This window comes from Thermobia domestica, chromosome 4 (assembly GCF_964235325.1).
Source record: "Thermobia domestica chromosome 4, izTheDome1.hap1.1, whole genome shotgun sequence".
Classification (NCBI taxonomy): Eukaryota; Metazoa; Arthropoda; class Insecta; order Zygentoma; family Lepismatidae; genus Thermobia; species Thermobia domestica.
The window spans coordinates 10,730,828-11,019,185 of record NC_137457.1 but is presented as its reverse complement, the minus strand read 5'-3'; the positions used below and the strand labels follow the sequence as shown (position 1 = coordinate 11,019,185).

At 35.8% G+C, this 288,358-nt stretch overlaps 1 protein-coding gene across 3 annotated transcripts; it reads left to right on the top strand.

Moving 5' to 3' along the window:
• The first annotated feature begins 69,646 nt into the window (after positions 1 to 69,646).
• On the top strand, positions 69,647 to 264,409 carry LOC145683712 (uncharacterized). Of its 3 annotated transcripts, none has more exons than XR_014131164.1 (22): positions 69,647 to 69,811; positions 69,969 to 70,053; positions 163,178 to 163,372; positions 170,928 to 171,122; positions 173,841 to 174,035; positions 176,754 to 176,948; positions 179,667 to 179,861; positions 182,580 to 182,774; positions 185,493 to 185,687; positions 188,406 to 188,600; positions 191,319 to 191,513; positions 194,232 to 194,426; positions 197,145 to 197,339; positions 200,058 to 200,252; positions 202,971 to 203,165; positions 214,987 to 215,181; positions 217,897 to 218,091; positions 220,810 to 221,004; positions 229,443 to 229,486; positions 240,809 to 241,156; positions 257,706 to 257,785; positions 264,274 to 264,408. XR_014131164.1 is itself a non-coding variant. In XM_081755164.1 (22 exons), exons 1-21 carry the CDS (start codon positions 69,656 to 69,658, stop codon positions 257,733 to 257,735), a joined length of 3,783 nt encoding a protein of 1,260 aa, XP_081611290.1. In that variant the 5' UTR covers positions 69,647 to 69,655; the 3' UTR covers positions 257,736 to 257,739; positions 264,274 to 264,409. The 3 variants fall into 3 exon arrangements, 2 of the variants coding, with proteins under 2 accessions (XP_081611290.1, XP_081611291.1); XM_081755164.1 differs by having other exon boundaries at positions 257,706 to 257,739; positions 264,274 to 264,409; XM_081755165.1 differs by lacking the exons at positions 69,647 to 69,811; positions 69,969 to 70,053 and adding an exon at positions 100,682 to 100,749 and having other exon boundaries at positions 257,706 to 257,739; positions 264,274 to 264,409.
• Positions 264,410 to 288,358: the final 23,949 nt, after the last annotated feature.

The window sequence follows — 288,358 nt, the reverse complement described above, 5'->3', positions numbered from 1 at the left end:
GGATCAGAGAGAAGAAGGATTTATGAATCACTTTCTGACAATGACTATTATGCAAACTCGGTTTTCGTCACAAGTGTAGAACAATTATTCAAATTAACAGTTACCCTATAGAAGTGTCAGCTGTTGACAACATTCAGAACTGCTTCACATATAAGGTTGTTCAGAACCAATAATATGTGGTTAGAGGAAAGCAAACTAGGCTCCACATTTTTTCGCTTGATTCTTGTAGTATGTGACGAGTCAAACACGATGGTACCAAAATTTCGGAAATTGTACCGCGGAAACATGAGTAATTTGGGTAATTTTGTAGTTCGGTACTTAAAATCAGGTGGAAGGAACACCCTGAGCCCCATCTGTTTCTGCTTTGATTCTTTTAGTATGTAACGAGTCAAACACGATTGTACCAAATTTTTTAAAATTCCACCAGGAGAATATGGGTAAGTTGGGTAGCTCCATTCCCTTGATTTTACAACTTTTACTGCAAAATTACCCAAATTACCCATGCTCCTCCGGAACAATTTCCAAAATTTTGCAATAATTGCGTTTTCCTTGTCATGTAATACAAGAATCAAGGGAAAAAAGATAATCCCAATCTGCACACTCTACTTGATTTTATCTACAGAACTACAAAACTACCCGAATTTCCCATGTTCCCCGATGCAATTTCGATAAGTTTCGTACCATCGTGTTTTACTCGTCATACTACAAGAAATAAGCAAAAAAAGATGGGTCCCAATTTGCTTCCCTCTAACCGAAAATCTATGCTTCTGTAAGTGGTATCGAATATGTATTTTGAAAGTATATTATTGGTTGCGAAATATTTTATAATAGCTCTATCCAAATGTCAACTACATCAAGTTGTTAAATGTAACTAAAAAGCCGAACATTTAAGTTATAACACATTCCTAGAAAAACATAGTTGTTGTGGGTATATTTAGGGTGTCCATAACCTTTTGGGTCATTTTTATACGGGTGATAGGGGGATTCAACATAAGTATTTTGAGATAGGAAACCGAAGGTCGAAAACGGCTAGTTCAAGCGCCACGCTATCTTGAAGTTGCTGGAATCTGAGAGAACTAGTCATCAGGGATTATTTCTCTTCAACTTGTGTGCTGAAATTGTACATGATCAGCGAATAGGATCTTATCTCTTGCCGCCTCGCTTGACTGGACAGCAGTATCTAATCTTTCTTCGTGCTGTATTGGCCGAATTATTGTAGACTGTTACTCAATATGTTCGCGCGAGGATGTGGATGCAACATGACGGCGCACCGGTGGATATTCGCTATTATTTGGATACAACATTCCATAATCGTTGGATTGGAAGAGGAGGTCTCATCCGGTGGCCAGCGTGTATCCCGGATCTGCACCCTTTCGACTTTTTCCTTTAGGAACAAATCAATTCCTTTGTGTAGACTATGAATTGCCAGTAGTGTCCGAGGAGAACTTGCAAGAGTCTTAGCTGTGTAGTTGATTGTGCAAAAAAAAACGCCGAGGATATTTGAGGGATTGAGGCAAAATTTCCTTAGGCGTTGTGCTACATGCTTCAAGATTGGTGGTCGTCAATTTGAACAATTACTGTGATTTTCTTGGTACGTACAATGCAGTAGTAGTTTGTAATAACCTTACATGCACAATAAAGCAGGTTACATGGACTTGATAAACACATGTGTTATTGAAACGTTGTACTTGTTCCCGCAGATTGCTGCAACTTTAAGATGGCGTGGCGCTTGAACTAGCCGTTTTCGACCTTCGGTTCCCTATCTCAAAATATTTATATTGGACCCCCTATATCACCTATATAAATTTGACCCAAAAGGTTATGGACACCGTGTATATGCATTTTACTTCCTGAGGAAGAAATTCATTATTATTGAAATGCTATTTCATAAAACCTGTTATTAGTTTCAACACAGAATCGAAGTTTTATATGGGTCTATTCCAGAGATGGAGTGGGTCAGTGGGTCAGTGGGTCAAGTGGGTCAAGTTTTCTGAGTGGGTCAGTGGGTCGTGGGTCAACAGCACGTGACCCACTGTGACCCACCACCCACTATGACCCACTGTGACCCACCACCCACCGTGACCAACTGCGACCCACCGACTCAGTATGATCTACCGACCCTCTCTGCTCAGTGCATTGTAGACAGTATCTTCTGAGGACTAGTAAATTTGTCTTCGTTTTACTTTCAAGACCTTCATTTCCCTTTCTTTTCCACTTGTTTCTGTCTACTTACCTGAGGTGAGTACATCTAACCAAGTGAAAAAAGAACTTCAGGTACTTTTGGATATTGATATTTTTAATAGTAATAATAGCAATAGGACTTACACTACTACTTGGCTTTCGAGACCTGTGAGTTTTTAGAGCTAACTACTGGAAAAAAATACATTTTTGAATCACTGTAATATATAAATTATTATATAAAAAATTGAATGTAACTATGTGTGCCTGATCATCACGGTCAAATTGCAAAGTCAAATGAAATTAGTTTTGGTATATAGTTAGGCCTTAATCCAAATTGGGATGTTATACTGCTTTTATTATAATGCATAATATCCTAAGGAGATAGTGAGGATCCGAATTTTTGCGGGAAAAAAATGAGTATCTGGCAAGCCGTTAAACTTTCGGAGCTAAAATTCAGTGCGTTAACTCTTTATTGAAAATAAACAGAATGTGTCCTAGCATTTTTTAAATTCTTCTTTATGTAGGGGGGGGGCACTTTCTATATATGGAAAATTGGTAGTGAGTTGGTTTGTAAAAATGATCGAAAACGATCGATATTATTTAAGAAAAAAATCAGAAACAAAAAATACAGTGTTTGGCTTCATATATCCATTGCTTTCTGCTATAATAATTGCTGAAGCTTATGTTTATTATATGCAGCGCTTACAGCACAGGGCAATCAACCCATAAAGTTGTTAGAAAAGTAGGCATAAAATTTGTACTGTAAGCTTATTACACGGAAATTTGAAGTTTGGATTGTACGCATAATTGTATGGAAAATTTTACACTTTTTCTCCCTTTACGTTGGTCTACTTACTTTGATTTGGAACTTCGATATTTCATCCTTCTTTTCCACTGAAAAGTATTGATAATTGAACAAGGAAATAATTATACTATGATAATTTAATTGAAATTCATCGTAATTTGGCACATAGCAAACAGCAGTGTGGTAATTGAAGTTGAAGAAGGAGGGAAATTCCCATTCACCTCTGAACACTTTCCAGGAACCTCGTTCCCTTTCGCTTTCTAGACGGAGGAGGGAACTTGGTAATGGTATCAAACCTTCATGTGTAATTACAAAAATTAAATTTATAAACAAATAAGAAATCATCAGTTTATCAGGCTTTAATTGATAATTTATTCACAAGTTTCCCTGTCAAAGGCGTGGTAGATGAAGTTTCTGTTCTACATGGGTCGACATTGCCAACTGACATGGCCGATATGGAAAAGATGTTGTATGGTGGTAGAGAGATGATACTTCTTGCTGAGTATTTCAAATCTGACCAAGAAAAATCGTTTTCAGACTTAAGTAGATTGTCGATGAAAAGTTGCAAAAATCGGGTAGAAATATTATCAATTTCCACGACAGAGTGCGAATAGGGATTTCCCCTTATGAATTTACAGATGACTGATATTAGAAATAGACTAAGTGCTCAAACATTGTCTAACTTATTGCTCATCAATGTTAATAGCCCACCACTAGACAAGCTCAAAGTAGACGAACTAGTTATTTCTTGGCTGAAGGATGGACATCATTCCACTGCGGATGATTTACCGCCAAAAAGTTACCAACAGGAAATAAATCCGATTTCAGATTTGTTTTAAGGTGGAAAATTACGAGTTACGGAAAATGTATACTTGTATTACTAATGGCTTATTTGTGTTATTCAACTTTGTACCTAATTTTTAGTAAGTTTCTTTGCTTTAGGTAAACTACTTTGAATAAATATTCATAATAATTGCAATTATGCATATTTGTAACTTAAATTTAACGTGGTGTTTTAGTGATTACACAAATTACAATTATGAGCATACTTTATGGAGATGCTCTCACATAGGGTACCCGAGCACCTTTATACCCTATGAACAACTGATTTTTCAAGTCTTTTGTGAGAAAAATACTGTGAACTGAGAAACCATAACCTTTTCCATATTGTACAGGGGTATTTTCCTGCGAATAGGAGTTTCTTGTGGAATGCGTTCAGAAATTAACACTTGCAAGAATACTCTCTTAGTACAAGTATATTTTAGGCACACACTAATTGCCCCCCACCTCGAACTGTTTCAATTTCCTCACTGACAAACACTTTACCATTTTATATCGTAAAGATCAGATCCACCGTTATTGTAACAGAGTGGTGCTTGAGCGATTGACTAGAAATTCAAACTCCGATTACTGACAATTTCACAGTCGTGTTTTATTACAAGTGTAACTCTTTAGTCAGTTTAGAAGAGGCCGTGGATCGTGTTCAGAGTTGATGACGATGGATTTTGGTGAGTCAGAGTAGGTCAAAGTGGATGAGAATGGTTCATGGTGGGTGGTGGGTCACGGTGGGTCGTGGGTCACGGTGGATGATGGGTCAGTGGATCGTGGGTCAAGTTTTCATTGACCCACGCCAACTCTGGTCTATTCTTAACTATGAATTTAGAATGAAATGAAAAGGTAATAATCGTCAAACATTTTCTTCGAATTGAAAAAACTAAAAGAGCTAGAGTGAGTTTTAAATATTGATGATTGTTGCGTAGTTACAATTGCCGCAATTTCTTGATTTTATATTTTAAAATGTGTAAGATAAAATATATTTAAATCTGAGCTTAGAAGAATGCAATGTATTTCCAATGTGTATTCTCATTTGAGTGGAAAATTACGAAAACGATAGCAAGTGTTATGTCAATCATGGAAACAATAATAAAATAATAGAACAGCCAAAAAGGACAACAATAGTAAACTAAAGCCATAATTGTTTTAGTGTTAGGTAAACAATATAACTTTTCATTGTTAATCATATATCCATGGAAACAAAAGTCATAATTAATTATCTGTGTACTTTTCATTGTTAATCATATATCCATGGAAACAAAAGTCATAATTAATATCTGTGTCTCACTTGTTGCATTCATCATTCTTTCCTCGCTGTCGAATGTAGCAGTACTTTTTAGTAGCAAGGATGGTTGGCCCAACATTGGGTGTTGAGTGGAATTTGGTATCAAAACGGAGAGTGATCGTCGGTGCGAGCCTATAGCGGAAAACCTTACAACGTTGGACCAATGTTGGCTAAATGTGTGGTTGGCCAACTAGCTATTCTCCCGACACTAGAATTAACTGTTTTCCCAACCAACAAATGTGTTACTTTAAAGTTGGCTAAATGTCGGGGAACCGCTCTACGAAAAGCACTTTTCCCACAACTCGACCACTTTATTGTTGGGTAACGGTCGCTAACTCCACCATACTTGATGCTGATATAGTGCTTCACTGACCATGCACAGTTCTTCACTCCGCATGCCGGTAGCCTTATTCCTGGTGGGATCGTGTTATGACCAGACGCAAAAGTTGAAGAGCGTTTCGACGAAAATGTAATTATTGAATATGGGAGTAGTTAGAATTTGCTAAAAGCCGGCCTACCACGTAGTTATTTTGCATGACATTATTATAACGATCCGCACATTATGATATAATTTACCACATCTTTAATCTGAAGTGCAGGTATGATTGTTGTACAATGGATTCATTCGCCCAAGGGATGAAGCAAGAGATTGAAATGTGTCAAGCTGTGGGCCACCATGAAGAGTAGAGAATTATGTGTATGTCAAGCTGTTGCCACCATGAAATACCTGGAAATACCTGGAGAAATACCTGGACTTCGTCGCGCTTGTTGCGCTTGATTTGTTTAAATCCTCAACACCTAACCTTTAAGCCCTGGTGTATCCATGTAGGGTTTAAAGGTAAGTGTAATCCTAGATAAAACAAGAATCGTGGTAGATGGTTAAGAAATCGTTGCACCACGATCAATTCATGCGGGCACTTCGAATTGAAATAGGTCAGGAACATTAAGTTTCGATCTGTATAATTTCGTCATGTTACTGCTTCTCTTAATTTTACATTAATGAAATGTAAAAGTTGATGAATCTGAGTGGCATATATTTTTTAAATCACGCTCGGCTCTAACAATAGGAATTAAATACACGGTTCTGATTGGTTGGAGTTATACGTTCTGATTGGCGGGTGTACAGATGCGCAAAAAGGTAAAAAGGAATATTTTAAACAAAAAGCCCCTTTTCTCGCGAGTTTCATGCCTCAGATACTTGATGGAGATATATAAATGGTACCGTTTGAAAGGATGTTCTATTCTGAAAAGAATGAGGTACGAACCATGATCCTAATGTAAATAGAATGTCTCAGAAAATTTTTATCTGAGATCCTGAATAAAACAATTTTTAGACTATGTGTATTATTTTATGGCGGACTTACTTTTGCACCTAGAAGATTGAAACTTTGCACAAACATTTAGTCCACCGAATAGTATTTGTTTCCAGGTCTCTAACACAGGAGGGTTTCAGAAGGGCAAAAAAGTAAAAAAAGAAGGGATATTTTAACTAAAAATCCTTCCTTCACGATTTTTTCGCCTCAGATACATGATGGAAACATATGAATGGTACCGTTTGAAGGGACGTCCTATTCTAAAGAGAATGAAATACAAAATATAATCAAAGGATAAATAAGATGTCAGAAACTTTTTAACCTCAGATCTTAAAGAAAATGAGTTAGGGATACTTTTATTACTTTATGCGAACTTACTTTTGCATCTAGAAGATTGAAATTTTGTACAAACATTCACTCCACGAAGTAGTATTTATCACATTTTTCAGATCTCTGCGTTAACACAGAAGGGTTCAGAAGGGCAAAACGGTAAGAAAAGGGATACTTAAGCCAAAAAAAATAGTTTTTTCGCGATTTTGTCACCTGAGATACATGATAGAGACAAGTGAATGGTACCATTTGAAATTCTGCTCTATTATGAAAAAAAAACGAGGTATGAATCATGATCCTACAATAAATAAAGATGATACTGTAGTTGCTTGACTGAAACTTTATAATGTACTTTAAATAAAGAAAGATGGAATTTAATTGGACAGATAATGGACATTTTAGTTGAGTGTAAAGCTATAGTTAATAAATGAGTATTTTACATCATTTTTCTATTTTATTAGCCCGGAGTCATTGTACTGACGTCAGAAAACGCGATAGATAATAGTTGATATGTACTTAATCGTTCCCAAATAAACCTTGAGTTCAACTTATCTTCTAAATAAATCCATCGGTTATTATAGTTAATGGTCGGTTATACAAAACTATGATTTTGTTATGAACAATTCTGAGACAGTCAAGATGAAACAAAAAGTGCAGTTACATATGTGACTTAAGACTTAATAGGTTTAGCACTGACACTACTTCAAGTAATAGAAAATACATGTTTTTCTCCTGGTTCTTCATTGACATATACGAATTACACGCAGTATAACACCGATTTAATAAATTGAATGTGTATTCTAATTTTATTCTTTAAATTGGAATTTTGACTATGTACAGTTCGCGGCATACAAATTGTTACAAAAATTCTAAGTCCAAATTAATAACAGCTTCTTGCCCCGTTTTCTTATGCATCCAGAAATACATGTCTCAATCTATTAGTTGCTTTTAGTACGATCCAACTCTAACTCCTCCCCTCCTCCACCTCTCCTTGTCAAAAGCAGTGTGTGTGACGTAGTACACTCTTTAAATTCAGACAAAAAATAATAAGAATAAAGTTTACAATGTTATAGCTCTAAAACAGTCTTTTTCATTCGTTAGTTCTGAAACATCTTTTAAGAGCTTAAATTAAAAAAAAAGTCACACAATCTTCCCATAGCTTCATTAATACCTTTAGTTTCATTCTTTCCCTTCTTTAAAGACTGCAAGCTAGTAAGATGCTCCCTAAGAAATCTATGAAAATTGCCAATAACGGCACTAAGTTTTATGCTTCCTGAAGTCTATAGACCTAATGCATGCACAGAACTCGAGAATATCTACCGACAGAAATGAGTGTTGTTCAATGATTCATTTCTTTTCAGTAATTGCAAGCAAATGTTCCAAGAGCGTCATTTGGGCAGGACAGAAGGGTGTAATTTCCCCTCTCTTGAGCTTCATAAATACATATTGTTTGATCAAATGTATACTAATACACTAACAAAAAAGTGAAAAAAATTTGTAGGCGGAGACCCCAACCCCCGAATAAAATCTAAAATGACACTGCTTTTACCAACAAACCTATAGAGTTACGATAGCATATTGCTAGAGAGTTTTACAGTTTTTCAATTTAAGAAATTTACTGACCGGACATCTTTAAGCTTATGTGACCTCTTCCAGCATAACCCCGTTGTTGCATAATAACACCAAGGCGAAACAAACTTATTTCTGTCAATATGTAATATAAATACATAAAGCAAAATATCTAAACCAAAAAAAACTGGTTTAAACCAAAAAAGCCTAGTTTAAACTCCCCACCAAAAAACGGGTTTTTGGCATTTTCAAAAACAACCATGGCTCTTGCCAACCCTGCTTACTTTTGTATGTAGGAGGTTAAAAAAATCTTATTATATACATTGGTTAATTCTTTGGAATTCATAATGTAAATATGTTGAGAAGTAAAACTGTTTGAAATATCTTTTCGAAATTCATGGTTTATTTTCGAGGTTTTATATTATTATCGGCATCAACCACTAATTAAATGACTTTTTGTGTTGTAGAGAAGCGAAACAAAATCTGGTTTATCAATTTAAAGCAGAATTTTCAAAAAAGCCCAAAATTTCCCAAGCAAAAAAGCGAAGCAGAAAAAACTGAGTTTTTTCCAAAAAAGCCGGGTTTTTTTCGAGCCCTTGCATCTCTAACGTGGAATAATGTTTAATGTTATTTTGGTTCATCGCCTTCTGAAATTCTGAATTATAAAATTCTCGACCCCTGTCAGTTTGTAAAAATTTAGGGCTTTTGTTTGCTTTTCTCACTACTGTTATAAATGCTTGTGTAATTTCTTTCCCAGTTTTATTTTTCACAGGAATAGCCCAAGCATATTTAGAGAATGTATCTATGACAGTTAATAAATATATGTAATTTCGATTAATTTTTGCTAGACCTTTCAATTTACCACTATTCAACTAAATCAGCTTGCCATAAATCATGAATACCTTTCGTTATAACGGGTATTCGAGGATAGCTTCGTCTTGCACTTTTATGTAATTCTGCAACTATTTGTTCTCGAACTGATTGTGGCATACTTTTCAATACTAATATATCCAAAAAAAATATCATATTTACAATATACAAATCTTACATGTTAAATCTTTATTATGATACCCCCAAGGAACAGTATGTATATTACAATTTAAAATTTTTCTCTTGTCATCATACGGATCTAGCGATAAATTTGTTACCTGATTTGTTGTTAAATTGTGATGTTTGCTTTTAATTTCAAATTGTGTTTTATGAATCGTTTCGTTTTGAAATAGACATGATTTATAATCGTCAAACGTAATTTGTTCTTTAACTACATTTTTCTTGATCCCTTTACATTTTTTCAATTCCTTATTTTCATCAGTTTTTATTGCATAATTTTTTGCTCGTAAACCAACATATTCAATGATAGGAACTCCACTTAACTCATCTTTCATTTTACCCAAAACGTGTTTATTTTTTGTGTTATGTAAAACATGATTTTCTGCATAATTAGAAGTATCAAAATATTCGTTCATGTCTTTTATATCTTTATAAATATCATCGGTTTTAATGTAGTAAATGAAAGAGTCAGTATCCATATAAGTAATGCTAATCTTATCTCCATATCGAGGTTTCATTATATTATAATGGAATTCATACATTGCTAATTTTGATAATTCTAAAACTGTAGCTCCTACATAGATCGGTTTATTTAAAGTTACAGATTTTTTAACATATGGAATAATGCAAGATTATCTCCTAATTTTACCCAATTTTGAAACTGATCTTGCGCTACTAATTTTTTACACTTTTTTCATTGTTAATTAATTTTATATCAATTCGTTTTCGTACATTCTCCATTGTCTTTCCGTATACAGAATTATTTAATAATTTATAGAAATCTTTTTCAAATTCAATTGTAGCATGTGCACGGCGTTGAGTATTTTCTTGTATATAAGATGCAAGCCATTTAGATTGACGAAACCATAATATTTTATGTACTTTTACCAATATTAAACCTTGTTTTAGATAAAAATGTAATACTCTATAATGCAAGATATAATTCGATTTCGATTTAAGTGTCAATAATAATTTTGAGTATTTACCATTTGGTGGAACTTCATTAGTGGGAGCACACGGAAAATCAGAATGGTATTCGTGTAAATAATTTGGATACTCTAAGTCCTCTTCTAGAAAAAAAAAACATTCACTATCCGTGGGCCAATTGATAATTTTATTTTTGTCTTGCCAATTGTCAATTTTATCCTCCCACCGAAAACCACCATATGGTAAATAGTCAATCATTGATAGTCCGTAGAGATTGTTCATGTCAATATACAGTAAATAAGATTTTTCTTTTTCCGCATCAAAATCATGTATGTAAGGATTACTAGCTTTGGCATACCTTAACACAGCTTGTGTAATACCTCCGCGAATCGATTTTTCTACAAACATATACATATTGATATCTGATAAAAGTTGAAGTTCAATTTTTGTTTTATATAACATGGCTTGCCATGCCAACCCAGGTGCAATAAAACAATTAATCGGATCAATGCAAAAAGCATTTAAACATGTCTTTCGAAAATTCTCCAACACATCTGCTGTGAGAAGTACATCACATTTTAAATATAGATCATGGTAGTCCCCTAAATTTTCACATTTAAACACACGCCAAATCAGTTTTGCATATTGATAATCAGTCTCGGAAATTTGTGTTTTATTCAATTTGCTATTAAATGCCTCTCTTTCAGGAAATTCAATTTCATTAAATTTATCTAAATTTATGTAATCATAATAATAAATTCCCTTACGAAGAATTAAAGGGAATTTATCATCGGAAAAATATTGCTTTGTATAGACAAATTGCTCAGGTTGTAATTTTGATACTAAATTTTCGAGACTGTACGGCAGGAATTTAAATAAGTCTACAAAACGTAACTCGATAGGTCTACCATTAAAATTAAAGTGTTTAGAGAATGTGATGTATTTCTCAGTGCTTTCAGCAATTACAGAAATATTGCCAGGGGTGCAACCTAATTCTTTCACAAATAAATGTGCATCATACCCAGACAAATTATGGAAAAATACAGGGATAAAATTACTTTGACGTTTAATTTGTAAATTGCAACTGTTGCACACCGTGGCAATATATTGACCAGTTAAATGGTTATGATGTTTAACTTTTCTATTGTTACTCGTATATTTACTATCGCAAACAGAGCATTCAGTGGATAGATTAAACTCCTGTAACTGAGAACTATTTAATGGTATTAATGGTTTTTGTTGATCTAATATGTTTATGATTTTTCTTAATTCATTCTCCATAGCAGACAAACTTCATCGATACATTTTCTCCCCGATAAATAACTAAATCTGATTTCATATAGTTGTTACTCCAACATACAATATAACCAAAACTGCATGGTATATGTTGCTGAATTTGTATTGTATGAGATCCACTTCGTTTATTTATAGGCTTTAATAAACTTTCAAAATCTGCAACTATTATCACATCATTCTGTAATAACAATTTCAAATTTCGAAATTTTAAAACTTCTCTTTGTTTCGGCATGTTAATTTTGGTTGGAGTGTGTTCTTTACATAATTTGTCATGTTCATCTAATTTTGATTTGTTATAAAAAGGTACTTAACATCGTCTACAAATAAATGTTTGATGAGTACCTAACTGATGTCTAACTAAACCATTTAAATTTGTAATTAAACAATAATGAGAGTTTAAATATAATAAATATATATGTTTAAATACACCTGTATTTTCGCTTATACGTAACGGACAAATTGTTTCATTATCATAATTAATGCCATATATATTAATAGAAATTTGTTCCTTAGTAAATACAGAATTATACATATGTTCAACTTTGCTTATGTGTTCTACTTCAACAGGGAATTTTATATTTGTTTTTCAAATAATGGTAATAAAGTATTAATATATTGTATGTAATTATTCACACGATGTGGATGTTCTTTTGCGGGATGCAACGCAGCTAGAATACTATACATAAAACATCTATTATCGTTATTTTGAATATTTAGAACACATTCCTTTTTGGATAAAATCCATTGAGGCAATTTTACATAAGTTTTCTCTTTATGACTTTTCAATAACGCATTGAAATTTTTTATAAGACAATAATGACTGTTGCAATTTTCTTCACAATACAGTAAATCTATACGTTTAAATACAGATGTGTTTTCGCTTATACGTAACGGAAAAATTGTTTCATTATCATAATCAATGCCATATATATTAATAAAAATTTGTTCCTTAGTAAATACGGAATTATACATATGTTCAAATTTGCTTATGTGTTCTACTTCAACTGGGAATTTTATATTCGTTTTTTTCAAATAACGGTAATAAAGTATTACTATATTGTATGTAATTATTCACGCGATGTGGATGTTCTTTTGCGGGATGCAACGCAGCTAGAATACTATACATAAAACATCTATTATCGTTATTTTGAATATTTATAACACCTTTTTTGGATAAAATCCATTGAGGTAATTTTATATAAGATGAAGCTGACAGAGGATCATATTTACTGATTTTAATTTCTAAGTGATGGTTTGGTTCAGATCATAAAGACCACCCTGATTTCTTAATTGCTCTATTTTCTTGTTCAACTAAAATTTTATTAAATAGTTTTTCAATTATAGAATTCACATCTGTACTCGGTAAAATAATTTCGTTACCACTATTTACAAAGAATCTACATGTTTCTAAATCTACTGGTTTTACAAAAGTTGTAGCCAAAGAAAAATTTACTTTAAAAGATGTATTAGTTTGTTCTTGTTTTAATATATCTAAACAGTCTTTTCTTTTATTATTTAAAAAACATCCACTATCCTCATTTAAAACAGTATCACAAATTAAAATGATTTTTTCAAATTATTATTAAATAGAGTATCAGTTGGTGAATTGATAGTATTTGGTTTAACCTTTTTGTTGCCATTTTTTTAAAAGATAACTCAGTGTTACTATAATAATTCTGAAGTGAGTTTTTATAATATGATATTATTATTATAAAATGTCTTACCTAAAAAAGAAAACAAAACCACACTAATATATAAACACACACAAAAAAATCTGAACTTTACACTTGAAACACCCAGAAGGAAGTGATTACAAAAAAACATCTCGGTCAGTCTTTTATACCTGTGTGATCGCATTACGTCATATTGCACAATAGGGATTAGTCACGGTCGGGGATTCCCCTCTTTTTTTAATCCTATCGTTGAATGACAAGTTATACCGCGAGCGATCAACATATTACGCAATAGAGATGATATCATCAAATCACGTTCAGGGATTCTTTTTTTTCAATCCTATCGTTGAATGACAAGTTATTGTCCGTTGAAGAGAAAACTAGTTCAATGTTTTTTAAAATCCGGATGAATGACGTAATGAGAATTATCCACATATGGCGGAAGTTATTATGTAACTGATAACAAAACACGGAAGTTCGTATTCCTTTGCAATCTTTAAATAATTTCTGTTATGTTCAAATATAGGTTAGAACAAGTTCACTCCTTAAATGATTATATTTACTATAGAGGGTTAGAACGAGTTTACCCCTTAAAAATGGACTATGCTCAAATAGGGGTTGAAAAATAGGCCAACTGCTATGTTACATTAGAACGAGTACACCCTTAAAAGGGAACGTACTCTCTGCTATGTTCAATTAAGGGTGGAATCCAAAACGAATACACCCCTATTCTCTGCTATTCAAATAGGGGTGGAATACACTCCCGTAGTCTTATGTATTCTTTGCTATCTTCAATTAAGGGTTGGAAAATAAGTCATACTCTTTTACTAGTTCTGCTATGTTAAAATAAGGGTTGAAAGGGAACGAGTCCACCCCTTAAAAAGTGGTTATAAAAGAGAATGAATACACCCTTGTTATGTTATGTACTCTTATATGTTATCTAATCTTCACTATGTTTCGTAGTCTCTGTCTGATGTGCTATGTTGAAATAAGGGTTGGAAAATATGCTCATAAAAGGGAATAAATTCACCCCTAAAATGGAGGTTGATGTGTTTATTATCTGCTCTACTATGTGTTCGTAACTGCTATGTTATATAGTCTTATGCTAAGGGGTTGAAAACGAATACACCTCTGCAGGGGTTGGAGAACGAGTCCACCCCTAAAATGGAGGTTGTTGTGTGTTACGTAGTCTTATGCTCTGCTATGTTAAAATAAGGGTTGGAAAATAAGCCATGCTCTTTTATTAGCTGTGCTATGTATATCTGTTCTGCTGTGTGTTCATAGTTTCCATGTATTCTCTGCTATGATAAAATGTTCAAATAGGGGTTGAAAACGAATACGCCCTTGCTATGTTACGTATTCTTATGTATTATCTGTTCTGCTGTGTGTTCGTAATTTCTGCTATGTTAAAATAGGGGTTGGAAAATATGCTCATTAAAGGGAATGAATACACCCCTTCTATGTTAAATAGTTGTGTGTTCGTACCCCTTTGCTATGTTCATTGTCTGCTTTGTTGAAAAAATGCTCATAAAAGAGAACCAGTATACCCTTGTTATGCTTTGTGTTAATAGGGGTTGGAAAATATGCTCATAAAAGGGAACGAGTTCACCCCCTAAAAAGTGGTCATAAAAGAGAACGAGTACACCCCCTAAAAAGTGCTCATAAAAGGGAATAAATTCACCCCTAAAATGGAGGTCGTAAAAGACCGTGGTTTCACGGTGTAAGGTGCTCAATTTCTCAGGGGCTCGTGAGTTGGCCTAGGTTGTTCTCATATGGCCCAGATCGATCCATTTTCTACTACTGTTGTAACTCACGATATCCTACACGGTGGCACGTATAACTTTGGGATTCGTCTAGTTATAACATATTAAATGTAAGCACAATTGTCTCGTTCAGATCTCAGCGGAGCAACTTCGTGATCCTCCCTTCTCAGTACTGTGTATAACTTATAAGCTTTGTTCTCACTGGTTCTTATCAAAGTCTTTCCAATAGTGCACACGTTTCTGATTTGTCAATGGCATACATATAACATAATTTTCCTTTTACAAATTCTACACCAATGAAGACTGTGTGTGACGATTTCTTTGCTCTAACAGTGCGACTTTTTTCAAAATACAACGCAAAGGGTTATAGTTTGAACGAATTTGAGATAAGTCCACAAGATACTTGAAATATTAAATTTTGAGATTTTATCGTCAGACATGTTTACAATTTTTTTTTTCGAAATCCTTGTTATTCAGTACGAGGGATGTGGTTCTTGCACCGTATTTATTTTGTGTTTCCAAAACACGCGTGACAGTGATGTTATTCTGTTCCCGATAAGGTTTGATTTTTAGTTTAACGTCCCTTTCAGCAGCAATGTTCTATGAGACGTGAACCTTTAATTCGAATCACACGAGCACACACCAGAAATCGAACCCTGGTCTCCAACACCAGAGTTACGTACGCTATCCTCTTAAGTAGGTGGAAACTCTGTATTCGAAAAGGGTGTATGAAAATTTGGTATAAGTTTTACATTATACACTATCATTTTTTTAGATTTACGAAACAGACGCATGAGATTTTGTTTTTCTTTTCTTAAAAATACAGATGTGTAACGTCAATGTTTGACACTCATCGTAAAATTGGCTAATTTTTCATTTCAAACCTCATTGTGGGGGGAAAAAATCCTACTATAATTATTCACTGTGACAGATATCACACCTTAGCAGTTAGAAAACAATCTCATTCGTGAATTATTTCTATCACTACAGAATCTTAGGTCAGTTACAAGTAAATGTCCTCATTGATGTAATGAATAACATCTTTGATAAATAAGGTCGCGCGTTTATTTCTAGTATGACAACAATAAAACATTTTTAGTTTATCGTCCGTTTCAGCAGTGGGACTATTTGAGATTTGAAATCTGAGCTCCCACCAGGAAAACGAATTCGGGTCCCCACGCTAATTAAAAGTATTCACCGTTGATGTAATTAATAACATCTTTGATAAATAAGGTCCAGGGTTTTATTTCCAGTATAACAACAATAAAGTGTGTGTTTCAGCATCAGGGCTATTTAAGACGTGGAACCCGACCTCACACTGAGAATCGAACCCGGGTCCGCACACTAATTACTTAACTTAATAAACGTTGAGATTTTAAATTAATAGTTATGATTTCATGTTAATCACGAGGTCAGTATATTCATACGGGAATTTTCTTTCTTTTCTCCTTGTAGAAAAACGTAATCAACGCTGCGAAATATCTTTCCCGTTACATCTTATCGTAATTATTCCCATCCATTTTTACTTTTTTACTATGGCCGAATCGGCTTTTAATGTTTTAAATGAAGTCACTCGACGCTACAGGCGACTTTATATTGAGGGGAGGATGGTTAAAGTCCAGTTGAAAGCACCATCCGTGAGAACCGATGTCATTGACTAGGTGCATAATAGTTTTCAAGCTGTGTTGAATCAGTTATTAGAGAATGTCAACGATGATGCTATGGGAGTCTTGTCAATAAGATCTCCACGTAATACCCAAAAGAAACGTTCTGACTGATTTTTTGCCAGGCTCATAACCTAACACTGGAGACGTTGTGAGTCTCGTTTCAAAGAGCTCTGCAGCAAACTCTTAACCGTTCATTTTCATCTCGTGGTTATGGGCACCTGCGACAAGGAATATATCAAGATAAAGAAATGCTACGAAGCAAGCGGGAAATTGTAAAGAGTCGAAGATTCAAGATGCTTTCTGTACGTCCTTGTAATTACTATTGGTCTGAAGAAATACAAGAATGTAGATGTGAAACGATATAAACAGTATCAAAATCAAAGAAATTGTGTCGTAGGCAAAGAAATTGATGCTCTATGATGAGATAGGAGCTAAGGACCATAGTACCAGTGCGAATGAAATTCAGCAGTTTCAAGTTAATCTTAAACAATACAAAGTTACCATTTACAACAGCTTTTCTGGCCAAGATATCATTGACCCAATGATGGAAATCACACGACTATAAAATTGATTTGTTTCGCTGGACGTTTTGACATTATTCAATCTTTGAGTGCATGCTTCGTCACCAATTTCTACTGTAAAGCGTGCCACGAAAAGTACAGTAAACGTAACGAACATGCAAAAAAAATGTTCTGTGACATGTCCTAAATGCTTACAAAGACCTTTATTCGGCAAGAGTCAAACTTTAATGTTATGTAATGAATGTAATCATCAATTTTACGACAAAATATGATTCAACAATAATCGGAACACACCATATCATCAAGGAAAACTCTGTAAAATGATGAAGCGGTATACCAAATGTTTCAGAGTATATTCTTTTATACATACAGTCACGACTGTTATGAAACGTTTTCTAATGTATGTATGAAGATTATTGCAGCGTTACATCAACAATGATCAGCAATGTTTGAAGTCCAATATAACTTCGATCATGCATGCAAAGGAAGCAATGGTAATATTTTATGACATTGGAGCAATGCACGATAAGAAAATTGATGATAACGATGTGCATGTCCCGAATTTATTGGTTGCACAAAAAGTTTGTTATGCATGCCTGAACAACGACAATATCATCCAGTCTTGAAATACTTGCGAACAACGGCAACATATTTATCAAGGAAAGAATCCTATTCATGATTTTCTTCTGTACTTGCCGGAACGTCGTTCAAGCATTAACAGAACTGTATTTCTAGCTCACAATGCAAAAGGCCATGATGGACATTTTATACTATAGGCCGTGGTGGAACAATGTCAAGGAAGCCTTCCGAATTTTTAAAGATTTTAAGTTTGACACTAAACAATCTCACATTTTTGACTTCTTGTATTTTCTACCCACGGCGAAAGCATTCAATTTACCTCCACCAAGGGTTATTTCCCGCATTCAAAATCAAACGTATATTGGACCACTTCTTGAAATGAAGTTGTATGATACAAATGAAATATCCGTCGAAGATATGAGCAAGTTTATGGTGTGGTACAATACACCTCTTAACAATACTTTTCATTTCCAGAAGGAAATTCTCAACTATTGCGTTGAAGATGTCATGTACTTCGTCACGCATCTGTTTCCTATGACGACATACGAAGCAGAAAAAAGGTAAATTCCTTCTTGAAGACTAACATTTGCAAGCCTTGTAATTTAGTTTTTCGCCAATATTTCCTCAAACCGAAAACGATTCGAATTCTACCGGCAAATGGTTACCGGTAGAGGCAGGCACGTAGCCAAGGGGTGGGTCCGGGGGGTCCGGACCCCCCCCCCTTCGAGACCAGAAATGAAAAAAATTAAGAAGGTTGAAACAAAATGAATTGAGAAAAAGAAGGATCAGCGTTAAAAATAAAAATAAAAACTACAGGAAGCTTTTGGTTACTCTTTCTTATGAAGAGATTTGTGTTACAATACATGATGGCGAGGTGAGCGAGATATCCTGGAAAAGTCAGGGAATTTGAAATTTCTAGAAAAGTTACGGATTTCTCAGAATGTCTGCTACTAGTGAGGGAGATTTCAAGCTTCCGGAAGCATAGTGCTTTTGTGTAATTGCGTGGACATATTTTTATTATAATTTTTCGTCATCGCATCCTTGTAGTATCAAACATGTTATTTCAAAAAGAATTTCTGCTGCTCCTTTAACCTGTCACTTGGAACAGATAGTAGTTGATGGAAAAATAAAAACAAAAATGTATGTGGAAAGAAAGTTCTGTTAACATTTGATTCAACAGAGAAAAGGATGCAGATATTGTAAAATATTTTACAAGATATTATTGAGTATGTACTTTTCATAATAATGAATATGTACTTATAATAGTTAAGGCCATAATGAAAGGAAAATTGTTATATTTGAATGAACAGAGGAAGGGCGTAAATATTGTAAAATCTTTTTCAATATTTTTTTTATTATTTTACTCGAGATTTCTTCATAGTTTGTTATTAAAGTACTTACCAACATATCCTCATTTTACGGTCCTAACAAACCAATATGTTTATAGTAAAGTAGTTTAGATTGATCGAGCTCCTGGGCCTTCAGAATTTCATGTCACGCCCCCCCCCCTCCCTTTCCGAAATCCTGGCTAAACGAACTAATATATGTTCTAATAGAATAGTTAGAATGATCGAGCCCCTAGTGTGATGACAACAATATTTCATGTCACGGACCCCCCCCCCCTCACCAAATCCTGGCTACGTGCCTGGGTAGAGGAATGCCCAATCTATTGCTGAAAATTAATTGTTGGCGTACGTTGAGAAAATGGAAGGCAAACATATCTTACATGCGGCTCGATAAAAGAGTGTTTATTCCAGTATTCCAAGTTGATGGGTACTATTGATATCCCAAAACTTCAGAAGTGCACGTCTATGAACATGATTTTTTTTTCACTATTGCCCGATATGTAACACTGCAGGACGCAATCAGCCCATCACTGCCAATCCTGAAGATACGATGGAATTCCGATATGAACGCACACAATCAAAAATTGCAAGACTGCGTGAATTAGGATACATTTTTCATGAAATATGAGAGTGCGAATTTGAGCAAATCTTGAACAATGATCCAGCAATGGCGACGTACCTCAAGAAACACTATATATATATACTATTCCTGTATGAATCGTACTCCCTTACATCACATCCCACAAATAGTTTTTTAGAGGCAGGACGAATTGTGTAAAACTATCATCAAGCCAACAAAAATAAAGAGGAAAAATAAGATATCTAGATATTGTTAGTTTATATCCGTACATTAAGAATTGTGGTAAATATCCTGTAACTGCTGTTCGACGAAGTTGGTACAAGCTCAGCTTAAATGTAATAGGGGAATGTGACGCTACGTTCTAACTTTAGTTAGACTAGTATTATATTGATCAGCCAGAAAAATCTTCATAAGAAAATAACTTCACTCGATATTGAAGTCAATCAAATTGTTCCAATCAACGATACAATGTTGTATGCTTTCTACGAATACAATGAGCATGTCCCTGTTGAAAATCAAAATTCCAATCTTGTTCTTGTAGCGTTTACATGTAAGGCGTGTCCAGAGTTCTACACACAAAGAAGAAAAATCGACAGCATCAAGTATACAAAGCGTCGTTTTAAAAATATAGACCCTTATGACAAAGCTGCATATGGAGACGCTAGAAAACAAAAACTAGAACACAAAGAAGAAGATGAAAAACAGTAAATAGCCGGTGAGACCATGGGTGGTATGAATAAAATGGAGCCTAGACTCTGCTCACTTGAGATGGGCATGCTCTATTAGTGAGCAAACTCTAAAAATTTCGTATGAATAAAAACTATCGATAGTTTTGAGAGCTTACTCTTGCAGAAGCCGAGCATGCTCATAGAGGTTGCATCACTCCGCGCTGGGACCACGAAGCAAGCAGTCTGTCAGGCGTCGTGGTAAGAACAGCGGTAAAAATGAGTGATATGGGGAAAGATGAGTTTGAGAAAAAGGATGAATCTTTACCAGCGTTTGTGGACATTATAAAACAGTACCCCATCATATTTAGTAAATCCATGTTGCCGGATGCAAGAGCAGAGAAAGCGTTTGCCTTTTCCACCATCAGGAAAAAAATATGAAGAATCATTCGGTATTCCTATAACTGAAACGCAGTTGAACAAGAAATTTAATAACATGAAAACCAGGCTTAAAAGAAAAATAAGAAAAGTTGACCTGAGGAGGACAGGAAATAAGCCTATAAAATTGAATGAGTGGGAGAAAAAAACTACTGGAACTAATGGACGGTGATACCAACCCCGTTATTAATAAGACTGAAGGTAAGCATAATTTAGTATAATGTCATATATGCTATTTTTGTTTAAAATATATGTATAATCATTCACAATAGAGTCCCGGTAGTTCTTATCTGGGGTCCATGAACCCATAGAGGCCACGGAGGCATTTGAAGCGCCTTCGTGCGAATAAGTGAAATGAATTATGAATTAAATTATAAATGAAGAATAAAAATGGTTTAACACAAACTAGCACAAAAAGTTAAGTATACAAAAATGAGACGTGGGCCAATTTCAGTAAAATGTCTACTATTAGGACCCCCCGGGGAAGCTCCTTGCCGTTGGATGGGGAGGCCCATTGTAATACATTTTTTACTACATATATGAAATGAACTTGAAATAATAGGTGTCCGAATTTTCTCTAGGGGGCCCAAATATTAGTGCTTGCCCCCTCAGGAAAAATTCTATGTTACGGCAATGGATAGGAAAATTAAACTTACGCTAATTTTACCGTTTTTCTGTAATATCTTGAAAATAGATATAATTGGTCGAAAAGTGTCAAGCGGGCCCCCTAGACAATATTATTTAGCATGTGTTAGCGTTCATGAGTCAGCTGATTTTGTTTTGCAACCATTTATAAGCCCAGCATATTTTTGCAGGGCTACTAATGGCTGCAAAACGAAAGCAGCTGAGTGACTTATGATAACGGTATCACATACCATTGTCTAGGGGACCCACTTGACACTTTTCGACTAATTTTATTGATTTTGAAAATAGTACAGTAAAACGGTAAAATTAGCGGTAGTTTAATTTTGCTCACAAGGGCTCTTGATTGTGCCGATCAAAGACAACAATAAATAGACTTGAATGAGGTTTTAATAAGCATCTTTTCATTTTTTGTTTAAAGGAGCCGTAAGCTGTGGTGTGAGTCTTATCCGGAACTAAGCTTCTACGTCTGCCGAGTCATTCGATTCTGGTAAAACAATTCCACCACCTCCTACACCGCCAGCATCTCGCCGTCAAAAGTCATCGGCATCAACAGTACTTGAACAATATGAAACAGAGGAAACAAAGAAATTGTTGGTAACTGAGCTACAAAGGCTCGTATTATTGCAGCAATTGGACACTCTAAAGGAGCAGAGGGAGTATTATCGAGAAAAAAGAGAAATGTTAGCTCAAGCCGGAAATCCTAGTGCTAGCACAGGTACAAAACAACAATCAGAGCAGGACACGCTTACTCCACGTTATTTCCATTTGTAACTAATTTTTACATATTTGTTCGTCATAACAGGTTATGCAACGGCACTTATTTCTGCTATATTATTTTTAAAAGAATAGCATGTATTGTCATTTATTTTAAGAACTGTCGACAGACATAAATGAAACAAAAAACAAAAAAGAGAGAGAGACATTTATTTCAAGAAATTTGTGTTGAACTTTTTTATAAAACCTCATAGATGCTATAAGATTTATAAGGATTACTAGGTCTGTAGTATAACATGAATATTTTATATCAAGTATTTGACAAACTACTACTGTAAATAAACTGTGTTTTTCATGAAAGTTCTTACATTTTAATGACCAACTATCATCCTGGCAATTTCATTTCTCCTTTGTTGCCCACGTTGTCTCACGCGCGGGATGCCCTCGTTATCCTCTTCCATGTCGTCATAGTCTTCAAACGCTCTCTCAACAATGTAAAACTCGCCGTCTTTCAAATATTAGCCACATTATGAAGGACAAAACAGGCTAGAATCACCGAAGGCACTTTGTTGGTCGCCAATCGTATTTTATTTTCCAGTATAGGGAATCGCTGCTTGACTTGGCCAAAGCATCTTTCTATTACAACTCGTTCTCCTTTGAAGCAGTTGTTGAATTCTCTTTCTCCTTCTGTAGCTGGATTTTGGAAAGGAGTCTTAAGCCAAGGAGCAATGGCGTATCCAGAATCGCCCAGAAGCAAGGCTCCTGACCTGTTTTCACACGAACAGCTGAATTCATCCATATTCGGCCAGGAAGCATCAACGCTCGTGAATTCCTCGTTACAATTACAAGTGGCTTGAACATTCAAGGTGCAACGTCCTTTACGATTTATATACTCCTCCGCGTGTACATGAGGTCGTTTAATTTTCACATGTGTGCAATCGATGACCCCGATGGCAAAGGGAAAATTATATTTTTGGCGCCACTTATTCATTTCTGCCTGCTGTTCAGCAACAGTTGTTGGGAACTTTATCCACAGGGGAGCCTTTTCGATTATTTTGTCTAGAACATTTGCAAATGTCACGGACACTGTACTCTGATTCACACCTATATCCTCCCCTTCCCCGCTTTAAAACCCTGGATCACTTAAATATCTAAAAAAAATTCGCATTCTCTGTTCGTTAGTAAGTGCCCCGCCTCTAGTTTCATTTGTTGCACCTAGGAAATAATCACTTAACCACTCCCCGTTTTCTTGATCAAAGCGATACAGAGTTTTATAGTCTACTTCCCACGTGTTTCTGCGATCCTTGTATATTTTACGTCGTTGTAAATTCATGAATACAGCCATTTTCACAACACACCTTCACTGCACGGCTTGAGTCAGCTAATGAGGTGACTCCAGATTTTTGGCGACAGTACTCCGAAGTGCGAGCACGAACTCGTTTTTTATTCATATGAAATGTGAGCATGCTCGATAGTTTTCAGACCATGCTCCAGCACTGAGTAACCTCTCCGTGAGCATGCTCTCTTTGCTCCTCTTTATTCATACCAAAAGGAGTAAACTCCACAAATACTGGAGCATGCTCACCTTGCTCCACTTTATTCATAAGACCCCATATCGCTTGTAAAATAGTTATTTTCATTCCTTTTCTCACCTTAACATAAAGAAGCAACAGCAGCGGAAGAAAAAATGTATACAGCAATCTCACACGTTCAAACTTAGGGGTCGGATATAAGGATGCCACAAGAACTGATTAAACTGAGAACAAAGACTGGTACACATCTGTCGTCTATGCGTATGCTATCATCATTTCATTTCTCTTTTAGTGTGATAAGATCAATGACTCCTTGTTTTTCACATCTTTCAAGAAAACAAACTGGTGATCAAAATGTAAAGCAACAACATTTGCTTACAGGATACTCCTGCAAGGCCGATAAATAACACGTTCAGCTATCTGGCACTTACCACTTTTACAAATATACAAAAGTATCATATATGTAAAGAGAAATGAAAGTAGTTTTCTTCATGTTGACGATGTACATTCATACAACACACGACAAAAGAATAACATATTCACAGCATACCAAAACTATGCGTGCACCAAAAGAAGTGTTCTTCCTATGTCCGCTAAGTTGTTTAATAAGCTCCCAAGTTATTTGAAGAATATCAAAAACATACGAAATTTCAAAAATGAACTATTTAATTTTTTGTGTAACAAAATGTATTATCATATTAATGAATACTTGGGTGATAGTTTGTAAAATAATGTAAATCAATTATATTGAAATGTCGTATTATTATTTGACAAGTCCTATGTACTGGTCTCTGACCAATAATGTACGACATGGATGAATAAACAATGAATGAATGAATATGAAAAAAAAATATCTTGATGCCATAAGAATTGTTCAGAGAGTAATAACAAGAATTCGATCACATCTGTCTTCTAGACGTAAGATTTCCATTATTTTATTTCTCTATTTTGTGTGATAAAATCAATGACTGCTTGTTTTTCTTCTATCAGGAAAACAATCGTGATCAACATTTAAAGTAATATGTTGTTTTTTTTACAGTCTGCAAGACTCGAAGATTACACGTCCAGCGAACTCATTCTTCACGATTCCGTACTTATCTTCTTAATAACCCTACTTATTGTATAAGAAAGCAAATGCCTTTCGTTAAAAAACAACTAGTCGAAAAAATTAATATTTTCTAATATTTCTTGAAACCATTCCCCCAATGCTGATTGTTTCTTTCGTTTCAAATAATTTTAGTTTGAAAACTTTCGTTCGAAAAATTTGGTTTGAATTTTTTTAGTTCAAAAATTTTCTTTTAAGAATTCGTGTGAATTTTTTTAGTTTTCCAAAATTTGATTTGAAAGGTTTTAGTTCAAAAAATTGATTTGAAAATTTTCAATTGAATTTTTACAAATTTTGATTTGAAAATTTTTAGTTTCAAAATTCTTGCACTAAGCGGAACCGTTTCGAAAGAATGGAAACAGTTTAGATAAAAATTCTGCGAACACTGTACATCCATCAACTAAGCACCTACTGGATCCAACTGAGCAACAAAACGCTGAGCCCGTAAAGGATCGCTCAAATCGATAATAATACTTCATACTCATTGATGTCGCGTTACATGAGTTGTTACAATAAACCAATTAGATTTAAGCTAATAGTAAATGTGAAGCCATTTTTCATTTTAATCCACGAGGAAAAACGCTCTTGTTATTTAAGGGGGTCATGGACTTCCCTCTTTCACATGTTTCAGAGAATCAATATATCCTTCACACACTATTTGACAATTAACCACCGTGCTTCGAGACTCACAAATCAAAACTGAACCTTGACTCATAAAAGTTACCTATTCCTCCGAAAATTTTCGCTTTTTTGGTAATTTTATATACACCCAAGGGAATGAATTTAGTCCTAGATCACGTCAAACATTGAGCTTGAACTTTAACCTCGAAAATTAGGTACCCCTGCCAAAAATTTAAAAGACAATCCCGAAATTTGAGGATAACACAATACTGTAGTCATTCCCCGGATCTCATATAACTGTGACCTCATCAAACAGAATAAAAACCGTCGTCTCTTTTTCACCCACTACCTTCGAATATCGATATGTCACCTAAGGCGTACCTGGAAGATACAAAAATAGTCCTTATCAGCATCGACAAACTTCTGCCAACGCAACGTTCTGAAAGGCCATTGATTCCATCGCTGTACAACTTGGTGGGCCGTGAAGAGAAAAAGGTACCAAGAGCATTTGCACCTTTACTAAGTCGCGAAGAGTCCACTAAAAACACAGGAGAACCTTCTTCTGGTTCAGTGGCGGTTTCGGCTGTTCTGGAACTGGTTCATGGCTGTTCTGGGACCGATGCCAACCAATGATGACGGACGGAGCTTCGTACAAAACCCACTTGTCAACACATATCAACACCCTGTCCAGAAATAGCTCCTTCCTCAGACGAGACAGCAAAGAAACACAGGTGTCTGCTCGCGTTGCCTTCTGACTCGGAGTCAAATCATGTTTGACCCAACGTGTAGTGCTCCCCAAGTTGATGGAGGTGCTGCCGAATGGTTTCTCACTCACACTGAATTGTGGTCCCAGTTCCTCACATGTCTGGCCAGTGTTCGCCTCAATTGCTGCCTGAAGATCTTCATTTTTGTACACGTGTTGATCTTCCTGCACATAATTGTGCGTCTTGGAGTGTTTAGTCACCATCCTTAAACTTGTTAAACCACCGCTGCACTGTCCGCGTAGTCATGACACCCTCACCAAAGGCCTGGCAAATCTTCCGCCCCGCTGGTTTAAGAGTTTGACTCCAGTTTGAACTCGTACAACATACACGCCCTTATGACGCTCCGTGAAGTTCACTCTGTTCAAAGTGTAACTGAACTGCCGCAATCAGGTATTTTGTTGGATATACCCACTCCAACAACTGATCTTTGCCTTATCTCTATTCGCAATCAACTCACGGTGTGAGGGCTAATTGAACACAGATCTCCACACAAAAAAAAGCGCCAGAACTTTCTTAATTAGCTTTGTACATACACTCCTCCAAGACTCTGTACTCTATGATATAACAGTATACCGTGTAACGTGGGTTCCTGGCACCACGCCATGGCGCGTCCTCAGGTTGCGGATAGAGGAGAAGGCCTCTAGATATAGAGGTTAGCTGCGAATATACTGAATAAGCAGTCGAGGACAGACGACTAGGAGTGGTCCTCCAGCTTGGGGGTTTGGGTAGGGCTAACAACCTCATCCTGTAAAAAAAGCACTTGTTCAGAAATATTCACAAAACCCTCGGACAAGGGCTGATAACTTGGCACGACCTCAGCAAAAGAAAATGGACATGATATTTGGAACTTGGAATATTAGAAGTCTTTATAGGGCAGGCACGTTAAAATCCGTAACGAGTGAGTTAGAGAAATACAGGATGGACGTAGTAGCAGTTCAGGAATTTAGGTGGGAAGGAAATGGATCTGTGAATTCCAGAAATTTTACGTTCTTTTACGGGGAAGGAAATAAAAATCACCAGTTAGGAACAGGGTTTTTCGTTCATAAACGTATATTACCAGCAATTAAACGGGTTGAATTTGTTACTGACAGACTTTCTTTTATTACTCTTAAGGGACGCTGGTGTGATATTATTGTTTTAAATGTTCATGCTCCAACTGAAGATAAGGATGACGATATAAAAGATAGTTTTTACGAAGAAGTGGAACGGATATTTGACCAACTCCCGTGATACCATATGAAGATTCTATTAGGGGATTTCAATGCGAAGGTAGGACGAGAGGATATTTTCAAACCGATTATAGGGAACGAAAGTCTGCATAAGAAAAGTAATGACAACGGTGTTAGACTCGTTAACTTTGCAACATCCAAAAACCTAATCGTGAAGAGTACAAAATTCCCACATCGCGACATTCATAAATACACTTGGACATCACCAGACGGAAAAACACATAATCAAATTGATCACGTTTTAGTAAATACAAGAAGACAATCTAGCATAATTGATGTCCGGTCGTTTAGAGGGGCTGATTGTGACACTGACCACTACCTGGTAGCAGCGATAATACGAGAGAGGTTATCATTAAATAAAGGTAATATTCATTATCCGAAAACGGAGAGATTCAATTTAAAGAAATTAGAAGAGAACCAGGTAAGAGAGAAATACCAGATTGAAGTTTCGAATAGATTCTCGGCTTTAGAAGGTTCGGAGTGCACTAGTGTTGAGGATAGCTGGATTGAAATTAGAGATAGCATTAAAAGTTCAGCAAAAGAAAAATTGGGACACGCGGCAATACGTAGGAACAAACTATGGTTCGACCAGGAATACATAAAACTAGCAGAGAAGAGAAAACAGACAAAATTACGCTGGCTACAAAATCCGAATGAAATAACTACACAACATTTCGCAGATATCAGGAGGGAAACTTCCAAAACTTTTAGAACAAAGAAACGTAATTTTCTGAAAGCTAGAATTAAGGAACTTGAAGAGAATAGTAAAAATAAAAACATCCGGGACATGTATAAGGGAATCAACGAATTTAAGAAAGGCTATCAACCTCGTGCTTATATATTAAAGAAATCTGACGGTACAGTTCTCACTGACACGGATAGCATCTTAAATAAATGGAAAGATTTCTTTAACGATTTGCTTAACACGCAACCAAAAACTAATGTGCGTGGAGAAAACGAGATACACACCGCAGAACCGTATATTCCAGACCCCAAACCAAATAGAAGTTGAAACCGCTAAAAAGAAATTAAAGAAACACAAATCTCCGGGTGTAGATGAAATTCTGGCTGAGTTAATTTTAGCTGGAGGCGAAAAATTGTGGAACAAAATACACAAACTCATTCTCCTTATCTGGAACAAGGAAGAATTGCCACAAGGCTGGAAAGAATCAATCATTGTTCCAATTCACAAGATAGGCGACAAAACTGACGTTAATAATTATCGAGGCATTTCTCTTCTGTCAACATCCTATAAAATCCTTTCAAATATTCCATTAGCAAGATTGACCCCATACGCAGATGAAATTATTGGAGATTATCAGTGTGTATTTAGACGAAATCGATCAACTATCGACCAAATATTTACCATTCGCCAAATACTCGAAAAAAAGTAGGAATACAATACCCCGGTACATCAACTATTTATTGATTTTAGAAAGGCGTATGACTCGGTTAGGAGAGAAACATTATACAACGTTCTTACAGAACTTGGAATACCGAGAAAGCTAATTAGATTAATTAATATATGTTTAAATGTATCCCAAAGTAAAGTCCGGGTAGGAAAATTTTTGTCCACGAGCTTTCACGTCGAAGATAGCCTAAAGCAATGAGATGCGTTGTCGCCATTATTATTTAACTTCGTTCTGGAATACACTATAAGGAAAATCAAAGATAGCAACCAGGGCCTACAGTTGAACGGTATTCACCAGGTTATGGCATATGCTGATGATGTAAATTTAATAGGGGATGATAGGAGAACAATAGAAAGAAATGCAGAGATCTTATTAAACGCTTGCAAGGACATGGGTTTAGAAGTAAATGCAGAGAAAACTAAATACATGGAAGTGCGTCGGGACCGGAATACAGCAAATTATGGATGCGTTAAAATATTAAATAATACTTTTGATAAAGTGGATAGTTTCAAATATCTAGGATCAATATTAACAGACAAAAATCATATTCATGGAGAAATTAAATGTCCACTAAAAGCAGGGATTTCGTGTTACTATTCGGTTCAAAATCTCTTGTCGTTGCAAATTCTGTCGACGAATTTGAAGCTTAAAATATACAAAACGATAATCATACCTGTTGTTCTGTATGGTTGCGAAACATGGTGACTTACTCTGAGGGAAGAACATAGACTGAAAAATATTTGAGAACAAGATCCTGAGACGAATATTCGGACCCAAGAGGAACGGGAATGGGGAATGGCGGAAACTTCATAACGAGGAACCAGGTAATTTATATAGTTTACCCAACATTGTTAGGGTCGTCAAGTCTAGGACGCTTAGGTAGACTGGTCATGTAGCTAGAATGGAAGAAAGTAGAAACGCTTTCAAAGTCTTGACTGTAAGACCAATCGGAAAACGACCATTAGGAAGACCTAGGCGCAGATGGGAGGACAATATTAAGATGGATCTCGCAGAGATTGGAATACAAAATAGAAACTGGATGCAGTTAGGTAAGGATAGAAGTCAGTGGAGAGCTTTTGTGAACGCGGCATTGAACCTCCGGGTTCCATAAGCCGTAGAGCTAATTCGATGGTTAGTCATATAACAGTATAAGGTATGAAAGTGCTCATTAAAGAGGATTTAAAAATCCAAAGGTAAAAGGGAACGAGAAAATTTTAAGGTGGATCTATACATAACCCCTACTTAAAATATTCTATACACACCTCTCGAAGGGATAAGGAGGAACATTCATGTACTTCTGTACTCCATCATATAACAATATGGGCCTAAGATAAAACTTTCATCAAAGAGAATAACCATCTGCAAATTTTATACCCGCAAAAGAAAACAAAATTGAGCCTCATTGCCTATTAATTCAATAATCCCGATCATAAAAGTGGGTGAGGGATTAATTTTGAGTTACCCGTGAGAGGGGTCCTGATACCACATGGCCTCATAAGATCATATCACGCAACCCACAGGGTGGGGTCTAAGAGCACGTGACCCAGGGGTGTAGCCAAGGGTGGGGGCATCGGGGCCAGGCCCCCCCAAATGGTTTCCTGCCCACCCCAAATGACCAGCTTTTAAAACATCATAGTAAAATTATCTCGCTTCATTCATTTAAAAGTAACAAAGTTTATTGACAATTAATAATTTATGGTAAAATAGTATGGAGAAATATGGTTTCACTATACCGATCGAAAAATAGTATATTATCTCTTCCTTATACCGATCGAAAAATAGGATATTTTTTGTGACAGCAGATTACACAATTTACTGCATTTATGTTTGACTGTTTGAAGACAAACGTTTTAACAAGGTACTACAAATACGCCCATAAAATAAAGGTACTAACTGATTTCTAAGTACAGTATATTTTTATATACTTTATATATTTTTAAATACTTTAACAAGTGTTTTAAAAGACATAGAGCATGGAAAATTTGGTGAGAAACAATGCTTTTATTAAATATGAATTTAATTCGCTCTCTCTTTTATTTCTACTCACGAGGAAGTACCATAAACCGTGAGAGCTGAATTTTGATGAAAATTTGTAACAAGATTCAGTTCGAGTTGCTAAGTAACGTAGTAATAATCACACGATGCGCAAATGCTTCGTTGAGCTGCTACACCGACGCCATCTTGAAATCCAGTAGGCAATGTCCAAGAATACCCTTTTGACACAAAAATGAAAAAGATTTTGATAGACCTGACTTCAGTATTGTAAACCAAGGGAGTACTTTCGGTGCATGATCGCCATTTTGAAAGGCGCCATATTGAATCGCGGTCAAATATGGTAAATGGCAAGGGGGTCATGTGGGGTATCAAATAGCACTGGAATTTACTCCTAAATCCATTTCCGCAGCCAAAATTTGCATATATGTTTTCACTTCAGACTTAATAGCTCTCTTACCCACAGGAACATATAAAAACTGTGTGAGTTAGATTTGTGTTATGAAACACGGTCGTGCGAGCACTTACAGGGTTTTAACTAATGCAGTAGTTAAAGCAGTACCATAGTCACTATACCAATCAGATGGAGAGACTAGTAAGAGAAATCGTTAATTAAATTGAAATTCCTGTAGTGAAAAATGGAATAGCAGTATGCTACAAGTTATACCTATTTCAAAGTGCGATGGAATAGACTAATCGTCCATGAAATACATGCCTAATAGTACTGACGAGCAGAGAATACCAAAGGGATTGTTCGGATATATATTAAACAAATGATATAAACTGGTGAATATTAGTTGAACGACCAAAATGATTCGGATTCCACTATAATCAGTAGGTCCACGTCTTCTTTAGCGTAGCAGGAATAAGTGTGGGACGTTGGACTGAATCAAACCAAAAATCTATTTTAGGCAATTTTACGTGGTCCGTTATAGTGTGTTAAGTTTTCTTCTCCGAACTTGAAACCTCAGGCAAAGACCATCATTGTTGCAGAATATTGCGTTCTTTTCCAATACTCATACTTTACAACCTATAATTTACCGTGCATATTACAAAGTTAAAATACTTTAATGTATTTACTGCCACTTTGTCTAAATACGATCGATGTATTGCTGACGCATTGAACAATTAAGGGGATTTAAATTATCAGTTCACAGCCCATTCTTACGAGGGAACCTATCCAAGTGCAACTCTGACTTCGAGTCAAGACTATGGTCGTTGGATACCTTGTCCCAAAAGAACATAACACGAAAAGTGATACATCCTCGATCGCAACCGTTGCAGAGATATAAGCGTGAAAAGTTAGAAATTGAGCTCCATACTATACATTACAAAATCAGCTTCCGGGTCAGATTTTTCGGAAACGGTCAGGTAAGGAAACGCAGCGAATACATATCAAATTAGTGTTGAGAGCCCATCACCTTTTGAATGAAAAAAATGTTGCCCCCGGGGCACTCGCAGGGTCCCAGGTGGGGTCCAACTCAAAATTGGCAAATGGAACCGGGGGTCAAGTAGCATATTGTATGAAAGCTATTGTTAAATAAAAGAAGATAGAACAAATCTCAACTTAACGGATTTAGAAGAGTGGCCATATATTGTCTGATGTAGGTTGTATTGACATTTTGACCAGTTGCCCGTTTGCACAGGGTCATCATAGAGAGTTGAGATTTGTTCTATCTTCTTTTATTTAACAATAGCTTTCATACAATATGCTACTTGACCCCCGGTTCCATTTGCCAATTTTGAGTAGGGCCCTGCCTGGGACCCTGCGAGTGCCCCGGGGGCAACATTTTTTTTCATTCAAAAGGTGGTGGGCTCCCAACACTAATTTGATATGTATTCGCTGCGTTTCCTTACCTGACCGTCTCCGAAAAATCTGACCCGGAAGCTGACTTTGTAATGTATAGTATGGAGCTCAATTTCTAAATTTTCACGCGTATATCTCTGCAACGGTTGCGATCGAGAACGTATTTCAAGGGTACACATTTTATCATCTCTTTCAATCTTCAATAAGAGAGCAAAAAGTCTTCCCTTGCTCATCCAACCGAGAAATGTCTTTGGAAGTAATCAGATAAGAAATTTTGCAGGTGTCCACTCAGCCGTGGACTCAACACCTCTCGTTATCTTTCGATCAGCTTTTTCTTCAAGGAAGTGATTCATTGTCACGCATTAAAAATAACAGGAAATCACTAACTAGTTCATTTTTAAAATACTGATTCGATTTCAGAGGTACAGAGGTATATGAAGACACAATTATTTATAAATCTCCAAAATTGAATTATAAATTAGATATTTAAAACAAAAAATCTGTGCATTGAGATTTATATAAAATTCGTTTATATGAGTTTTAAACTCGTAAGCAACAAAAGCTCAAGTTGCTATTTCGATTCAAATTGTCTAATATATATGATAAATACATATTCCTTTTTTGATATGCGAGACGGGACATAAGTAGATCTGAACCACTACTCAAGTTTGTATTTCCCCGGTTAACACGGTTCTACAATTATATCCGGAGGAATTGGTGCGAACATAAATAATCATACAAAATCAAATTCCTCGTAACGGGGAACAAACGCATCAATAATTATGTGCCCATTAACTCTACAATCAATTAGTAAATCAAAAATCATGTTATATGAGTATATGGTAGATTTTTCTTACTACTTTTTCTCGCTTCCAAGAGATGGCTTAGGGGAGCATTTACATCCGTTTGAATATACGTATATACTTTGAATTTTCATTGTCTAAATGTAAGTTTAGAGACCAGATTCAAATAAATGCAATACCTATAAAAAACAGAGTTAAAGAATAAGAATATAAATAGATTGTTCAAATGGAAACATAGAACAGATTACTAGAATACTTTACGATTTATGAAATTTAGAAAAGGAGAGCTGGATGACAAAAATTACAATTTTTGAATGTGGTTCAAGTACCAGAAGTAGGCTAAAAGCAAGCGGATGTATCCTAACCTTCTTCTCACGAATCGAACACTAAAATTTAGTATGTTTAAAGCTTTGAATTAAAAAAGTAAAAGGAAAGAAACTTTTGGATGTAATAGTACGCAAGAGATCAAAAATAACCACATGTTGTACTAATATATCTAATTATTTATTGGAGGCAGTTAGTGAGGCCAGTGAGACCATAGGGGTTAAAACCTAGGATCATGTGTCTCTAATGGTGTCTTCTCGTTTGACCAATTTTCTTGTCGCCAGCTATGATTTTTATTTCATTTTAGACGGCGAAATGGTGTATGTCCATTTCACTGACGCTCACTCAGCAAAGCATATTTAGTCTGATGGAATTTCTAACAGAGATTTATTAAGAAGATGCATTTCTCAGAGCGAACAACAGCACCCACAGCCATCTGTAACAATATATGTAGTGATGTGAGGTGGAAAATTTTCAGCTATATTTTTCCGGAAAATTTTCCGTTCTAAAAAAAATATCAGTAATCAAGTAACAATTCCTCAGTATTCATAAAATTGGTTGAATTCATGTACAGAAATGTAAAAAAAAAAAAAAAAAAAAAAATGAAAGATAGTTTAAAGAATCTGAAAATTTGCATGGCTCACACAATTTTCAGTAGTATGTAGGAACAAGTTAAACAATTTTTCATGAATCGAAATATTTTCTGTCTTATATGGAAAAATTGAAGAACTTTTTATGAGTCGGAAAATTTTCATCATTTTGAAACAAAAAGTAAAACAACTTTTTGTGAATCGGAAAGTTTTATTGCTCTGTAGAAACAAGTGAAAGGAATTTTCATAGATCGGAAAATTTTCATCACGATGTAGAAACAAGTGGAAAAAACTTTTCATAAGCCAGAGAATTTTGGATATTATATATAGTGATGTTAGTTGGAAACTTTTCCACTATATTTAACTGCACATTCAGCTACAAAACTGAATTTCTGTAGAGGAAAGTTAGTCAGCAACAAATTATAATTTTCCAATTAGCTTTCGCGAACCGGAAAATTTTCTAATATTTCAAGTTGGGAAGTAAACTTTTACACAGTATTTCTCTCTCTCTCTCTCTCTCTTCATCTGCGAGCTCCTTTGTTGCAAAGCGGTTAGCATACGCGCCTTTGGCATGGAAGACCTGGCTTCGATTCCCAGCGGGAGCTCATGTAGTTCGTATTTCACGTTAATCAGTTGGTTCCTTTGGTCCCGTCTTATCTAGTCTCGCTGGTGAAAGGGACGTTAAACTCAAAACCAACTCTGGGGGCGCGGTGGCTCAGTGGTAGAGCGTTCACCTCCGGTGCTTGGGGTCCCTGGTTCGATCCCAGCTAGCGCCGTGTGGATTTTGTGGTGGACAAACACCGTGCTCGTGGGTTTTCTCGGGGTTCTTCTGTTTCCTCCCACTTTCTTCATTCCACCATTTCACTCATCTCTCATCATCACTGTCTCCTTTAGCCTAACCGGCATAACCGTGGGACGTAAAACTTAAAGATTTCATTTCATTTTTTCAAAACCAACTCAATTCAACTCCTCTCTCTCTCTCTCTCTCTCTCTCTGTGTGTGTGTGTGTGTGTGTGTGTGTATGCAAAGAGCAGAGAACATGAGTTCGTAGAGTACATCCCATTCTATTAATTAAAATTTCAATTTATTAAAAGTCATGAATATTTTCCGATTCATAAAAACATCCTCCACTTATTCCTACATCGTTGTTTAGCCGTAGAATTTATTGGTAATAAATATTGTCTTAAAAAGTTTCATGAAATGAAAATTTAAGGATTCTTCATTTCAAGAATGTTTCAAAAACTTCAATGCGTTCTTCCCTCAGAATCCACCTTTGATCTTACAATATTAGATTTCGTCAGTTTAATACACATAAGACGATTTTCTCATAGCTTTACTACTTTTATAGATTTACACTCTGCAACATTTAGAAATAAATAGATATAATAGAGAGAGAGAGAGAGAGAGAGAGAGAGAGAAACATTATGTAAATTTTTACTTCCCAACTTGAAATATTAGAAAATTTTCTGGTTCCCGAAATCTAATTAGAAAATTATAATTTGTTGCTGTCTAAGTTTCCTCTACAGGAATTGTATATCTCAATGTGCAGTTAAATATAGTGGAAAATTTTCCACCTAACATCACTATATATAATATCCAAAACTGTTCGGATTATGAAAAGTGTTTTCACTTGTTTCTACATCGTGATGAAAATTTTCCGATTCATGAAAATTCCTTAAATTTGCTTCTACAGAGCAATAAAACTTTCCGATTCACAAAAAGTTGTTTTACTTTTTGCTTCAAAATAATTAAAATTTTCCGACTCTTAAAAATTTCAATTTTTTCATACAAGACACAAAATATTTCGATTTATGAAACATTGTTTCACTTGTTCCTACATAGTACTGAAAAGTGTGAGAGCCATGAAAATTTTCAAATTCTTTAAACGATCTTTCCATTTTTGACATTTCTATACATAAATTCAATCAATTTTATGAATACTGAGGAATTGTTACTTGATCACTGATATTTGTTAAGAACGGAAAATTTTCCGGAAAAATATAGAAGAAAATTTTCCACCTCACATCACGGCTAAACAACGATGTAGGAATAAGTGGAGTATGTTTTTATGAATCGGAAAATTTTCCGTTTCAAAATACTGGGCAAATGCTAGGTTAGTACCTTGATCTAAGGCTCTGGAGGCCTTCCTTTCATTCCTTTTCTAATGTTGTTTTCATCTGTTGATTACTACAGTGTAAAGTGGCCTCTGAGGATGTATCTAGTAGCTTATAGTAAACTAGCAGCGTTCACCCCGCTTCGCTGCGGTCACCCCGGAACGCAATAAACTTTGTTACTTAGATAATTTTTACTTTTTCGCTTTCAAGTGATATGATAAAAACCATAGAAGATTGCAGTAAATGTTAACATTATATCGCCTGTCATTTATGTTAACCCGCCCCGCTTTGCTGCGGTCACCCCGGAACGCAATAAACTTTGTTACTTAGATAATTTTTACTTTTTCGCTTTCAAATTGCAGTAAATGTTAACATTATAGCGCCTGTCATTTATGTTAACCCGCCGAGTGACACGGTCATGCGGGTTGCATATAAATACGTTTATTTTTATACCTATGATGAACTAACAAAGGATTTGTACGTTATGGACACTTGAATGGTCAATTATCTCAAGACACTGGTAATTAAAAATTAAAGTGATATGATAAAAACCATCTAGGGTCCAAATCCTAATAACCCCCCAAAAATAAAAGAAATTGGTTCAGCCGTATTAGCGTGATGAGGGAACAAAGGATTTGTACGTTCTCTTTTATAATATAGATAAACAATAACGACATAATATATCTTTACGAAACGTGTGGGTTAATTTAACTACGGCCTTACAGTCCCAACAGATAACTCAAGTTTTAATATCAATTTACTGACTTTTAAATACTATTTTTATATTGTTTTAGCTTCCAATTGTCTCATGTGTGTTCCCACCGAGAATTGAACCTGAGATCACATGAACAAATGCAAATATGTTAAATATTTTTGAACACTTTAATAGACAAAACACAAAACGCTTCAATGATACGATGCATGAATATGTTTTGGTTAAGTCCTGCCATGTATGATAAAAGAAACCTGAGGGTGAAAAAAATAACAGAAATCTCTTATATTTACTCCTTCAACAAACTCCCAACCTCAGAAGGGCAAGCCATAAAGTACGTGATAAAGTCACACAACGAACACTTTTATTAATACTAATAATACTACATAACCATATCGCTTTCCTGAAATTCTCGTGTGTATGTTTAAAAATCTACTGTTGTTCCACGCCAACCAGTCTTATTTGTTGTTGTACCTTCGAAGTGAAAGATATTCATTATTACATTTGTTGGACTCTAGTGAGTCAGAAATTACAATTAATAAAGAGTTTGTTTTGTCTAGTATTCCTGCGATTAGAAGGGCCTTATCTAAAAGATATTTCATTCGTATATGAGAAAATAGTAAAGTTTATTTTCTAAGAATAAAATAAACATTTTCAATGTGAAGCTAACATTAAGTTTTGAAGAGGAGCTAAACAGAAGAATTTGTTACCATTTACATCAGTTTTCAGACAGTTCACTATACTCTGAAATGGGAAGAAATCAAACTTGGAAACATTTTACTACACTTCGTCAGAAAGTGCAACATGTAAAGAACATTGCAAGGTTAAAATAAAATAAAGAACAAAGGTAGCACAGACGTTTTATGGAAGCACAGCAACCTACTATATTAGTGAATCCGAAAAAAAGTTTTAACGAATTTTAGATATTCAATTTTATCATCACAATTTCAGATGTAGGTTTGGATACGAATCAAGATCTGAGATTCGAATTTCGGATCCAGATCCGAGATCCGGATCTGAGATTTGGATCCGAGGTCCGGTTCTAGGTCCGGATCTGACAAGATTCGGATCCGGATCTCATTGGGTCCGGGATATCCGGATCCGAAAATTTTTGGCCATCCCTACCCAATATTGCTAAAATTTATACTATTCAGAGAGATAAGAGATACATAGTATCAAAAATATGTTTCTCTAAGTATAATACTTGACTCTTTGACTATTTGATGGGCTTCGAAATGGCGATAATAAATTCTTTAAAAAAAGTTTCGGACCGAGTGTAAATGTGAAAGGCTGTTTCTACCTTTTGTCGCAGTCTGTGTGGAGGAAGATTCAAGCATTAGATTCACGAGCTGTATACAAGGAAGATAAATCAGTGCGTACACGTAGTGGAATGATTTGTGCTTAGCATTTCTAGCAGTGAACCAAGTTGAAAGTGGCCTGAGATATATATGTAATGTAGAACGTATTGCAGAGCATACTGAAGAATGAGGAACAGCATACAGACTTGATAGATTATTTTGACTTATGTGAGGAAGTCTTTTGTCGAACTCAGTAACTAATTGAGGAACCGAACGGTAATGGCATCATATCTGCCAGCATAGAATGAATGTTGTCTATCACGTACGAATAAATTCTGCGAAGCGTAAAACAAAGACTTTTCGCACTTGATTGGACATAAGCATGTGAATTGCAATACGAAGTATCAAAGAGGACCCAAGTTTTCGGAGCTACAATACAAGAGCAGACGGAAGTTGGCATTAAAAAAAAAAAAGCAATACTTCGATTTGAAAAAGGAACTCAAAATTTATGCACTAGTCTAATTGGGAATAAACTAAGGAAAACTGATTTCTAGAAAGTGCAATACATATTATATATTTAGATTAAAACGCACCTGAGATGTGATTAACGTGCATTAAATTGTGAAAGTAAATATTTTTGTCTTATTACAGGGCCCACAACAGCTTGTCATATAAATAAGTATAACTAATGTAAAACTTTGAGGATAGAGAAATAAATACGTTCCTTTCTTGGGACATTGAATCCATATGAGAACAGTGGCTGCATTTTAGATTCTGTCAGAGAGGCAAGATTATGCTCCGACAAGAGCTTGACATTTTTTGTTATATATTATAGTGCGTCCAATAAGAGAACGTCTCTGACAGCTCGCAGTGACATTGCCACTACTCGCGTGTCAAGGTTTTTTTTCGGTGAAACTGCAGTGGCAATTTAATTAATGGTATAAGACAGAGTGATCGTGGTTGGTAACACTGGTATCAAGGTAGGGGCTGCAATGTCCCACCGCATGTGGTAAGAAACGTCAGAGACCATCTCTTCTTAGCCGTGCTATAGTATAGGCTACATTTTAAAAAATGTATTTCTCAAACTTAAGTAGGAACAATTGCTTCTCTGCCCTCCCAAATGACGGCTCTGTATTAGAAAGTCATTACTCGCTATATTTTACAGTTTCTGATCTACGGTAATCAAATTTTAAAAGAAGTAAGAAAAATTAAACTCTTCCGGTTTTGTAGAGTGCTACGAGCGCAAATGATATGATTCCTTGAAACGCTGAACCGATTTCCAAAAACCGTTCGCCCTATCTATTACCGTTTTTATGGTACGGCTATCAACGTTAAAATTAGAAATTGTTGATTTTAACACTCCCGGTTTCAATAGAAGGTTAACGGAGTAGATAGCATGTATTGTTGGGACGTTTAATCGATTCCATTAAAACATTTCTCGGTATCTCTCGCCGTTTTTGCTTAATGGAAATCAATAATGAAACCAGAGGTACTAGTAAATTTCAAAAATGTTCGGTTTTAGAAGAATGTTAAGAGTAGAGATGATATATTTTATTGAGAAGTTGATTCAATTCTAAAAATACAGTTTTTAGCTATGTATTATCGTTTTTTGTTCTATGTCAATCAACGTAAAGCCCTAACTTGAACGTCCATGTATTTCTACACTTTTATAAACTATTCCCAATGATCAGCAATAAGAAATTCAAAACAAGAATATTTATTTGAAACATATACTAGACAACTTTAACTGGAATAGCAGTGAAGTTTGGAGATTCATATATAATGGTACCTTTATATATACCTCACTACCTGTGAAATAGAACCAGTATTTTAAAAATGAACTAGTTAGTGATTTCCTGTTATTTTTAATGCGTGACAAGGAATCACTTCCTTGGAGAATGCTTATAGTGATCTTAGAAGAAAAACGCTGATCGAAAGATAACAAGAAGTGTTGGGTCCACGGCTGAGTGGACATCTGCAAAATTTCTTATCTGATTGCTTCCAACGACATTCCTCGGTTGGATGAGCACAAGGAAGACTTTTGCTTTCTTATTGAAGATTGAAAGAGATGATAAAATGTGTACCCTTGAAATGCGATATATCCCACTTGGATAGGTTCCCTCGTTAGAAGAAAATACACCTGGAAATTTAGAATTCACTTTTCTTGTGTCTGTTCTGCTATTAGTGACAAAAGAATGCATACACACCTGCTAAGAATAGATGGCAATAAAGATTATTACAAGATTCAATACAAAGTTGCAATCCATAAAACAAGCCTCTTTCTTGCTTTTTCTTTCAATATTAAATATCTGCACCTTTCCACCTTCAACGATAAAACACTTGCTTATAATAAGGGCAAGACTAGTTTTCATATCAAAACAGTGATAAATAACTAGTTGTAGCAGGTGTTCACTTGTTCGATGTACAAGTTATATGGCAGAATTTTCATAATGAAAATGCATTCTGTTGTGTATCGTCAATTTTGTGCGCCAGTCCTAAATGACATGCTTGCATATGCATGGCAGAAATGTGGGTACGTTACAGGAGCAATAGTTGGTTCATTTACAAATGTTCTGGAGCAGTGCCGGATGTACGTATAAGCTAAACAAGCTATAGCTTAGGGCCCCCACACTCATGGTGGCCCAAAACATCCAATGAAAAAATTGTACATTTTCAAAATATAAGAAAAACAATAAATAAAGTAACATCTACATATAGCAACAGTGCTTCGTTTGTGTAGGCCCCTATGATGTAAGTAATGGGGCCCCTTCTGCTAGTCTGCTTCGTAAAATATCACTGGTTTCTTCGTTTCTATATACAGTGGGTCAAAAAAGTTTCCGTACAGATGTTTTCCGTTTATGTATTGTAATATATCTTACAAAGTACAGAAAGGAAAGGACAATTTCTATGAGTTTTCTATAAGGAACTCCATAATAAGCATATGCATAAGAAAATAAAAAATTTGGAATCTATAATTTAGAAGAAAATCAAATATACACGAAATACTGACCATATTACAAATCAAAAAAGTTTCCGTACACATAAAGAAATGTACATAAATAAGAGCACCACTTTGCACTTCGACCGCACTTAGTGATCAGTTTGGCCTCCTTTGGCCTTAAGTACTTCTCGCATTCGTTTCTGCATTGCAGTGGCCAATTTTGATGTAGTTACAGGGGAGATGTTCCTCCATTCTTCACGTAATGCATTTTTCAACTAGTCCTTGTTTCTAATATAGTGTTTCCTAATGCACATCTCTAATTCATCCCTCAGATGCTCAATAGAATTACAGTCAGGGTATTATGGAGGAGTATGAAGTTGTTTGGGTACATTATACAACAACCACTCTTTCACTTTTCATGCAGTATGCTTAGGGTCGTTATCTTGCTGGAATATAAAAGAGACTCCCATATTCAGTTTCTTTGCACTGTTGCGGAAAATCTGTTTCACAATGTTTAGGTAAACATGTTGGTCCATTGTACCTCCGATAAAATCCAAATTACCTACTCCAACTGCACTCATACACCCCAGAAGAGCACACCACCACCTCCATGCTTGACAGCAGGGGCGGATCCAGGGGGAAGCGATCGGGGCGATCGCCCCCCCCCCCAGAAGAGGAAACTTTCTTATTTTATATATATAAATAAAACCCATCCCAAAGTTTGGAGCCTTTAAAAGTAGCAATATGACAACCCACCGCCCCCCCCCAGAAGTTGGTCCTGGATCCGCCCCTGCTTGACAGTAGGACACAGATGCTTCAATTCCATGTACGTATTTGTGTTCCTCCACACAGTAACTCTTACGTCGGATCCATGAATGTTGAATTTGCTCTCATCACTAAATAAAACAAAGTTTCAGAATTTAATTGGCTTGCCGACATGAGCTTTTGGGAACTCTACACATTCTTGGCATTTGCTTTACTAACATATTGTTTCTTTCTGGCTATGCGGCGGTTGTAGCCCGCTTTTCTGGTGATAGTGCGAACTCTTTCAGGATCCATTTGTACACCATAGTTAGTTTCAAGCATACTAGCTAGTTTTAGAGCTCTTGGTTTGGTTCATTTCAGATAGTTTTTAAAATAACACGGTTATGAATATCCTTTAGCTTTGTTGGACGGCCACTGCGCGGTCGAACTTTGCAACTATTTGTTGCAATATAACTATTTAGAATGTATTATACTATATGATATGATTTCTTTACTGTCTCCGCTATGTTTCTAAGATACTTACATTCTCGTCTTAATTTTACTATTAGTTCACGTATTGGAATTAGCATTTCCATTTTGACGAGTCGTTTTTTTTTTTCCGCTGTAGGTCTTCCTTGCCCAAATTTAACTGCAGTAATACCTTATCACTAGTAGAGCATGCTACTGTCATCTGTAACCACTGAAAATGCTGTTTGGTGTGCGTTTTGCTTCCTTCTTTTGTATATTTGTGCCGTGTGCGCAAACTTTTTTGACCTCAATTTTCAGCAACTTAACTTAAATCGTTAGTTATACTATCAGTGTATTCAATACCATCACTATAATGTGTACATATTACAAGTAGATACGAACAAATTCAGCTAATGTAATTGCGTTTTATTATTTATTTATTTTAAGATGTTATAACATATTAAAATTATTAATTTCTGGTGTACGGAAACTTATTTGACCCACTGTATATGGTCCTACGTTCATCTGGACACATGAAGGGCCCCATTACCTTCAGTAGCTTAGGGCCTCAGCAACCCTAAATCCAGCTCTGGAGACTAGTAGAAAATAGTGTATGTGGTTATGAAAATTGTGACGAAAGTGCATTTGTTAAGTGTTTGTACTGCTATACGATACTGTGCGCAAATCACTTCGTTTTGGACCTCCATCAGAACTGAAGAGAAAAAGGTTAGTAGGTTAATATTTGCTTATGTGCATCAGTTTATATTATTTTTCTAATAATTTTTCTGTTAATTTTCTAGTAACTTCAAGACATATTCTTGTAAAGTCATATGTTCCGTTGCACCTAACTTGTATTACAGCATTTAAATGCTATGCATAATCGCAACACACATAGACTCATATATATAGCACACTTTGAAATAGGTATAATTTGTTAGAGAGCTTCGATTCCATTTTTCACTACAGGAATTTCAATTTAATTAACGATTTTTCTTATTAGTCTCAAGATCTGATTGGTATAGTGACTATTGTACTGCACTAACTACTGCATTAGTTAAAAATCCTCCAAGTGCTCGCACGACTTCCTTTCATAATACAAATTTTACTTGCTCAGTTTTTATATGTTCCTGTGAGCGAGAGAGCTCTTAACTCTGAAGTGAAAACAGATATGTAAACTTTGGTTACGGAAATGGATTCAGGACTAAATTCCAGTGCTATTTGATACCCCACATGACCCCCTTGCTATTTATCATATTTGAACGCGATTCAATATGGCGCCTTTCAAAATGGCGATAATGCACTGGAAGTACTTCCACATATAGATGCTCTACCTTGGTTTACAATACTGAAGTGAGATCTATCACAAGCTTTTTTATTTTTGTGCCAAAAGGTTATTCTTGGACATTGCCTACTGGATTTCAAGATGGCGTCGGTGTAGCAGCTCAACGAAGCATTTGCGCATCGAGTGACTATTACAACGTTACTTAGCAACTCGAACTGAATCTTGTTACAAATTTTCATCAAAATTCAACTCTCACGGTTTATGGACCTTCCTCGTCAGTGTAATAAAATGTTTGTCAGGAAACCGTAAAGAAATTAAGTGGAATTTCAAAGAAAATCAGTCTTGTGTAGATAGATTCTGTATATGGATCTTAAATTTAAATATAATGGTAACCAAGGAAAGTTTTGTTGCTTTTTCACCCACCACCTTCGAACATCGATATGTCACCTAACCTGGAAAATCAAAAATAGTTCCCATCAGCATCGACGACCTTTTGAAAACGTTCTGGAAGGCCATGGAATCTATTGCGGTAGAACTTGGTTGGCCGTGAAACGAAGAAAGTATCAGGTGCATTTTGGACTTTTACTAGGGATCTGAACTGGCTTCCTCTAAGGTGATTGTCCAAAGAATGGAACAGGTGATAATCGGACGGTGCAATACCCGGGGAATATAATGGTTGCAATATTGTTTCCCATCCAATGGCTCTGAAAAATGGTGTCCTGAGTCATCCTAGCCACATGCGACTTAGCGTTGTCCCGTAAACGACGACCCATTTGCAATTCAGAAGAGATAGCTCCAGAGTTTTGAGTTTTTGTTGAGCACAGCTCAACTGCTGACACTACACAGTTGCATTGATACTCTGACCAGCTAGTAGCAGTTCCCGTTGCACGATGCACCAAACACACAAAAGGACCTTCTTCTGGTACAGTGCTGGTTTCGACTGTTTTGAAATCGGTTCATGGGATGCTAACCAATGATGACGGCACCGTGGAGCTTCGTATAGGACACACTTTTTATCACATGTCAACGCACTGTCCAGAAATGGCTCCGAAACAGTAAATAAACACAGTTGACTGCCGCGTAGCCTTGTTTCCCGGAGTCAAAATATGAGAGACCCATCGACCCAACTTGTAGTGCTTCACAAGTTGATGGATGTGCTGCTGAATAGTTTCTCCACACACTGAATTGTAGTCCCAGTTCTTTGTACATGTGTTGGTCTTCTGGCACGTGGTGTTTTCGGGTGTTTCGTCATCGTCCTTAAACTTGTTAAACCATCGCTGCAATGTCCGCGTCGTCACGACACTCTCACCAAAGGCCTGGCATATCTTCTGTCTCGCTACAGCGGCGTTTGACCTACATTTGAACTCGTTCAGCATATATGCTCTTATGACGCTCTGTTGATGTCCCATGTTCCCTCTGTCTTTACGCAAGTTCACGGTGTGTCTGAATTGCTACAACCAGTGTAGAAGGCCGATGCCCTTCTCCATCATCTGCATATCGAAATGCAGATGAGGGGCACATTTGCTTATTGATATGTAAATATGATAATTTTGTGGTATAATTATTTGCTTACCATTAGCATATTCTGTGCATATTATTTTAATATTATTAGTAATGAAGTGTAAAACACCCAGCATAGTACGTAAATATTAATACAATATTGTATTATTTTGTAAATTATTTCATTGTGTTTATTTCTTTTATAGGCATTATATAGTGTATAAATGGGTTGCATAAAATTACTGCGTCGTTGCATAATGTATAGTTTACAGGGGATGATGGAGGAAATTGATATAAAAGCAGAGATGAAGGATTAATTTAAATGGGAAATGAGAAGATTCTATAGGAATCATACTTGAGATTTCAGAACGCTTGGAAGAGAGCTAGCGCTGAGAGAAGTTTTTTTTTTCCTTTCCCGTCTTGCTGTCGCCTATACTACTAGATGTGAGGTCTCTCTTAACCCAACATGGAAAGAAATTACCAGAATAGGAACTAAATAAGTATCTTTATACACAGGAAGTAGCCTATGAGACTTCCTTGGTGAATCTACACTGAGTTTGATACAGTGTGTTGAAACAGAGCGTTTGTATTGTTTCAAAAGCCATAAACTTTTTCACTTCTACATGCGAAATTTTAGCTTTCTATAGGTGTGATTTCCAATGCACCGAGTTCAAGCGTCATTTCCTCCCCCCCTTCTCACCAGAGACCAGTAACCTGGCCAGCGAGCCTTTTAGTTAGTTCCCGAAATGCAACACCAATTTGAAAATGTATACTCTGATTTGACTTATTTTCTGTGTTTAATATTAATATTTACGTACTAAGCTAAACACGTTCTTGGAAATACCGCACAAAATTCTGATTTATTTTAACAGCGTGTTTCCCTTATCGAACAAGACACTTGGATCTTGTATTTGTGAAAAATAAATAATTAACAAAGATGTTTCCTTCAATCTCTCTCCGAGCAAACATGGCTGCATTAGTAGCAGACAGTTTTGAACGACAGCCACAGAAATTGGGTGTACTGCTGCTTCTGAGAGAGATGACAGTTAATAAATTGTATAAATATGTATTCTTTGTATGTTTTCCTATATTTTGATGTATAAAATCATATGTTTCTCAATTTTATTTGTATGTAACAAGTGAAGAAAAACAAAAGGGTGCGAAAAACTTTCATAGTTTCTGCTGTGAGCAAAAAGTTCAGTGTTGGCCGTTGCTCAGAGTAGGGGCAGCACGTGTCAGCCAAGAAAGGGTGAATTTGGCTACGGCTAGTAGCTGAACAAGTGCATTGTGCAGGTCGGACCACACGCAAATCGCCTCAGGGCAGAGAACCTTTTGTCAGAGGTTGCTTGAGGAAGCGAGTTTCTTCGTTTCCTTGTTTTTACCAGAAACATATACTCGTTTTCCTGAGAGAACGAGGTAGTTCAAGTCAGATTCGTGAAGCAACAACATATAGTTTTTCGGTTCGAAGGAAGTCACCTGACTTCTCTTACAGAGTGTTCGATACCCGGGACGAGGTGTGAGCAATTTGTTTTCCGGCTCCCCTGGATTTGTCCTGTGAACAACTGAATACGCGAGTGTGTAGAACTCAGTTTTTTTTATGAAGCTATAGTCATATTACAAAGATGTGTAAGACCTACACATATCTGCAGTTTGTCATCAGTGGTGCTTATTACATATAGTGACAATGGAAGATTAAATTTGAGATCATCAGTTTCTAATTGTTCATTCTCTGAGTGCTATGGACGCTCAATAGAGACAACATAATTTGAATCTCGTCGCACCTCCCAATTTTAATATGGTAAAACCCAGTTTTTCAAACATGGAAGAAATACATACTTTACGATATCTCAGTTAGAGATATAAAACCTAGGCCGGTAACGCCTTTAAGCCGTGCCTGTCCTTGGACTTTTAGCACAAGGCTTCCAGCAATTATTTTGCTTGGTTATAGGAGCTACTAAAGTTCCTTCATTGAACGTGTGAAATCCAGCTAACCGTATCTCCTACAGAACATTTTACATTTCAGTGGAATGGGAATCCAGGAGGACACTGTGTCATACAACATAGAACTTGTGAACAGCGAGTGAATATCGGAACAGTGAACCAGTATATTAAATTGTGATTATTTTTATCTTCAATCTGTGTATTTATATCACAGATATTGAAATATGTTTCAGTGGAATACCTCTCTCCTCTAAAAACTGTTAGAGACAAGAAACTCAAAATTATGAGGAGATAAAAGAATGTTGTAAATATCTCTATATATATATTTTTTTTTCTTTCTTTTTGAAAGGTCAGACAGACCTTTTTAACTTCAGGTTCATCCTACCTTCTCCTTTTTGTTATTTTTATAATGATGAAATAGTGTTTAAAAATTATCAAGCATATCCATATGTCTAAAAAGTGTGTGTGTGTAGTGCACTACTAAAAGGTGATAAGTATTAGTGTATCAAAGTGTGGATATCAACACATTCATCCTATTTTATGTTCCTGATTCCGTTGTGGAAAATAAAACTGCCAGCTCTTACCAGAACAAATGTCTATTCAATTTGCTGTATGATTGTGTGTGTTTGACCACCTCTCTGTATGGGGGCTCAGAGAGAAAATTCTGCCCAAGGAACCAAATAACAGCCATGAGATAGAGAGCTCAACTACAGGCTGCTACCTGTAGAATTAAAAAGTTAAAATTTTTTTCTTTCTTTTAACCTTATTTGAAATATATAACTAACTCACTATTTTAGCATCTTTGAGCATGGCTGTTATGTAGATTGCCCTGAGATCTGCTGTTCCACAAAACATAAATAATATTGCTCTACCGAATTCATAAGGGAGTGGCGGCCCTTACAGGAGAGAATCTTATCTCCAAGAGGGAATAAATCTTTACTAAAATTTGTATTTGCATTCTATGCAAATATTTCAGTTAATTAAAATATTCCCAGCCACTCTCCTTCATTTATTTATTTGTATGTATTATTTGTGTTGGTGTCCTTAGGTAAACAGTAGTTTCGGCTCTGGATACCTAGCACCCCACAATAACTTGGCGCCATCAGCGTAAAGGGCATGAAGTATATTTTATATACTAGCTGGTCAACATACAGTTTGTGTTAAAATTTCGGTATATGTTTTGTTTCTCTTCCCGGAAAATTTCCAAGAACGAAGGTGTCTTGTGTTTGAAATTTAATTGTGTCTTGAATATTTTGACAACCATTACTGTGTTTAGAGAATTCAGTTTTTTTAGAACTTTGGGGGGAAGAAACTTTGTAATTCCGTTTGTATTTGTAAATGGTGGTAACGCGAGCACAGGCTCGAAGAGTAAGAAATATGGACACAGAGTTTGTATTTGAAGAGTTCGCTCAGAGAGCTGGGGAGCTCTCCGAAGAGAATAGCAATGTTGAAGCGCAGAGCGCTAGCGAGCGTCCGATCAGCGTTGTGGGAGACGCGGACGCGGTAGATACAGTTCCGCCAGTCCCCAGTAGGGATCCGGAAGTACCATTGCGGGAGGAAAGGGAGGTAACCACAGAAAATACAGAACAAAGGGTTAGCCCAGCCGAAAATGTAGGTAGCTCTTTTGAAAATATTAGTACCATGCAGTTAGCTTCCATTTTGGGTGAACTTGTTAAGAAACTTGACGAAAGTACGAGGAGACAAGAAGAAAAAGCAAGTCAATTAGAAGCAAAATTTGAAGAGAATAGTAGAAGTATACGGGAAGATGTTAACGCAAAACTAGAAGAAAGTACGAGAAGACAAGAGGAGAATGTGAAAATTTTAGAAAGTAAATTAGTAGAAAATGCACAAAGTTTAGAAAGGAAGTTAGAAGAAAACTCAAAGGGTGTAGAAAAAGCTATAGAGTCAGTCAATGCTCGTCTTGAAGTTCGGTTAGATTCCATTACTTCGAGACTCGAGCAGAGTGAACGGGAATTGACGGAGCGACTGGAAATCACTACTGTAGAGCTGAGGGGGGAGATTGAAGGCGCTCGGGAAGATCTCAATTCTCGTGTCACGGAAACCACTAAGAGATTAGAAGAGAATTACTCAGAGCTTTCTGAGAGTGTTAGACAGGTCTCGTCTCGTGTAGAACAGACCACACTTACTCTGAATAATCAGGTCAGGCGAGTGGAAGTGAGTTTCGCTTCCCAACTAGCCAGGATCCGGGGGGAACTAGAGCAGGAAACGCCACTCGATGAGATCAGGTCGGAATGTAACGGTAGCATCCAACAGATGCAAGAGACTGTTCATGACGTGTGTGCACAACTCGAGAAGAAAATGGAGGAGTGGAAGAGCTCCATTCAGAAGGAGACGAGTGAGGTGATAGAGGGGAGACTCGCTAACATCTCTGTCTCCGGCACACAAGAAAGACCGCCATCTCCGAACGACATCTCGAGTCGCGATCTGCCTGGTTCTCAACCTGGGAACCTCGCTACTTCCCGCGAGACAGAACCTGTCCCGTCGACGTCTCGCTCATGTAATCATGAGACGAGACAGAATCTTGCAACAGCTTTTGGTCTCATACACAGGGATGTTACCTTACCTGTGTATGCAGGAAATGAATCTGAGACCGAAACCTATAACTTTCTCCAAGATCTCGACCGGTACTTTGAGGTCACTGGAGTACCGGACGAGATGAGGCTCAGTTTCATACCGCGAGCAATTCGGAATACTTGTTACCAGTGGTTTCAAGTTAACAGGAACAAAATCCACACTTACGAAGATTTTGTGCAAAACTTCAAACAGTGTTACCTTAGCGAAGAGCGGCTGGCAAACCTAAGGGCTACTATTCTCACCTCCCACTTCGACAATCGTGTACACAAATCCCCCGCAGAGTATCTGCTGGATTTGTTACACAAGAATAGCATATTAGAGCCTAGAATGTCTGATGCTACATTACTGAAGGTACTTCCGCGTCATTTCCCGAACTGGCTATTTAGGGCGATAGTCTCTTCTCGCCCAAAGACAATAGCAGAACTTTTAAATCTAGTACAGGAACTGCAGTCGTCGATGACGAATCGCGACCAGTTTTTCCAAGGTAACCAGAGGAAAGGGGTCAACATGCTCCAAGTGAGCGTGGAAAATGAGGACAATAACCCCTCTGGCCACAGTGGTAAGCACGCTGCTCGTAAAAAGAATAGAACGAGAGAAAACCAGCGTCCTTATCAGAGAACGAGACATCAAAACACGAATCAAAACAACCACCAGCGATCCCCGCCTCGCCATCCGAGCAGCGGAAGTGGGTCGTCTGGCTGGTCACGTGGGGGGAACTCCCACTCCTCTCACAACAACAACGTTCGTGGAGCCCGCGGTAGGAGGGGAGGGATGCGCCAAACGGATAGACCGCAGGGAAATTCCTTCCGGCACGAGGACGAGGAAATCCAGCTGTTGGAACGTTATGACCGGGCGCCTCCTCCTACCAGCCAGAACCAAAACATTACCAGGAGTAACCAATCCTCTTCTTCTGCTCCCAGAGAATGAGGATTGTCCGCATGTGCTTGGGACAACGGTAAGATGGCTATGGAGAATACGAGTACATCTGAGTTGACAAATGTAAATTCCAAGTATGTGCGAAATTTAGAAGAAAATGTAGAAAATATACACATATATGAAAATTCATGTGAAACCGCAGTTAAAGAAATTTTTGAAAATGTAGAAGAAAAAGAAGAAGAAAATTGTAAAATTTGTTTAGAAATTAAGGCAAAGAAGCATTTCAGTGAAGGCATGTTCAAAAATAAGTTAACCTTGTTAAGTAGGACTGGAGAACACATCGATTTAGATAGGGCTGTATATGAAGAGGCCAATGGCATCTTTAAGAATTTATTTGATTCAAGTAATGAAGAACTACCAAGTAATAACGTCATCTCACTGCCAGAGATAAATGTACTTTTGTTTGGAAGGGAAGTTAATTCTTTATTAGATACAGGGGCTACTTGCTCCGCCATTTCTAAAGAAATTTGGGACTCCGTCTCAAATAGCCACCCCACACCCGCATTCTTGAGTGCTAAGAATATACGGGTCACGTCTGCTTTCGGGAGTAAATCAGCAACGATCATAGGCCAGACGCTGTTAGTCATTCAGATACATGGGAAGGAATTTCATACATTAGGCATCATTATTTCAGGTCTGAACAGATCTTTGATTTTAGGTTCCAACTTCTTTACAGAATCTCGTGCCGTGTTAGACTATGACACCGGCCTTCTACATCTCAAACATCCTCATGATGTAGTAGTGAAATTTAGATCAGTAGATTGCGAGACTGAGGATCTAGTAGTTCGTTGTTTAGAATTGAATGGAGAGTGCGAGAAACCATATAGTTTCATAGAGGAGTTAGATACTTTTGAATGTAATTTTTCCCCGTCAGACGAAAGACGGAAGGCCATACGGGTTAGCGCACAGAATGAGCATAAGACCTGCAGAGAAAAGGCTGCTCGTGCCCCGAACTTGGATGATGGTAGATTCCCAAGTGCCTAAGAAATGGCAGTTCATGTATTCCCACCAGAAGAGTGGTTGAAAGTGAACACACGTGCCTCCCATTCAGATATAGAAGATTTTGTCTCGAACTACTCAGATCTCTCAGCCTCACAAAGAGAGAGTTTGAAAGCTGTTCTTTTAAAGCACCAGGCGCTTTTTGATATCAAGCCAGGTTGCATAGCTAACTACGAGCACGAGGTTGGAGTAACGGACGAACGTCCCATAAAAACTAAATTGTATCCTTACCCAAAGAAATTCAGGAATTTAGTATCGAATGAAATTTCGCGTTGGGAAGCCTGGGGTGTGATAAAGAAGATGCCTACAGCTTATATAAACCCTCTGGTAGTGACGCCGAAGAGTGACGGACGTATTCGAGTTTGTATTGATGGAAGAGCTCTGGCCAAAATTTCAGGGGATCTCTCCGACAGACCTATGCCACCCCTATCTGTTCTCCAAGATATTTGCGACAACTCTTGGTTCAGTTGCGTAGATGCAACCGAGATGTTTTTACAGATTAAAGTGAAAGAAAGTGACCAAAAATATCTTGGGTTCCTACATGAAGGAATTTCGTATGTTTTTAAAAAACTTCCGTTTGGGACAAAACAGAGCCTTGCTTCTTGCGTAAGAGCATTAGATATGCTGATTGGATCAGAAGCTAGAGAGTACTGCGGCGCTTATGTTGATGATTTAATTCTAGCCGACAGGAGCTTCGAAGATCACTTAGTACACCTCGACAGAGTGTTGGGTTTACTCACTGCGGGCGGCCTAACTCTCAGGCTGAAAAAGTGCAATTTTGCGAGAAAATCATTGAACATACTTGGTTTCCATCTTTCGCAATCCGGTATCGGCAAAGATCCGGCGAAAGTGAAGGCGGTGTTAGATTTTAGGACACCACGGAACGTAAAGGAACTGCGTTCCTTCATTGGCTACTGCCAGTACTATCGTTGCTTTAGTAGGAAGTACTCGGAAGTTCTCCATCCGTTGTTCCAACTTCTGAAGAAGAATGTTAGGTTCAAATGGGAACCAGTACATCAGGCAGCGATGGACAGGATCAAGCAGATCTTCCAGGAGGAAGTAGTTCTGAAAACCGTCCTGCCTGACAAGCCATTGATTCTTGAGTGTGATGCGTGTGATATTGCGTGTTCTTCTCTGTTGTACCAGCGTGATGACAATGATGACATTCGTGACATTGCTTTTACATCACGTGTGTTCAATGCCGCACAACGAAATTATTCGATAACAGAGAAGGAATTTTATGGACTCATAGATGGCGTTGTTAAGTTTAAACAGTACTTAGTTGGTACTAAATTCATAGTACGCAGTGACCACCTTGCTCTTAAGTTTATTCTCTGTTGTAGACTTACAAACCAGCGCATCACCCGGTGGGCGATGTTGCTCTCAAATTTCTATTTCGAATTCCAGTTTGTCAAGTCAAATGAGAATCTGAGTGATTATCACTCTAGGTACCCTCCTCACACAGAAGAAGACCTCAGTGTTGCACGGAAGCCTATCCTCCAGGAGTCGCTGATGTCCATCCTGACGGAAATCCCATGTGAGTTGAGGAAGATGATAGCCATACTACCGGAGATGCAGTCTTCAGATCCTGTCTACGGCAAGATCAAGAAAGATGTCGAAGAGAAGACGGACTCACCAAAGGTGAATGGTGCTTGTCACCGTTTTGAAGTTTTGAACGGGCGCTTATGCAAGCGTGACCGGGAGGGAGTCCGAATTTGCATCCCAGAAGTGTTAGTAGTTCCACTGCTCGATTATTACCATTCAGATCGAGGGCACATGTCGGCTAGCAAACTACTTCCGCTTCTATCAGAATTTTTCGTATGGCCAAAGATGAGGGCAAGTGTGAGGCGTTTTTGTGCTTCCTGCGAACTATGCCAGAAAAGCAACCCCCCCCAATGTTATCATCCGGGACCACTGAATCCCGTGGTAGTTGAGAAGCCAGGCTACTTGGTCTGCGCTGACTGGTTAGGGCTTCTAACCAAGGGAATTGGGGGAGTCCATTACATATTAGTATTTTATGATGCATTTTCCAAGCTAATTGGCTTGTACGCATGTAGAAAGGCAAACACTACCACTGCAATAAGGAAACTGAAGGAGTATCTGAAAGTTAACCCTAGTGTGGAACTAGTCTTAACAGACAGAGGGTCACCTTTCCAGTCTAACCGCTGGAAAACAGAGTTAGCAGATCTTGGTATCAGGCACATCACGTCGACGCCATATTATCCGCAAGGTGAAATGGCAGAGGTAGCTGTCAAGGCAACAGTACGTTTGCTACGTAAATTGTGCCATGATAACCAGAGATTGTGGCCCAAATACTTGGAGAAAATAGAGAAGTGCTTAAATTCGGCAAAACACCTGACCACTGGCGTGTCAGCCTTTGAGTGTCACTTTGGGCAGTCTATGTCTAGAGACATAGCCAGGCTGTTTGAAATCCCAGAAGTGGATCAGCGCCATGACGTGCAGTACTATGTAGAAATTGCAAGAAAGAACCATAAAAGGAATGCTGCTGCACGAAAACATAACTTCGACAAGTCACACCGCACTGTAGAGTACAAAGTGGGTGACCTTGTTCTAACTAGAGTGTTCCCCAAGTCGGATGCTCTAGCAGATGTGTCGAAGAAGCTCTTGCTCTTGTACTCGGGACCATGGCAGATTGTCGCCGCCACTGGTCGTAACATGTACACGCTAGGGGATCCAGCGACTAAAGAAGTCAAGATGACAAGAAATGCTTTTCTATTGAAACCATACGTTTCTAGAGAAGAGAAGGATCACAGTGGTACTGGTAAATAGAGAAGACACAGATCACACATCTAAGCATCACGTAACCAGATTTGACAACATGTGTATATAGTGTTAGTGTTAGTGTATTTTTCAGTGAACTAGTGTATTAGTGTAAGTGTATGTATTGGGAACTTATGTCATTTATGTTTACGTAACTTAGGGAACACTGAATTCTCTTTATTTAGCTTTTGTGTGTTGATTTTCATTTATTATGTTTACTGTGTGTTTAACTTTGATTTTTTTTTAACCTTGGATGTCTTGTGAGATAATATTTCAGGAACGAAAATGTGCCCTCCGTATGATCTACGTCCTGTACTAGAAAGTACAGCACCTAGAATCATAGGGGGGAAATTACTGTAGAAGGCCGATGCCCTTCTCCATCATCTGCATATCGAAATGCAGATGAGGGGCACATTTGCTTATTGATATGTAAATATGATAATTTTGTGGTATAATTATTTGCTTACCATTAGCATATTCTGTGCATATTATTTTAATATTATTAGTAATGAAGTGTAAAACACCCAGCATAGTACGTAAATATTAATACAATATTGTATTATTTTGTAAATTATTTCATTGTGTTTATTTCTTTTATAGGCATTATATAGTGTATAAATGGGTTGCATAAAATTACTGCGTCGTTGCATAATGTATAGTTTACAGGGGATGATGGAGGAAATTGATATAAAAGCAGAGATGAAGGATTAATTTAAATGGGAAATGAGAAGATTCTATAGGAATCATACTTGAGATTTCAGAACGCTTGGAAGAGAGCTAGCGCTGAGAGAAGTTTTTTTCCTTTCCCGTCTTGCTGTCGCCTATACTACTAGATGTGAGGTCTCTCTCAACCCAACATGGAAAGAAATTACCAGAATAGGAACTAAATAAGTATCTTTATACACAGGAAGTAGCCTATGAGACTTCCTTGGTGAATCTACACTGAGTTTGATACAGTGTGTTGAAACAGAGCGTTTGTATTGTTTCAAAAGCCATAAACTTTTTCACTTCTACATGCGAAATTTTAGCTTTCTATAGGTGTGATTTCCAATGCACCGAGTTCAAGCGTCATTTCCTCCCCCCCTTCTCACCAGAGACCAGTAACCTGGCCAGCGAGCCTTTTAGTTAGTTCCCGAAATGCAACACCAATTTGAAAATGTATACTCTGATTTGACTTATTTTCTGTGTTTAATATTAATATTTACGTACTAAGCTAAACACGTTCTTGGAAATACCGCACAAAATTCTGATTTATTTTAACAGCGTGTTTCCCTTATCGAACAAGACACTTGGATCTTGTATTTGTGAAAAATAAATAATTAACAAAGATGTTTCCTTCAATCTCTCTCCGAGCAAACATGGCTGCATTAGTAGCAGACAGTTTTGAACGACAGCCACAGAAATTGGGTGTACTGCTGCTTCTGAGAGAGATGACAGTTAATAAATTGTATAAATATGTATTCTTTGTATGTTTTCCTATATTTTGATGTATAAAATCATATGTTTCTCAATTTTATTTGTATGTAACAAGTGAAGAAAAACAAAAGGGTGCGAAAAACTTTCATAGTTTCTGCTGTGAGCAAAAAGTTCAGTGTTGGCCGTTGCTCAGAGTAGGGGCAGCACGTGTCAGCCAAGAAAGGGTGAATTTGGCTACGGCTAGTAGCTGAACAAGTGCATTGTGCAGGTCGGACCACACGCAAATCGCCTCAGGGCAGAGAACCTTTTGTCAGAGGTTGCTTGAGGAAGCGAGTTTCTTCGTTTCCTTGTTTTTACCAGAAACATATACTCGTTTTCCTGAGAGAACGAGGTAGTTCAAGTCAGATTCGTGAAGCAACAACATATAGTTTTTCGGTTCGAAGGAAGTCACCTGACTTCTCTTACAGAGTGTTCGATACCCGGGACGAGGTGTGAGCAATTTGTTTTCCGGCTCCCCTGGATTTGTCCTGTGAACAACTGAATACGCGAGTGTGTAGTACTCAGTTTTTTTTATGAAGCTATAATCATATTACAAAGATGTGTAAGACCTACACATATCTGCAGTTTGTCATCAGTGGTGCTTATTACATTTAGTGACAATGGAAGATTAAATTTGAGATCATCAGTTTCTAATTGTTCATTCTCTGAGTGCTATGGACGCTCAATAGAGACAACATAATTTGAATCTCGTCGCACCTCCCAATTTTAATATGGTAAAACCCAGTTTTTCAAACATGGAAGAAATACATACTTTACGATATCTCAGTTAGAGATATAAAACCTAGGCCGGTAACGCCTTTAAGCCGTGCCTGTCCTTGGACTTTTAGCACAAGGCTTCCAGCAATTATTTTGCTTGGTTATAGGAGCTACTAAAGTTCCTTCATTGAACGTGTGAAATCCAGCTAACCGTATCTCCTACAGAACATTTTACATTTCAGTGGAATGGGAATCCAGGAGGACACTGTGTCATACAACATAGAACTTGTGAACAGCGAGTGAATATCGGAACAGTGAACCAGTATATTAAATTGTGATTATTTTTATCTTCAATCTGTGTATTTATATCACAGATATTGAAATATGTTTCAGTGGAATACCTCTCTCCTCTAAAAACTGTTAGAGACAAGAAACTCAAAATTATGAGGAGATAAAAGAATGTTGTAAATATCTCTATATATATATATTTTTTTTCTTTCTTTTTGAAAGGTCAGACAGACCTTTTTAACTTCAGGTTCATCCTACCTTCTCCTTTTTGTTATTTTTATAATGATGAAATAGTGTTTAAAAATTATCAAGCATATCCATATGTCTAAAAAGTGTGTGTGTGTAGTGCACTACTAAAAGGTGATAAGTATTAGTGTATCAAAGTGTGGATATCAACACATTCATCCTATTTTATGTTCCTGATTCCGTTGTGGAAAATAAAACTGCCAGCTCTTACCAGAACAAATGTCTATTCAATTTGCTGTATGGTGAGTACCGGTGCTAATGAGATGTTTGTTTCAGGAGTGCGATTCAAGGAGGCATTTTCCCCTTGATTGTGTGTGTTTGACCACCTCTCTGTATGGGGGCTCAGAGAGAAAATTCTGCCCAAGGAACCAAATAACAGCCATGAGATAGTGAGCTCAACTACAGGCTGCTACCTGTAGAATTAAAAAGTTAAAATTTTTTTTTCTTTCTTTTAACCTTATTTGAAATATATAACTAACTCACTATTTTAGCATCTTTGAGCATGGCTGTTATGTAGATTGCCCTGAGATCTGCTGTTCCACAAAACATAAATAATATTGCTCTACCGAATTCATAAGGGAGTGGCGGCCCTTACAGGAGAGAATCTTATCTCCAAGAGGGAATAAATCTTTACTAAAATTTGTATTTGCATTCTATGCAAATATTTCAGTTAATTAAAATATTCCCAGCCACTCTCCTTCATTTATTTATTTGTATGTATTATTTGTGTTGGTGTCCTTAGGTAAACAGTAGTTTCGGCTCTGGATACCTAGCACCCCACACCAGGTAGTATGTTGGATATACCCACACCAACAACTGACGTTCGCCTTATCTCCACTCGCATTCAACTCACGGTGTGAGGTCCAATTGTACACAGACCTCCACAAAAAGGGACAGAACTTTCTTGGTTACCTTTATAGTTATGCACAAAAGTATAGCGTTTGATCCCGGGCAGTAGTTCTTGATTACGGGGCCGCGGTGGCTCAGTGATAGAGCGTTCACCTCTGGTGCTTGGGGTCTCGGGTTCGATCCCAGCCCCCGCCAAATGAGCTTTGTGGTGGACAAACGCCGTGTGCGTGGGTTTTCTCGGGGTTTTCCCGTTTCCTCCCACTTTTTTCATTTCATTCATCACTCATCATCACCGTCTCCTTTAGCCTAACCGGCATAACCGTGGGACGTAAAACTCAAAGATTTCATTTCATTTCATTTAGTTCTTGATTAAGCATAATAAAAACTATCTTGAATTTATGGATAATAATAATAATAATAATAATAATAATAAGCTAAAATAGTGTTTTTAGTTTTCCAGAAGGAAACCAAAATTTTCCTTTCTTTCAAGCCTCAAAAACACTAGCAGCAACACATTTTTTTTGGCTTTGCACATTGCAGCTGCCCTCCCCCTACACAAACCTGCTGGCTACACCCCTGACGTGACCTCTATCAGCCAATCAGAATCATCAAAATTTTGCTGACCCAAGAGATATATGTAGTTCGGGAAATATTACTCTTACCTATTTCTCCAGAATCAGTTTTATGCATTTCTGGATTAACTCACAGAAGATTAATGACTGTATGGGCAATTTCCAATAAGGCGGAGCAACGGCACCACCATATTCACGACCTTGTTACGAGTGCATGAGGTTTTCAATGAGGAGAGAAAACGATCAGCAGAAGCAGAGAAACCTCCTGGTCACCCAATCGCCTGAACTCTCTCCCGTGTTATTTTTCTGTGGAGCTAATTTAAGAGCCAGGAGTACTTAAATAATCCTCACACACTGGAAGAGCTATAACAGAACATTCAGAAGCTATGTATTGCTGTTATCCCTCAATTGAAGCTGCTACGCGTATCTCACAGTTTGATAAATCAAGCATAGCGCTGCAAGAACGTCAACTTCGGTCATCTCCAGCATTGGTGGCCATTGTCAGCTGTGGTGGGCAGTTTTTCTGTTCATTAACAAGAATAAATTCTGCGTAAATCTCATATTTTCCGCGCCTATTTTTTGCCAATCCTGTATATTGTGAAAGGCAAAAAACGATGAATCAGAAAAAAGCGTGAGTGTTCTGATTTCAGTTGTATTTGTTTAGAACATAGATATCTATTTATATCGTGGGCCGTTTTTCCTCCTGCGTTTTCCTTTTGGGGCGTTTACACTTGCTCGATTTAGTCGTATGGCTAAATCGACTCGCTGCATTTGCGACTAAATCGAAGCAACTAGGCCGAATCAGATCGATGGATGTGTTCAATTGTTTCAACCGAAATTGAATGCTACTTGTCGACTCGCTCTCCTCTGGTCGATTCGAAATCGACTCGCAATTTTAAAGATGTCCAAGCAACAAGAAAAAAGAAAAGAAAATGGTGTTGGATAAGGGAATTTATATTAAGAAAACAGTATTTAGAAGCATAGTATACGTGTACTTTGATGAAAGAATTTTCAGTAGAGAATCTTTGTATATGTTTAAGCACTTCTCATGGTTCCACAGTAATAACTCTAAACTTGTAAACATAAATATACTTTCCTATATTATAGAGAAATACTCCACTGGTGAAATTAACATATTACACAGTCGTCTTTCATATGGAGTCTCTCATCATAACCGCAGTATACCACTTGTTAACATAAAATACCGCTTACCTTCATTTTGCAAAAATGTTCCACCAGTGGAAATCAATATCATATTAATCTACTTTCATCTATAGCCAACTCTTTTTTACCATAAAATTGCCATTTTTATTACGGTCTATTATAAACTTGCACTATACAATGTATTAAAAATCATTAAATAATGAAAAAATATGATTTTTAATTAACATTATCTCGTAAAATTGACAAGTTCTTTAGTAGGATAGTCATTAGTAAGTGGAAACCGTGATATCCCAGTTTAGGTACATAATTAAAATCATAATGTAACCATTATCTATATTATCTAAGTATCCATTAATCTAAGTATCTAAGTATCTAAGTATAATGAGGAAGGCTATGTTACATAGCCGAAACCATAACACAAACATATAATTTTAAAATATATATACTGTTTTGGTCAGTTGGAATCTTATTAGTAATGTATCCATGTCTTTCAATGGCAGTGTTACTCTTGCAGAAGGGCGGACTTGCATTTCTGCATGCAGATTTACTTTAAAAAGACTTAGCTGCAGTGTTGGGTAAGTTACTTGTAAAAATGTAACGCGTTACAAGTTACTTTACTTTCTCTTAAAATGTAACGCGTTAGTAACGCGTTACTTGCGCCAAAAAAGTAACTGTTACTTTACTTCGAAAGTAACGCGTTACTAACGCGTTACTTTTACGTCCGAAACTTTAAAAATGTGAAAAAAATTATGACTTCAATTTTCCGTACTACTATTACTACCGCTATTATTATTATTATTATTATTATTATTATTATTATTATTATTATTATTATTATTATTATTATTATTATTATTATTATTATTATTATTGCACACATACACGACTTGAAGAAAATATTGGGGGGGCCCAAACAATGAATAAATATATAATCATATTGAGCCGTTTTCTATCAACTGCTGGATAAAGGCCCCCTTCCCTCCAGATCTTGGTCTGCTGCATCTGCTCCTCTTCTAAATTCATGACCTAAGTCAAATTTGTGTAAACGGATTAAAACAAATTCAAGTTCAAATTCTGGGAACTTCACTGCACCACATTGATCTTCACTTCTCATATCAGTGTTACCATAGTGTTTGCTGAAGCTTCAGTGCTCTATTAACTATTTTAGGATTTTTGGTAACTTTTGTTACCATGGCGTACTATGGTCTTTGACCTCTTATTTAGGTTCTATAACAGGTACTTAAGTCGTTTTTTTTTTTAATTAGTCAAGTCAAGGATGGACCAAAGAACACCCCAGATGCGTTTTGGAACCAGATGGTCAACTTGGCTGCGCCAAGTGGGTACGGAAGGGCGTGACTTTTTACTTTTTCTTAAGGCAAATTTCAAAATTTTTTCACGCCTTTAGTTTTTACGATATCAGATTGGAATTGTGTGTACCTTTGGATATTTCTCAACTTTTTCTGAGATCTCTACGTGAAGCCGAGTCCGGGCACGAGGAGGGCTGCAAATGTTCCGAGGGGCTGATTTTTTCAGAAAAAGATTCAGTTTTCCCGATTTTTCCGGTTCAGGAATACGATACGTACATGTGTTATACGTACATGTTGGAAAGGGCTTGTTATACGAAAGAAAATAACGTTTAAGCCATGACTCTAGCCTAAATAGTAATGACGCAGTAAATTTTTATAACATGTATATACGTATGTGTGTGTACAAAGAGAGAGCCTAAATTCAGACTTTCAACAATTTTTCTGCCCTTTGTATTTAAGATACAAAATTGGAATTTTGCACACGTATTATGTACATAACAATGTATTTTTTTTTTTTTTTTAAGAAAAAATTGATCCCTACGTCAACCCAGACCTAGGCCAGAGGGGCAAAATGTTTTGGTTGGATTTGCAAAAACACTTCCGAGTTTTCCCCTAATTATCTGGTTTAGGTGTACGATATGGACATGTGAGTGATACTGTTGGAAAGGGCTTATTATACTGAAGAAAATGGCGTTTGAACCATGACTCTAGGCTAAATAGGAATGACGTAGTACATTTTTTAAAAAAAATATTTTATACCTAGGTATATATAGAGGAAGTTCGGGTATTATGGAATACCATTTTTGTTTCGCTTGTAACTCAGTTAATAATTGCACATTGAAACAAAAAGGAAAACAAGTATACGCCTTACATATTTGGCTTTATTTATATATATCTTGATAAAGAAGTTTCGTTACAGGAGTGGGTGAAATTTATAATTTGTAAAGAAACCACTTTGGAGGGTAATATGAAATAGACGGATAATATGGAATACAAATGCTATATAGAAAAGAAAAAAAGTTTTCTGTTGAACTTACAATGAACATAGTGACAATATATGAAAACTCTGAATGCCAAACCATAACTGATTGTGATTACTTGCAAAAGTCATAAATATAATACTTTGCTTCAGGATCGGCACAGTCATTGTGTGCTAACATTAAACATGATGAACACTGGACCCAAGCTGTATAATGGCGCTTATCAAACTATCACTCTGTATATCCAACGTCATACTAAATAAAGAATTGTTGTTCTATTACATTTCAATAGGAAAATACAGGTTGTAAAACACTTACCTGTAAAAGTATTTCTGAATAAGAAATCAGATTTTCACGTCTACCAACACAACGAATGTCACAATCACATGGAGACTGACTGTAGAGGATCATAGGGACGTGAGGTAGCAGTTTCGTTCCTCTCCGCTTGGAAGCAACACATCACAGGCGAGCTAATGAGGTATTCCATATTATACGACTATTCCATAATACCCGAACTTCCTCTATTTATATACATATATGAAAAGATGGGTCACCTTCAGACTTTCAAACATTTCTCCCGACCTCAGTTTTCAAGATACAAGAACGAAATTTTTTCGCACGTATTATGTATATAACAGGATTTTTTTTTTTAAGATTCAGATCCCTACGTGAGCCCAGGCCCGGGTCAGAGGGGCACAAAAACTTCGAGTTTTTTCGAAAAATCTCATGTTTCTTTTTTCAATTTTCTTATTTCTGGTGTATAATATGAACAAGAGAGTGGTACCGTTGGAAAGTATGATCTATCCTGAGAAAAACGAGGTATGAACCACAATCCTACAATAAATAGTAAGGAAGCTGTAGCTGTTTGAGTGAAAGTCTAAAATTTACCTCAAAAAGTGGAAATCTTAAAAAGGTTAAACGCCGATTTGAAAACGGTGCTTTTTATCGAATAAGAAGGCTGTTCCTAATATTGAATTAAAGGCACTTAGTAATTTACGACAGAAATTCTTGCTCCTCTTTGGTAATTCATCCTCAACTGGATTATATTGGGGGGCGAGGACCCCACCTTTAAATATTGGGGGGCCAAAAGTGCCCTGCCCCCCCAAAGTCGGCGCCTATGATTGCACATTCTGAATCGGTTTATGTAAATACAAGGAAAAATTTTTACTTGATATATGAACATTTTCATATAATGTAACATTGATAAAATGCCATACTGCGTTACTCGTAGAGATGGACACGAGCGAGTTCGAGCGAGTTTTCTTTGAAACTCGATTCGACTAGTAACAGACATCTTTGAGCTCGACCGGAAAAATTTCGGCCAACTCGACTCGAATTGGGGTCGAGTTTCGAGTCGAGTCGAGCCAAATCCGGTGTGTAGTTTCGAGTACATTCTTCAAGTATATTACATAGACAGTATAATTATTATCAATGACACTACTACAACTTTTAATAATAATAATAATAATAATAATAATAATAATAATAATAATAATAATAATAATAATAATAATAATAATAATAATAATAATAATAATAATAATAACACTGTATATAAAAATGAAAGATAGGCGGTTTGTATTTCTATACTAAAAAAACTAGTTGATTGCCAACCTCGGTAGTCGTGAAGTTTAGGAGTCAAGGACATTGTTCACAAGCTCCTGAATTTGGGTTAAGAGTCTAGGTTGAGTATTCGGGCTCGAGCCAAACACTGTTGAAAGTTATAAGGCACTGGCCAAATATCTTCAAAACTGCTCGGCCCGGGTTTAGAATTGTCAACGACTCGAGCAGCTAGGCCCACAGCTCATTTACTATCGACCCGAACCCAGCAGATGGCTCATCCCTACTAAGCTAGTTCGAGCCGATGCTTCACCCCAAGTGAACCGGCTCGAGCCATCTTCTCAGTTGAGCTGAGCCGAGCTGAGCTTGTTATAAAAAAATCTCTTGTGGTCTCGCTATCAAGACGAGACGAGTGCGAACAGTGTCCCCTCTCGTGAGCAACACTAAAATTATTCCATATTATTGTTTAGCTTACATTTCTCATGGCTTTCGTTTCCCAGTGTAATCAGGCCATGATTTCAAGACGACTTAAAACGAACGAGCCATTTAGCAAACTTGACTGGACTCGAAACTCGACGCGAAAAACTGAATCGGCTCGGAACTCGACTCGAGAATATTATCTTTGACTTGACTCGAAACTCAACTTGAATTCGAGTCGAGTCGAGTTTTAGGTTGACTCGTGCTCATCCATATGCGTTAAAAAAAATGGTTGCTTATTATTATTCTGCTAAACTAATTATATAATAATAACAAAGTTGTTATGTAAAATTAAAAATACAGAATATAGAGAAACATTACACTACAACTAATAAAATGAGAAAACACGAACTGGAAGTGAATCAAAACTTGCCAGTAACTCTAAAATCGATACATGCTTTTTAAAGCTAGTTTCAAAATCTATAATCAAAAGGACTCTAGGATAAAGAAACTGTCCTGAAAGAACTCCAATATTACATACCATCAGCAAACTATTTTCTAGTAATAAAGTAGGCCTGCTCATCAGAACACAGTTTATTCATATTAACCCCTTACTATAAATCGTTAATTATGGCACCCTAGTTGTTGATAAATATTTTCCACCGGGGCAGTTCAGACTGTTTACTTTAAAATTTTGTCCACCATCATCCTCAGCTCTTAAGAAAAAAGTATTCTTTCAAATGTTCGAACGGTAAAATATTTTCGTTCTCCATCTTTATTAAAAAAAACAATCAAAGTAAAATAGACTACTGGTATCATTGCACTCCTAGTTCACTCACTGAATGTATTGATTTGGAGCTGTCAAAATCTACGACAAAATCATCCAGGTGCTTGCAATCAGTACACGTGATTTCCCTAAGGCTGTCCTCATCTTCAAAAAACAGCTAGTGGCACTACGAACTTACCTGTTTCTCTGTGTGTCTGTGACTGTCGGTCACTGACATACGTAGTTCATGCTCGATTGTTTCATTCTGAGAAATTCACTTACAGGAAAGAAACATTTGTTTCCGAAAAAAATATACATATATTGCAGTTACTCATCCGAAATGTAACGCGAAAAAAGTAACGCATACTAGGTACGTTACTTAAAAATTTGTAACGCGTTACCTTTACAGTTACTTTGGAAAAAATGTAACGCGTTACTAGGAAACGTTACTTAAAAAGTAACGCGTTACTTGCGTTACGTTACTTCCCAAGACTGCTTAGCTGTTATCGGTGCAAGTACAGAGAAGTGCCATAAAAGTTAACAGTAAATAGCTACAAAAAGCACTAACCAACTTGTGTTAGGTAGCTACTAAAAGCGAGAATTTAGATTAAAGATTTAGGATTTAGATTTCTGGGCTTTCGGCATCAAAGGACATGTTAGCCCGTCACGTTTTTGAGGGATGACGTCCCTCGGCGAGCACACTGAAAGGGTAGAAAGAAAGAATTGAGGAAGTCAGGAAGAGGCCTAGGATCTATGTTAGATACCACCCCGGCGTTTGCCTAGTGTGAATAAGGAAACCTCATTCAGGATGGTTCACATTAAAAAGCCTTTTATAGTTTTTCGATCGAGTGCCCCCACCGGGTATCGTACCCGGGACAGCTCACACTGAAGGTAAAGCAAGAATGGCATTTAAAGCGCACAGACTAGGAGCAGCAAAATCTTTGCTTAGCACAAAATAATAGATTATTTTTAACAGGTCAAATCATAATTCTACTAACGGGTGTAGGTTTTGTTTTGGTGGATTCTATTTTGGAAGATTTACAGACAAAATTCAATACTTAGCATGAAAAAACATGTTTATAAGGATCAAATTTCTGCAGGCATCAAAATTAAATACAAAGTAATACACTTATATTTTAGGTTTACAAGTGTAAGGTTACTAGTGTAAAATAATTACAAGTGCTTTACGATGGATAAAATAAGTGAGTGCGTATGAAAGATCGATCTATTAGATTCCATCCACCTGTGGCATATTTCTGCACAGTGTACAGGATCTCTATTTTAAGTTTACAAGTGCAGCCTTACTAGTATGAAACAATAACAAGAGCTATTGAAACTCGTATCATTGCCAAAATCAACTTTTTTCCACTACCTTCGATTGCTCGCACACCTACCATCGCTGGCACTCCTGGTCTCTTCGGACTTCCCCCTCCCGCGCTACTACGCGGACCCACTAGCTTCGTCCTGTCCGACTCCGTTAAATAGTATTTTTCTTTCAATGGCCACCTAGCAAAGCTTGGTTTGCGTTTCTTAACTGTAGGTTTTATTCTACGCACCCGGAAGCCGTATTTATACGCAAATCGTAAAAGAATTGTAAATTTTCAGCAATTTCTTCTTGTGGCCCTTTGGATTTTATCTATGCCAAGTCAGGTGGATGGAATCCATGGTACCCAGTGGAAACTTTTTAGGTTATAGTAAGAAGGATATTAGTGAAAGATTTATAATTTTTCAACAATTGTTTCTAGTGGTGCGGCAAAAGTAGACCTGTACGTTCTAATGGACCTTATATAATCTAGCGTAAAAAGCGATCGGCTTCATGAAGCAAGCTATCTTTTGTTAAGGTATATCTTCCACACCTGCACCTGACCTTTTCGATGCATTTTAATATTTTTAATTTTATTACGTAGATCAGCAGTTGTGATTTTTAAATTCATTTAATGAATAAATCTAGTGTTATTCCTCTAGTAGCAATATTTCTGTAAAGAGTATTTTTTGTATTCCATAAACATTCAGTTTTCGCATATAATTATAAATGTAATTTAATGTGAAATAAGCATAACCGCATGCCGGACACTTTTCCTTTCCCCTGAAAATGTTTTGGAATCAGGTGTTTACATTAGGCAATCTTGTCGTATTCGCTAGGCAATCTGATCGAATCGAACAAAGAACGTCTTTAAATTCAGTTGCCAGTCGATTAGTCGCCTTCGATCAACAAGCGATTAAATTGAAGTATCGTTTACACGGTCGATTAAGTTGAAAGTGACGTCAATTCAACTGAATTGAACGCAAATCGATGTGTAAACGTCCCATTTGTCCATAAATAGTGTATAAATTTTAGGGACAGATTTATAATAGGGGTACATACATATAGGGCCGGATCCAGGATTTCTTGATGAGGGGTGCACCAATAACTATTACTACATTTGATATATATATATATATATATATATATATATATATATATATATATAATGTTATATTATATTAGTTTTTAAATGCCTTTATACATCTGTGGTGTGAATGAGGAATATGGCTTTGTTCAGGGGATCCTCTTCCTTCAACCTTCAGAAAATCGACCTAAACTATTGCTTTTGCAAAACTAAGCTTTCATTTAAGCCTCAAACGGGCACATGACTACAGAACGTTTCAGAAAATGTTGCTTTTTCACTGCTAGGTTCTCATTTTGGATAGTGTATATTTACAGTAAAGGGGGTTCATGTACTCCGGTACACCCTTAATAAATCCGGCCTTGCATACATTCATTCATTCCATATTTACTTTTTTTTTCGTTAAATTTGCTCTTTGTACGTTAAGCATTCATTTCTTATGGGTGGAGTTTCGTTCTTTGGTGCACATGTACTAGGAGGACTTATTCGTTATAGGTATTGGCACGTACGCCGTAAAAGCTGTAGTGGAGAACACCCTACCCAACTAGTGTTAGGTGGCTACTGAACACGAGAATGTTATCTAAAACATCAAGGGCAGGACCGTAGCTGGAGGACTCGTTCGACATTAGGACGGTGGGTCTGTGTGGATAAGACGCCTTATCTCTAACTACGTATCTCACAGGCAAGATCACAACATATTTCTATTATTTATACACTAATTTTATCAATATTTTATACAGTTATTGCAAATAGCGCCCGACCCTCTGCCTTAAGCGCCTGCTCGTCAGTGTTACGATCTCCGAGTCTACTCATTCCGATTTTCACACTTTGTTGTGAGTCAGGCAGGGAACAAATCTGCTCGTAAAGGTGAACTAGAGGCATTAGAATAACTGTTTTTGGTTGCTTGGTTACTTTGGATTTTAGCTTCCCTTTAAGCAAGGGCTCCGATCCTGGGGAGCTCATGCGGGCCCCCCGCATTGTATTTATGAATATACCATATTTGGCATAATTTGAATTCAATTTGTCTTAAAATCCTCATATATACCAGGGGCGGATCCAGTGGGGGGCGATCGGGGCGATCGCCCCCCCCCCCCCAGAAGAGGAAACTTTCATATTTTTTATATATAAATAAAACCCATCCCAAAGTTTGGAGCCTTTAAAAGTAGCAGTATGACAACCCACCGCTCCCCCCAGAAGTCGGTCCTGGATCCGCCCCTGATATATACCTCCTGCATCTGGATGGGCCCCCCAAATTTACAGAGAAATCGGTGTCCTTGCCTTTAAGTACCGAAGTTGTATGAGGCGGGATAATACAAATTTAGGGTGGAATCCGGAAAACCTTGATGTGTTCGAATTTCAGGGCTCTCTCATGGGTATCGAACCCAGTGATCATTCCAGGAAAAGCTAGCGCGCTAGCCACTATACAAATGGGGAGAGGGCTATAACTATTTTGTTAAAGTTACTGTCTCCTAACATATTTTGATTACATGTTTGTACACTTGGTATACTTGGAGGTTAGGCGCCAATGAAATAATTATTTATCAAATGTTTGCAAGGAACAACAGCCCCTGTGCTTTCTACATCCTACTCTTTGGTATTAATCTTCTCTGTGCTCACTTTGACTGTCACACCTTCCAGTGGTTAGGGAACATTTCGGCACGTAAAAGTTGGTTGATTTGAGCTTAGCGCCCCGTTCAACAGAGACGCTATATGAGATATATAGACCTACAGCTTAACGTGGGATTTGAACCATATGAGCTCCACCGGGAATCGAACCTGAAACACCCGCGGTAAAGATGCGTAAGCTAACCATATAGCCACAAGGATGTTCCCGATCGTAAAACTTTGTATAATTGTAGACTATGTATAAAAGGAATATGATTTTTAGTCATTACTACCTAGTGAGCCCCGTATTTTCAATCATCATATTAAAGACTCATCATCGTTCCCGCTCCCGCTCAATTCGGATCAACAAGAGGGAAATTATGAAAGAATTATATTTTTTCAACGATTACCTCGAGTGGTGTACCAAAAGTAAACCTGCACATTCCAAGTTTATTTGTATCGATCATTCTTAACCTCAGCGGTCAGTAATAAACATTGTTTACAATACATTTTATCATGATATGATGAACGGTCTTGATTAGGAATGTGTTTTGGCACTTGGATGGATTTGGAAACGTCCATTTTATGTACATTCTTTATATAATATCTTAACACGCTTAGTATCTATTCTGTGATTAAGTAGGATTTTATAATCCTTTATTGTTTAAACTATGACTTCCGCCACAAACTGTAAAATGGCTTCGGACGACGGATCCGGTGGTAAAAAGTTGCTGGAGCTGACGGTGAAGCAGCTCCAATTAGAGCTTCAAATTCGTAACTTCTCAAATACTGGGAGTAAAGCTCAGTTGCAGGAAAGACTTAGACAGGTAAGTGAAAAGGTTTAGTAGCCTATCAAACTATAACTTCAAAATATCTCTCTAAGCCTAAAGAGCATTCTAATCATGGTTCGTTTAATTGAAATATTTCAAAGTTAACCTTAAGAAAATACTTGTTTATAATTACATTATACTAATTTTGTTTCAGGCTTTAATAGATGAGGGGCATAACCCAACTACGTTTGTATTCGGAGCAATGGCCCAACCAACAAATGCAAACTCAAGACCTGATAGTAAGTAATCAAAATTATACAATACTAATTATAACATGCCGAGCCGTATTTTTGAACGTTTTTTGTTAATTACTTATTATTAAATTCAATTATGCTATTCATAAGTGTCCATCCGTCAATTGTAATGTAAGAGATTAAGGTGAGGTGTTTTTAAAACCGATTCTGCTTACAATGACAGGTTCAGCTTCTTCCATTATCTCTCTATTCAAAGTAGAAGTGCTTGGAATTAGTCATTATTGATTTCAACGTTTACCAACATAAAACGAAAGTAGTTACATATAGTAAAAAGTGATTTTCTGCAAACGATTTTAGTGTGTCAATGTAACTTACCATGACTATCGCGAACACCACCAAAATTCAAAGTGGTTCAAATTTATTATACTTCCAGGGTTTAATTCTAGGATTGAGTATAGCCCGCTCCCCCCAGTGATTTTTAACGAATCATAGTGATTCTAACGATTCATATTAGTTCATAATGAATCGGAATCGCATGTTATAAAGATTTAAGATGTAAATCTTGTGGTAAGGGATCTTAAATATATACGTAGTAGTAGTAGCGGTATTAGTAATAGTAGTAGTAGTAGTAGCGGTAGTAGTAGTAGTAGTAGTAGTAGTGGTATTGGGTTAAGTTTAGAGTTACCCCTCCGGTTTTTATAAAAATCAGGAAAATTTACAGGAGGAATGAGGTAAGAAATGATAATTTGAAGTTCTTATTTGATGTTTAGGAATACAAATTCGGCAGGAGAGTTACGTTTAATACGAGAAAAGATATGTGGAAGTTAGTACTATTTGCCGGATGCGGAAGCATTCGCGGGAGGTTTCAGCAGCATGGTAGTTGTAAAATATGGTGAATGTGGCGAACAGGTGTAACGGATGCTCAAAAATAATGAAAAAAAAAACTTTTAAATTTTTGTGAAGCCTACGGAGTACTAAAGTTAAATGAAATGTAACAATTTATAATACTTTAAGCACTGTTTTTTGTATATTTCAAAGTCCAAGGGCACCTTCAGACTGGAGGGGCAACTCTAAACTTAAGCCGTGGTATTTAGTAGCAATAGTAGTAGTAGTACTAGTAGTAGGAACGGGTTAGAAGCTCCGCAGGGGTTGGTTGGGTTCTGTTCTCTACATAAGTAGTAGTAGAAGTAGTAGTAGTAGTAGTAGTACCGGCAGTAGTAGCAGTAGTAGTAGTGGTAGTAGTAGTAGTAGTAGTAATAGTAGTAGTAGTAATAGTAGTAGTAGCAGCGGCAGTAATAGTAGTAATGACTCTTCCAGTTCCGGTGACAAACAACTGGGGGAGCGGGCTATACACAAGCCTAATTCTAATTGTGGGAAGCCAAATGTAGACAAAACAGAAAGTTTACAGGAGAAACGAGTTATTGGTAGTCAAGCGTAATTAATGTATGAGTAATGTGTGAAGTAAATGGAATAGAAATACAGTATGTGCAAGTCTCGGATCGGGGATATAGGACCTCGGCCGAGCCTCACTTGAGGGCCCCATCTTCTTTTTCATCTGGACATGCATATCGAGATTTGTGCATGAGTGAACACTGGATTTGAAAATTAATAATATTAGAAACTTTATATAGAATTAAAAATTATACATACTTTTTACTGAAAAATAGGATGAAATTTAAATCTCAAATCAGGGTAAAGTAGGAAACAAATGAAATGAAATCTTTGAGTTTTACGTCCCACACTTATGCCGGTTAGGCTAAAGGAGACGGTGATGATGAGTAATGAATGAAATGAAGAAAATGGGAGGAAACGGAAGAACCCCGAGAAAACCCATGCACACGGTGTTTGTTCACCACAAAGTTCACTCGGCGGGGTCTGGGATCGAACCCGGGACCCCTAGCACCAGAACGCTCTACCACTGAGCCACCGCGGCCCCGAGGGTAATGTAGGACATCATAAAGAAAAAACATAGTAAAATTTCCCGTGCATACCCTAGAAACTTAAAATTTCCATGGAATTAAGCTTATGTTACAAAGTTTATGTCCCATTTTTCTACCAATTTTATAGTTCGATTACCTTGTGCTCTGAACGCTCCATAAGCTTCTGCAATTATTATAATAGAAAACAATGGATATAAAATGCGAAGCACTGCACTTTTTGTTTATCAATTAATAATAGTTGTTTCTCAATTTTGACTATTTCTCAACTAATATCGATCGTTTTTGGTTATTTTTACGTATCAACTCACTACCTCGTTAAAAGAGAATTTTAAAAAGTGCTAGAACATGTTTTGTTTATTTTTAATAAAGAGTTAATATTACAATATTTTGTGTAGGTAGAGACAATGGTAGTCCGGGAATCTAGCCCTTCACCTATTTTATTTTATATACTCTCTTCTGTCATTCTCCCCTATTCTCACACTTACTTGTTGCTTCATATATAAGCAGGGTTGCCAACCGCCCCAATTATGTCGGGACTGCACCGATTTCTGACTTATTTGTTCCTCGTCCCGACCGGACACTCGTCATGATGTATATTGTCCCGATTTATCAATTGCAAAGCTAATTAATGTTTTCCTGGAACATTTTTACAAAGGAATGGCTTATTCTTTTACACGCACAGTCTTATGTACACTCATGTCCAAAATTATTGTCGCATGTCTATAAATATGTTGTTATAGAAATGTAATTTGATAACGAATTCGCCCGGTATTTCTTATAATGTTAGTATGTGTTTAATCGGCAAAGACATGTATGTGCCAAATTTCATGTCAAAAGAGCAGTAAATTAGAACAATAAAACGAAAATAAAACTTTCTAGTCATTTAGCAACATTTTGTTTTACTTATTTTAATTTTCGTATTTATAATTCTTTTCCTATGAAATTTACTACAAATATACAATTCCCGATTACACATAGTATCAGTATTAAAACTACCCTGCAAAATCATTATCAAATTATATTCTTACAAGAAGACTGTTATAGATATGCGGCAATCATTTTGGACATGAGTATACATACAGAATCAATTTAAGAAATTTGAGTTTTAATTTGGCTCATGAGAAAATAGCAGCTCGTCTTTAATTTATAGTTATTTCGTAATTGTTTTCAGTTGGTAATCCAGCCGATTATGATGATAGTATATTCCATGCAGCGCCAAAAATATTGTTTCGCAACCTCTAAAAAAAAAAAAAAAAAAAAAAAAAAAAAACATGATTAAAAAAAACTATATAATTTTCTCTCTAAACTCTGTTTATAAACTGCAGTTGTTTTGATTTGAATTTTTTGCGTATATTTATTGCTGATACAAAGTGATGAGCAGTGGGTGGGGGAAAAAATAAGGTGCTGCATTCATTCAGGTTTGTATTATTCAGCTTATATTGTTTTCAACTACTCGCAGTACGCGTTGTCGTCTCCGTGGAAGGGGGGAGCACTGCAACACCGATTGCTCCGTTCCGATTTTTTTCATGAAAGTTGGCAACATTGTATATGTTTCTTACGAGTGTCTGATTCAAAATTAAAATGAGAAGTGGTTGATTGCTACAATTTCCTGTTTGAATACTACACCATAGACAACTTCAAGCTTGAATTTTAATCCTCTACAGAAGGCCAATTCACCTAAGATGGACGACAATCCCTTTCTTCGCCAATGGCTGTGCTCAATGTGGTGGCCACGAGCCTGGACTATTGCCCTGCAACGCAATTTCCGCTGAAGCAGTGCGCGTCGAAGGTGTGTGAGGGGAATTGTAGACCACACCGCTTGACAAGCTTTCCAGAGCCCCGCTATGGTGAGGGGACGCTTTCGCGCAAGGCCTTGTTTCAGAAGGTAAAAGGCACAGAAATCCATCGACGACGCATCTGATGACTTCATGGACGAGAAGGGTATAACGGACACACCAGTCTCCGTGACCATACGCTGATAATACGCGACAGAACTGCGCAGTGTAACTGCATGCTTTCTCAATGTGGATCCACACCTTCCGGGTGTTCCTGCCATACAACTGTGGGGATATGCGTTGTGGGGATATGGTCCCATGATGTTCGTTTGAGAATAGGCTACATTCACCTTGGCCTTCGAATCCATACGATGCATTGGCAACTTCCCACGGACACAGAAACCTGCCACCACCATGAAACCTTTCGAAAACTTCTCGCGACATTCACGGACGAACTCGCCGCTGCCCTTCCATCATGTATTGAATATAAAATGTCCATGAGCTTTTTGGTGTCATCAAGCTAGATCCAGCCTTCATCCATAGGGACAACCCATTGCCATTTGTCACCTGAGATATACTGTTCATACAACTTTCTTGCCTTAGTGAATCTCTCTTGAATGTGCATTGGTGATAATTTATGCCCCATCGCCTTATGACGTTTTCTTAGTCCCAAATTGTCCTTGATGATACGACCCAATGTGCTCGGTGATATCCTGCATGAAGTGACAATGCTGCTTTAAGTGGGTGGGATCTCCTTCACGACTGATGCCCTGATGTTTCTCACAACGCGTGATGTCTTGGCTGGACATGCCCGTTTCGTTTTCACTCTTACGACTTGATATTTAGGGCCTGTGCTTTAACAGCGCTGTCTTACCCTTGCTACTGTACACCTGCTGATGTTGTTGTCCCTTGTCGCACACATTTTCACAATCACTGACGCACTGAATTGTGCATCGAAAAGTGCACCGATGTACCCTTCCCATATAATAGCTGTTCACCAGAATAACTTCCACACAGCGTTGTACATGACTCACTACTGGATACGCGGGATACTGACTTCTGGTTTCTTCTCTTACACTGTACTCGTTATAAGCTCTGTAAAATTGGCCACTTTAGGTGAATTCACCTTCTGTATATCCTGGCGAAAATTGATATTGACCTGGGAGCGCGGTGGCTCAGTGGTAGGGCGTTCACCTCCGGTGCTTGGTGTCCCTGGTTCGATCCCAGCTCACACCATGTGGACTTTGTGGTGGATAAACACCGTGCTCGTGGGTTTTCTCGGAGTTCTCCCGTTTCCTCCCACTCTTCATTCAACCATTTCATTCATTACTCATCATCACCGTCTCCTTTAGCCTAACCGGCATAACCGTGGGACGTAAAACTCAAAAATTTCATTTCATTTTTTGATATTGACATATCAAGTATTTTTTGAGATTTTTTGTCTGACGGGCTGACGGACACACGGACGGAAAGGGCAAATTCAGTAAAGATGTTTTGGTTAGGTTAGTTAGGATAAGACTAAAAAATAACCAGATAAAAAAAAGTATCTAGTGCGCATGCTTGTATAGACGAAAATATTATATGTCAAGCCAAATATTGAGTTCAATATGACAATCTTAATTAAGTACAATTGAATAGAGCTGAGGTATAATGGTAGAGTGCTCACCTTTTGTGTGAGGGACCAGTAGTTTGAGCCCCAGGCCATGTGAGTTTCTGGTGGATAACATCGTATTCATAGAGTCTGTCAGAGTTCTCCCCTTTATTTTCACATTAGCATTCCATCCAGGCTCGTACCGATTCTCAAAATGTAGGGAGGGCTCGGTAGAAGTTAGGGGGAACCGATAGAACCTATTATAGTTCATTTCCAACACTACCATGAAAATTTTAGCGGCCCCCCGTGGATACGGATCTGATTTCTTCATTTCTATTCATCATTATTCACTCCGTCTCCTTTAGCCTACAGGGTATAGAACGTGGGACGTAAAGCGGAAATACAATATTTTATTATTCACTTACAATGGGGACGTTCATTTCCAAAACGGCTCTTGTCCATTTACAGAAAATCCCAGAAACTTTTTTTTTTTTTTTTTAATGAAGGATCTGCGTGTTTTGTAGAATTGGGAATACTTCAGTGTGTTTATGTGAAAAACCTGCACACTTTCAAATATTTCCAGTTCTACAAAACGCATCGATGCTACAGTTTTTCTCTGTTTTCTCGTACTTTTTGTAAATGGACAAGAGGCGTTTTGTAAATGGATGTGACTCCAATTAAAAAAAATAAATACTGTACAATTTATTTTTTTAGATTTTTAAATTATTTTTTACACTTTTATAGGAATTCATGGTTATCTTAATTTTTGTGAATAACGAATTCAATTTAAAGTAATTATAAATACTTGAATAACGCTGACGTTTCTTGAAACCAATTAACCATATTATGGAGGTATTTTTCTTTTTCCTCAATCGAATTACGTAAATAAATATGAGTTGTTCTTACGTTTTTTTAAAATTAGGATTTATGATACATTAGCTGTTTCGAAACAACAACACTGATCTTCGCAGAAAATTTCTTATGTTTTTTTGCTTGGAATTATTGAAAGTTTTGAATGTGCATTGTTGATTAGTCTGCCTAGAACATTATTATCTGTTGTTCATTAATCTAAACTCTCAAACGGTATGTGTACAGTACATAGACCTTTATACAGGGTATATCGGAAAAGAAGTGACAGTACTTCGGTAAATGGCAGTACACGTGATTCTAAGCAAAAAAAAAAAAAAAAAACTTAACATGGATTTGGTTTTGTTCGAGAACTAGAATATGACAGGCATATAGGCAGAAACGTATTTCGGGAGTGGTCCAAATTCAATACTAGAAATTTATATTAACATTCATACAAATCACTTCTAAATTTATTTTAAAATTTTAGAAAGCAGTAGTGATTTCGGAGAGATCCTGACACCAGGATTCACCCCTTGGCTACGTCCCTGGATATGAACAAATAAAAATGAAGTAGAAAAACGTAAATAAAACCAGTAACATATAAAACAGGCAAATGTAAGGATACTTTCTGTATGTAAATACAATAAAGGTAACCGAGAAAATTCTGTCGCTTTTTGTGGAGCTCTGGAGATAAGATGAAGGTCAGTTGTTGGTGTGGGTATATCCAACATACTACCTGGTTGTGGAAGTTCAGTTACACCATGAACTTGCGTAAGGAGAGAGTGAATATGTTGCCTCCACAGAACTTCATAAGGACGTGTATCCTGTACGAGTTCAAACTAGGGTCAAACGCCGCTGCAGTGGAGGGAAACATATGGCAGGCCTTTGGTAAATGTGTCGTGACTACGCGGACAGAAAAGCAGTGCAGACAAACCACGTGCCGGAAAACCAACACATGTTCAAACTGCATATTTTCTGGCAGCAATTGAGTCAAACAGGGGCCAAGCAAGTGAGGAACTGGAATACAATTTAGTATGAGTGGAGCAACTATTCGGCAGCACCTCCATCAACTTGGGAAGCACTACAAGTTGGGTCGATGATACCACATGATTTGACTCCGGGCCAGAAGGCAACGCGAGCAGACACCTGTGTTTCTTTGCTGTCTTGTCTGAGGAAGGAGCCATTTCTGGACAGGGTGTTGACATGTGATGAGAAGTGGGTCCTGTACGATGCTCCGCGGCGCTGTCATCATTGGATAGCATCCCATGAACCGGTTCCAAAACAGTCAAAACCAGCATTGCAAAAGAAGAAAGTCCTTTGTGTTTGGTGGACTGCTTGCGATATCGTGCATCGGGAACTGCTTCCAGTTGGTCAGAGCATCAATGCAACTGTTTACTGTCAGCAGTTGAGCCGTGTTCAAGAAAACTCAAAATTCTGAAGTCAGCACTTCTGAATTGCAAAGGTGTCCTCCTATTACAGGATAACGCTAACCGTAAGTCCACGTAGCTAGGATAACCCGGGACGCCATTCAATGGGAAACACTACTGCATCCGTCATACTCCCCGGACATTGCATCGTCCGATTATCACCTGTTCCACTTCTTGGACAATCACCTTAGAGGACGCCAGTTCAAATCCCTAGTAGAAATGCAAAATGCACTTGACACCTTCTTCGCTTCACGGCCCACCAAGTTGCACCGCAATGGAATCCATGGCCTTCCAGAACGTTGGCAGAAGGTCATCGATGCTGATGGGGACTATTTTTGATCTTCTAAATACGTCTTAGGTGACATACCGATGTTTGAAGGTAGTGGGTGAAAAAGCGACAGAACTTTCTTGATTACCTTTATAGAAGGTACATGTTGATACTAATTGCTATTGCATTAATTCGTGATGTATCAGTGTTTAGTACATGAAAGTTAAGTACTTAATGATGCAAAATACAATTAGTATCACAAATATTTGATGTAATGATGCAAAATACAATTTTGGTATGTGCTGATCAGTGCTAACACGAATGATTGAAAGGAGGTAAAAACACTACATAGCAGGTCAGAGCAGATTCTCAAAAATACCGACACCAACATTAATGCACTTCTGAGCGCGTCGGGGAAAACATTTTGTTGCACTACGAAGGTCACGATGATGTTCGCGGATTAACTCATCAGCATTCATAATACGAAACTATGGCTCATTCCTTGTATTCACCGTTTCTTGGTAAACCACTTCCATAAACAGAAATCAGAGTGATGTCAGGAGAAGAAGGTGGTGAAGTAATCAGACTACCACGAATTATCAATCGATTACGGTGAGTGGCATTCAAACAAACAGCAATCAACCAGCTATTACGAGTCGGTGCTCTGTCATGCTTCAAGATGCTTCTCCGCCTTTTGTGCAAAGGAATATCATGTAAATGGTTCGTCAAATCACTTTGTAACAGATGAAGATATCGCTGTGCATTCCTGCGTTCATGAAAGATAATGGAGTTAACAATAATGTCGCCAACCATGCCACACCACACGTTTATGGAAAATCCGTCTTAATGCCCTGTGACAAGGATTATGTTAGGGTTTTCTCTAGTCCAAGGGTATGTAATACGGCTATTATTCACACCGGTACGAGTGAAGATCGACTCATCAGTAAATAAAATGCATAGGGCCTAGCACTTGAACTGCATTAGGCAGTAACTAATAACAAAATTGAAGGGGGATGCGTAATCAGTACGATTAAGTGCTGCACCACAGTTGGTGGTGAAATAGATACACATTACACGTATGTAATGCCCGCTACACATGGGCACTTGAAATACTCAGACGTGTTGAGATTCGTCTGGTCCTTGTACCAAGACAATCATTTCCTCCTGTTCTTCTACAGCTTGTCTGGCTACGCCACATTTGGAAGTTACTTTAGCACTAGGAACTGTTCCACGCTTTCCCAAACATATTAGTAAATATCATTATAAAAGCCCGTACACAAACACAATGGCTACATACTCCGTATTCGACTATGTAGGTGCTATCGGTAAGTGTGTGAGAGATCCTTCAGAAACAAGCCAGGTGACTGCAGCTCACAAATGTGCACGTATTCCAAGTACACACTCTCACAACACTATAGGTTGATACTTCGATGAGTTGAGGAGTGTTGCCAACAATAGGCTACATGGCCTTCAGAAATAAGCTTTTTTTACACCAAAAATGGCTCTCAATTCTTGTGGTAAAAAGTGGCTCTCAATTCTTATTCTAATTTTTCAACAACAGGTTCTGTTTAAGTACTTAGCTGTCTCTCTCTCTCTCTCTCTCTCTCTCTCTCTCTCTATATATATATATATATATATATATATATATATATATATATATATATATATATGAATCCACTATTACCTGCAGATGACGGACTTCTGGCTACTCCCACGAAGCAGCAGCGCCACCGACGTCCGAGAACCCCTATAAATTTGATGGCCGACAGCGTATGTGTACCAGTTCTCTGGTGCCCCTCTTACTGTTTGCATCGGAACATTAGGAATAGGCTAACCCCAGGCCTCTAGTCTGCAACGGGACTTTTGGCTTTTCCTTTCTCCTGACCTTGCCTGCTACGGGGCTCTGTCTGGGAATCCTAACCTCAGCCGCTTAGCCTGCTACAGGGCTCTGTAGAGGTCCTGTCTGCGACCTTACGGTCAAAGACTACCTGTAACTAACCTTGCAAACGTGGAGAGATTATTTGCATAGTATTTTGTAAAAATACTTTTTATAGTGGAAATTTTATAATAAAAGCTGATAGTGGGAGTCGCTTCCGGACGCTCTTTTTATTAACACTCTACCTACAACATATATGGGACAGAGTTTTAATATATATATATACAGAGAGAGAGAGAGAGAGAAAGAGTAGATGAATAGGTAGATAGATATCTCTCTCCCATGAAACAAACTATACAAAGTAGACAAAAGCAAATTTTTTACTGGATACCACAAGTGATAAGTAAAGATCTACACAGCATCCGAATCAGGCCCATAGTCAAGGGGGGGCTAGGGCGGGCTCAGCTCCCCCTAAATTTTTTGCAGCCCCCTAACTAAAGTCATAGTTCGAATTAACGGAGTTGCCGAGGAAATTCCCCTTCGGTAAAAATGTATGTCCGGCTCGTATCACAGAAGTAACATAACATCCATTTCTGGGGTAAACTTTCGCCTTCTACATTTACAGCAACTATACATAAGCATCCTCCTCTCGTTCGAAAGTTTAATTCGAACACTGACTGAAATGTTGGAAGAAATTGTATTTCCAAATGTACTTTAGAGTGCTAAATTAAAATTTACTTTTATTATCCTCATTTAAAGTATTGGCCTATTTATGCGCTACGCTTTTTTGGATTGCTAATATTTCTTTGAGCGTGAGACTTTTTTTTTTTTTAACCCTTTTAAGTTTTTTCGGTCGTTTTCGACCGATATTGTAGTGTCTTAAAGATTCGATTAAAAGAGAACTAAGAATGCTATTTAGTTCCGGTTTTTTGTAATTTTCCAAGCGAGGAGGCATTCAAGGAAGCCTTGGAAGAGTCTATACGCTTCCGAGCGTCAGAATTTAGGGGAGTATGACGTCATCATTTTACAAATTCCCTTTTTTAACTGAGGTCTAACTTCAACATTTTTTGGTGAGCTTCTCTTTAATCCTAGAATCCTAACATTTTCCCCAAACAATCAGTGGACCAATTAGTTTTTATGAGAATTTTTTCGGATCTCTTCGTCAACACAGAAGGGGGGTTCAGAGGGACAAAAGGGTAAAAAAGGGATATTTTTGACCAAAAATCCCACTTTCGCGATTCTTGCTCCGCTCGGCTACATGATAGGGACATTTGAGTGATACTTTCTGAAAGCCTACTCGATTCTCAAGAGAACGATGTATGAATCATCATCCTACGATAATTAGGGACGTGTCAGGAAATTTTTGAAGTTTGTATAGTATCCTTGGGAAATTTCGGAAATATTCGCAGAAGAGGAAAATATTTTTCCCGCCCTTAGTATTGAAGATAGGAGACTGGTATTTGGCACAAGCAATTAGTACCATAAGTAATATTTTTTAAAGTGATTTCCAGATTTCTATGTTAACCTTGCGCCGCGCCAGAGGGCCTCAAAACGAGGAAAAAGAGATTTTTCTGCAACGATCCCTATTTTCCTCACTTGTAACCTCCTTAGGAACGTCCTAGGGACATGTGGGTGATCCCATCTGTAAGCCTACTCTATTCTAAAGAGAACGATGTATGTATCATCATCCTACGATAATTAGGGACGTGTCAGAAAATTTTTGAAGTTTGTATAGTATCCATGGGAAATTTCGGAAATATTCGCAGAAGAGGGAAATATTTTTTCCACCCCGTCCTTACAAGGGAACCTTCCGAAAATGATAGTTGCAGTGAAAGATGTGACCTATGCCAATTGAAAGAGCTGTAACAAAGATGTTCATTCTCAAAAAATTAGCTGCCCATAGCAATAGGTTCAAGAAATACAAAGGGTGGAAGTCCGGGAAACAGCAAGGTTGGACAAGGAGGAAAAAGTGCAAATTCCGAAAAAAAAAGGCTCGGCAAAAGACAATGCTGACAAGGGATGAATAGAAAGAGACTTGCTACAATAGGGAACAAATGAAGGCCACCAGTGGGGTTAACAGTGTTGCCAACTGCAATGAAAAGTACATGTTTTGCAAAGAGCACTATATGATGTGAGTGCAATATTCAGTGTCAACCTGTAATGTAGAACATAAGATATGACGTGTATAATCACTGGTACAATCTAACAAAAAAAAATAGAAAAAAAAGAAGAACGACAAATACAGAAAAGGCGGAGTTGGCCATAATGCGTCAAATTTGATCACGAGCTCATTCCACCATTTCATTCATCACTCATCATCACCGTCTCCTGTAGCCTAACCGGCATAACCGTGGGACGTAAAACTCAAAGATTTGATTTCATTTCTTGATCACGAGCTGTGCATATTAGAATGAACAAAACAAGAAAGCACCAACTATGCAGGAAGCCGACGTACCTAAATTCGAAAAGAAGAACGAGTTCCAAAGTTGGCAACACTGGCCATGAACATCCAGACAATTCTAATATTCTTAGGCCTCTCGCTTCACAAAGAAAATTCCGGCAACAGGCATCACTCGGAATTCATCAATGTTAGAGTGATTGAGGCAATGTCAAGTCGGGGAACATGAAATGGTTGGGTTGAGCAAACAACCGATAATAGAAGTAGTGAACATTATGTCATGGTTGGGTCGTATGTGGGAATATACAGGGTGTCCCACCAAACTTTGTGACGTGAAAGATTTGCGAAACGAACAAAAATGTGACGGATCCAGTTGTGCAGGAATGTACCAATGTCAGGGGGTGATAAAAGTCTGTGAGAAGCAAGTGCCCCCAGGACCCCCATCATAGGGCCCCAGGAACCAACTTCAAACTTTCAAATGGCAACAGAGACCGAGTGGTACCTCGTTCAATAGATCATGGAATGTGCAGCAACACCTATAGAAAACATTTGCTGTATGAAGCATGGTTTTCAAAATGGCCGCCACGAATATAAGTTGTGTCTTAACATGGCATCGAACATTGTGATCTCAAATTGCTGCGAAGCGAAAAGGGATGTTCCGAATCCAATTGCACAGGAAAGTACTCGTGTCGAGGGCCATAAAAACTTTGTAAGAAACAAGTCCACCAGGGCCCCCATCATAAGGCTCGAAGGGTCAACCGCAACATTTCAAATGGGAACAGGGGGCGGATGATATTTGTCTGGATAGATGCGACACCGCCTATAAGAAACATTTGCTATATGAAGCACAGGTTTCAAAATGGCCGCCAAAAATTCACGTTGTTTTTGTCACCGAGCAGATATTTTTGGCGGCCATTTTGAAATCCCATATAGTAAATATTTCTGATATGCGTTGTTGCATATTCCAAGATTTATAGAAAGAAATATAACTCCACCGATGGTGCTATTTGAAATTTTGAAGTTGGCCCCCGGGACCCTATGATGGCTGACTTGGGGGCACTTGCGTCTCACAGAAGTTTGTCACTCGCTGACATGGGTACATTCCTGCACAACTGGATATGTCACATTTTTTTCGCTTTGAAACTATTTCAGTCGCAGAGTTAGGTGGGACACTGGATATATCATATAGGCGGTGATAGTGCTGCAGACAGCAGCACACAGCAGATCAAGCCTTTGATTATGTTTGCTTTCTACAGGTGTGGATATGTCATAAAAAGACCACCAAAGGTTCCGACACCTCTAGAGTACTGTTTCGAGACATTCACAGGCGATCATTGTACCATGTGTGACGGATTGATAGTATTCCGCTGTGTTCACTGGAAATGTATCTTCTGTCTCATTGTCTCATCGAACAATTGCACATAGAATGTTGACAAGCATGTACAAATGATGCGAAGGCTTATGCCTGTTGCCGGAATTTTCTTTTTGTGAAGCGAGTGGCCTAACTATATTAGAATTGTCTGGATTTTCATGGTCAGTATTGCCAACGTTGGAACTCGTTTTTCTTTTCGAATCTAGGTACGTCGGTTTCCTGCATAGTTGGTGCTTTCTTGTTTTGTTCATTCTAATATGCACAGCTCGTGATTAAATGTGGCGTATTATGGCCAACTCCGTCTTTTCTGTATTTGTCGTTCTTCTGTTTTTCTATTTTCTTTTGTTAGATTGTACCACTGATTATACACGTCATATCTTATGTTCTACATTACAGGTTGACACTGAATATTGCACTCACATCATATAGTGCTCTTTGCAAAACATGTACTTTTCACTGCAGTTGGCAACACTGTTAACCCCACTGGTGGCCTTCATTTGTTCCCTACTGTGGCAAATCTATTTCTATTCATCACCTGTCAGTATTGTATTTTGCCGTGCCATTTTTTTTTTTTTTTCGGAATTTGCACTTTTTCCTCCTTGTCCAACCTTGCTGTTTCCCGGACTTCCACCCTTTGTATTTCTTGAACCTATTGCTATGGGCAGCTAATTTTTTGAGAATGAACATCTTTGTTACAGCTCTTTCAATTGGCATAGGTCACATCTTTCACTGCAACTATCATTTTCGGAAGGTTCCCTTGTTAGTATTGAAGATAGGAAATTGGTGCTTGGAACAAGTAATTAGTACACTACGTAGTATTTTTGAAAGTGATATCCAGATCTCTATGTTTACCCAGGCCCGCACCAGAGGGCCCCAAAACTGGAAAAAAGGGATTTTTCAGCAAAAATCCCAATTTACTCAATTTTTCCCTCCTTAGGGATGTCCTAGGGACATGAGGGTAATACAATCTGGAAGCCTGCTCTATTCTGAAGAGAATGGTGTATGAATCGTGATCCTACGATAATTAGGGACGCATCAAGAAATTTTTGAAATTTATATAGGGTATTCTGGGACACTCGGGGAATATTCGCAGAAGAGAAAATATTTTTCCCGTCCTTAGTGTTGAAGATAGGAGATTGGTATTTGGCACAAGCAATTAGTACACTACGTAGTATTTTTGAAAGTGATTTTTGGATCTCTATGTTTACCCAGGGCCGCGCCAGAGGGTTCCAAACCGGGAAAAAAGGGATTTTTTCAGCAAAAATCCCTATTTTCCTCAATTTTTCCCTCCTTAGGGATATCCGAGGGACATTCGGGTGATACCATCTGAAAGGATACAACATTCTGAACAAAACGACGTACGAACCATAATTTTACGATCATTAGGGGTGTGTCAGAATTTTTTTAAAATTTGTAGGGTGCATGTTAGGGAAATTTTGGGCGTTTTTTTGATGCTCTCTCAACATGGGTAAAAAATTTTCCCGTCCTTACTATTCAAGACAGGAAATTCGAATTTGTCACAAGTAATAAGTACACTACATAGTATTTTTTTAAATTTTTGGAGGTTTGTGCGCAGACCTGGTAGAGCCTCAGGGGGCCCCAAACTTTGAAGAAGTTTTTTTTTTTGGTAAAAAAAATTCCGATTTTCCCTCAAATAATTCCCTTCTGGCATATTATAGGTACATGTAAGTGGTACCGTTTGAAAGGCTGTTCCATTGTAAGAAAAACGAGGTATAAACCATGATCCTAGGATAAATAGGGATGATACTGTCGCTGCTTATCTGAGACTCAAGAAAAACGCCGAAAAAGGCAAGAATTTAAAAGGGTTAATGCTTCATGTGGAAAATAATTTATGGTTATTCTATCGGCAAACATGCATTTGTGTTCAGAAACAACATAGTTTTACCTTAATCTTACCTTTAAGAGTTTACTTCTTCCTGTCTTTCTTGGAATTTGCAACTGAAAACATCCTTTTGCTGTGAGTCATTGGCTTTCGGTCAATATGCGAGAGATTTGAAAGACAGCATCCCTCAACAGGGGGTCGCAACTTCTTCGCTCTAATCATCACAAAGGTGTATGGGTTTGTTTTGTGTATATTGGACATGGAGAGAGAGGGGGGGGGGTTGACTACATTTTATGTCACGTGATAACGGAGTAAGAAAAGTTTCCTTTTCTGAATTGTGTTTACTCTTGTTGTGTTATGAGTTGAACATGGTTGTCATTGAAAGTTGATCGATGCTGGTTTCTGAAGATGCACCGAAGTTGACTTGAAGAATGAGAATTGTAGTGTATCAGCAACTTGACTATTTGTTAAATAACTTGGAATAGATAAGTAATACTTTTAATGTATCTTTAAACTAAAAATAAGTTCGATTCACTTAATCTTTCTCGGGGATGAAATATTAGATACTTATATTAATATAATTTAATAATTGTTGCCAATCTTTGATGCCAGAATCAAATGTTCATGCAGATCATCAGACGTAAGCCTAATTATTCAAAATTACTATTTTGTAAAAGAGTACCTTGCAATCTTCTGGTATGTAAACAAAAAATGCAGCAGACTAAACGGAGGTAGTAGTTGCACCTATACGAAAATCATAATTTTCACTTAAAAATTGGACCTTATTGGATGATAATATGTATAATGCTTTATAAATTTGAAATTTGACCTTTGACTTAAAACAGGGTGCGTTGGAGAATTTAGCGTCCTTCTTCAGCAGGGAGGCTATATAGACACGGGACCTATAGCTTAAAGTAACATCCAAACCACTATCGGTTTGAATCCGAGGACTCCCAGTACGGTTTGAACCCGAAACCATACGCGCCGAAGGCGAGCGCTGTACCCATGGGGCTCGAGTACCCACAAAAGTAAAAATTTGTTAATGTAGTTTCATTTTGAAGAAGAGATATCTTCAATAGAAATAAGTAAATAGCTGTTTAAATCATTAGTTCTTAACTTAAACTTTTTTAGTACCTACGAAAGCAACTGATCTCGAATTCTTATGTGTACAATGTAAAGAAGAATTTCATGTATACTTTGATATGAATTGTACTATACAAAGAAAATTTAATGAATTGTTACTTCTCTTATCAATTTCGTTTCGAGAAAGAAGGTAACTGCGCTAGAACAGGGAACTTTTTTGGAGTTATTTCTTATTTGAATGCTCGAGTACCAAAACATAACAGATTATTTTTACTTAAACATGACTTTAGTAGCAATCGTCCTAAATGATTGTTGAGAGTATGTTCCAAAGAGTCTAGAGCAGTGGTTTTTAAACTAGAGTCCGCGGACCCCGGGGGTCCGCGTGACCTGGCTACGGGGTCCGCGACGTCTAAAAATTGAAATGTGTTGTGATAAAATGGAACTCACAGCTGTTATGCAAAATGTATTTTTTCAGTTACTAAAAAGAAAGCAATTAGAAATTATACCTACGTTTGTAAATTTGAATATTTTCTTTACTAAATTTCTGCCCTGAAGCCGGCCAACCGTTATATAGGACTACTTCAGGTGAGAGGAATTCCTTCTTTGTTAGGGCATTTTTTCAAAAGGAGTTGTACATTAACTGCACCGTGCCGATCTCGTTTTGTTGAGTTACAACAATGACATCACCAAAAATCTCGATCTAGACACAATTGTTTTAAGATTGGCAGCATCCAGAACAAGGAGACTTATACTGTGATTGTGTTGTTAGTGATTGTTCAAATGTTCAACTTGTTTCTTCTATAGTGCGCCAACATGAGGAGTGTATATATGCGTGTTGTGTTTGTGTTTCTTAATCTTATAAAATGTATAAATTTGTAATAGCAAAAACCCATAAACATATCATTATTTCTTTCGAACACCACTATAAAAAACTGGTCAAAAAATGTTTAGAAGTACAAGTGTAAAATAAAGCGCGTAATATTTGAAGAAATATAAAGTTTCGTATCTAAGGACATGTAAATAATAATACAGGTAAAATGTTAATTTCATTTTTCCAATATGCATATATTTGTTTAGGCCACATGTATTTCAAAATATTGATTTAAGATTTTGAGACCCTTCTCTGTAGAATCTCTTTGAAGATAGTATTAAATCTCATTACTCTCTAGATGTTTTCGAGTTTCACAAATATTTTTTCAGTCCATCAAAAATTTAAAAACGTATTTCCTGTACTAATTCTTTGGAAATTTGGTTCGTTCGGCCAACTATTTTTTTTAAATATTTTTTTATTTCCTTGAAGATGAGAAAACGGAAGAAATATTTTCTTGCCATAACAAATAAATAAAAAGGAAACACATAGTATTCTAGCTTTCAGGTACAATTGTACTAACGCTATAAGGGAAAATTTTAATAGTAATTCTTTCACGCTGTAGTTTTAGTTTTAAGAGCATAAGAAATTATTCATCACACACAGAGACAGACATTATATATATATATATATATATATATATATATATATATATATATATATATATATACAGGGTGTTTAAGATAAAACGTCCACTGCTTATAAATCCGAAACGGCTGAGAATAAAAAGATGAAACAAAAACTGAGATAGGAAAATGTCATAGGGCGCATCACATAGTGTTGTTGTGGTGACCCCCAGGGCCCTCCTTCAAGGGGGCCCAGGGGCCAACTTCAAATTTTCAAATAGGAACACGTATTGAATCATACCTCATTCAATAGTACTTGAAAAACGAAACAACTTTTGTAGGAAACAATTTTCGATTTGGGCCACCGTTTTTAAATGGCCGCAAAAAGTGGGTCCTATATCAGAATAAACGTCCAGTGCTTATAAATCCCAAACGGCTGAGAATAAAAAGATGAAACAAAAACTGAGATAGGAAAATGTCATAGGGAACATCACATGGTGTTGTTGTGGACACCCCCAGGGCCCTCTCTCAAGGGTGCCCAGGGGCCAACTTCAAATTTTCAAATGGGAACACGTATTGAATCATACCTCATTCAGTAGTACTTGAAAAACGAGACAACTTTTGTAGGAAACAATTTTCGATTTGGGCTACCGTTTTCAAAATGGCCGCAAAAAGTGGGTCTGTATCAGATAAAATGTCCAGTGATTATAAATTATATTTTATTGTGATCCATTATTCTTCTTGCATTCGTTATCTTGACTTTCTGATTTTCTCTTAGAACTCAAACTACTTGCTTGCAAACAATGATCCATATTTTGTCAGTGCTTAAAATGTATAAACAAAGTACTGTGTTACTATACTAGTTCACGATCACAAAGAAATTACGACAAAAGCGTGTTATGCTTATTCTTTCATAAATCACTCTTAGAACGAAATTTTCGGTCAGCAATCACATACGAAATATTTCTTTCCCCCATTGTTTATTAAAAAGTTTTTAAAGAGCTCGTTTGTGGTGGCTAAGCGGTTAGTTTACGCCCCTTTGGCGTGGGAGACCCATGTCAGATTTCAGGCGTAAGCTCTTGTGGTTCAGAGTCCACGTTAATAAGTAGGTCTGCGTTTTATATAGCCTGGTTGCTAAACGGGACGTTAAACTCAAAGTCAACAACATTGTTTTAAAAGAAGTAAGCAAATTGTATAGCACAGAAAGCAAAAATACTCATTTTTTTCACTAGTCATGTGCTTCAAATACACCAGAAATTAATTGTCACATTTGAGAAAAAAACTTCTTTAGATGTTCGCCGATTGCTCCAAAAAGGAGAAATTACCCACTTACTGCTTTTATTGCATGCTTTCGTCTTCTTATTTCTTTTTTGTTTTGTGTGTGTGTATGATCGCAAGGTAGAAAATATGGACTTTTTTCACATGTCTCATACTTGAACACCTGCTAAGAATATAAAGCAAGGCTCGATTAAATAAACAGTGGCGTAGCAGCTGCCCCCGCAACCCCCGCAGTGCGGGGAGGCCCCGACGTATAAGGGGCCCCGAAATCTTGCGATGAATAAAGATTTAAAGAAGTAGAACCTCAACCTTACTTCTGTCGGCTTTACAACTAGGGTCCCCTTCTCTATACTTTGCGGGGGGGCCCGCAAAAGTGTACTACGCCACTGTAAATAAATATAAACGAAACAAAAGTAGAAAATACTATACGCTTTGAAGCACAAGGTACACTCTAAGATTAAGAACAGGGTATACGGCGTGTACCCTCGACTACTGCCCTGTCTATATCTTGCAAGAGTGTTCAGTTCTTGGAAATACATGTCAAAACATACTCATTTGCTCTCACATACTACACTATAATGTACATCTCAAAGATTTCATTTCATTTTCACTATAATGTACTTAATAAATTTATGTTAAATACTATAGTACTTACTATAGCTTACTGTGGTTAATAAGCTTATGTGAGTAAATAATTGTTGTTTTATATTATGTATTATGTGCACCCATGCGTGTGTGTCGTGTATTCCCGACTGTGCTTGTGTGAGGGTCTTTGCCCCGCTCTTTTGCCTCCCCTTTTTAGAAAAATCCTGTTGGTTGTCCCTGGGTGAAGTATTGATTTAGCACAACACTTAAAAGCACACAGCTTAAGCAAGCAAACAAAACAAAATAATAATAATAATAATAATAATAATAATAATAATAATAATAATAATAATCGTTGAAATTAGCTATTTGAAATGTAAAATATATCAATTCACGATTTGCTGTTACATCATGTTACGAAAGCGAGAATGATACAAGTAAGATACATTGTGGAGTAAGAATATCATTAAATAACGTCATTTCAGGTTTTGTCCGGGGGGGAGGGGGCAAGATTTCCACCAACATAAGATTTATTAGCGTTGTGTATTATTTTACAATTTATTAAAAAGCTTATGCTCCTCAAACTCAGGTGAGCAGTCGTCCCCTGCTCTCCCCAAACATAGGTAAGCACTACTACAAGCAGAAGCAACTCAGATTTTATTTTTATTTGTAATTTGTAAAGAAGATTGGGTTGACAAAAATATTTAATTACTGCTAAAGACAAATGGCTAGAACTTGGCAATTATATGAGTATATGGGAGAATTAACCAAAAATATAGTTAATAGCTAATCTACATTTCTACTGGCAAAGTATCATGGTAAAATACTCACCTTAGCAACATTACTGTTTTTTTTTTGTTTTTTTTTTTGTTTTTTTTTAATTGATTCTGCATCTCTCCTTTTGAAAATGAGAATTAAATATACAGGATGGTTACAACTAAAGTGTCGCTATTGGCTGTAATGGTCTAGCGCTGACTGTAATCAATGTATTACATTGAAATTTGGAAAATATGCTAATGAGATCGTACAGAAGCGAGTTACGCTGGAAAAATATTAGTTCCAATTTTCGCCAACAGGGAAAAATAAGGCATTTTACAGGTAATATGCACGTGGAGATGGTCCTGAATGTATGAATAAGACGATTATCTGGGTCGAAGAGGTCAAACATGTGAGATAATTGCAGGGGCGGATCCAGGACTGACTTCTGTGGGGAACGGTGACTTGTCATACTGCTACTTAGAACTACTTTTAAGATCTTTAAACTCTAGTATGGGTTTTATTTATATATATAAAATAAAAAGTTCCCTCTTCTGCGGGACGCGATCGCCCCCCTGGATCCTCCACTGGATAAATGTAGTGCAAGCAATGTGGACAGCTGATTGTAACAAATGGTGCAAAGGAAAGAACTTTAGGAACAATGTGACGGTAAGCAAAGGTGAAACTTTATTTCCATTTAATGGTAACAAATGGTGCAATGGGAATACCTTCATTAACATTTTCGGTTACAGTGACCAATTTACCTAATGCTACATGCTCCATATAGCCACGAGATAAATCGAAGACATGTTGCATCCGCAAAATGCCATGAGCAACAGTTGTTTGCAGCTGTTGTTGTTGCGACATTGTTGTGACATGTCACCTTATGCTGTCCTTGAGATCCTCCAGCGACTGGACATTTCCCTGGTGGATCCAAGCTTTCAGATAACCGCACAGCCAGAAGTCACACGGATTTAGGTCAGGGGATATTGCTGGCCACAAATTTGGAACACCTCTGGAGATATGCAATGAGCAGTGAAGGTCTCTTCTCATTCCTTTCAGACGTCGATATTCCCTCAATGCTGCACTGTAATTGCTCCTGTTCTGATTGACCAATTTTACTAACAGTGTACGGTCTGTCTTATCAATAGCCATGCTGCACCTTACACAATGGTTTGTATGAAGTGTGAGCTCGCGCGTGTTACGAGCTGCAAAGCGCCACATTCTCCTCTGGTGGCGGAAACTGGAACTAATATTTTTTTTTCCAGCGTAACTCGCTTCCACGTGGTCTCATTAGCATATTTACCAAATTTCAGTGTGCCAGTACGTTGATTACAGCCCGCGCTGGACTGCGTGAATAGTGGCACTTTAGTTTTAACCACCTTGAAGATTTATATAAACTAGTTATACCCACTGACCAAGCCTTCAGCTCGTCTGAAAATTGCATACTAGCGACATCTCTTGATTTATGTGAGAAAGTGCAGCTAGCGACAGCTATTAGCCTGATTGATAACTACTGGAAATTAGCGTGATGAGGAGTTTTTCGTTTATAGTAATACTAATAGAACTAAATGTACAATAAGACTAAAAATATCTAAATATTTAGTAACTCTTAACTGTTTTGAAGTTTGCATATAAGCGATACTCACAGACTGATGTTTTTTTGCTTTATAATAAGGAAATATCTGTCTTATATTGGAAATGCTCCTTGAATTTTCGAACATCGTGTCAAAGGCGTTAGGTTTTTTTTTCCCTGTTTAACGTTTCACGTTTATGCTCCGAGGCTAAGTGAAGTGGTGATGACGAATGAACGAAATGATGACAATGAAGAAAGTAGAAGAAAATGGAAGAATCCTAAGAAAAGCGTCGCACATGATATTTATTCACCAAAAAGAAAAACACTTTGCGAGAGCTGAGATCGAACCAGAGGCCCCACGTTAAAGAGTTGGCAAACAGGTTACTGATCAATTATACAGTTTTCTGAAATGTTGAAGTATATAAACCCGACGGCAGCACAATATTTTAACAATTTTCATTGCAACTAACGTCGAAACGAAAATTAATTCCACTGTAAAACCTATCTATTTACTAATAAAATAAATATGAAAGTGACTATGTTTGTAACTTAATAACTCTTGAACCACACGAACGATCTCAATCAAATTTTCAACATAGATGAGATTCGAGCCTCGGATGTTTCCTACCGTTTCGCTTTGACGGTGCAACTTAGGGGGCGGGAACTTAGGGAGCTTTAAATTATCCAAAGTACCAATATTAGTATCGAATCCATAGCCTTCGGTATCGGTGGTATGAACAGTGACACTTCCGATGCCGTTTAAATCCAAAATCAGCCCACAAAAGTAATATTTAATTTGTATTTATATAGATTACTTATTATTTCCTATTTTTATTATATTTCCCTGTTTCTATTAGCGATGGGCATGAGTCGAGCTAAAACTCGAAATTTGACTTAAATTCCACTCAAGTTTCGAATCGAATCAAAGCTAATTTTCTCGAGTAGAGTTCCGAGCTGAGTCACTGTATTTGAAGTCTAGATTTGACTCGAGTCGAGTTTGATAAATAGCTCGCTCGTTCAGCTCGTTTTAACTCGTTTTAATATCATGGTCTGATTGGACTGGAAAGTGAAAGCCATGAGAAATAAAACAGTAATCTGGAATACTTTTAGTGTTGCTCACGAGAAGGGAGACTACTCGCATCTCGTCTCGTCTTGATAACGAGACGACAATAGATTTTTATAACAAGTCAGCTCTAAATGTTGTGAGCACGAATATAAGTATATACTATACTTCTTACCATCAAAGTTTGAGACTTATACGGTCGGATTTTTGAACCCAAGCGCAAAAAGCCGAAATCGGGTAGTGATGTCAACCGGCAAGGCTCTAACCGGCGCAGTTGGGGTAAGCCATCATCTCGGTTCGATTCGGCTTGGGTGAGCCATTGGCTTGAGTCGGTTCGGTTGGGATGAGCTATCGGATCGGTTGGGTGAGCTGTTGGCTCAACTCACTTCTCGATTCGACTCGCTAGTGAATGAGCTCTGAGCCGAGCTGCTCGAGCTGTTGACAACCTTAAACCAGGACCAAGCAGTTTTGAACATGTTTGGTCGGCGAACTATAACTTTTAACAATTCGAGCCCGAATACTTACTCCTCCGGAATTCAAACCCAGAACCTCGTAAACTATGTCCTTACCTTCTGAAGACTTCTCGACGACCGAGATCGGCAGTCAACTAGATTTTAGTATTGAGATACAAACCACCTATCTTTCATGTTATACATGATGTTGTAATAAAAATAATAATAATAATAATAATAATAATAATAATAATAATAATAATAATAATAATAATAATAATAATAATATTATTATTATTATTATTATTATTATTATCATTATTATAAAGTAGTTGTAGTAGTATCATTGATAATTATATTGTCTATGTAGGATATTTGAAGAGAGTACATGAAACTATATACAGGATTTGGCTCGATTCGACTCGAAACTCGATCTGAATTCGGATCTAGTTGGAGGAAATTTTTCGAGCCGAATTCAAGGATGTCTGTTTCGAGTCGAGTCGAGTTTTAAAGAAAACTCGCTCAAACTTACTTGTGCCCATTCCTAAATTCGTATTTTAACCCAGCGAAGCGAGTAATTGACGTTAGTTATTGAAATTAACGTGAAAAGTGTCTAAATAAGAGGATTACCATCGATAGAATTAGTGGCGTATTTAGGATCTTGTTTCGGAGGGGGCGTGAGAACCAGTAACAAGCATTTTTGTTGTATGTATAATGCTAAACAATAATAATGAAATTATTTCGGGGGAAAAGCTTGAGCACGATACCTACCCACCCTAAATACGCCACTGGATAGAATTAATGAAGCTGAACAAGAAGATATGTGACACTATAAAAGGACTTGCGTAGTGTTCGAGGGAAAGAAAAGTATTTCTTTTTGTAAACTCTAAAATTGATGTACATGAACCACTCCACCTATTTAAAAAAACATCCTAAATTATACAAACATCAACCTCATTATTATGACACTAGCAAAACGAGACAGTACATATGGAATAATAATAATAATAATAATAATAATAATAATAATAATAATAATAATAATAATAATAATAATAATAATAATAATAATTATTATTATTATTATTATTATTATTATTATTATTATTATTATTATTATTATTATTATTATTATTATTATTATTATTATTATTTGTACTTAACACCCGAAGGCAACTACAAAGTTCAAATTATCTTTATAATGGTGCACAATGTGCTACATGTGAAGTTATTCCAACAATTAACCATTACCCATAATTTGTTCACTTAGATGCAGTCAAATATGTACAAAATTTAATAATCACAATCTTTACACTTTATTAAGTAACATTTGGACGCAATTTTGTTTAAATATTGAGAAATTCAATTGTTAATATATCCAGGCCCTTACAATGCATTTTATTACCCGTATCATATATCCTATACAACGAAGAATTTTTTGTTTTTAGCTAAATTCGTTTTATCAGGCATATAAAACATTCGTCTGAATCTCAGATTTTGAGGACGGTAATAGATTGATAATTTACTTAAGAAAGACTATCCTTTTCGTTATCAATAAGCTTTCTGAAGTACAACATACATTGAATGAACCTTCTATCTTCCAATAACAAAAGCTGGAATCTCCTGAGAATATGGGTGCCCGGAGGTGGAGGCAGGGTGGAGCCCAGGCCTCTCTGGCTCACGAAAATATATGCGTAATATAGCAAACTTGTAGTTTTATATCTATATATTCCGCAAAAAATATCAATTGCAATACACTGAAATAATTTTACAATTTTATTTAATGTCGACATCAATTTTATTTAATGTCGACTTTTTAATAACTATCTTCTCTCAGTCACCTAATCAGCAAGAACAGATTGTCATAGCAACCCCAAAACAGTAAATGTGTTGTTACGGTAACAGCGGTTAGTTAAAAATCATACAACATCAACATATTGTTCTATATATATTCCTCTTCTTCGTAATCACAGCCTATGCACTTTTAAATAGCACCTTTTGCCCAAAATAGTTAAAAGAAGAATGGAAGTAACTTACAAATATACAATATCGTTCTACTCCTTAGAAAATTTTCTTCGGGCGCCCCTGCCTGAGAAATATGTTCTAAGATACATAACGAGTTGGTATATTATCAATTTTATAACTAATATATGTTATGTATTTTATGTTATGTATTTTAATATAATGTAATATATGTTATGTATTATATGTTATGTATTTTAACATTTTCTTTTGTACCTTTTCTATTTGTTGCTTTGGTTTTAGGTAAAATGGTTCCCAAATTATAGAAGCATATTTTGTTGTAACAAAAGAGTTATATAATATTAGTATTGTCTTTATATTTTTAAAATGACAACATGACTCTCATTTCAAGAAAGAGGTGGATATGAGAAGGGTGGCTTCATTTCTTGTGCATTCACCTTCTGCTGTGCATCATGTGCATCTGTTTTTTATTTTTTTATTTATTTTTATTTTCGCGCTTACAATTATGAATATTGCTTTCACTGCTGCCGGATTCTCAGGTGGTTCGTGTGGGGCTGCGGTGGCTCAGTAGTAGAGCGTTCACCTCTGATGCTTGGGGTCCCGGGTTCGATCCCTGCCCCCGCCAAGTGAACTTTGTGGTGGACAATCACCGTGTGTGTGGGTTTTCTCGGGGTTCTCCCGTTTCCTCCCACTTTCTTCATTCCACCATTTCATTCATTATTCATCATCACCGTCTCCTTTAGCCTAACCGGCATAACCGTGGTACGTAAAACTCAAATATTTCATTTCATTTTTTCAATTTATGGGTAAATCATCTTCCGATTTCTATGGAATTCCGTCGAAAGAAAGTCAAAACACAAGAACAAACGTAGGATGTTTCTGTTCTTAAAGACATGCCAGAAATGACAAGTGTCATGGATCTAATGGTTCACTGCCTTGTAAGTAAGTACACGGCTATGCAATGCGTTCGCAACGCGTTTTTATGGCTTATGCGTACGTTTGGAATACGCTAACCATGTATTTAAATGTGGGTGGATAATCACAATGCGCTGCAATTTCAAAAGCAATAAAAGCGCGCAGAATACGTAGGCTCGAGCGTATTTGGTGCGTTTCGGAACAATAGACCGCCTGATGTTTCGGAATCAGTAAAAGATGTCTAAAGGAAGACAAAAAGGAAAGGCGTGTTGCCAGGCAAGGTGATTTTAGCAAGAAACAGCTACTTGGAAAATGCTTAGTGCAGAATTTTGGAACTCCGCTATTATAAAGTATGTGCGTGTATAACAAAAGAAAATTCACGAAAATACAAAGAAATTCCGAAAAATTAGCTAATCACAGAAAAATCTATGTAACACAATAGGGTTATTTCTCATGAATGAGAATAAAGGTGTGGCAGTAAGACCTGGAAACCCTGACTGACTCGCAGTGTGATTTTATAACTCTGGCGAAAGTAAAATTACTGAGTAGGTACCTAGGTTGCATTCGCTGCGGGAGTAACGCATCGGAAACGCATACTGGACTAGTCATTGTCTAAAGCTAATAAATATTTAAAATTGAAATTACTTAAAGCCCGAGTGTATTAAGGATATGTCCTGTTTTGTTATTACAAGAAATGACACGTTATTGGAGGGAGCGATCAATAGAAAACATATATTCAATTCAAAGTCGAGAGACCATTGGACCAGTTCACGTCACAGCAGGACTTCACCGATTACTGAAAGTTAGTCGTGGAGTAATGACATATTACCTTGTTGCCACTAAAGAGGCCAAATCAGTGTTAGCTGACCAACATATAGCTGGAAGAGTAAGAAGCCAGGCGAACTGCTTCCAACTCAATCCCTGATTCTTATTTATTATTATTTTCCATGTACTTAAGCTTACGAATTTCAAGGCTGGACATAATCGACTGAAAGTTACGTTCGTATATTCTTAGTTCTCTGTTGTTTCAATTGGCAATGCTTTGGACAGTTGAATCCCTGCGTTTGAGAAACATGTTTTTAATAAATTGTATACAGGGGCATCATTTAGGGGCGGTAGGGAGGGGCATTTGCCCCCCCCCCCTGAGTTTGAGATTTATATAGATTTTATCAATAGAATAGTAGTAAGTTAGTAAAATACGCAAAATTTTACATATATCAAGGGGTCTTGCCCCGCACCCAAGCCAAATCTGAAATGACGCTACTGATTGTATACTATTAAGAAAAGAACGTAAAACTTTTACGTCTGTGGGCAGTCCCCACCACCACCACGGGAAAACCTGAAATGACCGCAACGGTTAAATTCAGAACTTTGGCTATAACATCGTAGATATAAATTTCATGAAGTTTCAATTACGGTAGAACTCCTCTTGTTTGTCTTTGGTTGATCCGACCGTGCTATAGCCGAACTTGCCCCTACTCGTTTGGTGATTCATGAGGCCCATTGTTGTTTACTTGCTGTTACCGCATATGCGCTTTAGTGCTCTGTCATCTCTTTTATCGCTTCTTACATTGTGCGTGTTTTCTGTACTGTATTGTGGTGTGGAGTTTTTAGTGCTTACTGTTCGTTTTAACTGTAAAGAACAATACAGTCATTTTTGAGTACAGAGAGTGTTTATTTTACTGTAAATCCGTATTTTTCTGCATTTTCTGATAAACCGACTTTTTTTGCGTTCCGATAATACCCCCAGGCCCAAAGATGACGGATTAGAGTGGTTCTACTGTATTTTTGAATTAAATGTATTCTTTACAATTTGTTTAAATATCTGTTCCATCTGCTTGTATTAAGTAGTTCGTGTACTTCAACAAAGATCCACATAAAGGGAAACCCTTAGGGTATGGGAAAAAATATTCTTTTAAGGCTTATTCATTCAGTTGTATTTTTCTTTCAAGTTTGAAATTTCCGATAGTTTACGGAGAGAGAGAGAGTCACAAAAAGTTTGTCTTGGGGTCCATGAAATCTAGGGTGGCACCACTCCTAGGTTCGATTTCGTCTTGATGTTGGTCCAGTGTTGTGAATCACTTTGAGAGATAAATTAAGAAATATCAATATTCCAATTTAACAACCCAGAAATAAGGGCGAATTGGAGTCGATGTACTGACCACAAAACAATTAACCCTTTAAAGATTTATGGTAACTTTTGTTACCATGCAGTAGTGTAGTCTTTGACCGCTTTGTTAGGTTCTATAACAGGTATTTAAGCCGTTTTTTTTTCTACTGGTCAATTCAAGCATGTACCAAAGAACAACCCAGATGCGTTTTGGAACATTATGATCAACTTTCCGGAGGGGCGTGACTACTTTATTTCTTCTTAAGGCAAACTTCAACATTTTTTCACGCCCTTAGCTTTCAAGATATCAGATTGAAATTTTGCATACGGATTGTGCGCACCTTTGAGTATTTTCCGACTTTTTTGAGATCCCTACGACGTGAACCTGGGCCCGATGGGCCAGATATTCCAAGGGGTGATTTTCTTTCAGAAATATTTCCGGTTTTCCCGAATTTCCCGATTCAGGTGTACTATACGGACATGTAAATGGTGTGATTGAAAAGGGTTCGTTATACTGAAGAAAATGGAGTTTATATATAGGCCTATATGTTTCTGTGCCCGGGCCAGAGGGTACAAAAATTTTGATTTTTTTTTTTTTTTTTTGAAAAAACTCTCAGTTTTCTCTAATGTTGCCGTTTCTGGTATATAATACGCACAAGCGAGTGGTTGGAAAGGATGCTCCATTGTGAAAACAACGAAGTATGAACCATGATTCTTTGATAAATAGTTTAAAAAAAAAAAAAACAGTAGCTGTTTGACCGAAAGTCTGAAATTTACCTCAAAAACTGGAAATCTTAAAAGGGCTAAAAGCTATCTGGCCAACCATTGGCATTCGTATGCAGTAACGAAATGGGAACATAATTTTACATTCAAGTTAAGATTTAAGAAATGAGTGTATTTCTCTACTTGTATACGACCCTGCATTAGAGTAGTCCAGTGATGGTCTACCCGAAATACCACAGGGTATCTCAAAAGTCCCCTGATATAGGGTAAGTCTGTTATTATCAGAGTTACATCAAAATGTAAGAGGAGAAACCGTCCCCAAATATGATGTTTTCAATCTAAAGTGAAGGATTCTGAAAAAAAAAAAAAAAAAAAAAATCGGACGGGTCGTTTGGGCTGTACACTCTTTATGTTCCCCAATGTTACATGGAAATGCGACGTTTGCCATTTACCTAGACCCACAACATAAGTGAATCAAATTACTGTCTTTTACGTTAACGTGTCAACGGCAAGCTTCCATTTCAAACAGTAACTTCATTTTTTTATGTAGTGTTTAGTTAAATGACAACGTTGCATTTTCATTTAACATTGGGCACATAAAGAGTGTACAACCCAAATGGTTCGTCGGATTTAAAACCATCCTTAACTTAACGTTTAACTTTAGGAACGTTAAACTTGAAATTGTTTTAAGCAGGGCTAACGCATGACGTCACGCCGTCTCACGTGACTATCTCTGCCCATTGTAATTTGATTAGAAAGTGGGGGGACGCCACAGATATTTTCTGGAAGTGGGAAGACGGTGTCCCCCTCGTTCCCCCTAACTATTACCCCTGGTTTTAAGCAGGGGCGGATCCAGGACGGACTTCTGGGGGGCGGTAGGTCGTAATACTGCTACTTAGAGCTACTTTTAAGATCTCTCTGATGGGTTTTATTTTATATATAAAATAAGAAAGTTTTCTCTTCCGGAGGGCGATCGCCCCCCTGGATCCGCCCCTGGTTTTAAGTCATAATTGTGTGTGAATCTGGCTATTTCTGTATTTTTAGTTAAGTGACAAGGTTTCATTTCTACCACGTTATTTATGTTGAGTAAGTCTGCTTATATAAACATCTTGATTAGTCATAAATATATTACTGTTGTTAATATTAAATGCAATTCTTTTCTTTATAAAACCACCTATCAAAAATGGGAAAATAACAATAACACAATATATGCCTCAGATTTAGTTTTATATTCGCTAGAAGAAAGTCAGGCGTGTATTTTTTTCAAGTCAGAATTAAACAACAATTACTAAAATCTACCAATGGGCGTGAGCTAAATGTTGACCGACAGCGCTATCTACCAGCGGATTAAATCGTTTTCCGCATAGAAAAGGTATATTTTAGCCAGCGTCGCGTCAGCAACTACAGTAAGAAAGTGGGTGTTCTGATTTGTACGCGTTATCAGGTATGAAACCATTAAATATTTGGCTAATTGATCATAATTATGATTAATAATAAGTTAACCGATTTAGTATTTAGCAGAAGGTTTTTAATTAAGTAGTTTCCTATCATAATAATAATTATATTACACTAATAAATGAAAACATGCCATTATATCGTTTCCAAGATGGCTGTTGTTTCAGATTTCGAGCTGAAATTTATGGCAGCAATGCAAAAATAAGTCCTATTAACATTATACAGCTATCATAGCATTAAATATTATAACAAGTAATGTGGTCTATCAGTGTTAATCAAATATTTAAAATATTAATCTAAACTAAATAGATTCTGGTGTTACAAAAGATAGTCAAACTGTCACGAGATTTTATATCCGGGTCTTGCAATTGGCGGAAAGACATTGTTGGACTAAACTCCTTCACATCCAGTCTATACTACATTGATTTGTGTGAAATATTGGATGTGTTCGTGTTGTTTTTAAAATACTAAACTGTAACATTATTTTATGACCTTTAAGTTCGTTGTTGGTACTTAGCTATATGAAATTGTTCTGTTTAATACCTGTCCTTATTTTCTTGATAAATGCAATTACGGCAAGGTGCGAAATCATTACAGTCAAAGTAGGGTGAGGCGATGGACACGGAAAAAAAAAAAAGCTTTTTGCACTGGATAGTTTCGTCACAGTACATGTATTGAACATCCATTATTAGCAAGATAAGGGATAACCATGGGCACCCGAAGGGGAGGGCAGGATGGGGCCAGAGCCTCCCTCTGGCTCAAGAAAAGGGTTAAATTCTAAAGTTGGGCGTCCATTTCCAGCGAAATTTTTAAAATTTACAGGAAATATATGGATAATTTGATCGTTTGTGTCCTTGATAATATATAAGAGTCTCGAAAAATCTGTTTATTTGTTATATATAAGCGGTTATAAACATGGGACTATATGGCGAGCGGAGGGAACTACTTGGCGCAAGGTAACCGAACAGTTGCATTGTGGGAAAGAAACGAGCATTTATGTTACCAATATGGCGAATGTACAAGGGCAATGAACTAGCAGTTTTAACATTTGTGAAGGAATGCATTGATAACGAGCAAAATTTTTTAAAAGTTTGTGAAGAGCACGGATTAATGAACCTAATAACAAATTGCAGAAAGTGTGGAAAGGAGATAACAGTGAAAAAACTTGACGAAAGCGGACGCCCAACTTCGGAATATATGCCCAAGAAAATGTAAAAATTTCTTAAGATTTCGTTAATACAAATAAAAAATAAACGTACTATAACAACTAGGGATTCGAGTTTTTTGGGGGGGAAGGTAAGTGGAGGAGCATAGATTTTGTGGGGTAGCTACTTTTTTTTGTACAGTATACCAAAGAAATTTGGATCGGGTATGGACTTTGGGTTTAGGGTAGAAGTAGGATGAATTTTGAAAAATATTATTCGGACTTACTTAAAATGTATTAGGGTAGAGGCACAGGTTATGCCCACTTTAAGGACTTTTTCATTTTCGTCGTATATATTTTTGTAAAATATATTTCCACTATTTATGATTTGAAAGCATATACTTCTAACTTGAACTCTTGTGAATTTTCGTATTAAATCGTTATCTACTGTCTTTAAAAGTTGATGAAAAAGCGTTTTAAAAAATAATACATAGTTCACCACTTTTGGCCATTCTTTTTGCTTATAGCCACCTTTTTTTTAATTTATGGTTACTCAAAATAAATATAAAAAATCAAATTCCAAATTAAAATATATTAAGTAAAAAGACACCAAAGATCATGTAGGCCTACTTATACATGAAATTAGCCTAGGTATACGGCCCTTGCTTACTTATGTCTGAATGCTAAGGATACATATAGGCTACATTACAAAATTATTTATCTTTAGCATTTACGATAAGGAATTATATTTCTGGGCTTTAGGGATCTATTGTGTTAGCCCGTTACGTATGAGGGATGACGTCCCTCAGCGAGCACACTTTCCAGGTAAATGGAAGGAAGAAAGGATTGGGAAAGAAAGCAAGCGGCCTGGGACCTAGAAGTTAGGTACTACCCCGGCATTTGCCTGGCGTGAATGAGAAAAACTCAGGAAAACCTCATTCAGGATGGCTTGCCTGAAAAGGCGTTTTACACTTTTTCGACCGAGTGTCCCCAGTGTTAATCGAAGCAGGACCGATTTAGCATGATTTAGATATATACCATTTTATTTGTAGTTTGCACGTTTATCTATAACAAGAAGTTGCCTAATAGAATAATAAATAGGTCAAAACTAGTCGATCATAGAACAAGACCAATGTTGCAGTGTTTTTCAACTTTTTTTTACAGATCCAGGAAATGCATTTACTACCATTCGATCCCGTTCTTTAAGGCTAGGTTCTGGCAATTTATAAATAACGTTCAAAATATTTACTTGTGATATTCTCAATGATTACTTCCTTTGAGTCTACACGAGCTCCTTTGAGTCCAACTGTGCTTCCCTTGAGTTCACTCGAGCTCCTTTATGACTAAGCGATTAGCGTACACTCCTTTAGTGTGGGAGACCCAGGTTCGATTCCCGCCTTAATCGAACTTAATGAACTCTTTCCGTGTAAGAGAGAACAAGTATGCCGCTATAATGAACAAAATATCAAATTTTGAGTATGATATTCTAATGAGCTCCCTCGTGCGATTAGCGTACGCGCCTTTGGCGTGGGAGACCTGGATTCGATTCTAGGCGGGAGCTCATGTGGTTCGGATCCCATGTTAATCAATACGTCCCTCACTGCTGAAAAAGACGTTAAACTCACAATCAACTCAACTCCACGTTAACTAGTACGTCCACGTCTCATATAGCCTCGCTGCTGAAAGGGACATCAAACTTAAAATCAACTTAATCAACTCTGAATCTACATATAAGAAACATTGATTGAATTGGAATTTGAGTTCAACGCCTTTCAGCAGTGTGACGTGGACCTACTGATTAACTTGGAATCCAAACCACATGAGCTCCCGTCGGGAATCCAACCCGAATCTCCCACGCCGATGGTGCGTACGCCAACCGCTTAGCCGCGAAGGAGCTCATTAGAGACATTGAATATCATACTCAAAATTTGATATTTTGTTCAATATAACATCAACATACTTGTTCTCTCACACACGGAGAAATTTCATTAAGTTCACATATTGGCTAACGCAACATTTTACACCAAGTGTAGCAGGCTAGATCTGTTGTGTTTCGTTCCATTATATGATTAGGTAGGGTTAAGAAATTTTTGTTATGTCATAATATGTTTTATTTTGTACTTTAAAATAACTTAACATGTAGGTGTATTAATGGATTTGTCAATTTAGGCCTACAGGAAATATGTGTTGTGATGTCAATAAAATATTATTTTTGTTACTTTTATTGATAAACAATCAAATTACTATCACAATTGCAAAAGGGGCCATACACAATAACAAGTATGAAACCACTTATGGTCACCTACTGGTCATAACTGGTTACTCACAGAATATTTTGACCCGCTAATGTCCATTCCATTTGTTTCTGGTGTTTTGAGGTTCTGGCAGTTACGACAGCATTATAAAGGAAATATAGCTTTTTTTTTCCTTACCAGGAAACTAAGTTTCTATATTCTAGGCCACGAGATGAATTTTCTACTATTTTTTGGAAAAACTTGTAGAAATTTCACAAAAAAAAAAAAAAAAAAAAAAAAAAAGAATTCTATGCCTCACAACACACAAAATGTAACAACATATCCGTATTCATTAAAGTCGCAATGCCTACTGACTGAATAAAGTTTACTGCTTTTAGTAAGCTTTGTCTCGATTGGTTGAAAACAGCATGAAGCTTAAAAAAGGACTAATAACATGAAAGTGTCCATAAACGGTACCTCCACCCTACTACGAAAAAGTAGATGGACACCTCAATGGTCTTTGGGGATACCATGGAGTCAAGGACGGATTAAGGGGGGCTTAGGGGAGCTATAGGTCCGGACCTCCAGCTGGACAAGGGCCTCCACTCTGATCAAAATCTCAACTGGGTATCTAAAAACAGTCATGAAAATACAATCATCATCATAAAATAAAATATGACCAAAGATATGAAACATATTCCCTTAACTTTCCTATTGTACTTTCACAGAAAAGTATTAGGTGAAGTTAGCATAGGCCATATATTTTTCTAGCCTCGGGCACATGGGTTAATCCAGCCCTGCATGGGGTACCTCATTTCTGCATGGATTTAAATATTCTAAAATGTCAAGAATAGATACCCCAGTGGGGTTTGGAGGTACCTTAACTGCATTTTTAAATATTCTTAAATATGTCTCTAAAGTGTTGAGTTTGAGTTTAACGTCCCTTTCAGTAGCGAGGCTATATGAGAAGGGACTTACTGATTAACATGGAATTCCAACCACATGAGCTCCCACCTGGAATCGAGCCCGGGTCTCCCAGGCCAAAGGCGCGTACGCTAACCGCTTAGCCACAGAGGATCTCTAAAATGTTGTAAAGAGCGTTACTGATATATCTTTACCGAAGACATAAACTCGATAACGCCTTTATATTTACCTAAATATGGGGAAATAAGAAAGGAGACGATAGAGGTGTAGGGCTTGCGTATTAGATTGTGCAATTTTGAAAAATTAATTACTGCCACTTAACAACCACCTCAAAAGTTGTTTCAATGCAAAATGCGTACACATCCATATGGGGTTTAGGCTATCATAGGGTTCACTAAACTCCATTTTTAAAAATTTCAAAAATGTCTTAACCAAGTTTTAAAGAACGTTACAAGTGTGTGTTTACCGAAAATTGCAAGTCGGTATTCTAATGGTTACCGTAATATCCCCATGCCGTAAGCGTCGGTGGACCATCGATGGACAACTAGCGACATCTCATTAAAAATTGGCGGCCCCGCAGCGACGCTACGTGGTGGCCCACTTCCGTTTTGAAAATTATAACATCAGCGGCCTACTAGCGGCAGAGACGCGACGGAACGCCAATAAACCACAAAATTATTCCCCCAAAATACGTTAAATTGCATATATGCGTGATTTGTTTACATTAAGGCGAATCTAAAAAACACTTTTAAATAAGTAAAAAAAAAAAAAGTTCTCTGGGGTGGGCTCGAACCGCCAACCTTGGGATTAATTCACTAGTCGCGTGCTCTTCTGACTTTTTTTTTTTTTTTTTTTTAAAGATCAACCGATCATACCTCAGTTTCCTGAGCACCCGAGTTTCCTCGTATATAAGGCTTCTTTAACCTTTACTAAATTCGATAGAGACACGAACACATACATATCCAGGACAGTTAAAATTCCAAAGGCTCCCACCGGAAATTGAACCCAGGACCCCGTACACCAAAGGCGAACGTGCTAGCCACTAGATCAGCGGGGAGGGCTAATTCGTCACGAAGACAATGAAGAAAACATCGCTTGTAGAGGAATAAATCGTTGAAGTCTTTTTAATTTGGATAATCAAAGTGCTCCTTTAACCTTGTATATTCCAGGATAGCCATTTGGGTCCAGATAAATGCATTTGCCATGTAATTTTACAACAAAATGACACGCGTCTATTTACTTATTTCATACTTCTCCCATATTCACTTTCTAATGATCGGCGACAGTTGCCACCTAAATTCATACAAGTATACGCACTTAAGATTTTTCAATTCATGATGTAGAGGCAGGGGTTACTCTTGACCTTAGGAGCTCACTTTAGGAAGAAGTCGTCATAAGAATAATGATAAGCGCATGCACATGACTGGCGACAGTTCGTGTTGGTCCCTTCGCGATTCTCCGCGACCAATCGAAGCAGCGAGGACGAAAATGAAGTCATCGATGCTACGCGGTGGTAACACAACACTCGAACTCTAGATAGCTGTTTTGACTCGAGGAATCCCTGCCACCAGTGGCACACTAGCGGCAGTCGTTCGACACGTCGCTATATCACAATTGAGATTTGCCTGCAAGTGGGCCACTGGGTGTTGGCGACGTGTACGGCACGAGAATGGGGAAAATAGCGATACAATAGGTATGTAGGGCTTGTGTACTAGACGGTACAACTTCGAGAAATTAATTAGAGAGGCCTAACAACAGTTCCAAGAGCACTTATAACCTAAAACACATATCCTTATGGGATTTGGGGGTTCAGTGAGGTTTATGAAACTCCCGTTTTTAAAAATTTCCAAAATATGACTTACCGGTAAGGAAGTTCTGGAGAACGTTACAGATATGTGCTTATCGAAAACAGTAAGTTGGGATGCCTAACGGTTACAGAGAAACAATTAAATGAAAACGATACTATAGGAGCGTGCGTACTACATGGTACAACTTTTCTTTTTTTTAAAAAAAAAAGCCTAACAACTCCCAGAACAGTTTCACTCCAAAACAAATGTACGCCCCTAAGGGGTTTTGTGCGTACCGTGGGTATTAGTGCATGCTACTAATATATACATACTTCCAAAACAAGTCTTCAAAATGTTGCAGACGTGTGTCCAACGAAAACTAGAACTCGATATGTGTAACGGATATTAAGACATCATATAAAGAGAAGCATCATACAGTTATCGGGTTTTTTTGTTAGATGGTGAAATTTCCGAAACCGATCATGAAATAAGCATTCCAGAAGCTATTTTATCCTAAATTAGAACCTAATTATCTCCATTGGGTTTTAGAATATCATGAGGCCTACCAAGATTAAATTTCAAAGCTTCTGAAAATATATCTTTACATTTTTAAAGAGTGATAGATGATAGAGATGTGTTTGCCCGAAACTTCCAGCCAAACGGCTAGAGACACTGTGAAGTAAAAGTGTATTAGATGTCAGAACTTCGGAAACAATTTTTGATGCCCAACCAAAATTAAATAAGATGGTACCACTGTGGGTTAAGTGAGTACCTCAGTACAATTTCTATAGAAAGGCTACTTCAATTCTAAGTTATTTCGGGCAATTTCAAGAGTACATCGAGTCGTGTAAAACAGAAAATTCCATGTCACTATCTGATATATCAACTGAGATATAAGGAATTATAAATACTTTTGATGGAATCTATATACAGAAAATAATGATTTTTTTTTTAGGTTAAGGTCCCACAATTTTGCTCTTTAAGATAAGGAAAACGGATGATTAGGATGATGATGATGGAAGAATTGGTGAAATAAAAATATGGGAGGAAACGGAAGTACTCCGAGAAAACTCACGGACACGATGTGGTCCACCCTAGGCAGGAGATCGAACTAGGAACCTCAGCCACCAGAAGTATGCGCAGTACCTTTAAGCCCTAAGCCGGTCTACCACTCTGCCCCTTGTCATAATTCATTTGGGCTTTTGGGTCTACGCTATAAGAAGGATAAATTTTAGAAAACTAACATATGCACCTTAATTAAGAGTCTTTTGGGAATTCTGCAGTTGATTATGAATGTACCCTTGTGTGTTAAATGAGTACAATTAATTCAAAAATACTACTTGAGTTTTAAATTTCTTCCGGGCATCTTAAAGATTTTACCGGAATTTTTTATTTGATTTGTGAGTTTAACATGTATTCAGCAGCGAGGCTGTATGAGACATGAACTAATGGTTCACGTCGTATCCGAACTACATGAGCTCCCGTCGGGAATCGAACTCCGATCTCCCACGCCAAAGGTACGGACGCTAACCGCTTAGCCATGAATCAGCTCAGAGCAGCTTAAAGAGTACGCAGAGTTGTATTAAATGATGATGACGCGCGTTTTGAATTGGAACTATTTTTGACCTCAGTAGGCCTAATTATTTCCCCATAGCATTTGGGTAACCATAAGGCGTATTGAGTTGCGGTTATTCGGTAAGCATATATCAGTAACGTTCTTTAGAACATTTTAGAGAATTTCAAATTATTTAAAAATGCATAAATAAGGTATTCATGGTACCCCGAACCCCATTAGAGTATCCACTTACTTTTACGTAGTAACACATTTTGAGTTGTTATTAAGTCTCAATAAATGTTCATCGTTCTTCTACGCGAAACCCAAAAGTCCATACCCGACCTAATTTTATTGTACTTGATCTACATGACAATACTAACTTGCTTTGTTACCAAATGGATTGCTTCTTAAACTACGTCAGTGGCGTAGCCAGGTGAATTGACTCAAGTCCCTCTTCCTCGCTTTAGAACAGTGATATCGAAAATGAATTCTGTTTACATGCAATATCCATTTGTATTGCCCGATATTATAACTTTTAAAGATAAGTTAACATCAGAAACAAAGTAATGTACAGTAATTATATTTAAGTTCAGAGAAACTATATTGCTACAAAAGATTTCAGCAAATTAGCGCTATAGGCTGAGGCAAAAGTCTGGATACACCCGTATAAAAGTCGAACGGTGTGACGAACCATATTGTCGTTTGGTATGGGGTGTCTATAGGTGAAGGCACAGCTTCTAAGAGCTATGGCAATAGCGGCAGCCATTTTGAAATCAACCATCTTGGATTTGGGTTACGTTTTTCAAATGGGAAGGAGGTCATGTTGCATATCATTTTACACTACCAGTTTCTGAGGAATGCACCTTGCAATCCATTTTGCGATATCTTTAGGATATGTGAAATGTCATTTCTCTTAGGATGTCGGGCATTGTAAGTCATCAGCAATCACTTTGGTACTTCGTCCACCACTCATTAACACAATTTCAATGCGTTCCTCCTGTGTAAGTGCCATTGTGGAACACCTGCAACGATAAAGAAAATTGATCACCTCTTTGCAATTTTAAAATTTAACAAGTCATAACTCTTACACAAATAAAAATACCACAAAACGGATTGCACAGGTGTATTCCTCAAAGAAGGTCAGTGTATAATGATATGCGACATGACCCAATTCCCATTTAAAAAATGTAGACCAAGTCCAAGTTGGCCGGCGTTGTCGTCATAGCCCCCACTTATAGACACCATAACAAACGACATTATGATTCCTTATACCGTTCGATTTTCACATAGGTATATCCAGAATTTTGCCTTACCCTGTATTCTTTATCTTTTTAGCATATGCGTCAAAATATATGACGTATGAGTTCATACAAAGCATTACAAAACAAAATGGTTGTTCAAGATGCAGAAAAACTGCTTAGCGGAATTGTTAGCTAACGTGATTTTGATGCGCCGTTCCTTGTTCTAATCCCGTTTAGACCATCAGTTTTGAGTCTCGTGACTCAAAACATACGAGACGAATTAGAGAGCTACCTGAATTGAGAGGTAGCGAATTCACAACCTGAAAGCCAGAAATAATTTCATCTGAAAGTCGGTGCTCCACACAATAACTCGAACGAAAGCGAATTTTTAAATTGTAATTTTTACAATAGACATCTAGAACTATAATCTCGGCATAGTTCGCTAATCGAATCAATCCGTTGATATATTAACAACTAATGCCGTCCGTTACTCCGTGTGGTAACCTAGTGGTTACAAGTCGGTACGTTGCAGTCCCATAGGGCATGTCGGGAAATTTTAGAAATTAAAAGTCGAAGCCAATTTTGAGATACACTGTATCAATCAACGTCCCAGTAGCAGCAACAATATTTAGTATTACATAATTCGTTACTTTACTCTTACACTATTATTGATTATATAAAGGTAGCCAAGAAAGTTCTGTCGCTTTTTTTACCCACCACCTTCGAACATCGATGTGTCACCTAAGATATACCTAGAAGATCAAAAATAATCCCCATCAGCATCGATGACCTACTGCCAATGTTCTAGAATGCCACGCATTCCATCACTAGAACTTGGTGAACCGTGAAGCGAAGAAAATATTAAGTGCGTTTTGCACTTCTGCTAGGGATTTAAACTGGCGTCCTTTAAGGTGATTTTCCAAAGGATGGAACAGGTGATAATCGGTCAGTGTAATGTCCGGGAAGTATGGCGGATATGGCGGATACAATAGTGTTTCCCATCCAAGGCGCAGAATGGTGTCCCGGCTCATTGTAGCCACGCAGAGCTTAGCATTGTTCTGTAAAAGTAGGATTCCTTTGCGATTTAGAAGTGCTGGTTCCAGAGTTTTGAGTTTTTCTTAAAAACGGTTCACCTGTTGACAGTAAACGTTCCATTGATGCTCTGACCAACTGGTAGCAGTTCCCAATGCATGATGCCACGAGCAGTCCACCAAACGCACAAGAGGGCCTTCTTGTAGTGCAGTGCTGGTTTCGGCTGTTTTGGAAACTGAAACCAATAATGACGGCGCCGCGGAGCTTTGTATAGGACCCACTTCTCATCACATGTCAATACCCTGTCCAGAAATGGCTCCTTCCTCAGACAAGACAGTAAAGAAACACAGGTGTCTGTTCGCGTTGCCTTCTGGCCCGAAGTCACATCATGTGGGACCCATCGAACCAATTTGCAGTGCTTCTCAAGTTGATGAACGTGCTGCCGAACGATTTCTCCACTCACACTGAATTGTAGTCCCAGTTTCTCACATGTCTGCCCACTATTCGCTCAATTGCTGCCTAAGGATCTTTACTTTGTACATGTGTTGATATTCCGGCACGTGGTGCGTCTTCGAGTATTTCGTCACCGTCCTTAAACTTGTTAAACCGCCGCTGCACTGTCCGCGTAGTCACGACACCCTCAACAAAGGTCTGGCATATCTTCTGCCCTGCTGCAGTGGCGTTTGACCCTAATTTGAACTCGTACAGCACACACGCTCTTATGGCGCTCAGTGGAGGCCCCATGTTCACTCTGTCCTTATGCAAGTTCACGGTGAAACTGAATGGCTACAACCAGATAGTATGTTGGAAATACTCACAGCAACAACTGACCTTCGCCTTATCTTCATTCGCATTCAACTCGTGGTGTGAGGGCCAATTGAACACAGACCTCCGCAAAAAATGGCAGAACTTTCTTGGTTACCTTTATAGAATAAATAATATATATGCGCTGTGTTGTTGGAATGAAATTACTAACAAATCTGAAGCAGGCTTAAGTATTTGCCAGTTTTTGACCATTTCGAAATTTGGATAATCACCTTCTTTCTTTTGAAAATTAAATCTGTCTCAAAAGGACTTGATGACATTCAGATTACCTGGCATGCCGCTCGCTGTGGAGCGTTTTTGAGCAAAGGGATTCCAGAAATGTTTCCAGCAGTCACAAAGTTGCCGAAGTGCATAATTTCACAAGAACTGTACTGCGAGAATGATAGATTCTAGTATAGGAAAAAGCAAACGTTTCTTTCTACGGCCGATTTTAGGAGCTAAAATGTAATATTTTGTACTTAGATTGAACTTTAATATCATATTTTCCTCAACATTTTATAAGCCTATAGGACTTTTATTTATATGTAGATGGAAAGCTTTTTACAGTGACAGAGAGGTTCACTTGCTTGTTTTTGTTTTTGCATTTAAAGAAACAAATAAATTTTAGAGAAGCACTAGACTCCTGAGTGTACTGAAAGCGTTACTGCTGTTTCTTAGACAAAAGAACTTAACAATTTTTACATGCAAAAATTGAAGTTTAGCCACTACGTAAATAAATAATGCTCTACAAATTTTATGTTTTGAGCTTTGCAAGATCCTACTGTTCGGGCAAACACATCAGGATTTACACCAGCACCAGCAGCGGGTAAAACCATAACTCAATACAATACTCTATAGAGGCCTTCTTTGGAAGTGCTACGACATGGCATAACTAGGGTTAGCTCGTAAGCAGCAAATAATTGTCAAAAGCAAATTTTTAAAATGTGTTTTTTCCAATAGATTATCTTGGTCAAGTCAGTTATGGAAATCAATCGCTTAAGATTATAATGGGTAACGCCGTCCCGTTACTCTTGAATGAAAAAAAAATGAATTCTATTTCTTGCAATAAATAAGTAGAATGATTATCTCGAATTCCTTAATGGAGTAAATCCGTCAACATCTTAACGAGTCAATACCACCCATTACTCCACAATAACTAGACGCAAAACGAGATTTTAAATTCTGTTTTTTTTTTTTTTTTTTTTTTTTTTTTTGCAGTAGATGAGTATAGAGATTATCTCCGCCGACTTCGTTAATGGAGATATCTGTTAACATCTTAACGGGTAATGGAGACTTTAACGGTATATATTTTCCATACCTGTAAATTCAGATGACAACTATTTAAGCAAAACTAATTTTCAAATGATTTTTTTCAGTAGATAGATAGAACGATTATCTCAATCGAGTTCGTTAATGAATCTGTGTTAATTTTCAGATGTAATGGTAGCTATAGATTTAGATATACGAGTGTAAGTTTCGTGTGATTCAGTTTATTAATATCTTTTGGCAGGCTTTATTTGTTATCTAACATAATTACTACCTATTTCGATACCATGCAACTATAAATTAAAAGATTGAGACTGCTATGTTGTCATTATTTCCTACAATTATACTTACTTTTGTAAACTGAAATAAAATACTGTAACGACACTACATCTTGCGGTTCTAGGTTCGATTTCAACGCACGGACTTTTGGATTTTATCATATACAGCTACGAATTATTTTTTCTTTCCCGTTTTACGAAGAGCCATTGCTCATGTAATCTTAAGGTTCCCGGAAGCTTCTATGTAAACTTTTGATTTATCAAATAAGTTCAATACCAGATAATTTTTAAACCAGCAAAGAAAAAAGCAAAAATAGCTAATTCGAGCCTGTAGATGATGATAAATCCGTTCGTTGGAGTCGAACTGGGAACCACAAGATGTGAAGTGTCATTAAACTAACTAACTCTATGGCCTATGGAACACGAAGGTTCAATGCCGCGTTCACAAAAGCTCTCCACTGACTTCTATCCTTAGCTAACTGCATCCAGTTTCTACTTTGTATTCCAATCTCTGCGAGATTCATCTTAATATTGTCCTCCCACCTACGCCTAGGTCTTCCTAATGGTCGTTTTCCGATTGGTCTTCCAGTCAAGACTTTGAAAGCGTTTCTACTTTCTTCCATTCTAGCTACATGACCCGCCCACCTAAGCCTCCTAGACTTGACGACCCTAACAATGTTGGGTAAACCATATAAATTATGTAGTTCCTCGTTATGAAGTTTCCGCCCTTCCCCCTTCCCGTTCCTCTTGGGTCCGAATATTCGTCTCAGGATCTTGTTCTCAAATACTTTCAGTCTATGTCCCTCAGAGTAAGTGACCATGTTTCGCAACCATACAGAACAACAGGCATGATTATCGTTTTGTATATTTTAAGCTTTAAATTCCTCGACAGAATTCGCAACGACAAGAGATTTTGAACCGAATAGCAACACGAATTCCCTGCTTTTAGTCGACATTTAATTTCTTCGTGAATATGATTTTTGTCTGTTAATATTGATCCTAGATATTTGAAACTATCCACTTTATCAAAAGTAATATATAATATTTTAACGCTTTTATAATTTGCTGTGTTACGCATTTAGTTTTCTCTGCATTTACTTCTAAACCCATGTCCCTGCAAGCGTTTAATAAGATCTCTGCATTTCTTTCTATTGTTCTGCTATCATCCCCTATTAAATTTACATCATCAGCATATGCCATAACCAGGTGAATACCGTTCAACTCTAGGCCCTGGTTGTTATCTTTGATTTTCCTTATAGCGTGTTCCAGAACAAAGTTAAATAATAATGGCGTCAACGCATCTCCTTGTTTCAGACCATTTTCGACGGGAAAGCTCGTGGACAAAAATTTTCCTACTCGGACTTTGCTTTGGGATTCGTTTAAACATATCTTAATTAATCTAATTAGCTTTCTCGGTATTCCAAGTTCTGTAAGAACGTTGTATAATGTTTAACTTCTAACCGTGTCGTACGCCTTTCTAAAATCAATAAATAGTTTATGTAGCGGGGTATTGTATTCCCACTTTTTTTTTCGAGTATGTGGCGAATGGTAAATATTTGGTCGATAGTTGATCAATTTCGTCTAAATCCGCACTGATAATCTCCAATAATTTCATCTGCGTATGGGGTCAACCTTGCTAATAGAATATTTGAAAGAATTTTGTAGGATGTTGACAGAAGAGAAATGCCTCGATAATTATTACAGTCAGTTTTGTCGCCTTTCTTGTGAACTGGAACAATGATTGATTCTTTCCACTCTTGTGGCAATTCTTCCTTGTTTGAGATAAGGAGAATGAGTTTGTGTATCTTGTTCCACAATTTTTCGCCTCCAGCGGAAATTAACTCAGCCGGAATTTCATCTATACCCGGAGGTTTGTGTTTCTTCAATTTCTTTATAGCGGTTTCTACTTCTATTCGATTGGGTTCTGGAACATACGGTTCTGCGGTGTGTATCTGATTTTCTCCACACACACTAGTTTTTCATTGCGTGTTACGCGAATCGGCAAAGAAATCTTTCCATATATTTAAGATACTATCCGTATCAGTGAGAACTGTACCGTCAGATTTCTTTAATACATAAGCACGAGGTTGATAGCCTTTCTTATATTCGCTGATCTACTTATACATGTCCCGGATGTTTTTATTTTTACTATTATCTTCAAGTTCCCTAATTTTAGCTTTCAGAAAATTGCGTTTCTTTGTTCTAAAAGTTTTGGAAGTTTCCCGTCTGATATCTGCGAAATTTTGTGTAATTTCATTCGGATTTTGTAGCCAGCGTAATTTTGCCTGTTTTCTCTTCTCTGCTAGTTCTATGCATTCCTGGTCGAACCATGGTTTGTTTCTACGTATTTCCGTGTGTCCCAATTTTTATTTTGATGAACTTTTAATGCTATCTCCAATTTCAATCCAGCTATCCTTAATACTAGTGCACTCCGAATCTTCTAAAGCCGAGAATCTATTCGAAACTTCAATCTGGTATTCCTCTCTTACCTGGCTCTCTTCTAATTTCTTTAAATTGAATCTCTCCGTTTTCGGACAATGAATATTACCTTTATTCAACGATAACCTCTCTCGTATTATCGCTGCAGCGAGGTAGTGATCAGTGTCACAATCAGCCCCTCTAGACGACCGGACATCAATTATGCTAGATTGCCTTCTATGTACCAAAACGTGATCAATTTGACTATGTATTTTTCCGTCTGGTGAGGTCTAAGTGTATTTATGAACGTCGCGATGTGGGAATTTTGTACTCTTTACGATTAGGTTTTTGGATGTTGCAAAGTTCACGAGTCAAACACCGTTGTCATTACTTTCCTTATGCAGACTTTCGTTCACTATAATCGGTTTGAAAATATCCTCTCGTCCTACCTTCGCATTGAAATTGAAATCCCCTAATAGAATTTTCATATGGTATCACGGGAGTTGGTCAAATATCCGTTCCAGTGAAGTGTAATTACGTGATGGAAATCCAAAAGTCCGTCCGCCGGAATCAAACCAAGAACTACAAGATATGAAGTGTCGTTACAATACTAAACTTCGTATTCAAAAAGCCTATTAAGGACTGGCTGGCCATATGGTGCACATTCTGTCGGTAAAACATGGTCAGTGCATGAGCTTCCAGCGTCATTTTCTGACTTTCTTAGGTTAATATAATGCTTGATAGATATGTATAACATGCAATTATTAGCGTACTTGATATTTTCCTAAATACGCCAGTGGACTAGATGTGCCAAAAGTGATCATTTGTCTTAAAAATTCGTATTTATAAACGGCTTTGCATTTTGCTGTTATGCTAGCACAAGTTCGTATGTTCCTGAACTTACTCTGAAGCACGGGAGCCAGAACGGAATCACGTAAGTAGTACACAGGTTTGGGGTATCATTGCGTACTGTATCGTACGCAGAAATAAATTCTTTATACCTCACTCTTCCTTTATGCACAAGTAAAAGCTCTTACTTGTAAAATCTTGCACACACATTTTTAATTGCTTTCGCCATCGCAAAATTTATTGCTTCTCCCGTTTTCGAAATATATTTAAGAGTACCTGCAAAACAAACTTATAAGTTTCCATGTAAGAAGTTTATTTCACTTGAATTTTAACGTCTATTTCGAGCTAAATAAGCCTTGAACGTATTGTGTGCATTCTCTGGAGATCGAACCCAAGGATCATAACTTTGCTATAAAGGTGCCCATTTTGAAGTTGGCGTTATAATGTTATTTGTTCCCTTGTAATTGAAGAAGACATAAGCAGGGTTCTACTATTTGACTTAACCAGCCTCTTAATACGCTTTTGTTTACTCGTTTGTTTGTTTGAGGGCAACTTTCATAAAAAATTATCCCATATTAGTGAAACTTGGTATGTGTCCTCCTCCAAGTTAGAAAATAAGCCTATTGCTTGGATATAACTAAATTATTCCTCTATTTGTATTCCTTAATGCAGAATAAACTTTCAAACATTTCCATTATATACACGGGTAACCTTTACAGGGTTCCTACTGGTCAGAAAAGTCAAGGAAAACTCAGGGAAAATGGTGAGGTCAGGTAAGTTCAGGGGAAAAGACTGGAAATCAGGGTAAGTCAGGGAAATTTTATAAAATATAAGTTTTCTAACATTAATTGTATACCAGTTTCGCTTAACCAACCATTATAATGGGCGTCAGGGATCTCATTCGTTTTAGAAATCTTGGAAAAGCTGGAAATGTCCTTGAAAATGCATTTCTGTCCTTGAAATTTACAGAAAAAGTGGATGTCAGATTTTTCATAATTGTAATGAAGATTTTGATTGATTGCAATATTTGTTTTTGCTATTCTGCTTTTGTGTTGAATAATAATTTATCATGATGCTGCATGTGGGTGGTTGGTGGGCTTCCTTTCTCCCAACAAGGTGGTTGCCTGGGAGAACTTCTCTTCCTGTTTCATCCGCTAGCCTCAACCCATTCTTGGATGTTGTCTTCACTAGCACTCTCCTCCAACAACTGTACTTTGTAGCAGTAACAATCCTCCGTAATCAGTCTATTTTCACAACAGTACTTACTCTTCAGTGAAATTTCATATGAATGCTATTTGTGACAAGGTCATAACTAGGTGAAACTCAATTCCTTGCTATACCAAAGAATCTGTAAGTTTTCCTGAGTTATTTAAGTTGTTTAAATTAAGATTTCATTAGAAAGTAATGGAAAGAAATTCAAGTTCAGAGCAAGAAGAAAGAAGTGAAAATGTACAGCAGCGCAGAAAAAGAAAGGGAAATAGATGGAAACAAGTGAAGTTTTGGAGACTGAAGCAAACAAGCTGGAACATAAAACAGAGCAGAAGTCTTGCTTTACTTTATTAACAAAGTCAAATGCTATCCGTAAAGCAGCTTCCACAAAGAACAAATCACACAACTCTATACTTAGTTGAAAAACTTGTAATAGGTATATAATTCCTTTTTTCTTTCTTAATTATATCTGTCTCACACGGTCACGCAATGAAGATGCCATGTACGAAAAATAGATTTTTGTTGTTTGTAAATTTGTTCGATGCACAATTAAAATGTCATATAGAAAGAATGAAAATACATGTGCTGGATGTGGGAGGATCGGGATGCTATAAAGGAAGTTGGAGGCCACCAAAACAAGCATTACATTACGCTCCGCTTTGTGTATTTAATTATTGAGTATTAATACTGTACTTCATTAATATTCACTGAATTAGCTATTGTATTTTTCAGTTTACTGTTGTGAGTTTTCAACCTTTGGTTGCAATCCTGTTATACCTTCCTGTGTCGAAGTTCTAGAAAATTGGTGATTTGTCCTGGAAACCTTCTGAAAATGTCCTGGATTTTTTTGGGGGGGGGAGGAGAGTGGAAACCCTGAAACGTTGTACAGATTTTTATGGAAGGTAAGCGGGATGTACGATGAGCAATTGATTACTGTTTCTCTCTACAGAATAAATGTTCTCATGTATAAATATTCGTCGTTATTTATTCCTTATTTATATGTCAACATCATCCGACGCTTGTCATGAAAGTCAGGGAATTTCCTGCCAAAGGTCAGGGAGAAGTCAGGGAAATAGATTTCTCCAGATCTGTAGAAACCCTGCATTAACGAGAATTAATGAGGCTTAATACATCTTGTACGATATATTCGATCCCATCTCGCACCAAGTGAACTTTACAGTGGACAGATACTGTGTGCGTGAGTTTTCTCGGGGCTTTTCCGCTTGCTCTCACTTTCATCATTCAACCATTTCATTCATTTCTCAACATCACTGTCTCCTTTAACCTAGCCGGTATATCCGTGGGACGTAAAACTTCAATATTCCATTTCGTTCATTTTCATGTTTGTATTGAGATTTTTATAAGCTTATTGTTTTAGTATCAGTGGACATTTCAAAATTTACACTTAGGTATAAGTAACGTATTTTTAGCGTGAAGAATTTCCCCTCTATGTACAGGATAATCCAAACCATAAACTCCCCCTAAATTGATGATTATGTGTGTAGAGTGCACTTCTATTTAGTTTCCTTATTGAAGTTGTTATTTCTATTTTTATCACGCCTATACAGAAGATAATCGTTTTCTTCACTAATCTTAACGCAACTTTTCGTCTTCTTAAAAGTACCAACATGGATTCCGACGCCTTCACGCTGCCTTCCCAATCCTTCAAGCTAGAAATACGTTACTTTATACACGGTGTTTCAAAACAACACTGACAACGTTTCGGAGGTAATTCCTGACACCAAAATAAGACGAAAAGTATAATCCAACCTGAATGCACAAATGCTTCCTTTCGGAGCTATAGACTGTCGAAAACATGAAAGAATGAACCTTAAAGGTCCATAGCTCCAATACCATGGGACCTACTGTAGTAGGGTCAAAACTTTATTTAGAAACTAGTATGTGCCCTATCCAAATATCCATGTTTCAAAATCCTGCTATACTTCCGCAATAATTTTTATGGAGGTAGTTGATGAGTACTTCAAATTATATGCCCGTAGCCAAACTGCCTCTATAAAAATTGTCGCGTGAGTACCTTAGGATTCTAAAATATGTATTTTTGGATAACGCGCGTATTAGTTCCTAAGTGAAGTCTTAACTCGACTACAGTATGTCCCATAGTTTTGGAGCTATGGACCTTTAAAGTTAATTTTTTCATGTTTTCGGCAGCCTGTAACTCCATAAGGAAGCATTTGTGCACCCAGGTTGATCTATACTTTTTGTATTATCTTAGTCAGGAATCATCTCCCAAACGTTGTCGGTTTGTTTTCTAATACCCTGTATATAAATTTGAAATGTCCACTGATACCAAAACAATAGGCGTATAAAAAAATCTCTATATACAACATGTATTAAATTTCATTAATCCTCATTAATGGTTAGTCGTGTCTCTAACCGAAATATTGAAAAGTTAATTCTGCGTTAGCGAATACATTACTTATATTGAAGCATGTATTCCATACGTTTTATTACTCACTGTTGTTTGGATTTGGAACCCGTAACGAATAAATAGATGTAAAATCAACCTCACGTTGCAGATTTGCACAAACACATTACATAAAATGGATCTACAATTAAATTTACGGAAAGCGTTATCAATACGGGACACACTAGTTCTACAAGGAACATAAGTAAGCTAAACCTAACCTAGTACGAATTTTATAAAATTATTAAAAATGACAAATTACGTTTTTATCGATGTCGATGAAGTACGCTGAGTTTGATTTTCGTTCTTTGTTACTATTGGAAAATACTAATTTACTAATACTTTCTGTAATTTAACCTTTTGATGTTGCATACTGATTGATTGTTGATGTACTGAAACATGCTTAGGTACAGTATCTAATATTTCTATTTCAGGAATAATTTATTTACATTAGAATGATATTATTAAATTCATTATTGAAATTTTACGTAAAATTTTACATCTTTGTTGATATTAATTCCTCGTATACATATTCATCCTCCATTTATTACAATCGAGTATTATTTATTTAATCACCTGACCGTGCTTTGTAATTCTGCGGTTTCCATCGTGCCAAACTACCGTTCAACGAATTTGCAATGCGTTATATGTCTTGACGATACAAAACAATTCGGCTAAGGTTAAATTTACCTTAGAAAGTCTGGGAAATTTGAAGCTGCACTACCGGTCGTCACGTAATGTCATATGGTGTTAGTACACTTTGCCAATGCCACCTGTATACTGGCCAGATAGCGTTGACTTTGCACACACAACTTTACTGATTAAAAGAAAAAAAATTACGCTATGAAACGGAGCGAGCGAAGAGGGTTAGAAGCCCACAATGGTCGTTTTATCACAACTCACAGACCAGGTGACATTACGTTACGATCGGATGGTGCAACTTCAATGTAAATCTAACCTAACGCACACACTCAAGTGGCGACCAGGGTCGACAGTTCCACGACGTCAGCCCAGTCGTCCGTCGCGGGATTGCATAACTTAATATAATCTTCTACGGACGCACAGCTCCATGCAACCCAAAGAGAGAGCAGTACACCTTCTATCCAGCAAATTGAAAATTCTTTGAATCTGTTTGGACGCTTGCTGACATCTTTATCAATAACTTCGATGCTTAAACTTGTAATATCGTAGTTTTTGCCTTCCTGTGGTATCCTTCTGAAAGAAAAGTATATGAAATTCCCCATTATCAAACTATGTATTAGTTCATAGGCTCACTATTGAAAGGTTGATAGACATTTTTCGTGTTCATAAAAACCATTGATGCAATTTTCTTGAAAACGGAAACTGAGAAAGGCCATGCGAACTTTATATTTTTCACAGATTTTATGGGTTTAAATTAAGGTTGGCAGAAACCATTTTTTTTAAACCTGGGTGTTTGATTTGCATAGATTTGCTTTATTTATTTAGATCACAGTTGGATAGAAATCGAGTTTGCTGGGCTTTAACATCATTATGCAACAGCAGGATTATGAGGGACGCAACCTACAGCTTAATATTCTTGCCACTTGCCAGATCTTTATACTTTTTCTGTAAATTCTGCGTTGTGTTTCTATTTTCCCCTTAAAACACTTTGTAATGATTTTTAATAAACAAAAGAACTCATAGTTCTGGACATTTATTTATTTTATTTATTTATTTATTTATTACTTCTCGCATACTGTCAACAACGCAACCCCAACGTTGTAGGTTGGCATTTGGAGAGAAAGTACAACAGTTGCGTATCTACCTCCAATCTAGTTGGTACTCTAACCTTATAATTAAGAGTAACTTGGTTTTAGCATCGTCTTGACTATATCGCAGTTTCGATCTATCAGGGAAACAGAAGCTACTGCAAAATAACAAAAGCAGAACTCCAAATCCTTGTGAATTTCGATATATCCTACAAGTATTTTTCAACGATAAAAAAGGATGCAGTCCTCATTAAAATACAGTTAAAAGACGACAGAAATTTTTATACGACGAACACTAGGAAAGTTTTGAGACATGGGTCTGTGGGTATGCAAAACTTTATTATAAATCTTAGATTTTTTTTTCAAAGTATTCTCCATGACACTCCACACAAAGTGTCATTCTTTTAAACCAATTCTAGAAGCATTGGCGCTAGTCTGCTTCATTCACTGCACTTAACTACTCTGTGTAAGCAATGATAGCATCTGCAGGAAAATGAAATCTACGTCTATGAAGTTCCTTCATCGTAGGGAACCAGATAGTCACATGGTGCCAGGTCAGGACTAGTTTGGGTAGCTAAGAAGTTTAACATGACTATCTTCAATGAATTCAACTGTGATGTTCGCTGAATGAACAAATGCATTGTCACGGTGCAGCATAATTCCTTGCAGGCCAGTTCTTGGTCGCCTGTCCTAGATTTGCACTTTTAGAAGACAAACATCTATGTACCATCTCCTTGTAACTGTTCGTTGATTTTCCGAAGGAATTGTGGCCACATGTCCACTTGGTGAAAAAAAATGTTGCCACCATTTTTTTTCCAACACTTCTTTACCTTTTGACTTTCATGGTTGCTTCTTCGCCAGGAAACAACCACACAGAGATTGAAGCTTTGTTTCGGGATCAAATTGATATATCCATGTTTCGTCATCAGTAACTATGACAGTCTCCTACAATCATCATTGTTAAGTTTCTGGAGCATATCTTTACACCATTCGACACGAGTCTGCTTCTGAGCATTTGTCAAGTTATGGAGCGCCCAACGTGACGAAACCTTCCCCACAGGCAGGTGTTTGTGCAAAATGTTTAAAACACTTGGCGAACTAATACCAAAGGCACATTCAATGTCACCGTAGTCAAAGACGCATCTTCCCTGATCATCATCTCCACAGCATCAATGTTTTCTTCTGTGACAGCTATGAATGGCCTCCCACTGCGCCCCTCATCATCGAGTGAGGCTGGCCCCATTTAAATTAAGCATACAAGCAAAAAACTGCTGCACGTGATGGTGCACTGTCCCCAAATGCAGCAGACAAAAGTTCAAGGCACTGTGATTCATTTAAACCACTTTTTTAGTCGTGCAAAATCACGAGAATATTTTCTTTACAAGTCCATGGCGGAAGCTCAACTAATGACAAATGCAGCGACTTGGCAGCACTGCTCTTCCTAGTGAATGGCGTGATTGTTACGAAACTGGTTGAGTTCACTTGCTAATAAAGGGAGTACCTTTTAACAGAAAAAGTTTTCACATCCCGTGTTCCAGTTGTCCAAACCTCAAAACTTTCCTAGTGTCCCTCGTAATATACTGTACTTGGTTGGTTGGATTTGAGTATAACGTCTTTTTCAGAACCGAAATCATATAAGACGAGGACCTATGGCTTAACGGAAATGTGAGCCACATGTTTCCTCACAAGGAACTGTAATTATGTACTTATGTGCTTTATATGTTCCAATTGTTTTTAATGAAACTCCAATCAATACAGTTAAACTCAACAAAGATTTGTGTAATATACTTGGTTGGTTGGATTTGAGTGTAGTGTCTCTTTCAGAATCCAGTTTGTACGAGACGAGGACCTAGGGCTTAACGGGAAATTTCAGCAACATGTTTTCTCACTAGGAACTGTAATGTATTTCTTTGTACTTTATGTGTTGCAATTGTTTTTAATAAAACTCCAATCGATACAGTTTCCGATCAAAACTGTTCTGCGTTACTATGTGAAACCATACAGTTGTTGTATGTAAATTCTCAATATCACATAGCTTCCGTTTTTTCTCTGAAAGTTATATGTAAAATTCTCAATATTACGTATCTTCCGTTTTTCCCTGAAATTTATATGTATCAGGATTCTTACTAGTCAGGGAAAATGGTGCAGGTCAGGAAAGCTCAGGGAAAAAGACTGGAAATCAGAGAAAGTCCGGGAAATTTTATAAAGCATTTTTTCTAACGTTAATTGTACACCAACTTTAACTTAGCCAACTATTGATGATCATAGAATGGAATATTGCTCAGACCTTTGTGAGAGGTAAGTGGAATGTACGTATGAGCAATGGATTACTATTTTTTTCTATAGAATAAATTTTCTCATATATAAATATTCACCGTTATTTATTCCTTATTTATATGTCAACCAGAGATGGCCATTTTCCACTGGGCTCGCTCGGGCTCGCGCTCACTTCTCTCAACTGAGCTCGCACTCGGTCTCGTGCTCATTTCTCTGGACTGGGCTCGCACTCACTCGGGCTCGCGCTCGCCAGTCTCAACTCAACTCGCGATCACTAGCGCTCGCGATCACTTCTCCCAACTGGGCTCGCGCTCACTCGCGCTCGCACTCATTAATCTTATCTGGGCTCGCACTCACTCGGGCTCGCGCTCACTTCTCTCCACTAGGCTTGCACTCACTCGGGCTCGCGCTTAGTTCTCTCAACTGAGCTCGCACTCACTTGGGCTCATGCTTACTTGTCTCAACTGGGCTCTCGCTCACTTGGGCTCACGCTCTCTTCTCTCGACTGCGCTCGGGCTCATTTCTTTCATTTGGGATCGCGCTCATTCGTGCTCCGGCTCAGTTCCCTCAATTGGGCTCGCGCTCACGTATTTCATTGGGGCTCGGGCTCACTTCTCTGAGTTGGGCTCGCACTGACTTGTTTCATTGAGGCTCGGGCTCAATTATTGAGCCCGAGGCGAGTTGAGCGCAAGAGCCATGCCCGCGAGCTTGTACGCCTTAATGGGCTGATTAATGGTGTATGCCCCCTCTAATTTCGACCCTGATGGAGTTGTTACAATTAATCGGAGTTTTCTAACTTTTCTTATTTTTGTGGCAGCCCAAACTATTATCTAAATTGAATTTTGTTAAAATAACGTGAGTCACTTTTATATCGATTTTCATTGTATCTGTTTGCAGAATCTACGTGAATAGAGCTGTCATTTAGTTACAAAATAATGTTTTTTCTTATCTCATAGAAATACTTGACACGTTAATACTAAACTTCGTTAAAACAGCTGCTTTAACAAAATGAACTAGTCCTACAAGCCATAGGTTGTTTATGCAGCTAAAATTTGAAATACTGTTGATTGATTAATTGATTATCTTTCACCGTCCCCTTTCATCAGCGAGGCTATATGAGACATAGACTTATAGTTGTAACGTGGAATCTGAACCACTGTCTTTCAATACTTCCCACAGGGAATCAATCATGAAAGTCACGCGTGCTAGCCACTAGACCAGTGGGAGGGCTTGTAATACTGTTGTCCAATGAGTTTTATTAGGAATAGATTATAGGTGATTTTTTTTATCGTTTAGTCAGCGTAACAAAGATGTCCAAATTACAGTATGATATACTGATTTGAATGTGATCTTCAAGTATTGAAGCTTTGTGTGATCCACAATCCAGTATACACCTTCTGAATCCCTGTCAGCAAGGCATTTAAACTGAAAATGTCAGTGCTCTGAAGAATGTTAACCCTCCCCCCGTCCCATCCCGATTGTTAAGAAACCAACTATCCAACCCCGAGTCAGTGAAGCGGAAATCGACCTTGGCCGATGATTTTTTATTTTGCTCAGGAACTGCATGAATTAGTAAGTACAACAAAATTAGTAAATCCCAGGTATGTTAAAAGCAGACATTCACCTTTAAGTTTTATTGTATTGCTAAGCCTCGAGGCTCATTCATTGTCGTGCTCTGTAGATAATAGCTATGTATCCAAGACCATGCTTCAAAACCATACCTTGAGAAACAAGTGTACGTGGCGTACGTAAAATCATATGTTACATTTGTAAATCCTGTAGTTTTTGGACTGCAAACGTATAACTGAAAACGCATGTTTTATAATACTTTCTGTAAGTGTTCCATGTGTACGTACTTTCCGTATGAAACAATATGGGCGGTCAGGATCTCAGATACAAATGGACGTATACAACATACATATATGTACAGAACCGAATTTAGGGGGGGTGAACCGGTGCACGTGCACCACCTTCGTTGTAAATATACACTATCTGAAATGAGAAACTAGCAGGGAAAATAGCAAGACTTAACGAAACTTTCTGCCGTCATGTTTCCGTTTGGGGATTAAAAGAAAGAGGAGTTTTGCAAAAGCAATAGTTTAAGTTGATTTTCTGAATTTCAAGGAAACGGATTCACCAAGTAAAGCAATATAACATTTGTCAAGTAGGGAAGAAAGAAGCCAGGAAGAGAGAAGAATTTTTCCTGCATATTCTTTTGCGACCGTCTTTAAATGTCGCGGACATAAGCTCACCTGTGTTAATGCGAAAGCGGACATAAGCTCACCACTAATAATATAATTGTGTTATAAGATAATTAATGCAATAAAGAATACAATAATGATAACTAACCACATTTATAGGTTAATTAATTTAATTGCAAAGGAAAAAAACTGAATAAAATAAATACAAGTAAGCAATGGAAAAATGGCAAATGGAAAATATGACAAAAATAAAAACTAGACTTTGAATATTAATATGAAGTAGATTTTGAATATTAAAATATAAATTAAAAACGGATTTGGACAAACAAAAGAATACTACTTCGTTGTACTGAAGAAAGCAATCCAACCCCCTCTCCTATGCTGAAACTTTCGGTGCAAGAAATTTTGCAGCACAGAAATATCGGAAAACGATTTCGGGGAAAGGGTATCTCCTTTTTTTTTTTTTTTTCGCTATGGCTGAAAGTATCTGAGGTATATTTCATTTCGCTTTAGAAAAACATATGATGGGTATAAAGAGGTATTAAAATCTAGACTTTGACTAGCAGTAGGCCTAATCCAGTAGAAAATAGAGCTATTAATGCTATATATCATTGTCAGATATAAAAATAAAATAATAAGGATGTTGCAGGGTTTAATGTATTAAACGTGGGCGGACTTTAAGGAACTTGAAATAAAATGCTCCTGATATTTAAATCTGGGCTTTGACTACTAGTAGGCCCAGTTCCTCAATAGAAAATAGGCTATATGACTAAAATCATATAGGAATCATATAGGAATCATATAGGAATTATCATACATCAGAATAAAATATTAAGAATGTTGCAGAGTTCAAGTCTTAAGATTGTCATCACACTTGCAGATCAATACTCATCAAATGAATCTCTTTCTTATTTACTAAGATCAAAACAACTCATGAACCAAAAAAAGCTTAGTGTTAGTAAATAAGAAAGAGACTTGTTTGAGTGTTGGTCTGCAAGCACGACGGCAGCACTAAGAAGCAAGGCCTAAATATATCTGAGTATGATGATTTCGTGAAAAAAAAATCACCAGTCCTTTTAGCAAGCAAATTCTATTATGTGAGTATTCATGCCTAATCATTAAATTATTTTAATGCAGTTGATGAATTGTCAGGCTTATAAGAAAAAATTGGTTCGAAAATTTCCAGGGCCAAAATTAGGCTTACTGTCACCTATGCTTCACACATTAAACTTGCAACAGCCCTATTTTATTCTGATATCTGATAACTGCTATACGACATTAGTAGCTCTACTTTCTATCGAGTTATTTGGCCTATTTGTAATTGTAGTCAAAAGCTAGATTTTAACTCCAGGGCATTTTATTATAAGTTCCTCAAGGTCTGCCCACGTTTAATACAACGCAACTCCGCAACGTCATTATTTTTTTATACCTGATAGATAAGTCATATAAGATAGTAGCACCATTTTCTGCTTAGAAAGTAACTAACACCTAAATTTCAATATTCGTTGAATTTTATTACAAGTCCCTCAAGGGAGCTTATGATTGCTATCGGTGAGTTTTTGTCCGTCCCTGTAATATAAGACTGTCGGTGAGCTTTTTGCCGGTCAGTTTATGTCCGGTGAGTTTTCTGCCGGTGAGCTTATGTCCGACCCCCACATTACACCGAAGTGCTCACAATAACATATTGTAATATATATCCACGAACATAAACAAGGGAGCGTATAACCTGTTGACTTCTATCTAGAATTTGAGGGAGTGAATAGTTTGTATTAACAAACAAGCAATATTTTCTAAAGTTAATTGTGCAGTAGTTTGTTTATTTCTTTACGTTCCCAACTTCTGATGAAAAAATAGGCCTATTAAGTGATATGACACCTCCATGAATACCGGGATGATATAGTCTTAATGCGATTTCTTTATATGTTTTTCTGGAACCTGGAGCCCCACAACTGTGTTCCCATTCGAGCCTGCATCTTCTAAGTCCATTAGATTACTTTTTCCCCTTACGTTGAAGCTAGAAAACTTTAATTTTTTAACTTTGTGACTTCCCTCAGGAGCAACCTCTACTTTTAATTATGTACTTGAAAGCATATTGTCCTGCTAAAATACATTAAATATGAATATTTCTTAATTTAGACCAAGTTTAAGAGTATTAAAATTGAAAATTTAAAAGTATGCGTTGATTATAGCCTGTATTTTGTTAGAACAACACCAAACAAAATTAGAAGTTAATGGAAGCTCAATAAAGATGTTTATGAATGAAATTTATGTCATACCATCAGTTTGAGTCGAGAAGTTATGTATAATACTTTCGAAAATGGTAAGCATATTGTGGTTCTAGTTTTCAATTCATCTTTACATTTCCTTATGTATATTAAAAGCCGGTTCTTTAATGGCGTAACATAACGGAAAAATAGTACTTATAGTACTTATATAAAATGAGGTAATATTAAGGTCTACGTTAAAAGAGGAAATGTAATTATGTCAATTTACAAAGCTATCTTGAAATTTAGAATGTTTTGTGTTTGTTTGTTTGGAGCTTAATATTCTTTTTCATCAGTGAGGTTATATGAGATCTCGCTCGTCTGGAAGATGAGAATACTTACCACTTATTCACAGTGAATCAATATGAATAAGTGCTGACAACCCTTAGCTATTTCGTCAGGTATGTGCTAATCTTCACGGTAATAAGATTTGATAAATCCGCAATGAAAATATTGTGTCAAACAACATCAAAATCGAGTTGTAACCAGGGGTAAAAATGGATCTGAAAAGGTTGGAGAAGGCATGACGTCATGCAGTCCCTTGTACCCGTCTTTGCCCACTATATTTTTAGGAAGTGGAGGGACGCCATAGATATTTTTGGAAGTGGGGGATGACGTCTCCCGTGTTTTCCCTCACTTTTAACTGTGGTTGTTTACAAACGATACGCCATCGTTTCAGGGTAGCTTTCGAAAAAAGACTTTAATGAAAGGAGGTGTGTGTGTGTGTGTGTGTGTGTCTTATTTTTTTGGATGTTGAATTGCTTTCTTTTTTTAATAGCCCGTTGACTTTGGAACTCACTAAAGAAATAATAAACACTTCTGACCAGAGTATATACACTTGTTTATTAAAAACTAAATTCCAGTGTAACAGTTTCGACAACGTAACGTTGTCTTCATCAGACACTAACGCAGTCGAAACTGTTACACTGGAATTTAGTTTTTAATAAACAAGTGTATATACTCTGGTCAGAAGTGTTTATTATTTCCCATTGACTTATATGAGGAAGTATTTTTCTTTTAAATAGACAAGATTTTAATCATTGAATTTTACTAATTTCTTCTTCTGGCCTATTTAAGAGTTCTTTGCTTTAAAAATATTCAATGTTTGTTGTTTTAGTTTTTATTTATACCGATATATATTAAAATTACATAATACAGTAGTTAAATTTCGCATAGACTACATTTAAAGATCTTAAGAAGAAGTAGTCAATAAAATTAACAGGCTAAAACTCTTTTATTTCAAAAAATTAAAACTGTTTCCTCATATAAATTAATGGGCTCAATAACCATTATGGTGCAAGTTATCAACGTTCTTAAGAGCTACTCTTGTTTATTGGGATTTAAAGAAGCTACAATTAAATAATACATAATTATTTCGCTCGACTTTTCTATGAACGCACAGCTTCATCAGTTGCTAAAATTTCCTACTTCGCAAGGTCAAGTAGTTTCCTTACTCTATGATCTCACAAAAAAAAAAAAAAAAAAAAAAGTTTGGGTCATGAAAGTTTTTACTAAAACAACAAAAATAAATACCTGCCTCAAACAAATGCCATCCTCTCATAATAACCATGAAAAAGTCGGTTCTCTATCGAAAGGTGTTTGAGGTCCTCTGGACAATAAAATTACAGCTCAGACCTCAAGAATGTAAAGTTGTTTTTCTTTTTGTAAAGTTGTTTCATTCTTCCTTTACAATTCTGCACATGGAATGAGTTTTCTATTTTTTTTTTTTTTTTACTCTAAAGCAAATGAGTGCGTGAGTGTGAAGTGAGCGCGGGCTCGCACTCAATTTAACCCGTGCTCGCTCGGGCTCACGTTCACTTTTCTCAACTTAGCTTGCACTCACTCGGGCTCGCGCTCACTTCCCTCAACTGGGCTCGCGCTCACTCGAGCTCGCGATCATTTCTCCCAACTGGGCTCGCGCTCACTCGGGCTCGCGATCACTTCTCTAAACTGGGCTCGTGCTCATCCGCACTCGCGCTCATTTCTCTTAATTGGGCTTGCGATTACTCGAGCTCGCGATCACTTCTGTTAACTAGGCTCGCGCTCTCTCGGGCTCGCGATCACTTCTGTTAACTAGGCTCGCGCTCACTCGGGCTCGCGATCACTTCTCTCAACTGCGCTCGCGCTCACTTGAGCTCGCGATCACTTCTCCCAACTGGACTCGCGCTCACTCGGGCTCGCGATCACTTCTCTGAACTGGGCTCGCGCTCATTCGCACTCGCGCTCATTTCTCTTAACTGGGCTCGCGATCACTTCTGTTAACTGGGCTCGCACTCACTTCTCTCGATTGGGTTCGCGCTCACTCGGGCTCGCGCTCACTTATTTCATTGGGGCTCGCGCTCAATTATTGAGCCCGAGCCCGGTCGAGCGTGAGTGCCGAGCTCACGAGCGTCGAGCTCGCGAGTTTGGACACCTATGATGTCAACGTCATCCGTCATCTATCATGAAAGTCAGGGAATTTCCTGCCAAAGGTGAGGGAAGTCAGGGAAATAGACTTCTCCAAATTAGTAGGAACCCTGTGTAGATTTTCAATATCGCATATCTTCCATTTCTTTTTGTAAACACCACAAACTTTTAATTTTCGTCTCTGAAATATCTTGCAATCCTAAGCTTAAGGCAGGATTCAATACATTACTCGTTTTTTATCAGAGAGAAATCGTCCTTCATCTGGACTCGAACACGTGACCCCTTGATTTCAAGGACAACTACTATATCGATTTAACCATGGAAGCAATTGAAAGAAAATACGTTGTACTGATCTTACATGCTTGTGATTATTTCAAGAGTCACCTCCGGTAGACAAAAAGATAAACACACACAAGTGAAATCTCTGTACAGAGCTATACACATTGTTTAAATAAATGGACAATTTGAAAAGCTTCAGAGTACTGAAGATATAATTTAGTTCAAGTTAGTTAACAAAGTCAGGAAAGAAATGCAAAGACTTAATTTAACTTGCATATCAATAAAAAGGAATAAAGATACAAATTATTTGAGTTCACTATGGCAGTGAACCTTAATACATATGCATATACATAAAGTACTTTTGATTTCAACATATGACGTTACAGTTATGTTCCCTGGGTTTCTAATGAGGAAAGATCTAGTTGGTTTGAGATATGAGAAAATATCACCTTGAAGTTCATATGATTCTTAGCATTTTTGCTTTAAAGTTTATTTATTTATTTCTTTTTGGTTTAAACCAATAAAAAAGAACTGGTTTAAACCAAACAACCCTGGTTTAAATTCATGTCATTTTCCAACAGGCAGACAAATGAATTAATGTTATCGAGATTTTTTTTCTTTTTTTAACGAACAGGAAGATTATAACTTCGTCATTCTGGCAGAAGTAACAAAGTCACAAATATTGGTTTTTACATATATATTGGAAAATTATTACTAAAATGAGTTTGGGAAAATTAATTAATGACAGTGTGCGTTTCTGTTCCTACTAGCGTTATGTTACTCCTACTCATCATTTCACAGTTTTTGTGCTGTTCAGTTTGCTGTATGAACTTACAAAATTTTAGATTCAAGGAGTTAATGACATCTGCCAGAACAACAGACCTTTAGATAATGAAACCCTTATCAATTTTCTAACTTTTTTTTTTCAAGAAGTCAAGTTCATAACAGTTTGAGAAGCAAAGATTTCATTTGCTTCCTTCATTTAATCAGAATCCAGAGTCAGGAAAGAGCTTATTCATATGTTAGTAACTAAGCAACGAATAGAAATTATTGATAAAGATATCAGCATGCATCGAAACAGTTTGAAAGAATTCTTAATATCCCGCATACAACCCTTATCAACTTTGTAACTTTTTTTTTTCAAAAAGTCAAGTTCATAACAGTTTGAGAAGCAAAGATTTCATTTACTTCCTTCATTTAATCAGAATCCAGAGTCAGGCAAAAGCTTATTCATATGTTAGTAACTAAGCAACGAATAGAAATTATTGATAAAGATATCAGCATGCATCGAAACAGTTTGAAAGAATTCTTAATATCCCGCATACAACCCTTATCAACTTTGTAACTTTTTTTTTTTCAAAAAGTCAAGTTCATAACAGTTTGAGAAGCAAAGATTTCATTTACTTCCTTCATTTAATCAGAATCCAGAGTCAGGCAAAAGCTTATTCATATGTTAGTAACTAAGCAACGAATATAAATTATTGATAAAGATATCAGCATGCATCGAAACAGTTTGAAAGAATTCTTAATATCCCGCATACAACGTAAGATTTATATATACACATACAGTATATATATATATATAGTATTCTTTTGTATGTACCTTATAACAACTATTAGTAATTATTGAAACTTGACACTTAAGATGACTGCTGTTTAGATCCCAGGCTGCTACCTTCTATCCCCATTCGTTTTGTCCTTCCTCACTTCCCTAGATTTTATGATCGCCAGGGAAAGTCATCTTCATGCGTGACGTGCTTAAATGACCATAGATGCCAAATACCCAGAAACATAATTTCTAATTTCGAAAATTGAGAACATACTATGAATGCCGCTCATTCTAGATTGGAACTTCTTTGCCTTAATTAAAACTAAAATCTGAACAAAGCAAATCACTTTCAATAAATAATACTGTAAGTTTCGGCAATCTATCATTGCCGAAACTGTCAAAATATTATTTATTAAAAGAGATTTCTTTGTTCAGATTTTAGTTTTAATTAAATACAATCACAATATTATGCCTGATTGATTTTGTGAGTATCATCTTAAAAAATTAAAGCTGTAAAATGGCTTGAGTCGCGATGCCTTGCTTGGAAACTTATTTGATCTCTAATACATTGCTGAAAACATGCTGTATAGAAGATAGTACAGAAATTCTATTATTGTTTATGCTAAAGAGTAAATAACTTTTAACGGTACTAACTTTATAAAGTATTGATGCTCCTTCAGATAAAAAATCAATGACTTAGTAATTACTAATCGGGAAAATAGGATAGAAATCAATAAAAAGCAATTTAAAAAATCTTACGGTAAAACATGCTACAGGTCAAAATTTAAGAACGGTTTCGATGAGTTCGTCACCTATGAAACAATATATATATATATAATGGCGGATCCATGGGGGGCTAAGGTGCTATAGCCCCCCCCCCCCTTGACGCTCAGGTTTACACTGGATAAAATGGGCTTAAATTCAGCTTTACACTGGATAAAACGACAAATTATGGTTTAGCCCCTCCCTTTATCATATCCTGGATTCGCCACTGTATATATATATATCCCGAAGTTTAAGTTGACGGATGAATTGTTAAATGGCTTATGCTTGATATATGCAACTCAGTCGCGTTATTAAGGATATTCTTTGTGACCAAATTTACTTGTATTATTGCAATTTATGGATCTATTTTAACAACAAAATTTAAGACTCCGTTATATAGCCATTTATTCTAAAGATTAGGGATACAGTATAATTACTTTTTTTTTTCTTTTACCATGAAGAGGTGACAATGTCTTCAGTCTCAAGTTTAATATCTGTTTTCATCTTGGTATAAAAATTGGTGTCAACTAAACGTAATGCCTCACAGTTGTCTGGTCTGAGACCAGGCGATTGACGTCGTAGCTATTAACTCATGAAGAAGAAAAACGTTTGTATCACAAAGATTAGCACTGTAATTAAGTATATATATATATATATATATATATATATATATATATATATATATATATATATATATATATTAACGTTCTACTGTTAAGTGGCGAGGCTAGGAAGACGGTGATGATGTGTTGGATAATAATGTTGGAATGAGGTGTGGGGAAACTTGAGAACCAAGGAGGAAACCTAAATATACGATGTTTTCCCATTACAAAGCTCACTTGGTGAGAGCTGGAGTTGAACCAGGGACTTCAAGCATCAGAGGTGAGCACTCTGTCTCTGAGCCACTGCGGCAACAGGAATAAATCCTGTTTGGTTCTACGGATTAGATTTCTAGGCTTTCTGGATTATGTTATCCCGTCACATATATGAGGGAATATGTTCGTCGGCGATCACACTGCCGCCGGGATTGGAGGAAGAAATGAATGGGGAAGCAAGGAAGCGGTCTGAAATCACTATATTAGGTACAATCCCGGCCTTTACCTGCTGAGAATGAGGAAAAATCTAGAAAAACCTCACTCAGGTTTGCTGCTCTGAAGAAAGCTGTTATATCTTTTCGACCGATTTTCCCCACCGGGAACTGAACCCGGGAGCGTTAGCACCAAAAGCTAGAGCGTTAACCACTACACTGCACGGGACAACACTGTTGAGTTATATTTCAATAAATAAATAAATAAATAAATAAATACAGGCATATCTTACATAAGTGGTTTAGAACAATACGGGTTTCGCTCTAATATGAATCGTATTATTACACATATTTACGAGAAAATAACCAAATAAGAGGAGTAAATAGAACGTACGTATGTATAAATGAAAATACTATATAATTCGAGGTGAGTATTGGTTTGTGATAATGACTATATTATTTTTACAATTGATGAGATTGCAGTGAGGGCATGATACTCAATGGTAGAGCGCTCAGCTCTGGTACGAATGATCCTTAGTTTGATCCCAGGTCGTGTAATTTTGTGATGGACAATATCGCGTCCGTGGGTTCTCATGAGATTTTCTTGTTTCCTCTCACTTCTCACTCCATCAATTCCCTTCACAATAATTCACTTTCATTAGTAACATAGCTCTGCAAAAATATTTCTTGTCACCTGCATGGATTTCATTCATGATTAGTCTGCTGCTGTACTGTTCTGGGATTTGCTGAGTGAAATTGACCTTCATTTCCCCCCATCATGTACATGCAAATAATGGAGTATAATTAGTACACTGCTTTTTTTTTTTTTAAGTCTCATTAGCACGTAAAACGGAATTGATTTCTTATTTGCGATTCGAGTTGTGAGCATGAAATATTTGAAAGTGAAACAATCTGTCTGTGTCGTGTACATTTGTTAACGAATATCGAATATTCTAAATCCAGGTTACAGAGACAAGAACTTGACCAGCGAAGAACAATCCGACGCTCTAGAACATCTGAGTCAGATTTCAAGTATTTATTCAGATGTTGATGAGACAGAAGTTCTGGTCCAGTTTGCATGCAGAATACAGAGAAAAAAACAAAATGTCTGGTCCAAAGAATATCTGTGGTCTGCTGGATCAAAGGCGTCTTCTCTAACTTGATGAAAACGACTATGACCGTCTTGTGAGCTCACAGAACTTGCAAGCAAAGTCCTTGGCCTCCCTACCACATCTCCTTGTGGAAGCATCTTTATCATATATGGTAACATTCATACGAAGAAGCGTAAACGTTTAACAAATGAACGTGCTCCTAAATTGACTTTTGTAAAGCATAACCTGAACTACACATTACTATTTAAAAAGAGATCTGTTCTAGATGAAAAATCATCTTTCTTTTCTAAGAAGAGTCGACCAAGTCGAAGTCGTAACCAAAATGAACCTACAGCAGGTACAAGTGGATATTCAGTGACAAAAAGGAAGAAGCAGACAAAGACGAATAAACCCCATATGTGAAGAAGAAACACACTTCTACACCTCCAAAACCTGATGATGGGGACACTGATGTCGACGTGCCATATGCAGAAACTGGTGAATCTGATATCTCTAAGAGTGGCAGTGCTTAATCTGATGTTTCTAATATAGAAACATATTAAAGTCAGTTAAATACGAAAACCTTAAATCTGTCGTATACTCGTATAACAAAAGTCTTATATATATCTTACATCATACTTCTTGCTTGGTAACTAAGGCTACCTAAGGAATTCACAGTGCATTCTGGGGTACCTCAAGGATCAAATTTGGGTCCTTTACTCTTCCTTATTATGATAAATGATCTACCCAATATGTTTCAATATAGTTCATGCTTAATATTTGCAGATGATACCAAATTATACAAAGAAATCCGCACGGAAAATGATTGTATTAAATTACAGACGGATGTTGATAGGCTTAATGAGTGGTGTAGGAGAAATAAATTTCAGTTGAATATTCAAAATGTTATGTAATGACTTTTACTCTTAATAAAGGACGCACAATATTTGAATATACTATTGGGAATCAGACGTTAGAAAGAAAGGAAATTATAAGAGATTTAGGTGTTTGGTTTGATATTAATTTGAAATTTAAACATCATATAAATATAATAACTAACCAAGCTTTTAAAATGCTGGGTTTTATTAAGAGGTCAAGTCGTTATTTTAAATATCAAGGGACTATTTTATGGTTGTATAATGCATTTGTTCGATCCAAACTAGAATATGCATCTATTGTTTGGGATCCATTTTATCAGTGTAGAAAACAGCAAATAGAGAAAGTTCAGAATAAATTATTGAGATATACTGCGTATAAAATATATGGTATTCAAACTCGTTATATTCCTTATGATGAACTTTTAAAAAAATTCAAATTATTGTCACTTGAAAATAGGAGATTTATACAGCGAGTACTATATCTTAAAAAATTAATCGATAACAAGGAAGATAACGCATTCTTATTAAGTAGATTACCTTTTTATTGTCCTCGGCAAAATCTGAGAGGTAGACAGGTTTTTTATATGCCTGAAAACAGAATAAATGTGAACAGGAATTCACTACTGTTTAAATTATGTGATGCAGGTAACAAAATTGAGTCTATGGGATTGGATTTATTTCAGCATGAATTTAAGACCTTTAAGCGAAAGTGTTTTCAGTTACTAAATGATAAATTGTAGAATATTTTTGTACAGCATATGTAAAGAGAAAAAAGATTCCTATTCTAGTACTATTTCGTGTTACCAATGTTAGTTCCATATTTGGAGTTGGGTTGCATATCCTTCGATAATGATGTATAACCTTTGTACTTTGTAATTGCCTTTGGGTGTAAAGTACAAATAAATTATTATTATTATTATTATTATTATTATTATTATTACCTTAATAAAAACAAACAAACAAAAAAGACTGTATTAACTGTAATAGTTGCGATTTTTATTTACACATCAGTCTCATATCTGTATTAAACTATGATAAAAACTAAAAATATTTTTTCTGAAATTTCAATGAAATATTTGAGGTGAAATATTTCAATTTTGAAAATTTCATGAAATTATCCATCCCTGTTTGCGAATTTGACATTTGTAATTGATAAATGATCCGTGCCACTCTGTGACCTTACAGTTTGTTTGTATGCGTTTATTAACTCTGTATTTAACCAATGTATTATTACGAAATGACATGTTCTCTATCATATGTACAAATTTGTGTACTTTGTATGGTCAAATGAACGCAATAAATCAAATAAAATCAAAAACAAAAACCTGTGAAACTTTCCTCTTTCATACTTCCCCTGGTTCTCTTTCGGTTTCGGATATTTTCAGTTTTCTTCTTAAGTATCGAACAGTAGCCTGAATTATTCTTCCCCATAGTATTCATATTTTCTCATCCCCTTCCCCTCATTGCCCTACGTTTTCCCTTGTATTGTACTCTTTATCAACGTTGTAGTATTTGCTGCTGATCACAAGAATTTGCTACAAGAGAATAGCTCACAATATTGTTCGTTCAGTGACAGATGACTATGGTGTATAACCTAGATTTGAAAGGAAACCTGACATGGTGGAATTTATTTCAAATATTTTTTTTCCAAATTCGGCATGCAGAAAACTATCAGATCAGTCGAAAACTTCAATGCAGTTTGTTTGCTCGCATTTGAATGCATTTGTGAACAGAAAAGGGGTAGTAAAATAATACAATGAATCGCACGACAATGAGCACTTCTGGAATAAACGGAAAGGAGATTCACTTTTCCTGTAAGTAAATAACTTTTATTTAGAAAAAAAATACATTACGTTTTTCGTGTCGTAAAATAATTTATTGTATGTGAACACTCAATTACATAGCCACACAAAAATCTAAAAGTTCTGTGCATCGGAGCCCATACCCATACCCACAGAAACCAAATTTCGAAACCTCAGGATGATCGATCGTGTCAGTTTTTTTTTCTTTCTTTATGCGCGAAAAACATTAGCAATTTTAGATAGGGAGGATATACATAATACAGCCATTCAAAAAACAAAAGTTCTGTGTAGCATACCCCACGGTATGGATTCGATGTATTTTGGTACTCAGAATCCAAATTTCGAAACCGTAGTACGATTGACAAAACGTACGTGCTGTCTTACGTAACAAAATTCGCTGAAGTTTTTCGCCAATAAAAAAAAAATGACACGGTCGATTGTCTTCGGTCGAATTTGGATTCAGAGTAACAAAATACATCGAACCCATACCCTGGGGTTCGGTGCACCGAACTTTTAATTTTTTAAGTGGCTGTGTTATATTTATGACCTTCCCAATTGCCTATTTGTTTTGGTAAATTAACAATTAGTCCAGTCAGCATTAACCTTGAACAAATTTCAATAGAAATGAAACATGCGTAAAAGACAGTAACTTCATTCACTTACGTTGGGGTCCCGGTAAATGACAACGTTGCAGTTTCATTCAACATTGGGCGCATAGAGTGTATAGCCCAAACGGCTCGTCAGATTTAAAAAAAAAAAAAATCCTTCACTTTAGATTCAAAACATTATATTTGGAGACGATTTCCCTTCTCACATTTTGTTGTAACTCTGATAAAAACAGTTACCCTATGTCGGGGGACTTTTAAGACACCCTGTACTTTATTCATTATCTACACAGTAGATCCTTTACGACTCTTGTAAGTGTGGCTGAATGGTTGAATACTGAACTGCAACTGTTGATTTTAATTTTACAATGCAAGATTTTATTGTTCGTCCTGTCGTTGTTGTGTCTTAAGGTTAGTGGAAAACATTGAATATGATACTCCTCACTCGTCATGAAGAGTTGCATTATATGTAAGAAAGTATTCACAGAAGATGGAAGATCCACATGTTTATCTCAGAAAGGATGCCAAGGAATTCAGAACGTGAGGGATTTATGTACAGCTGCACTGACAGCTAAACCTGGAAAAAAGTACATCAAGAATGCCGAAGGAAGTATGTGAATCCCAGTCAAATCAAGAAGGATACGCAATCGAGAATACCGTCCGATGAAGAGACATCTGCGAGTATTCTGCGTTCAAATTCGCCTGCATTTCATTTTGCTCTTATTAAACTGTTTGTTTTGGGGTGAGCCTGAAAGATATGACGATAAGTGGAAGGATCACTGTCCAATTCCACTAAAAGCTAATACATTTCAATAATCAATATTGAAATTATGTGAAGAATTCAATGATGATTGGGCCATGACTGTAAAAGGTCATATTGAATATGCCAGAGATTTGTTTGCGAAAGACGCTGTGTACCACGCAAGTTGCAGTGACAATTTTAGAGCAGGAAAGGGGATTTCAGGAAAGATGAAGCGGATGTCATCAGGTGGATACAAACCGAAGAAAAAGGGCAGGTCCATGCATGCTGAAAGACAGGATGTTTTCTTGCGAGTGGTTGAATATCTGGAGATAAAAGATGATGATCAGGTTACCACATGTGATTTAGTAAAGGTTATGGAACAGGAGCTGTGCTATTCAGAGGAGCAAGCGTACTCTGTCAGACACATGAAAGCTAAACTATTGAAGTTATTTGCGGAAAGAATCACTATAACTGAAATAAATGGAAATGTAGAGTCTTTACTTTCAAAGAGACATCTGCTAGAATGCTTCAAGAGTTTTATGAGGACATCAGATAATGAACTTCAGAATATGTTTTTCAACATCCGTGACGGTACAGGATATCCAATAGAAAGCGGGAACCAAAATCGTGGTGCATCTACACAGCCAAATCAACCTGTAGTGGAGCTTTCATCAGTTTTGGCCCAGATAACTGGATTATACACTGACCAAAAGAAGCAATTTTGGTTTCAGTGTGTACAAAACGATCTCTTTGAAAATACTTTTAACACCTCAGGAAAAATAACATAGCATTTTCAAGATTGTAGGGAAAGGCGTTGTACCTTTGGACACCTGCGCCTTTTTCGAATTCAGAGCTATCTAGGTGCAGTGATTAAAATTCGTTTGAAAGAGTAAATGAAAAAGGGCACTACAAACACGATTGGCTGTTGTTTACAGAGTGTTGTGCCGAGTAATGTTTCTTTTAATTGTTTTCACCCCTCAAAACGAATATATTTTGTAGTTACCTTTTGTGTTTTGTGCTCTTCGGCTTTCGCAACTTGTGATATTTATTTGTCCAAACTTGGGATAGAATCATTGGGGAGTACAGTAGTATTTTTAGTTTTAACTTGTGTGCAATATTTAAGCTAATGGAGAACTTTTTTTCGTAATGGTGACCCTCTTGTACCTATGAACATTAATGTATCGTGTACCTTTGAACGATAAATAATACTGTTTAAAGGTACACGATGTAAGTAGTTAAAGCAATTGATATGTTTTATATAGTAGGTTAGGTTATAAAGTTATTAATTATAATTTTAAATAGTTTCTAAATATTCGCGGGTTTTTACATGTGTGTCAGGTAAAATGCCGAGAAGTAAGACTGGGAGAAAAAGAGAGCACATTGATCCTGAAGCTATGAATGCAGCTGTTGCTGCCGTAACTGGGTCTCCAGAAAGACGAATCTTTTTTCGTGAAGCGTGCAGGATCTACAAAGTAAAGTTAGGTGCTCTACATAAACATGTGACAATGTACTTCTTCGGTGACATGTCCGGTTCTTCGAAACCTTTTTCATACAGTGTTAGATACGATACAAAGAGGGTGTTTTCAGAGAGTGAAGATAAAGAACTTGCATAGTACCTGCAAAGATGTGCAAAGATCGATTAAGTAAAAAAAAAAGGCAAGAGAATTAGCTTACAATTTTGCCGTTGCTAAGAGGAAGAATGACAGAAGTCAGTGGGATCTCAACGAAATAGCAGGTAAGGAGTGGATGCGCTTGTTTCTATAAAGACACAAACAGGAACTTTCATTGACGAAAGAAGCCACAAGTAACTAATCTTGTTCGGTCCCCAAGCTTTAATAATTAAAACGTAAACTGCTTTTCCGAAGCTTCATTGTAGTTACACACCAATCCCAGCAGAACGGATATATAATGTAGACGAAACAGGTTTATCTACAGTTCAGGAATCCAGAAGTATTCTAGCCCCTAAAGGAATGAAGGAAGTCTGCGCAGCAACTTCAGCTGAACGTGGAAAAGCAGTGACAATGATAGCGGGAGTAAATGCCTTCGGTAACCACGTACCACCTATTTTGATTTTTCCCATGGTAACCCTCAAATATTTTAAGCTAAAGAGGGCACCAAGTGTGACAATTGGAGCGGCAAATTGTAGTGTTTGGACAAATAAAAATTGCTTTTGTCAATTTTTAGACCATTTCATCAGTCATACAAAGCCAACAAACGATCAACGAATTCTGCTTGTTCTTGACAACCACGAATCTCATCTTAGTTTGCAAGCAATTGAAAGGGCATGAGAAATTGGGATAATAATAGTGACACTGCCTCCACATACTTCAAAACAAGTTACAGCCATTAGACAAAACTGTGTTCGGACCATACCAAGCAGTAGATGCATAGCATCCAAACAATCCTGGAAAGACATTTGACATTTATGGAATTGCTGAGATTGTAGGGTAAGTTTATGTTATGAGTTGTATATGCTCAACTTTATTGTTCACAAGTTTTTGTTACAACTTCTCTTCCATTTTCAATTAAATTAATAAAATATCAATTTTGGGGAACTTTTTGTAGCTAAACCTTTTATTGCAATTTATAACTATCAATACTTGTGTCTTCTTTTTATATTATTGCTGCAGAAACATTGTAATTATCACTTTGTTCAAAGGTACAAGAGGGTCTGTTCAATGGTACATGACCATAATGTACCTGTGAACAAACCGGATATGTTCTTATTATATCCTATAAAAGCCACTGTAATTATGTAACACATTTAAAACTCATCCTATCTGATAGCAAAGAGATGGCACTTCAAATATACGACAGAAATTGGAGGAAAAGTGTTCACAGGTACAACGCCTCCACCTACTCGTCAATGAAAGGGTAGTACTCTTTTGATGTTTCCATGGACTTTATTGCACACTTTTATTAACTTTGCTTCAGTCACTAATCTCAACTGTTCCCCTACAGTACTTTTTCTTACGTTCTCCTCATAAAGATCTTCAAGGATTTTAGAAGATGTGTTTTTGAAACTAACAACTCTACTCTTCAATTTATTTCAGTTATAGATTCTTTCCGCAAATAACATCAATAGTTTAGCTTTCGTGTGTCTGACAGAGTACGCTTGCTCTTCTGAATAGTACAGCTCCTGTTCCATAACCTTTACTAAATCGCATATGGTAAGCTACTCATCATCATTCATCCCCAAATACTCAACTATTAGCAAGAAAGCATCCTCTCTTTCAGTCTGCATGGACCAGCCTTTTTTTCTTCGGTTCGTATCCACCTTCGCTTCCCCATCTTTTCAATCTAAAGTGAAGGATTTTTTTTTTTTTTTAATTCGGACGAGCCGTTTGGGCTACACACTCTATGCGCCCAATGTTAAATGAAACTGCAACGTTGTCATTTACCTGGACCCCAACATAAGTGAATGAAGTTACTGTATTTTACGCTAACGTGTCAATGGCCAGCCCCCATTTCAAACATGGCCCCATTCACCATATTCTTACAAAATTTATCCACCTCTCGGTAGATGGCAAAGTTGCATTTTCATTTAACATTGGGCGCAAAAAAGTGTACAACACAAACGGCCCGTCCGATTTAACAATTTTTTCACTTTAGATTGAAAACATTATATTTGGAGACGATTTCCCCCCTTACATGTTGTTGTAACTTTGATAATTACAGTTACCCTATGTCAGGGGACTTTTGGAACACCCAGTATATTAGAGATATGTTCAATGCCTCATTCGAAAGAACACATAATGGTGTACAACTTTCATAAGGGATGCTGAGCCTGTAATTTTGATACAGTCATATAATTACTCCGTTTGTTATTATGTCCGCCGTAAATGACCATGAACGGCGGCCATATTGGATTTAACGACCTTCCAGACTGAATATTCTTGAAGACTTTTTTAGGTATGCTTACAATGTGCTCAGCATCATTTTGGCGCATGTTTCATTTCTATTGCAATTTGTTCAAGGTAAAGTGTCTTTTTTACGTACGTTGACTAGACTAAATGGTTCCTTTAACATTGTTTAAAATGCAGAACTATATTAGTATATGGACAAAGTATATGTCGACAAAGCCTGTCTTTGTTCCAATGTAAATTGGTACCTTGAGATACTCGCGAACAGGTTGACTTGTTTCGACTTATCTCGGTGGTTGTTTCAGTCACAAATCGCAATGTAATTTATAAGATTACAATATAAAATAATGTTTTTTTTTTAAAAAAAAAACGAGTTGAATAGAAATTATTAAATTTATATGAATCTTTGTAAAAATATTTTCGATACTGACTCAGTAGTTTTTATTTATTTATTAGCTGAAACACCCGTTCTTCACACAGCAAAGAAAATACTACGCAATATATCGTTTTGCAAGGTAAAGAAATGAGTGAAATAACCCTTTCGGACCCAGGTGATCAAAGTGGCACACAAGGGTGTGTCACGTTTTTAATCCGCTCCTGTATGGACACTAAATATATAATACTTTTTTGGGCCAAATATGGTTGGACCATAGTTTATCATGTTAGTTTTTTCTTCTGGGTGACGAATTTCCGTTTAAATTTCAGCCCAGTCAAAAATTCAAGAATTTTTGAATTTTTTTTCTTGTAGCTTCCTTCGTTGTAGAGATATCTTCTTAAGACTTGTCAGGTAGATACTTCGGATGATACCTAATTGTTGACATCAATTGTATCGGCCCGCGCGCAGTATTGCCAACTAGGAAATTAAAATTTCCCTAAACCTGGGCAAAATGAATCGAAATTTTTGTATATAAATCCATACCTATATGTCCGAGCGCAAGACAACTTACGGCACTCGAACATTGGTCCTTACTGAACAAAAGTGGATACAGATTGTTACAATGTGGTAATTAGGGGGCGCACGAAAAATTCGAATTTAGATTCTTGTGGGTTTTCTTGTTTGTTTTTTTTTAACTTTTCCAGTTTACCATAATCTATTTTTTAAGTTTGAGTTTTGTTTCTTAGATATCGACATGATACTTGTGGGATATATTAGTGGTGTAGAAAATTAATTTTAAGATAGTCTTCGTCTATCTGGTTGCAGTGTTTTGCAGCCACGGAAAATTTTAATTCCCTATATAGAGGAGAAATTCGGAAAAAAATCCCTTTTCCCCTCTTGTTGGTTACATTGAAAAAATGTACAAGCATCTGAAAGCCTCCTCTTTGGCCTACAGAACGCAGCATAAAAAGTTTCAATACGATAATTACGTAAGCTGTAGCCCCGGCGTATCTGTTGATTTTTGCTTCTGAAACGTAAGAAGTGTGAAAGTTTCATATGTATGATGACAGAGGATTTTTTCTTTCTTTGTATGGCAGCCAACGACTTCAGGTTTTTACGGTATCTTATCAACACACCAAAGATTCCTTTTAGGTAACTAGGACTCATGTGGCAACAGTGACACCAGCTACAAAAAAAAAAAAAATCTTGAAATTCGGTTAGGGATTTTTTTTTTTTTTTTTTTTTGTAAATTTTCATCCCTACATTTTCCTCAATAATTTTCCTCCCGTTGGCAAGATCGCAATGTAGTTTACACCAATAAATAGCCACATCCGTGTTCTAAAAAGCAAGGCCTTAACGATATCAATTGGGTAAATAGTTTTTGAGCAGGAAGTCACTAACTGAAAATGTAGGAAGACGCCAAAAATGATCTGGGTCCGAAAGGGTTAAATAAGTAAGAAAGAGCAACGCCGAGAAATATATGAATAACGAAAACCAACACCTTTGGCGTTGCCCGTCAATATGAATGAAATAAAATAAAAACGAAGAGCAATGAGTGAAATATGCAAGGGAGAGTAGCGCCTTGGGCGTTGTCCCGGTCGATATGATTAAATTAATAATTAATGAAGAATAACGCCCTTGCGGCCAGGTTTTGCCCAAGTGGGCCCAGCCCGAAAAAAACACTGTTTTTTTTTCGGGTTGGACCCATCTGAAAATAAACACTTTAAAACCCACCTGGGTTTTTTGAGCTTTATGCTAGTATATTATCGATATAGCTAAGGTGATCAGATTGAAAGAAACTTTTATCAGATTCCCTTGGTCGAATTAGATGCTTTCATGTTAGAGTATACAAAAACATTCAATGTTAGACTTACATAAAGTTCTGAATGCACTGAATGAATAAAAAAACTTAGCTTGAGATGATTATAGAACAAATTAATGTATGGATTGTATTTATAGCCTATTTGAAGTAAAATATGCAATTTTATGTTTTAGAAAATACTTTCTATAAATAGTGTGCTCGGCGACGCTGCGGAACGTTATCCCTCATACATTTGACGAGTTTAAGGTCATAGGTGCCTGTACCACCAGTAAATACGTAAATACATTTATTTATTTATTTATTTATTTTATTTATCCTCCATTCTGTACAAACTTGGAAATATATTTCCGATAGTACATGGGATTCGTCATGGTTGATTGATGCAGTACATATATTAGACACATTTGTAAAACATAATTCATACATTTATACACTACAGTAATTTGAAATACCATTATACCAATACTACAGCATATTTTATACATAAATGAACCTATCTTGTCACTTTGCTACTAGTATTTACATTATGGCTATTTAATTGATTATATTCATCTATTGTATAGAAGCAATGTAACAATAGATATTCTTTTAATTTTCTTTTGAATGTAATATTAGACTTGATTACCTTTAATTTGTTTGGTAACTTATTGTATAGCATAATACCAACATACTTTACTTCCTTTTCGTACATTGCTGTTCTATGGTTTGGTGGATGAAAATTAGTCTTTTTTCTTGTGTTATAACCATGCACGTCACCGTTTGTTGTGTACTCATTTATATTGGATCTTACAAATTCTATTAAGCAATATATATACAAACATGGTAAAGGTAGTATAGCTAGTTCTTTAAAATATTTCCTATAGGACTCTCGGGGTCCTACACCAGCTAGGATTCGTACAACTCTCTTTTGAAGAACAAAAATATCTCTACTGTTTACAGTATTTCCCCAAAATATTAATCCATATCTTAATATAGATTCGTAAAGCTATTAGTATTATTTCATGCATTAGATGGTCACACAAGTATTCTTCAGTAAAATTTCGCTTTCCAACAACAACAGTTTAGTTCCGTCATTAGTTGCTACTCTTCAAATAAGCATTCTGTAGAATCAAAACCAGCAACAGCGTAAAAATTCTTGTAAAATTTAAGAAGCTTAATGCTCGAAGTTCCGAAGACTATCTAACGCTACTATTTGAGGTGCTGAATTTAAATTCCGTACTAGTGGAAGTGTTGATGTACAGTAAACAAAGTTGCATTTTCGGGGAAAACCCGTCATGAAAAAAGTGCTCGGGAGATTCCCGCAATTGAACGCACAAATCATCGGAAGCAAATACTTCAACAATAAAACTATTTGGGACATTCCATGTGAAATCAACCAATGAAGTGGCAAAATCAGGCCTGACGATCTTATATTTTTGTAAAAATTGGTGCACAGTTTTATTACAGTGAGGGATGAAAAATCCCAAATATTACCTCTTTCCTTCTGAAAGTGTCCCCATGCAGGGTGTTCAAAAATGCCAAAAAAAAAGGCATTTTTTCAGTTACAGTGATTATTAAAAATTGTCATAAAATGGTTAATATGTGCACTAGAGACGTGAAACAAACGCCATTGGAAAGCTTAAAGATTGCTCTACAAGTTGTACTATATTAAAAAAAACCAGTAAAAAAATACTTCAAAAATTCAAATTAAGATTTAATTTTGAATTTCGCATAGAAATGTCCCTCTGAATTTGTTCAGATTGTGGTCTCATATATGTACTAAAACACACAGTTGCATTTTGGGCACTCAATGGGATCCGATTCAAAATTCAACATAACCAAGCATTGCACGATATTGACCATGTGAATATCTGAGTTCAGATCGATAACCATTTGCCTGGAGCTATTTATCTGCAGTATCAAAGGACTTTATATTCAATTTCATTTGTTTCTTGATGTATTCATTTGAATTTACACAATTATCCACCTTTTGAGTTATTTAGAGAGGTATTACGTTTTCAAACAGTACTTAATGCAGGCCATTATTCTTGTTAATCAGAATGGATGTTTCTAAATTTATCTTGGCTACATTTATACATGTTATTTTCATTCCTTTGTTTCAGGATTGCTATTACAGAACATATTACAAAAGGGAAGGATATATTTTCCTCCCTTTCACAATATTTGTATCATTCATTCATTCATTCATTCCGTCTTTTTAGTCATACATATTGCACGATTACGTGCGTATGAATAAGACTCGTCAAGGGTACAAATATATAAAATACGTAGTAATGATAAATACATACCTATTGAATTAAACTACTATGCTACATCTACGATATAAAAGCAGTACATAACAATATATATTTCCAAAACTATCAATAGACATTTGAATTAAACTACTATGCTACCCAAAACTATCAATAGACAAATTCACTTACATATCTAAAAATTCGTTTACAGAATAAAAGCAGTGCTGCAACAGATAAGTTTTCATTTACCTCTTGAACTCTCCTTTTTGTTTTGTCTTTCGAATATTCTGAGGAAGTTCATTGTACAATATAGTACCCATAAACATTGGATTTCTTTCATATAACTTAGTACAGTGCTGTTTGTTGGGGATTTTATCCTTACGCCTGGTATCATATTTATGTGTTGATGGTGTGTTAAATAAGTCAATGTTGTTTGTGACAAAGAGCAGCAGTCGAAATATGTAAAGAGAGGGTAACAGCAAAATTTTAAATTCCTTAAATATTGGCCTACATGGGTTGTTTATTTTGGCTCCTGCTATAGTTATTAAAGCTATAGTATCATTCATACATATGAATAAAAGAAACTTTCAACTCAATTTGGACCTACACCAATACAACACAAGAACAACGAATCATATTCATATACAAAATTTCCGTCTAACAAGAACTCAAAATTCGTTACACCACATAGGACTTTACAATAAAACTTTATAATAAATTACAAGATCGTGTCAAACGAATGCCAAACTTGCAGTTTAAAAGACACCTCAAGTTACTGTTACTTAAACATCTTTTCTATGGTTTAGATTAATATCTTCAGTGTGATCTTTCTTTGTAATGTAAATATTACGATTTACTTGAATTTTGAAATAGATAAAATATGGTACAATTTATATTTTCTTTAAAAATACACTTTTAGTTTTATTGTTACGTATATATTTTGTATTATTATTATATATATTGTATTATTATATATTATTTTTTAAATAATTGTATTATTAATTGTAGCGTTTCTCTTGTAATTATTATTATTATTAATTGTAATAGTAACTGTATTTCTTGACGAAGCCATGAACGCTAAGTTCTTACGGCGGAAAATGAAATAAATAAATAAATAAATAAAAAAGCCTTTTTTGAATTACAAACAACATATTACGTTTTCAAGAATTTCCCCAGAAGATTATGCCATATGTAAGTAAAGACTGAAAGAGCTCGAAATATAAGTTACGACTCGTGTCTAGTTGTAAAACATGTTTGATTGATTTTAATGCATAGAGCATTTTATTGAGTTTTTGGACCAGTAAAAATATGTGAGTTTGCCAGGAGAGATTGTGATTTAGCCAGAGTCCCAAAAATTTGGTTGAGTTTGAGTACATGATTTTATGATTATTTAGTATTATATCAATTTCTACGCACTGCTTATTTTGAATGTGATGGAAATTTAGAGCTGTAGATTTGTCTGTTTAATTTTAGTTTGTTTTGGGCAAACCAGTTTTCTAAACTACGAGTTGTCTCGTCAATTTTATCGCAGACAATATCATAGTTCGTACCTGTTATTGTTAGGCTTGTGTCATCTGCGTACATAGTTGTATTTGCTAATGATACGTCATGTGGCAAATCATTTACATATAACAAAAATAATATGGGTCCTAGTATCGAACCCTGAGGGACGCCGGTAGAGATGCTTCTAAATTGAGATTTTTAAGTTGTTGATTCAGCTGTGTCTGACGAAAAAGATAATTCAACAGCTTGGGTGCGATTTTGCAAATAAGATTTAATCCATGAGTTAACGACTCCTCTTTGACCATAACTGTTAAGTTTTTTGGATAAGAATGTTATGAGGGACAATCAAAAGCTTTGGATAAATCTAGAAACAATCCTACGCATTTTTTGCCTTTGTCCAGGGCATCCGTGACTTCATTTATATAATTATAGATAGCAATTTCAGTTGATTTGCATTTTTGAAACCCGAACTGTGAAGGTAAAATTACATTATGCTTAGATAGGAATGGTATAATTTGGTTGAGAAAGGCTTTTTCTATAATTTTTGAAAAAGAAGACAACAAGGAAATTGGTCTGTATTTTTCGATTTTTGTATTGTCCCCCTTCTTATATAGCGGTTTAACTTTGGCATATTTTAATTTCTCAGGAAAGATACCTGTCTGAAAGAACATATTGATGAGTTAGGACAATGGTTCCGAGATGTGAATGCTGTATTTTTTGATGATGGCAATTGGTATTTCATCCAGACCAGAAGACCACTTTGAATTCAATGACATTATTATATTATGTACCTCTCTTGCTGAGGTGGGGCATAAAAACATGGTACCGATAGTTGTGTTTATCTTGCAAATGTTTGGGTGCGATTTATCATTAAGAACGTGCTGGTTATGTAAACCTGTGTAATAATTATTGAAGGCGTTTACAATATGGTCTGGGTATGTAACTTTGCTCCCATTAACATCCAACTCAGTAATTTCATTTTTCGTTTTGATGCTATGTTTTAATTCTGTTTACTACCTTCCACGTAGCTGCCTGTTTTTACAATTGTCTATATAAATTGAGTAATGTGATTTCTTGGCAAATTTAAGCAACTTTTTATAAACGGTTTTGTAGCGTTGATAATATTCCTGCATTTCTGGAGATAAATTCCCTTTTTTATACGCCATATTTAGAGACCTTAGTGTTTTGCTTGATGTTTTAATACCGGTGGTTACCCATGCTTTTTATTACATGTCGATGTAGGAACAGAGTACATTTTTTGGGACACGCTTCGTTGAAGTAATTTGCAAAGATATTGTGAAAGCGATCCCACGCTTGATTCATGTTATTAGCCGCATATACCTGCTGTATAAACGACAGCTTAGATGTTGTATGCTCGAGTCATTAAAGTTTCTTTTCGTTAATAATCTAGTACCGCGTTTGTTAGTAATCTCGTTACCTTTTAACATTACTGTAAAAATCTGCGCCTCATGGTCTGAGAACCCACTGTTTAGCAGTAGCGTAGCGTGATATTCCGAAAGGGGGATGCCAAAGTTAGTCATTTGTGCGATATAGTACTACTGCAAGCAGCAATACATGGCTATTCCGAATAGAAATATAGGGTTATACAAAATTTAGGAGGAAGCCCCCCTAATTGGAGGTCTAGTGGGGCATAGAGAAGCGAATGCGTGGATTACGTTAGAATTTAATAACCAATTGTCTCAGCTCCTTCTTGCTACTACCGTTGTGACGAGAAAACTAGGCCCCACTTTTGTATGAACATTGTTTCCAGTAGCGTTCCCTTCATTTCTTTCTCGTGGGCGGCTTTTTTCTCCACATAACACACGTCAATCTCATTCTTTCAAAATATATATATATATATATATATATATATATATATATATATATATATATATATATATATATCGCCCCTAGAAATTTGTCATCTTGGGTCCGGAACTCAGACGCCCGTTCGTGAATATGGGCCTGATTGTATATATCATTTGAAGATGTAAATACAAAGCACTTAAACCAACTCTTGGGGCCTGTTTCTGTATCCAGATACTGAAGTCAAGGGCGCAAATCTGTCTTCAACGTTCGTGGGATGGGTAAGACTTTCCATAATCCTTTCCTTTTTTAACGATGTTCAAAATATTTATGAAGTTGAAAAAAATACTGTGGAGGATTAGGGAAGCAGAGTTGTCTATAACATCGGCAGGAGGGTACATTTTAAGGCTTATTGTGGGGGGAGAAGAGAAGAGACTCATATTACAGTAGATGAATCAGATTTCTGAGGTAAACCTGTTGTACTCGTATATTATATACCAAATGATGTAGATTAAATAGTGGTACATATCATTATTACAATTCAGTGCCGTGAGCATATTCTGAAATTTGAATATATGCATAATAATAATTGACATGTTTCTACTTACGCATCCACAATGATCCACATTAAAATTTTAGGACATTTGTTTTATAACAATACAAATAATGACTTCCCCAAAACTATGAAAGAAAATCAATCAGGCCTATATTTGGCGCAACAATACTCTTATCTGAGCAAAATTATGATTACCACAATAGCATTATAGGAATTGTTAGAGGAATTAAACAAATAGTTGAAAACAGACTACTAATAATTAATGACAATGAAATATTAAAGAATACGATTCTTTTTTAAAAATGAAACAAGTCAAAGGACATCAGTTTCGTTTGTGGCAGTCGGATAGAAAACATAATCACAATCTCAAATCGGATTATTGGGGGGTGGACAAGATTGTAGGGAACATGTTCCCCTTATGTCCCCGAGATTTGTGCCAGTGACTGAAGGGCCCTGGCACAATCTTTGCTAGTGACGGGGAGTGGTGGCTCTCTTGTCCTACCAGATCGGTGACCGTAATTCTACAGTATGCTTTATATTTACGCCTGTGTCTTTGAGCTCCTTTACGATGAAGATTACAATTACGATGCATTTAGTTGCGATTAAGGCATAACTATTTTAATACTATTATTTACATAACCGGCATGCTTCAAAAATGCGTTGAACTAACCATTTCCGTTTTGTTCTATTTCCTTTATATTAGGGCTCGTACGTTCTGTTCAGAAACTATAGCTTAGTTCAAAATATATACAGTTGGAAATACTTGAATATGCCAGCGTATATCTAAAGCAAATGTAGGGTTGCAAGGGATGAGGAGGAGTGAGACGGGAAGTATTGCGCATGCACATTCAACAGAAAGCAGACGAAAACCCCGATGCTTCAGTAGGCCTGGAAGCCCGAGGAAAATAGCATACGACAGGAGGAAAGACAGAAAATGTGCATCTGAGCGACGCGCATGCTTAGGTTCCTCTTGTCAAAGTAAGTCGAGAGAGAGCGCCAGAAGATTGCAGTGGAAATAATTGTGATAATTACAAGCAAACAATTTCTATATAATGAAATATGTACTTTTTCTTATTAACAGGGGATGCCGGGCATACCGGAGTTCTCTTACGCTACGCCGCTGCTGTTTAGTACTTGAACATTACAGACAAGACGATCGGTATTGTGTAAAATTTGATCTATTGCACTGTTTTTGTTTTTAGAGAATCTTGTTGGCACTCTGACTGCTGCAGTTAAATTATATGCTTGCAACACAATCTCAAGCTGGCCATTTATTTTGGGTTCTAAAAAGTCAATATTAATGTCACCTACTATGGCAACTTGTTTACCCGTTTTAATATAAGATTCAAGGATAATTTTTAATTTTTTCAAGAAAATATTAATGTCGCCGTCTAGAGTTCTATATACACACAAAATAATAAACTTCATATACGGCATTTCTACTACACATGATTCAAAATCCTTTTCTATATTTAGACAATTAAATTTAGTTATGACCTTATTTTCTAAACATGTTTTGACATAAATACAAGACCTCCCTCTATTCTTAACAGATCTACTGTAACTAGAGATCAGATTGAAACCGGGAAGGTTAGTTATACTCAGCTCATCTGAATTCAACCAGTGCTCAGTTAAACATATTAAATTTACATTTTTCTTAATGTCACTTATTACCATTTCCAACATATTCCTTTTATCAATCGTAAACCCTTGCACATTCTGATGGTATATTACTAACTAACTCGGCTTTTCATTCACCATAAAAAAAATCATCTTTAAAGGTAGTTGATTTTTTGCACCTTGCCGATTTTCTAGTTTGCAAAATCGATTCATTTCCACTTGAACATTTTTTAATTCCATTCTCAACTTTTGACGCTTGTAGATTTTCCACAACACGCGCGATCTTATCTGACACAATGACACCTTTGGGAGATATTTCACTATTGTCACTTGTTATTTCACCCTCGTTTTCTTTGTGAACTGTCTTTTTAGCCGGTAGCTCACTATGGTCACTTCGACGTATGTTTCGGTTATCACTGTCATTACTGTTATTGTTACTAACCCAGGGCCGGTGCGAGGGGGGGTCGAGCCGTGCCACCGCCCAGGGCGGCAAAAATTGAAAAGGGAAAGAATACCATCAAAATATAATGCTTCGTAATGTGCCCACATGGAAAAATAAAATTTTGTTCAACTGAGAATATAATTGAACTTACTTCACTCACATTTAGGAAATTACTCACTCAGGAAATTCAGAGCATTTTTCCTCATTTTCAATTATCAAACAGGTATGGTTCAATATTTCCCTTGCAGCGACGTAGATAAGATTTTCGGCTAGGGTGGATAAGATTATCAAGGTATATTTTATATGTTTTTCTATTCAACAATGTTCTAATGCTCCACTCCAAGTATGCCAAAGGTACACTCCCACTTGAGACCCATGGGTGGACCAAATAAATACCACCATTACTTGGGAAAAGATGTCCAAACTGGAATTATTCAGATTCTTAGTGAACAAATAAAATGTAAAATGCTTTCTTTGTTGAGAGTTGCAAAATATTATAGTATAATACTAGACTGTACGCCAGATATTTCTGGTACCGAGCAAATGACAATAATCGTTCATGTACAAATTACATACAGTAATGGAGAATGCCCTGTAAAAAATAGAGAACACTTTCTTGGTTTCATAGCGGTAACAGATACCACTAGTCTAGGACTGACAGAAGTAACAATTAAACATATAAAGGAAATTAACATTTCTATCGAAGACATAAGGGGCCAAGGATATGACAATGTTTCCATTATGAAAAGCAAACATTCAGGTATTCAGAAAGAATTTTAGAAATAAATTCCCGAGTCTTCTATGTTCTTTGCAGTAGTCATTCACTATACCTTGTCGTTAATGATACAGCCACATTTCAGTATGCCGTTCCATTTTTTTGTATAGCTAAAAAAGTTAGAATTTTTTCTGCATCGGCTCAACATTGGGCAATACTAAAGGAACATATTAGCAGTCTCACTTAAAACCATTGAGCACCACAAAATGCGAGAGCCGAATTGATGCTCTGACTCCATTCAGATACGAGTCCCTCGTATGAAACAGGGAAAGTTTATGATGCTTTACTTCAAGTAAGTAATGGCAACAGAACAGATAGAATGGTTGCCGTCGATGCTCTGTGTATAGCAAACCAGCTGCATAACTTTCCTTTCCTTTACTCACTAGTTATTTGGTATGATTTTTTACTTCACATAAACATAGTATTTAAAAGTCTCCAAAGCATTGATTCTCGTGTGTTGGATGCAGTTGGGGTTTCTTGACAATATATCTGAATACTTTGAGAGGAGCAGAAATGATGCAAAGTTTCAATCTTACTTAGTTGATATGATGGAGTTGTCATTAGCATTAGACATGGATGACCCACGGATAGGTAATACAGTGCAAGCTCGAAATCGAAAGAGGAAGAGACAATTTCAGTACGAGGCAGAGGATGAAGCTATTGAAGATCCACAAACAAGATACAAGAGCGATTTTTATTACAAAGTTCTAGACGTGATTGTGTTAGCTTTAAGAGAAAAGTTTGAGTAACTTAAACATCACATCGAGTATTTCGATTTTTATTACGATATAAGTAATCTTAGAGATATGTCACCTGAACTTTTGTCTGAAAAGGTACTGAACTTGCCGGCAGATTAACACACGAAGAATCGAAAGATATTAACCTCAGTGATTTGAAAGACGAACTAAAAGTGTTATCCGCGATAGTTAAGCGTAAAAGTTCAACAAAAGAAACTTTAAAATTAATTAAGGAACATGACTTTACTCCCAATGTTAGTGTTGAAGTTAGGATTTTGTTAACCTTACCGGTAACCGTGGCAAGTGGAGAAAGAAGGTTTTCGAAACTTAAGCTTATTAAAAGCTATCTAAGTCTTCCGTGTCTTGAGTAGCTTAGCGATGATATCAATACAACACAAATTGGCTGAAACATTGGACTACGCGAATGTTATACAGAAATTTGCTCATATTAAAGCAAGAAAAGTTTCTTTCAATTAAGGTATGTTAAATTCATGTATCACTATTGTGTTCTAGTACATCATAAGGCTTAGGCCAATCACTTAGTTTTGCCGTAATAGCTGATTCACTATTATTTTCATGCTCCATACTCTATTGGAAACACCTTGGGCGTGGGAGACCCGGGTTCGATTCCCGGCGAGAGTTCATGTGGTTCGGATTCCACGTTAATCAGTAGGTCCACGTCTCATATAGCCTCGCTGGCGAAAGGGACACTAAACTAAAAATCAATTCAATCAATGAACTCTATTGGAAACACCTATTGATATAAAATAAGTTTAAAAATTAAAATTCTTAGTTGTGACTAATTTTTTTTTTTTAAATTTTATTTTCTGTATGCGCTGCTGTATATCACAGGTATACAGCGAAATCAAGCATACTGAATATTGTGTTATATATGGAATCATGTAAATATTACGTAATCATTCGAGAGAGGTAGTTCAATTTTTTGTTTACTTTTCCATTTCATACATGTTTTTAAACAGGGCATCCTACTTTTTCGTGACACTTGAACGTTTTCTGTCAAAACAGGGTTGCAGGTTAAAGGGGCGGCAAGTGAAAGTACCGCCCAGGGCGGCAAAACTGCTAGCGCCGGCCCTGTACTAACCACCTGCATATTGTTGTTGTTCCGAGAAATCGATTCCTTTACTTGATCCGCTTCAGAGGAAATTACACGAAACGGTAATGTTATAAGAGCTTTCATGGGCTCTATTGTTGATAGTAGATCGATTAGGTCGTCAGTGAGGGAGTTTTTACCGATACCATTAAGATGCTGAACGTCTCTCGTGTGATAGTGTCTTGGATATCTGCTAATACAGGGTTTTCATAAAGTCTGGACGGATTTAATTCGCTTATAATTTACATAAAAATGCTCATATTGAAATCAAATAAAGTGCAAACGGTAGCGGAAGGATTAAATTTTTACCTGTAATCTGCACCAGCTCAGTTCATTCACCGCCACACCTCCAACTGGGCGCCATTTACGTCCACACATTCGCGTAGGCGGCGCTGGAATCCACTCACAGCGTTCCGCCGTGTTTGATCCGAAATGCCAGCCACAGACGCCTTGATTTTGTCCTTTAAGTTCTCCAAACCACTTGGCTTCTTTGCATAAACTTCCGTTTTCTCATGACCCCAAAGCCAGAAGTCGCAGGGGGTAAGGTCGGGTGATCTTGGCGGCCAAGCGGTCGGGCCACCGCGGCCAATCCATCGGTTAGGGAATTTCTTGTCAAGGAACTGTCTCACCTTGATTGCATAGTGAGGGGGTGCCCCGTCCTGTTGGAACACGATGTCGTTCTGGATTCCACGTGCCTCCAGTTCCGGAATGAGGTATTTCTGCAACATATCCAGGTACGAATCTCCATTCACGGTCTCCTCTTCAAAAAAGAACGGTCCATTCAGATGATCATAGGACACAGCGCACCAAACATTCACTTTAGGGCTGTCTCTCTCATGTCTCAAATTCCTTTGGGTTTTCCGTGCCCCAAACGCGATACTTGTGTCGGTTAACCTTCCCGGAGACATGGAAGGTTGCCTCATCTGAGAACATGATGGCTGAAAGGAGAACGTCGCCATGTTCCAACTGCTTGAGCATGGCGTCACAGAAGTTGAACCGGATGTCCAAATCTTCATGAAGATCCTGGACTATCTTGATTTCGTAACCTTTGGCCTTGATCGTCTTCTTGGCTATCTTAAACACGGTTGTCTGTGGAATTCCGAGTTCCATGGACCGTCTAGGAATTGACTTCTGTGGGCTGTTGATGGTGCTTTCCCTTACCCTGCTCACTGTTGCAGGCGATGTTGGCGGCCTCCCACTTCGAGGACGGTCCAGGACGCTTCCTGTCTCCAAGAACTTAGCATGCCACTTTCGGATTGCACTCTCAGTCGGTGCCGGCTTTTTGAACTCTTTGGTGAACTTGCGACACACCAGAATTGGTGATTTTAGCTGTGCGTACCACAGAACACATTGTGCTTTCTCTTTCACCGACGCCATCTTTGATACGGTAAAAAAATAGTCTTCTCAGAGGAGTTTTTCATTTATTTATTTCTTTAAAAGACACGCACACCAATACAGCTTACAACTTACTTTTAACAGTCAACATTGAAACAACAATGAAAACAACAATGGATGGAATTTGGTAAGAAACTGACCCTTGCCCTCCCTTTCCCTCTCTCAACGTGTTCAGAGTTGCCGCTTATCTAACAGTGTTGCCAAGGAAAAAATTAATCCTTCCGCTACCGTTTGCACTTTATTTGATTTCATTATAAGCATTTTTATGAAAATTATAAGCAAATTAAATCCGCCCAGACTTTATGAAAACCCTGTATTAAGAATCTTCACATTTCTAAATCGCTTGCAAATATTCTGAATTTTAGTGTTTGTTTCATGTACCTCTTTGTTCGCTATGAAAGAATCTATTAGATCGTGGCGATGCGGTAACGTAGAGACTATTTCATTTGTATGTGTAAGAGTTGGTAAAGTTGTTCTCAGGGTGCTTATTAAGTTCTTCACCTCGTTTCTTGCTACATCATTTGACCCTCCAATTATGACAATAGCATCCTTATCAAGCATGGATTCCCCAGTTACGAGAGCTGGTTTTATTAGTTCATTGACACTGGCAGCTGGTTTCACAAAACCAAATACATTTTTGTTTCTATTTCTTTCTTTGTTTCTTTCTGCAATACCTCGACCGTGGCTGTCTGCCACTATTAAAATATTGCAATCTTTCCCGATTTTACTTGCAGGTTTTTCCTGAACCAGTTTACACTCACACTCCGTACGTTCAATTTCAACTACCCGTTTACCCATCTCGTTTGTAGCTAATGGCGAATATCTATTGAAAATTTGAATATCCTGTTTTTTAGTAGGTAGATTATTTTTTCTGTTCTTAGGATTTCTTGTATCTTTCACAACACGCCACTCACTTCCATTTGGGTTAGTTCTACTGGTCTGTCTGTTGACATGAAATGTGCCTTGTACTAAGGGAGTACACGGATATATTTTCATTCTGCTTTGATTTGTTGGTAACGTAATTCGTGATCATACGCAAGATTCATTAAGTTGATTTGGATCACGATAATTTACTGCACCACCATTTTGCTTGACAATATCATTCCACGCACACTTTTTCTCGGTTGCATTTAGAGTACCGTCAAGTGTCTGCTTACTATTAGTATCACTATTTTGTAGACTGCGCACGTCTTCATGTAGAACTTCGATAATCTTCTGTAGATTTTCAACTTCATTTCGAAGGTTTCCAATTTCCTGCAACATGGAATCAACGACAGAATATTCATAGTTATTAACAATTTGTCCTGGTAGCTCTCGATGCTCAACTCGAACTTTTTTCTTTAGCCTGGTTGCCTATACTGATATTATTGCAGAAGCTGCGCTCATTATTTGTGGGTTTATTTACGCATTTGAAGCATTTACCATTATCTTTAGCACAAACATTACGGATCGAGTTGTACTGCCAAACTGTCACTGACGCCACTTTTTCCAAATGTCCTTTTTCCAAATATCAAATGTGTTATGAAACACAGTGACACTGCTCACAATCACTTCACACACTTTCAGCACAAACAATTAGTCAATAAATTCGTTTTCCTATTTCAATTATCCACTTCCACATATCTTTGACAGCAATCCTGAAACCACAGATCAAAACACCCTAACGGAAACAAGGAATGAAAATAACGTGTGTCAATGTGACCAATACAAAAATAGAAACTTCCATACTGACTAACAAGAAAAATGACTTCTATTGAGTAATGTTCGAAAACGTAATATTTCTCTACATAACTCGAAAACTGGATAATTGTGTAAATTCAAATGAATACATAAAGAAACAAATGAAATTGAATATAAATTCCTTTGATGCTGCAGGTAAATAACTCCAGGCAAATGGTTATCGATCTGAACCCAGATATTCACATTGTCAATATCATGCAATGCTTGGTTTATGTTGAATTTTTAATCGGATACCATTGATTGCCCAAAATAAAACTTGTGCTGTTTTAGTACACATATGAGCAGGGGCGGATCCAGGACCGACTTCTGGGGGGAGCGGTGGTTTGTCAAAATGCTACTTTTAAGGGCTCCAAACTTTGAGATGGATTTTATTTATATATATAAAACAATAAAGTTTCCTCTTCTGGGGAATGATCGCCTCTGCATATGAGACTACAATCTGAACAATTTTGAACAAATTCAGAGGGAAATTTCCATGCAAAATTTAAAATTCAAATTTTAATTTGAATTTTTGAAGTGTTATTTTTTAATTTACAGGTTTCTCAATATAGTGCAACTTATAGAGTTATCTTTAAGCTTTCCAATGGCGTTTGTTTCACGTCTCTAGTGCACATATTAACCATCTTATGGCAATTTTTAATAATCACTGTAACTGAAAAAATGCAATTTTTTGACATTTTTGAACACCGTGTATGGAGACACTTTCAGGGGAGGAGAGGTAATATTTGGGATTTTTTCATCTCCCACTGTAATACAGCTGTACACCAATTTTTACAAAAATCTGAGATGGTCAGTCTGATGACTTGTTGATTTGACATAGAATGTCCCATTTATTTTAAGCTGGAAGATATTTAATTTCATTTAAGACATTTTGAAACATCTACTTTATAAAATAAGAATTATCTCTTTATTAATTGTTTTAAATTCATTTTCGAGAAACAACCGTCTTGCTAGTGCCAGGGAAACCCCCGTAATTGAACGCGCAGAGTTTCGGAAATGAACTTCAACAATAAAACCATTTATTTTACGCTGGAAAATATTTGCCATATAAGATATTTTGAAACATTTATTTTATAATATGAATTATATCTTTGTTTTAAAATAATATATTTGGTATTCATACTGTATTTGGGGAACGTTACTGAGAGTCCTGGAATGCCACGATCTACATTTGTTCCTTTGTCTGCCTGTACCACACACACACTACAAGGTACAACTTCCGGTTTTTCAGGTTTTAAATACACTAAATATCCTGCATAGATTTCGGAGGCATACCAACATAAAATTTTAAAAAACGACGGCATTATTTTTTCTAAAAATAGCATGTATCTACACTATAAACCACAATTTTCGGTTTTTTAAAAACAAATTTTCAGACTAGAAGCACGAGACACTCTAAATTAGCTGTATATGTATTTTGGCGGCGAACCAACGTAAAATTTCAAAATGGCGGCAATTTTTCAACTAACGCTACAGTGTACAATTTTCGGACTTTTGAGTTGAAATTTTGAGAGTAGAAGCAAAAGGCATTCTAAATTTTCTCAGTTGTTTCTAAGCGGACGTAAAAATATTATTAAAAAAAACTGTTAAAAAAGCACATTAAAAAAGCAAGCAAGAGATATATATCATTAGAAGAGGAATTTTCCGTTTGTTACTTTTCTACATTGTTTCCCTAGGCTCTCCTACCAACACCGAGGAGAGTAAAACAAATTCTACAACATTTACTAGACACTTATGCTAGGAACAATTTCACACAGATGTTTGCTCCGTGACGGAAGGGACTGCATATCGCGGACAGTGTCAGAATTATCTTTACCACTGATATTTAGTTGCCAAAGTCCACCTGCGACTGTGGTTTTTAAGTAACTATTTTGTTTTATATATCATCCAATCTCAATTTATAACGTTTTTAGGACATTGTCAATTTGTAAAATTGAAACTTCTGATCACAAATGTGTTCTAACAGCAGAGAATGAACATGTTCTTGAAATATTAAATTCATTTCAAGAAAGACTTTGCTTTTCTCAAGGGCTTTCACGTAACAGTTTAATACAGCTTGAGATTGTTTTCTATGAGTGATGAATAACGATTATGTTCGTCCATTCATATTTTAGTTGACAGACATCCGAGTTAAACTAAGAATAAATAACTGTAATTGGTTCTCATAAATGCAGTTTAGAGTAAGACAAATAAATTCCTTCTCCAGTTTATGAATTTACTAATTGATAGAAACTTATTAGAAATTGTGGCTTAAATATAGAAATAGAAAATTTATGATATAGAAATAGATTTTTGTTGATTCAATGTCCCAAGAATAGCTTCCATTTTCTCTTTAAACTTTCATACTAACCAAAAGTATTACGAGTCACCCATTTGTTTTGAGCTTTAATCGCCATAGAATATAAACGGTACTCATTAGCATCTAAATTAAATTCAGCATCTCAAAATATCGTCTATCTCTACCGAAACAGGAAGTTGTAAAAATCAATAACCACTTTCGGTTTCCATAATGATACTTTTCGAGTTAGATTGGTAACGGAGAGAAATCTTGTTTAAATCTGAGTTCATTCTCCCAATAACATATTCCATCTCCAAACTGATATTTCTTTGCAATGTTGCACACGCCAACCCATTGTGCGCGGACCAAAAAGTTTAAAAAGTTTGTTACTTAATTTGAACTATTTTATTAATCATATTTTTTACTAACATTTACGTTATTCTTCTAAGAGATTTTTCAGGAACTCATTGACTTTTCATATTGTTATTATTACTGATCTTTAGGAACCACCGAACTAATCTGCCTCGACATTCCACTCTATTTATAAGAAATATTGTGTGAATATAAAATTAATAAAATTTCAAAATCATCTAAATGAGAATCATGTCCCCAAGAACATTATCATGAGCCCGATCATTCTTCCACCTTATGCTGAAAAAGCTTCTGAGAGCTACTGAAAACACCTGTTCATATTATAACGAATTTGTCAGTAAAAATTTGTATATTTCCAACTAGGTGGAAGGAAACCATTGAGGTATTCTGAAATCCTGTTCTAAACGTGAGATTAGCAATTACCGACCCGTTTCCATTCACTCCTCCTTACATAAGTGTAAATCACGTCTTTTTAGTTCGAATTAGGTTTCTCGGTCTATCGCCATATCTCCTTAACTTTCTGACACAGCGAACAACTAATTCAACTAATTTACCATTAATTACACTCTTTGTTTAAAATTCTTGATGAAGTAAACAAGAAGATGGTATATACTCCGATATAGCGAAGGCATTAGACGTTGGCGATCGTGACATATTACACTTCTACAAACTCAGACTCTTTAATTTTGCAGATCCTTTCCGTGGCTAAGCGGTTAGCAAATGAACCTTTGGCGTGGGAAACGCGGGTTCGATTCCCGGCGAGAGCTCATGTGGTTCGGATTCCACGTTAATCAGTAGGTCCACGTCTCATATAGCCTCGCTGCTGAAAAGGACGCTAAACTAAAATCAACTCAACTGTTTAATTTTCGAGCAGCTGCTCTTGAGATTGTAGTCATACTTGAAAGATTTTAGCCTTTAGCGTTAGCACTCTTGTCAGTTGGTAAACGCTCGACCTGGAGTAACTCAAATAATAGTTAAATAATGGCAAATTCTTACCTCTTCTAGATGTTTCGCGGGATCGCATTGGTCTAGGGTCTAGAGCTGTTGGTAGTATTGAACCCAGTAATAGTGCTGGATTAGCAGAAAAATTAACTTCTCAAACAGGACAACCTCCAGTTATCCAGTCTTTCAAAACACCAGAAGAAATTATGATGAGTTTGGATCCCAATCGAAGAATTCAAGGGGTGAATATTCCTCCAGGTAAGTGATAATATTGGTTTAAATAATTAATCATGAACTTTAGTACTATTCTTAAATCTAACAATGAAAATAGAGTAATAGTACAAATAATTCTTGTTACTTACGTATCTTACGGTGCTGTCAACATATCATGGGTGTCGTCATATACAGTATCTGACAATAAAAGTAGCGATATATTGCCGTAACTAAATAGTCCAGGTTTAGTTCATAATAGCTGTAAAATGGGAGAAGTAACATCATATTTCTTTAGAAGATTTTTAATAAAATTGAACCCTTGCAGAAAATTAAGGTAGCAATTTATAAAAAACTGGTAAAAAAACTGTTAAAAAAGCACACTGTAGTCTTAAAGATATATATCATTAGAAGGGGAATTTTCCGTTTGTTGATTTTCTACATTGTTTCCCTAGGCTCTCCTACCAACACCGAGCAGATGAGCAATGTAAAAACAAAGCGATATGGCAATAAAACCAATTCTACAACATTTACTAGACACTTATGCTAGGAACAATTTCACACAGATGTTTGCTCCGTGACGGAAGGGACTGCATATCGCGGACAGTGTCAGAATTATCTTTACCACTAATGTTTAGTTGCCAAAGTCCACCTGCGACTGTGGTTTTTAAGTAACTATTTTGTTTTATATATCATCCAATTTCAATTTATAACGTTTTTATTACATTGTCAATTTGTAAAATTGCCACTTTTGATCACAAATGTGTTCTAACAGCAGAGAATGAACATGTTCTTGAAATATTAAATTCATTTCAAGAAAGACTTCGCTTTTCTCAAGGGCTTTCACGTAACAGTTTAATACAGCTTGAGATTGTTTTCTATGAGTGATGAATAACGATTATGTTCGTCCATTTATATTTTAGTTGACAGACATCCGAATTTACCTAACAATAAATAACTGTAAATGGTTCTCATAAATGCAGTTTAGAGTAAGACAAATAAATTCCTTCTCCTGTTTATGAATTTACTAATTGATAGAAACTTATTATAATTTGTGGCTTTAAACGGGTACGAGGGATGGGTACAAATATCCCAGTAGAAAGTGCTATAGCAGAACGCTCTTGTGCAAATTGTGTACAAACAAAACAGGAAGTTGTTCTCTACAAGAAATAATAAATATTTTGATGAATGATGTAGAGTCGTTGAAAGGCAAATTAAACGAACTTCAAAAACGAGATGATAAGTGTCCTGAAGTGCAAGGTCAAATTCATAGAAATGGCCAGTGGTCAGAAGTAGTAAGAAATAATCGACTTTCTGCATGTATATCAAATGTAGAAACTAGAAATAGGTTTGCTATTGTCGATGAAGAACAATGCATAAGCAGTAACAATGACGTAATTGAAACAGTAAATTATGGCAAGTGTGAACATTCAAAGAAGTGCAAGTGTTATCAACAGTCTAACTTACATAAAATTTGTAAAACAGCAGTAGCTCCACTAAGTTCATCACAAATGAACATGCAGTATAAAGTAAAGAAAAACAGTGAAAGGAAGTTTAACTCAGTTACAAGGGTACAGGAGAACATTATGGGAGCACACGCGAAATCTGTTAGCAATATTAGTGCATCCAATAAAACACAACAGAACATTCTTTCACAGAGTGACAGTCAAGAACAATGTACCGGTACTAGAAGTTTCAAGAAGTCAACTGGAATCTCTTCTCGATCCGAAGAAAAGAACAGGCGAAAAGTTATACTACTGGGGGACAGTCATTTAAGAAACTGTGCATTATGACACGATTGGATCGTGTTGGGTTCTGTCCCTGTTCGGGCGCCATTCTTATGACCTGCAGGGTCTGTTCCTTACCTGGTCCCATTCGGGATAAGCTAAGTCATATACCCTTCTGAGTTCGAGTCTTGTTCGATACGCCTTACCTGCGGTGGATTTTAACCGTTGATGGAAAGAGGACATTCGCCGGACAGCTGACAACACTAAAATAAAACATGCGCAAACCTCCAAGCAGGATCTCGAACCAATGCGACACTCAATTGAGGTTGCGACTTCGGGCGCCCACCGCCCTCACCACGCCTGCTGACATCAACAAAATAATCACAAGTAGTTAGATGGAAAATCCACCATTTCGGTAGTGATTTGCGTGGAGCACACAGTAAAGGTGATTGCAAACCAAACATGTACAATATGTAACTTTTATTCAATTAACACAAGTTATGTGTAATACTTACGTATACAATATTATTACATATTATTATAAAATTTACTCAACGTACACTAGCACATCATAAGCCCATAACGATTTTCATGCGCAAATATTACGAAGAAATAATAGTGAATTATTGATTTCTTTCTTTCTTAAAGAAAATAATGGACTGTGAATGCCGGCTAAAACTTTTAAATTATACGATGCACAAACACTTACACACGCTACTTATTCACACTAAATTTCGTTGCGCTGGAAATTGATGGTTTTGGGGGGGGGTCACGTAGTTATTCCCATTGGTGAAATTTCTCGTAGATGTTTGTAGTTTGATCAATGATCATAATTTAGGCTCCGTTTTAGTTCTTCTTTCTCAACTGCATATATATTTTGCTATTTATTCCTTAGGGTTCCATGTTCATAAATCATTGGCTTTTGGCGTCGTGAATGTCAAGTGCTGTTTTCATAGATTTTTTGGTTTTGCACAAATATTACGTTTACCTACTTACTTTGACGTTACTTTGTTTGATACCGAACTAGATTTACAATCCTTTAGTAGATGATGGAAGAAACCTTAGATTCTTAGCGAACACGACGTATGCAGAACAATTCAGCCAGCAGCCATTTTCGAGTACACCCGCGCCTTCTTACTGAGCGTCAGTAAGCTTGCGCTACTCATAACAAAGAAATATTTTAAAAATATCAATAGTAAATGTTTTTTTTATAAGAAATATACATATCGAACGGTGCTAAATGAGTTCACCATTAAGGCGAAATAATTGAAATGTTAAAAACAATAAAAGTGAGTCTCGATGATGTGTGAATTCGACGAACTATGTTTTGCATCATTTTGACCACACTGCACCTCTTTTGTTCGGTGAACAGGAAACGCAAGTCACTACTCACAGGGCTTCCAACTCATGGAAAAGGATAAAACTAGAACACAGTTTGCGTCGACGAACAGTACATGGAGCCTCATTCCAATTCAGCCAACAGTAACTGGGAAATTTAAAATGGAATGGGAGTGAGGGGGGGCTACAAACTCACAGCATCTATTATCCAAGATTGTGCAAATACTGGCCTTAGTGTGAACAGCATTGTGAAACCAAGTGCACCCTACGAATCTATCGTTGAGAAGGTTCACAAACTAACTAGTAATCTCAATGAAAACGATTGTGTTGTGTTGACTGGTGGAACTAATAAATAACCTAAGCCATCCACTAGAAACCCAGAATGTGTTAGTATCTTTAGAAACAGCACTTGAAAGCACAGGTAAAAGAAATATTAGAACAGTAGTATTGTCATCACCTTATAGGTATGATTTTCCGCATAGGCCGAACGGTAGTGTGAACAGATCAATATTTGAATTTAATATGCAGGTGAATGCAATGATCTCTAGAAAGTACAGCCATGTTAGATTTGTTAATTTAGGTGCATTGCGTAGACAGGATTACACTAGTCACGGTTTACATCTAAATGCAAAAGGAAAGAGAAGGGTCTCTGGATTATTGAGGCAGCAAATGCTTTTTTATGGGTTACGAGTTCTGCAGAAAAGCGAAATTTATGACGTGTACTTCACTCCCGCAAGATAAACATAGAGAAGTTTCCTGTAATTGTTATGACAAAAAAAGTAATATAGGTTATGTGTGTTGTGGTATGCCCTCTTGTATCTCGGATCTAAATGCTGTAGATAATGTAAGTTGTCAAAGTAATACTCCCCTACTAAAAGCAGTAGATATAACTACCGGTAATGTTCCTAATCAAAAAGTAGAAGACGTAAGTGAGTCTAAAAATATCAGTCTCCAAATCCTACACCACAACGTCCAAGGATTAGGAAATAAAATAATCGAATTAAAAATTCTTTTGGAAAATGAATTAAGTAAAACTGATGTCTTGTGTATATCGGAGCACTGGATGAATAAAGAAGAAATAGAAACAATTTCACTCACAGGTTTTAAACTATCTGCGTACTATTGTAGGAAAAATATATCCCATGGCGGTATTGCCATATTCGTCAAAGAGGACTTTCGTATCAAAATTCTAACGAATACCCTTACATTGAACGTTGAGAAAACTTTCGAATCTGTAGCACTGGAATTTTGCGATCATAATTTAATACTTATCTGTCTCTATCGCACGCCAGACAGTAATGTCAATAACTTTTTGAATAAATTAGAAAGCCTTATATCGGAATTCTCGTCCTCTAAAAAGTCGTTAGTAATTTGTGGTGATATTAATATTGATTTTTTACTAAATAATAGCAAAGAAAAAGAAGATCTCATTTCGCTCTGCACATCATTTAATCTGAAACCTATCGTAAATACTCCTACCAGAATAGGCAAAACAAGAATCTCTGCTCTTGACCAAATTATAATTCCACGTGATGATTTCGTATCTCATGTTGATGTACTAAACCTAGGCTATTCTGATCATAATGCTCAACTTCTTTATTTTTACACAAAAATAAAAAATAAGAATACAAACGTGGGCGTGGAATGGTCTGAACGGCGTTCATTTACACCCACTAACGTGGCATATTTCAGATACTTGTTGAAAACTGAGTCATGGGAAGATGATTATATTGAATGTAATGTTAACGACCAATTTAATTCCTTTTTATGTATATTTACTCATTATTTTAATATTGCTTTTCCTAAACAAAAATTTAAGATAAATAAATCGGTAAATGTCAGTTCGAAGTGGAAGACTTTTGGAATAAAGGTTTCTCTAGAAAAAATGCGCTATTTACATCAACTATCCCGACGGTGCCGTACTCCCGTGTTTAAACGATACCACAAAATGTACAGACGAGTTTTACATAAGGTCATAAAACAGGCAAAAATGTTAGAGAATGATACTTACATTGGGAAAGCTTCAAATAAAATGAAAGCTACATGGCAAATTATTCGGAAAGAATCTGGGGAACGAAAACCCTCCTCTAAGATAACTAGCGTTTCTTGTCAAAATAAAATTATTAAAAATCCGGCTGAAATTGCAAATGCTTTTAACGATTACTTCACGAATGAAGTGGAAAAGCTTATCACTAATAACGTGAACAATAAACTATCTAGCAAACAATACGTTAGTAGACACAACGATATTTTCGAAAAATCATTCTTCCTGCACCCAGTAACTAGTCAGGAAATTTTAAATACTACACTGAAAATGAAAAATAAGAGTTCTTCAGGATATGATGAAGTTCCTGATAAAATTCTAAAGCAATGCTCTTATGAAATTGCTGATATCTTATGCTACATAGTAAATAACTCATTTAGTAGTGGAGTTTTTCCTGAGGCATTGAAGCTAGCAGTTGTTAAGCCCTTATATAAAAGTGGCAAGAAAGATCTTACGTCGAACTATAGACCAATATCATGACTGTTTACCTTCTCTAAACTTTTTGAAAAACTTATGTGTATAAGACTAGTTAGCTTTCTAAATAATTTTAACATAATATCTCCTGCTCAAAATGGCTTTAGATCAAACAAGTCTACTGAAACTCCTCTTTACTCCTTCCTCTATACCGCTTTAAATTCAATAAACGCTAAGAAATATACAACCGCATATTTCTTGATCTTAGCAAAGCTTTTGATACAATTGATCATCAAATTTTACTTAAAAAATTGGAAGATTATGGTATTAGGGAAAATGCTTATGAGTGGTTTAAATCGTATATATCCAACAGAAGGCAAACTGTTGAAATTAACTGTCAATCTCGCGTGTAGTAAATAAGGTTTAAAGTATATATATTTTGTATATCTATAATGTAAGGTTTTATTAACTGTTATGTTGTTTTATATCGATGTATGTAAATTAGAATAATGAAAAATTCTACCTTTTTTTCACACTATTTAAAAATTGCATGTAGATTTAAATGTATACATATGTACACAGTCATATTCTTATGACGTGTGCAACTCATACGTTCACGTTGTGAACAATTTGTATGAAAAAGGATAAAAATAAATATAAATAAATATTCATACTCCATAAAAGAAATTTTATGATATAGAAATAGATTTTTGTTGATTCAATGTCCCAAGAATAGCTTCCATTTCCTCTTTAAACTTTCATACTAACCAAAAGTATCACGAGTCGCCCATTTCTGTTTTGAGCTTTAATCACCATAGAATATAAACGGTACTCATTAGCATCTAAATTAAATTCAGCATCTCAAAATATCGTCTATCTCTACCGAAATAGGAAGTTGTAAAAATCAATAACCACTTTCGGTTTCCATAATGATACTTTTCGAGTTAGATTGGTAACGAAGAGAGAAATCTTGTTTAAATCTGAGTTCATTCTCCCAATAACATATTCCATCTCCAAACTGATATTCCTTTGCAATGTTGCACATGCCAACCCATTGTGCGCGGACCAAAAAGTTTAAAAAGTTTGTTACTTAATTTGAACTATTTTATTAATCATATTTTTTTACTAACATTTACGTTATTCTTCTAAGAGATTTTTCAGGAACCCATTGACTTTTCATATTGTTATTATTACTGATCTTTAGGAACCACCGAACTAATCTGCCTCGACATTCCACTCTATTTATAAGAAATATTGTGTGAATATAAAATTAATAAAATTTCAAAATCATCTAAATGAGAATCATGTCCCCAAGAACATTATCATGAGCCCGATCATTATTCCACCTTATGCTGAAAAAGCTTCTGAGAGCTACTGAAAACACCTGTTCATATTATAACGAATTTGTCAGTAAAAATTTGTATATTTCCAACTAGGTGGAAGGAAACCATTGAGGTATTCTGAAATCCTGTTCTAAACGTGAGATTAGCAATTACCGACCCGTTTCCATTCACTCCTCCTTACATAAGTGTAAATCACGTCTTTTTAGTTCGAATTAGGTTTCTCGGTCTATCGCCATATCTCCTTAACTTTCTGACACAGCGAACAACTAATTCAACTAATTTACCATTAATTACAGACTCTTTGTTTAAAATTCTTGATGAAGTAAACAAGAAGATGGTATATACTCCGATATAGCGAAGGCATTAGACGTTGGCGATCGTGACATATTACACTTCTATAAACTCAGACCCTTAAATTTTGCAGATCCTTTCCGTGGCTAAGCGGTTAGCAAATGAACCTTTGGCGTGGGAAACGCGGGTTCGATTCCCGGCGAGAGCTCATGTGGTTCGGATTCCACGTTAATCAGTAGGTCCACCTCTCATATAGCCTCGCTGCTGAAAAGGACGCTAAACTAAAATCAACTCAACTGTTTAATTTTCGAGCAGCTGCTCTTGAGATTGTAGTCATACTTGAAAGATTTTAGCCTTTAGCGTTAGCACTCTTGTCAGTTGGTAAACGCTCGACCTGGAGTAACTCAAATAATAGTTAAATAATGGCAAATTCTTACCTCTTCTAGATGTTTCGCGGGATCGCATTGGTCTAGGGTCTAGAGCTGTTGGTAGTATTGAACCCAGTAATAGTGCTGGATTAGCAGAAAAATTAACTTCTCAAACAGGACAACCTCCAGTTATCCAGTCTTTCAAAACACCAGAAGAAATTATGATGGGTTTGGATCCCAATCGAAGAATTCAAGGGGTGAATATTCCTCCAGGTAAGTGATAATATTGGTTTAAATAATTAATCATGAACTTTAGTACTATTCTTAAATCTAACAATGAAAATAGAGTAATAGTACAAATAATTCTTGTTACTTACGTATCTTACGGTGCTGTCAACATATCATAGGTGGCGTCATATACAGTATCTGACAATAAAAGTAGCGATATATTGCCGTAACTAAATAGTCCAGGTTTAGTTCATAATAGCTGTAAAATGGGAGAAGTAACATCATATTTCTTTAGAATATTTTTAATAAAATTGAACCCTTGCAGAAAATTAAGGTAGCAATTTATCAACCGGGAACTTATTTCAGAATTTAATATTTAAATCGGAATTCCCATATAAGTACCGATTTACACCTTAACTGAAATATATTTTGAGAAAAAGAAAAGAAATATTTTTCTTCCACTACTTGGGTTTCAAATTTATTCGTGCTTAAAAGAAGTACACGTTGCTAAGTTTACATTTACGTACACTTGTAGAAATTATCAAAACTAAAACATCACTAATCGTTGTTCCACCACTTTGCAAATAATTCCATTGTGCAACCTAATACATTCGTTTTTCTCAGTTGTTTCTAAGCGGGCGTGAAAATATTATTTAAAAAAACTGTTAAAAAAGCACACTATAGTCTTAGATATATATAGCATTAGAAGGGGAATTTTCCGTTTGTTACTTTTCTACATTGTTTCCCTAGGCTCTCCTACCAGCACCGAGCAGATGAGCAATGTAAAAACAAAGCGATATGGCAATAAAACCAATTCTACAACATTTACTAGACACTTATGCTAGGAACAATTTCACACAGATGTTTGCTCCGTGACGGAAGGGACTGCATATCGCGGACAGTGTCAGAATTATCTTTACCACTGATATTTAGTTGCCAAAGTCCACCTGCGACTGTGGTTTTTAAGTAACTATTTTGTTTTATATATCTTCCAATCTCAATTTATAACGTTTTTAGGACATTGCCAATTTGTAAAATTGCCACTTTTGATCACAAATGTGTTCTCACAGCAGAGAATGAACATGTTCTTGAAATATTAAATTCATTTCAAGAAAGACTTCGCTTGTCTCAAAAGCTTTCACGTAACATTTTAATACAGCTTGAGATTGTTTTCTATGAGTGATGAATAACGATTATGTTCGTCCATTCATAGTTTAGTTGACAGACATCCGAGTTAAACTAAGAATAAATAACTGTAATTGGTTCTCATAAATGCAGTTTAGAGTAAGACAAATAAATTCCTTCTCCAGTTTATGAATTTACTAATTGATAGAAACTTATTAGAAATTGTGGCTTAAATATAGAAATAGAAAATTTATGATATAGAAATAGATTTTTGTTGATTCAATGTCCCAAGAATAGCTTCCATTTTCTCTTTAAACTTTCATACTAACAAAAAGTATCACGAGTCACCCATTTGTTTTGAGGTTTAATCACCATAGAATATAAACGGTACTCATTAGCATCTAAATTAAATTCAGCATCTCAAAATATCGTCTATCTCTACCGAAACAGGAAGTTGTAAAAATTAATAACCACTTTCGGTTTCCATAATGATACTTTTCGAGTTAGATTGGTAACGGAGAGAGAAATCTTGTTTAAATCTGAGTTCATTCTCCCAATAACATATTCCATCTCCAAACTGATATTTCTTTGCAATGTTGCACACGCCAACCCATTGTGCGCGGACCAAAAAGTTTAAAAAGTTTGTTACTTAATTTGAACTATTTTATTAATCATATTTTTTACTAACATTTACGTTATTCTTCTAAGAGATTTTTCAGGAACTCATTGACTTTTCATATTGTTATTATTACTGATCTTTAGGAACCACCGAACTAATCTGCCTCGACATTCCACTCTATTTATAAGAAATATTGTGTGAATATAAAATTAATAAAATTTCAAAATCATCTAAATGAGAATCATGTCCCCAAGAACATTATCATGAGCCCGATCATTATTCCACCTTATGCTGAAAAAGCTTCTGAGAGCTACTGAAAACACCTGTTCATATTATAACGAATTTGTCAGTAAAAATTTGTATATTTCCAACTAGGTGGAAGGAAACCATTGAGGTATTCTGAAATCCTGTTCTAAACGTGAGATTAGCAATTACCGACCCGTTTCCATTCACTCCTCCTTACATAAGTGTAAATCACGTCTTTTTAGTTCGAATTAGGTTTCTCGGTCTATCGCCATATCTCCTTAACTTTCTGACACAGCGAACAACTAATTCAACTAATTTACCATTAATTACAGACTCTTTGTTTAAAATTCTTGATGAAGTAAACAAGAAGATGGTATATACTCCGACATAGCGAAGGCATTAGACGTTGGCGATCGTGACATATTACACTTCTATAAACTCAGACCCTTAAATTTTGCAGATCCTTTCCGTGGCTAAGCGGTTAGCACATGCACCTTTGGCGTGGGAAACGCGGGTTCGATTCCCGGCGAGAGCTCATGTGGTTCGGATTCCACGTTAATCAGTAGGTCCACGTCTCATATAGCCTCGCTGCTGAAAAGGACGCTAAACTAAAATCAACTCAACTGTTTAATTTTCGAGCAGCTGCTCTTGAGATTGTAGTCATACTTGAAAGATTTTAGCCTTTAGCGTTAGCACTCTTGTCAGTTGGTAAACGCTCGACCTGGAGTAACTCAAATAATAGTTAAATAATGGCAAATTCTTACCTCTTCTAGATGTTTCGCGGGATCGCATTGGTCTAGGGTCTAGAGCTGTTGGTAGTATTGAACCCAGTAATAGTGCTGGATTAGCAGAAAAATTAACTTCTCAAACAGGACAACCTCCAGTTATCCAGTCTTTCAAAACACCAGAAGAAATTATGATGGGTTTGGATCCCAATCGAAGAATTCAAGGGGTGAATATTCCTCCAGGTAAGTGATAATATTGGTTTAAATAATTAATCATGAACTTTAGTACTATTCTTAAATCTAACAATGAAAATAGAGTAATAGTACAAATAATTCTTGTTACTTACGTATCTTACGGTGCTGTCAACATATCATAGGTGGCGTCATATACAGTATCTGACAATAAAAGTAGCGATATATTGCCGTAACTAAATAGTCCAGGTTTAGTTCATAATAGCTGTAAAATTCGAGAAGTAACATCATATTTCTTTAGAATATTTTTAATAAAATTGAACCCTTGCAGAAAATTAAGGTAGCAATTTATCAACCGGGAACTTATTTCAGAATTTAATATTTAAATCGGAATTCCCATATAAGTACCGATTTACACCTTAACTGAAATATATTTTGAGAAAAAGAAAAGAAATATTTTTCTTCCACTACTTGGGTTTCAAATTTATTCATGCTTAAAAGAAGTACACGTTGCTAAGTTTACATTTACGTACACTTGTAGAAATTATCAAAACTAAAACATCACTAATCGTTGTTCCACCACTTTGCAAATAATTCCATTGTGCAACCTAATACATTCGTTTTTCTCAGTTGTTTCTAAGCGGGCGTGAAAATATTATTTAAAAAAACTGTTAAAAAAGCACACTATAGTCTTAGATATATATAGCATTAGAAGGGGAATTTTCCGTTTGTTACTTTTCTACATTGTTTCCCTAGGCTCTCCTACCAACACTGAGCAGATGAGCAATGTAAAAACAAAGCGATATGGCAATAAAACCAATTCTACAACATTTACTAGACACTTATGCTAGGAACAATTTCACACAGATGTTTGCTCCGTGACGGAAGGGACTGCATATCGCGGACAGTGTCAGAATTATCTTTACCACTGATATTTAGTTGCCAAAGTCCACCTGCGACTGTGGTTTTTAAGTAACTATTTTGTTTTATATATCTTCCAATCTCAATTTATAACGTTTTTAGGACATTGCCAATTTGTAAAATTGCCACTTTTGATCACAAATGTGTTCTCACAGCAGAGAATGAACATGTTCTTGAAATATTAAATTCATTTCAAGAAAAACTTCGCTTGTCTCAAAAGCTTTCACGTAACATTTTAATACAGCTTGAGATTGTTTTCTATGAGTGATGAATAACGATTATGTTCGTCCATTCATAGTTTAGTTGACAGACATCCGAGTTAAACTAAGAATAAATAACTGTAATTGGTTCTCATAAATGCAGTTTAGAGTAAGACAAATAAATTCCTTCTCCAGTTTATGAATTTACTAATTGATAGAAACTTATTAGAAATTGTGGCTTAAATATAGAAATAGAAAATTTATGATATAGAAATAGATTTTTGTTGATTCAATGTCCCAAGAATAGCTTCCATTTTCTCTTTAAACTTTCATACTAACAAAAAGTATCACGAGTCACCCATTTGTTTTGAGGTTTAATCACCATAGAATATAAACGGTACTCATTAGCATCTAAATTAAATTCAGCATCTCAAAATATCGTCTATCTCTACCGAAACAGGAAGTTGTAAAAATTAATAACCACTTTCGGTTTCCATAATGATACTTTTCGAGTTAGATTGGTAACGGAGAGAGAAATCTTGTTTAAATCTGAGTTCATTCTCCCAATAACATATTCCATCTCCAAACTGATATTTCTTTGCAATGTTGCACACGCCAACCCATTGTGCGCGGACCAAAAAGTTTAAAAAGTTTGTTACTTAATTTGAACTATTTTATTAATCATATTTTTTACTAACATTTACGTTATTCTTCTAAGAGATTTTTCAGGAACTCATTGACTTTTCATATTGTTATTATTACTGATCTTTAGGAACCACCGAACTAATCTGCCTCGACATTCCACTCTATTTATAAGAAATATTGTGTGAATATAAAATTAATAAAATTTCAAAATCATCTAAATGAGAATCATGTCCCCAAGAACATTATCATGAGCCCGATCATTATTCCACCTTATGCTGAAAAAGCTTCTGAGAGCTACTGAAAACACCTGTTCATATTATAACGAATTTGTCAGTAAAAATTTGTATATTTCCAACTAGGTGGAAGGAAACCATTGAGGTATTCTGAAATCCTGTTCTAAACGTGAGATTAGCAATTACCGACCCGTTTCCATTCACTCCTCCTTACATAAGTGTAAATCACGTCTTTTTAGTTCGAATTAGGTTTCTCGGTCTATCGCCATATCTCCTTAACTTTCTGACACAGCGAACAACTAATTCAACTAATTTACCATTAATTACAGACTCTTTGTTTAAAATTCTTGATGAAGTAAACAAGAAGATGGTATATACTCCGATATAGCGAAGGCATTAGACGTTGGCGATCGTGACATATTACACTTCTATAAACTCAGACCCTTAAATTTTGCAGATCCTTTCCGTGGCTAAGCGGTTAGCAAATGAACCTTTGGCGTGGGAAACGCGGGTTCGATTCCCGGCGAGAGCTCATGTGGTTCGGAATTCACGTTAATCAGTAGGTCCACGTCTCATATAGCCTCGCTGCTGAAAAGGACGCTAAACTAAAATCAACTCAACTGTTTAATTTTCGAGCAGCTGCTCTTGAGATTGTAGTCATACTTGAAAGATTTTAGCCTTTAGCGTTAGCACTCTTGTCAGTTGGTAAACGCTCGACCTGGAGTAACTCAAATAATAGTTAAATAATGGCAAATTCTTACCTCTTCTAGATGTTTCGCGGGATCGCATTGGTCTAGGGTCTAGAGCTGTTGGTAGTATTGAACCCAGTAATAGTGCTGGATTAGCAGAAAAATTAACTTCTCAAACAGGACAACCTCCAGTTATCCAGTCTTTCAAAACACCAGAAGAAATTATGATGAGTTTGGATCCCAATCGAAGAATTCAAGGGGTGAATATTCCTCCAGGTAAGTGATAATATTGGTTTAAATAATTAATCATGAACTTTAGTACTATTCTTAAATCTAACAATGAAAATAGAGTAATAGTACAAATAATTCTTGTTACTTACGTATCTTACGGTGCTGTCAACATATCATAGGTGGCGTCATATACAGTATCTGACAATAAAAGTAGCGATATATTGCCGTAACTAAATAGTCCAGGTTTAGTTCATAATAGCTGTAAAATGGGAGAAGTAACATCATATTTCTTTAGAATATTTTTAATAAAATTGAACCCTTGCAGAAAATTAAGGTAGCAATTTATCAACCGGGAACTTATTTCAGAATTTAATATTTAAATCGGAATTCCCATATAAGTACCGATTTACACCTTAACTGAAATATATTTTGAGAAAAAGAAAAGAAATATTTTTCTTCCACTACCTGGGTTTCAAATTTATTCATGCTTAAAAGAAGTACACGTTGCTAAGTTTACATTTACGTACACTTGTAGAAATTATCAAAACTAAAACATCACTAATCGTTGTTCCACCACTTTGCAAATAATTCCATTGTGCAACCTAATACATTCGTTTTTCTCAGTTGTTTCTAAGCGGGCGTGAAAATATTATTTAAAAAAACTGTTAAAAAAGCACACTATAGTCTTAGATATATATAGCATTAGAAGGGGAATTTTCCGTTTGTTACTTTTCTACATTGTTTCCCTAGGCTCTCCTACCAACACTGAGCAGATGAGCAATGTAAAAACAAAGCGATATGGCAATAAAACCAATTCTACAACATTTACTAGACACTTATGCTAGGAACAATTTCACACAGATGTTTGCTCCGTGACGGAAGGGACTGCATATCGCGGACAGTGTCAGAATTATCTTTACCACTGATATTTAGTTGCCAAAGTCCACCTGCGACTGTGGTTTTTAAGTAACTATTTTGTTTTATATATCTTCCAATCTCAATTTATAACGTTTTTAGGACATTGCCAATTTGTAAAATTGCCACTTTTGATCACAAATGTGTTCTCACAGCAGAGAATGAACATGTTCTTGAAATATTAAATTCATTTCAAGAAAGACTTCGCTTGTCTCAAAAGCTTTCACTTAACATTTTAATACAGCTTGAGATTGTTTTCTATGAGTGATGAATAACGATTATGTTCGTCCATTCATAGTTTAGTTGACAGACATCCGAGTTAAACTAAGAATAAATAACTGTAATTGGTTCTCATAAATGCAGTTTAGAGTAAGACAAATAAATTCCTTCTCCAGTTTATGAATTTACTAATTGATAGAAACTTATTAGAAATTGTGGCTTAAATATAGAAATAGAAAATTTATGATATAGAAATAGATTTTTGTTGATTCAATGTCCCAAGAATAGCTTCCATTTTCTCTTTAAACTTTCATACTAACAAAAAGTATCACGAGTCACCCATTTGTTTTGAGGTTTAATCACCATAGAATATAAACGGTACTCATTAGCATCTAAATTAAATTCAGCATCTCAAAATATCGTCTATCTCTACCGAAACAGGAAGTTGTAAAAATTAATAACCACTTTCGGTTTCCATAATGATACTTTTCGAGTTAGATTGGTAACGGAGAGAGAAATCTTGTTTAAATCTGAGTTCATTCTCCCAATAACATATTCCATCTCCAAACTGATATTTCTTTGCAATGTTGCACACGCCAACCCATTGTGCGCGGACCAAAAAGTTTAAAAAGTTTGTTACTTAATTTGAACTATTTTATTAATCATATTTTTTACTAACATTTACGTTATTCTTCTAAGAGATTTTTCAGGAACTCATTGACTTTTCATATTGTTATTATTACTGATCTTTAGGAACCACCGAACTAATCTGCCTCGACATTCCACTCTATTTATAAGAAATATTGTGTGAATATAAAATTAATAAAATTTCAAAATCATCTAAATGAGAATCATGTCCCCAAGAACATTATCATGAGCCCGATCATTATTCCACCTTATGCTGAAAAAGCTTCTGAGAGCTACTGAAAACACCTGTTCATATTATAACGAATTTGTCAGTAAAAATTTGTATATTTCCAACTAGGTGGAAGGAAACCATTGAGGTATTCTGAAATCCTGTTCTAAACGTGAGATTAGCAATTACCGACCCGTTTCCATTCACTCCTCCTTACATAAGTGTAAATCACGTCTTTTTAGTTCGAATTAGGTTTCTCGGTCTATCGCCATATCTCCTTAACTTTCTGACACAGCGAACAACTAATTCAACTAATTTACCATTAATTACAGACTCTTTGTTTAAAATTCTTGATGAAGTAAACAAGAAGATGGTATATACTCCGACATAGCGAAGGCATTAGACGTTGGCGATCGTGACATATTACACTTCTATAAACTCAGACCCTTAAATTTTGCAGATCCTTTCCGTGGCTAAGCGGTTAGCACATGCACCTTTGGCGTGGGAAACGCGGGTTCGATTCCCGGCGAGAGCTCATGTGGTTCGGATTCCACGTTAATCAGTAGGTCCACGTCTCATATAGCCTCGCTGCTGAAAAGGACGCTAAACTAAAATCAACTCAACTGTTTAATTTTCGAGCAGCTGCTCTTGAGATTGTAGTCATACTTGAAAGATTTTAGCCTTTAGCGTTAGCACTCTTGTCAGTTGGTAAACGCTCGACCTGGAGTAACTCAAATAATAGTTAAATAATGGCAAATTCTTACCTCTTCTAGATGTTTCGCGGGATCGCATTGGTCTAGGGTCTAGAGCTGTTGGTAGTATTGAACCCAGTAATAGTGCTGGATTAGCAGAAAAATTAACTTCTCAAACAGGACAACCTCCAGTTATCCAGTCTTTCAAAACACCAGAAGAAATTATGATGAGTTTGGATCCCAATCGAAGAATTCAAGGGGTGAATATTCCTCCAGGTAAGTGATAATATTGGTTTAAATAATTAATCATGAACTTTAGTACTATTCTTAAATCTAACAATGAAAATAGAGTAATAGTACAAATAATTCTTGTTACTTACGTATCTTACGGTGCTGTCAACATATCATAGGTGGCGTCATATACAGTATCTGACAATAAAAGTAGCGATATATTGCCGTAACTAAATAGTCCAGGTTTAGTTCATAATAGCTGTAAAATTCGAGAAGTAACATCATATTTCTTTAGAATATTTTTAATAAAATTGAACCCTTGCAGAAAATTAAGGTAGCAATTTATCAACCGGGAACTTATTTCAGAATTTAATATTTAAATCGGAATTCCCATATAAGTACCGATTTACACCTTAACTGAAATATATTTTGAGAAAAAGAAAAGAAATATTTTTCTTCCACTACTTGGGTTTCAAATTTATTCATGCTTAAAAGAAGTACACGTTGCTAAGTTTACATTTACGTACACTTGTAGAAATTATCAAAACTAAAACATCACTAATCGTTGTTCCACCACTTTGCAAATAATTCCATTGTGCAACCTAATACATTCGTTTTTCTCAGTTGTTTCTAAGCGGGCGTGAAAATATATTTTAAAAAAACTGTTAAAAAGCACACTATAGTCTTAGATATATATAGCATTAGAAGGGGGAATTTTCCGTTTGTTACTTTTCTACATTGTTTCCCTAGGCTCTCCTACCAACACTGAGCAGATGAGCAATGTAAAAACAAAGCGATATGGCAATAAAACCAATTCTACAACATTTACTAGACACTTATGCTAGGAACAATTTCACACAGATGTTTGCTCCGTGACGGAAGGGACTGCATATCGCGGACAGTGTCAGAATTATCTTTACCACTGATATTTAGTTGCCAAAGTCCACCTGCGACTGTGGTTTTAAGTAACTATTTTGTTTTATATATCTTCCAATCTCAATTTATAACGTTTTTAGGACATTGCCAATTTGTAAAATTGCCACTTTTGATCACAAATGTGTTCTCACAGCAGAGAATGAACATGTTCTTGAAATATTAAATTCATTTCAAGAAAAACTTCGCTTGTCTCAAAAGCTTTCACGTAACATTTTAATACAGCTTGAGATTGTTTTCTATGAGTGATGAATAACGATTATGTTCGTCCATTCATAGTTTAGTTGACAGACATCCGAGTTAAACTAAGAATAAATAACTGTAATTGGTTCTCATAAATGCAGTTTAGAGTAAGACAAATAAATTCCTTCTCCAGTTTATGAATTTACTAATTGATAGAAACTTATTAGAAATTGTGGCTTAAATATAGAAATAGAAAATTTATGATATAGAAATAGATTTTTGTTGATTCAATGTCCCAAGAATAGCTTCCATTTTCTCTTTAAACTTTCATACTAACAAAAAGTATCACGAGTCACCCATTTGTTTTGAGGTTTAATCACCATAGAATATAAACGGTACTCATTAGCATCTAAATTAAATTCAGCATCTCAAAATATCGTCTATCTCTACCGAACAGGAAGTTGTAAAAATCAATAACCACTTTCGGTTTCCATAATGATACTTTTCGAGTTAGATTGGTAACGGAGAGAGAAATCTTGTTTAAATCTGAGTTCATTCTCCCAATAACATATTCCATCTCCAAACTGATATTTCTTTGCAATGTTGCACACGCCAACCCATTGTGCGCGGACCAAAAAGTTTAAAAAAGTTTGTTACTTAATTTGAACTATTTTATTAATCATATTTTTACTAACATTTACGTTATTCTTCTAAGAGATTTTTTCAGGAACTCATTGACTTTTCATATTGTTATTATTACTGATCTTTAGGAACCACCGAACTAATCTGCCTCGACATTCCACTCTATTTATAAGAAATATTGTGTGAATATAAAATTAATAAAATTTCAAAATCATCTAAATGAGAATCATGTCCCCAAGAACATTATCATGAGCCCGATCATTATTCCACCTTATGCTGAAAAAGCTTCTGAGAGCTACTGAAAACACCTGTTCATATTATAACGAATTTGTCAGTAAAAATTTGTATATTTTCCAACTAGGTGGAAGGAAACCATTGAGGTATTCTGAAATCCTGTTCTAAACGTGAGATTAGCAATTACCGACCCGTTTCCATTCACTGCTCCTTACATAAGTGTAAATCACGTCTTTTTAGTTCGAATTAGGTTTCTCGGTCTATCGCCATATCTCCTTAACTTTCTGACACAGCGAACAACTAATTCAACTAATTTACCATTAATTACAGACTCTTTGTTTAAAATTCTTGATGAAGTAAACAAGAAGATGGTATATACTCCGATATAGCGAAGGCATTAGACGTTGGCGATCGTGACATATTACACTTCTATAAACTCAGACCCTTAAATTTTGCAGATCCTTTCCGTGGCTAAGCGGTTAGCAAATGAACCTTTGGCGTGGGAAACGCGGGTTCGATTCCCGGCGAGAGCTCATGTGGTTCGGAATTCACGTTAATCAGTAGGTCCACGTCTCATATAGCCTCGCTGCTGAAAAGGACGCTAAACTAAAATCAACTCAACTGTTTAATTTTCGAGCAGCTGCTCTTGAGATTGTAGTCATACTTGAAAGATTTTAGCCTTTAGCGTTAGCACTCTTGTCAGTTGGTAAACGCTCGACCTGGAGTAACTCAAATAATAGTTAAATAATGGCAAATTCTTACCTCTTCTAGATGTTTCGCGGGATCGCATTGGTCTAGGGTCTAGAGCTGTTGGTAGTATTGAACCCAGTAATAGTGCTGGATTAGCAGAAAAATTAACTTCTCAAACAGGACAACCTCCAGTTATCCAGTCTTTCAAAACACCAGAAGAAATTATGATGAGTTTGGATCCCAATCGAAGAATTCAAGGGGTGAATATTCCTCCAGGTAAGTGATAATATTGGTTTAAATAATTAATCATGAACTTTAGTACTATTCTTAAATCTAACAATGAAAATAGAGTAATAGTACAAATAATTCTTGTTACTTACGTATCTTACGGTGCTGTCAACATATCATAGGTGGCGTCATATACAGTATCTGACAATAAAAGTAGCGATATATTGCCGTAACTAAATAGTCCAGGTTTAGTTCATAATAGCTGTAAAATGGGAGAAGTAACATCATATTTCTTTAGAATATTTTTAATAAAATTGAACCCTTGCAGAAAATTAAGGTAGCAATTTATCAACCGGGAACTTATTTCAGAATTTAATATTTAAATCGGAATTCCCATATAAGTACCGATTTACACCTTAACTGAAATATATTTTGAGAAAAAGAAAAGAAATATTTTTCTTCCACTACCTGGGTTTCAAATTTATTCATGCTTAAAAGAAGTACACGTTGCTAAGTTTACATTTACGTACACTTGTAGAAATTATCAAAACTAAAACATCACTAATCGTTGTTCCACCACTTTGCAAATAATTCCATTGTGCAACCTAATACATTCGTTTTTCTCAGTTGTTTCTAAGCGGGCGTGAAAATATTATTTAAAAAAACTGTTAAAAAAGCACACTATAGTCTTAGATATATATAGCATTAGAAGGGGAATTTTCCGTTTGTTACTTTTCTACATTGTTTCCCTAGGCTCTCCTACCAACACTGAGCAGATGAGCAATGTAAAAACAAAGCGATATGGCAATAAAACCAATTCTACAACATTTACTAGACACTTATGCTAGGAACAATTTCACACAGATGTTTGCTCCGTGACGGAAGGGACTGCATATCGCGGACAGTGTCAGAATTATCTTTACCACTGATATTTAGTTGCCAAAGTCCACCTGCGACTGTGGTTTTTAAGTAACTATTTTGTTTTATATATCTTCCAATCTCAATTTATAACGTTTTTAGGACATTGCCAATTTGTAAAATTGCCACTTTTGATCACAAATGTGTTCTCACAGCAGAGAATGAACATGTTCTTGAAATATTAAATTCATTTCAAGAAAGACTTCGCTTGTCTCAAAAGCTTTCACGTAACATTTTAATACAGCTTGAGATTGTTTTCTATGAGTGATGAATAACGATTATGTTCGTCCATTCATAGTTTAGTTGACAGACATCCGAGTTAAACTAAGAATAAATAACTGTAATTGGTTCTCATAAATGCAGTTTAGAGTAAGACAAATAAATTCCTTCTCCAGTTTATGAATTTACTAATTGATAGAAACTTATTAGAAATTGTGGCTTAAATATAGAAATAGAAAATTTATGATATAGAAATAGATTTTTGTTGATTCAATGTCCCAAGAATAGCTTCCATTTTCTCTTTAAACTTTCATACTAACAAAAAGTATCACGAGTCACCCATTTGTTTTGAGGTTTAATCACCATAGAATATAAACGGTACTCATTAGCATCTAAATTAAATTCAGCATCTCAAAATATCGTCTATCTCTACCGAAACAGGAAGTTGTAAAAATCAATAACCACTTTCGGTTTCCATAATGATACTTTTCGAGTTAGATTGGTAACGGAGAGAGAAATCTTGTTTAAATCTGAGTTCATTCTCCCAATAACATATTCCATCTCCAAACTGATATTTCTTTGCAATGTTGCACACGCCAACCCATTGTGCGCGGACCAAAAAGTTTAAAAAGTTTGTTACTTAATTTGAACTATTTTATTAATCATATTTTTTACTAACATTTACGTTATTCTTCTAAGAGATTTTTCAGGAACTCATTGACTTTTCATATTGTTATTATTACTGATCTTTAGGAACCACCGAACTAATCTGCCTCGACATTCCACTCTATTTATAAGAAATATTGTGTGAATATAAAATTAATAAAATTTCAAAATCATCTAAATGAGAATCATGTCCCCAAGAACATTATCATGAGCCCGATCATTATTCCACCTTATGCTGAAAAAGCTTCTGAGAGCTACTGAAAACACCTGTTCATATTATAACGAATTTGTCAGTAAAAATTTGTATATTTCCAACTAGGTGGAAGGAAACCATTGAGGTATTCTGAAATCCTGTTCTAAACGTGAGATTAGCAATTACCGACCCGTTTCCATTCACTCCTCCTTACATAAGTGTAAATCACGTCTTTTTAGTTCGAATTAGGTTTCTCGGTCTATCGCCATATCTCCTTAACTTTCTGACACAGCGAACAACTAATTCAACTAATTTACCATTAATTACAGACTCTTTGTTTAAAATTCTTGATGAAGTAAACAAGAAGATGGTATATACTCCGACATAGCGAAGGCATTAGACGTTGGCGATCGTGACATATTACACTTCTATAAACTCAGACCCTTAAATTTTGCAGATCCTTTCCGTGGCTAAGCGGTTAGCACATGCACCTTTGGCGTGGGAAACGCGGGTTCGATTCCCGGCGAGAGCTCATGTGGTTCGGATTCCACGTTAATCAGTAGGTCCACCTCTCATATAGCCTCGCTGCTGAAAAGGACGCTAAACTAAAATCAACTCAACTGTTTAATTTTCGAGCAGCTGCTCTTGAGATTGTAGTCATACTTGAAAGATTTTAGCCTTTAGCGTTAGCACTCTTGTCAGTTGGTAAACGCTCGACCTGGAGTAACTCAAATAATAGTTAAATAATGGCAAATTCTTACCTCTTCTAGATGTTTCGCGGGATCGCATTGGTCTAGGGTCTAGAGCTGTTGGTAGTATTGAACCCAGTAATAGTGCTGGATTAGCAGAAAAATTAACTTCTCAAACAGGACAACCTCCAGTTATCCAGTCTTTCAAAACACCAGAAGAAATTATGATGGGTTTGGATCCCAATCGAAGAATTCAAGGGGTGAATATTCCTCCAGGTAAGTGATAATATTGGTTTAAATAATTAATCATGAACTTTAGTACTATTCTTAAATCTAACAATGAAAATAGAGTAATAGTACAAATAATTCTTGTTACTTACGTATCTTACGGTGCTGTCAACATATCATAGGTGGCGTCATATACAGTATCTGACAATAAAAGTAGCGATATATTGCCGTAACTAAATAGTCCAGGTTTAGTTCATAATAGCTGTAAAATGGGAGAAGTAACATCATATTTCTTTAGAATATTTTTAATAAAATTGAACCCTTGCAGAAAATTAAGGTAGCAATTTATCAACCGGGAACTTATTTCAGAATTTAATATTTAAATCGGAATTCCCATATAAGTACCGATTTACACCTTAACTGAAATATATTTTGAGAAAAAGAAAAGAAATATTTTTCTTCCACTACTTGGGTTTCAAATTTATTCATGCTTAAAAGAAGTACACGTTGCTAAGTTTACATTTACGTACACTTGTAGAAATTATCAAAACTAAAACATCACTAATCGTTGTTCCACCACTTTGCAAATAATTCCATTGTGCAACCTAATACATTCGTTTTTCTCAGTTGTTTCTAAGCGGGCGTGAAAATATTATTTAAAAAAACTGTTAAAAAAGCACACTATAGTCTTAGATATATATAGCATTAGAAGGGGAATTTTCCGTTTGTTACTTTTCTACATTGTTTCCCTAGGCTCTCCTACCAACACTGAGCAGATGAGCAATGTAAAAACAAAGCGATATGGCAATAAAACCAATTCTACAACATTTACTAGACACTTATGCTAGGAACAATTTCACACAGATGTTTGCTCCGTGACGGAAGGGACTGCATATCGCGGACAGTGTCAGAATTATCTTTACCACTGATATTTAGTTGCCAAAGTCCACCTGCGACTGTGGTTTTTAAGTAACTATTTTGTTTTATATATCTTCCAATCTCAATTTATAACGTTTTTAGGACATTGCCAATTTGTAAAATTGCCACTTTTGATCACAAATGTGTTCTCACAGCAGAGAATGAACATGTTCTTGAAATATTAAATTCATTTCAAGAAAAACTTCGCTTGTCTCAAAAGCTTTCACGTAACATTTTAATACAGCTTGAGATTGTTTTCTATGAGTGATGAATAACGATTATGTTCGTCCATTCATAGTTTAGTTGACAGACATCCGAGTTAAACTAAGAATAAATAACTGTAATTGGTTCTCATAAATGCAGTTTAGAGTAAGACAAATAAATTCCTTCTCCAGTTTATGAATTTACTAATTGATAGAAACTTATTAGAAATTGTGGCTTAAATATAGAAATAGAAAATTTATGATATAGAAATAGATTTTTGTTGATTCAATGTCCCAAGAATAGCTTCCATTTTCTCTTTAAACTTTCATACTAACAAAAAGTATCACGAGTCACCCATTTGTTTTGAGGTTTAATCACCATAGAATATAAACGGTACTCATTAGCATCTAAATTAAATTCAGCATCTCAAAATATCGTCTATCTCTACCGAAACAGGAAGTTGTAAAAATCAATAACCACTTTCGGTTTCCATAATGATACTTTTCGAGTTAGATTGGTAACGGAGAGAGAAATCTTGTTTAAATCTGAGTTCATTCTCCCAATAACATATTCCATCTCCAAACTGATATTTCTTTGCAATGTTGCACACGCCAACCCATTGTGCGCGGACCAAAAAGTTTAAAAAGTTTGTTACTTAATTTGAACTATTTTATTAATCATATTTTTTACTAACATTTACGTTATTCTTCTAAGAGATTTTTCAGGAACTCATTGACTTTTCATATTGTTATTATTACTGATCTTTAGGAACCACCGAACTAATCTGCCTCGACATTCCACTCTATTTATAAGAAATATTGTGTGAATATAAAATTAATAAAATTTCAAAATCATCTAAATGAGAATCATGTCCCCAAGAACATTATCATGAGCCCGATCATTATTCCACCTTATGCTGAAAAAGCTTCTGAGAGCTACTGAAAACACCTGTTCATATTATAACGAATTTGTCAGTAAAAATTTGTATATTTCCAACTAGGTGGAAGGAAACCATTGAGGTATTCTGAAATCCTGTTCTAAACGTGAGATTAGCAATTACCGACCCGTTTCCATTCACTCCTCCTTACATAAGTGTAAATCACGTCTTTTTAGTTCGAATTAGGTTTCTCGGTCTATCGCCATATCTCCTTAACTTTCTGACACAGCGAACAACTAATTCAACTAATTTACCATTAATTACAGACTCTTTGTTTAAAATTCTTGATGAAGTAAACAAGAAGATGGTATATACTCCGATATAGCGAAGGCATTAGACGTTGGCGATCGTGACATATTACACTTCTATAAACTCAGACCCTTAAATTTTGCAGATCCTTTCCGTGGCTAAGCGGTTAGCAAATGAACCTTTGGCGTGGGAAACGCGGGTTCGATTCCCGGCGAGAGCTCATGTGGTTCGGAATTCACGTTAATCAGTAGGTCCACGTCTCATATAGCCTCGCTGCTGAAAAGGACGCTAAACTAAAATCAACTCAACTGTTTAATTTTCGAGCAGCTGCTCTTGAGATTGTAGTCATACTTGAAAGATTTTAGCCTTTAGCGTTAGCACTCTTGTCAGTTGGTAAACGCTCGACCTGGAGTAACTCAAATAATAGTTAAATAATGGCAAATTCTTACCTCTTCTAGATGTTTCGCGGGATCGCATTGGTCTAGGGTCTAGAGCTGTTGGTAGTATTGAACCCAGTAATAGTGCTGGATTAGCAGAAAAATTAACTTCTCAAACAGGACAACCTCCAGTTATCCAGTCTTTCAAAACACCAGAAGAAATTATGATGGGTTTGGATCCCAATCGAAGAATTCAAGGGGTGAATATTCCTCCAGGTAAGTGATAATATTGGTTTAAATAATTAATCATGAACTTTAGTACTATTCTTAAATCTAACAATGAAAATAGAGTAATAGTACAAATAATTCTTGTTACTTACGTATCTTACGGTGCTGTCAACATATCATAGGTGGCGTCATATACAGTATCTGACAATAAAAGTAGCGATATATTGCCGTAACTAAATAGTCCAGGTTTAGTTCATAATAGCTGTAAAATGGGAGAAGTAACATCATATTTCTTTAGAATATTTTTAATAAAATTGAACCCTTGCAGAAAATTAAGGTAGCAATTTATCAACCGGGAACTTATTTCAGAATTTAATATTTAAATCGGAATTCCCATATAAGTACCGATTTACACCTTAACTGAAATATATTTTGAGAAAAAGAAAAGAAATATTTTTCTTCCACTACTTGGGTTTCAAATTTATTCATGCTTAAAAGAAGTACACGTTGCTAAGTTTACATTTACGTACACTTGTAGAAATTATCAAAACTAAAACATCACTAATCGTTGTTCCACCACTTTGCAAATTATTCCATTGTGCAACCTAATACATTCGTTTTTCTCAGTTGTTTCTAAGCGGGCGTGAAAATATTATTTAAAAAAACTGTTAAAAAAGCACACTATAGTCTTAGATATATATAGCATTAGAAGGGGAATTTTCCGTTTGTTACTTTTCTACATTGTTTCCCTAGGCTCTCCTACCAACACTGAGCAGATGAGCAATGTAAAAACAAAGCGATATGGCAATAAAACCAATTCTACAACATTTACTAGACACTTATGCTAGGAACAATTTCACACAGATGTTTGCTCCGTGACGGAAGGGACTGCATATCGCGGACAGTGTCAGAATTATCTTTACCACTGATATTTAGTTGCCAAAGTCCACCTGCGACTGTGGTTTTTAAGTAACTATTTTGTTTTATATATCTTCCAATCTCAATTTATAACGTTTTTAGGACATTGCCAATTTGTAAAATTGCCACTTTTGATCACAAATGTGTTCTCACAGCAGAGAATGAACATGTTCTTGAAATATTAAATTCATTTCAAGAAAAACTTCGCTTGTCTCAAAAGCTTTCACGTAACATTTTAATACAGCTTGAGATTGTTTTCTATGAGTGATGAATAACGATTATGTTCGTCCATTCATAGTTTAGTTGACAGACATCCGAGTTAAACTAAGAATAAATAACTGTAATTGGTTCTCATAAATGCAGTTTAGAGTAAGACAAATAAATTCCTTCTCCAGTTTATGAATTTACTAATTGATAGAAACTTATTAGAAATTGTGGCTTAAATATAGAAATAGAAAATTTATGATATAGAAATAGATTTTTGTTGATTCAATGTCCCAAGAATAGCTTCCATTTTCTCTTTAAACTTTCATACTAACAAAAAGTATCACGAGTCACCCATTTGTTTTGAGGTTTAATCACCATAGAATATAAACGGTACTCATTAGCATCTAAATTAAATTCAGCATCTCAAAATATCGTCTATCTCTACCGAAACAGGAAGTTGTAAAAATCAATAACCACTTTCGGTTTCCATAATGATACTTTTCGAGTTAGATTGGTAACGGAGAGAGAAATCTTGTTTAAATCTGAGTTCATTCTCCCAATAACATATTCCATCTCCAAACTGATATTTCTTTGCAATGTTGCACACGCCAACCCATTGTGCGCGGACCAAAAAGTTTAAAAAGTTTGTTACTTAATTTGAACTATTTTATTAATCATATTTTTTACTAACATTTACGTTATTCTTCTAAGAGATTTTTCAGGAACTCATTGACTTTTCATATTGTTATTATTACTGATCTTTAGGAACCACCGAACTAATCTGCCTCGACATTCCACTCTATTTATAAGAAATATTGTGTGAATATAAAATTAATAAAATTTCAAAATCATCTAAATGAGAATCATGTCCCCAAGAACATTATCATGAGCCCGATCATTATTCCACCTTATGCTGAAAAAGCTTCTGAGAGCTACTGAAAACACCTGTTCATATTATAACGAATTTGTCAGTAAAAATTTGTATATTTCCAACTAGGTGGAAGGAAACCATTGAGGTATTCTGAAATCCTGTTCTAAACGTGAGATTAGCAATTACCGACCCGTTTCCATTCACTCCTCCTTACATAAGTGTAAATCACGTCTTTTTAGTTCGAATTAGGTTTCTCGGTCTATCGCCATATCTCCTTAACTTTCTGACACAGCGAACAACTAATTCAACTAATTTACCATTAATTACAGACTCTTTGTTTAAAATTCTTGATGAAGTAAACAAGAAGATGGTATATACTCCGATATAGCGAAGGCATTAGACGTTGGCGATCGTGACATATTACACTTCTATAAACTCAGACCCTTAAATTTTGCAGATCCTTTCCGTGGCTAAGCGGTTAGCAAATGAACCTTTGGCGTGGGAAACGCGGGTTCGATTCCCGGCGAGAGCTCATGTGGTTCGGAATTCACGTTAATCAGTAGGTCCACGTCTCATATAGCCTCGCTGCTGAAAAGGACGCTAAACTAAAATCAACTTAACTGTTTAATTTTCGAGCAGCTGCTCTTGAGATTGTAGTCATACTTGAAAGATTTTAGCCTTTAGCGTTAGCACTCTTGTCAGTTGGTAAACGCTCGACCTGGAGTAACTCAAATAATAGTTAAATAATGGCAAATTCTTACCTCTTCTAGATGTTTCGCGGGATCGCATTGGTCTAGGGTCTAGAGCTGTTGGTAGTATTGAACCCAGTAATAGTGCTGGATTAGCAGAAAAATTAACTTCTCAAACAGGACAACCTCCAGTTATCCAGTCTTTCAAAACACCAGAAGAAATTATGATGGGTTTGGATCCCAATCGAAGAATTCAAGGGGTGAATATTCCTCCAGGTAAGTGATAATATTGGTTTAAATAATTAATCATGAACTTTAGTACTATTCTTAAATCTAACAATGAAAATAGAGTAATAGTACAAATAATTCTTGTTACTTACGTATCTTACGGTGCTGTCAACATATCATAGGTGGCGTCATATACAGTATCTGACAATAAAAGTAGCGATATATTGCCGTAACTAAATAGTCCAGGTTTAGTTCATAATAGCTGTGAAATGGGAGAAGTAACATCATATTTCTTTAGAATATTTTTAATAAAATTGAACCCTTGCAGAAAATTAAGGTAGCAATTTATCAACCGGGAACTTATTTCAGAATTTAATATTTAAATCGGAATTCCCATATAAGTACCGATTTACACCTTAACTGAAATATATTTTGAGAAAAAGAAAAGAAATATTTTTCTTCCACTACTTGGGTTTCAAATTTATTCATGCTTAAAAGAAGTACACGTTGCTAAGTTTACATTTACGTACACTTGTAGAAATTATCAAAACTAAAACATCACTAATCGTTGTTCCACCACTTTGCAAATAATTCCATTGTGCAACCTAATACATTCGTTTTTCTCAGTTGTTTCTAAGCGGGCGTGAAAATATTATTTAAAAAAACTGTTAAAAAAGCACACTATAGTCTTAGATATATATAGCATTAGAAGGGGAATTTTCCGTTTGTTACTTTTCTACATTGTTTCCCTAGGCTCTCCTACCAGCACCGAGCAGATGAGCAATGTAAAAACAAAGCGATATGGCAATAAAACCAATTCTACAACATTTACTAGACACTTATGCTAGGAACAATTTCACACAGATGTTTGCTCCGTGACGGAAGGGACTGCATATCGCGGACAGTGTCAGAATTATCTTTACCACTGATATTTAGTTGCCAAAGTCCACCTGCGACTGTGGTTTTTAAGTAACTATTTTGTTTTATATATCTTCCAATCTCAATTTATAACGTTTTTAGGACATTGCCAATTTGTAAAATTGCCACTTTTGATCACAAATGTGTTCTCACAGCAGAGAATGAACATGTTCTTGAAATATTAAATTCATTTCAAGAAAGACTTCGCTTGTCTCAAAAGCTTTCACGTAACATTTTAATACAGCTTGAGATTGTTTTCTATGAGTGATGAATAACGATTATGTTCGTCCATTCATAGTTTAGTTGACAGACATCCGAGTTAAACTAAAAATAAATAACTGTAATTGGTTCTCATAAATGCAGTTTAGAGTAAGACAAATAAATTCCTTCTCCAGTTTATGAATTTACTAATTGATAGAAACTTATTAGAAATTGTGGCTTAAATATAGAAATAGAAAATTTATGATATAGAAATAGATTTTTGTTGATTCAATGTCCCAAGAATAGCTTCCATTTTCTCTTTAAACTTTCATACTAACAAAAAGTATCACGAGTCACCCATTTGTTTTGAGGTTTAATCACCATAGAATATAAACGGTACTCATTAGCATCTAAATTAAATTCAGCATCTCAAAATATCGTCTATCTCTACCGAAACAGGAAGTTGTAAAAATCAATAACCACTTTCGGTTTCCATAATGATACTTTTCGAGTTAGATTGGTAACGGAGAGAGAAATCTTGTTTAAATCTGAGTTCATTCTCCCAATAACATATTCCATCTCCAAACTGATATTTCTTTGCAATGTTGCACACGCCAACCCATTGTGCGCGGACCAAAAAGTTTAAAAAGTTTGTTACTTAATTTGAACTATTTTATTAATCATATTTTTTACTAACATTTACGTTATTCTTCTAAGAGATTTTTCAGGAACTCATTGACTTTTCATATTGTTATTATTACTGATCTTTAGGAACCACCGAACTAATCTGCCTCGACATTCCACTCTATTTATAAGAAATATTGTGTGAATATAAAATTAATAAAATTTCAAAATCATCTAAATGAGAATCATGTCCCCAAGAACATTATCATGAGCCCGATCATTATTCCACCTTATGCTGAAAAAGCTTCTGAGAGCTACTGAAAACACCTGTTCATATTATAACGAATTTGTCAGTAAAAATTTGTATATTTCCAACTAGGTGGAAGGAAACCATTGAGGTATTCTGAAATCCTGTTCTAAACGTGAGATTAGCAATTACCGACCCGTTTCCATTCACTCCTCCTTACATAAGTGTAAATCACGTCTTTTTAGTTCGAATTAGGTTTCTCGGTCTATCGCCATATCTCCTTAACTTTCTGACACAGCGAACAACTAATTCAACTAATTTACCATTAATTACAGACTCTTTGTTTAAAATTCTTGATGAAGTAAACAAGAAGATGGTATATACTCCGATATAGCGAAGGCATTAGACGTTGGCGATCGTGACATATTACACTTCTATAAACTCAGACCCTTAAATTTTGCAGATCCTTTCCGTGGCTAAGCGGTTAGCAAATGAACCTTTGGCGTGGGAAACGCGGGTTCGATTCCCGGCGAGAGCTCATGTGGTTCGGAATTCACGTTAATCAGTAGGTCCACGTCTCATATAGCCTCGCTGCTGAAAAGGACGCTAAACTAAAATCAACTCAACTGTTTAATTTTCGAGCAGCTGCTCTTGAGATTGTAGTCATACTTGAAAGATTTTAGCCTTTAGCGTTAGCACTCTTGTCAGTTGGTAAACGCTCGACCTGGAGTAACTCAAATAATAGTTAAATAATGGCAAATTCTTACCTCTTCTAGATGTTTCGCGGGATCGCATTGGTCTAGGGTCTAGAGCTGTTGGTAGTATTGAACCCAGTAATAGTGCTGGATTAGCAGAAAAATTAACTTCTCAAACAGGACAACCTCCAGTTATCCAGTCTTTCAAAACACCAGAAGAAATTATGATGAGTTTGGATCCCAATCGAAGAATTCAAGGGGTGAATATTCCTCCAGGTAAGTGATAATATTGGTTTAAATAATTAATCATGAACTTTAGTACTATTCTTAAATCTAACAATGAAAATAGAGTAATAGTACAAATAATTCTTGTTACTTACGTATCTTACGGTGCTGTCAACATATCATAGGTGGCGTCATATACAGTATCTGACAATAAAAGTAGCGATATATTGCCGTAACTAAATAGTCCAGGTTTAGTTCATAATAGCTGTAAAATGGGAGAAGTAACATCATATTTCTTTAGAATAATTTTAATAAAATTGAACCCTTGCAGAAAATTAAGGTAGCAATTTATCAACCGGGAACTTATTTCAGAATTTAATATTTAAATCGGAATTCCCATATAAGTACCGATTTACACCTTAACTGAAATATATTTTGAGAAAAAGAAAAGAAATATTTTTCTTCCACTACCTGGGTTTCAAATTTATTCATGCTTAAAAGAAGTACACGTTGCTAAGTTTACATTTACGTACACTTGTAGAAATTATCAAAACTAAAACATCACTAATCGTTGTTCCACCACTTTGCAAATAATTCCATTGTGCAACCTAATACATTCGTTTTTCTCAGTTGTTTCTAAGCGGGCGTGAAAATATTATTTAAAAAAACTGTTAAAAAAGCACACTATAGTCTTAGATATATATAGCATTAGAAGGGGAATTTTCCGTTTGTTACTTTTCTACATTGTTTCCCTAGGCTCTCCTACCAACACTGAGCAGATGAGCAATGTAAAAACAAAGCGATATGGCAATAAAACCAATTCTACAACATTTACTAGACACTTATGCTAGGAACAATTTCACACAGATGTTTGCTCCGTGACGGAAGGGACTGCATATCGCGGACAGTGTCAGAATTATCTTTACCACTGATATTTAGTTGCCAAAGTCCACCTGCGACTGTGGTTTTTAAGTAACTATTTTGTTTTATATATCTTCCAATCTCAATTTATAACGTTTTTAGGACATTGCCAATTTGTAAAATTGCCACTTTTGATCACAAATGTGTTCTCACAGCAGAGAATGAACATGTTCTTGAAATATTAAATTCATTTCAAGAAAGACTTCGCTTGTCTCAAAAGCTTTCACGTAACATTTTAATACAGCTTGAGATTGTTTTCTATGAGTGATGAATAACGATTATGTTCGTCCATTCATAGTTTAGTTGACAGACATCCGAGTTAAACTAAGAATAAATAACTGTAATTGGTTCTCATAAATGCAGTTTAGAGTAAGACAAATAAATTCCTTCTCCAGTTTATGAATTTACTAATTGATAGAAACTTATTAGAAATTGTGGCTTAAATATAGAAATAGAAAATTTATGATATAGAAATAGATTTTTGTTGATTCAATGTCCCAAGAATAGCTTCCATTTTCTCTTTAAACTTTCATACTAACAAAAAGTATCACGAGTCACCCATTTGTTTTGAGGTTTAATCACCATAGAATATAAACGGTACTCATTAGCATCTAAATTAAATTCAGCATCTCAAAATATCGTCTATCTCTACCGAAACAGGAAGTTGTAAAAATCAATAACCACTTTCGGTTTCCATAATGATACTTTTCGAGTTAGATTGGTAACGGAGAGAGAAATCTTGTTTAAATCTGAGTTCATTCTCCCAATAACATATTCCATCTCCAAACTGATATTTCTTTGCAATGTTGCACACGCCAACCCATTGTGCGCGGACCAAAAAGTTTAAAAAGTTTGTTACTTAATTTGAACTATTTTATTAATCATATTTTTTACTAACATTTACGTTATTCTTCTAAGAGATTTTTCAGGAACTCATTGACTTTTCATATTGTTATTATTACTGATCTTTAGGAACCACCGAACTAATCTGCCTCGACATTCCACTCTATTTATAAGAAATATTGTGTGAATATAAAATTAATAAAATTTCAAAATCATCTAAATGAGAATCATGTCCCCAAGAACATTATCATGAGCCCGATCATTATTCCACCTTATGCTGAAAAAGCTTCTGAGAGCTACTGAAAACACCTGTTCATATTATAACGAATTTGTCAGTAAAAATTTGTATATTTCCAACTAGGTGGAAGGAAACCATTGAGGTATTCTGAAATCCTGTTCTAAACGTGAGATTAGCAATTACCGACCCGTTTCCATTCACTCCTCCTTACATAAGTGTAAATCACGTCTTTTTAGTTCGAATTAGGTTTCTCGGTCTATCGCCATATCTCCTTAACTTTCTGACACAGCGAACAACTAATTCAACTAATTTACCATTAATTACAGACTCTTTGTTTAAAATTCTTGATGAAGTAAACAAGAAGATGGTATATACTCCGACATAGCGAAGGCATTAGACGTTGGCGATCGTGACATATTACACTTCTATAAACTCAGACCCTTAAATTTTGCAGATCCTTTCCGTGGCTAAGCGGTTAGCACATGCACCTTTGGCGTGGGAAACGCGGGTTCGATTCCCGGCGAGAGCTCATGTGGTTCGGATTCCACGTTAATCAGTAGGTCCACCTCTCATATAGCCTCGCTGCTGAAAAGGACGCTAAACTAAAATCAACTCAACTGTTTAATTTTCGAGCAGCTGCTCTTGAGATTGTAGTCATACTTGAAAGATTTTAGCCTTTAGCGTTAGCACTCTTGTCAGTTGGTAAACGCTCGACCTGGAGTAACTCAAATAATAGTTAAATAATGGCAAATTCTTACCTCTTCTAGATGTTTCGCGGGATCGCATTGGTCTAGGGTCTAGAGCTGTTGGTAGTATTGAACCCAGTAATAGTGCTGGATTAGCAGAAAAATTAACTTCTCAAACAGGACAACCTCCAGTTATCCAGTCTTTCAAAACACCAGAAGAAATTATGATGGGTTTGGATCCCAATCGAAGAATTCAAGGGGTGAATATTCCTCCAGGTAAGTGATAATATTGGTTTAAATAATTAATCATGAACTTTAGTACTATTCTTAAATCTAACAATGAAAATAGAGTAATAGTACAAATAATTCTTGTTACTTACGTATCTTACGGTGCTGTCAACATATCATAGGTGGCGTCATATACAGTATCTGACAATAAAAGTAGCGATATATTGCCGTAACTAAATAGTCCAGGTTTAGTTCATAATAGCTGTAAAATGGGAGAAGTAACATCATATTTCTTTAGAATAATTTTAATAAAATTGAACCCTTGCAGAAAATTAAGGTAGCAATTTATCAACCGGGAACTTATTTCAGAATTTAATATTTAAATCGGAATTCCCATATAAGTACCGATTTACACCTTAACTGAAATATATTTTGAGAAAAAGAAAAGAAATATTTTTCTTCCACTACCTGGGTTTCAAATTTATTCATGCTTAAAAGAAGTACACGTTGCTAAGTTTACATTTACGTACACTTGTAGAAATTATCAAAACTAAAACATCACTAATCGTTGTTCCACCACTTTGCAAATAATTCCATTGTGCAACCTAATACATTCGTTTTTCTCAGTTGTTTCTAAGCGGGCGTGAAAATATTATTTAAAAAAACTGTTAAAAAAGCACACTATAGTCTTAGATATATATAGCATTAGAAGGGGAATTTTCCGTTTGTTACTTTTCTACATTGTTTCCCTAGGCTCTCCTACCAACACTGAGCAGATGAGCAATGTAAAAACAAAGCGATATGGCAATAAAACCAATTCTACAACATTTACTAGACACTTATGCTAGGAACAATTTCACACAGATGTTTGCTCCGTGACGGAAGGGACTGCATATCGCGGACAGTGTCAGAATTATCTTTACCACTGATATTTAGTTGCCAAAGTCCACCTGCGACTGTGGTTTTTAAGTAACTATTTTGTTTTATATATCTTCCAATCTCAATTTATAACGTTTTTAGGACATTGCCAATTTGTAAAATTGCCACTTTTGATCACAAATGTGTTCTCACAGCAGAGAATGAACATGTTCTTGAAATATTAAATTCATTTCAAGAAAGACTTCGCTTGTCTCAAAAGCTTTCACGTAACATTTTAATACAGCTTGAGATTGTTTTCTATGAGTGATGAATAACGATTATGTTCGTCCATTCATAGTTTAGTTGACAGACATCCGAGTTAAACTAAGAATAAATAACTGTAATTGGTTCTCATAAATGCAGTTTAGAGTAAGACAAATAAATTCCTTCTCCAGTTTATGAATTTACTAATTGATAGAAACTTATTAGAAATTGTGGCTTAAATATAGAAATAGAAAATTTATGATATAGAAATAGATTTTTGTTGATTCAATGTCCCAAGAATAGCTTCCATTTTCTCTTTAAACTTTCATACTAACAAAAAGTATCACGAGTCACCCATTTGTTTTGAGGTTTAATCACCATAGAATATAAACGGTACTCATTAGCATCTAAATTAAATTCAGCATCTCAAAATATCGTCTATCTCTACCGAAACAGGAAGTTGTAAAAATCAATAACCACTTTCGGTTTCCATAATGATACTTTTCGAGTTAGATTGGTAACGGAGAGAGAAATCTTGTTTAAATCTGAGTTCATTCTCCCAATAACATATTCCATCTCCAAACTGATATTTCTTTGCAATGTTGCACACGCCAACCCATTGTGCGCGGACCAAAAAGTTTAAAAAGTTTGTTACTTAATTTGAACTATTTTATTAATCATATTTTTTACTAACATTTACGTTATTCTTCTAAGAGATTTTTCAGGAACTCATTGACTTTTCATATTGTTATTATTACTGATCTTTAGGAACCACCGAACTAATCTGCCTCGACATTCCACTCTATTTATAAGAAATATTGTGTGAATATAAAATTAATAAAATTTCAAAATCATCTAAATGAGAATCATGTCCCCAAGAACATTATCATGAGCCCGATCATTATTCCACCTTATGCTGAAAAAGCTTCTGAGAGCTACTGAAAACACCTGTTCATATTATAACGAATTTGTCAGTAAAAATTTGTATATTTCCAACTAGGTGGAAGGAAACCATTGAGGTATTCTGAAATCCTGTTCTAAACGTGAGATTAGCAATTACCGACCCGTTTCCATTCACTCCTCCTTACATAAGTGTAAATCACGTCTTTTTAGTTCGAATTAGGTTTCTCGGTCTATCGCCATATCTCCTTAACTTTCTGACACAGCGAACAACTAATTCAACTAATTTACCATTAATTACAGACTCTTTGTTTAAAATTCTTGATGAAGTAAACAAGAAGATGGTATATACTCCGACATAGCGAAGGCATTAGACGTTGGCGATCGTGACATATTACACTTCTATAAACTCAGACCCTTAAATTTTGCAGATCCTTTCCGTGGCTAAGCGGTTAGCACATGCACCTTTGGCGTGGGAAACGCGGGTTCGATTCCCGGCGAGAGCTCATGTGGTTCGGATTCCACGTTAATCAGTAGGTCCACCTCTCATATAGCCTCGCTGCTGAAAAGGACGCTAAACTAAAATCAACTCAACTGTTTAATTTTCGAGCAGCTGCTCTTGAGATTGTAGTCATACTTGAAAGATTTTAGCCTTTAGCGTTAGCACTCTTGTCAGTTGGTAAACGCTCGACCTGGAGTAACTCAAATAATAGTTAAATAATGGCAAATTCTTACCTCTTCTAGATGTTTCGCGGGATCGCATTGGTCTAGGGTCTAGAGCTGTTGGTAGTATTGAACCCAGTAATAGTGCTGGATTAGCAGAAAAATTAACTTCTCAAACAGGACAACCTCCAGTTATCCAGTCTTTCAAAACACCAGAAGAAATTATGATGGGTTTGGATCCCAATCGAAGAATTCAAGGGGTGAATATTCCTCCAGGTAAGTGATAATATTGGTTTAAATAATTAATCATGAACTTTAGTACTATTCTTAAATCTAACAATGAAAATAGAGTAATAGTACAAATAATTCTTGTTACTTACGTATCTTACGGTGCTGTCAACATATCATAGGTGGCGTCATATACAGTATCTGACAATAAAAGTAGCGATATATTGCCGTAACTAAATAGTCCAGGTTTAGTTCATAATAGCTGTAAAATGGGAGAAGTAACATCATATTTCTTTAGAATATTTTTAATAAAATTGAACCCTTGCAGAAAATTAAGGTAGCAATTTATCAACCGGGAACTTATTTCAGAATTTAATATTTAAATCGGAATTCCCATATAAGTACCGATTTACACCTTAACTGAAATATATTTTGAGAAAAAGAAAAGAAATATTTTTCTTCCACTACTTGGGTTTCAAATTTATTCATGCTTAAAAGAAGTACACGTTGCTAAGTTTACATTTACGTACACTTGTAGAAATTATCAAAACTAAAACATCACTAATCGTTGTTCCACCACTTTGCAAATAATTCCATTGTGCAACCTAATACATTCGTTTTTCTCAGTTGTTTCTAAGCGGGCGTGAAAATATTATTTAAAAAAACTGTTAAAAAAGCACACTATAGTCTTAGATATATATAGCATTAGAAGGGGAATTTTCCGTTTGTTACTTTTCTACATTGTTTCCCTAGGCTCTCCTACCAACACTGAGCAGATGAGCAATGTAAAAACAAAGCGATATGGCAATAAAACCAATTCTACAACATTTACTAGACACTTATGCTAGGAACAATTTCACACAGATGTTTGCTCCGTGACGGAAGGGACTGCATATCGCGGACAGTGTCAGAATTATCTTTACCACTGATATTTAGTTGCCAAAGTCCACCTGCGACTGTGGTTTTTAAGTAACTATTTTGTTTTATATATCTTCCAATCTCAATTTATAACGTTTTTAGGACATTGCCAATTTGTAAAATTGCCACTTTTGATCACAAATGTGTTCTCACAGCAGAGAATGAACATGTTCTTGAAATATTAAATTCATTTCAAGAAAAACTTCGCTTGTCTCAAAAGCTTTCACGTAACATTTTAATACAGCTTGAGATTGTTTTCTATGAGTGATGAATAACGATTATGTTCGTCCATTCATAGTTTAGTTGACAGACATCCGAGTTAAACTAAGAATAAATAACTGTAATTGGTTCTCATAAATGCAGTTTAGAGTAAGACAAATAAATTCCTTCTCCAGTTTATGAATTTACTAATTGATAGAAACTTATTAGAAATTGTGGCTTAAATATAGAAATAGAAAATTTATGATATAGAAATAGATTTTTGTTGATTCAATGTCCCAAGAATAGCTTCCATTTTCTCTTTAAACTTTCATACTAACAAAAAGTATCACGAGTCACCCATTTGTTTTGAGGTTTAATCACCATAGAATATAAACGGTACTCATTAGCATCTAAATTAAATTCAGCATCTCAAAATATCGTCTATCTCTACCGAAACAGGAAGTTGTAAAAATCAATAACCACTTTCGGTTTCCATAATGATACTTTTCGAGTTAGATTGGTAACGGAGAGAGAAATCTTGTTTAAATCTGAGTTCATTCTCCCAATAACATATTCCATCTCCAAACTGATATTTCTTTGCAATGTTGCACACGCCAACCCATTGTGCGCGGACCAAAAAGTTTAAAAAGTTTGTTACTTAATTTGAACTATTTTATTAATCATATTTTTTACTAACATTTACGTTATTCTTCTAAGAGATTTTTCAGGAACTCATTGACTTTTCATATTGTTATTATTACTGATCTTTAGGAACCACCGAACTAATCTGCCTCGACATTCCACTCTATTTATAAGAAATATTGTGTGAATATAAAATTAATAAAATTTCAAAATCATCTAAATGAGAATCATGTCCCCAAGAACATTATCATGAGCCCGATCATTATTCCACCTTATGCTGAAAAAGCTTCTGAGAGCTACTGAAAACACCTGTTCATATTATAACGAATTTGTCAGTAAAAATTTGTATATTTCCAACTAGGTGGAAGGAAACCATTGAGGTATTCTGAAATCCTGTTCTAAACGTGAGATTAGCAATTACCGACCCGTTTCCATTCACTCCTCCTTACATAAGTGTAAATCACGTCTTTTTAGTTCGAATTAGGTTTCTCGGTCTATCGCCATATCTCCTTAACTTTCTGACACAGCGAACAACTAATTCAACTAATTTACCATTAATTACAGACTCTTTGTTTAAAATTCTTGATGAAGTAAACAAGAAGATGGTATATACTCCGATATAGCGAAGGCATTAGACGTTGGCGATCGTGACATATTACACTTCTATAAACTCAGACCCTTAAATTTTGCAGATCCTTTCCGTGGCTAAGCGGTTAGCAAATGAACCTTTGGCGTGGGAAACGCGGGTTCGATTCCCGGCGAGAGCTCATGTGGTTCGGAATTCACGTTAATCAGTAGGTCCACGTCTCATATAGCCTCGCTGCTGAAAAGGACGCTAAACTAAAATCAACTCAACTGTTTAATTTTCGAGCAGCTGCTCTTGAGATTGTAGTCATACTTGAAAGATTTTAGCCTTTAGCGTTAGCACTCTTGTCAGTTGGTAAACGCTCGACCTGGAGTAACTCAAATAATAGTTAAATAATGGCAAATTCTTACCTCTTCTAGATGTTTCGCGGGATCGCATTGGTCTAGGGTCTAGAGCTGTTGGTAGTATTGAACCCAGTAATAGTGCTGGATTAGCAGAAAAATTAACTTCTCAAACAGGACAACCTCCAGTTATCCAGTCTTTCAAAACACCAGAAGAAATTATGATGGGTTTGGATCCCAATCGAAGAATTCAAGGGGTGAATATTCCTCCAGGTAAGTGATAATATTGGTTTAAATAATTAATCATGAACTTTAGTACTATTCTTAAATCTAACAATGAAAATAGAGTAATAGTACAAATAATTCTTGTTACTTACGTATCTTACGGTGCTGTCAACATATCATAGGTGGCGTCATATACAGTATCTGACAATAAAAGTAGCGATATATTGCCGTAACTAAATAGTCCAGGTTTAGTTCATAATAGCTGTAAAATGGGAGAAGTAACATCATATTTCTTTAGAATATTTTTAATAAAATTGAACCCTTGCAGAAAATTAAGGTAGCAATTTATCAACCGGGAACTTATTTCAGAATTTAATATTTAAATCGGAATTCCCATATAAGTACCGATTTACACCTTAACTGAAATATATTTTGAGAAAAAGAAAAGAAATATTTTTCTTCCACTACTTGGGTTTCAAATTTATTCATGCTTAAAAGAAGTACACGTTGCTAAGTTTACATTTACGTACACTTGTAGAAATTATCAAAACTAAAACATCACTAATCGTTGTTCCACCACTTTGCAAATAATTCCATTGTGCAACCTAATACATTCGTTTTTCTCAGTTGTTTCTAAGCGGGCGTGAAAATATTATTTAAAAAAACTGTTAAAAAAGCACACTATAGTCTTAGATATATATAGCATTAGAAGGGGAATTTTCCGTTTGTTACTTTTCTACATTGTTTCCCTAGGCTCTCCTACCAACACTGAGCAGATGAGCAATGTAAAAACAAAGCGATATGGCAATAAAACCAATTCTACAACATTTACTAGACACTTATGCTAGGAACAATTTCACACAGATGTTTGCTCCGTGACGGAAGGGACTGCATATCGCGGACAGTGTCAGAATTATCTTTACCACTGATATTTAGTTGCCAAAGTCCACCTGCGACTGTGGTTTTTAAGTAACTATTTTGTTTTATATATCTTCCAATCTCAATTTATAACGTTTTTAGGACATTGCCAATTTGTAAAATTGCCACTTTTGATCACAAATGTGTTCTCACAGCAGAGAATGAACATGTTCTTGAAATATTAAATTCATTTCAAGAAAGACTTCGCTTGTCTCAAAAGCTTTCACGTAACATTTTAATACAGCTTGAGATTGTTTTCTATGAGTGATGAATAACGATTATGTTCGTCCATTCATAGTTTAGTTGACAGACATCCGAGTTAAACTAAGAATAAATAACTGTAATTGGTTCTCATAAATGCAGTTTAGAGTAAGACAAATAAATTCCTTCTCCAGTTTATGAATTTACTAATTGATAGAAACTTATTAGAAATTGTGGCTTAAATATAGAAATAGAAAATTTATGATATAGAAATAGATTTTTGTTGATTCAATGTCCCAAGAATAGCTTCCATTTTCTCTTTAAACTTTCATACAGTAGTAGGGACCCCGTTATATTGAGCCGAGTCAGCAAAAATTTTTGTGACGTCATAGGTCAAAGGTCAATGACCTTGGCCCGGGGTCAATGACCTAGGGGTACCTAGGACCACCCCCTCTAAATTTTGGCAGGGGTACCTTGGCCCACCCCCTAAATTTTGGCAGGGGTACATAGGACCACCCCCCTTAAATTTTGGAAATTGCCAAATTTAAAAATTGGGTATGGTAGCCTAGGACCATAGTATGTACCTCTATCAGTATTGGGTGTCTATGTCGTTCCCTTTCATGGGTAAAAAAATGCCAAAAATTCAAATTTCGGGGGTTTTTGACCTAATTTATCCCCTTTGATGAGGTGTTATTACCCTATATAGTTATATGGGCGTATACAGGGGTCCATTACCTTTCATAAGACATGGGTATATTAATGCACCCCTTGAAAAATTTGGGAGGGGTACGTTGGCCCACCCCTTAAATTTTGGAAATTGACCAATTTCAACATTGGGTATTATAGTACCGGACCCTAATATGTATCATGATAAATTTGGGTGGTCCACCTCGTTCCCTTCTAGGGGTACAAAATTGCCAAATATATAAACGTAAGCAATACGTTATACCACGTGTTTGGTTTTTGACCTAATTTATCCCCTTTGATGAGGTGTTATTACCCTATATAGTTATATGGGCGTATACAGGGGTCCATTACCTTTCATAAGACATAGGTATATTAATGCACCCCTTGAAAAATTTGGGAAGGGTACCTTGGCCCACCCCTTAAATTTTGGAAATTGACCAATTTCAACATTGGGTATTATAGTACAGGCCCCTAATATGTATTATAATAAATTTGGGTGGTCCACCTCATTTCCTTCTAGGGGTACAAAATTGCCAAAAATATAAACGTAAGCAATACGTTATACCACGTGTTTGGTTTTTGGCTCAATTGATCCCCTTTGATGAGGTGTTATTACCTTATATGGTTATATGGTCATGTATAGGGGTCCATTCCCTTTTATAAGATATGGGTATATTTGTGCACCCCTTGAAAAATTTGGGAGGGGCACCTTGGCCCACCCCTTAAATTTTGGAAATTGACCAATTTAAACATTTGGTATTATAGTACTGCACCCTAACATGTATTATGATAAATTTGGGTGGTCCACCTTGTTCCCTTCTAGGGGTACAAATTTGCCAAAATATAAACGTAAGCAATACGTTGTACCACGTGTTTGGTATTTTGGCCCAATTTATTTCCTTGGATGAAGTCCTATTACCTTATATGGTTATGTATAGGGGTCTATTCCCTATCATAAGACATAGGTACATTTGTGCACCCCGGGAGGGGTACCTTGGCCCACCCCTTAAATTTTGGAAATTGATCATTTTATATATTTGGTATTATAGTACTGGACCCTAACATGTATTATGATAAATTTGGGTGGTCCACCTCGTTTCCTTCTAGGGGTACAAAATTGCCAAAATATAAACGTAAGCAATACGTTATACCATGTGTTTGGTTTTTGGTCGATTTTATCCCCTTTGATGAGGTGTTATTATCCTATTTAGTTATATGGTCATGTATAGGGGTCCATTACCTTTCATAAGATATGGGTATATTTGTGCACTCCTTTAAAAATTTGGGAGGGGTACTTTGGCCCACCCCTTAAATTTGGAAATTGCCCAATTTAAACATTTGGTATTATAGTACAAGACCCTAATATTATTATGATAAATTTGGGTGGTTCACCTCGTTCCCTTTTAGGGGTACAAAATTGCCAAAATATAAACGTAAGCATTACGTTGTACCACGTGTTTGGTTTTTGACATAATTTATTCCTTTGGATGAGGTCCTATTACCTTATATGGTAATGTATAGGTGTTCATTCCCTATCATAAGACATAGGTACATTGATGCACCCCGGGAGGGGATTCGGTATCATAGTACATGACTCAACATGTATCATGATAAATTTGGGTGGTCCACATCGTTCTCTTTTAGGGGTACAAAATTGCTAAAATATAAACATAAGCAATATGTTGTACCATGTGTTTGGTTTTTGGCCCAATTTCTTCCCTTTGATGAGGTTTTATTACCTTATATGGTCATGTATATAGGTTCATTTCCTATCATAAGATATGGGTACATTGATGCATCCTTTAAAAATTTGGGAGGGGTATCTTGGCTCATCCACTCGGTTTTAGAAATTGTTTAATATAAGCATTTGGTATCATAGTACAGGTCTCCAATATGTACCACTATAAATTTGGATGGTCCACATCGTTCCCTTTTCATAGGTAAAGAACTACCAAAAATCAAATTTCGGAGGTTATTGACCCCAATTTAGCATGTTATATGGTTTATTACCTTTATATGTTTATGTTCCCTTTTAAATTTGGGAATTATCAAATAACAAAATTCGGTAAACGTTTTCTAGGACCCATTGTAGATGTTGATGTTCCTCTTATGGCCAAATATTCAAAATTTAAATGTTATTGACCGGCTTTATTATTGAATAAGTACAGGATTTATTACTTTTTTCATAAGACACAGGTGTATTTGTGTACCAATCTTAAATTTTGGAAGGGATACATTTCTTATTGTCGTATCAATAATTGGTAATTGGATAGTATCTCATTCATTGGGTAAATCATTATGATCACGTGATCGGTTATTGACCTATGATGGGATTAGGAGTCCAGGACATTGGTACATTGAAACTTTGTAGGATAATTTGAGAATTGTGTCATTGGTTTTGATTATTCCCGCCAAATATAAACGTAAGCAAGACGTTGTACCACGTGATTGTCCTTGATGAGGTAGTGTACAGGGATTCATTTCCTTTGTTGTGGTACTTCTTAAGTTTGAGTACACACACACACACTTCTAGAAAACAGTTGGTTCTTCTCAGGTAAACAATTGACGGACATTATTGACCTTATTGAACATATAATGATATGATTAACTCTAAGACTTAGGTATATCAAGAGAAGTATTCTTTAAATTTGGGAATGGTGATAAACAGAATTTTAACATAAGGTGCGAAATTTGAAACAATACATTGAACTTTAGTCACAGCTCATAGTCTAAGATCATTGGTGGTGATTGATTTGAAATCTGATAGCTAACCTTATTGAATCTTATGACTCATAGACGAAAGGCAATACTTGCTACAACACTGGCAAAGTTATTGTTAATGCAATTTGATTGGTTGATCACTATCTGTCGTGCAATCTGATTGGTTGATCACTATCTTTCGTGCAATCTGATTGGTTGATGATTTTCAAATCTTTGCTGTATTCAGTTTTAAGTTTTGTTTAACATTTAAAAATCTTGGTTTCGTTCAACATTTTACACTCACTGATAAATATGATCAAAACCGTTTATTTGTTAATCGAATAGTTAAAAACCGGATAAAGTTTGACGGTTAACCGTGAAACGTAAAAATTTTTTAGTTTGAAATTTTTTGCTTGAAAATTTTGTTTAAAATTTTCGTTTGAAATTTTTGTTTGAAATTTTTTCTCGTTTGAAATTTTTTGTTTGAAAATTTTTGTTCGAAAATTTTGTTTAAAATTTTTTCGTTTCCAAATTTTTTGTTTGAAATTTTTTGTTTCAAAATTTTTTCGTTTGAAATTTTTTTGTTTGAATTTTTTTTCGTTTCAAAATTTTGTTTCAAAGATTTTGTTTCAAAGTTTGAGTTGACATTTTTAAAAGTTTGTGCACTTATTAGTAAAGAACCGGAACTGTTAGAACTAAAACCTCTGGCAACATTGTGGTGCAATAGTACATGTCAGAACCTGGGGTTGTACTTGAAATGAAAAAACACAAATCATTGAAATGGATCATTTTATTACACTCAACATACATCCATACCAGATAGTGGTTCTGGATATTGTCGATACAATGTATTTTGAACTTCTTGCACTAGTTTGTCTTTAACATATAATTTTAATTCCAATTGAAGTCTTTTAAGGTCTATTGCGATATCAATTGGTGGAAACTCAATGTCCATTTGATCACAAATAAACTGTTTATCAATACAGGTATGCACCCACGAACGATGTTGACAACCATCACAATATCTAGATACATGTTGTACAATATGCATAACACATTTTTCAAAATAGTACTTTTTCAGGAATATACTAGTTTTGTTGCACACTTCCACTGCATGTTTCACAGACTGAAATACGCTGATGAATTTGTTCCATTCAGTTTGTGTTAGATACACCATGTTGCGAGGGACATGGAATGTACTCTTTTTACGTAACAGCACCATCTTCTCTTCGAGAACTGTACGCATCACCACTTCATGATTTGAGCCTAATGATTTGACTATGGTCACATTTAGCTCATCATGAAAATAATCGTTCATTTGGTCGATTCGTGCCATTCTTCACAGGTCAGTTGTACACCAAATTGTTCTGCTTTGCCCAATCGAATTACTGGTTCAAATGTTCTAGCACTGATACCAATCATCACATGTTTTGTTTGAAATATATTTATTGGATAATAGCTTGCGAAGATGAACTCTTTATCGTTAGAAGTACACATCTTTCCTCCTGAAAAGCACTTGCTCAAATGATTTCGTGGGATGACACTGTATTTGCTGGTTTATAGTTATTACTGACGTCATTGGAAAGGAATGTGCTGACATTTGAAATCATGGTTTCATCACAGTTGCTGACGTCATGCTGACCAACCACATTCATACAACTACAGCTGACGTCATTGGAATGTGCTGATTCATGATTTCATCACAATGGCTGACGAATCTGGCTGTGTACTAAATTCAAGTTGATGACTTCGACCCAAGAATCCTTTGTAACATAAAGATACAGATCCAGTATTTAAGAAACGCAGCAGTTCTTCTTGTTTTGATGCTTCCATGGGTAAATATCTTGCTGGTAAAATTATATTCTTATCATTTTCAAGCTTCACTACGATTCTTAATCCAAACTTTGTAGGGATCATTTGGCTAGCTAAGATTCTATAAGGTACATTCTGTTGTAAATCAGTAATCTTGGTAAATGATTTCATCACATCACGCGTGTTTAGAAACTGCAGACAAGTAGCCATGTTGATGTTATCATGAATACTAACTCGAACGATGATGCAAAACTGATGACGTTGCATTATCATGTTCTGACGTGTACTATTGCACCACAATGTTGCCAGAGGTTTTTGTTCTAAACAGTTCCAGTTCTTTACTAATAAGTGCACAAACTTTTAAAAATGTCAAACCAAACTTTGAAACAAAAATTTAGAACAAAAAATCTTTGAAACAAAATTTTGAAACAAAAAAAATTCAAACAAAAATTTCAAACGAAAAAATTCAAACAAAATTTTGAAGCGAAAAAAATTTCAAACAAAATTTTGAAACAAAAAATTTCAAACAAAAAATTTGGAAACGAAAAATTTCAAACAAAAAATTTTAAACAAAATTTTCGAACAAAAATTTTCAAACAAAAAATTTCAAACGAAAAAATTTGGAAACGAAAAATTTCAAACAAAAATTTTAAACAAAATTTTGAAACGAAAAAATTTTTAAACAAAAAATTTTTGAAACAAAAAATTTCAAACGAGAAAAAATTTCAAACAAAAAATTCAAACGAAAATTTTAAACAAAATTTTCAAGCAAAAAAATTTCAAACTAAAAAAATTTTACGTTTCACGGTTAACCGTCAAACTTTATCCGGTTTTTAACTATTCGATTAACAAATAAACGGTTTTGATCATATTTATCAGTGAGTGTAAAATGTTGAACGAAACCAAGATTTTTAAATGTTAAACAAAACTTAAAACTGAATACAGCAAAGATTTGAAAATCATCAACCAATCAGATTGCACGAAAGATAGTGATCAACCAATCAGATTGCACGACAGATAGTGATCAACCAATCAAATTGCATTAACAATAACTTTGCCAGTGTTGTAGCATGTATTGCCTTTCGTCTATGAGTCATAAGATTCAATAAGGTTAGCTATCAGATTTCAAATCAATCACCACCAATGATCTTAGACTATGAGCTGTGACTAAAGTTCAATGTATTGTTTCAAATTCCGCACCTTATGTTAAAATTCTGTTTATCACCATTCCCAAATTTAAAGAATACTTCTCTTGATATACCTAAGTCTTAGAGTTAATCATATCATTATATGTTCAATAAGGTCAATAATGTCCGTCAATTGTTTACCTGAGAAGAACCAACTGTTTTCTAGAAGTGTGTGTGTGTGTACTCAAACTTAAGAAGTACCACAACAAAGGAAATGAATCCCTGTACACTACCTCATCAAGGACAATCACGTGGTACAACGTCTTGCTTACGTTTATATTTGGCGGGAATAATCAAAACCAATGACGCATTATCAAATTATCCTACAAAGTTTCAATGTACCAATGTCCTGGACTCCTAATCCCATCATAGGTCAATAACCGATCACGTGATCATAATGATTTACCCAATGAATGAGATACTATCCAATTACCAATTATTGATACGACAATAAGAAATGTATCCCTTCCAAAATTTAAGATTGGTACACAAATACACCTGTGTCTTATGAAAAAAGTAATAAATCCTGTACTTATTCAATAATAAAGCCGGTCAATAACATTTAAATTTTGAATATTTGGCCATAAGAGGAACATCAACATCTACAATGGGTCCTAGAAAACGTTTACCGAATTTTGTTATTTGATAATTCCCAAATTTAAAAGGGAACATAAACATATAAAGGTAATAAACCATATAACATGCTAAATTGGGGTCAATAACCTCCGAAATTTGATTTTTGGTAGTTCTTTACCTATGAAAAGGGAACGATGTGGACCATCCAAATTTATAGTGGTACATATTGGAGACCTGTACTATGATACCAAATGCTTATATTAAACAATTTCTAAAACCGAGTGGATGAGCCAAGATACCCCTCCCAAATTTTTAAAGGATGCATCAATGTACCCATATCTTATGATAGGAAATGAACCTATATACATGACCATATAAGGTAATAAAACCTCATCAAAGGGAAGAAATTGGGCCAAAAACCAAACACATGGTACAACATATTGCTTATGTTTATATTTTAGCAATTTTGTACCCCTAAAAGAGAACGATGTGGACCACCCAAATTTATCATGATACATGTTGAGTCATGTACTATGATACCGAATCCCCTCCCGGGGTGCATCAATGTACCTATGTCTTATGATAGGGAATGAACACCTATACATTACCATATAAGGTAATAGGACCTCATCCAAAGGAATAAATTATGTCAAAAACCAAACACGTGGTACAACGTAATGCTTACGTTTATATTTTGGCAATTTTGTACCCCTAAAAGGGAACGAGGTGAACCACCCAAATTTATCATAATAATATTAGGGTCTTGTACTATAATACCAAATGTTTAAATTGGGCAATTTCCAAATTTAAGGGGTGGGCCAAAGTACCCCTCCCAAATTTTTAAAGGAGTGCACAAATATACCCATATCTTATGAAAGGTAATGGACCCCTATACATGACCATATAACTAAATAGGATAATAACACCTCATCAAAGGGGATAAAATCGACCAAAAACCAAACACATGGTATAACGTATTGCTTACGTTTATATTTTGGCAATTTTGTACCCCTAGAAGGAAACGAGGTGGACCACCCAAATTTATCATAATACATGTTAGGGTCCAGTACTATAATACCAAATATATAAAATGATCAATTTCCAAAATTTAAGGGGTGGGCCAAGGTACCCCTCCCGGGGTGCACAAATGTACCTATGTCTTATGATAGGGAATAGACCCCTATACATAACCATATAAGGTAATAGGACTTCATCCAAGGAAATAAATTGGGCCAAAATACCAAACACGTGGTACAACGTATTGCTTACGTTTATATTTTGGCAAATTTGTACCCCTAGAAGGGAACAAGGTGGACCACCCAAATTTATCATAATACATGTTAGGGTGCAGTACTATAATACCAAATGTTTAAATTGGTCAATTTCCAAAATTTAAGGGGTGGGCCAAGGTGCCCCTCCCAAATTTTTCAAGGGGTGCACAAATATACCCATATCTTATAAAAGGGAATGGACCCCTATACATGACCATATAACCATATAAGGTAATAACACCTCATCAAAGGGGATCAATTGAGCCAAAAACCAAACACGTGGTATAACGTATTGCTTACGTTTATATTTTTGGCAATTTTGTACCCCTAGAAGGAAATGAGGTGGACCACCCAAATTTATTATAATACATATTAGGGGCCTGTACTATAATACCCAATGTTGAAATTGGTCAATTTCCAAAATTTAAGGGGTGGGCCAAGGTACCCTTCCCAAATTTTTCAAGGGGTGCATTAATATACCTATGTCTTATGAAAGGTAATGGACCCCTGTATACGCCCATATAACTATATAGGGAAATAACACCTATCAAAGGGGATAAATTAGGTCAAAAACCAAACACGTGGTATAACGTATTGCTTACGTTTATATATTTGGCAATTTTGTACCCCTAGAAGGGAACGAGGTGGACCACCCAAATTTATCATGATACATATTAGGGTCCGGTACTATAATACCCAATGTTGAAATTGGTCAATTTCCAAAATTTAAGGGGTGGGCCAACGTACCCCTCCCAAATTTTTCAAGGGGTGCATTAATATACCCATGTCTTATGAAAGGTAATGGACCCCTGTATACGCCCATATAACTATATAGGGTAATAACACCTCATCAAAGGGGATAAATTAGGTCAAAAACCCCCGAAATTTGAATTTTTGGCATTTTTTTACCCATGAAAGGGAACGACATAGACACCCAATACTGATAGAGGTACATACTATTGTCCTAGGCTACCATACCCAATTTTTAAATTTGGCAATTTCCAAAATTTAAGGGGGGTGGTCCTATGTACCCCTGCCAAAATTTAAAGGGTGGGCCAAGGTACCCCTGCCAAAATTTAGAGGGGGTAGTCCTAGGTACCCCTAGGTCATTGACCCCGGGCCAAGGTCATTGACCTTTGACCTATGACGTCACAAAAATTTTTGCTGACTCGGCTCAATATAACGGGGTCCCTACTACTCATACTAACAAAAAGTATCACGAGTCACCCATTTGTTTTGAGGTTTAATCACCATAGAATATAAACGGTACTCATTAGCATCTAAATTAAATTCAGCATCTCAAAATATCGTCTATCTCTACCGAAACAGGAAGTTGTAAAAATCAATAACCACTTTCGGTTTCCATAATGATACTTTTCGAGTTAGATTGGTAACGGAGAGAGAAATCTTGTTTAAATCTGAGTTCATTCTCCCAATAACATATTCCATCTCCAAACTGATATTTCTTTGCAATGTTGCACACGCCAACCCATTGTGCGCGGACCAAAAAGTTTAAAAAGTTTGTTACTTAATTTGAACTATTTTATTAATCATATTTTTTACTAACATTTACGTTATTCTTCTAAGAGATTTTTCAGGAACTCATTGACTTTTCATATTGTTATTATTACTGATCTTTAGGAACCACCGAACTAATCTGCCTCGACATTCCACTCTATTTATAAGAAATATTGTGTGAATATAAAATTAATAAAATTTCAAAATCATCTAAATGAGAATCATGTCCCCAAGAACATTATCATGAGCCCGATCATTATTCCACCTTATGCTGAAAAAGCTTCTGAGAGCTACTGAAAACACCTGTTCATATTATAACGAATTTGTCAGTAAAAATTTGTATATTTCCAACTAGGTGGAAGGAAACCATTGAGGTATTCTGAAATCCTGTTCTAAACGTGAGATTAGCAATTACCGACCCGTTTCCATTCACTCCTCCTTACATAAGTGTAAATCACGTCTTTTTAGTTCGAATTAGGTTTCTCGGTCTATCGCCATATCTCCTTAACTTTCTGACACAGCGAACAACTAATTCAACTAATTTACCATTAATTACAGACTCTTTGTTTAAAATTCTTGATGAAGTAAACAAGAAGATGGTATATACTCCGATATAGCGAAGGCATTAGACGTTGGCGATCGTGACATATTACACTTCTATAAACTCAGACCCTTAAATTTTGCAGATCCTTTCCGTGGCTAAGCGGTTAGCAAATGAACCTTTGGCGTGGGAAACGCGGGTTCGATTCCCGGCGAGAGCTCATGTGGTTCGGATTCCACGTTAATCAGTAGGTCCACGTCTCATATAGCCTCGCTGCTGAAAAGGACGCTAAACTAAAATCAACTCAACTGTTTAATTTTCGAGCAGCTGCTCTTGAGATTGTAGTCATACTTGAAAGATTTTAGCCTTTAGCGTTAGCACTCTTGTCAGTTGGTAAACGCTCGACCTGGAGTAACTCAAATAATAGTTAAATAATGGCAAATTCTTACCTCTTCTAGATGTTTCGCGGGATCGCATTGGTCTAGGGTCTAGAGCTGTTGGTAGTATTGAACCCAGTAATAGTGCTGGATTAGCAGAAAAATTAACTTCTCAAACAGGACAACCTCCAGTTATCCAGTCTTTCAAAACACCAGAAGAAATTATGATGGGTTTGGATCCCAATCGAAGAATTCAAGGGGTGAATATTCCTCCAGGTAAGTGATAATATTGGTTTAAATAATTAATCATGAACTTTAGTACTATTCTTAAATCTAACAATGAAAATAGAGTAATAGTACAAATAATTCTTGTTACTTACGTATCTTACGGTGCTGTCAACATATAGGTGGCGTCATATACAGTATCTGACAATAAAAGTAGCGATATATTGCCGTAACTAAATAGTCCAGGTTTAGTTCATAATAGCTGTAAAATGGGAGAAGTAACATCATATTTCTTTAGAATATTTTTAATAAAATTGAACCCTTGCAGAAAATTAAGGTAGCAATTTATCAACCGGGAACTTATTTCAGAATTTAATATTTAAATCGGAATTCCCATATAAGTACCGATTTACACCTTAACTGAAATATATTTTGAGAAAAAGAAAAGAAATATTTTTCTTCCACTACTTGGGTTTCAAATTTATTCGTGCTTAAAAGAAGTACACGTTGCTAAGTTTACATTTACGTACACTTGTAGAAATTATCAAAACTAAAACATCACTAATCGTTGTTCCACCACTTTGCAAATAATTCCATTGTGCAACCTAATACATTCGTTTTTCTCAGTTGTTTCTAAGCGGGCGTGAAAATATTATTTAAAAAAACTGTTAAAAAAGCACACTATAGTCTTAGATATATATAGCATTAGAAGGGGAATTTTCCGTTTGTTACTTTTCTACATTGTTTCCCTAGGCTCTCCTACCAGCACCGAGCAGATGAGCAATGTAAAAACAAAGCGATATGGCAATAAAACCAATTCTACAACATTTACTAGACACTTATGCTAGGAACAATTTCACACAGATGTTTGCTCCGTGACGGAAGGGACTGCATATCGCGGACAGTGTCAGAATTATATTTACCACTGATATTTAGTTGCCAAAGTCCACCTGCGACTGTGGTTTTTAAGTAACTATTTTGTTTTATATATCTTCCAATCTCAATTTATAACGTTTTTAGGACATTGCCAATTTGTAAAATTGCCACTTTTGATCACAAATGTGTTCTCACAGCAGAGAATGAACATGTTCTTGAAATATTAAATTCATTTCAAGAAAGACTTCGCTTGTCTCAAAAGCTTTCACGTAACATTTTAATACAGCTTGAGATTGTTTTCTATGAGTGATGAATAACGATTATGTTCGTCCATTCATAGTTTAGTTGACAGACATCCGAGTTAAACTAAGAATAAATAACTGTAATTGGTTCTCATAAATGCAGTTTAGAGTAAGACAAATAAATTCCTTCTCCAGTTTATGAATTTACTAATTGATAGAAACTTATTAGAAATTGTGGCTTAAATATAGAAATAGAAAATTTATGATATAGAAATAGATTTTTGTTGATTCAATGTCCCAAGAATAGCTTCCATTTTCTCTTTAAACTTTCATACTAACAAAAAGTATCACGAGTCACCCATTTGTTTTGAGGTTTAATCACCATAGAATATAAACGGTACTCATTAGCATCTAAATTAAATTCAGCATCTCAAAATATCGTCTATCTCTACCGAAACAGGAAGTTGTAAAAATCAATAACCACTTTCGGTTTCCATAATGATACTTTTCGAGTTAGATTGGTAACGGAGAGAGAAATCTTGTTTAAATCTGAGTTCATTCTCCCAATAACATATTCCATCTCCAAACTGATATTTCTTTGCAATGTTGCACACGCTAACCCATTGTGCGCGGACCAAAAAGTTTAAAAAGTTTGTTACTTAATTTGAACTATTTTATTAATCATATTTTTTACTAACATTTACGTTATTCTTCTAAGAGATTTTTCAGGAACTCATTGACTTTTCATATTGTTATTATTACTGATCTTTAGGAACCACCGAACTAATCTGCCTCGACATTCCACTCTATTTATAAGAAATATTGTGTGAATATAAAATTAATAAAATTTCAAAATCATCTAAATGAGAATCATGTCCCCAAGAACATTATCATGAGCCCGATCATTATTCCACCTTATGCTGAAAAAGCTTCTGAGAGCTACTGAAAACACCTGTTCATATTATAACGAATTTGTCAGTAAAAATTTGTATATTTCCAACTAGGTGGAAGGAAACCATTGAGGTATTCTGAAATCCTGTTCTAAACGTGAGATTAGCAATTACCGACCCGTTTCCATTCACTCCTCCTTACATAAGTGTAAATCACGTCTTTTTAGTTCGAATTAGGTTTCTCGGTCTATCGCCATATCTCCTTAACTTTCTGACACAGCGAACAACTAATTCAACTAATTTACCATTAATTACAGACTCTTTGTTTAAAATTCTTGATGAAGTAAACAAGAAGATGGTATATACTCCGATATAGCGAAGGCATTAGACGTTGGCGATCGTGACATATTACACTTCTATAAACTCAGACCCTTAAATTTTGCAGATCCTTTCCGTGGCTAAGCGGTTAGCACATGCACCTTTGGCGTGGGAAACGCGGGTTCGATTCCCGGCGAGAGCTCATGTGGTTCGGATTCCACGTTAATCAGTAGGTCCACGTCTCATATAGCCTCGCTGCTGAAAAGGACGCTAAACTAAAATCAACTCAACTGTTTAATTTTCGAGCAGCTGCTCTTGAGATTGTAGTCATACTTGAAAGATTTTAGCCTTTAGCGTTAGCACTCTTGTCAGTTGGTAAACGCTCGACCTGGAGTAACTCAAATAATAGTTAAATAATGGCAAATTCTTACCTCTTCTAGATGTTTCGCGGGATCGCATTGGTCTAGGGTCTAGAGCTGTTGGTAGTATTGAACCCAGTAATAGTGCTGGATTAGCAGAAAAATTAACTTCTCAAACAGGACAACCTCCAGTTATCCAGTCTTTCAAAACACCAGAAGAAATTATGATGGGTTTGGATCCCAATCGAAGAATTCAAGGGGTGAATATTCCTCCAGGTAAGTGATAATATTGGTTTAAATAATTAATCATGAACTTTAGTACTATTCTTAAATCTAACAATGAAAATAGAGTAATAGTACAAATAATTCTTGTTACTTACGTATCTTACGGTGCTGTCAACATATCATAGGTGGCGTCATATACAGTATCTGACAATAAAAGTAGCGATATATTGCCGTAACTAAATAGTCCAGGTTTAGTTCATAATAGCTGTAAAATGGGAGAAGTAACATCATATTTCTTTAGAATATTTTTAATAAAATTGAACCCTTGCAGAAAATTAAGGTAGCAATTTATCAACCGGGAACTTATTTCAGAATTTAATATTTAAATCGGAATTCCCATATAAGTACCGATTTACACCTTAACTGAAATATATTTTGAGAAAAAGAAAAGAAATATTTTTCTTCCACTACTTGGGTTTCAAATTTATTCATGCTTAAAAGAAGTACACGTTGCTAAGTTTACATTTACGTACACTTGTAGAAATTATCAAAACTAAAACATCACTAATCGTTGTTCCACCACTTTGCAAATAATTCCATTGTGCAACCTAATACATTCGTTTTTCTCAGTTGTTTCTAAGCGGGCGTGAAAATATTATTTAAAAAAACTGTTAAAAAAGCACACTATAGTCTTAGATATATATAGCATTAGAAGGGGAATTTTCCGTTTGTTACTTTTCTACATTGTTTCCCTAGGCTCTCCTACCAACACTGAGCAGATGAGCAATGTAAAAACAAAGCGATATGGCAATAATACCAATTCTACAACATTTACTAGACACTTATGCTAGGAACAATTTCACACAGATGTTTGCTCCGTGACGAAAGGGACTGCATATCGCGGACAGTGTCAGAATTATCTTTACCACTGATATTTAGTTGCCAAAGTCCACCTGCGACTGTGGTTTTTAAGTAACTATTTTGTTTTATATATCTTCCAATCTCAATTTATAACGTTTTTAGGACATTGCCAATTTGTAAAATTGCCACTTTTGATCACAAATGTGTTCTCACAGCAGAGAATGAACATGTTCTTGAAATATTAAATTCATTTCAAGAAAGACTTCGCTTGTCTCAAAAGCTTTCACGTAACATTTTAATACAGCTTGAGATTGTTTTCTATGAGTGATGAATAACGATTATGTTCGTCCATTCATAGTTTAGTTGACAGACATCCGAGTTAAACTAAAAATAAATAACTGTAATTGGTTCTCATAAATGCAGTTTAGAGTAAGACAAATAAATTCCTTCTCCAGTTTATGAATTTACTAATTGATAGAAACTTATTAGAAATTGTGGCTTAAATATAGAAATAGAAAATTTATGATATAGAAATAGATTTTTGTTGATTCAATGTCCCAAGAATAGCTTCCATTTTCTCTTTAAACTTTCATACTAACAAAAAGTATCACGAGTCACCCATTTGTTTTGAGGTTTAATCACCATAGAATATAAACGGTACTCATTAGCATCTAAATTAAATTCAGCATCTCAAAATATCGTCTATCTCTACCGAAACAGGAAGTTGTAAAAATCAATAACCACTTTCGGTTTCCATAATGATACTTTTCGAGTTAGATTGGTAAAGGAGAGAGAAATCTTGTTTAAATCTGAGTTCATTCTCCCAATAACATATTCCATCTCCAAACTGATATTTCTTTGCAATGTTGCACACGCCAACCCATTGTGCGCGGACCAAAAAGTTTAAAAAGTTTGTTACTTAATTTGAACTATTTTATTAATCATTTTTTTTACTAACATTTACGTTATTCTTCTAAGAGATTTTTCAGGAACTCATTGACTTTTCATATTGTTATTATTACTGATCTTTAGGAACCACCGAACTAATCTGCCTCGACATTCCACTCTATTTATAAGAAATATTGTGTGAATATAAAATTAATAAAATTTCAAAATCATCTAAATGAGAATCATGTCCCCAAGAACATTATCATGAGCCCGATCATTATTCCACCTTATGCTGAAAAAGCTTCTGAGAGCTACTGAAAACACCTGTTCATATTATAACGAATTTGTCAGTAAAAATTTGTATATTTCCAACTAGGTGGAAGGAAACCATTGAGGTATTCTGAAATCCTGTTCTAAACGTGAGATTAGCAATTACCGACCCGTTTCCATTCACTCCTCCTTACATAAGTGTAAATCACGTCTTTTTAGTTCGAATTAGGTTTCTCGGTCTATCGCCATATCTCCTTAACTTTCTGACACAGCGAACAACTAATTCAACTAATTTACCATTAATTACAGACTCTTTGTTTAAAATTCTTGATGAAGTAAACAAGAAGATGGTATATACTCCGATATAGCGAAGGCATTAGACGTTGGCGATCGTGACATATTACACTTCTATAAGCTCAGACCCTTAAATTTTGCAGATCCTTTCCGTGGCTAAGCGGTTAGCAAATGAACCTTTGGCGTGGGAAACGCGGGTTCGATTCCCGGCGAGAGCTCATGTGGTTCGGATTCCACGTTAATCAGTAGGTCCACGTCTCATATAGCCTCGCTGCTGAAAAGGACGCTAAACTAAAATCAACTCAACTGTTTAATTTTCGAGCAGCTGCTCTTGAGATTGTAGTCATACTTGAAAGATTTTAGCCTTTAGCGTTAGCACTCTTGTCAGTTGGTAAACGCTCGACCTGGAGTAACTCAAATAATAGTTAAATAATGGCAAATTCTTACCTCTTCTAGATGTTTCGCGGGATCGCATTGGTCTAGGGTCTAGAGCTGTTGGTAGTATTGAACCCAGTAATAGTGCTGGATTAGCAGAAAAATTAACTTCTCAAACAGGACAACCTCCAGTTATCCAGTCTTTCAAAACACCAGAAGAAATTATGATGGGTTTGGATCCCAATCGAAGAATTCAAGGGGTGAATATTCCTCCAGGTAAGTGATAATATTGGTTTAAATAATTAATCATGAACTTTAGTACTATTCTTAAATCTAACAATGAAAATAGAGTAATAGTACAAATAATTCTTGTTACTTACGTATCTTACGGTGCTGTCAACATATCATAGGTGGCGTCATATACAGTATCTGACAATAAAAGTAGCGATATATTGCCGTAACTAAATAGTCCAGGTTTAGTTCATAATAGCTGTAAAATGGGAGAAGTAACATCATATTTCTTTAGAATATTTTTAATAAAATTGAACCCTTGCAGAAAATTAAGGTAGCAATTTATCAACCGGGAACTTATTTCAGAATTTAATATTTAAATCGGAATTCCCATATAAGTACCGATTTACACCTTAACTGAAATATATTTTGAGAAAAAGAAAAGAAATATTTTTCTTCCACTACTTGGGTTTCAAATTTATTCGTGCTTAAAAGAAGTACACGTTGCTAAGTTTACATTTACGTACACTTGTAGAAATTATCAAAACTAAAACATCACTAATCGTTGTTCCACCACTTTGCAAATAATTCCATTGTGCAACCTAATACATTCGTTTTTCTCAGTTGTTTCTAAGCGGGCGTGAAAATATTATTTAAAAAAACTGTTAAAAAAGCACACTATAGTCTTAGATATATATAGCATTAGAAGGGGAATTTTCCGTTTGTTACTTTTCTACATTGTTTCCCTAGGCTCTCCTACCAGCACCGAGCAGATGAGCAATGTAAAAACAAAGCGATATGGCAATAAAACCAATTCTACAACATTTACTAGACACTTATGCTAGGAACAATTTCACACAGATGTTTGCTCCGTGACGGAAGGGACTGCATATCGCGGACAGTGTCAGAATTATCTTTACCACTGATATTTAGTTGCCAAAGTCCACCTGCGACTGTGGTTTTTAAGTAACTATTTTGTTTTATATATCTTCCAATCTCAATTTATAACGTTTTTAGGACATTGCCAATTTGTAAAATTGCCACTTTTGATCACAAATGTGTTCTCACAGCAGAGAATGAACATGTTCTTGAAATATTAAATTCATTTCAAGAAAGACTTCGCTTGTCTCAAAAGCTTTCACGTAACATTTTAATACAGCTTGAGATTGTTTTCTATGAGTGATGAATAACGATTATGTTCGTCCATTCATAGTTTAGTTGACAGACATCCGAGTTAAACTAAGAATAAATAACTGTAATTGGTTCTCATAAATGCAGTTTAGAGTAAGACAAATAAATTCCTTCTCCAGTTTATGAATTTACTAATTGATAGAAACTTATTAGAAATTGTGGCTTAAATATAGAAATAGAAAATTTATGATATAGAAATAGATTTTTGTTGATTCAATGTCCCAAGAATAGCTTCCATTTTCTCTTTAAACTTTCATACTAACAAAAAGTATCACGAGTCACCCATTTGTTTTGAGGTTTAATCACCATAGAATATAAACGGTACTCATTAGCATCTAAATTAAATTCAGCATCTCAAAATATCGTCTATCTCTACCGAAACAGGAAGTTGTAAAAATCTATATCCACTTTCGACTACCATATTGATATTTTTCGAGTTAGGCAGCCGGCTTACTCAATTTACAACCTCAGTTCACTGTACAAAACAAAACACACATTTGGTTGGAAGTTAAAATATAAATAAATAAACAAATAATAAAAATAAACGTTGAATGTTTTAATATCATTTGGTGGACGGTGTAACAATATATTGTAGATCGCTTTAAGAGAAAAATGATATAATACAAATTATCAATAGTAATAATAAGCACTGTTGATTAGATTTATCTTTCTTGTTTCTTTCTCTGATTGCAATCTGAAATTGTAAATATAGAACAAAATAACGAGAATTATATGAATAAAATTAGGCAAAGCTGAAAGATTCTTATGAACGAAATAAACGTCCGCAATCCCGTTACGCTTGCGTCCGAATATTCGTCTCAGGTTCTAGTTATCAAATAATCTCAGTCCAACTTCTTCCCTCAAAGGAGGGGCGGATCCAGGGAAGAAGCAATCAGTGCAATTGCCCCTCCCCGCAGAATAGAATATTTTTTATTTTAAAAATAAAAAGTATCCGAATAATTTTTTTAAATAGTTTAATGGACCTAGGAATTGAAATACCTTAGGTTAATAAGTCTTAGAAAGTTATTTCTACAGAAAAGCTAGCTCTCCTTTTCTTTTCTTGCTTTTTTTTTGTTTGTTTGTTTGTTTGTTTGCAATATACACTTACCCTGATTTGATTTCGAATGACCGGCACCTCCTCCAAACATTCAGCCTGCATCCGCCCTTCCTCAGAGTTAGCGACCATTTTTCGTAACCTTACAAAACATCAGGCATCTTTATAGTTATATATTTTTTAAAATTTAATTTGCCAAGGGAAGAATACAACGCGACTCAAATTACCACCTCCAGCTCTTCATTGAAATTAGGGAATGAGTGGAATAGCGAAAAACATCGCGTTGGGTAGGTCCTCCCCACGCCTAAGTGTTGTATAAAAAAAAAAAAGAATAAAAAAGTGACTGAAATACATTAAAGCTAATAGTCTAATGAACGCTGCAGCGTTGTCACTGTGAATTCTTGTATAATGTCGAGTCAAATTAACAACTAATAGTAACCCTATAAAGCCCATGGGGAGTCAATTTTTCGTGTTTTTTGTTATTGTTCCTTTTGATGAAAGGTTCATTTTCGCTTTTTCCAACTGGAGTATACTACATTGTTTTTTATAAAAAAGAAAATAATAATAATAATAATTAATGTTGTGCGAGCCGGTTTAAACTACTATCTCTCTCTCTCCCTATCTATCGATGTGTATTGGTGAATAATATTGTTTGCGTAATTTATGTTATTGAGTGCCTGAATATGTCTAGCTGACTAATATAAATGGGTAACAATTATTTTTTCCCAGAATTTTATATTTATAACTACAAAGAATTTATAACTACAAATTTGTTGATTAGGAGCCAATATGGCTGCCATGGCAACAACGTCTACTACTGATATTAATACAGATAATTTGGTAAATAACGGAAAACAAACAGGATTGAATATGCAACCTAATAAAAAACGTGCTCTGGTATTCGATAGTACTCCTGGTTTAGTCTTAGAGAACTATTTAGTGGCTATTGCAGATAAAGTGCAAGGTATAAACATTGTTTATGCTTCTCGAATTTGTGGTGGCAGAGTTTGTATTTATTTATACAGTGAAGATCATGTTCAAATGCTTATTAGTGCAAGTGGATTTTCAATTCAAGGTATATTTGTGCCGGTTCGTCGATATATCTCGCCTGCAACGAAAGTTGTATTATCAAATGTTTTACCTGACATACCAAATGATTTATTACGGAATGTTTTGAGTAAGTATGGAAAAGTGGTAAGTACGATAAGGCATATACCTGTAAGATTTGCAACACGTTAGATCTTTTCGATGGGTTGTGTATGTGTTGTTTGATAACCCAAATATAGTACCAAACTCTTTTCCTTCAGAATATGATGATACTCATTTCAGTATATTTGTTTCTAAGGACGATGTGCAATGTCTAAAATGCCATTTGTACGGACATGTTGCACGAAATTGTTCCCTTGTACCAGAAAAGCCTTCAGTATCTAATGAGAATCAACATCAAGTTACGTTAGTTGATACTGTTAATTCTTCCCAACAGTCAAGAAAAATTCTGGAAGTTAATGACAACAAAAATAGAAGTTTCGCAACGCCAACGAAATCTCAGTCAGAGAATATACAATTAAGTGAACCTAATCCAATTGTTCTTCCGGTAAAAATAAAAGACAGAGTTCGACAAATGATCACAAATAGGCCTATTTCAGATAGAGAATTCCCTCCACTAACTCCAGTTGAGGATAACGAAGACATATTCACTGATAAACCTAATTCAAATAATTGCACTTCGAATTTAAATATTTATAACTCAAAATCTAAGAAGGAGCTCAACAGTCAGACTGATAGTCCAGATAACATGAATACGAATAATGGTGTAGTTAATCAAAATGGTGGTGATGTAAACGACGATACATTTAATGATTCAATGTCTGACGATGGCTTTATTCCGCCAGGACAACACGAGAAATCTATTTCAGAAGAAATCACGGATCAACAAAATGATATGTACATCACGGGTATAAAACGAAAGCAGATCAGTGATACTGTAAATAAAGTGTTATCAAAAAACAACCGGTATCAGTATGCGATAATGAAAATGATCAATTATCCACAATATCAGCAAGTTCTGACTCATCATTGCAAAAAGACGAAAAAAAATAGAGTTTAACCTAATGACAGAAATGCCTTTAAACCAAAGGCAATTTCAAGATTTTCTAACAAATGTTCATAGTTTTAAGAAGGCCATGCCTATTGCTAAAACTTTCACTAGTGACATTCCTGGTTTTATTGTACAGTTAGAACAGGTCAAATAATCTGGAGTGGAATATAATTTATGCAGGCGTCTTAGTAGAATTATTAAATCGCTACATAGTGATATGTGAAGTAATATGTCAGAGAATGTCCATCTTCTGTAAAATAATTTGCCTATTTCTTTTGATTTTAATTATGATTATTTTTTATCTTTAAATGTGAATAGTTTAGGAGATGAAAAACGACAAATTAGTTTGTATACACAAAAACATAGTGCGGATGTGCTGTTTCTTCAAGAGAGTAATGTAGATGAGGTACCTACATCAAAAACTCTGCATGATTATGCTTTTTATATAAATCCTGGCAAACATGCTTTTTCTGGAACTCTTATTGCAGTTCGCAAACAATTTTATATCCAGTTGAGTGAAGTATCTCATAACATTAGATTTGATGGACAGATACAAATATTATCGTGTATATACAATTCCCGTAGATGGCACTTTATTAATGTATATATACCTTGTAACAGTCCGGTAGCTATGAAAGTAATGAAGTCAATAGATGAATTTTTGTCTACAGTACCTTGTGTTGATCATATTATGGGTGGTGACAGGAATGTAACTTTGTACCCAGAGGACCGTAGTAATTCTGTGGAAAGAAATACAACACTGGCTAATGTACTACGTGATATTATACAACATAATAATTTGCAAGATGTATGGAAACATCTTTTTCCCAATAAATGTGGGTATACATATTTGGGAACGCAGTCTCACTCTCCAAGATCTCGTCTTGATCGTTATTATACGTCATATTCAGTTTTACCTTGGATTTTTCACAAAAATATTTCCGTCATTTTCAGATCATTCTAGAGTATTAATGTCTTTATCTGGATCAGAAACTCTAAATCGTCCTGTATATTGGCGTATGAATAATGATTTACTTCATAACCCTGTGTATCGTGAAATTGTTGTTAATTACATTAATTTTTATGTTTCTCAGTTAGTTTGTGTTTCGAATAAAATTGGATGTGGGAGTCTTTTATTAATGAAATTAGATGTATTTCTATTCAATTCTCAGTGTCTTGTAAGGATGATATAAACAGAATTAATATAAAAAAATTGAAGCCATTTGCAATGGTTTCCTATGCAAAGATAATGTGAATCATGAAGAAATAAATGCATTTCATGAGTGTAAAGCTATTCTGAAAAATAAGTATGCGGTGCTAGCAACAAGATTAATACTAAGAAAAGAACTTTTCAACACACTGATGCTAGTCGTATTTCTAACATAAGAGCTCCTCAGAACGATTGCAATAGAACTTCATATATTTCAAGACTTCGTGTAGGTGAGAATATAGTTCTGATTCAAAAGCGATTGGAAAACACATCCGGGATCATTTTCAAAGTCACTTTCAAGGCACTGACTGTCAGATATTAAATTGTTTAATAGAACTTTATCAGAATTGCCGAAGCTATGTGATGTAGAAAGGAATATTTGCGAAGAACCTATTACAGAAGATGAAATTAACGGCTGCAGCTTTCAAATGAACAAAAGGAAAACGCCATCTTGGGATGGTTTAACTGCAGAATTTTATATATGTTTTTGGTCTCAATTAAAACCATTATTTACAGAAGTAATTCGTAGTTGTCTAACGGAATATCGTCTTCCTCCATTCAAGACTATGGGAGCACTAGTTCTACCAAAAAAGGAAGATTTTTTAGAACTTAATAACTGGAGGCCAATCACATTGCTAAACACGTCATATAAAATTTTGTCTCGTGTATTAGTTAACCGGTTATGTCGAGTAATGCATTCTATTCTTCATGAAGATCAAACATATGGAGTATCCAACCGTTCAATGTATAATAATATTCATTTAATACGAGATGTTATTAGTTATTGCAATATAAAAGACCTCCCACTTGCGTTACTTAACATAGATCAATCATCTGCCTTCCACAGAGTAAATCATTCATATCTTTTTGAAGTTTTAAATGCTTTCGGGTTTGGCCCTGGTTTTATTTCATATATCAGATTATTGTACCAGAAGGCATCAACAGCAGTGCGTCATGGATCTGTATTGTTAGAGCCTCTTCATCTTTGTGGTGTACGTCAGTGATCCGCTGTCAGGTCCCCTTTTTGCTTTATCTATTGATCTACAGGTACTTGCTCGATCATTATCTCCTAACCCAGTTACAAATCAATGTCGTTGGACTAATGAAAGGATTCCGTGGACTGAAATATGCCGATTTCCCTCAGTTAGATATGATGCTCAAAATTCATGGAGATTTTTTCATGATAGGCTAATAACTCCTAAAAGATTGTATCAATGGAAGAAATTAGATAGTTCGAAGTGTCTTTTCTGTCCAAAGCTCGGTACAGGATTACATATAATTTATGAATGTGATGCTGTTCAGCCAGTTTGGAAATTTGTAAGCACTTTAATCTGTAAAGTTTTGGACTTAGGTGAAATACTACTAATAAACCTACTAATAAACTCATGGTAGCCTGTTTTAACTCTAAAAAGTCAACTGCTATTTCTCTCTCTAAGTTTTTGATTATTTTAGCACGTAGTACAACATACATTGTATATAGGTATCATTTATATTGCAGTTTCAATTGTCCTCTGGATTTTTTGAGTATCTATATTCGCCGTTTAAAGTATGCTATAAATAATGCTTATAAAGCTGAATCTCAAAATAATATTGTAGCCTTCGCAAATATATGGACATACAATGATATTCTTTGTATCTTCAACGAGCAAGAACTTGTGTATAAAATATCATATGCACTTATACGTTGAGTATAAATACGAAAATTTAAATTTGTAGAACAGTGTACAGTATTCTTTATAAAAAATTGATTATAGAATTACCTATATAATCTTATAGAATGGAAATAAAAAAATCTCTCTCTCTCTCTCTATCTGTCTCCATATATATATATATATATATATATATATATATATATATATATATATATATATATATATATATATATATATATATATTATATATATATATAACCGGTTGTTAAAATATGAGAACAACATCACTGCACACCTACATACATTTATACATAGATAAATGCCTTTTCTTCAAAATGGAATTCTGAAATGTTCTTGACATGGGTTCGTTTATTTCTAACGAGGAGTTCATATACTAAGTTTCATCTTCCTAATTTGACGGGCTCGTAAAATAAGATTTTCTATTTCAAGAATATAAATTTAAATAAATTCAATATCACAACATTCTTGAGGGAATGAGGTTGAAAATCGTTTCAATAGGTTCAGTGGTTATTGTGTGATGTTATCGGGCATAAAGTTTCATGAATTATATATAATAGTCTATATCATCATGTAGCTTGAGTTTACCCTTGTCATATAGTTGCTTGGGAATGAGGTAATTTCTTTTCTGAAACCATTTCATCTTCTGGTTGTTGTTTCGGGCTAGGCTTTTGTGTCCCTTCATAGGTCCCCAAAATGCCCTAGATGATTTTAGATAATGATGATGATTCTCTACAGATTGATGTTGGTTCTTTAGTGTTGACTTTACTGCACAATTTTTATCCAATAACTTTTATGGCGGAATCTCATAAGTAGGACGTCACCGATGTTCATAATAACTTACAAAATTTCACCGCCAGTTGTACGAAATTTCGTTTCCATAATCTATGAAGATAATTAGAAGTAAATAACTTAATTTGTCAGTGGCCATAGATTTTACTAATTATATCTGACACGCCTTGTCTTGGTATGCGATACTATTATATTATGACTGGTACTTATTTAAATGAAACTTTTGAATGAAATTTATATAATTTACGCAATTGTTGCCGAATGAAAGTTTGTCAGTGTATGATTTACACTTGCAAAGTTAAAATAATATCATTTAAAAAAAAGTCCGTAAACACAGATAAAAGTATAGATTTTTTGATCTCTTTTTAAACATTTTTTTCTGGGTGAACGTTTCACTCATGCTCACACATGAAATATACCTTCTAACGCCAATGCATAACTATTTACCAAAATTTAATTACATTTCAGATGACGGGCCGCCTCCCAACAGGAAGGGAATGGAAGAAAAACGAGTATGTATATTAAATTTATATTATCAACTTTCGGTTATATATATATTATTGTTTCAAATTATCACGTAGAAAGTAACTAAAACAATTACATAGTTGAATCCACAGTTACAGGTTGTCAAGTGTGTGTGTTCATTTCGAAATTAAATAATTCTAGATTTTGTATTACTTTCGTGTTTCATCTTAATCAGTAATTTTTCATAAACTATTATTGTAATATAATGAATTATATTGTATTTTCCATATGGCTCTTCCGATTATGAATGGATGTTTTGGGCCTTATGCAGTCGTTCTGACCAGTGGCGAAGCGTAATTCCACAAGTAGGGTAGGCCTGATAAACTAATAACACAAAATCATTTAATGTATCATAAAATGTTTAAAACTAGTCAGCATTCTATTTTCCTTATTGAGTTAAACCAAAAGAAACTACCAAATATATTTATTAAAAAAGAAAAACTTTCTAGCTGTATATCTAACACTGTTTAAATTTATGTGTATGTATACATAATAGTTTTCGTTTAATAAGAAACAATAAGCATCAATATATTTATATAAGCAAAAGGATTCGGAAAGTAGCCTATTATTATTATTATTATTATTATTATTATTATTATTATTATTATTATGATTCAACAAATATTTACATGGAGAAAAACACGCATTCCCATTCAGCTCCACTACAAATATTTTGATGTGCAGTTTGTATTTTCTTCTGTCTTGGATTTGCAGCGCGGGTGAGGGAATTTCCTCCTCACTTGCTGTTTTCATTTCCTGCGTATTTGAAAATGGAGGAAGATGAAAAGGAAATACATTCTTACTGTTAGCTGTCAAATTTCTTGGATAAGCGTTTGTTACTTGCATCTTCCACTTTAAAGTAAGTACAATACTGCATTTAATGAATGCATCACGTGATAATGACCACTAGAAATGTTAATGCTCAGAAGGAACTTCATTTACATCGATGCAAGGTATTTAACATTGTATTCTATACAGTTATATATTTAAGGGGGTGGCTTCCGGGCTTAAGCATTCACTTAAATTTTATCCCAACATTTTATTGTTTTATATATATTGCAGAATTTTCACATTTCCAGGAATAATGTTAGCAAAGTCCGTCCCGAAACAAGGAAATTCCTCTGAAACAAAATCGTAAATACCCCACTGATTCTATGAAATGGAAAACGGCTAAAATTTCACAGAAATATTATTTTATCCTATATGGTAATGTTTAGTAAATTTACACGTATATATGTTTAATGTATCAGACTTACTGTATACTTTACAAGCTGTTATGATCCAGGCCCCAATTTAAGGAAAACACAGCTACTCTGAATAACTCCTGAGAGTATATACCAAAATTAAACAAATTATCACTAATAGAAACGTAGAATTGTACATAGAAACTTCTTACTCTGTGTTAAGGAAATCACTTTATAACATATTAGCTTTGAAATATGCCTTCAGCGCTATAATTAAACTCCCAGAGGCGAGCCTTCGCATCTTCCCAACAACGCGTGCAATCTCCAGTGATAATAGCTTCGCTCCCTGAGCAAAATAACCCACAAACATGTCTAGCGAGATCGTGAGGCTTAGAAGAAAGGTTCTCCAAGTGTTTCCAACCTACTATTTTGTTACCGAAAAAAAAAGAATTGAAGAATTGACTTTATTTTATAGGAAACCAAATATAAAGAAAATATACGGTAGAAAACAGGGTAGGCCCGGCCTCAGAGCCTCATACTACGCTTCTCCATTAGTTCTGACGCGTAATTAGTGCCACACTAAAGAATTCGATTAACATATGTTTCCTACAGTAGTCAGGCCTTTAGTATGACGCTAATCATGTAAAGAAAACTGCATAATGCTTTTAGTGTCTAAATTTAGTTGCATGCCTATTGCTTGTAATTAATGTATACTATTTTTAAGTAAACGCGTCTTATATATATATATTTTTAAATATTGAAAACCGAAATTTCTTTACATAAGAATATAGAATTTTTAAATCTACTCTTTTAACAATTCATTTCTCAAAATGTACGTATAAAATGTTGTGGTTTCTGTTCTAATATAAGTGTACTTGTTAAGCTCAATATCGTAATATATGCTCTGTACAAAAGCAAGATATACTAAATATTCCCAAAAGTTAACATTTCTCAGTTGAACACGTTTGTATTACAATTTTTTAAATGAACATTCAAACCAGGAGTTTCCTGTAAAACATTGTAGTAAAATATTGAATGTCGTAATACAGTTTTAAATGCCTGTAAATGGTTACTCTTATATTCTTTATATTTTCTTCTGTAGTAAGATACAAGGTATGGCTAGAAAAAAAACGGATTGCAATGCATGATTCTATAGCACGATATCCTGCCTACTGAATGACAGACTGCCCTGAATGCAGGTCAATCAGTTTTGATGTGGCCTTTGTGCAAAGCGGAACGTATGTCTGTGCTCCGTCGGAAAAATGCTGAGTGTTAAAATGGAACAGCGTGCTAATGTGAAGTTTGTGTGCAAGCTGGGAAAATCCGCAACAGAAACGTACGATATGTTAAAATCAGTGCACGGAGATCATTGCTTATCACGCACACGTGTTCGAATTTTTAAAACGTTTTAAAGAGGGACGGGAAATGATCACAGACGACCCGCGTCCAGGACGACCTTGCACGTCGAGAACAGAAACGAACATTCAAATAATGAGTGATGTAATTCGGAAAGATCGTCGATTGAGCATAAGAGCTATTCCTGACATCACAGGAATAGACAAAGAAAGTGTTCGTCAAATTTTATATGAGAATTTGAACATGAGTAACGTGTGATCAAAACTGGTGCTAAGAAACCGGTTCATACGACCCTATCAGTTAAGACATTTTTGGCTAAACATAGCATTTCAGTGTTAGATACCCGCCATATTCGCCGAATCTTGCTACGGGTGACGTTTTTTTATTTTCCACTGTAAAGTCAGCCTTGAAAGAAGTCAGACTTTAGACGGTAGAAGCTGTGAAAAGAAAAGCGACGGATGTCATAAACGTGATTTCAAAAAAATTACTGGCAACACTGCCTCCAACAATGGAAGAATCGTATGAAAAGATGTAAGGATCGCGAATGGGAGTACTTCGAAGGTGATAGAGTTCCCATTGTGCAAAATGTCCAATAAAAGATTTATAGCATCAGTCCGTAGCCACACCTCGTATGTAAAAGCAGTGGACATTGAAACTGAAACACGTGTAGAAATAGCATGGGATGTTCGCGGACTCACAGAACCATCTGGTAATTTATATCCTACTAATGGACAATAATTGACGTCTACGGATCCATAGTAGTCACCCCAGTAAAAGAGATTCGTCACTGAACGTCAAATCGTATATGTAGAACGATATAATGGCTGACGTATCGGACTTCGAAAGAGAGCAGATCGTAGGAGCGCGTCTAGCAGGTGCATTTGTGTCCAAAACTTCAACACTGTAAAAAATGAAATGAAATGAAATGAAATCGTTAAGTTTTACGTCCCACGGTTATGCCGGTTAGGCTAAAGGAGACGGTGATGATGAGAGATGAGTGAAATGGTGGAATGAAGAAAGTGGGAGGAAACGGGATAACCCCGAGAAAACCCACGAGCACGGTGTTTGTCCACCACAAAGTTCACTTGGCGGGGGCTGGGATCGAACCCGGGACCCCAAGCACCAGAGGTGAACGCTCTACCACTGAGCCACCGCGTCCCCTTCAACACTGTAAAGTCTCACGAGTTACCGTATTCAGTATGATGTGTACATATGAACAGGAAGGACGAACCACACTCAGGAAGTTCAACTGCAGGGGAAAATGAAAATTGTCTGAAAGGGATGTTAGAATATTGTCTAAAACTGTTGCACGAAAACGGAAAACAACCACGTCGGCAGCCACCGCAAAAGTGAATACACACCTCATACACTAGAATCTGTGTGCACGAAAACACTCCATGGATATCTGCATAAGGCCAACTTTCATGGCAGGTTATTATACCGAAGCCTTTCATCAGTAGCATAAATGCCGCAAAGCGGATTGTGGTGCTAGAAGCATTATATCTGGAAAATCTGGACGTTGGATGACCTAAAACGCATCATATTCTTGGATGACTCGAGCTACACTGTTCTCCAAACAATAGGAAGAATATTCGTCCGGAGAACCCCCTCTGATACATGTACTCACAGTCAAACATGGAGGAGAATATGTCATGGTGTGAGGTGCAATGTTGTGTCAGACTTTGGGCCTACTAATTGTCCTAGAGGATCGTGTCACTGCCAAGGACTATAGGACCATTATGGAGGATAATTTTACCCTTATACGAGGATCATTCAATAAGTAAAAAGACAGTCTATATTTTTAACACTAATCAATTTTTTTTTGTTTCAGGGGTGTTAGCTGGCAACCTTGGGATATGCTCTGATCTGCTGTTTCGTAATTTTATGTCAACATAACTTCAAAAATATCAATTCATCATGGCAAGTCCTCTAGAAGATTGCACCTTAGTAGAACAGCGCTCAGTCATTAGGTTTTTAGTCGCAGAAGGTGTAAAACCAAGTGAATTTTTTTCTCGAATGTTGAGACAGTACGGTAACAGTTGTATGAACCGTGCGAATGTGTACAAGTGGGTTGATCGGTTTAAAAGTGGCCGAACAAGTGTAGGTGATGAACCCCGATGTGGACGTCCAGTGGAAGTTTCTGGTTCTTCGTTGGAATCGAGGATTGACGGACTTATTCGTGATAACAGAAGAATTACTGTTCAAATGATAGCTGAGGAAGTTCAAGTAAGTGTTGGAACTGTTCACAATGTCATTAGGAACATTTTAAAGTACAGAAAAACGTGTGCCAAATGGGTTCCCAGACAGCTTACTGACGCTCATAAATAATCAAGGCTTTCCATTTGTCAAGCCTTAACGCAACGAAGTTTGATTGAAGGAGACGCTTTTTTTGAAAGAATAGTAACTTGCGACGAGGCCTGGATCCATCACTACGGCCCTGAGACCAAAAGGCAGAGTATGGACTGGAAACACACTAGCTCTCCAGTTCGCAAAAAATTCAAGGTTCAACCTTCCGCTGGTAAAGTGCTGCTGATCATCTTTTGGGACTCACAGGGTCCAATCTAATGCGATTTCCTTGAAGATCAGCGAACTATCAATAGCCTATACTATTCTGAGATGCTAGAACACAAAGTTAAACCAGCTATCAGGAGCAAACGCCGTGGATTCTTGTCAAAAGGAGTCATTCTTCAGCACGATAACGCCCGCCCTCATACAGCCCAGCTGACCCGAGATAAGCTTCAAGAATTGTGTTGGGAGGTCTTACCTCATCCTGCCTACAGCACAGACCTCGCCCCATCTGATTTTTACCTGTTTGGACCACTCAAAGACGCCCTACGTTGAAAAAGATTTGCTAACAATGAGGAAGTTAAGGCAGCGGTGCAAAAGTGGCTTCGGGGTAAATCGAAATATTTCTTCGCCAAAGGGAATTAGGAAGCTGCAAGAAAGATGGGACAAATGCATAACTGTAAAGGGTGATTATATTGAAAAATAGCCTTAGTTTTGAAAGATTGAAATAAATCTTTATTGAGCTATAGCAATGTCTCTTTACTTATTGAATGCCCCTCGTAGTTCGAACACTCTTCCAGGACGGTGGTGCATAGTTCCAGGATGATAACATAATTGTCCCATTCACGCTGCTAAACTTGTCACAGAATAGTTCGATGAGCATGACAGTGAGGTTGAATATCTGCCATCGTTCTCTGAATCACCACATCTCAACAATATTGAGCATGTGTGGGGTTTGTTAGAGGATCGAGTGAGGAAACATTTCCCTCCACCTGGTGCAAGTGGTGAACTTGTTACTGTGCTTCAAGAGGAATGAATGAAAATTCTTCTCTAAACGGTGGAGGACCTCTATCAATTCTGCCCAAGTCGTATTGTTGCTGTACTGGTCTCCAAAGGCGCCCCAACATCTTATTAAATACAAATTACGGCTTTCTACAATATATTCCAGTTTCAGGTGCAATACCTGTACCTTATATTTTCCAGTATATCTGCAATTATTCAGTTTTAGTTTTTTATTCTTTTCTTTTCAACAAGAATATGTGAGAATGTCAAATTCGTCGTTTTATCCGAATGAGTACCAACATATTACTTTTTAGAATTGTTACTTTCTTCAGCTCTTATTAAGCTTTTCAAAAAGAATTATCCTATCTCTTGCCAGCAACAGTAAGAGAAGTATCATCAGTAAATGTGTTCGTTAATGTATTTCTTGATTACATAAATTTCTGAGAATGTATTAAATATAGGACTAAATTTAGCAATGTTGCATGTGGAACGCCTTATTTTAAGGTTCTAAATTCAGTTCATCTTTGAAAATACTTAAAGAAATCAAACTCAACTGGAGAGACTGACGACTCATTGGAAACTTGTACATAGGACAACGAGTAAATTTGCGCTTGAATGAAGGAGACACCAATAGTGTGGAGATTGGAAGAGGAGTCCGATAAGGATGTAGTTTGTCGCCCCCAATTATTCAACATTTACAGTGAATGTTTAATGATGGAAGCATTAATGGGAATTGGAGATTTCAAGATTGGAGGGCAGATAATTAACAAGATCAGGTATGCAGATGATACGGTTATTATAGCTAGAACCGAAGAACTATAAAAGAAGATTGACAAAATAGTTGACACTGGAAAACTGTATGGAATGGAAATCAACATTGAAAAGTCGAAAGTCATGAGAACATCCCGAGGAAACACGCCCTTGTGTGTCAGAGTAGAACAAAGAAAACTTGAAGAGGTTGCTAATTTCAAGTATCTGGGAAGTATTTTGACAAGAGGCGATTACTGTACCAAAGAGGTCAGGTCAAGAATGCCATAGCCAAAGAAGTATTCAACAAGAAAAGGTCATTCACAAGTAGCAGGCCCAAGGTTAGACTTAGGAAGAAGTTGGTCAAATGCTGTATATGGAGCATTGAACTGTATGGTTCAGAGATTTGGACATTACGGAAGTTGGAGAAGAAGTATTTAGAAAGCTTCGAAATGTGGTATTGGAGGAAGATGGAAAAGATAAAACGGACAGAGAGAGAGCAACAAACGAAGATGTTTTAAAATGAATAGGAGAGAAGAGGACACTTCTAGCCAGCATCCTCCGTAGAAAGGCCAATTGGATTGGACATATTTTGCGAAAAAATTGTCTTCTTCGTACCGCCATAGAAGGAAAAATAGAAAGAAACTGAGGAATAGGAAAAAGAGCGCAACTGATTGATAATTTGAGACAGAGAAGAAAATATTGGGAGTCAAAAGAGGAAGCTGTGGATCGAAAAACGACCAAGAAACATTTCCAGGCCTAATTATATTTTTTTTAAATCCTCTTTAGTCCCAGGACCTGCCGTAAGGCAGATACTTAATAATAAATTCAGGTTTACCTTACGCTTTCTTTTTCTTAAATAAATAGCTCTTAAACCAAAATAACCAAATTACTTGTATTCCTTATCCCTCAATTTTGTATAGTAGAGTTTTATCCAGGCCCGTATTTAGGCAAGTGCTATTCTGTGCTCGAGCATAGGGCTGCAAAATTTAGGGGGCGGCAAAATTTTGAAATTCCTTCTAAGATTCACAATAAAGTAATACAGTGAAACCTCCCTTAACGGACACCTCTCAATAACGGATTCCTCTATAATACGGAGAGATTTTTTTTTTGTCCCGGCAAAAATATATGTTCTCTTACGGAACAAAACCCTCCCTTTTACGGACACTCTCAGGAAAGGACGCGGAAAATCCTTTCTTCCCTCAAACATTTCAATAACCTTTTCATAACGGTCAGGAATTATTCTCTGTTCTATGATATATTACAGTAGACAGAAAAGTCTTTTCTCCACAAGTGTATCTATCAGTAGCGGTTCGTGGTCTGTAGAAGCACCGGTTGCAATGTTGCAATATCAAAGGCATGTAGTTACTCGCAAGTGTTCCCCTCCCCCAGTATTCTTGAGTCTTATCCAAAAAAAAAAATATTCAGGAAATATGAAAGGAAAGTTCTTTTAAGCTCCATTTGTATATTTATTGATTAATTGATTTAATATATAAGTTATTTCCTTTTTTTAAACAACCACTATCAAAAGAAATAATAAACACTTCTGACCAGAGTATATACACTTGTTTATTAAAAACTAAATTCCAGTGTAACAGTTTCCACAACGTAACGTTGTCTTCATCAGACACCAACAGCAGTTGGTGTCTGATGAAGACAACGTTACGTTGTTGAAACTGTTACACTGGAATTTAGTTTTTAATAAACAAGTGTATATACTCTGGTCAGAAGTGTTTATTATTTCTTTAGTGAGCTCCAGAGTCGTGATGGATAGAACCACTATCAGTGTACGTTTATACACTATTTATATACAAACCTTCTACGTTCATGTTATTGAACAAGAGATAAATCGAATATATAGCATGTGCTGTAAGCCATGAATCCAAAAAGAAGGAAACAGCAAGAAAATTGCATATATTCATTCACGCAGTTAAACCAAATTATTTAATTAAGTAAACTGTGCTTCATTTTAAAATGAAAGGTCTTTCTTCGTTCTTTCCGAGCTTCAAATTTTTCTATGACTTCATTGAAATCTGAAATGCTGCTCGCCAAGATTTTCTGAATAGAAAGCATCGCTACTGCAAATATTTTCCGCTTTATTTTCTTTAGGGTACAGAAACACCTCTCTCCTCAGACAATATGCATTTTGTTAGCATTTCTTTTTATGAATATAAGGAACAAAAAGTTCATTTTCAGTAACTACGTATTTTTGTCTGCTGTTCTACTATAAAGAAGCATGAAATATATGATTTTTTCCTTCGAAATTAAAATAATAATAATAATAATAATAATAATAATAATAATAATAATAATAGTAGTAGTAGTAGTAGTAGTTTAACATTCCAGCAATTTAGGCTAAAGAAGACAGATGAGTATTGAAAGTGTGCAACGTGGGATGGAGGCATAGAGGTCGTGAATGGTAGCCAGTGGAATTTTACACCATACCACGTGTAGGGCATCGGCCAGTTTATGCTCTCCGCCAGAAATCGAACACGGGATAATGTACACCAACGACACAGAGCTAAGACATTTTCTTCTTTGAGACCCGATCGTCCCCCTCCAAAATAGATTTTTTTATTTTAAAAATAAAATCTATCCCAAGAATTTTTACCTTTGTATTATAAAGGTAAAACAAAATCTATTGACTTCGAACGACCCCTAAACATTCAGCCTGTATCCGCCCCTGCTACCACCAGACGCATATTTGTTCTTTGCGAGTTTCTGTTTGGTGAATAACTTCTTTCTTCCAAGCGTCTATATCTCAATCTATCAGTTGAGTCAAGCGCTGCCAAGCGGAGGAATTCGTAACTACTACAGAAGCTGACTATATACCAGTTGAGAACGAAGTAGCAACTGGAAGAGCGTAATACGGGAGAATAGCAGCCATGCAAGAATAAATCTACTTCCTCGTGTTAAGAGATAGGAGGTCGCTGCTATATGCTCAATGTTACTGCTTCCAGTGGCAACGCTCCCTGCAACTGGATTTTAAATCACTCTTTCTTTCGTTTTTTTAAATTTATTTTTTAGAAATGCATCAATAGCCTACTGTTTTGCGCTCAAGAGCAAAGGTTTATTTATTTATTTATTGCTGATACACTACTTTAATACTTAAAAATATCTTTAGTATTAAAAAAATATCCGGTTGCACAACCTTGCAACACATAGTACCAGCTGCCGCTGGTATCTATCATGAGTATCTGGTGAACTATCAAACAGTTCAAGCTGAACTTGAATTTTTTTCTGCTCACAATAAACTGCTTTCTGGTGGAAATCCTAGAAAATCTTCAATAAATAATAACACTCATGCAGGGTCAGTCGTATTGCCAAGAATTCTATGCAAAAGATTTTTACTTCCCAACAAATTTGGTCCTTTTTCCTCTGGGCCTTGCATCTTTCCTGACAATTCCATAGATTTTTCCCAAGAAAATCATAGTTGGTGAGTTTGTTGTCCACATTTTTAGGATTTAATAGTAATATTGCATGCTGTTATTAAGCTATTTTTACTTTTATTATAGGTGGTATGTGAATTAATTGATTTTTTTACAGTGATAACATGTACTTAAGAAAATTACCATACACACACATTTTGCGGTTTATGAATATATTAACACATCCTCCAGCAATAATATTACTTAACAGAAATGAATTTCTCCTTCATCCCTCTCAGTAATTCAAATACGTACTAAATAGAGTATTTTCATATTGAATTTTACGTATTTACGCTCATACATAATGTATTTACTATATATTACTACATACAATTACCATTGTGAGATATTAAATTTCTGTAACCTCCCTGTAACGGACGCCTCTCAGTAATGGACAAAAATTTATGTCCCATTGGTGTCCGTTATTGAGAGGTTTCACTGTATTTAAAACTAGCAACCCGTAGAGTTCTGTGCAATCACGAGAAAATAAAATTAATATATTTAATTCGCTCTAATTACAGTAGTTACCGGTACTAATTAGCTACCTTATTTGATTATTTTTAAAAAGTCATCCTCTCCCGCCCCAACCCACGGGATGAGAATAAACTTGAACATCATGAAAATTGATACCGTTAAACTCAGCGATCTCGAAAAGTATTAATTCAACTCTAATATATGTCGTTTTCGATTACTTTTAAAATCTTGCCCCCTCCTTGTGGTGTGGAATATGACCTTGAAGTTGAATTGGATTAAAACTGTCACTATTCACTTCAGCGACCCCAAAAACTATGAATTCAACTCTAATATTGGTCGTTTTCAGGAGGGCGGCAAATTATTTAAAGCACAGGGGCGCACAATATATAAATGCGGGCCTAGTTTTATCTGATATATTTTTAAACGTTTTAGCTGATTCTAAGATTTTGAAATTACATTTATGTTATAACCATTGATTTTTACTAATTATGTTATTCTATTTGCTATACTAAATAATACCAATACTGAATTATGTTATTCTATTTGCTTACCTTTTGTATTTTTGCCACTTCGGAAAAACTGTGTATGTCAAACTTTTCCCCCTATCCATGTTTTAGTTTGAGAATCTTATCGACTTTCATCGGTTACATTCCAAAGTTACTTGGACATTTAAATATAATTGTTTTACTCTATAATAAAAAGACGTAATTAAACGGATACATAATTCAAATAATTTACCTAGTTTCCAGTACCTCCGCTATTTATTAACAATAATTGTCAAACTTTTGGAATTTGATCAATCCTACGCTTTTATATTACTATTTATTTTCAGAAGGCACCGGAAGTATTATTCCATTACACTTCGTATGAGAACGCAGGTCATATAATCAAAAGCAAAATGATCCTTATGAGTCCTGAAGGTGACTGTGGGCCAGGCGTCTATATGACGAAGCTTCACCCAGGAAACACCGACAGCATTTTGATACATAACAACTGGGGGGCAGTGCAGAAGTTTTATGATGAAGCTAAGGAGAAAACTGCGTGTTATTTTGAATTCAAAAGGAAAGATCTCCCAGAAGTGTACTTCTGTAGAATTATCAAAGAACCACACAGAGACATATGGTTCGTAAAAGAAAATATTGATCTACGAAGAACTCCCTGCAGATTTCATATTCGAAAGGTATGTTTTGGTGATAAGTGTTCTACAGTGTTTTTCAACTACGTTATCTTGTTTATTGAATGATTTTTGTCGTATATTTGAACATAACTATGTTTTTAAATTATAATACTAACCCTTGTTTACCCTATTCAAAGTTTTCGTATCGATTGTGAGCAACGGCTTACTCTGTGTCGTCAGCAAATATTACAGTAATATCTCGATTAGTTTCTGGACACTGCCATTTTTAGCAACTGTTTGGTATCTTTTGGTCAAAAAGCAGGAGAGAGTGAACATATGCCATCTTTCTCTGGCCACATTTCATGTCTAGCAAATGTGTGTACCCTGAAGAATACCAGTGTTAAGTTTTCTAGTCTTAATAAGATTCGATTAAATTCTCAATTAGGCTTACCAAGCCAGAGGATTTACTGATAAGTAGTATGAGAAAATAACACTTTCTTTCTAAATAAGTGCCCAATATTGGTGTGGCTCGGAAACAAATGTTTCCGAAATAGCGTTCTTCAAATTATATCCATTCAAATTCTTGATTTTAAGTAAATACATAGTTAGCTTACCTTTAATCAAACTACTGAAAATCGTGCAGTTTACTCAAGGTTGAAAATAAAATCTGATTTTCGCAAAAACGGCTCCAATAATTTTGTTTATATGTCGTAAATCAACATTCCATTTAACAGCACTATACTAAAGTATAAGGTATTTGCCTAGAAAAAAATAGAAGTACTTTACTCATCGCGTAAATAATCTTATCGAATGATTTTCTCAAAAAAAAAAGAAACTGTGGTGTTCATGTTTAATAAATAATAGTTTCATTTATAACCTGGCATCTCCTGAAAAAACACAAATGATCGTGAGAACACGTGTTTTTTGAATTGCAAAGCGTAACTAGGCAATTGTTTTGAGACGTAGTATATATAGGTTTAAAGGGTAGCTGAATACGAATCTGACATCAAATGTTTAAAAAACAAAATGAAGGATGCAACATGGGGGACACAAGTTAAAAAAACAACTATGGAGTCTGAAATTGGGTATAAAAAGATATCCAATTTTGCTATGTATGAATCGGATACTAAAAGTGTATAATTGTGGATCCAAGATGAGGGACAAAAAGTAAAAACATCGTTATGGAAGTGAAAGCGGGTAGGTAGATGTTTTTCTGATCGCGGAGTACGAATTCAATATTAAAAGTGAAAAAAAATATATGTACAAAACGGACATATGTGATTATTGCACATGTCGTAGCAAAATATGTATAGTACAAAACAGGTGATGTTTTACAATAAACAGGGAGCGTGTTTTGCTATTCAATCATGCCAGAATTGAGACACGGAATGCAGGGAGGGTGTTGTAGCACACATGAAAGTTTTGTGATACGAACAGATTGCAGTCATAAACAATAATTATTTTACTCTCAACTCCTTCCCTGCCCCCGAAGAGATACGCGGGGATTGGCATGTTATATATTGTTGGAGAGTTCGCACCGAGTACACTTTACATCTGTAACATCTCGCTTGGATGGCGCCTGTAGGCGAATATTTGAAAATACCGTTGAAAATCCGAACAATAACAGTAAAAAGTGTGTGTTGCAGTGGGAAACATCGTTATGCTTCCACAATTTTCTGTCCGGTATCACATATCGTGTACGTTTGTGAACCATATGTATAACAAATGTCCACTGTCTTGAGTAGGGATGGTACCGACAACGAGATGTGCTTTTCCAAAGAGAGACGAGACCGCGGATTCAGGCTCATCTCCATACTATCCTAACTCATGAGGGTTTTCCGCAAACTCATTCGCCCAACCCGCATGGGTGTGAAGGTGAGTTATAGTCAAATAAATTCCGTGGCGATGCGTGAAAATGGAAGTGGATTGCGTCTTTCTGAGCGTGAGGATAAAGAGGATGGGTCCAAGTGTTTGTTGTGAGGGCTAGCGGATTGAGGGCCAAATGGTTTACGTGCAGGGGCGGATTGAGGGCCAAATGGTTTACGTGCAGGGATGAATTCAGGGGGTAGCCTGGGGTGATCTCCCCCGATGAAAATTCATTTTCCCCTCCCCGGAGAAACTCGCAAAATTTCAGTCACAAAATGTAGAAATTACTTCACCCAATTATTTGCTTTTCTTTCCGTGCACGAGCAGACGAAATCCGATCTCTCAATATAGATATAAACGACGCAGACCCATTCTATATAAATATTAAACATGTAACATCGAAGATAGAATACCAAATAGTCAATAAAACCTGTATTTCTTAACGCTAAGACCGAGTTTAGCAGAACATGAAATTGTTAACTGTTAAAGAAAGGTTTGAATTTTAGTAGGTACTATATCTCGCCCTATATTATATATTAGTAGGTAGCACTAGCACAGATTGAGATAGGAAAGGAAAGATAGGGAAGATCTTTCGATCATTCCATATGATCTCTGATGTCAGCAGACTTCAGTTCTTGAAAATGTACAGTTCTTGCATTATTTGAAATAGAGTGCCGAAATCCCATTTCTCGCATCGGAAGTAACAGACGTAAATGTGTTTTACGATTGTTAAAGTAAACACGCCTTTCTTTAACTGAAAATAAGTCAGTTAAAGGCTGAGATTCAGAGGGCGTCATTTAGAGGGATCAGGGAGGAACAGTTATTCCTCCTGGGTTGGAGATTTATATAGAATTTATCAATATAATAGTAGTATATAAGTGAAACATTGCTATTGAAGGTGACGAAGATCCTGTTGTGCCGTGCTATGGGGGAGGGGCAAGCGGGGCGAAGGCCCCAGGCGCCGAAGTAAGGAGCTCAAAATTCGGGAAGGAAATAGAAAAGAAAAGAAGGAAAGAAAAAAGAGAGAAATGAAACATGTGCACATGTAGGCATGTGCACATATATAAAATGAAAGGAAAAAAGTAATAAAAATGATCAAAATAAAAAAAAAAAAGCAGGGTTTACTTTTTAAAATTTTCTCACCTTTCGCGGCTTGTCTGTAGACTTCACTCATATGTACGGGAGTGCAGTCGTATACTCCCACCTCAAGCGCTGATTTTCCACAACACGGCACTAATCCTACTAAAGATTTCGTAAATTAACGATGTGTATGCAGTGAAGAAACCAAGGCTAATATGCTTGATTTAGAATCAGAAGTGTGAGAATGAATGGTAACTTTTTGTGAAGATATTTGTATGTATGTTTGTTTTATTACAAAAAATATTTAAGTTAATTTAAATCTTTTTAAAAACTTCTACATTAGTAGCAAACAGTAACTACTGAATATAGGAAATAATAACAAAAATAGCTACTGTAAATAGCAGTTAAAGTTTAGTCTAAAATATTTTTGCCGGTCATTTTTTAACGTTTTAGATAAAATTAAACTTTAATCTCATATTGAATATTTATCAACAATTAGTCTCAATATTAGGTAAGATATGCATGTGAATGGAATTGTTAAATATGCTACTTTCTTGCAAAAATACAGAAAAACAACCATCCCCCCGAGGAGTTCACATTCCCTCCTGGGTAAGAATGTCTGAATTCAACACTGTTTACGTGAAGGTGAGCGTGAGGGCTATGTAATTTTCGTGAGAGAGAAGGCCAAGCGGTCTTTATAGGGCTGAAGGTGAGGCTCAAGTGCTTCCTGAAGGTTAGACTTTTGCGTAAGAGTGAGGGTGTCCTCGTGAGGAATGACACCTCTCCTAGCTGCTGTAATTTTGAAAGAGGAAAGGAAAAGCAATGGAACGTTTTTTGTAAACAAAAACAAATCACTTTTGTAGATTTGCACTCCCTTCAGGTAAAATTAATATGTTTGACAGAGGTTCAGTAACCTTTTATTTTGTGTTCGAGAAACGTACACTGCTGTTACTATCAATTGGTATGGTGTGTAGAGAACATCACATTGGGTAGAATTGCATACATACAATATGAATGCTTTGCAGGGCCGAGGCTAGCCGTTTTGCCGCTCTGGGCGGTACTTTCACATGCTGCCACTTTAATCCGTAAAACTTATTTTGAAAGAAGACGTTCAAGCGTCACGAAAAAGTAAGATGCCCCATTTAAAAACATGTATAAAATGGAAAAGAAAAAAAGTTGAACTCCCTCTCTCGAATGCTTACGTAATATTTAAATGATTCCATTCATAACAATCAGGGTTGAAAAAAAAATGTTTTTTTTTAAAAAAAAAGAACGTTTTTTATGTTTAAAACATGTTTTTTTGTTTAAAACGTTTTAAACGTTTAAAACAAAGTGCTTTGTTTTAAACAAAAAAACATGTTTAAAATGTTTATTTTGTTTAAAACAATAATCTAAATACGCATATATATTACATTTTTACACTCTTAGATATTGCTTGCCATCTATATTCAACCGCTAGATCAAATTTCGGGAACTTCCCTAATCTGGACCGCCCAAATGTTCAATTCCGGAGAAAGAAATCGGGATTTTCCCGATCTCCGTTCACGGAATATGTAGTTTAGTTTCTTTTTGTTACGTTCTACTGGTCGTCTGCATTCTTAATCTTTAAACGCCCATTGATGCAACTGCTGTGTCAGGGCTTTAAACCTCAATGGCTCAGTCTTAAACCTCAAATTAAGGCTGGAAGATGGTTTTGGTACCAATTTATTCCTGAAAGATGCAGCTTTGCTAGTGTGCATTTTATGTATATGGGAGAAGGGTAAATATCGTGTGTTTTTTTTTTTAACAGTATTTTTGGGGGGCCATTCCCCCTCTTGGGGGATAGATTCATAAAAATTGTTACGTGAAGCAATGAAGTAGGCCACTACATGGTAATATCATGTATTTGTACTTCTTGCTTATATGGGGGAGAAGAGAGGGGATAAAGTTAGCCAATTTTTGGAGTTTAAGTTTTTTGACATAAATTACATTTATTTTTACAACAAACATCAATAGCTCAGCCTCTAATTAAGCTAGAAATATGATTTGGTACCAAAGTATTTTTGAGGGATGAAGCTTTCCGTCAGTTTCATTTTATGTATATAGGGGTACGTATGTACGGCCGAGAAAGGGAGGATGAAGTTCTTTTTTAACTTTTGATCAAATTTTTTTCATCAGGTTTTGGCGGGTACCCCTCTTTGTGGTACATCCATAAAAATTGGCATGTGAAGCAATGAGGTAGTCCCCTACATCAGTGGTACCCACCCCCCTCATGTCCATGACGCACCCCCCTCAATTGTCTATCCGTAGGTGTTCTTCCATGAAAAAAAATCTTTGCGATTAATTTTTACACCTCCTCAAACATATTTATATAGATTTTTAACCCGCCCCAAATATTTCAATGACGCAGTTTGCGTCATAGCCCCCCTTTTTGGGCACCCCTGCCCTACATGATAGTAACCTGTATGTGTACTTATTGTTTATAGAGGAAGAGGAGGTCAAATTTGGTTAATTTACATTTATTTTCGGGACAGTCCCATATGACACAAGATACATATTTCACTGAAGTGGTCTAGAAGCATAATTCTTGTTCGTATACATGATGTGTGCAGCAAAAATGATTTGCATATGGACGTGGTACTAGTGGGGGAGGGGAGAGAATGTCTAATTCAATGAATGTTTTCTGCGCATATATATTTATATATATATATTTTTAAATATTTCCTACATAAAACGAATTCATTACGCAATGGCAGCAATGGCTACCATTTCTTACATTATTTTCACAAGTATGTGGCCTACACATTAATCATTTTGTTAGCGTAGGGTGGCTGCAAGGATTGCCAGGGCCCCGCAAAGTCAATATTTTCATATTTTTAATGATTTTCTTTATGTCTGTTCGTTTTCTACGAATACGGCGGGAAATTCACGAATGTTACCTCATTGGAATTTGTGGTCTATAAGCTTTCCAATGGTGTATAATTCATGAATCTGTGATAATTAGGGAGGTCACTAGAGCCCCGAACGTGAGAGTCTACCAGTTTGTTAAAATCCCTGGCGGGCGTCTAGAGTTAATTGTGTTGTTATGCCGTAGACATTAATTATTATTAGCTACTCATGTTGCAGATAAAGATGTATCTTGAAAACTGTTTAGTTAAAATGTCATTTGCTTCTTGTAGGCTAGTCACTGCTCTTTTCTATGAGTTGTATTGTATTTGTTAGAGCATTTCTTCTAACTTATGATGTGAGAAGTCTTCATTATTATGGAAATGATAATGATCAAAAAATGCCCAAGTTTTGAATTTGTGAATTTGAAACTTAGAATAGTGTATAGTGTGTTTAACCTCCGTTATTCTTGGAAATTAAGAAATGTTGAAATACTTCATTTCAGGGTTCGCTGGTTTAAACCAAGGTTTAAACCAGCTGCTTTTTTCAAAAAAAACAACTGGTTTAAACCAAAAAACGAAATGTGTTCGTAAAAGTGTAAGTGTTTGTAAAATCTTGATGAACACACGTTTGTGGGTTATCACGTTTCACTCCCATATATTATTCGTATTATATTCAGACCTAAATTCCCCATTCATTACTCAAAAAGATTATACTACAAAAGCAACTTTTTTTTATAAGTTTATAAATGTTTGTTTTGTGATTCTTTTGTAGTTGTTATTATTGCTATGTAATTGCAATCAAAGAAAAATTCTAAATATTTTTTCGTTTCAGTATTTACTATTGATAAAATACATAGAAATACCGTACTTTGTATGTGTGTGGGGGGGGGGGGGGTATACAGACCCCATGAGAGACATTTAGTGAAATGAGAAGTATCTTTGGTATCTATTTATGTATAAATGAGTCTGAGCCAAAGTGAACTCAAGTAATTCGTATCTTTATTCACTTTTCTTACTGATATGCAAATTAAGTCGTTGTATTTCTTTAATTTGGACCAATAAAAGTCGTTGTTAACTAACTTGAACTAAATTAGATCTTCTGTACTCCGTAGTACTTTGAAATTGTCCATATGTAATTCTGTATGGTTTCACTTGTGCAACTGTTTATCCGATTGTCCTGAAATGACTCTTGACAGTTATATTAACCCTTAACTAGTCGCGTGAAAAAAACTTACTTAATTAGTCGCGTGCGGAATTTTGTTCCGCATAATAACTACATAATAAAACTCGTGTAATATTTGTTTTTTTAAAATTTTTTATTTAATTTTAGGTTAAAATATTTGTTTTAATAGTCGTCTTAAGTTATTTTATGCTATTGACTAATTATCCTCCTCCTGCAAGATACAGAAGGCCCAGCTAGGCCTTTACTTCTGTTATATTAGTATTTTGAGCATCTCTTTCTCTGCTATAAGCGTCCCTATGTGTTTCAATCCACTGGTTTGTATATTCAACGATTCTCTCCAGCATAGACGTACTAAAGAACAAACTCCAACATTCGCTCGGCGTTTTCGCTTCTTTAGCATGTCCTTTGACTCCTGGTAAATGGGTCAAAATATTCTGACTTTATCTTCGTATAAATTGCCGCGGAGCATGTGCGTACCATTTAGTGACATTGTCCTTTCCTAGAAGATATGGTCCCCGTGCAGTAGTATTTGAGAGTGATTCCACATGATCTGCTTGTGGCAACACTTCACCTTCATCTGCTGATTCTTCAATGGCAGAGGTATGGTCGCTTTCTTCAATGATATCTTCTTCATCACCATCTTCCATATTCGGAACATCTAAATTGTCGTCTTCAGCCAGAACTTCCAGCAACATGTTTCTAATTCTGTCCACATCACGTTCATGATGATCCATTTTGAAAGAAAAGACTGACTCTCTTCTCTATGTATTTATTTTCAGAGCGCACAATGCACATATAAACCGCTTATAACTTCAGTTGCTTACAAATGAACTGTACCTGAAAATATATTTTTGTAAAATAAATTTTAAAAAATTGTGGTGGTGGCGTTTGCTTGTGATATGTTTCGTAGTCACCGAATCGCTTAATTGTTGTCGGCTAAAAACAATAAATTGAAAGAAAGAGTAGAATTTGTAGGAGAAAAAAAGGGTAACTTATTTAGTCGCGCGCGGAACTTTGCTCCGCAAACTGCATCACTCCAAAATAAATAACAAAATGTTCACCAGTGGCTTGGGCAACAATTCAAATATGTATTGTTGTTTAATCATGAAACTTTAAAAGACAGCTAGACAAAAGTTCAAAAGCATACGATGGAAAGTAAGGAAAACAGAAAGAGAAATGTAAAAGTGCGGAACAAAATTCCGCATGCGACTAATTAAGGGTTAAGAAGCATGTAAACATCAGTACAACGTTATTTTTATCAGGATTCCCTCGTGAGTGAGTCGGCAGACGTATCGCATTTATGGCCAATTAGTCCTGGTTCCGAGCTCAAATGGAGGACAATTTCTCTCAGATGTAACTCGAGAAGCGGTTTTTATTAGGCTTTAAGCTTATGTGACCCCTTTCAGCACAACCCGGTTGTTGCATAATAACAAAAAGGCGAAACAAACTTATTTCTGTCCATATATGATATGAATATATGGAGCAAATTATTTAAACCAAAAAACCTGGTTTAAACCAAAAAAAAACGGTTTTTTGTTTTTTTAAATAAAAACCATGGTTTTTGCCAACCCTGCTTCATTTGAATTTCTGTTGGTTTAGATTGATTTAAACACATCTGGTTTAGACACACATTGATGTGCAGAATTTCGTTCAGTAATTGCTGTTATAATAAGAATATAACTCTGCTTGTAATTTACTCCATGCACAAATCCTGCGGAGGATGGGTTGTTTGTTAGAAAATTAAATTAACTTACTCAATCTGATATTTTAGTTGTTTTAAACATGTTCAACCACAATCGAAAAAAAAACACGTTTAAAACATTTTGTTTAAAACCTTTAAAACAAATTGAATAAAACAACAGCCCTCGTTTTAAACATGTTTTAAACACTTGTTTTAAACATTTTGTTTTAAACATATCAACCCTGATAACAATATTCAGTATGCTCGATTTGACTGTATATCTGTAATATACAGAAGCACATATAGAAAATTTAAAAAAAAAATGTTTTAGTCAGAACTTAGAGTTATTTTTTAGCTTATTTTATATCAAAAGGTATTTCCAATAGATTATGGAGCATGAAGATAATATAATGAATCAGATACTACGGCAAAACTAAGTGATTAGCCTAAGCTTTGCTAGACCACTCAAACATGTTTCAGACATGGAAGAACATAGCTTTTAATAAGCCCAAGTTTCGAAAAACTTCTTTCTCCATTTGCCACTGTTATCGGTAACATCAATAAAATCTTAAGTGCAACACTGACATTTTGAGCAAAGTTAATTTTAAAGTCACTGTTGGTAAAGTTTTAGGCTTAATTATAGCTTATAACACTTTTAGTTCGTTTTTCAAATCACTGAGGTTAATACCTTTCGATTGTGCATGTGTTAAAATGCTGGCAAGTTTAGTACACTTTTCAGACCAAAGTTCAGGTGACATATCTCTAAGATTATGTCGTAAAGAAAATCGAAATACTAGATGTGATGTACAAGTTGTTCAAACCTTTCTCTTAAAGCTAACATAATCACATCTAGAATTTGGTAATAAAAACCGATCTTGTATCTTGTTTGTGGATCTTCAATAGCTTCATCCTCTGCCTCGTACTAAAACTTTCTCTTCTTTTGACTTCGAGCTTGCACTGTACTACCTATCTATAGATCATCCACATCTAATACTGATGCCAACTCCTTCGCATCAACTAAGCAACATGGAAACTTTGCATCATTTCTGCTCCTCTCAAAGTCTCAATTATGTTTTCAAGAAACCCAACTGCATTCAACACATAAGAATCAACGCTTTGAAGACTTTTGCTTATGTTTATGTGGAGTGAAAAGTCGTACCAGATAACGAGTGAGCAAAGGGGGATACGGACAAAATCTCGCGGCCGAAACATCGCCGCCCAAAATCTCGCCGGCCAAAACCTCGCGGGGCCAAAACCTCGCGGGACAAAATCTCGCCGGGACAAAACCTCGCGGGACAAAATCTCGCCGGGCCAAAACCTCGCCGCCCAAAATCTCGCCGGGCCAAAACCTCGCCACCCAAAACATTGCCGCGAATGAAACTTTTCTTTAAAATTTACCCAATGAGTTTCTTAATATGCAATTTCACATTACAAATAATAATAATAATAATAATAATAATAATAATATACAAAACATCGTGTGCGTGGGCTTTCTCGGGTTATCCCCGTTTCCTCCCACTTTCTTTATTCGATCATTTGCTTCATCCTGGTCATCTACGTCTCCTTTAACCTACAGGACATAATCAAGGGACGTCGTAAAAACTCATATATTATTTCATACTTTCATAAATATTATTAGATTTTTGTTAAAATTTTAAGTTTTTGGATGTTCCAAAGTTTACGGAACTAACCCCTGTCCAGTTTAAAAACATCCTGTCGCCCTACCTTCCCATTGAAATCTTCTAATACAGAAATAAAATTTTCACATGGTATCGCGGGACTTGGTCAAATGCCCATGATACTTCTTGTGAAACAGCGTCTATTATACCGTCATTCTTATCATCTCTTGGAACATTTACATTTTGGTCAGGCGAGATTTTGGGTATGGCGATATTTTGGGGCGTAAGGTTTTGGAAGACGAGGTTTTGGCCCCGCGAGATTTTGGCCCGCGACGTTTTGGGCGGCGAGGTTTTGGCCAGGCGAAGTTTTGGGCGGCGAAGTTTTGGCCAGGCGAGGTTTCGGCCCGGCGAGATTTTGGGAGGCGAGGTTTTGGTCCGCGAGGTTTTGTACCCAAACCGAGCAAAGGAAAGTAAAGTTACGCAGCTGGTTTAATATACACAGAGCATCATGGGCGACCATTCTATATGTTCTATTGCCACTGCTTATTTAAAGTAAGTCATCATAAACCTCCCCTATTTGATATATAAATGGAGTCAGAGCATCGATTCGGCTCTCCTGCCTTGTGCAGACTGCTAATATGCAGTTTAAAGAAAGACTGCTAATATGTTTCTTTAGTACGGTCCAACGTTGAAACGACGCGGAAAAAATCGTAAGCTTTTTAACTATACAAAAATAAATAAATAAGTAAATGAAACGGCGTACTAACGTAAGATGCTGTGGCTGCAGCGTTAATAACAAGGTTTAGTGAATGACTACCGCGAGGAACATAAAAGGCTCGGGAATTTATTTCTAAGATTCTCTTCTGAATACCTGATTGTTTTCCTTTCATATTGAGGCCGCGGTGGCTCAGTAGTACAGCGTTCACCTCTGCTGCATGGGGTCCCTAGTTCGATCTCAGTACGCGCCAATGAACTTTGTAGCAGACAAATACCGTGTGCGTGGTTTCCTCGGGTTTCTCCCGTTTCCTCCCACTTTTTTATTCCAGCATTTCATTCGTTTCTCATCACTGTCTCCTTTAGCCTAACCGGCATAATCGTGGGACGTAAAATTCAAAGATTTCGAATATTTTTTCCCTTCATATTATAACCATTGTCATATTCTTAGCTCCTCATGTCTTCGATAGGAGTGTTCATTTCCTTTAGCTGTTTAATTACTACTTCTGTCAGTCCTAGACCAGTGATGTGTTACCGGTACGAAACTAAGAAAGTGTTCACAATTTTTTACAAGGATTCTCCATTACTGTATGTAATTTGTAGAAAACGAACGATTATTGTCCTTAGATCTGTACGAGAGATATCTGGCGTACAGTCTAGTATTATACTATAATATTTTGCAGCTCTCAACAAAGACAGTATTTTACTTTTTATTTGTTCACTAACAATTTGAATAATTTCATTTTGGACATCTTTTCCTAAGTAATGGTGGTATTTATTTTGTCCTTCCATGGTTCTTTTAATGTGTTCGGCCATGATGCTATCAAACTTTGGAAAGAATTCCACCAGTTTCAGAAAATTACCATTATTACTTGCATAAAGTACCTGATGTTCCTCGTAACGGTATACATTGTTAACCTAAAACTGTATTATTGCAACTAGCCGTTCTTACGATCTTCCAACGTTGTGCTTCGGCATTTAACATTTTCTGGTGTTCTGCGTCAAATGTAAGACCACTCTTCAGTCTTATCAAAAGCTCCATCCAACTTCTTTGCGACTCAAAGTGAATAGAAAAGCCAAAGCTTTCATTCGCCAATTTGATTTGTAAACATTTGATGTCAAATTCCTATTCAGCTACCTTTTGAACATGTACATATCACGTCTCAAAACAAGTACATTATAGCTTCCTATTCTGTCGGAGTGCCTAGTTCGGATCTTCAAATGGTTGCCTCGCTCCGTACAGCACTATTCAAGGGAGATACTTCACACGTGAAGTGTATTTGGTGTGACCTTTCCAACGATATATAACACATGCAAATCTCCACATATCCTTCAACGACTTCCCTTTGAGATTCCAGCAAATTATACTTTTGTGGAATACTGTATCAAGGGTGGACTTTTGTTCGCAAATTTACGATTAAAAAAAAAACATACGAACGGAACCGATAGCACTTAATTGAGTTTAAACATGGAATTAGACATATTGAGTGGTGTTCAGAGAAAATTCGTTAATGAAACGTTAGTAATGCGATTAGTTAGTGACGTATTAGCTCTGTACTAAAAAGGGTGTAATTTTTGGTATTCAAAATCTGCTGGGAGTGCAACTAGCAAGTTGATTTGGGCATGGTTAACTAATTACACTAGTCGACAAAAAAAAAGAAAGAAATACTTTTTCTCTGGCACACGGAAGAAAATACCTGATTCTAATAGAACTTTTCACGTAGAATTCGAATCTGCAATCAGTTTATCTCCATCACCCTCAGCTTTCCCGTGACATAGATTTTCGGGAAATTTTCCCTCAAATTTTGCCCTCTAGAGAAACAAACATATTTATATAAAAATATACTAGGTGTACTGTTCATTTTGCCATGTTCATTAGTGCTGATAAAATCACATATAACTTCCACAAAAATTACAATATAAGCACGGTTTATACCTCATTGGATTTGAAATAAAACATATTTTCAATGATATATTCATCGTGTCACCATTTTTTGTATGAGGAAATTTCTAGATGGATTTTGTGGGAAATTCCCTCCAAAAAGTAGTTTATAAGATTTTTTGTCTCAACTTCCTATTTGTATATAGTGATACAGAAACAGGGACTGCACTAAAACATAATTTTATGTCTACTTAATAAATAATACAAAAGAAGTGAGTGGTATCTTCTTAATAAATGAACACTTACTTACCTTAACTAAAATGTTTTAGTTGTCTACTTTCTTCTGTTTGGCTTCTGGAACATCACTTTTGAGTGTCCAATAGTAATCAGCTAGCATTTGTGAGCTCCACTGTCCCTGGTATCTCTTCTCCATGGAGAAAGTGTCCTGATGAAAACGTTCCTCATGCTCATCACTAACAGCACCAAGGTTTCCAGGAAAGAAATCCAGGTGGGAGTCTAGAAAGTGAACTTTAAGGGACATGTTGAAACCCATTTCTTTGAATGATTGCAGGAAATCACTCACAATTTCACGGTAATTTGGGGCTTTCTGGTTTCCTAAAAAGTTCTGTTAAACATTCAAATGAACACCAACCTGCTTTCTCAACCGGAGTTAAGAGATCCTCAAATTTTTTGTCACGAATCAAACATCTTATTTGGGGGCCTACAAAAATGCCTTCCTTGATTTTAGCGTCACTAACCCGAACAAATTTTTCCTTGAGGTAACAAAGTCCTGCATTACTTTTGTCCATTGCCTTAACAAAATTTTTGAAGAGCCCCAACTTTATGTGAAGAGGAGGTAGAATTATCTTGAGGGCTCACCAGTGAGGAATAAACAAAATTCTTCTGTCCAGGAGTTAATACATGCTTTGGCCATTCCTTCTTGATGTAATGTTCCGCTTTGTTTCTACTGTCCCATTCGCAGAGGAAACAACAATATTTTGTATAACCAAGCTGCACACCCATTAACAAAGAAATAACTTTTAAATCACAGCAAACGGTCCACTTGTATTTCTCATACTGAATTCTTCCTAACACTATTTTGATATTTTTATAGGTTTCCTTCATATTAGTTGCATAAGCCAAAGGCACTGAAGGAAATTTGTTGCCATTGTGCAAAAGGACAGCCTTCAAACTAGCGTTGGAAGAGTAAATAAACAATCTCCACTCTGTACTTATATGTGCATGTTCGAGTGTATCCATAACAGCACAGACATTATTACAATACACTTAAGTCATTTTCTTGAGAATAGTAGTTTTGAAACTCTGTATGACGGTTTAGAAAAATATACACTTTAGTGTCACGATGGAGCAGATTCTAGCCTTTAAGTCTAGAAGCAAGAAGTTCTGCCTATATCTTAGAGAGTTTTAAATCCTGTACGAGGTCATTTAGTTCACCCTGAGTTATCAGATGGGAATCCAATGTAGATGTGCTTCCTACATAAGTAGGATCATCTTCTTCATTTGGAACTTCAGTAGTTGCCTCAAGTACGTAATCCTCATTTACCGTAAGATGAGCAGGAGGTAATTCTGTACTGTGTGTAACTGGCCTAATTGCTTATGGCAAATTAGAGTACTGTACTGTGTGGTTAGATTTACTAGTTATTCCTTTTATCTGTGTCACACAAAAGTAGCAGTCTGAAGAATGATCTTTTGGTTCCCTCCAGATCATCGGCACTGCGAAGTTCATGTTTCATTCATCATTTGCCCACCCAGTCAGACGTTTCACGCAAGTACAACAAATGTAGTGAGGAGTCCAGTTCGTATCTTGGTCTCCTACACAGCAACCAAAATATAACTGATAACACTTCATCCCAAGTGGAGTAAAACATCGGCGTTGCGACGTTGCGTCAGCTCCCCACATACATAACAGAAATTGTCCGAATGATTAACACACTTCCTCGGCATCTTGTATCCTGTAAGGTATCACACACACATACATACACGAATTTACACTCTATCAATCATGAAGAATCACAAACGTAATCTAACTCAGTGCATCACCAAACAACACAATCTATTCGAACTCCACAATGCACAAACACTTCAACTTATACGCGGCCACATCTAAAACACGTCCAGCTTGAACCGTCACTCAACGCTACTAACAGTCATCAGGCTACGTGAGTCATCAATTTTTTATGCATTGTTGCCAGATCAAAATATTAAAAAGTGACTTATTTTCCACAGAAAGCATGCGTGTATTTGTTCTTGTATTTCAGTATCCATCTATGTGCCGATAATAATATGTCAACATTAGGTTTTTGTGTTTGGTAAAAATCTTACATATGACCTATAAATAGACACAATAGTTTATATCTCTAGACAGAATAATGCGATTCACATAAAATTAACATTATTTATTAAGTAGACATAAAGCTATGTTTAGTGCAGTTCCTGTTTCTGTATCATTATATACAAATAACAAGTTGAGACAAAACATCTTATAAACTACTTTTTGGAGGGAATTTCCCACAAAATCTCTCTAGAAATTCCCTCATACAAAAATGGTGACACGGTGTATACATCATTGAAAATATGTTTTATTTCAAATCCAATGAGGTATAAACCGTGCTTATATTGTAATTTTTGTGGAAGTTATGTGATTTTATCTGCACTAATGAATATGGTAAAATGAACATTAGGCATAGCATATTTTTATATAAATATGTTTATTTCTCTAGAAAGAATAATACGATTGTTATCAAACTTAGAGTGCTTACTAAGTATAAATCAAGCTAACATACAATACAATTTGTGTTTAAATACCTAAGGATACCCGAGCTACAGGTACAAAAATTGTAAAAAAAAGAAAAAAAAAGGAAGTTTGAGGGGAAATTTCCCGAAAATCCCTCTGTCACGGGGAAACTGAGGGTGAGAGGGTGATAGAGAAAAACTGATTGCAGATTCGAATTCTACGTGAAAAGTTCTATTAGAATCAGGTATTTTCATTTCTGTACCAAAATCTTGTTGACTACTAGATTAGTGTTATAACCCCAATACATCAGGTGAGAAAAATAAATGTGGCAACTACGGAAAACTAGATGTGCGCATGCGTAATCTGTAAAAATGAGAATATATGAAATACGAAATTCGACTTTTTTTTTTTTAGTTTGACATCAAAACAATGACATGAAATCGAATTATAAATAACTTGTTCAATTCTGAGGGATGTATTTAAGAGGAGAGTTAGTAAAAGTCAATAAATATTAGCGACAATAGAAGAATTATGTTGTAATTATAGGGGAAGATAATTTATCAGTGAGTTGTATGTATCCCTCAGAAACTTCAAATTTTCTTTTCATCTCTCACTGTTCACTTAAGAAAGAGTTCTGTTATTATAGAGTACTCGACTTAATAGCTGCTTCATATTTAATTCACCCGGTAAGATGAAAGGTTAGAAAGAAAGAAAGAAATTAATTGCCTTTGCATTCTCATAACATAAGTTTATCGTGACTAAGCAAGGTAGCTTAGTCAATTATTATATGCTAATTAGATATTGTGAATACACTTGATAACTATGCCTTAGTCAAACGCTTAGTATTTCATTAATCATACGTCAAAACGACTCTGCATGAGGCCCATTTATTTTTAAAATATTGCTAACTTATTTCATTGTTTAACTCATAAACTAATACCTATCTTGTTTTACCTATTTTGCAGTGTCCGGATAGTGAGGAGGACACGAAGTAGTCCGGTAAGTGACTATACTGTGAACATACAGTTTTGCTTCAATATATAGGGTAAGTACAGTAGAAACTTTTCATAGAGAAAGTACTTCTTCAATCTCTTTAATGTATTGTAGAATTTATTAGCTAGTTATCTGTTTAAGAAAATTTGCAGACAATGACGTTATAAAAGAAAACTGACGCTGATAGTGAGAAGTACAGAAAACACTTGTAAAAAAAAATGTAATGTATTTTAACATGTATATTTAGTAACCCCAGCTTTTACACGTTGGCCTATATGGCAGCTCATTCAAAATTTCCTCCAGTGGACCCCGTAACTCTTCCGCGCAATGAATACAAAACCACAGAAAGAGAAATCGCTCAATATTACAAAATTAATCAATCTTTTGCATAAATTGATAGAATTTTAAAGGATCCTTACCACCACAATTTTCTACGATTCCATGAATGATCGTAAAACTAGAAATGCTGACGACTGTTCCATCTTATTAAAACAGCTGTTCTGTGTATTTACCTTCAATTCGGGTAAGGATTCTGCTCTAAGTGCGCCTCCACACTAGATCTTGTGAGCCGCTCATGTGAAGCTGTAGTGTAAAGGTATTGAATACTTCTAAGCCGCTCAAAAGACCGTTACATCAAAATGGCTGCCATGTTAGAGCCAGAAGAAGCTGCAGCCTTATCGTAACGATAAATTGCAGGAGAAAAGGAAAAGAAGATATAGAACAATGTGAATTCATCCTATAAATTGATCAAGGCTGGAAGAATTCATTTTACAGTGTAACGAATGTTGTATTTTGCCTCAGTTCGGTTTTACTTTTGTAGTATAACCCGTATATAAAAATATGACTGCTAACGATAAGTATGTATTGATTACGCGCTATTTGCAATCATTTAAATACACTATATTTAAGAATACTTGTTATTTGTTCCACAATTCAGTACACATCTGGATAAGAACATGGCGTCCTTTAGCAATATATTTTTAACAAGCATAGGTAAACAAGTCTGACAATGAAGCTGTTGTCATAGTAACAGTACTGTTGTCCTTGACGACGAATCAACAAATATTGATATCTATCGACTGACAATATAACATGTACAAAATAAGATTATTCATGATATATCATTTTCTTCTTTTTTCTATCGTATAGCGAGTGCATACGTTAAAGCACTTCTGCACTACTACATATTAAATGAAATATACAACGTAAATACAGGTTATCGTTGTAAGAGTCTTTCCTAAACAGAAAAGAAAGTTTTTCAATTACCGGTACTTGCAGAATGTCCATATCTTCGTTTAGCGAACTGTATAATAGTATAAAATGTGAATTTCATCAGAGTAACACCAAAGTGAGAAAATTTTCCATATCAAATATATGTAGTGCGCCTTTACACTTGATCTTCTGAACCGCTCATGTGTGAAAGGCTGTCGTAAGACAGCGCGTTCGCTCGAGCCGGCTATTGGCGGGGTGATCTTCATAGCAGCTCAGAGCCGCGGCTCACTTGCACCGAAGCCGCGTATGTAAAGGCGTACACTTAAGAAAATGTAAAACTAGCAGCTGCAGTTCACGTGAGCGGCTCACATGATCCTAGTGTGAAGGCATACTAACTTGCTCGTGCACAGAGCTAAGAGGTAGCTAAATGAACTGGCTGACTGCCCACTGTATGCACACACAGACACACAGACACACACGCACACACACACACACTTCCACCGGGCTCTGTATTTGTGTTGACCTACCCAACACCTGAACTGACAGGTGCAGTCTTTCTGTTATCAGCTACAACGGCAGATAATGTGTTTTTCTCTTCACTTTCACTAATGAAAAAAAAAATTTGACTGACGTTCTGTTGTCATATTGATAAACACATTAACATCGACAGAAAATTCGTGTACATTAGTCTCGTTAAGCTCTTAAAAGAAAGAAAATAGAATCACCACCTACCGCCACTTTTACTATTTAGATACAGTTTAATACGTATGTATCCGATAGCACAGGTTTGATCTAATATGATTTCGAACAAATTTATACGAGCAAGTAACTATATATACATCCCTGATTTTAGAATACCTTAACATGAAAAGCAAACAACTGAATTTTATTTCTAAATTTTATAAGTGAGAGAATTTTAACGTGAGTTAAACGGATATCTGTAACAAAACTCTCTTGATCCCACATCTTCGAGATAACCACCCCGGGAGTAAAAATCCGTACTTCGGAAAGAAAAGAAAATAAATAGTATGAGTCATAACTTTCAATTATGGACCCGATCTTCAGGGAAATAATCCAGAAAAACTAGGGAGAGATTTCGCCGGTCCTGTACGAAAGACCACCAAGCACATACAGAAAATGGCAATTTCTCACTCCCACTTTTTAATTTACTTAAGTTCATTCAAAAACCTTTTAGTTGTTCTTGGAAAATTCGTAGCATTAACAACTCTTAATACTTTTAATAACAAGAAAAATATTTATTATAAATAGAAAAAAGAAAACTAACAGTACAAAAAATAACAATAGGATATATAATAAATGCAAAATCTAGTTCCTAAAAGGAACAACTTCGAAAAGACGCTTTAGCAAGCTATTCCAACATGGCCTACCGCAAAATTCTTACCTCTTTCAATTTTTGGTCTGAATCCTTGAAGATTATTTAAATACATTGTTCGAGTTTATGGTTATTCACAAGACAAATTTAAACCATTTTTACACAAAAAAAAATAATTAATAAATAAATAAATAAGTTAACAAATGTAAAGTATAAGACTACGCATCCGTTCCTACCTTCGTATCCGTTGAACTCAACGACCAGTGATGCCAACGTGGATTCTTATAAAATCCCATCTCCCAAGGCAGATATTCCCATTTTGCTCTTAAATTTCCCACGCGCTGTACTAATTATATTTTCAAAATTTATAAAATATGAAAATTGACACTCCGGTATGTCACTTTCTTCAATATTTGAGTGAAGTATTTCGAGCGAAGTATTTGAGTATAAATTTCGATCTTCTAAACCCCTAATGAGTATTGCCTTTAGCTAAAAGAGGCTATTGAAATTTCTGATGAAAACAATTGTTTATTTTGCTATCAGATTTTGTATTTTCATCACACCGTAATCTACTGAATGTAGTGAACTAGACAAATTTCATTCTCTAGTTACTTCGTTTTCTAGTTTTAGAAATAGCTGCTTTTTATGTGATAATTTACTTTCCCCCGCTCAAGAATTTTTAAAAACTACGGAGTACAATTTACGTTTCTTGATTTTTTTTTTTTTTTTTTTTTTTTTTTTTTTAAGATTTACAAGTTCCTGTGTAAATCACTTTCACACTAATATGCACTTTCCAACAATTAAATTCGGCAATTAGAATTGATTTCACATTTATTCAAGTGTCATTAGCCTACGTCCCGCTTATAGAGAATTTTATTTGCGTCGATAAATAATATGAAAAAGTCCCATATACGCTGCCAATTTCCTTTATCCGTATTCCAAAAATTAATCACAAAAAATGCCACAAAATGGGATTTTCCCCACGAGTTGGCATCACTGCTGACGATCGATGTCAGTTGATCCGTGGATTCCATTGTAGGTTCCAAACCAACCAATCACAATCGAGCATATAGATCACGAGGCATTCGTCATCTTACGTAACATACTGGTACCAGATCATTGAATATAATTTTCCAATGCATATCATATCTCGGTGTAAGATCGGAAAGGGCAAAAGGAAAATAAAGTCTTAAGTCCACATAGAGGTAGAAGTTGGCGCCATCTACTTTCAATAAAGTCCATAATAATATTTCTACCTTGATGTATATATATATATATGTAGATAGATAGATAGATATAGTTACAACTCCGTGCAGCTTATGCATTATTTTTGACAGCACTATCAGTGAAGTTGTGTTTGTGTGTGTTACACAAATGAAGCATCGGAATTTAGAGCAACGTTGTACAATAAAATTTTGTGTTAAACTTGGTGAATCCGCGAGTGTGACTTTTGAAAACTTTGAAACTTTTGAAACTTTTCAAACAGGCCTATGGAGAACATTGCTTATCAAGAGCACAAGTTTTCCGCTGGCACAAATCATTTTGGGAAGGCCGAGAACACGTTGAAGATGAACCTCACTCAGGGAGACCTTCAACTTCAAAAACAGACGAAAACGTTGAACGTGTGAGGGCTCTTGTGAGATCAGACCGTCGTTTAACAATAAGGATGATGAGTGAAAAGTTAAATTTAAACCCTTTCAACATACATCAAATGTTGACAGACGATTGCAGACATTGTAGGCAAGTGGATGTTCCATCATGACAGTGCCCCGTGTCACACGGACATTTCCATCAGTGAATTTTTGACCTCAAAAAGCATTACAGTTGTTCCTCAACCCTCTATTGACTTGATTTGAGTCCTTGTGACTTTTTCCTTTTCCCGAAATTGAAATATGTCCTAAAAGGACGTCATTTTGGAACTCTGGAGAACATTCAAAAAACTGTGACCGACCAGTTAAAAGACATACCAGTTGAAGACTTCCAGCGCTACTACCAAGAGTGGGAACAACTCCGACGCTGTATAGCTGCCCAAGGGAACTACTTTGAAGGGGATAACATTGTTGTTTGAAAAACACAAAAACTTTAGTTGGTACAAAATATCTCATTACTTTTCTAAACACACACCGTATATATATATATATATATATATATATATATATATATATATATATATATATATATATATATATAGAGAGAGAGAGAGAGAGAGAGAGAGTGAAGAGAAAGATATATATATACTCCTTTACCATATCTGTGACGATCCATGTCGTCACAGTGGCTGGACATCCGGTATCTTTAATATAGGAGGCTTTATTATTTGGAATCAAACTTCGAGCTGTCACAGTGGTAAAGAGAGGAAGAAGAGGCAGAGAGGCTACCTCATGGCTGAAGGCCGACTCAATTTGCATAAGATCATATGCAAATGAGAAAATATGTAAATGACATGAAATAAGTAAATTAATTAGCAGTAGAGCAAAATGATAAGTTAATTATCTGGCCAAATGATGTTACATTCCTTAAATAGAATGCGAAGAGACTCTTGATTTCAAGCACCATGAGGTTTTAGTTCAGGATATTTGTGTACCAATAATACCATTCAGACAACTAGCACGTATGTTAGCTGTAATCATTCCGAGATGGCTTTCTGCATCTCCAGGCAGCTGGAAAGAAAACATATCATATATAATTTTGAAACATACCTGAGATGAACTTCTGGTGAAGAATGTAACACAACTTCCATTGGAACAAAAGATTTTAATATGCACACGCGAAACAAAAGTTGATACACTTTTATATACACAGAGAAAAAAATATTAATTTTCACACTTTTATTATTTAAGGCCTTTTAAAGAGATTTGAATGTTCGTGCACTTTTCTTTTTAAAGAATTCTCAGATGCAATTTCCGGTCCCTCTCTGGTTCCAAATCTTCACTGGAGTTGGTCTTAGTTATGGTGCTTCCTCGGAGGTCTTATCTCTTCTCATTGATGAGACAGTCACCTTGTTGCTTGAAGCTCTTGTTGCCACGAAGTTCTAGGTGAAATCTGCTACTTAGTCATCTTACCGCAAATAGTAAGTCCTTCTAGCAGTAAGAGACTTTAGATTGGGAATGTGGCTGCCATCCCAAACTGTTACACTACTATGTATGTCTTCTTCATAAATGAAATTTCAAAAAGGTCGTGAAATTCCCTGCATATCGTGATCCAGCCAGGGGTATAGTGGCTATATTCCGTCTAGCGATTTTCACCCCCTTTATAAGTGAAAGGAAGATGACACTTTGTTCGATAACGAAACGAAATCACTGTCTTGAATGTTCTAGGTGTTGAACACCTACACGCAATGTTCTGTGACCATCTCGTATCGTTGAAAAATTGCACTGATTATCAACAAATAAATGGTTTACTTTTCCCAGACTTTATATATATATATATATATATATATATATATATATATATATATATATATATATATATATGTGTGTGTGTGTGTGTGTGTGTGTGTGTGTGTGCGTCAAAATGACTGCATAAGACGGCATGTTTCTTGTAAAGCGCAGATAATGTGATAATCTATCTTCCCACCCGATCACGCCCAATTAAAACAATTAGATTCCATTACGGCCAATTAAGATCAGGTATGAGTCACATACGTGAGTACTACTATGAAAATTGAGATCCGGATGGAATAAAAAGCTGTCGATGAACTACAATTACGTTAAATTTATGTGAATTTGTCTTGTGTTTCTGTGGTAAAATATTTGTCTAATCTGTTTCATTTATTATTATTATTATTATTATTAGTAGTAGTAGTAGTAGTAGTAGTAGTAGCAGTAGCAGCAGCAGCAGTAGTAGTAGTAGTAGTAGTAGTAGTAGTAGTAGTAGTAGTAGAACGTTGGGCCTACCCTCTTGAAAGCATAATGTACATAATGATAATTTGCAATGTACATAATGATAATTTTTTCTTAGTTATTATCTAAGTGATTTGGAATTTTCCTTTTCAGAAATCTGAAGAAACTGCACAGTTGCGCCAGCAATCTCCAGATGTTATTATTAGTAAATTTTACTGTTTTACTTGTTAAAACAATTAAAAAATGTGTAAATTCTATACCTACAAAATAAATGGTTGAGTATAATAAATATTTATTAGTACTTATTTTACATGCCCTCCTTTTTACTTTGTTTACTGGTGTTTGCTTCTTTAATAGTTTGGAATTTAAAAATAAAACTAAGTGGCCGAAGATAAGTTTGTAGAGCGTTATCTTCACATTTGCGAAGTTCTGGTTTTAGTCCGAGTTCTGCCCTACTGATCGATTATCCTCAGTTCAGAATCGGAGAAATGGAGAAAATTGATGTAGTATCTTCACTAAAAATACTGGCTATCATCCTGATTCCTTTGTCCCAGTGTGTGATTGCCAAGGGCCGTCATCTGTCAGACACGGAAGGATTTAGACGAAGTCGAAAAACTTCCCAAAAGTATAAATTGAAATTTTAAAAAAAAATGAATTGTGTATTTCTGAATCCAAGAGCAGATATTTTGCAGCAATTTCGTGCTCCAAAATACGAGGTTGATTTGCTTTGTGATATATGATATACAGTTTTTCTTTACTAAAAATAATCACACACTGATTAAAATTTTATTTTACTCTCTTCCTCGCCCACGGCTTGCCCTTGAACGTTTGTAGATTCAGTTGATCCTTCCAGTGTGTTATACTAAGCAAGGTCAGTTTTTAATTTTATTTTTAATGTAGTTTATATTAAGTTCGTATATGCTTTTAGTTGTCTTTTTTTAAAATCCTTCGTTAAAATGGGGGATCTCATTTTGAATTCGGAGTTGTCCATAATTCAGAAATATATGTTAATTTGAAATAATCGCCGTTTATTTACTACCGCAGTCGTCTTTGCTAAGCACTTTGCACATATTAGTTTGTGTGTATTTTTTCTTTGTATCTGCATATGTTTGGTGACAATTTACCCTACTTTAAGATATTTTTCTCTTTAGTTTGTCAACAAGGACCATCTTCAAACATTGACCATGAGAATAAGTTATGCCACACCACATTAAACAGGCATAATTTGAGATCTAAAACACAGTATATTTAAATAACATAAGTGGGGCCTCTGCTTGATGCTTATAAGTCCAGAATAAATATGGAATTCAGTGGTAGAGCGTTCACCTCTGGTGCTTGGGGTCCCTAGTTCGATCCCAGCTCGCGGTAAGTGAAGTTCGTGGTGGACAAATACCGTGTGCGTGGGTTTTCTCGGAGGCCTCCCGTTTCCTCCTACATTCTTCATTCCAGCATTTCATTGATTTCTCATCATCTCCTTTAGCCTAGCCCGCATAATCGTGGGACGTAAAACTCAAATATTTCATTTTCAGTTTTCTATTCATTACGATTCTGGAACTAAAGGAATAATTAACACTTCTGAGCAGAGTAATTACACTTATGTATAGTGTAACGGTTTCGAAAACTTAACCACAAACTAACTCGAAGTTAGTGTCTGATGAAGATAACGTTAAGTTTTCGAAACCGTTACAGTGTGTTTTAATTTTAATAAGTAAGTGTATGAGCAAATAGCAATTATTTCCAATCTAACGTCTCATTATATTGTTATTCTTAGAGTATCTTAATGCTACAGAATCAACATAGTTTTCGGATTGCCAAGGTGAATAATGACACTCCGAAAACTAAGGCGAAGTTCAGTTCTAAGCGAGGTAAGACACTTCTATCATTTCTAGAATATTAGGTGAGAAGAGATGATACGTAAAAATAATTGAAAACTACTAATATTAGTATTGAGTCCATAATTTTCGTTTCGTTTAGATCAATATTGACACTCTCTATAGCGCTTAAGGAAAATGCAGTTCCATTGGCATCGAAGGGCGAGAAGTAGTAAAGAGTATGGAAGATAGATTCGATAAATATTGCAGAAAATATCACTTTGACAATTGTGGTATTCAAGAATGTATTATGGATAAAACATTCCGAACTAACAATAATAAATTTTTTTTTAAAAAAAAAAACAAGCTTTATGGTTTAAATAGGAATTTTTAGAAAATTATATTGTAACAAACGAATACGTATACTTGTTTTAAAATGTTTTAAAACAAAAGTACTTCTCCTTAAAGTTGTTTTTATAATCTGTTGTTTTAAAGACATTGTTTTTTCTCACCTTATACAAACATAGCCATTATACACTGTAAATTATAATTTTCTTACATTCATATTGCATTATCTTAGTGATAGAAAGCAAGTTTTACATTAAAAAAAAAAAAAAAATCTTCAGACACGATTTGAACCCATGATACAATTAGCTATTACAAATTTGTGATGCTAACCATTAAACTGCAAAGGTATGAAGAATAAACTTCGTGTTTGAATTTGTGGCGATTTTATTTGCCTAACTTCAAAAATAGACTGCTGGGTCCTCAAGCATTACATGGACCAAATTAGGTGAAGAAGGTGGATTCGGAATCGTTTTACCAGAAACAATCTATTCAAAAATGAAAATAGAGAAAGGTAGTAACTTCATAATTAAGTTATGCAGGTCGGAACTTATGAAGCTAACCTACTTTAATCCGCAGTACCCGCTTGAGTTGATCGTAGCACGTCACCACCTCATTTGCGTAATTTACCACAAAGATTGCTGTGTCCGCTAGCAATCCATGTGCAAGTTAACAAAACAACGTAGCCATGGAATTGTTTCAGCATACACAAACACACACACACACACACAAAAAAAAAAAAAAAACATCGGCACTTTGCAATTGAGAGGCAATAACTTCATGTTGGAAATGCGGAGGTAGAGCTATGAAGTTCCGACGTATTTCAACCGCGAAATGCCCTTCCCTAGTTGGTCGTGATGCAACGATTCTTTGACAACTTTCTTTGCGTAATTTTCCGCATGGACTACTGGGACCCAAAGCAATGCATGGGTTAATTCAAGCAAAGAAGGTGACCACTTAGTTATTCCTGCACATCCAATCACGTGGCACAGTGGTTGATACATACGATGGCTTCATAGTTTAACGAATCTGTGGTGAACTCTTTCGTCTGACTTACTCTGTCAATGGTTTGAGTTCCGAGTAATCCATGAAGAAACTTAAAGCAACTAGTTCCCCCATCTCGAGCCCATTGTATTACCTAGGACTACATCAACCCATAAACCATACATAGCAGGGTTGAAAAAAAAAGTTTTTTTTAAAAAAAAAAAAAAGAACAAAACACGTTAAAAAACACACGACAAAACCTGTTTTTGAACAGCTTAAAGCATGTTTTTAAACATGTATTTCAAAATCGTTTAATAACTTATTTTGAAATAGGGGCTAAGCTCGCATTTCGAGGAGGTGAGTGAGATTTTAGTAGCAAAATTTCATTTCAGAACACTAATGCTAATTAAATTATTTTAAAGTAAATTTTCGAAAAGTAATGTTTGAAGCACACTTCATGTTGTGCTAACTTTAGAATATTTTCTGCATTCTATGTAATATTTGTTTTTGGTTGTCAATGGCAGTTTTAGAAACCTTTTGATAAGAAAAATCCAGCAGAACAAGTTTGAGTTCCTTACCTCGAATAAATACGGAGGAAATACAGATGACAAAAAGTAGAAAGTTACTTAGGCCTAATTTCCAGAATTTTAAGGAGGCTCGAAACTAGAAAGTAGAGCCACCTTTGGAATCCTTGGACCAAAAAATATACAAGAGAGCAATATAAGCCTATAGCTCTTTACGGCAAATTGAAATAAATTTAACTTATCCAAATCCGTATTCATCCCTGTAAGGATTTCATTTTTTTTTTTTTCTGCTGGACTTTGCTTAGCAAAAGGTTTCTAAATCTGCATTACTGCCCCCAAAATCAGAAATTCAGGGTAGGGGTAGAATGACCTCTAAACGGACGCCCCTCTCTAGCGTCAATCATAAAACTCTAGATTGCGCCTTGTCACGTAGTTTTTCTTTCATTTCGGATTCATGGTTGCGAAGATACGAGGTTTTCTTTTCTACACACGCTGCATTTATTTAGCGTAATTATGCGTCATTGACTATGGCATTCGGAGCTTGACTTGTTAATCATACGCTGCATGTGTAAAATATAACGTTTATATCTTAAATTTATGAACACGGAGGGGGACTAACCTTAATTAGCAGTCCTGTTACTGCGTTCTATCATCTCCCTTGTCTAGTGGTTGTCCTATAAAACTTTAGTCCACACCCTTTTACCTGATTTTTGTTTCATTTATTTCGGACTCTTGGCTACGAAGATATCACGTTTGCTGAGAAAAAGTGAACTTTTCTGAAAATTGACTTGGATCCCTTGTGCTCTGAACGCCCCACATCTAAAAATATTTGTAAAAAAACTAAGTTGAAGCCAAATTTATCCTGCAACCCAAGTTTGTTCGAAACACATAAAATTTGTTTCGTTAGTATGATTACAGTTTTGAATCAGTAGCAAAATTATATGAGAAAGAGCTTATTGTTTAAAGGGGGATCCGTACCACTAAGTTTGAAATTTTACGTGGGATCGCAATCAAAAGCTGTATAGCAAATTCCGGACGTCTCGTGCCTCCACCCTAAAAAGAAAAAAGAAAAACCGCAGAGCTCCTTCCTGGCTAAGAATTAGCGTACGCGCCTTTAGCGTGGGTTACCCGGAGCTCATGTGGTTCGGATTCCACGTTAATCATTAGGTCCCGTCTTACAAAGCCTCGCTGCTGAACGGGACGTTACACTCAAAATCAATTCAATCAATAAAAAGCGCCCTGTAGCGTGGCGCATACATACAAACAGACGAACATATGTAGACTAAGTCGTCCCAGAAGCCTCACTGACATTCGGCAATGATGTGACAATAAGTATTACGCTTTGCAGGGTGGCTTTTTGAAACGTTCGCAAAGTGTTTTTTATGGATCATGCGTTCGCTTGGAATACGCTGACCATGTATTTAAATGTAGATGGCTAATCACAATGCGCTGCAAATGTGAAAGCAATAAAAAAAAAAGCGCAGAAAACGTCACCTCGAGCATATTTAATGCGTTTCGGAACAATAGACCGCCAGCTGTTTAAAAGATGTCTAGAGGAAGGGGGGAAAGGAAAGACGTGCTGCCAGGCAAAGGGGATTTTAGCAAGAAACAACTGCTTGGAAGATGCTTTATGCTGAGTATTGGAACTCCGCTATTGCAGACCTGAACCTGACAAAAAAGACCTGGAAAACCTGACTAGCTCACAGTATGATTTATAGCTCTGGAGGAAGTAAAATTACCAAGTAGCCACCTTGGTCGCGTTCGCTGTGGGGGTAACGCCAGGGCCGTCGCGTGGGTTGTAAGCGTCCGGGGCAACAATTCCCAGGAGAGCCCTACCCAGTGTCTTATGAAAAACAACCAGAGTTTATTGTGTACTCTGGACGTAGCCAGGTTTCGATTCCCCCATCTCCCCGAGTACACGAGGTCCGGCAGTATCTCTAGAAACTTTTTGTAAAAATAAAGCCTTAAATTGCATTGTAATACCTTTTTAAAAACTGTTTTCAGTTTAAACCAATATAGGATAGCATAAATTTGAATTTTATTAAGATTAATTTTTCCATTTTATTGGGGAGGAACCCTTGAGTCCCCTCCATGGCTACGTCACTGATAGTTAATAAAGACAATTGTTGTATGAGGTTAGCACAGAATTAAAGGACTGAAAAGATATTAATTCTCTTATTGATTGGAAAGTACGCGCGAAGTTGTATTTATGATGCAAACCGGTTATTATCAAGTGATGCCAAAGGAAGCAGATAATAGTAATACTGCAGTTAATGTGGTATTACTTAAACATTTCTTGGATAGGAATAAAGAAATGTTATTAAATTTTACTAAAGTTTCTTCAATTTGTACCAAACTGTCTTACGGATAAGATGTAACTAGTAGCAGATCTCAGTCCGTTTTCCAAGATCAAAATTCTTTTGACAGCAGAGGCGGACTGTGGGTAAAAGGGCCACCCGGAGAATGATGCTTACGGGCCTTGATGAATACCGAGTTGATCTGAAGTTTGGACTGCCTTTTTAGGAATGAACTCTTAGCTGGAGACTTGGATGGCTAAACCCCCGCCCTCATGAAATGTAAAGTTGTGTATGCGTATATATAGCTAAATATTTCACATTCTTTATTTTCTACAGTCTGAAAATCTTTTGCAATGAGTCGTGCAAGTGCAACGACTGTTTATATTGAAAGAGATCTGAATATGATACGATTCCATCTTCAAAATTATGAGGGATTTAATTTTCATGAATAGTATATGCAAATGAGTGAATAAATTATAATAAAGTTAATTTTATTGCGTTATATAATAGTCTATCTTTGAGATTGTTTACTGAGTAACTATCTAATTACGGAGGTGAGAAATAAGGAAGTAACTTTTGAAAACAGAAAGTTTAGAGAAACGGTTTTAAAACATTTCTGATAAAGGACACTGAGTTTCGTGGTAAATAATTTCTTGTTGACTTCTTAAACACTAATTAAATTGGAACATTACTACAATATATTAGCATTACAGTCTAAAATATTTTTTCTACAAACAGCAGTTAGGAATCACCCTACCAAAATCAAGAAAAACGGAACAAACAGCACGAATGTTTGATGTAAAACTTCGCATACTTCTTGACTACACAGAGGTGATAACGCATTTGTCAGTCATGTTTTTGATGTGTTTTGCAATTCTTACAAAATACGCGAGTAATGAAGTTTATTTATTAAATCAACTTTTACAACAGCATTTTTCTAAACACAGAAGAAGATTTCCCAATTTCATCGATAATTTCATCATTAGGGATTTTTTTGGAGAACTTCCGTTTCAATGGCCATAAGCATAAATGATTCCAGGATATAATTTGACGAAGACGAACGCATATGAGTTTTAATTAATTTAAGATAACTGAATGCTCGCTCACACGATACTTGAGTAGCCTAATTGAAAGAGCTATCAAATATTTGTATACAGTAAACAATGTTTGGAAGGTGGAAACATGCATGTTATATCTTAGTAGCAACCAGTAACACTGCTTACACGGATGAATTTCGTTGCACATCTTATAAGACTGGCCTTTTGAAAAAGAGAGAATGCATTCCTCGGGTTCACTTTCGCCCTCCGAGGCACTACACTTAGTACAACTGTCATATTCAACAACATCTACATCGGGTTCTATGTCAGTACAGTCTTTATTATTTGCTTTATCACAAAAGTCTGACAGTTTTTTCCGGAGGTTTTTTTTAAGTTTTAGCAAAATTCAACAATTCAGATTTCAAATTTTCGTGCTCAAGTAAACATTTTCAGCTATCTCCTGCAAAGCACCTTCTGGAACACCTCCATTTAGTATATCAGTAAATCGGCGAGGATCAAGACAACAAGCATCAAAGATTTTTATTATTATTATTATTGTTATTATTATTATTATTATTATTATTATTATTATTATTATTATTATTATTATTATTATTATTATTATTATTATTATTATTACTTGTGAATCTATCATTTAATCTACCCTGGATTTCGTCGAGCAAAAGTCGAAATATCCCAACACGGAAGCTAAAGATCCATATAACCTGTGTAATCCATACATTTCCCTAGGATGAATTATTCCACATAATACACGCATAAATACAATTCAAATGATATTATTTTTAATATTACAATTAGTAGCGTAACTAAGTTCGCGTGCCCCCAACATTCCACAATGTTTGAAAATGAGCTCCCGTCAATATTCGTGCACTATTGTTAGATATATCGAATTAGAAACTTCATTTTGCTATCCCCTTTTCTCCTTATTGGCTCGAACTTTTAAAAAACTATGATTGCATCAGTAATGGAGACCACCTTTTACTCGAAGTTTGAAAACAAGCACAAAAATAAAAATAATAAGTAAAAAAACAAAAGATTGGGGTTCATTATTTCTCGTGTACTTTATATATACGATAAAAAAAAATTGTCCCAATCTAATGCCTTGTTAATTCCCACAGTTTTGTAATCTCTTTGTTACTCTTGGATAAGAACATGGAGAATATTTCATAAAAAACCCTCCTACAGTAAGGAAACCGTGTTAGACATGGAGTTGGAACGACAGTTGTGGCGTTGAAAAGAACGGGTACCTTGAGGACAGCGGTGATGTTAGAAATCGGTCCCGTGACCCGAAACCCAGGAATTCGGGCCCCACATATTTGGGGTCACGTCCCTTCTATTTGATATTAAATATATTGCGTTATCCCTTACTAACACGCATCATTACAGTATTGTCTTGTAATGTTCGGTTGAACAACATTCAGGGAGGATAATAAGGAAACTTACTTTTAGTAGTTCGATGCGTCTTGAAAATTTTTACTACTAGTACTAGTACTACAATGAATTATTTTAAAGATTACATTTTCCACAACTATTCGATAATTACTATTTTTTTATAATTGAAAACGAATTTTGAAAGTTCACACTATAAGTGTTCTGATAAGATTCCAAAAGGAATCGTACGAACTATAGTAAACTACGAGTTTCCAAGGGAATTTTAGTTTCTTCACATTCAATTTTGACAACGAAGTTTTTGCAGAACTGAATGAATAAAATTAAGAAAAAATAAGATGAGCTTCTGCAAAAATTATTTGACGGATCACACTCTACGAGTGTTCTGTTAAGAAAGAAAAAAATGTAAAAAGTCATTTGTCACACACACACACACACAAGTTAAAGTTCTGTTGCAAGAAGTAATTCTTCTTTATAGATTTTTTCAAGTACTATAATTTAAAAGTCATGTAAGGAAATAATAAAAACAAATAATAAAGTAATAAAAAATTATTTACAAATTTCAATATCATATTCCTTAAAGTATTCTTTAATACAATCAATGTTTATATATGTACAATTACATGTTGGCCAATTTAATGCTGAAAGTCTTTTACCACTATTTTTCGTTAACTTACACTGCTTTCTAATTGATTTACATAAGACATTTTATTTTCCGTTATCATTATTATCATTATTATTATTATTATTTACAACTTTTAAAAATGCATATTATATTGTGAATTCTTTTGTAAGAATAACCCCGTAATTAATTGAATATTTTCTCTGCTTAACAATAAATTATATAATGCATATGTAAATGTCTAATCATCAATTTCATTATCACTATGTACTGTTGCAAATTCTTCATATAAGTCATCAAAGGTTTGCATATTAACCAAAGCACGCCAGGCGTTATAGCATAGCATATCATAGTCTAAAGTAATGCATGCATGTTCATCTAAAATACTGCGATTTTCAAAGCACCTATAACATAAAAGTTTACTCTGTGGCTTCCATCTTGCAGTAACACACATTGCAGTAATACACAGTAACACACATTGCTCATCTACAGAAAAAGAAGTGCACTGATATTTGCAATCATAATATGTATTAAGGGAGACACATTAATGCTCACACTGAGGATTGTTGAAACATATGTTTATCCTCTTCAAGATACGCTTCTCTCAAATCAGAAATATGATAATCATTAAATGCAATCTCTTGATATGTATAATTAAATTTGTTTATAAGATATGGTATAATATTTACATCGATATATTTTACAAGCGTTTTCAGATACTGTTTTAATATTTGGTCTCGTGTTGATTTTCTAATTAGGAAATTCCACACACTAGTATTTAATTCTTCATCAGTTTCAGTTACACATTTGTGAACGCTCTCGTTTTCACTACGAATGGCACAACTTTCACAAAGTAGAGGTTCAGAAAGTTTATAATTTTCTAAAAATTGGTTTGCACAAAGTTCACTCACTTCATTAGGGGTACATTCACACTTCAGTTCATTGAATATTAGAATATCATTAGAAATTGCATTTTGATCTACTATTTCCTCTTCAAAGGGTATTTCATATGAATATCTGAAATTTATTCTATACACAACATCTCGTATTATATCCTGCATAGAGCAGATAATTTTAAATTCTTCACCTTTTTCTTCAGGAATATCAGGATCATTTGGATGTACAAGAATAATTTTCTTTTGTTTTTCAAGTTGAAAACGTTTCTCACGTGGTGAAATATACTTAGAGTTTACACGTTTACTTTGCGATAAGGAAAGATTGATTTGAATCTCACCCTTCCTTTGCTTCCTATGAGAAGAATGTGTTTTATAAGTAAAGCATTATGTAAGTCTTTATTTATTTTTTGCGTTGCATTCGCTGAAACAGCTGACTTTTGACTGTACATCTCAACACCTTGTCAAACACTTTATTGCAGTAGCACAACCACACCCATGCGCAGATGTTATAGTCACAAATCTCCGCAAAAGGTTATAAAGATCTTCAGCACTTTAATAAGATATTTAATTTGATCCGTCAGAATGAGCTTACTTTCAATTCGACACGTCACTTTTTCATTGATTACGATAACTTAAGAAACATATTAACCGTATGAAGATATTAGGTAAGGAAATAGGCATTTGTATTGATGTAATAAATTACTATTTAGATGTTATGAATAATGTCTCAAAAAAACAATACACATACACAAACTAAGAAAACACTTCAGCACTTTAATAAGATATACATGTAACAGTAGACTTGTATCTGTGATATACCGGTGAGTAAAAAGGTAATGTCAATAATTGCAGACATTGTGATGCTTTAACGCACATGTATATTGTACTCCTGAGCTGCACAAAGCACTAAACGCTGGATATAAGATTTTGCAAATTATTGAGATCTGGGAATTCGAACTAATTGGTTCTAAGAACCATAATTGAAGAGGTGTTTTTTTTTTTTTTTTTTTTTTTTTTTTTACAGAATGAAGCAAGAAATCACGTTTTTTTTTTTTTTTTTACCAACATCATGTCAAACCAAAGGAGACTAAAAATAATACATAGCGAATTATTATGTTCAACGAATCCATGCGGCCAAATCAAAACCATGGCTTAAGGTACATAGCTAAGCTATTCCTCAACTCATTGCATGAGAAATGGAGACAAAGGACGGATTTGTCACAATCGGTGGTTGTTGACACACCAGAAAAGCTTTACAGCTATTTATAGGTATTGCAGTACAAAGTACATAATGTACTAGTCATCGGTGAAAAACATGCCGTAGTCCCATACAAAGAAATCGAGAATGAGAATAAACCGGTAAAGTTTTTCAAATCTTAACATTTTTTCACAGCAGAGCTGTTTTATTATTTTCAGAGCTCCAACTCTTCTTATGGAAAACAAAATGATAGACATGGACACGGTTAAAACTGTATGAATTGATGACAAGTGCAGGGCGTGATAAGGTGTTGTATTCTGATACTCATAGTATCATGTTCGTACAACGCCGTGATGAGAAATCTCCACTTACATTAGTGAATTAACCTATCAATTAAAAGATGGGTGGGAAATAGACAAATTTATAGATTTGGGGGGCAAAAAATTATGCGTATAGGCTGAAAGAAATTGGGACGGTAAAACGATTATGTTTATAAGATACAGGGAATCACTTTAGACAACAGAACACGCGAAGAATTAATTTTGACCATTTTTATAATTTAGTAACTGAAAAAATTGAAAGCAAAACGTTAAATCTCCCAGGGAGGATTGCACGTAAGCGTGGGTATATTATTGTGTCCAGACCAGAGACAAAGACAGCAAAAAGTAGGTAACAAAATACGATGAGCTGTGAAAAGTTTAACCACTTGATATCTTCAGTTTAGACAATTGATTTATGTGATGAGGTTGCAGCGAAAGTGCTAGGTAAACCTATGAATTTAACATGATTAAGTTTTTAGAGTTTTGTGGAAGTGCCTAAGACAATGATTAACACATTAATTTGAAATGGCAAATACAAAATTCTCATATATATTATGTGGACAGTTGAAACCCATATTCAGGCATTATTTGATTTATAATGGTCCACACATTAAAGAATATTGATAAAACACCTTTGTAGGAATAAATACCGAGAGCACTGCCTCGAAGTTGAATAAGCCACTTTATTTCTCTTGGCTATGAAAAGCGGAATTGATCCTGGAGGTCCTCTTCTTGTGTGCGAGAACAACCTCAGTTTAAATGAAAAGTATTTTATTTGGAGGTAGTGTGCAAATGAAAAGGTGAGAATCGAACTGAAGGCCTTTTTCAGCACAGTAGAAAATATGGTTAATAGTAGAATTGTTTCTTTTTGTGGATCACACTGCAAATCCTTGCAATGGGAAAAAGGTAAGACATGTGTTACTAGTAGTAAGTAAGTACGTTTATCTTACTATTCATCAAGAACAGAGTACCATCCCCACCCCTAAAGTAAGATGTATACAGCCTTCCAAAGAACATCATTCTTGGATTGGGTTACGCAAATCATAATTATAGACAAATATATGAATTTAAAAAAATTACCCAGAACGATTATTGAAACAAGTAAAAAATAACCACTAACGTTAACATCTAAGAATAGCAGAAATGTACTAATGGAGATGTATACTATTGTACTGTGAGTACCAAATAGCCGTATATGAAAGAAACACTCTGAACTGAGAATACCACATTATTTATCCATGATTAAAACAAATCCTTTCTCTATATGAGAGTACTTACTACAAATTAATTATATGTATCACAGGTCTCATGGGTAAACAAAGATGGAATTTTTTTATATGTGAAACTTAACTTATACGAATGTATTATCCAAAAACATACTTGGAATAGGGTTAACAAGATAATCAGAATCTTGTCCTTTGATTTTCATTACATTCACTAAGTATATATTTATTCTTTTATACGTATTTGAAGACATTATTATCATTAATAGTACTTATTGAATTTCATACCACCCCCTTAAATATATAAACACTTATTTATGGTTCACTATAATAATTTTTATTCAATCGCTTAAGTAAGAAGCCTCTAGATTCCATATGTACAATTTTACAGTTTTCGTACAACATTTACCACTCCCCCTCCTTATTATTATTGTACTCCTCCTCCTCTTTGACCATCCCGTATTATTGCTCTCTGAACTAATCATTTTAGTCAGTTATGACCAAGGATCTTATAAAATAGAGGATCTGCCCATATATATCTTCGTCCTATTAAATAATGAAGCCAAAAAACAACCGAGCATCGGCACGCCTGATTGGCTACTCTCGTTCCCACCATCGTCTGATTGGCTACTTTTGTTTCCGCCATGTTTGTTGGCTCAAAACATTGCGATCCTAGTAAGTGGAGTGGGCAGAGTAGGGGTGGCAAAACTGTGAGGTATGGCTTCAAGATTTTGTTGTAAGGGCAAATCTTTTATTTTATAAGATCCTTGCTTATAACATTAAGAATCACTTGTTCTCAGTTGTGGTAATAATAATGAAAATAGTCACTTGTACGAAATTTACCCACCACCCTGTATTCAGAAGAATTGTTTAATATTACTGTACACTAAACATTTTTTAAAACCTTTTAAACAGTTATAAGAGCAAGAATCACTTGCTAACAGTTTTAGCATCGCAAAACATTGTAACCACTAGCCACTGAAACAGTTCTATCAAATGGGGGATTTTTTAAATTGTAAACACACTTCGTAGTTGTAATCACTTTGAGTTATAATCACAAACAATGTTCTCAAGTAAAAACTTTTTAAAATATTTTTCTAAGAATATTTTTATCAGTTTAATAAATGCGTCATTATTAATCGCTTCTTCATAAATATTGAAAACTTCTTGTAGCTTGTTAAATGTCTTTCCATGTGACTTCTGAAATTCTCGTAGAACTTCATCCTGTATTTCAATATCAGTAATAATACTTATCACAGTTGTTTTTAAACTATCTCTATGTATAATCATACATTCAATCACATAAGATTGTTTATATTCTTTTGAAAATCCATTGCACAGTAACAAACATCTTCTCATAGACTGCCACAAATGGAGCGTGGTTATTAAACATTGAAAGTTTATATTATTTTCATTACAATGACAAATGAGTACATTTTGACCCCACATTTACTTGTCTTCTAATCAACAATGCGTACAAAAAGAAGCAAAAACAGTTTTTTTTAATAAACCCCTTTTTAATGCTGATTTTTTTCTTTTATTTTTTATTAGCTGAGAGCATTATTATTAATTAATATTTGGCGACGAGGAAAAAGGATTTACAGTATGGCAGGTTCCAAACTTTTTGAAGCATTTGAGGTGGAAGACCAGGAAATAAATGATTATTTGGACAGGTTTGATGAATTCTGCATAGCCATGGAGTTACCGGCCGCAAAGAAAGTGCCTACATTGATCGCGTCTATCGGTGCAAAAACATACAAACTATTGAGAGACATTTGTGAACCGGAAAAGATACAAAAATTTAGATCCCACACAATCAAAGTGATCTACATGCACTCTTCCCATCGGTTGTGCTTCTGCTTTCCAACTACTATATTGCTTTAGAGTTCATAAGCCAAATAATGTTGGCACCATTAACGGTCCAAGAAGTCATGGAGGCATCGGAAGCAGACCGACTTTTATGTCAGGTGAGAGAATGGATAATAAAATTCTGGCCCAGGAAGTTGAAGGAAGAACATAATACTACAGAGTTAAGAACATTCTTTAACAACAAGCAAAGACTTTCAGTTGTGAACAAGTGTGTGATTATGGAAGGCCAAATTGTACTCCCACATAAGTTAAGGAAGAAATATCTGGAACAGCTACACAGGAATCACCTAGGTGCTTGGAGAATGCTGACTGTAGCTAAGGAAGCAGTTTGGTGGCCAGGTTTAGACCGTGATATCAAAAAAATGAGCGAATTTTGTGAAACGTGTAATAGCATGCATAGGAATAACTCGAAAAAGCAATATAGTAGTTGGAAAGCAGAAGCACAACCGATGGGAAGAGTGCATGTAGATCACTTTGATTGTGTGGGATCTAAATTTTTGCTGTTAGTGGACAGTTATTCAAAATGGATCCAAGTGTGGAATGTAAATTCAACGAAAGCATCTGAAATTAAACAAAAGTTAGACGAATTTTTTCAAATTTTCGGGTATCCAAAGACTTTAGTATCAGATAACGTTCCTCCTTTCACATCATTTGAGTTCACGACATACCTAAAGGAAAGAGACATCAAGGCAGTGCTGACCCCACCATACAACCCAGAAAGCAATGGAATCGCTGAAAAAGCCGTGCAGACAGTAAAGCAGCTTTTAAGAAAACAGTTTTTAGACAATAAATATGCGTGGAACCGTAGATTAGGAGAGCATAAACTGAAAGAAATATTATACATGCTTCGATTCACACCGAGTAAGGCAACAGGGAAACCACCAGCGGAATTGATGTTAAATTTCCAACCACGCACAATGTTGTACAGAAGGGAGTGTTTGAACGCGGCAAGAAAGACAGGAAAGAAGTGGAGCAACAAGAAAAGAATGAAGTGGTCTGGGCGAAGAACTATCGCGATCGTTTTCCTAAGTTTATCAAAGCCGAACTGGTCAGGCAGATGAGCCCAGTCGTGTTTTTGGTAAGAATACAAGGAAAAATACGGAAGTGCCATCGACATCAAATAATTTTTCCGCAAGCAAAGGGAGACCGAGAAGATAACATGCCAAGAAAATGTCAGGAGGATATATGGTTTCTTTGCCGAAAGAACCCGCTCGCAGACGCAGCAGTGGAAGATGTACAACTGCCTAGAAGTCCAAACATAAATTCAGAAAGTGACAGGACATCAGTCAGAGAGCAAGATCAACACCTACCAAGACAACACCCAGAAGATGGCAGAACACCAGTACGAGACCCAGATAGGCAGCTACCAACAAGATATCCAGGAGATGGCAGAACATCAGCAGAGCAGCAAGATTGGCAGCTACCAAGAAGATCCGGAAGGATCAGGAGACCACCTAATAGATTGTCATTGTAAAAAAAAAAAAAAAAAAAAAAACGGGGGGAGAGTGTAATAGTGAATAATCTGTGAAGAATGTGGAAGAGTGTAATAGTAAATAATCTGTGAAGAATGTGGAACAATTAAATAGTGAATAATCTGTGGAGAATGTGGTATTGCAAATAATCTGTGAAGAGTGTTAGACGACGGTGAATACACTGTGATAAGCATGAGTATGGCTGGCTTTGGCATGAGTTAAAGAGTTCGTGGGAGCAAGAATGAAGTTGGAGTATGCAAGTGGGCTTGTTAGAAGTACTGTGAAGAATATTATTTCGTAGCATGGGGATAAAAATTAGTAAAGTACTTTTGAAGTTTGTGTGCATGTACCCGTGTCCGTAAATAAAGAGTACCTTAGTTTGGAAGTAGTTATTTTAATAGTAAAAGTAATAGCAGTATAGTGAGTAAAACTTAATAGCTGTATAGCAATATTCTTATGTATAAGTTCATATGTAGAAAGGTGAGAAAACTTGCGATAGTTGGACATGTCATAACATCAAAATGCCACTAGACTACACTTCACATAGTTTTCTTTGTTGGCATCTTGCACGTATACGGTACTTTTATCTCGAGTCCAAATACCTGCTTACATTTTATGACATAAAATGAGGAAGAAAGTGGCTCGAGCTTTTCTAAATGCCGATCCCAGCATTTGTCTGATAAGAAAAAGTTAAACAGGAAGAGTTTGGGTATTTGACATCCAGTATAAAAGCGAGATCTCGGTCAAATAAAACGAACAAGTTGCAGTTAGTACTCTTAGTTTTCCTCTATTGTAGGATACTTTTTATGGGAGATTTGTCAATAAGTGACTAAAGATAATCCTTTATCTTGAAGCACAAATGGATACACACTTAAAAAAAGTTCACTGGAAGCACTTGAAACAAGTTCTAAATTATTGTGAAATGAGAATAGTCTTCACAAATGTGAACCAGTAGCCATGTGATAAATGTGAAACAGATTGTGTCAAGTGCCATGCTTTGAATGGACAATGCACACAACTAACACCACATCCGTTGCTTCGTTTTTTCCAAGACCTTTCCATACGTAATAAGGATTAATTAAGTCAACGAACTTTGCTTAAGAAAGTGAATTCAGCTAACGACAAAAGTCACTTCGAAGAGGGTTACCTCCAGCTTTAGACAAAAAGGATTTTACATATGGCTTTCTTCTATTTTAACGAAATTAGCATAGCAAGGTTAAACATGTAAATAGAAACTGAAGAGTGAAAACCACAGGCTATTAAGGATTAGCTAGTTCATATAATGGATTCAGTTTATCGTGTTAATGGAAAGTAGGCCTACTTTTAACCTTTGTTAAATTATGTAATTACGTCATTATAATCTAACCGTTTAATATTTATTCCATCACTTGCATCTTTTTGTTTCCTTGAATTGTGATTTCTAGAAGGAAATTGTTGACTTCTGAAGGACTAACCTAAATGGTGGTTAGAGCAAGGAAGAAATTCCTTGGGTCTGAGTGATGACCGTAGTTAGTATGGAAATTTAGTTTCAGATAGAAATAAGCTTGAGTGATAGCTTATCGGGATGAATGATTCCCGTAATCTTCTAGCTAGGAGAAAGTAGGATATTGGGATATTAAAAAAAAAAAAAAAAAAAAAACTTTATTAAGACACTATTTTATTTTCATTTACTTATTTTATTTATTTTCTGTTAGGCCAGAGAAACCTAAGTGATGGTTTTCTCTTTTGAATGAATAGTCTTTGGACTGAGTGATGTTCTTTGACATTTCTTTTTTTTTTTTTTTTTTTTTTTTTTTAACGAAAGGTTGGGGTCAGGCCTTCCTGATAGATTTAAGGTTGGACTGAGCTGTGAAGAAATGACTGACCAGTGAAGTCTGATTAGAGACTAATAGGTTGTTGTTGTGCTTGCGCGTGAAACTTAAGGGTCAGGGCTCCGAAATTTAAGAGCCCTGAAGAAGATTTTCTTTCGCTAATTGGATAATTCATTTTTTTTATCCTGATTTAATTCCTGAATAAAGATTTTTCTTTATCCTGAATTTGGTTACAAGTTTTTATTGAGATGTATTGACCTGAGTGGGTTGGTTTTATTAATTATTATTTATGTTAGTGTTCCTAGTTCCTAATTGTTAATATCTCCTACAGGAGCCTGAAGAGACGTAAGAAGAGACCAGTGATAGGTATTAAAAGAGATAAGTGAATGGAAACACTACACACATACCTTTTCCCTACATTCTCTTTATACACACGGACGTACACATGAAAAGTGAAAGATAAGTAGGGGAAAATCGGACAAAACTGGGACCCAAAATGTTTTTGCTTGTTCCTCAGCATCTACGTGGATAGTATAGCCTGAATTAGTTTTCAAATGTTAAATAGATTTATTATTAGAGACCGGATGTTTAGGCACTAAAAACCTGGAAAATAGGCAGGCAAATAGGCAAACATATTTAAAAATAGGCAGTAAAATAGGCACTAAAATGTAACTCGAAATAATGAAGATAAATACTCAATACCATTAAAAAATAGATTCAAGTCATAGATAATGTTCAAAGAATATAGAAACATACTTGTTTGTTAATATCTTCTTTTATTGTATATATAAAAACGAAGTTTGTTATGCATTTCATACATACTGGGTGAACCTGAAAGATGTGCACATACGTCAAGAGGTGATTCATGACATCAAAAGAAGGCAAAAAGTCCTGTTGCATGTTGTCGAATTCTGCGTCGTGTACGAATGACAGGGGGGCCAACTTGGAATCCAAAATCGAATCCTGACAATAGGAACGAAACATACAGGTGTTCACATACTTCGGGAAGTGATTCGTGACATCCAAGAGAAGAGGACTTTTTGTCTTCTTTTCATGCCACGAATCACCTCTCAAAGTATGTGCATATCTTTTAGTTCCGTTCGAATTGTCAGGATTCAATTTTCAATACCAAATTGGCACTCTGTCAGTCGTACAAGACACCAGCGGCGGCTGGTACTATATGTTGCATGGTTGTGCAACTGGATATTTTTTTAATACTAAAATATTTTTAAGTATTAAAGTAATGTATCAGTAAAAAATAAACCTTTGCTTTTGAGTGCAAAACAGTATTGATGCATTTCTTTTAAAAAAAATCAATTAAAAAACTGAAAGAAAGAGAGAGATTTACATTTCCAGTGGCAGCGAGCGTTGCCACTGGAAGCAGTAACATTGAGCATAGGGCAGCGAGCTTCTATCTCTTAACATGGGGAAGTGGATTTATACTTGCATCGCTCCTATCTTCCCGTATTGGCGGCTTACAGTTGCACGTTATTCCGCAACTGGTCAGCTTCTGTAATAGTTACGAATTCCTCCGCTTAGCAGCGCTTGACTCAATTGTTAGGGTGAGGGAGATACAGACGCTTGGAAGAAAAAAGTTATTCACAAAACACAAACTCGCAAAGAACAAACATAAGTCTGGTGGTAGCAGGGAGGTATCCAGGCTGAAAGTTTGGGGGGCGGTCGTTTGAAGTCAATAGATTTTATTTAACATTTATAATACAAAGGTGAACAATTTATTTTAAAAAAAAATTCCTATTCTGGGGGGGGGGGTCCGATCGAGTCTCGAAGAAGAAAATTTCTTACCACTGGTCTAATACCTAGCTCTGTATCTTTCGTGCACATGATCTCATGTTCGATTTCTTGCGGAGAGCATAAAAAATTAATATCAAATCATTCACTTCCAATATTCATCGGTCTTCTTTAGCCTAATTTGCTGGAATGTTAAACTATTTTTTTTTTTTTTTTAATTTTCGAAGGAAAACGTCTTAGATTTCATGCTTCTTTATATTAGAACAGCAGACAAAAATACGTGGTTTCTGAAAATGGACTTTTTGTACCGTATATTTATACAAAGAAATGCTATCAAAATGCATATTGTCGGAGGAGAGAGGTGCTTCTGGACTCTAAAGAAAATAAAGCGGAAAATATTTGCGGTAGGGATGTTTTCTATTCAGAAAAACTTGGCGAGCAGCATTTCAGATTTTAATGAAGTAATAGAAAAAATTGAAGCCCAAAAGAACGAAGAAAGAAATTCCATTCTTAAATAATGCATAGTTTATATAAGTAACTAATTTTGTTTAACTGCGTGCATGCAATTTTCTTGCTTTTTTTTTTCTTCTTTTCGGATTAACGCCATCATTCATGGCTTACAGCACATGCTATATATTCGATTTATCTCTTGTTCAATAACATGAGTGTAGAAGTTTTGTATATAAATAGTGTATAAACATACATTGATAGTGGTTGTTTTTTTTTTAAAAAAAAAAAAAAGAGGAAATAGCTTATATATTAAATCAATATTAGAGAAATAATGTAATCAATAATAGAGCTTAAAAGACTTTCCTCTTCGTAGTTCCTGATTTTTTTTTTTTTTTTTTTTTTTTTTTTTTTTTTTTTGATAAGACTCAAGAATGCTGGTTGAGGGGAACACTTGCGCGTACCTAGATACCTTTGATATTACAACATTGCAACCGGTGCTTGTGCAGACCACGAACCGCTACTGCAAGACACAGAATTCGACAAAATCCAAGAAAACATTTTGTCTTCTTTTCATATTACTAATCACCTCCCGAAGTATGTGCACATCTTTGAAGTTCACCATATATATATATATATCGTATCGTAACGTACCACGTGCTTGTGTTTACAAACACTTAATATGTGTGTATTATTTATGTTATATAAATTATATATTTTCCCAATGAAGGCTTATTTTGAAGAAAATGCATAGAATAGGCAATATTAGGCACTAAAGCAATTATTTAGGCACTAAAGGTCAAAATAGGCAAAATAAAATTGGCTTAAATCGAAAGTATAAACCCCTATATAAACTTTAAAACGTTACTTTTGATCATATCTTTAATAATAAAAAATAGGCATTTTGCCTAACATCCGGTCTCTATTTATTATTGACACAAAAATGTTTATTTCAGTGGAAAAAGCTGGTAAATTTCGAGATACAAAACAATTTTTAAAGGGTATGCAAAAACCAGTTTTGTCCAGTTTTGTTACTGAAAAAATATGTGAGTTTAAAAAATACCGAAAATATAGAGGGCTAGACTATATTAGACAAGTAACATAGGAAAAATAACTTTAGGTCACGATTTTGTTAAATCTAAGAAGAAAAATCACAAATAAAAGTTTCATCTATTCGTCCACATAGCTACAAGCTTTGAGTGCCCATCCTTTACAGTTAAGACACTGTATCTAACCTTCTCAGATTAACAGTGTACTACCCGGTTCTGTCCAACTATTGATGTCCCGGTTTTATCCTACTACGCCATTATTCAGAACTACAGGCCTAGCATTACTCAAAGAGCACAAAAATCCTGATTCAAGACATGAAATAACAGCACGAAGAGTTATTATTATATGTTGTATACTTACATAAGTCAATCTTCCAGTAGTTAGGAACGGCAGCATATTATCGATGGGAGACAAATCAAAACTTATCTACACAAACTCTTCAACACATCGCCAACAACAAAGGAGCCACTTACTCAACATTCTCTTAAACTAAGAATGACATGGTGACTGTTTGCAACTAATTCCATGCGTTGGGCAATAGATAGTGGCACTAACATAGCCAGAAAACCCATTTTACTGTTTCATACACCTACCCGGTTTTATCCGACTTTCCCCTAAAGACAGGCCCGACGAGAGGGTAGGGGAGCCGGGGCTTTTCTCCCGGGTCCTGGCGAATACAGAAAGTGTCGTAATGCTCGTGGTAAAGACAAAATTGCTACAAATATTTTCTGTATTTGAAAACACACACACACAAAAACATGTTTACCTTGATATCGTTTAATGTTTATTTACTTATTTATTATGTTTGAGTGTTTGGTTGTTTATTAGTTCTTCCTTCTTTTGCTATATGTTTAGACAAAATACAGAAAAAGATATTTAAATCACTTCCTCTGTCAAAAGAAAATATTTTCCTTCTGAGAAGAAAGAGGAAGCAGTATCACAGTATACAACAGAAATGCCGCTTACAAAATGAAACGATATCATTAATGAAATGGTTCATCTACAAGCGATTCAATCTGCTAACTATAGCGCTGCTCTGACACCATTTTAGTTGCTCAACACAATTCTTGACCAAAAACTAGTCAACATTTTTCCAAATGTTACTATTGCTCTTCGTATATACTTTTTTTTTTTTTTTAACTCTACCAGTGTACAGTCTACAAGTATTTAGTGCACTTGCAACAGTAAAGAGTATCGATCAGTAATCCATGACTCAACAAAGATTATATGACTTGGGAACTCTTATAATGGAGTTTACTTTAGCCAGTCACTAAACTTTAACGATATCATAGATTCATTTGCTAGCAGAAAAGCAAGAAAGGCTGTTTTGTAAATTACGAAGTATAACTCTAGTAATGTAATTAATTAGTATGTTTTTAATGTAATTAGTATAATGTATAACTAGTAACTAATGAGATATTGTTTGCCAGTTTTTATACCAGGCCCGATGATAACTCAACTCCCGGGGTCCGAGTTGGCTCTCAACGAGCCTGATTACAGATTTAGTGAGAAAAGAAAGCAGAATCGTTGCAGAAATCAGAGATTATATATAAAATTGAAATAAACGGAAATGAAAAATTAGTTTAAGGTCCCATGATTAATCCCTTTAGGATAAATTAGAAAAACGGTTAATGAAAGTAGGTGCTCATTAGAGTAAAATTTTGACGACTTCCCAAGGGAATTAATCTCGAAGGTAAGTGCACCAAAGGACCAGCTGGAAGAGTCAAAAAATGTATTCTTTAGGAATCTTGAAACTGCTCTTGAGTCTCTGTGTAAGAAATATAGTACGGTAATAATTTGTGGTGATACTAACATTGACTGGCTGGTTCAATCAAGAGAAAAAACAAAATGTCAAAATATATTAGATATGTTCGGGTTGCAGCCCCTTATCAGAGAACCAACTAGAGGGAAAGCTGAGTTATATCAAATAATAATAAGTAAACAATACACAGAGTCAGTTACCTCTTTGAATATCTTTAAGCCAGGCTTTTCTGACCATGATGCAATAACAGGGCAAATACATACATCTCAAATATTCGTACCTACTCAATCAAAAATTATAACAAAAAGATGTTTCTCAAAAACTAATATTAATTACTTTCTACACTTGCTAGCACAAGAAACCTGGCACAAAATATATGAAATTGGTGACACGGGTGGTAAATTTAACTGTTTTCTAGATACATTTTTCTTTCACTTCAATATTGCGTTTCCCAGAAAGAACTACAGTAAGGTTAGGACGGGGAAACCATGGGTCACAACAGGAATTAGGACTTCTAAACTCAAACTGCTTGAGTTATCAAAAAAACTAAAAACGTGTAAAGATGTAACACCTCAATTTATTGAATATGTAAAATACTATAGAAAGACATACAAAAGAGTCATACGAACAGCAAAACTTTTACACAGTACAAATTACATCTTAGCAGCGAGAAACAAAAGTAAAGCTATGTGGAAGTTAATTAATGGTAAGATGAATAAGATAAAAACAACAGGAATTGATGCAATAAAAATAAACTCTCAAGTAGTATGTAACCCAAATAAAATTGCAAATCATTTTAATAAATATTTCTTAACTTTAGAAACATTTAACCCAATCAAAATAGCTCATCAAGAAAATAACTCTAAGCTACAGAGCGGAATACCTAAGTCGCTTTTCCTGAAAGCAGCTACACCAGAGGAAATCTTACAAATAATAAAAAGCTTAAAAAGCTCCAGCTCTCCAGGTTGGGACGAAGTGCCATCCATGATTGTAAAGGAAAGTTCTCTTCTTATTGCACATCAACTCTGTCATATAATAAATCATTCATTTTTAACAGGAATTTTTCCTACGCGGCTTAAGTTAGCTAGAGTTACACCTGTGTATAAAAAGGGAAGTAAATTGGAGTTAAATAATTATCGACCTATTTCAGTTTTGTCGTGCTTTTCTAAAATATTTGAGTTAGCAATGAGAGCGCGACTAAACAACTTATTTCTTTTAAATAATATAATATCCACAAGTCAACACGGGTTTCAAAGCCAGAAGTCAACCAACACTGCAATCTTTAATTTCATCTCTGATGTAGCAATGGATATAAATAAAGCAAAGCATGTAATTGGTATTTTTGTTGATTTATCTAAGGCGTTCGATTCTATAGACCATGGTATTTTGCTAGAAAAACTGTATTCTTATG

Bases quoted from the DNA above. Each gene is read 5' to 3' on its own strand.
- LOC145683712 (XM_081755164.1), top strand. From the start codon at position 69,656: ATGACTTCCGCCACAAACTGTAAAATGGCTTCGGACGACGGATCCGGT. The intron at 70,054-163,177 runs GTAAGTAATCAA...TACCTCTTCTAG, and splicing joins TGCAAACTCAAGACCTGATA to ATGTTTCGCGGGATCGCATT. The intron at 197,340-200,057 runs GTAAGTGATAAT...TACCTCTTCTAG, and splicing joins AGGGGTGAATATTCCTCCAG to ATGTTTCGCGGGATCGCATT.